Source organism: Corvus moneduloides, chromosome 1 (assembly GCF_009650955.1).
Source record: "Corvus moneduloides isolate bCorMon1 chromosome 1, bCorMon1.pri, whole genome shotgun sequence".
NCBI classification, from domain to species: Eukaryota; Metazoa; Chordata; class Aves; order Passeriformes; family Corvidae; genus Corvus; species Corvus moneduloides.
The window spans coordinates 37,605,727-37,894,084 of NC_045476.1; the positions used below are offsets into that span (position 1 = coordinate 37,605,727).

Here is a 288,358-nt window from a genome sequence, read left to right on the forward strand (position 1 = left end):
AGTGCAGGTGTAGGTTACAGACACAGGTATCAGTTTGCAGGGCCATCTTGCCCCACTGCTACCAGTACAGGTGTGCTCACACCAATGTCTGCTCAGTCTGTTTACTGGGGAGTAGCCCATCACTCACCAGGAAGCATCCCATCACAGAACTTTCTCTGGCAGAGAGTAGCTAAAGGCTGCTTCCTCTACAACAGGGCTGCCCTTCAACAGATCTTTCCAGCAGGATCCTTGGGAATACACCATTTTAACCCTTCTTAGCTCAGATTTATTGTTCAATGCATTTATGTAATTTGCTGTGTCTATCTAAAATAGCAACCTTCTATTTGTGGGAGAACCATTTAAACAGCCCCAGCATCACCCCTTCCCTGGGGTCAGCTGTCCTGTGACAGCCAAGGCTTGTTTGAGTGTACTGTAGGAACAGAGCTGTACCCCTGTCTGATGGTGAGAGGGACTGCAAACACCACTGACAGCTAAATCCTCTCACTGAGGAGCATGACCATTCCACGTGGAACCACATCTGCTGAATTCAGCTGCTCATAACTCAGAGAGCTGAGCCTGGATCATGTGTTGTGTGGGGCTTCTGATTTGGGGGGAGGTTGATTTTTTTTTTTTTCTTTTTTGCATAATCACAGCAAAGATGGCCTGTAAATACAAATAAAAAGAATAATAAAAATAGCCGCATTTATTGTATACACAAGTACTTTTAATCAGACCCCAAATTCATTTCAGAAATGTGCTGCCACATTTCACAGATGCAATATATTCTAAAAGAGCTGAAACCAAACTTGAGCACATTTCTGGCTTTATCCTAAAACACTGTGCATTTTGCTTATTCAAGAAATTAGATGATCCTCTTCTACTCAAAGTTTTAGACCTCAAGCCAATACAAGCCAATCACCCTGTTTTGGAGCTAAGATATTCCAGGACAAGTCACAGTATTTTTAAGTTGGTTAATACAGATTACATTAGAAAGGGAGGAAATATAACATTTCTGTATGAAATAAAAGCTTACTTTACAAGATGATCACACACATCTCTATTAAATTATGTTACTTTTATCTTCCACCAAAAAAAATATAATCCTCCTTAACAACAGCATAAAGTTCCATTTGTTTTAGAAAAGCATACATCAAATAATACTGGCACACTTCATTTCAAAAGACTTTGTTGTCTCAGCTCTGTAGCAACACTGCAATACAGGTTAAGACTTGTTCATTAAGAGATCAATGACAAGCATGTAGCAAACTTTAAAAGGCAAGCCAAGTACAAATCCTCTTTTGAGATTATTTTTGTATTTTTAATCTAAATGGGAAACAGTAGGCATGAAACATGTATACAGCAAACATAAAACAACTATGCCATTTTTCCCTTAATGATCTCAAGAGCTTTTGATCTGGCAACTGGAAAACCACACGTTGCCATGCATAGGGGACTGATTCCTGAGTATGGACGTAGAAAGTCATACTACTTAAAAGACACATGACCGTCTAAGCCCACTTCCCTCTCCCCAGTGGCAGCAGCACATTAGTTAGAGGAATGCTCAGTGACACCAATCAACACGGAACAGATACAAGGCACAGTAACCCCTACTGTGGCCCAGAGCGCCCTATAAAAAAATGCCTCCCCCGCTTTAACTGGCTAAATATCAATCTTGCCTACATTTTAACACAGTGTGAGGAAGTACTGAGCCACTCACAGGTGTAACACATGGATCCTGTACACTAGAGCCTTGCAGAAGGATTAAGGAAAAGATAATTGCTGACTGAAACTCAAGGTACACCTGTCCTATACTGCAAAATTAGAGTAGTCCAGCCTGTAAGAGTGCAACTAATCAGATAAAATTTAAAAAAAACTACAGACAAGGTATGGCATTACAGCAGGGGTATCTGATTACTGCCTGGCTGTAAATAACACATGCATCTTCAGGGCAACTACAGACCAACTATAAGCAGGATGGCAGTATAGGAAAAAATGAGGAGTTCTGCCTAATTGTTATTATTTCAAATATTTGAAACTTAAGCGTCAATGACTCTTCACATTTAAAGTTTAAATGGCTTTAGATGTATTTAGAGCCTTAAATGTCAAAGTCTCAAGGTCTTTTAACTAGGATTTTTAAAGATACAGAGAGAGAGAGAAACAATGTTACAGAGGTCTTGCAGTCCAGGAATCTAAGTTAATGAACAGAGACTTCAGATATATTTCCTATGACAGTTTTTTTTACTAGCTCCCTCCTCCCCTGCCAAAGAAACTCTCCAAAACATTTTTAATTTAGGCTGTGCAAAAATGCAGTTCAGGAATCAAGGTTTAAGCAACATCACTGAAACAATTAATAGTATGCACACACAGCTCAGGCATTCCTCTTTTCAAAGGTTATTCCACTTGAGAAAATTATCTGCCCATAGTTGTGCTCCTCATGCTCATCTCTGAGACAGAGTCAGATGTAGCATACCATACGTGACAGTCAAGGGCCTGACAGCTCACACAGTAAGAGGAAGTAGGCAGCTTACAGACTTAAATTACTAAATCTCATATTCTACAAACAAGAACTGCTACCACCAGCAAAGGGTTCAGCGAGGGTGTCATTGCTTGTAGCTTCATTAAGTAGACGTAGACTCAGAATAGACAATTTAATGAATTTATTTATGCAGTGTATCAGCTCAGAGTTAGCTAGAACAGCCTAATAAAGCTATGCAGACAGCTGTGAATTTGAAACATATTTCTACATCCAGTAACACCTTGAGATTAAGTGTTAAATGTCACTGAGAAGGCAATCTTGATTTACAGGTCTGAAGGACACAGACTTCACAACTTTCCAACAAAAAGAAACCATTGCTCTTTGCAGTCTTGAGCTTGGCCAGCCTCAAGTCCTACTAGTGGATTTCAAGAGTTTTCTACTATAAGCTCATTTTTACTGCCTTGACAATTATGGGCCACATCCTTTAACATTTTTTAACCTATTTTGGAATAGATAAAGAGATTGAAACCTGCCTTTATTCTGAAAACAGATTTTTGTGGTGGCACTTTAAACAGTTGTTTATTTTCAGCATTTTTAAAACATGGATATGTACTCCAAATAAGTTTAGCTTTGACAAAGAAGTTCCAGAGTAAGATGACAAAACACAATATTGTTGAAGCCTTTCATCTAGAATATACAAAGATATTTGGGCTTGTAACAAGGCTAATTAAAATCTTAGAAATACTGTTTTAGTGTAAAACACTCAAGGAAAAAAATTTCTGGTTTCCTTCTAGAAACATTAAATGGTTTGTTGCCACAACAAGTCTCACCTCTTGAAAACTTCAAATGTGTTACATCTTATTCCACCTCCTTATAATTTTGCCCTTCAAAGGTCAAAACACAAGCATCTCCACCCAAGCCACCTATCAACTGCAAGGTTCCTCCTATTAGAAAGGATTTTTAAATGAGGCAGAAGAAACCCAAAGATTTTTCTTATTTATTCCAAGCAGAATGACTATGGAGAAATGACTCAAGCTTAGGTAGTAAAAGTTAATGGAATGCCATCTGAAATGAAGACTGACTCAGTAACACAAGACCTGCTAGTCATTTGTTAATATTCAATTCAAAGCCCACCAGAATTACTTGTATAATATCAGCAAAATAGAAGATACTGCTTGTTTTTCCTGTTGGGCAGGAGTACAAGCTGTAAATGAGAACATCAGTTTTTCTGGCATGTGATAAAATGAAAATCACTAATTGCTATGTACCCCCAAAACACTGATTACTTTAGCACTTAAGAACCAGGACTAGTAAACTTGCAGTAGAATGATTTTATTCTGCTCATCTGCAATACTTGAGTAAGATTTATTCTTGGATTTCCATTTGGTATGTGGGTATTTTGCATTTGGCATTCCCTCCTCCTGAAAGTATTGCACCTTAATAATATACAGTCTTCAGGAACATCCTTTCTCTGGAACAGTCAAGATCTGTAACATCAGGCAGAATTTGTGGAGATTGAGAGACTGGATTTTTACAAGTGGAATTGTCTAGACCAGACGGAGACAGAAATCGTCATATAACGCTCCCCTAATAGTTGCTAGTGCCTTAAGGGTTCATTTCTGAACTCAAAAATCTAAAAAAAGAAAAAAAAAAACCAGGTCAAATGAATTTAAATTAAACATTTCTGTATAGAAAGGTAAATACGAATAGGAAATAAAGTACAGGTACATGTGATATTAAATAATACCGTTTTGCCTATTCTTGATGTTTACTTAGGTAATAAACAATTATTTTATCAATTTCATCAATTTTTTTTTCTGGCTAAGTTATTATTAAGTCTTAGCAGCAAAGAAACATCTTTTTCTTTCTTTCCAGAGAACACACGATATCACATGAAGTTTTTTAAACATTTCCCACTATTGTTATGGTTTTGCAGCTCAGCATGTTTTGAATTGTTTCAGAAAAAAATTTCCATGTCTACCTCAAAAGGAAGACAATGTCTGCTTGTTTCACCAAATGAACTGATTTCATTCTTCATGAGACATATCCTACAAGCAGCTGTAGGCATTTGGTATTCTAACTAAACCTAACTTAAAAGCATGGTGGAACAAATGTTTTGTAACTTCCAGTAATGCTGTGAATGAATTGCCTTCTAGAAAAGCAAACCAAATGAGCTTTTTGTAGTAACACCCAAACATGACTACAAAACCCTCCATGTCAACCATTAATCCCAGGAAAACTTTTCATAACAAGGAAAAGGTTAGTGTAGAGCCTGTTCCCTTCCCTACTCCTGCAGCTAACACTACCAGCTCATTCAAGCACTCTGCTCACCAACTTTAAATGCACTGTCATGGCAGAAGCCAAAGCAATGTCTTTTCCCCTCACTCAGTGACAGAGAAGATACAATATCTCCTATCCACTTCCGTTAAATGTTTTGGGGCTTTTGCCCAAATGTTTTGTCTTGAGAAGCTCAGCTTGCTTTAGTCCAACTTTGCTTCATACTAATACCTCACAGTCACTGCAATAAATTTTAGAGAAGATCCAGTTACTTACACAGCAAACAACTGATGTCTTATTATACTGCTACTAAGACACACCTGCACTACAGGCTTTAAAGCTCTAGTCTTACAGCTACAGGGTAAGATCACATCAAGCTAATCTACTGATTAATCGGCTAGTACTTAATCATGTAGATTTTCCAATTTCTTCAATCAGCAGTGAGCTACACTTGCCACAAAGCAGTTCAGCCACTCTTCAGCAACGCTGCAGTGCTAGTTTAAAACTTAGGCTAAAGCATTTCAAATATCCCAGAAATTATATGAATAAACTTTTATTTTTAAGCAACAACACACGCTATTTGAATAAAACTCACATTTAACTCAGGTGGAGAATACTAAACTGAACAATCTTCACTAATACATTTCCATTGGAAATGTGTTAAAGTTCACAAGTGTCTTCATTACCATCTTACTGAAGTTTTCTTATGTGTTTCTAGTCTACACACCACCTGTTTCATGCAGTCATGCAAATCTGAATCAAATTGTAAATGTTCAGGTAAGAGGGAAGTCCATTCACTGCAAAGATTCATTTTCACAGAAGAGCCAGGATAGGTAAGACCAATACTGCAGGGTTCTTCATAAGAGTACAGATATGTTAGAAACCATGAACTTTCAGTTGTTCTTCCTTGACAATGCCAATCTAAAGGAGAAAAACAATGTATTTTAGTAAAGCTTACATACTTAGGCTATTAGAGCAATATCAAGTTACCACAATCTTACACTTCGATTAAACAAACTGCAGTACAGTGTATATACTCAATGGAACATTTTTCTAGTTTACAGAATGTTTCTGGGCCAAGCAGCAGAATTGACTAAAGAAAAAGAAAATCTTATCAGACTTCTGATTTGTTCTGTAGTCCTAGGACTTATTCTTTGATGGTGTAACAACTGTGCATCATCATTTGCATCAGAGTAAGCCTCTTTCCTCTACTGTGCTTCCAGTCTCACGATTACGGTTTGCATAGAACACTTGATTTTACAAGCACAGAGCTCAAGTTGCACTGCCAGAGAACAAGTGGTGTGCTGTAACAGCGCAAAGGCATTCTACAGTGCTCTGATTTTTACCAGAGGCTTACTCTCATTCTGTAAGTGTCATTTTACTTTCCTGCTGAAAATACAAAGGAACTACAGTGGCCATCTTTAGCTGGTTAATTAGCATCAGTACCACCTGGCACCCTACTGCTTCCAGAGAGGTTTTGATATTTATCTGCAGTCTCTCACCTCCAAAAGGAATTGGCAAATGTTCTTCCTCTGGTCACCTTGCAGCTGGATAACTTCACCGTATTCAGGATGCTCAATCACAGTGCCATTACAAGCAAATTTCTAAGAGAGAAACAAACATTCATATTATATGACATATGATGTACATCATGATTTTGCTTAGTCAGTCTTTTCAGAAGAACTTTGTCTCAGAGGCTGCTTACTATTTTGATGCCAAGCCAGGCAAAGGTTAAATCTATTTTACTGGCTCTGAGAGCAAATTGAACATATCTGCTGATACATACATACACAAACTAAACTGCTGATGGTAAATTCAGGCAAGGACAGGATTAGCTACTGTGCAGAAGGAAATGGTCAACAGTCATTGCAAGAATGAAAAACAAAGTCATAAAATACAGCCCTTTCAACTCCACACTGTTTTAAAATAAGTATTTTTATCCTGGCAAAACTAAAAGCCTCTATTTTGAGCAACAACCCAGCTGTAACAGAGGCAGGAATAAAACCAATCTGTACTTTAAACTGATTTTTTTCTTCACACCAACAAAACCATGTATCTGTGAAATTTTAAAGAAACATTCAGACCATATTTTGTTTACTTCTTTGTAAGATAGAAATGTTTAACTTTTTAGCAAAAATCAGTGTTACTAGACACTGATAGGTGTTTTGAGAAAGGGAAAGGACTCAAATATGAAAGTGATGTGCACTAGAAAGAATCAAGTGAAATAAACATTTTGTTACTTAGTATTAAAAGCCATCTTATTCCTTTATATATAATTATTATCAAATCAAATCAGCAACTTTACCTTTTTGAAAGCTTTCACAAGTTTCTTCTTGTCATAATCATCTGCAATGCCCTGAACAGTTGTTAGTGTCTTTCTTCCGTTTCGTTGCTGGATCCTTATATGAATGTAATCCTCAGTCCCCGCCGGGAGTAAGTCGTCGCCCTTTGTTGCATCAGCAAAGGGGTCTGCAGGAGGAAAAAGATTCATGTATTTCCCACAAAGGAAAACACCCAAGTTCAAAACTAAGATGGAAGATTCTCACTTCACAAAAATTTATCATTATATTCAGGGTATAATCTTGGTGTTTAATCCCTGTTTAAAAACACATTGTTAAAACCAAAATGCTTTTTTCTACAGCTGTATTAAGTCTCATTACACTACATACTCAGGACAGGCCTCTCAACTACCAGGCACCCAGTTTCTTCCATGCCTTCCCAGGTATGAACAGTTTTCTGCTACAGTATCAGTTTACTTCATTGTTTCTTGCAAACTATAAATCCTGAACCTGAAAACATGGTTCTGAGAGAACATCAAATGCACATAAGGTTTAGACAGCTGCATACATTTAAAGTGAAATAAAGCAACTGTATCTCTTATCAGATCAACTGATAAGAACAGAGAAATAGAAAAGTCCTAGAACACACACTCCCTTACAGGTCAAGAACAGAAGTCTTATACTGTAGTAACTACCACACTACCAGCATGTTAAGCCATGGATGTAACTCTTGGCTACTAACAGAAATAAAAGAGAGATACACTGTAACAGATGTCAGAGGCTGCCCGTAAACCAGAACTCCTCCAGTCAGCAGCTTTAGTCAAGAAATGTAACAAAATTAATTTAGGCTTAGATTAAAGAAAGGTCAGTTCTCAAATTCTTCCAAGCTTAGCATCTATTTAGGACAGATAAAATAGAAAGGCATTTAGAAAGAAGGGGGGTTCTGGATTAACACGTCTTATTCTCTGTACTCCACAAAAACATATTTAACATTCAATCAAGAAATTTTACAGTTCTACAAGTCTCCTAATCAGTAGCTCCAAATAAACCTTGAAGCATAAAGTACTTTACTACTTTTTAAGAATAATCAAAAATAATTTTTCTGTACTAATCAGAACAATATTTAAGAGCCCATGTAGGTTCAATAGCCATGCAAGCTACAATTTCCCAAACTTCCATTCAAAACTCAGCTCTAAAAACGCTGACCAAGTTTTGCCATCCACTAGAAAGAAAGGTGCCAAATGAGTAGAACTTCAGCAGAAACACAAAAAAGTAGTTCAGCTCCAGACTGACAGATCCTTGTAGAAACAAGAATGACACGAGCATTAAAGGAACTGAAAGCATAATGAGGATTCAAGCACAACAGGAAAGAAGTACAGCACTGGAAATCTTGACTAGCTCAGTTTCTACTACGAAATTTGTTAAATCGTGCTGAATTTTACTATCTCCCACAACTTGTTGCACAAAGACTAATAGCAAATTTTAGTCAAAGAAAAAGTGAAAGAAAAAGAGGACTTGGGCATGAGGATCACTTGGCAGAGTTTAGGACTCCAGGTTGGAAATAAGCCAAGATAACTTGGCAGAGTTTAGGGCTCTAAACTGGAGATAAGCCAGCACTGTAGGTGTCAACATTGGATCCCTTCAAACGAATCCTCTGGGCAGCACTTTCCTTAAGCATAGGGTGAGCTCCCCAGTCATGACTGAACGTAACCTTCTCACATGGCTTATACGTGCAGAAGATTACAGTCAAAACTGCGACCAAAAGCCTGAATTACTGTATAAAGTGCTAACTTGCTCACTTCTGCTGCTTATAGATAAGGGAGCAGGAGAACGCTGGCCCGGCACGGTTAAACTTCCCTGCTGATAGGAGATCTGCCATCTGCGTAGCTACTTTATAGAAACAATAACCTTTGCAGGGCTTGTATAGCGTTTTGAGACATTGCCGAGGATAAGATAAGGCAGCAAACCAACTGTAACTGATGAAATTATTTCCTTAGGAAAGGATATACGGGGTGTCAGAGCTGAGAACATGGCAGCACCTCCTACGGGAGCAGCGAGGGGCTGAGTCTCCCGCCCGAGGTCTCTCCGCCGCACACACCGAGCACGTCCCGAGGCCGGCGGCGCGGTAGGACAAGGACGAGCCGCCGGCGCTGCCTCACGGAGCACCGCGGCGACGGCGACACCCGCTCAATGTCACCGCGGGGGCGGCGGGCCCCGCGGCCCTCGGCAACGCGGAGGCAGGACGGCGGGGCCGGGGGCACGGCGAGGGGGCCGCGGGAGATGGGTGGGTTTGCCGAGGGGATGGCTGCGGGGGTGGCGGCGCGCCGGCGGCTCTTACCGAAGGATTGGAGGTTCTGGATCGAGGACATGCGACTCTGCGGCGAGAGGCTGGAGCTGCGGGGAAGCGAGTCCGCTCGGGTCACGTCTCCGGCTCCGCAGTGCCACGCGGGGGCGGGGAGCGGGAGGGAGCGAAGGGAGGCGTAACAAAAGCAGAGGGACGCGGGGAGCGAACCCGAGAGGGAGTGCGAGAGCGAGAGGAAGGAGTAAAAGGAGGAGGAAGCGCAAAGGGAAATAAAACGTGGAGGGAGGGAAGGACCCCCCGCCCCTCGCCCGCACCGCCCCACGGCCCCGCCAACGGGCACCGCCCGCCGCACAAAATGGCGTCTCGCACGTGACAGCCCCTCAGGAGCCCGGTGCACAGAGTGGCGGAATCGGATAGTTTGGAAAAAACCTCTGAGGTCATCGAGTCCAACTCATGACTGAACGTGAACAGGTCAACCAGACCATGTCACTGAGTGCCACGTCCAGACGCTGACTCCACCACCTCTCTGGGCAGCCCATTCCAATGTGTAATCACCCTTTCTATGAAGAAACTCCTGATGTTCAGCCTAGACCTCCCCTGGTGCAGGCTGAGGCTGCATCCTCTTGTGCTGTTGCTGGTTGCCTGGGAGAAGAGACTGACCCCCACCTGGCTACACTTCTTTCAGACAGTTATAGAGAGTGATAAGGTAACCCTGAGCCGCCTCTTTCCAGGCTAAACACCCCCAGCTCCCTCAGCTGCTCCTCACAGGACTTGTGCTCAAGACCCTTCACCACCTTCATTGCCCTTCTCTGGACCCGCTCCAGCACATCAGTGTCCTTTCTCACAACAATGTTCCCCTCAGTGGATCCCCGACAGCAGTGCTGGTGTGTTCCTGGAGCCCCTCGTTCTCCAAGCTTCTGGCCCTCAGGGACCCCTATGCCCCAGCAAGGGTGACCCCCATGGAGGCCCTTCCATACTCACATCCCTTTGGCTTGGGTGCTTTTCAAGCTGATCTGAAATTGGGAGAGCACTTCCCCCTTCCCCACTAAAATATGTTGGAAAACCCCCTCCCTCAGGCCCCCCTCACTGGACAAAATGCTGCGTTAAATGCTGAATGTGGTGAAGGAGGCAGTCAGCACCCCACAAACTGCCTGTGCCTCCACTTCGGGCATGGCTTGGAGACATAAGAAGTTCCACCTGTGAAAAACGAGGTTCACTCTCCTGTGAGAATTTAAAGGGTTTAATATAAAGACAATAAGAGACACACAAAATAAAGCAAAGAGGTAATGGCCGGGTGCCTTGGTGCTCTGCCAAGAGCACACCTGATGCTCGAGGTGAGTCCTTTTTATACCATTTTTACTGTCTGTTCTCAATTAATACTCAAACTTTTCCCGGAGCTGTTCTGCATGGCCACTCCTTGGTTCCACCTATTTAGAGCATGCGTATTCTTCTGCCTTGCGGTTTTATTTCTTTTGATTCTTGGGGTTGGGCTCGCTAGGTAAGAGTCGATGGTAGGGTGGATCTCTTAATTCTCCACAGTCAGGGCTGATTGCAGCTTTGGGCCTCTTCGTCTCTCCAGGTAGAGCGGTGATAACGGCTCTCGGACTCTCCTGGCCACCAGTTCTCCGGGCGGAGTAGCCTTTGGGCCCTTTTGTTTCCTGGACAAAGTGTTGATCAGCAGCTTCTCGGGCCTCATCTTCTGTTCACTTGGAGGTTATCTTGCTTGCTCACACTTCATAACATTCTTGCTAAAAGAGAGAAAACTACATCCACACAGCAAAAAGCATTTCTAACATCATATAATATCTACCTTTATACTTTGCGAGAAGCCAATATTATAATATATGTTTACAACACACCTCAGCATGAGGAAGAACTTGTTTACACTGAGGGAGGCAGAGCACTGAACAGGCTGCCCAGGGCGGTCATGGAGTCTCCATCTCTGGAGACATTCCAAACCCACCTGGACATGTTCCTATGTCACCTGGTTGAGGTGACCCTGCTTTGGCAGGAGGGTTGGACCAGATGATCTTGGGAGTCCAGTCCAACCCTAACTATCCTGTGATTCTGTGAACTTTGCACCCTCTCAGGTGGGTGCAGCTGCTGTTCCCCATTCCCTAGGGTCCACCACGGATGGCTGGCATGTGGCCTCATGGGACTCCTGTGTGACAGCCGCTCACTGACCATCCGTATTTTGGGAGGATATCAGCAGTGTAGGGGCTGCAATGAGAAAAGTTTGCCTTTAAAAAGGTGTGCAGGTGTTACAAAGCTTGCCAGTCCTCATGAGGTGAATAATGGCTGTGCAGTTGTACAATAAGCTAATTCCACTGGCAGAACTGGCAGAACCTGTATTTCTCTTATTTTTTTCTCTTTTTGGCTTTTATGCTAAACTTCCATCCTCTTATATCAAAGGGATATTTCTTTTCTGAGATCCAAGGTCTGGATCAGCAGTGCAGAAGTTTTATGAATGCCAGTGTTCAATGGTCTAAGAAAGTTTCTAGTCCTGGCACTTTGCAAGGAAGCTTTTCTTTTTTCCATGGAGAAAGCAAGGCCATTTACCATGGTACAACACCTCTGCTTACCCTTTGCTACCATCATTGATTAAACCTTTCACTGCACTATGGATGGTAGATGAGGGTTGTTTAACTCATTCCCAAGCAGCTGCAAAAGGCGCTGTTGGCGTGGTAATGGGAGGAGGGGCAAGAGCTTGAGGCCACAATTTGGATAATGCCTGTGGATTAAGGATGCAGAGCTAAACACTGAGAAACCCTCTGGGAAGGTTGAGAGAGCTCAGGACACCCATCGTCAGGGACATGACCCCAGGACATCAATAACACCTCTCTCAGAAAACTTGTATTACTACTAATGTGAAGAAGTTCTGGCTCTGATATATTTTTCCTAATCCTATGTCTCTGCAAGATTTTGTTTTGTCTTTTGTTCTCCCATCATCATCCCACGAAACTTTTTCCTGGTGGCAAAGCAGGTCCCTCACTCTTTTTCTCCCAGCCACTGTTTTTTGTTACTTTGGCTGCACCAGTACTGCTGTCAGTGGGGCACTGGGATGAGCCAGATTAGCAAACTGATTTGAGTTAAAAAATAAGCTCAAAGGTTGAAGACTCAGGTCCACTCCACTTGCATAATTCTGCAACAGTTGTGCTGATACAGCCAAGGAGGACAAGGCTGATGACAGGCCTGGCCATGGATGAAAGGAACAGTGGATCTTCAGACACAAACCCCAAGTCTGAGTCTGCAGGTTTAGCTGAGTATTCTGGTTGTTACATCAGTTCTTGTGCTTACTCTGAATCTTCATGCATTTAAAATAGTTTTACACATCTAATTCTTACTGCAGGGTTAATCCAGTCCTATGAGCTCATTGGACATCTGTGGAATTCATCCTACAAATGATGATTGACAAATGATGATGACAAATGAGATTGGGTGTCTGGGAAGCAACAAAGCTCCTTTATAAGCCAAGACGTGACTTTGTTATCCTTAAAATGAAACAACAATGAATATTTCTGGCAACTGCTGAGGGAATGGAAACAACCCCCAACTGCACAGCTTGGCATGCACTGCACAGCAATTAAAATAAAGGTGGTGGCCAGCACCCTCATTGTTCTCTTGGCAGCCTTCCACAAAGTCCATGTGAATTGGCGGGGCCTCTGTGGGGCTGTGTCAATGCAAAGAGCTCTCCCTTTGCTGTCCTCCTCAGAGGGAGCTGCAGGTCTCGATGTCACATCCATCACTAAGGTCTGACTTAAATCCTGTCTGTGCCAGCACATTGCACCAAACTCTGGTGTCTGTGTGCTGAGGCAGGTGGCATCCTGCTGGTGATGTGCTTCTCCTGCTATCGCCCCTCAACAGGACAGCTGTCCTGAGGTCCTTTGAGCTGACTGAGTCCTTCCCATTGCTCTTGAGCAGTCACTTGTGGCAATAGACCTGTGAAAGTCCTGGTTGTGAGAGGCTGCCAGTCACACCAGTCTGAAGGAAGATGGGCAAAGCAGACATAGCCCAGCAGCAACCAAAAGAGGTAGAAGCAATTAAAATAAGTTTAAAACCTAAGTGAAGGTGAGAGGTGTTGTTGCTTAACTGTTAAATTTCAGATTTTGAAAACTGTTACATTTCAGATTTCAAAACCTGTTCAATTTTAGATCATCCTAGAGATGAGGCTGAAGTTAATCTCATTCGCTAATATTAGACATCAGAGTTGAAGCAATATTTTGGGAATGAGACTCTTGTCTTTCCATGACTAATGTATAACCTGCCAACCGTAGTGCCAGAAAAGAACATCATCTCTAATTAACTTGATCACGGCTTCAAGCTATTTAAATGTAATAGTTGCAAGACCTGGTTATGAATAGCAATTAGAGATCCCCTTGCTTGCCTTTTACTGTATTTCAGTTAATCTATCAAGCTGTATGTGAATCATTAGAGGTTGTTTATGACTGGATAAGCTGCAGGGATTAAAACCAGGGGCTCACAGGCATACAGATGATAAATATGACATACTGAAGCCATAAAGTACACTTTTGTAAGAAATGTCACCCTAGTGCAGAACTTCACCTTCACTGGGTATTCTCAGAAGCACTTCAGATGCCCTTGAGGCAACCCAGACCAGTGGGAGAAACTTTGTTCTTCCAGAGAATTGTTGTGTTGGAAAAATGGGCTGGGAATGGCACAAGAAAGCCTTGCATCAGGAAAAAAAGTCACCCATGCAGTAGGGCTAAACCTGTGCTTTAGTTTAGGACTCTGTATGACATCTCTCCTTGGTAGTGTGCATGTAAAAGGCCACCCTTGTCTGCACCTGCCCCTCTGTAATAACCAGAATGAACAATATTGTTTTTCACTTCCTACAGATGCAATTCTAATATATACTACTATTATTTTCAGGTGCAGCACACTAATATTCTGGGTTTTATACCTTAGGAGCTTTTCCAAAGCCAAAATTTAATTTAATTAGGGCTTGCTCCTGAAGGGAGATCTCCATACCTGGCCCTGCAGCCTGCCTTACCAGAAAATGTCAGGCTTGCATGCTGACCTGTCCTCTGCAACTGCCTGGAAACAAGGGTTTCCTGTGCCATTCCCAGCCCATTTTTCCAATGCAGCAATTCTCTGGAAGAACAAATTACTGCTTGAAGCACATGGTGTTCAAAGAGCAGTTTAAGTTGCCTGACAAAGCAATTGTGCATGAAACGTGCAAATGGCATATAGGAGCACTAATTTCCGTCCTGCATTCCAGCAGTGCACCTACTCTATACAGAAATTCTCCCCCACTCCAGCACCAGAAGCTGGCATTTGCTGGCCTAACTTTTGCATTCTGAAAATAACGTCAAAGTGCTGGATCCCTGAGAGATATGCAAAAATATTTCCAACCTTGATTCTTTTTCTTGAACTTCTCTGTTCTCACTACGTGAGTCTACTTACATTATCCAGCTCCACTTGGAATCCACACATCCCAAACCTCTGTGCAGAAGGCTGCCCGGTAGCTTTCTATCAGGGAAGAAGAATAGTCAGAAGAAATCCTCCCATCAGCAGAATAGTTTTGAAGGTGGCTGTAACCATGCCAAGCGTGACTTGTATTTTTCCATCCAAGCTCCAACACTGGTGCAAAGCCTCCACAGTGTGCTAAGGAGGGGCTTGTGGAGAGTGGCTGGAGTCCTGAGCTCTAGCCTATGCTTGAGCTGCCTGACTGCTAACAAGTTGTCCCAATAAGCCTGTACTGACTGGGACACTGGGCAAACTGGAAACTGTGCTGATGATAAACACCTGTATATCCAGCCTAACTCAAGAGAGACAAGGTTATGTGTAGTTTGGCTGGGCTTGTGTACACGGTCAGATTTCAAGATACACGCATGTTCGTTTGCAATGTGGGGGTTTCATTGCTTACTCAATAATGATTGCAAACAAGATGATAATTTTGGCATTAACCACTAGATGGTCCTCTTTCTCAAATTAAAAAAAATGTAGCTCCAAACTAAAGCCAGTCCTGGCTGTTCTCTGAACCTGAATGTTAATAGAGAACAGTTTCTTTGTAAAGATAAATGTTACTAGAAGTTTCATCTAGTTGAGTGAACTGGCATGGTTTTCTGAATAGGTTTGAATACAACTTTTCATGAGTCCTCCAAACTCATTTAGTGCAACTGTACCTCTACCCCACTACAGAAGGCTGGGCAGATTCATAGGTCAGGCAGTAGTTCAAGGCATTTGCAAACTATTCCCAGACTGGTATGTGAAAAAATGAGAGTGGTGGGTTGGGTGGGGAGGGAGGAAGGGGGGAAGTTTCTGTTTCTCCATCCAACTGCATCAAATGTCTTTGCTTTTGTGGTTTTTCACCTTCTGTTTGTGGAAGGCTCTGACCAGCAAAAGAAGTACAGAAAAAAGATTTGGACTAGTTCTTTGAGAAAACCAAATTGTAGAATTTGTCATCAAAACTGTAGTTCACTGTTGGCCTCTGGTGCTGTCTTGTCAAAGAATACTTCTCTGCATCAGGCTCCCTGGACCTCATTCTCTTGCGTCACTCCAGCCTCCAGGCAATACTTTCCTATAATCTCCATTCACCCTCCTCAGCATTTCCTGCTCAGAAGCCTGACCTCTCCTTACCTTGGGAAGTTGCTTTTCTCCTCACAGCCCTTCACACCTGTGTATCTACTGCCTTTTGATTTAGTTTGATCCCTGGTGCATCCCTGGTCAGCCTTCCCACTGAGACACTCCAGCTAGCAGCTGGCTCAGCCCTGTTCCTGCTCATAACTTATGCAGGAATTTTATGTGCAGGAGTCTTTAATTGTGTGTGAGGCAGGACTTGAGTTCTTCTCAAGGATCTTCTACAAAGAAGACAGCATGTGCCCAGCCTCTCCCTCAGAAACAGGAAAAGAATGGAAGTTTTAACACACAAATCTCTGCACCTTCGCTACAGACCAAGCTGTCCTCAAGATGATCTTTCTGGTTCAGTCTTTCACAACCCTCGTTCCCCTGACAGATCTTTCCCATTTCCTCCCAAGTCTAAATGGCTTTCACATTTCTGTGCTGCATGAGCTGACTTGCTTTTGTCAGCCAAAGCATAAGACCTATTATGAATGGGGTAACAAAATAAAATAAAGTCACAGTTGCCTGAAAAGACCCTGAGAAGCCAGAATGATTTCTGTGAAAGCTTCTGAGTGCTGTACGTAGCATTGTGGTGGTTCAGTTGTGGTCTGGTGGATAGAAATGATGTCGTCCAGTGAATGAGGGTGGACTAAAGTTTACTTTGGTAAGAGAAATGCCTGATGAGGCTCATTTAAACAGACTGTCACGTAATTTATTACTCTTCATTGCTGAGGACATTTTGCAGTAGCCTTTCATGAAGTCAGAATGATTGAAAGCGAAAATGAAAATACTTGAATGAAAGTGAAAATGAAAGCTCTTGAAACTGGCAAGTAGTGTGTCCAGAACAGATGCATAGCCATGATCCTTCTTGTAGCAGAGAAAGAGCTGTGAAGTCCTTGGCACACAATTTTGTGGATGCTGAGAATTTACATGGGTTCAGGAAGCAACAGTGAAAGAGAAGAAGCCCATCAAGGGCTACCTACCACAAAGAAACATTTGGTTTGGGACGTCTCTGGACCACAGGGCTCAAGGGTCTGTGAGAAGAGTATTGTGGAGGAATGTGAAAATATGGTGCCCTGTTTTTAGACTTTTCCATAAATGTTCTTTGTTGCCCACTGTCAAAACCAAGATACTGCAGTAGATCAACTTTGGGCCAGAATGAAGGTAAATTTTCATATTAGAGCATTTTAAATGCTGGCTCTCCTAATAATGATTTTTTTTGTGTCTGGTTAGGGTATTTTTTATTTTATTTTGTATGGTGTATTATTTGCAAGCAGCCTTTATCAATAAACAAGCATTCTTAACATGAGGAGTGCATAATTTTGTTTTATGTGGTAATTTCCATATTGGTGACAATGGGTGAAAATGATCTGTGCTATGGAAAGGCTCACATTGCAGTGCCAGCAAGACTAGACAAAGCAAATGAGATGAAAAAACTTTTGCTTCTATTTTAAGATGATAGGATCACCAGCAAAACAACAAAACAAGACAGGGTCCTGCATATCCTGGAGAAAAGAAACCTTTACTCCAGCAATTGCCCATTAGAGGTCATGAAAGAATACTCACATTTTCTGGTCAAAATAAATGTGAAAACCAGTAAGGGAAAAGATCTCTAATGAGAAGCCATGAAGGGTTTTACTTACTAAGAAGACAGCCTCTGCACACATGCACACAAAATTAGCACGGCAGAAGCACAGCCACTGCCTGGTTCTTGGATGCAGATTGATTTTTAGGTAGGGAGTGTTTGCAAGGTTCAAAGGGAACATGCTAAAAGGAGGTTTCTGAGAAAAGCATGTATATCTATTATTGATTGTGATAGTTGTAGGAAGACGTTTTGTGCTACCATGGATGTGAAGTGCTCTTCATATTTTGCAGTTGTGATCCTGAGTAGTCTGAGTAAACTCTTGAAAACTTGGATGAGGAAGACACTTCTTTTAGCTGTTGTTGGGTGGAAATTGGAGAACAGAAGAGTATTTCTCAGGCTTCTTTACCACTTTTGTTCATATATGTACCCGTAAAACAAACTATTACACAGAAATGAAAAATCCCTGCGATTAGTGACCATACTCTCCCAGTGATACTTGATGCTTGGATGGTGAGTAAGGGCAGGGCCAGGTAACATTTCACCATGCTTCCTCGTAGAAGCACCCCACAAACTGCCCCTAGGAAATAAAATAATTTCATTTCTTTTCAGAGGTGCCTAGAGTGAAATAGCATTATTTGTGCATTGAAGTTTTCCCAGCTGGAAGCGTCTTTATGGAAAAACTGAACATATTTGCTATTGAACTTCCTCTTCATCCTAATGGGATTGCAGTATTTCCTATGCAGTCTCAGTTTATGGATGAGGTCAGGCCTCAGAGCCCCCTTTCAAAGCACAACCTTAAAATTGCTCCTTCGGGTACCTCACCAGGAGCAGAGCAGGAACATGGGTCTGTGAAGAGAAAGCCTGCAGCTCCCAGTCAGCCCAGTAACGCTTCATATCTCAGCCTCTCTGCAGGATGGTGCCCAAGGAGCGGAGCTGCTCTCCCCTGCAAACCACCAGAGTAAACAAGGTCTTAGCTTCTACAGCAGCAAGATCCCTAACAGCAAGGCTGCAGTGACACATTAGTCAAGAGACAGAGTTAAAAATAACCACTCAGAAGAGACACGTATTGTAAAAATACAATATTGCTTGAGATATTGGCCTCACGCAGATGAAATATTCTCTGCCACAAAACAGGCAAGGGCCTGCTTAAGCACTGAATCACTACTGATTTCATCAGCTACTTGTGTGCTGTGTTGCAATGTGACTTAAGCATGTGTGGGTTGATCCCAGCTGTGGGCTGGGGCTGAATGAAAAAAGAGCTGCCATCAAGTAAGATCCTAAGCAAAACACAGATGGGACAACAGCAAGAGGAACAAGGGCTGGGGAAGGAGTGTGTGGACTGACTTGTTCCTGCTTGCTAGCTCTGCTAGCTCCCCACTGTCCATCTCCTCTTTCTCCCTACAGCTCATCCTCAGCCATGAGCGTTTCCTCCTGCAGATAATGCTCTTCAGACAGAGCATCTCGGCTGGGCAGCACAGAGAGCTTGGCTCTCCTTTGCAGAAAGTGTAGCTGCTCCCGTCTGTCTGTGCCCCCCCACTCATAGGGACATGGCAGCAGCCCCCTTCCCTCTGCTCTCTTCCTGGTGGGTCTGGGGGCCTCAGTCATGTGTCTTGCCATGCCCCCCCCAAAATCCCCTGGTGCCGTCCTCAACTCCTGCTCCCAGCCTCCTTCCCTGATCAATGGCTTTCTAATAGAGCCTCTGTTCTCCTACTCCTCCTTTTGTAAATTTAAATCCTACTCACTAGTACTGCTGACGTCCTGCTGGCCCACCTCTTGACTCCCCCTCCCTGCTTCAAGTCCACTTCCCTCCAGTATAAAAGGCACATGCCCCCATCAGCTGCCCTGCTTGGAGCAGCGACTACCTGAGAAGCAGCTTTGGTGCACACAGGTGAGTGCCTTCCCCTATCTGCTTCAGCTCTTGTCCAGGTTATTTCTTGCTGAATTTCCTTTTTTCTTTTTGGGCTTTAGCCCAAAACGTTAACATACAGAGCTGTGCCCTGTGCTCAGTAACTTTGACCCAGTTTTTGTTAGCGAAGCAGACCGTGGCGAGGCAGGGTGTCTGACCCCGCGGGCAGAGCTGTGCCCTGCGGGGAGAGCACAGGCAGGACTCCGCAGCACTGCCTGCACCTCTCCTGGCTCTCGGCGCTGAAACGAGCCTGGTCCCGGGCCTGCGCTTGCTTGGGGTTTTATCCCTCGGTGGTGCTTCCAACGCTGCTTTCGAACAGGAGGGCTTTTCACGTTTGCGTCGCAGGGGGTGTACACAGCCGCTGATCTCAAGGAAGATGCTGGTCTAGGGTGTAAAGAGTTAATAGCACCTTGTCTTCCGAGGACAACCGTGGTAGGGTTATAGCTGATGGACCCGAAGCAGAGCTTGGGTTTGGTATGATAAGAGCCCCTGTGTGCCCAGAGGGAGAGCCAGGCTGGTCCCTGACTCCTTGTGAGACAGACCCATGGCAAGTTGTGATACTGCTGCTTCACTGTAACTTCATTTGTGGTTTTAACTTTCCCCTCTCATGTCGATTAAAGTTGCCAGACTGCTGCACAGATGTTGCTCAGCCAAAATTTAAAGACTATGCTTGGGCACCAAGCAGAAGTGGCAGGTTGATCAAATGACAGTGGCACTGAATTTTGCTGACCTCCAGGAGCAAAATTATTCCTGAAACTTTTCATTGTGTCAAGTTTTGTTGCAACTAGTCAGTTTTTAAAATTTTTATGATTATTTAATAGTTGAAAATGGAGGCACACAGCTTGACTCTGTGAGGTCTTGTTTTTTTCCAATTTTCCTTTTGGAAGAAATCTGCAGGTTTATGGGTTAAGGTAGGTCTGGACCTGAGGAGATCACAGACCATCTCTCAGCCACACGACTCTTGTGCGTGGGTAACCAGGCTTTTTGCTTAGTCACAAGATGGTGCTGGGTGTTAGAAATGCTCAGAGCAGCACCTCATAAACAGTACCATATAAACAGTGGTGTGACAATTAGGTGTAGGAAAAATTAGGGAGCATTAGAGATGCTGAGCCCCCTGATTATTTAGGGGTGGCATGTTACTTATTGAGGAGCAGTGGGAGCAATGTTCTTCACAGAAACACTGCCAAGACAAGGTATGAACAAAAAGTTCAATACATATCAATGCTATATAAAGTGGCTGCAGTGGCTGATTCAGGCACAGGACCAGCTGGTGGGTACTGAGACACAGCAGTGCTTAGGAAAAAGTGTGTGCTAAAAGCTTTTCCCTGTGTTTTTGTCTTTCATCAACAATGAACTGAAGGCAAGCTCTTTCTTTCTGTAACTCGGTTCCCAAAAAAAACCCAAGACACAAAACCAGGGAACAAGTAACCTGGAAAACCTATCAGCAGCCCTGTAAACACACCAGAGAGATGCCTCAAAACACCTTCTTTTTGTCTCACTGAACCTAAGGTTTTGCTAAAAATGGAGCAACAGGCGAGGTACCCCAGCTGAAACTGAAGGCAGAATCCATCCCATGTGGTTCTACACACTAAGATAATTTAGTCCTGATTGTCATGAGATATTCAAGTTAGAAAAAGTTAATCTGAAGTTCTGAAATCATGAGTTAAAATCACTTTCCTCTAAGCTGCCTGGTAAGCAACCGTCAGTGTGGGAAAAAGCCCTTGAGAAACATTCACTGAATACTAGGGGCGAAGGAGCTTTTGACTACATTTTTGTGAAAGACACACTCAACTTCTTCATGTGTTTTTGCTGTGTTGCCTGTTTGGTGTGTTTGGAAGCATCTTGCATCAAATATTTTCATTCCTGCTCTGCCTGTACTGAAGGCAGGCTAAGATTTTGGCAGCAACTGGGGAAAAATTCTGCATATATACAAAGAGAAGCCTCTGTATAGGCACAGCTGAGAGGATTTCCTACAGCCTCTGTGCCTATCTGTATCACTTACATGATGCTTAAGCAAATAGGCTCCTGCTCTATAGAGAGAGGCTCCAGGATGTCAGATGTGGAGACAGACCTTGCATGTCACAAGACAGACTATCCTGGCATGACAGCTGGGAGAGCTGCTGAGAGGAAGCTTGTACAAAATGCTGGAGACAGTGGTAACCAGAGCCTGGCTCCCTCCCCTTCCTGGATGCAATTTTCCCAGCTCAACACCTTCTGTTCTGCCCAGCCTATCCTGTGGGAATTGGGAGGGATTTCTCATTCTGTGGTATCTGGGTGCCTTTACAGGACTGGGACATACCAGTGGAAACTGTAACTGGAAATTGTAATTTTGCACACTGGCAAAAAACCAGTGTGATGGCACAGGAGGAGCATTGACATTCATATTGAAATGCATTTAGTTGTAAAAAGAGTGTGTAAAACACAAATTTTAGACACATTTTACAAGCAAGGAAAGTATGCTGGTGGTAGTGGCTAAAACACACTTTGGGGGCCAGTGCCCGTGGTCATACAGAGAGGCATACAGAATCAGCAGTGGGCTCAGGGCCAGGACTTGTGTGTCCTGTGAAGGCTTTCACTGCTGGAGAGAAAAAGTCTCCAGTTTTTATCTCAGTAGATGGCCCACTTCATAGCCTTTGCCTTCAAAGAGAAATGCCCAGGACATCCCCAGCATCAGTGTTCTGTAGAACTTAAGAGCATGAAATGGATCTGATGGGCAGGAACATACCATTACAGTTGACACATTCCTTCACCTTGAGAGCTTTAACTCACATGTGTTCCCCATGTTCACTCTTCTCCTTACAGCCTTCCCACCACTGCTCTGCCATGTGGCATCCAATCTCCTGGACACCACGTGCCCAGTGGTCCCCAAACCACTTAAAGCTGGTCACTGTCTATGTCCTGATGCTCTTGATGTCGCTCAGCTTTGCTTCGGGACAGAGCAGGCCATTTAAGCATCAGATAGACAACAGAAGTAAGTATGATTCTCACCTGACATGGTGACCCCACAGTCTCTGCTGCACTGAGGGATCAGGGCTGGGCTGTCAGGCAAAGTTCAACAGCAAATCATGCAGGTGTTTCTATGGTGAAACCTTGGTGTGAGGCCCTGTGCTTCCATTTGCACTTGTCAGTACATATACAGAACCTCATGTCCTTCTCACAGCCCTTAATTAGCCAAGGCAAATAGCATTATTTTTGATAAATATCAGAGAAGACACTAATGTGCAGAGGATAGACAAGAAAATGTAAAGTGATATACATCAAATATTTAAGCACCAAATTTTCAGCTGTGTTCTGTAGACCTACACAACTACTTCTATATAATAAATAGAAAGCAAGGGCCGGAAGCTTAAGTTCATGTTACAGACATCTTCAATTCTGTCTGGGACTGTGAGCTGTCTGAAAGTCCAAATACAAGTGGTTAAAGTATCTATCTCCAGAGATGCTGAGAAGAACCGAGGGTAGCCAGGTGAGGGTGATACCATGTATCCCAAGTTAAAACTAGCACACAGTCCTAAAGATTTTTCAGAAAATCTTATCAAGAAATCTCATCTTCCCCCAAGGAGCACAGGCTGATAATTGTAGGTGGAGTAGAAGAGAGGGGTTGTGGAGAGTAAGGTGTCTGGGCTCCCCATTAAAGAGGACTAGAGATGTTGGGAACCTCAGGTTTTAGGTAGACAGGTGAAAAACAAGGAAGTTTCTTGGGTCTTGTGGAGCAGGAAGGCTGTTAAACACTGTACTGAAAGATTTAAAAGATGTATATATGGAGAAATTTAAAGGCAAAGGGATTTTTTTCTCTGTTCAAGCATCAAAATTCACAAGGGAAAATCCTACTGCCTTGACTAAGACTTTCATGTGTCTGGGATGATATATAATGCACTTAAATTGTAATTTATTCCTGCTCTTGACAGTTGTCTAGCTCTGGAACAATTTGGCATTTCCTTAGGGTGGCATAATCTCCAGCATGTTTTAGAATTTCCCTGCTGCTATATCTTTAAATATACAGTCTTTAATATTTTAAAATATTCTTTTTAATATTACAGTCTTTTAATACAACTATAACTCCTCCCCACACCTGCTCCAAAACTGCACTAGACCCCAAAATAAGTAATGTGTCAGAGGTTTAAAAGAAAAAAAAGTCATCCATGAAAACAACTTCTTAAGTGAACAAGAATTAACTTTTCGTGTTTACCTCTCATGTAGGAACCCCCTCTGCAATCCAGTGGATTTGTTAGCCTGTAGAAATAGTGTACCTGGTACCTACTGCAGAAAATTTTGATGGGCCCTTTGGCTTATATTAGAAATGCAGGTTGCATCCCAGATGGATGAAAATTAATTTTGCATCTGAATCTTCTTCCTTTGGGCTCTATACATGGAAAGTAACCCTCAAAGGCACCAGTAAGCAGTGTGTCTGGCTGTGGCCTTTCCCTTTTTTTCCCCATGGGCTACAAGTAAGCTGTCTAACATCCTCAAGATGTTGAGGAAACGCTGCCTCCAAGTGCAGTGGTACATCCTCACTGACTGCTTTGAATTGCAGGTCCTGAGATCGACCCTTTTTGGTATGTGGGCCGTGGTGTTCGCCCCATCGGTCGCTTCGGGAAGAGGCAGCTGAGAAGCAGCCATGGCAGCCTGAGGCCTGTGAGCAGACACCTGGATTTCATCTTGAATGCTTTGTGGGAGCAAAAATTATTGGACACAGAGGACAATGACTGGTGATTTCTGTTCCCCAAGGTGGCAATTCAACCTCTGTTTTTTGAATTGTGCCCTCCCCTGCACCTCAGACCTACAGTTCTGCTTTTGCCTAGCAATCCCACGCTGCTCTTCTTTTCTGCTTCTCGTGCAAGTACCTTCAAAAAGAAACATGTTCAGGGTGCAGGTAAAAGACAATGCATGGACACTAGCACTGAGTGCCACCACAGCTTATAAAAATGTTTCTTCATTGTGCATCCCCATCAATCTCCTGATCCTGTTCGCTGCTAGGTTCACTGTTAGGTTTATCCAAAACCTACACGGCATTTGGGCTGGGATTTAAACTCTGCAGTGTTAAATGTATCATTTACATTTAAACCCTCCTGTCATATTTCAAGGTCAATGGCTGTTAATATGTAAAAATAAAAAGCAATGGCTGGAAGAAAGACAAAAGGCTCTTACCAATTTTTAATGTACCAGCATTAATGGCATGAAATGCTGGTTCTCTGTGTGTAGCTTTTATAGAGATTGTTAACATCCACTCCTAAGGATGTCTCCCTTCTGAAGTACCCACTGGCCCTTCATGATTCATCCTGTACTGCTGGAGGGATATTAATGAACAAAGAGGAGCTCCTATCAAAGATAAGTATTTTTTCCCTGCTGAAGAAAAAAACAATTGGCTAATTGAACTTCTTGGAGTAGTTTTGTGCCTACTGCATATAACCATGCACCATTATCCAAAAGGGGAAAGGGCCTGAATGAGTTGATTCCCTTTAAAACAATGTCTTTATTTCCAAGTACACTGTCTGAGCAAGCTAAACTCACTCTTTGAGGATCACAAGCCATGTACCATCGACTACATTAGTCCACATCAATAAGCCTGAAGATACAGCTCAATACCTATATTTATTCATGTTAATATAACTCTGTTGTATTACTTTTGTAAGAAGTGTTACTTACAATGTGTTTCATCTTGATTAATAACTGTTAGGAGGAATAATAGAGTTTAATCTATGATCTATATCCAAAAAAGATAATTTACAATTTAGGTAATAACAGATGGTTAAATCCAGGTCATGAATCATTCTGCAAAGGATAAACTTGAATGGACTTCCACTTCTAGTTGTGCTTTGTGAGAATTACTACTAAAATTGAATAATGGTTGAATTAACCATTGCAGACATTTTAATCCTTCTTTCTCTTTTTGCAAACGGACTGTCAGCAAGGGATGGGTTTTTACTATAATAAGGGAGTTACTACCATTTATAATACAAGAAAGCTGTTAACCCAAAGTGTTACTTAAAACACACTAATTTTACTGAATGCTTTAATGGTGGAGAAAATATGCTGATAAATATTTTGATTGGCATTCATTGCTAGGAAGTGTGAGACCGAGGTTATCGGCAGGGTTCTTGCTCAGTTTTTGTAGCAATCCCAGAGAGAGATCAAGAAATTCTGCCTGAGAAACTGTGCTTGAGATGGTATTTCACCCAACAGACTCAATGGTTTGAAGAACAGCATCCAATGTTCCTAACAGGATTCCTCCCACCCCAATCCTAGAGGAGGAGGTGTGAACCTGGCGTGCCCCCTTGCCCTCGGCAAACCCCGGCACCTCTGTGGAGATGCCCATGTCCTGGGTGTGACGGTGTCACTCGTGGACAGGCAGTGCATCAGCACTGTGTGTGGCTGTGGGTTCTGCACGCTTCTGGGCCAAAGTGCACACAAATCCAAACAACAGAGAAGAACTTTTTGGTTTTCTTTATGAATCAAGTAATTGAAAAGGCATTCTTTTCATAAATCGCTTTTACTCTTTTATAATTTCTCTTGACAATAATTCTTGGTGAGTATGCAGATAACAACAGCAAGGCAAGCTTAATATTCACTCAGACTTCATCAAATAGGTCATATAGTCTTCATTTTACCCATTAAAATATCTTCATTTATAAAAATTAATCTAAATATAAATATTAACACTAAAGATTGAAATCACTTGATGACAAAATAATTCTTTGTATGCTATAACATATGCTTTTATGATTTTTTTTAAAACAGTAAATTATATCTTTGCACGTATTTGGCACAATAAACATTTGTAAAAATTCAAATGCCTTAGAGCAGGTGGGATTTTTTTTTAAGTTTTTTTTTTTTTTTTGCAATGCCTACACAGTACACATTTGTCTGTCAAAGAAGACTGAATATTTTAACATTGTAACACAATAATAGTTGCTTTTCATGCCTCTTAAGGAAAACAACCTACTCCAAACTTTGTTGGCTTGTTTAAATCACACTAACAGAACAAAAAGCCAAAGAGTTATTCTATTAAAATTAGTCATTTCTGTATTGATATTACATACACAATATTAGTTATTATTTATTAGACGAATATGCAGACCAACCACCATTAATGACATTTGATAACACACATACCTGCATAAACCAGAACCTGGGAATGTATTGTATACATACACAAGAACAGTCAATGGAGGAGGAAACTGAGTAACAAAAAAAAATTACTAGGCATCCTACTCTGTTTAATCTCCTTTACTGGATTGCATATATAAATAAAATCTATTTGTTTTATATATATATTTATATATTAAACAGAGTGGGCCAAATTCTTCCCTCACATCTGTGCAAACCAATTTCAGAGAATTAGTATTTTGTGAGAGTAAAAGAAGGCCTAATTTCACCCAGAAATTTTCACCCAACACATTGGGTCAGATCTTGGGCAGATGGAAATTCTTTGAAGGGATGGAGTGACACTTACAAGTGGGAAGATGGTTTTATTTATTCCAAGGTTTCCTCACATGCAGCTGGACATCAGAGGACTGACAAGCTAGATGTCAAATGTGGATGGCAGATTTGCAACTGGCACTGTTGTTCCAATCAACCTATCCAGCCATTCCTTGTCTTCCTCACTCACGCCCCTAAATCCAGCCAAGTCAGGAAAGTTGCCCTGTTTTGCTTGTATTTGCCCAACCACAGACATTTCATGGCCTGGTGTCCCAGGGAACTGCTTTCCTGCTGCATGGCAGGTAATGTGTGGCACTCTGCTCATGGGTGTTCACTAGGAGCCCAGGGAAAGAAGGAATTCCCCTCCTTCCTGGCACCCACAGCTCTTGGGAGAGCTCACCACTCCTTAATGCTGAGGGGAAACTTGCCAGCCCATGCCTTCTTTTATAGCACATTTCACATCAACCCCATCTGCACTTGGGTACCTGCTCTGCAACTGGTGGGGAAGGTAAGGGATTCACTGGCTTATCACCTCCTCTGACTACCTTCTTTGTATTCTTCAGAGCAAAAAATACCACAAATTGGCAATGTTCTCCCACGAAAGGGTGAGAGGGACACCCTGTAAGCAGCATCCTCCCTCCTGGGCATCTGCCGAAGGGCCTTGTAGTTTGACTCGCCTGTTAACGGTCTCAAGAAATGAAAGAAGGAATATTTCTATTCACAATCCAATTCAGACTGGTCCAGTGGTAGAGGGGTGCATGTGGCACCAGCAACAGGCCCCAGCTATTCTCTAGGGACTCCAGACTAGTATAGGAACTGATGTCTGGGCTATATTTGCCTTCTTCTCAGAAACACCAGTGAATGTCAGAAAGGAATCTCTTGCAAGCTGCAGCCATCCTACAACTACTAGTCAGTCAGCAGAGATCTCATCCCCAATGCTTTCACTCCCTTTTTCCAATATTAAAGGTTTGGACAGAATTTATTCTGAACTACAGCATGGCTGGTCACCACCAAGTGGACAATGCTGCCAAGAAGAACGACACATACGAAGGTGTTGGTTTCTTTAACACTGTTCAGACTTTTCCAGACACTGGGATCATAAGTCAGCAGACATCTGGTCCACATGCGTGGCCACCAGTTTCTGATTCAGCATGACACCCCTGCTGCCTAGAGCAGTATCCCTAGCTCTGGAGGTGGAACATTCAATCTGAGAAATGTATTCTCAGTGAACAGAGAAGTCTTCCTCCTCCTACCAACCCTCCCAAGACCTCCACTGACTCCCTGGGGGCAGAGCAAGGTACACAGATTCTCCTCTCCCTCCAAGCAGCTGAAAAGCAGCACACACTGCACCGAGTTGTTCTTATTGCTTGACAAGACAGATGCCCACATGAATAGTAAGAGGCCAGAAAATAAGGATCACAGGTCTGCTTTGGCAGATTAATTGGCCTATAATTATGATTGATTGAGTGTACAAAAACATACTGCAGTTTAAAGACAACATACTTTAGTACAATCGATAGGGAGAAAAAGTGCATCTTAAAATGTGGAGCCTTGCTTTTGAAACACAGCATCCTGTCTAGAGTCCTCTGAGAACTTTAAGGCAGAGTTTCCTATAGCAGACCACAATGCTGAAGACTTGGACAGCTTTCTCAGTGAGGTATCCAAATGCAGCCCTATAACTGAGGCTCTGTGGGTTCTTGAGGGTCCATTTTCAGCTGGACATACACAATGGCTGTTAAGAAAAGGCACTCAAGTGTACAGCCTTAGGCAGTGTGTTATTGGCAGTAGGGAAGTGTAAGTTTAGTACATCACAGCAGATCCTATAGCAGGTTCCTAGAACAGAAAGGGACAGGAAAGAGAAAAATATGAGTGAAGGACTAAACAAGCCTGCTGAAGAACAGAGCCAGCCCTTCTCACCTCCCCACATATTTCCCACATATCCTGTGGCAGACTGCTTTGGGACAGCCAGCTTTTTTCCTTATCCTGCTATGGCTGCTGTAGAAGAAATGACTGACAGCTGTCCTGGGTGTCCTGAGTGAAGCCTCTTTGTTCAAACCCTGCAGAGCCAATGAATGATCCATCTACCCCTTAAATTCCACTTAGGTAACCTTTGAACATTTCTCAACAATTAGTGAAATTCAAGGTGACTCTCACCTGCCAAGTTACAATGTGCAGCAGGTTCTGTGAGGGTCTGGTTCAGAAGTCTGAAATGCAGGGGATGACAAATTTATTTATTCTTTAAAAAATAAGGGTAACACATTCCTGGAGACCTGGCAGCCAGGCTGCATTATCACAGGCTGAAATTCAGGAGCTGCTATTCTATGGTATATAATCAGACTTCTTCCAGGACCCTGGTCATATTTGTTCCTCATACTATCAAAAAAAAAGATTTCTGAAGATGCTGAAATACAGCTGCCTACACAGATAGTGCTATCTCTTTATTTAACAGCTTTTAACAGAGTTTTGAAAACATTTGTTTACCATTAAGTCCTTGGCAGTGCTTTTCCTTTCTTTAGTTCTTTGTGTTAGAGATCCTTGAAGCATGAAGTTTCTGTTAAATGTTCTGACAGTGGTTACTGGAGAACTATCTATTTTTTCACCTGGGTAAAATACAAAAGGGGAGATTTTTCACGTAAGAGATTGAAGCAGATACAAAAATACTTCTGAAGAGTCACAGCTTCTAGAGAGATAAAACTTCCCCTAAGATGTATGAGGAAAGCTGGATTTAATTTAAATTAAAAACAGCAGGCTGTGGTACTCCAAATTTATTAAAGTTTGAGGCCATGTCAATCAGTGGAATTACAAAAGAATAGTGCAGTGAACCAAGCCCTAGAATTGTCAGAGATAACGCACAGCAGAGTTAAAAAAACCCCAATAAAAATCCACAAAAAATCATAAAAGAAAAAACCCACTTGATATTATGAAGACATTTCACAGCCATTGTCTGACATACCAGGAACATTGCTGAGCCACTTCATATGGACTGAAATCAGCAAATATAGACATTAAAGAAGTGGTGAGTTGCGGAGGGCGGCAGCTGGCTTTTGGTAAATAAAACACTATGACCACTTGGGTCTCACAAAGTAAACCCCAGCCACGCTGGAGCAGCAGCACCCCTCTTGCAGGTTCAAGTATTCAACATTTCTCAGCCTTCTGCCTTTGCTCTTGTTTACTTGTCACTGTCACAACTTTCACTGAAGAGAAAGTGGTGATGCTTTTTAATGTGACAAAGGGGTATTTTACATAATGCAAGTACGTGGAAAATGAGGAGGATGGGACAGTCTATTAGTCTTTCTCTGTTCATTTCATAACTTAAACTTTTCCCTACTTTGCTAACCTGTACATTATATTGAATCTTATAAAGAGCATCTCTCTCTCTCTAATTCGTATAACAATTCAAGCGCACCTTTTATTGGTGGAGCTGGAAGTTTTCTCCTCTGCTGTCTTGATGTGTCTATTGTATGCATCTGTAAACAACACATATGCATTACTCAACTCCATTATAGAGAAAGAGGCAAGATTTCCCCAATGTATTTTTGAACATAATGTTCTGGCACCTGGTTTGTTTGCTTTTGATCCCGTTTCCTTGTCAGGCGAACACAGGGAGCCACGTTCAAGCCTGCAACAGTGAGAGCTGATATTCTGCTCTCAATATCTGAAATCTTCAAAGAAAATAAAAGAGAGAGACAGACAGATGGGGAGGGGGGAAAAGAAGTTTTAAAATTACTGTGGATGCCACTACTAAAATATAACCCTCCCCCAGTAAAATCCTCTTTAATAAGAAAATATAAACAGATGGCTAACTTCTTCAGCAATTCTGACACTTTCCTGCATTCTTTAGTCTTGACATTAAAAGGGGCTTAATTTGTTAGTAAAGATGGAGTAAAAGAACAATCCAACCTACCTTGTGACTCCAAGGAAGAGACATTTTACTCCTTTTGAGGAAAAAAAGAAAGGAGCACAGAAAACCTGCATCTGCTATCTCCCAATTACCTTTAGCTGCATAATCCCAAATTCATTCAAGCTGTGTTTTTAAAAGGCTACATTCAAAGAATGACTTTGTGGGACACATTTCGTAACTCAAAATTATTTTAATACACACACAAAGTACATCCTCTGTCACAAAATCTAAACATTTGATCATAAGTATTTATAGTGCAAATGTATATGCATATTAAATACAAGCATGCATTAATGCAGGCACAGACTATATAAAAATACTGAATGGAAAACAAATTGCCAGGGGAAAGTAGTCTGATATTGAGAGTAGTGGAAACAAGTGTTGACAAAGAGAAAGAAGAGTCAGGGAAGTCAGACATAGAACCCAGCTCCTGATTCACAATGACACCTGAAACCACAATTGGCTTCACTTTGCAGAAGATCTTCCACTGGCTTCCTTGCATAGCTTAGGCCTCTTTCCTTCTCCCTGTCACTCCCATTAGCAGATTTACGCTAAGATAATGACTAAAGCCAACAAAACACAACTGCCAGTTTGCCAAGTAGTGCTGATGCCTTGAGAGGCCTCCTAGACACAGAGACTAGACAGGAGTAAGGGACTAAGGTAGGTATTTATTTGAAAGGCCTTCAAAGGTACCCCCTGGGGGCCAGAGGCCATTGCCAAGATGGACCCCGAGATGGACGACAGGTCACGAGTTCTTCACACTTTCATAGGTTTGGTTCATTTGCATAGCAGGATTAATTCTCCAATTAAAGCTTCAGTTTAATGATGTAATTCCCCTCAGCTTTCCCCCCCTTAGAGGCTCTTTGGTTTATACTTTTTGGGCCTAGGATGGTCTGGCTGTCCTTGGAGAGCAGGCCCAGAGAGGCTTTGTTATGTCTACCTAGCACGAGAGAGCAGAAATTACCAGGCTACAAGAAACTTCAGAGTCACACACTAAGCAGTACGTAATTTGAAAAATATAAAAGTTAAAACCTAAGGTTTTAACTAATCAGTGCAACAATGCATTTCTGACATCAGAGACATGTCAGGCTCTCAGATCTTTGCTCAGTCCTGAGTTGAGCATGCTTCCGCTGAGTAAAATCACCAGGTACTTCCCATTAAACCCTGACACAGGCAGGTCAGGGTGTCTTGCTGGGTACAGACTGGGCAGTGAACTGAAAGCCATGTCAGCCCCTTGAGCTCTGGCAATGTTATCTTGTTCAGCTTTTAGCACCAGATCACAACGTGCTCTGAGCCCCAGCCTTTCTGGAGCCCGCTAGATCACAGTGCCCAAGATTTCTTGCCTTTGGCTTGGATATGTGCTGCTTAGCACCTAAATCCCACGGCAGGCATGCAAGCCCTAGGCTAGGTGCTTGGCTCAGCCTCTGGCTGCCATTGGCCTTTGTTGGTAGAAAGCTGCCAACACTGGCATCTTTTGGGAAGTGCTTTACAAGCTGCTGATTAGATAAACTGCCTCAGACACTATTTGCAGTCTGACCAGGCCCACACACACGACACAGAGCGCACCATGGGAGCTGCTTGGCAGCAAGGAGCAGTCCAGCATTAGTATTGCAGTAAGAGGCTGCTGTGCTCCCATGTCCAAAACCAAGCTGAGGGAAGAAACAAACAGATATAGTACATCTGGCTGGGCTGAGCTACACAGCTCAGTTATGCTCTGCTCAGCTTGTGTGATGCTGTCAGCATCCTTAGATCATCAGACTACGGCAGTACAAAAGAATATTCAAAGTGTGCACGCTGAGGTGGGTGTTAGGCAAGGCAGTGCAAAACCTGCAGATGGGGAGGAGCTGCTGTCCTCACCTGAAGCTCTGCATGATGAACCTGGGCAGCTGCTGTGGCCACCTGATCCTCCAGATCGGCCAGCTCAGATTCCTCAGTAACACTGTTGATCTTGCGTGCGGCATCTTCCAGGTTGGTCAGCTGCCCCTCCAGCCCATACACTGTGCTGGCTGTCAGGTACACCTGCAGGGCCAAGGCAGGGACAAGTGTCAGTGGCTTCTGGTTTGTGGGCATGCAGGTTTGAGCAGACTGCATTTTCCATCATACCTGCAAACTTCCCGGCTTGCTAGCCCACCACAGGGAGATTTACCTGGCAGATGAAAGTTGTGGGGAAATAATCGGAAAAACACACATCCACAAAGAGAAGGGACGAACAAGGTGACTGCATTACAGATTTCATAGGTGCTACAATGGTACAAACCAGATTTGTTCCAGATTGATCGGCAAAGAAGAAAGTTGAAAAGTTGGCTTTTTTGTTATTGATATTCAATCGCATAAAGGGAAGTCAACAGATTATGCTTCATATAAATCTGTGTTTCTTTAAACCCACTTAGATGCCTTCTGGCAGTAAAAACTGCATGCATAACTGCTCAGCAGCAAATAGTTATTAACTTCCTATGGAGTAAATGTGCTTATATGTATAACGATTTTCCATCCCATCCTGCTCTCACCCAAATATACAACAGGCAAAACCTTCCCACCTCCTGGGCCTTTGAGTGAACGTGTGGAGGATCAACAGGCTTATTTGGGCTACATAAGAGGGAATTACTGATGTTATAATTCAGAGTTCTTCCCTAAAAATGAACAACTCTTACTATTTTGGCCCACCTCTGGTATCTATAAATACAGCTAAAGGTTTCATTTCCCATTCAGCTCCTCAGAGCAGTAATTAGTGATACACTGTGTTTTATTGTTTCTTTTATTTCACAAAACACCCTAAGGTACACAGCTGGATGGAGGTCACTGGTTTACAGAAAAGGGTAATTTTCAAGCATTAGCTTTTGACATCTGTGCTTAAAAGTGTGCAGAACCACATGAAAATGCTGCACTTTCTGCCTATTTACTTGTTAGCCAAGAGACTTGTTTCCATGAGGCTGGTAACAGCACAGTGGCAATGAAATATATATTCTGATTTCCCCATTGTAATAGCAGTAAAGACCATGTTGCTACAAACCCAGCATGAAGTAAACATGGCTGTGGCCGACTCCATGGTTCAAGGGACAAGCAAACAGGATCTGAAGCAGATCCTTGAGCCAATACCTTCATTTTATACGTCTTCCACTCCAGTCATTATATCTGCCCACAATTCCTGGATCATTCATACCTCTTTGACATAAGAGGTATTAAAATAATTTATGGCAATATTCTGACTTTATGGATCAAAATGGTGGAGAATGGCCAAATCAAGATGTGTTTACTTTTTATTATTTTTCTACTTCATTAGTGTTTCTTAATTGTTTGCAATAGTTTTCTTTTTTCTTTGTGTCAGTTGTAGATAGGTTTTTTTCATGCTTGTGACTTTGCTAAGAAACAAAATCACTACATCTATACAAATTGCATCTTGTAAGAACACATTCTAACTGCAGGCATGAAATCTTTGAAAAACATACCTAGAAGAAGTAAGTGATCTGTTGTAACATCTTTGCTGAAGTACCTGGAGACACGGGTGGTCCATAAAGTTAACATGATGATTTAAATAGAAATGCTCCTGTTTTTGTGGGGTTTAATTATTCCTTCCATTTGTTTAAATGATACACTTTTTAAGTATGACATACCACAGCCAGTTCAGATTAAAAGGTGATTTTTTTAGATTTCCCTGTCACATCTAAAAGCTTAGAGAAAGAAGAAATAGGACATTTTGAACAGAAGCATCTTTAGAAAGTTAAAGAAAAGATGCATTTAAGTGCTGTGGCAAAAAACTGCACAGTAAGATGTCCTTTCGAAGAGGTGAAAAATATATATCAAGAAAATGTGACTTGGAAAAATGTGAGAAAGGAAGTTCATCAATTTTTCCATAACTCAATCAGCCCCTACATTTGTGAAATGTTAATGAACATTTTCCAGCTGGATCTGAAGAAAATATTTTTCTAAAGAATATTCTCTTTACCTGAACAATTGTTACACTTCCAAACAGCAATGGTGTCCTTGCAGGCCTCCCCTAAATGATGCCCTTATTCATACATTCACATTTAGATTGTGGAGACTTATTTGACCATCATTTAGGTATGTACAGCTTCCACAAAACCCCAACATTTTGCTGTTACAGATGGCCCTACGTTCTCCACACTGCTGCATGCACAGTCCTCAAAAGGCTAGAGAGAGCAAAAATGAACAAAGTGTTTATAAACACCCAAATCCTCTTGCAGAAGCTGCTGCAAAGAGCCTGTGGCTCATGTAAATATGGCCCCAACTCCAATGGGAAAAGTTATAGTTTCCTGGATTTCTAAATGCTCTTTACCATGGACTGAAATGGTGAAATCTTAAAACTGTGAAATTTTTGCCACCTACTTCATGTCCTGTGACAGAGGGACAGAGAAAGATATACTGTGGGGACACAGCAAGGCTGAGCTGGGTATCTTGTGAATTCTGCAGAGAACTGGGAGAAGATAAACCAGAAATGCTGCAGTGAGGGCGATGACAAAGCAAGAAATGCTCTGCCTCTGTGCCCAGTGTCTGCTCAGTGAGAAATTCTTGGCCCAAATGAATGATTGGAGGCCACAGCACCACAGATGCCAAAGCTCCACACTGCTGGGAGGGATCAGAAGAGTGCAATTGGGGAAAAAAACCCATGCACCTTAGGTAGTTTACAACACAGTTCTCCAAAAAAAATCCAGTGGGAGCAGATTTCCCCAAATTGCTCTCTGTCTTGCAGAATTTCTCAGTTCTTCTGAAGATGTGGTCCAGCCTGGACTTGGATTTTTATTCCGTATTCATTTTCCTACCAGATGAATTCTGTGGTGTTTGGAGCTAGAACACTTTAGTATTTCAGAGAGAGAGTCCGGTGCCAGGACTGGCTTTTAGTGCCATAGGGTATCTTCCACTCAGTTCTTAGCCTGAAGCTGCTATGGAAATGTGTTTTTGTGGAGGAAACTGATTTTATCTCCTAAGAGGAGATTCTGTCTGTAAATTTTCTGTAGCTAAAGGAAACCAGGATTTGTTTTCTTGAATTGATCAGGATGTTATAATGGGACAGTGAAGATTCCTATGAGATCTTTAAGAGCTCCTAATGAAGGGACAGATCACTGAAATGTAATCACTTAAATGTGGAAGGAAGAGAAAATCGAAAGTTTCAGGTGTACCAACTCCATTAAGTGGATTCACAAAAATTTCCAATGGGTAGTGACTTCCCTCTATGATTCAGCATTGCACTTTCTCCTGCAGATGACAGGTACTCATGAAAAAAGACAGATGATTTTCTGATTTTTTTGGACATGGACAAACAAATGTTTGTTTAATTCAGATTCTCCAGCCTGCTCTTTCTAGCAGTGCAGGAGGCAGCTCCAGCTCCCTGGGTGCTCAGCACGGTGTACTGGGGATGTGTGGGGGGAGGAAGAGCTTCTCCACTTCTCTGTGTGACTGGGAACATGCTTTCCCCACCTGCCCTTGTAGTGATGAGGCTGTGCTGAGACTGGGAGATGTGTGGTTTCAGCCAGGCATGGCATAGCCACACAGCCACAAGGGTTTGGAGGGTATAAGTGAGCTTTTGAGATAGAGTTTCTAAATTTAGTTGTAAACCTCAAAGCATCCAACTCCCCTCCCCTCAATATTTTAAAGTACTGACAAAAAAACCCCCACCAACACAGCTAAGCACTGCTGAAACACAATTTTTTCTTCTGTTTGTATATTTGTTTATAAACCCCAAATTAATTTTGAACATCCACTGATGCTGCCCATGTGCTTTCCCTTTTGAATTGGTGCACACTCACAGGGGCACTCACTCACATGTGACTCTTTCACACACTGATTTCTGTCCTTACATTTTCTTCCAGGGTGGTGAGCTGCTCATCGAGTCTGACGGGATCTGTGCCCAGCGGGAGGGTTCCTCTCCCTCTGTCCTGACTGTCATCTGGGAAATCGCAGGCATCGCTGGATTCTGCTATCAGTTCTTCAGTGGCGTTGATGACTTTCAGGACTTCTGTAGATATGTTGCAGAGAGAGACAGCAGAGTACTTCTATTTTGTTACAAGAACAGACAGAGAAAACAACAGCATTAAATTAGCACAGAGGGGTAAGATATAAATCACCTTCTATCAGCCACAGCTTCAGCCATGCTAAAACCATATCCATGGCCATGTGCTGCAAACAGACCATGGCAAGAACCAAGTAATGGCATTGGAGTTTACTTATCTTTTCCTCCCTCCCCTTTCCACATACCCACAGTGCTACAGCATGCAGAATAACATACACATGCAATTCTACAACACAATTCTACTGGAGGTATGGTCCAAATCTTATCCAAAAGGAGCACACAGATATCCAGCTTTAAACTCTAAGTGAGCTACATAAAGCTGATTTTGCAAAAGTGTTTTAAACATGTTTTAAAACACAATTTTCCTTTTTGGATACTGGCAAAGAGATGTGCAATCATGTATGTCTATATCCACAGGAGCCGTTTCACTGCAGATGCAAACGTGGGAAAGCAATCTTCAGTAGCCCTGTAAGGATAGCATTTTACTAAAATTCTTACTATGAATTAAATGATCACCAAAAAAAAAAAAAGATTGAGCTATAAGTGTGCAAACACTCATATCCTTTTATTTTAAATTTCAGTTTACCTGTTTTTTTAATACGGACTAAATTATATCAGATACCAAGGAAAAGCATGCAGTTTTATCAACTTTTTAAAAACAACTGAAAACCTTTCTAGCAGTATTCCTTACTTTTAATTTGTAATTAACTGTCCTGATTCTTATGATTCTCACATAGCTTTAAGCTTCAGGACAACTCCTCTGATGGAGGAATAAAATTTCACCTGATGTACCTTCAAGCACCAAGCTCAACATCCAAACTATACAGCTTGAAGATTGAGCCAAAGCTTGTTGAAGCCAATAAAAATGCTGTCACTGAATATATATGCAATACCTTTAATGGTGCTTTGCCTAAAAGAAAGTGTGAAAAATTTTAGACCAAAATTTAATTAATTCCTCAAATCTGCAAATACTTACGCATGTGAATTAGGGGCTCACCTGTCTGTAAATATTCTCACAAACAAAATATCTGTGGATCAATACTGAGGAAACGGACAGTCTTTGGATTCTATACAGTAAATTCTATGGTACAGGAGAGTATAACAGATTAAAAATGTATAAAGGCAGGATATAGGAGAAATACTGTTCTTCTGATTCCCATAAATTCTGATGGGTTAACTGGAAACCTACTTCCATTATCTCTTTCCTTTAATCAGATGTCCATTCTTATGTTAGATAAGACTTTTACTGAAAAGCTACATTTTTAGCAATACATACTCAATTGTTGAGTATCAATACATTAAGGCATCTTTAGCACTGTTACTCCTCTGAATTACAAGAAATAATTAGAATGAGAGATTCAAGAGAAGAAGAACAAAGCAAATACATTATGCTGCAGCACTCAGATCTTTAGCTTGTTAGGACAGCCAACACAGCCCCAAACAAGCAGGCCTGGGACTCTCTTACTGAGAACAAATACTTGAACCCCATGAATAGCCTACTGGTTTTTTCCATTTATTTTCACAAGTGCCAATTAGGTTAAAAACAGATCAATAATTTTATAGGAAAGAAGAGACAAATCAATGCTACTTTCTTTTATTATTTGCTTCCACAAGTACCTAGTCCTTATATTCTGTGAGTAGTGAACAAAAAAGGATGAAGGCCAGACACTACATATTCTTCATCATATTCACTGATGTATGTTCTCCATTTCAAGAACTGTAGCCTCACTTTAGTGTCATTATTTCTTAAGTTTTTTTTATTATCCTTTGTAGTTAATGATGAATTTCAAAAAAAGATTAAATTGAACTAGAAAAAGTTATTTTTATACCACAATAGGAGAATCCATATTGGCATTTTTCACAGACCAATTACTATAAAATAATTTTTCTGTTTTCCAGGTAAAGTGGTCTGTGATAGAAATCTTTGTGAAATCAAGATTTTGAGTGAAAAATACCCTAGCTTCTCAATAGGTAATGGCTAGGGGAAAAGAAGTTCAACAGGAGAGAAAAGAGAAGAGAAGAGAAGAGAAGAGAAGAGAAGAGAAGAGAAGAGAAGAGAAGAGAAGAGAAGAGAAGAGAAGAGAAGAGAAGAGAAGAGAAGAGAAGATCTTTTCATTTGGAAGATGACGAATGATCGCCTAGTCCAGCTACCTGACTAGTTCAGGGATGACCAAAAGTTGAAGCATGTTGTTAAGGACATTGTCCAAATGGCTCTTACACACTGACAGGGTTGGGCATTGACCACCTCTCTAGGAAGCCAATGTTTGAGCAACCCCACAGCAAAGGAATGCTTCCTAATGTCCAATCTAATCCTCCGTATGTGCAGAAATGTGATTTGTAAAAAACTGGATACTTAGTTAATGGTTTTCCATATGTTTTACCCTCCTTCTGAGCAACTGTCAAACACTGTTAAAACAGCTCATGTTCCAAAATGGTCAGTTTGTAAATATAGTGAGGTGCTCTAGATATAAGTATTTAACATGTGTAATGGGAAGAACCCAAAATAAATTAAAAAAATAATAATAAAAGAAGAAAGTGTGTTGCAGGGTTTTTGTGCTTCACAAACCTCTCCCCTCCCCAACCACCCATGTCAAACTTAGGATTTACAAGATCATATAAAAATCACCTAAAATTCACAGACACACACACATCAAGATTACCCTGGTAGGTGGATTTCAAATTGCTCTAAACACCTCTTGGTTGTCTAATTTATCTTGCCCTTGCCAGAAAGTCATTGTTTACACCTCTAAGTGATTCACAGAGACAGCTGTTATGCCGTGACGCAGGCTCTGTCTTGTCAAGTGAGTCAAAGAACTAATATGGATGTGGTAGATGTCTGGTACAAATATCTAGCACAGGAAAGCTAAGTGCAACCATTCTTCTTGAAACCCTGGGATGCATCCTGATTTCAACTGTGCTACCCTACTTCTGAATCAACACCACTGCTTCCAAATCAAATCCATGCAGCAGACCCAAGTATGAGTGTTTCTACTAGTTGTGAGAACCGTATTTTTTACTGAACTTGAGACTAAGCGTTTAATGGAATCAGGAAAACATGCATTTATCCTTTTTATGATAATTAATATCCATGGTCACAAATATGTTAAAGATAAGTCAAAAGAACATGCTCTATTTCTCTGAGTTCTTTGTGGTTGAGTCTTAACACCAATGAAATGCTAAAAATGTGCGTGTATACAAGCATACACACATACATGTATGCACTGAATATAACAAATATCCTGTAAAACTTCTTTACTGTCATTTCTGTTTGTCAGATGGAAAGTATTCCTGTTTTGAGAAGATTATGTTTCAGTGGTCTAAGATACCTCTTGCTGACTGTTAGCCACTTCCTCGTCCTTCTGCTGTCTCTCTTTCCTTTCCCTGTTGATGCTGACAATATTTCCTGTGTTGTTTAACTCAAGCATGCTACACTTGGAAGATGTTTTATAGACCATTATTTGCATTCTTGCACAAGTAACAGAAGGAAAACAGGATGATAAAACTGAAGCAGTATTAAGTATCCAAACTGCTTAGAGCAGGTGAGCTTTAAGTCTTTGTATGCATCTCAGCAGCTTGTGACATTTTCACATCCTTTCCTTTCCATGAACATTATTGCTTTTATTTTTGATGCTCTTAAAGTAGTTAAGTTCTCTATCACCAGCACTATTATTTTCTGCCCATTGTACTCAGCCATTAGCATTTTCTTTTTTTCTGCCACTATGATGTCATTAGGCTCTTTTAAACTGGCATGGGAGGGAGTGACATGCAATTCAACAGAGAACAGTGACATCAACAGCTAGATCAAGAAGTAGAGCAAGAACACCTTTCCATCACTAGCAGTCCTGGCAGTATTGACCACATCCTTGATGACTTGTGGTGCAGTCATTTTTAGCTCCAGTGTCAAGGTGTTATATCATGCACTGCGTCACAGTCGATATCTCTCGTTTTTTTGTAGGGAGTTAAGGGGAGCAGAGGAGAAAATACGTTTTGCTTTTCCACTGATTAACTCATCCTGTCGGGGTAACCTGACCGAATCCAAGCTGGGTAAAAACAAAAGCAAACCCCAAACCTGTCTCCCTCATCTCCCCACCCTATGGGAGTCCATTGTAGAGTTTTGAGAAGGCCCTGAAAAGCCCAACAAAAACTCTTCACCGGCCAGCAAAATCCCAGTCACAGTGTGGGAAGAAAAGAGCCATCAATGCCCAGCTATCTGTGACAGTCATCAACCCTGACCTTCAAAAGATCTTCAGCCCAAAAGTGAGCCCTAATCACTCATTACCACAAAGACTGTGGGGAAAAAAAAAGGCTAAATTTGGCTGTTTGATGGCAGACAAGTGTACTATGATAAACTGTGATATTAAGGAATTACTCTTCTGTTCAAGTTTAAGACTTCCTGCCTAGACCTTTAACATCACTATCTTCATTTATGGGCATTCCTTTAGGAAAAAAACCCAACAAAATTATCTTACAGACTGAGAGTTACTATTCTACTGATAGTCTCCAAAGTATAACACAGAGAAATAAAGTCTCTCTTTTTGATGGTGCTAAATATCACATTTTTACTAATTCAATCCACTGTCCTAATCTAGTTACCAATGTTATGTCTATTAATTTTTAATGCCTTATTTCTAGAGACAAGTTGCCTATAATCATGAGAAAGGAAGTGATTTTCCAAGAGGCAAAATATTATAGTCTATGTTGGAAATTAAAATATTTATATCTTAAAATCCACGCAGGATTCTGATCTACACTGGACACAGACTGGTGACATTACACAACTGGAAGAATACTTTTTCTTTAAAGTCACCATTGATATTTTTACTAAATAAAATCAAGATAATTAAAAGATGATTAGAACTCATAGGACAAAATTAAGAGCAAGGAAAAAAGAAAAAGTTGAGGAGAAGTGTCTTGCTAATCTGACACAAAAAAAAGTGATTCTTATTTTATGACTGAGAGAATGATGTATGACATACTAAAAAAAGCAGGTATTTTAAAATACAAGATAAGCATATATTTGCTTGGGGAATATAATGAAAATCTTTTTAAATATGTGATCCTCATAAGCTGAGACTCAAATAGCACAGAATATGAAACCTCCTTCCGCCCAGAAGAATGATAAGCAACAGTCAGTAACAGCAAAGTGAGAAAATATCTACTTACTGTACAAACTCTGCAATGAATTAAGGGTTTTGGTTATTTTTTAAATTGAGAACTTAGAAAGATTTTTGAAGACCGTTATGGTCAGAAAACTTCCTTCCAAATTTCTTAATAGAGGTGAGTACATGAGAATAGCAAGATCATACACCTTATCTTTGTCTTCTGTTCTTCTTTACTGATAAAACCAAATTTTCATCACAAGGCCAAACAAGGGAGCCAGTCTGCCCCACGTGTTAACTGTGATTTATTATAAAAGAATTTTCTGCACCGATTATTGATTGTGGCCAGAAGGTATGATTTTCCAGGCCTGATATTCCCAGGAAAACGTTCTGAGTTTGAGAATGTTGGTTGGGAAATGTGGAAACCCTCAATATCACGTTATGGCATCTCTTACTACATAAGAGATGTAAGAAGACACAAACAAAACAAAGCTTTCTCACCTGCTGCAATACAGTGGATAAAAACTGCAGCTTTAAATGAAGATCAAAAGCCTTTTGTTTTTCCTAGATAGTGGCAAGCAGTTAAATAAAAAGGCAGAAAAGTTATATTGACAGCTATAGAGGTTAACATTTATATAGGTTCAGACTTAATGGAAGTTTAGGATAAACAGCAAGGATAAAGAAACTACCAAGATTAAAATGCCATAAAATTCAGATTTTACATTTATTACTAAAACATTTAAAATAAAGCAATGCCTAATTTATTTTTATTTTTGGGATTTAGACTAACAGACCTCATTGAGACAGATATTGCAAATCACATACAATTTTTTATAAAATGAAATAGCGAGAAAATACTATTTCTACCATCACAAGAAGTGTCACTAGGAATGGAAAAATACTTTTGCAGTGGTGTTAAGAAGAAGAAAAGCCATCTAGCTTCACTTTTGGAGTGTACATGGCTGCAATTTGGACACAGTTACCAAAGAGTCTGTACCTCGCTTATGCCACAGTCAGATGCCCACGTAGGGAACACCTGGGCTAAGTTAAGTAAGATGTCGTACGCCAAATCACTTCCTACTGTTTACTGCTGTCCCTCTCCTGGCCTCACTGTCCCAAAACAAACAAGTAAAACCCTTCATAGTACAAGTCTCCAGTGTAAGCCAGTACGCTTACAGTAATCCCCCTAATTTCCTTAGGCCTGTTTAAACTAAACTGGCTGGTTTTGCCTGGAAGTAATGACAAAACCACAGCTGCCCTGTTGGCTGTGCTGTGACAAAAGTATCTTCCAGCTGAGGAGCAGCATTTCCTTGAAACTCTTCCAGCTAGATCTGAAAGAGCTCAGTTTTCACTGCCAAGTCTCTGGGCAGCTTACAAAAGAAGACAAAATAGTTGTAAAAATTAGTCTATTTTCCCACCATTTTGCTCCAGCAGCTTACACTAATATTCACTGATTTTCTGCAACTGTATCTGTAAAATGGCTTGGACGTTTTCTCCCTAAGTAAATAAATCTTTGGTGAGGAGAGAACTGAAGGAGATCCCCCTTGCACGCACACTGGACAGAGCTGGCTTGCATGTAAGTGTCAAAACTGAGACTATGAGAAGAAAAGCTGTTTACAAAGATGCTGCATTCCCCATGTGAAGCCAGCTGAAGTGTCACCTCTTCTGCACTTCACCAGTAGATCTAACAGGGCTTTGATTCAGTTGCTTAAACACAGGTAGATAAAGTGCATTTTGAAACAGCTTGAAGTATGTGAGGATTTTGAAACAACCCTGACAGATATAACATGGACCTGGGAGATTCATGTTTCTTTTGGACTAGCAGCCTAAGGCCCTGTGGGACACTCTAAGAAATCTCAGATGGTCTATCTACATCCATATTTATGCAACTGTATTGACCCCAGAAAGTGACAGAAATGGAGGTACACAAACATCACTGCTCACTTTCGAAAACTGAAAAATAAATGTTTATGGTCTTGATGCTTCAAACAGAAGACTCAGATTTTGACAAAACAAACAGGATCAGCTTGATATTTCATACTAAAGACTGATTAATAGCAAATACATAGTAGAAATACCTTGAATGGGAATTTTTTCCAGCAAACCACTTAAACCCAGTTTAAAACTGAACATATACTTGACTGCTTTGTTAAATTGAGAACTTAAAACTTTGGATCCATTAGCCCAATGTGAAGATTATTGTTTTATACCTCTTTTCACCTTCCCTAAACAAAATCTCTCTTTCTCTGCTGTCATTCAAAATCCTCTGCATAGAATAACTGCAGTTCATAAACCTTAAAGATCACTTTTTACAATGCTGCTGACATTAGGTTTTCAATCCTGGACTTTGGGAGACTGCCCAGATTAATTAACATAATCTTAAAATCAACGATCCATGAAAACACAAAAATTAGTCTGTGCATCTTGCACACAAAAATGTGAAACAACAGACACACAAATATCTTCCAAGCTGTTAATCCAGGAAGATGCCATTGTACTACACTGTTCAGCATTACTACCATAACAGCAGCAATGTAGCAAAACTACTGCACTTATGCTGTTTTCTTGCCCAAGTGATCCACGCGGTTCTGAGTCCTTTAGAAACTTTTACTCAGAGACTTCTAAAGCTTTCAGGCATATGAAGCTGGATGGCACTTTCCTATTAACCCCAGCCTGAACCAACACACCAGCCAAAATACCCAGGAGTTCAGGCAGTTGCAAGATAATGATCACAAAAACTATGACATCATCTTCTGTGAGGACAGTGCCTGCACCAGCACAAATGCCTACAGAATTCCAGCCACCAGAAGACACAGGCTCACTCTTGGTATTACAGCACTGCTGTTTCAGCATCCCAGCCATCCCTGCCGTGATGCTTCAGGAGGTCTGTGATAACACAGGAGGGATTCACTGACCCCATCAATGAACTGTCCAATGCCATTGTCCAGCTCCATCAAGGCTGTGAGCAGATGTCTCTCCAGTGACTGAGTCCAGTGAGCCCCATGCTTGCCTGACCTCCTTACTGAGCCCTTACTGGCCACCCCCTCCAAGGCCAGCCCTGAGCACAGCCACCAGCATACACACATCAGGGAGCTGGCTCTCTCTTCTGCAGTAACATGCACCCATGGCTACTCCTCTTGCTAAAAAAAGAGGCCAGGCAGATTTTCTAACAAGTGTCAATCTCATTATACCAGTAGTTGAACAGTACTAATTTACCTGGCGAAAAAGCAAGATGTACTCTCTTGAAACAAATAATACAGGCCTCTGGCAAAAATCCACATAAAAATGTTACTTGTAGTACATGCTTTCCCCAAAATAAAGCTTTATAAAACTTAAGAAGAATAAAATTATTCCAGAGGATGGAAGCATAAATATTTAATGAAAAGATTATTTATGCTGTTATTCATACTGTCAAGAGACTGGGGAGGTTTCACTTAGGAAACAGGGTCCTGCTGTGCTACTTAACAAACTCACTTAGAGGTTGTCATTCAGAAAAGAGCCACTGTGTCACGTAATGTCAACAGACAACAGCAGAATTTAAACAGTTACTAAGCCTTGGTTGTAAGATCCTCTGAGCAGAAGTAAATGCATAAAGGGATTTAAAGAAATTCCTTAAGCACACAGCACATTGCATCAAACTAATGCAAAGAGAAGAGAAACTCCACGTTACTATGGAAATTTAACTTGCTCATTTGTATATCTTAAGCAAGTTGTAGTACTAAGTAGAAGAGAAAAAAAGAAAAAACACAAGTAAGGTTTTAACAACTATTTCAGTTTTTATGCTCTGTGGGCAATTTGAAAAAATGGCAGGGGCTAATCTGTTTTTTAACATAATCTCTATAGTTTCTGATAAAGTGGTCACAGAGACAGACTGCATTCGAAATGCAGCCTGCCAAAATCGTCTTCTGGAATATAATTCTGGCATATACCATGAAATAAAGACCCAGTCAATTTATCTTCATGAAAGCATTAAAAGAGAAGGAGAATGGACAGAGAAGAGTATGAAGTAAATACATCCCATTCATCATGCTTGCCACTCTCAGTGTCAGTACCAGTAAGATACTTCCAAGGGAATTTACATTTTGCTTTTTTCTTTAGGCATTCATTTAGGGTTTGGGGAATAAAACAAAAACTAAACAACCAATCAAAAAAAAAAAGAGCAAGACAGAAAGAATTGTGCAAATCATTGTGCTAGTACAAAATGTTTCACTAAGACAACAGTTGCACAATTTGAGTTTTGGTTTGTTCACAACTGAAGTTTAGAGGGGCTGAAGGCCAACTCTACCCTCAGTGTGGCTTTTGGTGAAAACCACGGCCTTTCACGGTGCAACTAAGACAAATGGACTTTTCAGGGCTCTGCATACACCCAAAAGACCATGAACTACTTCTGCAGCTTAATAAGCACAAAACATTTTCCATAAAAACAAGTCTGCTACAGGATTATGTTTGTTTTAAAATGAGAACTGTGAATCTCCACAAGACCATTTTAGGCAATCACAAACTGTGTGATAATGAAAATGAGGGTGCTGAAAATCTAAGATGATTTAAGTTCAAGTCACAAAATTAACTCGTGTTAATTAATACCCACCTGAATCCTCAGGCATCCCAGATGGACTAAATAATTAACTTAAAGGTTGTCATATTCAAACTTGCATCTTGAAGGCTGACATACCACTCAAGAGCTCAGTTTGAAGTTGAGAACTGAGACTCCATAAATGCCAAACAACTTCAGCTAATTCTCCATTAAAGATAATTTTTACCAATGCTTCAGATCTTAATATACTAAATACCCTTTTAAAAGCATCAGCTCAACATCTGATTACATGAGATTCCCAGTTGCCATTAAAAAGAGAATTCCAGGTTTTTAAAGGTACAGACAGGTGCAGGTCAGATTTTCATAAACACCAGGTACTTAATTTCCAGTAATTCAAAAATAATACATGTTTTTTTAAGTCTTATTCCATGATCAGGTGTACGAGAACAAGAAATTCCCAGCAATTTAAAGTTGCTAAAGTGTTCCAGAATAAACTTATGAGAACAGAAGATTAAAGGCTAACAAAGACAAGCAGTGTGGCTAAAATATAAGCAAGATGGCTAAGGTGCAGTATTTATGTTCAGGAACAAAAAGCAGAATCTAGGCACTCCAGCTCTCATTTTAATGGTGCAGAATTAATGCTTCTGTATATTTAGTTTGGAACCTGATGCCCAGGTCAGGAGGCTGACTCTGACCAATAAAGTTGAGTGCTAGTCTGAAAGATCTGTAAATCCCTACAAGTGCACTCTCCAATAATCAGGCTATTTAAAGAGACAGCATACTGGGACTTCTAGCTTTGAAGGTATCTAAAATTACTGGTTGCCTGAAAATAGGTTTTCTGTGCCGGTCTTTCACATGCCATCCGAAAGTTAGTGCATATTTTATGAGTTGAGGTGTCTTCATATTTTAGACTGCCACAGCCACAGCCGGGGTTATACACTGTCATCTTCAGTATTTCCTTGTAAGATGTTGGCCAGCCAGTTTTCCAGAGAGAAGGCACATGTCAGAAGATTTTAAAGTACCTTTAAGGACAACTGTCAAGAATAAGAATGAGAACAGTGTGCTTGTTTCTCTACAGCTGGAGAAGGTTCCCCTGCCAATTCTCTTGAAGTCTAGACGATGAAGAGTACTGGAGTATTCTGGTTTTTTTATTATAGACAAGAAGATTATATACTATGACCATTAATGATGAGAACTTTTTTATCCAAACCAAATAAAGGATTAGGAACTCCAAGCATTCCCTTTTTGCTGAACGTGGCAAACCCCTTCTTTTTTTAAACTTTAGATAATTTTACTGAGGAAAAAACCATTAATCTTTGCTTTATTTTAAATAACTGACATACAAATGTTAAAGAAATAACACAATTAGGAGAGGAAAAAACAACCAATATTACTTTGTAGAGGCATGTAGATGAATAAATACACCAACAACATACATTCACCATTTTCTGTGCTCAGTTCTCTATATAGGAGCATTTCAGAAAGTCCTCTTTACACCCTTTAATTCTGGATTTCAACTGCATAATGTTGTAACCCCAGCTAGGCCATATATGCTGTTGAATAATGTGATATTGCTGTTTTGTCTTTACAAACCAGAGAAAAACAAATTAAATTCTGCTAACAAGCACTGACAATAAAGCCTTCATGTGATTTCTTTGGAAAGGTTGTGTGTACATCACGGAGGTATTTGCATACGTGATAACAGAGGTACTTACACTCCCGTGTAGTCCATGGCTAAATAACTCCGAATCAGAGAGTCACAGGCTCGTTGTATTTGAAAAGGACCTCTGGGGATCACCTAGTCTAACACTTCTGCTCAAAGCACAGTCAACTAGACCAGGTTGCCCAGGGTCATGTCCAGTCAGATTTTGATTATATCCAAGGACATAGACTGTACAATCTTTCTGGGAAACCTATTCCAGTATTTAAGCACCATTACAGTGGAAAAAGCTTTTCATTTGGATGTAATTCTTTGTATTTCAGTTTGCACCCACTGCTTTCATTCCTGTCAGTGGAAAGAGTTCTATTCCCACTTTATTTCCCACATCAAACACTCCTCACTCTCCCCCATCAGGTATTTAAACACAATGAAGAGATTCTCCCAAGCCTTCTCTTCTTTCCTTGGATAGACAATGCCAGCTCTCTCCTATGACAGATGTCCCAGTTTTTTAATCATCTCTGTGGCCCTTCACTGGACTTACTTCAGTGTGTCCATGGGTTCCTTGTACTGGGGAGCCCAGACAAGGACACAGCACTCCAGAAATGGCCTCACCAATATTGAATAGAGTTGCATGAGTTAATAGTTTCCCAGGTGCAGGACTTCGTGTTTCCCTTCGCATTTGACTGCTAGAAGCCTTTTTAAAGCCAAAATAAACAATATTCATAGCTCTGAATGTCTCAGATTGCCATGATCTTTCAAAGATGAACCTCACAATGGCATGGGCCAGTTCCCTCAGGTCTCAGAAGTGCATCCCCATCAGACCCCATGCACATGGGCACATCCTGTTTTTTGAAATATTTGCTAATCTGATCTTCCTCTACCAAGGATAAGTCTTCACTGCTCCAAGCTTTCCCATAGGTCTCAGGGGCCTGGGATTCTTAAGGGAAAATCTTACCTGTAAACTGAGGTGAAAACAATGTTGTGTAACAGCCTTTTTCATGTTCTGTGTCACCAGGTCACTGCAGTAGTGAGCCCAGCTTTCCCTCATCTGCCTTTTGCTGCTGATAGACCTGCAGAAGACTTTATTTCCCTTTGTGTCTCTTGACAGATTCAACTCCAGATGGGATCTAGCTTTTGTGACACTGTTCCTGCACACTTGGACAGCATCTCTATCATGTGCCTGGATGACTTGATCCTGTTTTCACCTCCCAGTGTATTATATCAGTTCTTTGTATCATTTGAACAAAACACCTTCCAAATGACAACAAATAGATTTTCTTTAGAGAGTTGTCCATGTCCCTTGTCAAAGCAGACCTGCTATGCAGGCAATACCCGAAAAGGCAAGTCAAGATACGCAGCAGACTAGAACAAGCCTAAGCGGATCTAAGGAATAAGTGTGCTTGACTGGCAAGGGGCAGGACTGGAATCCTGTAGCACCAAATTCAAGCACACCACATGATCTGAAGAGAAATCCAGGGGCAGAAAGGGAGAAGAGGAGGTGGTAAATCCTGTAGAGTGACACTGAAATCTGGTATCTCATTGTAAGGGTGAAATGGCACAAATGAGGGACCTCAGGCACTATCAGAAAAGACACCAAATTTCAGTTTCATTAGAAAATGTTACTACTCTCAGAAGCCTATTAGCTGACAGAGTAACAGGGTTGGAAAGCTTTAAAGAAACAGTAAATATTTTGATAGAGATGCCAAAGAACAATCTATGTCATCAGCATGAACTAGATGATACAAAAAGGAGAGGAGCAACTAAAAGGATGGAAAAAAACACTTAAACTGTCTGGTTAGCAAAGACAAGAAAAGAAAAACTGGACATGTTTTTAAATCAAAAAGTATAACTCCATTAATATTACCCAGTTAACAGTTTTGTTGCACAAGCTAAGTTCCCCGCTTGAAATTGATGCTGTAGGCTGCCTGTTTCTCACAGAGAGGAACACACACCTTAACTGAACTTTTATCTACACAAGGGGTTCAGGGTGGTATAAAGGACCTCAGGTTTCTTTTAGCAACTGTGTTCAGTTTTCTAGCCAGAATGTTCTCTTCTGGGATTCTAACTCTTACAGTACTATTTCCACTCCTTTAGAATGACCACTTACCTTCTTTAACTCTTCCTGAATACTTCTGCCATTTTCGTCTGAGGACAAACTCTCCTTCTGGTTTTCTGGATCTATTCCAGGTTCTGACTCTTGTTCTTCACCAGATGATGTTTCCTTGTCACTCATTTTAGCAGCAAGCTGAAATAACCTGGATTTAAGCTCATCCTCCATAAGTTCAGGCTTGACATCGTGGTGCTGATCCTCATTGCTTATATCTGTTTCTGATAAATCATCAAAATCCTACAAAGAAATTAGAAAAGAACATATAATTCCTGCATAGGCACAGAAAGAAAAACAGCTTCCTAGAAAACTATAGGTACGATTACTCCGCAGGGAAGCTAAAAAGAAAGCACACTAAGTGTTCTGATAAAAAAGGAATGCCAATAAACCAACACTTGCTGGATTATAGTCATCATTCCTGCTTATTTTCATATTACCTAAAAAGGAACTATCAGAATCATTATGTATCTGTGTGTAACTAATAAAATACGCCTACGTGGCATTTCCAATTCCCAGCACTGCCATCCCTCACAGGCACAGTGCAGATAAAAGTGAGGTGTGGGAATGAAATAACCTGTAACCTGGCAGCTGTGTTCAGCTTTCAGTTGTAAGCTGTGCTTGCATTCCCTGACTGCTTGGTCTTGAGCATTATCCATGTTTTTCTTAATGACTGCTGGAAACAAGTTTTGAAAAACTTCTCTTTTGTTACATGATGTTGCTTAAGACTGTCAACTTTCCCAGTGATTATTTGCATGGGTGGATCCTCTACAGAGCTGATTATTTTCCAAATGCCAACCTCCTTGGAAGAAGTTAAATCTTCAGGAGCACCTTCTTTTCTGACTCTGATTCTTAAAAGTGGAAAACACTTACAGGGTCAGTTAAGAACAGTGGGTATTACAGACTTGACCATAAGTCCCTCACTTTGGAAGCTGTAGAAAAGCAAAGTCTCTGCAATTTTGTTTAGCTGGGTGCCTGCCCAGCATTTAATAAGGAGGAAAGGGGATAGTTTTGTCAGCCCTTGCTGACAAAATCTGAGAATATTTCACAGTTGTTCTAAAAACTAATCCCCAAGTGGATATCAATTCATTTTCTGGATCTGTGCTGTCTGATTAGGACCCAATTTGCCCTGATTTCCACCACAGTCCCTGGAGAGAGACAGGCATATCCCAGAGCAGCCAGTTTCACCTATAATGCTAACTGCCTTCTGGAAATGTTCTCTCCCTGCTGACTGCTGAGAGAAATTTTTGAATCATTAGATAGTTTGTTTGGTGCTTCAGCCAAGTCCAAGAAATAAGATGGAATTAGGTGAGTTAAAAAGTGTCAGATACTTTGAAATGGAGCATAATTGTGCAAAAACACCCAGAAGGAGGCTATGAAGAATTCAGCCTGGGACCAGAGTGGTAGGTACATCTCAGCAGGTCTAGGAGGATGATTTGGAGCAATTCTCAGAGAGGAAATTATTCCTGTCTGCCTTAGGCTCTCATACTGTGACAAGACCAGACACTGCTGGAGAGACTAAAATCTGTGTTCTCTCATCCATTCATTGGGAAATCCATCAACAGGACCAGCTGTAGCAGCACTGTTTACGGATGAACCAATGACTCCAGTTCTCACAGGAAATGTTAACTCTGCCCACTCCCTCACAAACCCTACCCACCTAACTGCTTTTAATGGATTGACACATCATGTTCATAATGTCAGTTCTCACCTCTCACACAGTCAACTGCACTGTACTGTTCAGCACTTTCACAGTGTTCTGGACAATTTTTGTCTGCAGTTATTTGCAATTCAATCAATAACACAACTAAATTATTGCTTTATAGTTCACCTTCAGGATGCAGAAGGCCCTTTTGGAAAATCAGGATTTGAAGAAACAATAGAAATTTGAGAGGTACAATAGAAGGGGAACCATGGGTTTATGCTGAAACTCTTTTCCCAAACAATCAATTTTTGCAGACTAAAAAGAAGCTTTTTCTGCTAAAAAGCTGTTCAATTATCAAGAACACGATTTCAAATCAGTGTGTTTTCACTTCAGTTCTATAATATGATATGCTCTTACACACATGCAAAAGACTGTGTATTTCAGCTTTTTAATTAAAAAACTCTATTTTTATAATAATAATGGTTGTTATAATTATTTTTATAATCATAATGGTGCTTCCTCAAATTGTAAGAAGAGATTTTTTTTCAGACATATCTTGCATATCACTCAACAGCTCAGTACAAGTATCAGTATTACACCTCAAGCAACAATCTCCTAATGACCAATACTCACAAATCACTAAACTACTATATAAAAAATCTGAAAGCTGTTGCTGAATCAATCAGTCCATCAATTTGTACCCAGGAAAGAAAAAAGCATAATTTATGTGATATACAGAATAGAAAGCACAGTTAGACTGTGCTCTTGTATTTTATGAGAATACAGTTTAGTGAAGATACATCTCATTAAAACTGAGCTATTTACAGCTAGGTATCTAGTCTAAGCCAATTACTGGAATCCCTCTTTACCTAAATTACCTCCATTTATTTAATTGGTACCTCCAAAAACCTCCTCTCATATACCAAAACACCTGGTTTAGGATTACAGTTCTGCACTAAGGGTGTGGGCTTCCTCTAGCAGCGTTGATGCAGATTGAGCACGGTTTACCTTGAGGTCAAGTCTGCAAGGAAAAGAAGAAAATCCCATTCTATGCAGACATTTGAGCAGATCAAGCTTGTAAAGACAAGAATTTGGTATTCTTGTTTAAGTAAGCTTATAGGTATTTATATAAAATCTAGTGGAGCAGAGAGGGAGGCTGGAAGTCCAGAGTGGTGGATTTTCCCACCTCCTCGCTGCTGTACCAACATACTGACAGACTTCACTGTGCAGCACGGCATGCATGAGTCCTCTGGGGGCTTCTTACATAGATCTGCTTAGCTTTAACTGCTTAGCAGCTTTATTGGAGCAGCAACGCACATATACACCCATGGAAAGCACCACTAGTTAATCTAAAGAATCCATACTGACAACAGCAATACGACAACTTCTCTCGATCCTGAAAAAATACCAGTCTTCATAGGATCACACATGGCAGCAACTTAAAGATCTTTTTGCTAGATCTGCCAGCACAAATGAAAGTCATGAGCTGCCTTGGTAATCCGAGGGTCCCACTCTGCGTTAGCTAAATCTGTGTTTTGAACGCACATTGTTTCTTGGGGGAGGACCCATCTTGAGAATATTGACTGTATTACAGCTGCGCTCAGGTACGCCTATTACCCTCTTTTTAGCTTTCCAACCTCCTTAAAATGAGCAGGTGGATTATCTACATTTGCAAGAGCTGCTAATTCCTGTGCACATGCAGAGATAATGGTACCTTACACTGCTGCACTTCGTGGTTTCTGTTAACAGCAGGCTGTTTGACTTGTGTGTTGGGCTTTTCAGATAGTGGCAGCAAACTATTTGTGAGGAGATTATACCTCTTTCATGGACTGACAAGTTAAAAAATGCATGGGCAGCCATGACAACAAAAAAATAAATAAATTGAAAGGTACTACTATTAATATTTACTTAATAAATGCTGCATTAAACTTTGTTATTCTTTACTGTTCACATTTTCACTCTTTCTGGTAAGTTTAATGACATTTTTTGTGTCATTACACAAATCATTGTGTAAATTCCCATTTGCATCTATCAGCAACACATAATGCTAACATCTGCAAACAAGAATAAAGGGCTACCATTTTATCTGAAAACTGAGTTTCTGTGAGGACCTGGCAGACTGACACAGCCACGAACCCAGTTTCACTAAAAGAAAATCAAGTGTTTCTATGCAAGCATAAGTCTTTTAGGAGACAACGAGAAAAGAAATACACCTTTATGCATACATAGTGTCCAAATCCTTGCACAGAAATCACTGATAAGCCAAGGTAATCACAGTGGATGAAACCAAAATACAATAAAAAAGGCTCCAGAACAAAATCCATGTTAAACTATAAACTCCTGAGATAAAGTTTCCTTCATATAAGAAACCAAAACCCAGAAACTGGAAGTTTTTAGGAGAATATACACATTGTGAGGTTTGCAGGCAGTTTCTCATCATGAGCCAGAGTGATTTCAGGGAGCTGTTTTCAAAGAATACATCCCAAGCGCCATCCTGTGGCAACAGGCAGCCTGACAGTGCTCACCCCTTACCTGGCCGCAGGGCAGGAGGGCTGTAATTAACAGGTGGGGTCTCCTGATCCAAGAAGCAAACTCATAATGAGAACACTTCTTTCCCTTGAAGCAATTAAGCCCCTCCACTTTGCATCAGAAACACAAGAATTTCAGCTACATTAAGCAATAATCATATCTTTCTCTCAAAAAGATAATGAGAGCCAATATATCAATATTATTATTACTAATAGTATCAACTATTATTATAACTATTAATAATAAAATCAGATAAAGATTGGTGGCTTGAGTGTCCATTTTTTGTAAAAAGTTACAATTTGAAAAATAATCATCATTAAAAGCAAGGTTTGCACTTTCCAGTTCAGTCCCCACAGAAATGTAACTCTTCTGTGGTACACAAGCAATCCGAAATTATTTATGGCAAGACCTTGGTTTTATCAGGACAGTTTTCATATCTTGCTTCATGGCTGTGTTTGTGGCATCTCTACAAGCAGCTCAGTAAAGGAGCTTGTTCTTTTACTTATTATTAAGCAAAAAATTCCCCAGATACAGTACATCTTGGTACCTACTCTCAGGTTTCCCCTTCTAAGTCACTGAAGACTTCATACAAAAAATTATCTCTCAGTCACAAAGTCAGAATTCCACTCTTGTGTCTAAAATATGGTTTTAAAAAACATGCCACAGCATTATCCTAATCTAGGAACTGGATCTTGATTTAAAAAATACGTGATTTTTAACTGAAATTCAGTTGTGAGTTATGAACTGACTGCAGTTTTTCCAGAACATAACTGCTTACAACTCTCTAGACTCAGAGCAGAAAGGGAAAAGGGCTTGTTTTCATCTCACTGAGAAACTTGGAGAGTAGAAAACAAAAAAGCAATCTTCACTATTTGAAAACTAAAAATGAAACCCCAACTTTTAGACTGATAAACTGAAATCCTGCTCTACAATGCTGATGAAAACACAACGGTTAACAAATTATCATCTTATTATTACAATGCCATAAAATAAGATTATATTGCAATGCAGTAAAGTACTGAAAAAGTGTGTTTCTTCACTGCAATTGACATATAATCAGTTATTCAGTGTCTAATATCTTGGTTCAACAAGAGTTTAGAAGAGTTTTTATGGTCTCTGCAAATTCTGCATAATCTCATCATGTGAAAAGCTATGCCTGGTTTAAGACCCCGCAGTCAATCTTGCTTAAGTCTGTGCTGTCTGCAGCTCTTCACACACCTACACTATCATTTTGTAAAACTGTTTATACGTAGGGCTCTCCATGCTGCAGCCTCAACCATTTTACCAAGATCAATACATTACTCTGGGGAACATATGAAACTCTGACATCCCTTTAATCACATTTTTCTAAGCAATTTAAATGATGCCTGGCTAATTCATTTTCATCCATTAAAGCAGATTCCTTACACACATGATAATTTTACTTGCTTCCTAGAATTGTTCAACCATGCAACATCCTTGCTATAAATTGTGGTAGTCAGTCCATTCCTGGTCCCAACAGTGCTTGTTTGCCAGAGGCTGGAGTCAAAGTTCTACAAATGTGAACACCAGCGGTCAAATCAGCCACCTCTGTGTATGTGTGTGTGTCCCCAAACACAAACTAAACACATGGAAACCCACCCATACATAAACTTCACAGTGAGCATTTCATTGCTTTGAAAACACTGGCATGATCTGGAGGCAGTGAGCCTCTGCTTGCCCCACTGAAGCTAGGGAGCAGGGGAGCAGGAACAGCCTAAAGGGTAAAATGAAGGGGAGAGTGGGTTAGAATCCCAAATCTTGCACTTTGAGCACAACAGAGAGGTCACAAGAGACAAAGCAACTCACAAAGGACTTGGAAAGAAGAATAATTTTCCACACCAGCTTGCACTTTGAAGCACACACTAAGTTGCTAAAGGATGCCATCAAGTATGCTTGGGAAGCACCCTGCCTTTCTGACCTCACCTGGATGAACGTGGTGGAGGTTTAGGTTGGATATTATGAAAAATTTCTTCACAGAAAGGATTATCCAGCACTGCAACAGGCTGCCCAGGGAAGTGGTTGATTCACCATCCCTGGAGGTATTTAAAAGATGTGTAGCTGTGGCACTTAGGGCCAATGTTCAGGGGTGGACCCTGCAGTGTTAACAGCTGGACTTGATGATCTTAAAAGTCTTTCCAATATAAATGATTCTGTGATTCTATGTCTCCAGGACCTTCTCTGTGAGCTCTGATCTTCCATGCTCTGCATATTGTCTGTTGTGACTAGGAAGCCACAATATGAATAGAGACACACAGAGATCAGGCACAAATACACAAAGCCAGAAAGCGAAATGCAGAAGTCTGTGTACAAGATATGGTCTTTGTGCAGTCCCTGTAAAGCCTTGTAGTTCTGCCTGATGTCTAAGAAGTCAATAATGGCCGCTGATGTGTTGTCAGATCAAGTTATAATACATCATACTCCCCTTCAACAACTGTTGATTATAAATATATGAGGACACGAGTATAAATGAATCAGTACAGAACACCCCAAACACCCACACTCTGTCCTAAAAGCAGATGGAATGGGTACAGAATTAATGACACCCAGCATTAAAGCCCTGCTGAAATCCTAGAATCCTAATATTGACTTGCAATCAGCTGTACTGATGTTCTTCTATAGGAAATACAGGCTAGTAGCATAAGCAAAGAAAAACTGTTCCAGGTATCCTAAATTTGGTCAGATAGCTTTGAGACTGAATCAGGCTGCTCGTAGTCAGAGGCAGAGAAGACAACCCTCAGCTCCTTGCTTCAGGCTTCCCACTACGCTGCTGCAGCAATGATGCAGCTTCAGGATTTAAGATGGGTAGGATGTGGGAAATGGAACTGAATAAGGGATCAATATTCTCCTGATCTAGTGTGCTTGTACTGCTAAATAAATTCTGGGGGACAAATGGATCCCTTAATATCAGTCCCAGGTCTGGAAAAACTCCAACAGAGGAGACTTCTTGGCTTTCTGGTTAGCCAACACCTGTAGTTTAGAAGAAATGTTTGCTGTCTTCAAGTTGTATGAGCAGTTTTTCCAAGTTTGAGATATTACAGTCTGGGTTTTTTGCTTGTGTGTTTGAGTTTTGTTTTCTTAATCAACTGACAAATTTTTTAAATGGAAGTAGTTTGCAAACGCTCACCCTAAGACATCAGAACTCATCATAAGGTGACCAGTTAAAAACAGACATCACTTGGGCTGGATCTCACAAAAAGCCTTTTTAGAATTTCTGCTGCTCATTAGCTTTATCCCTTATCAGAACACTTGCAGACACTTCAGAGCAGATTCCCAGGCATATGAGTTATTTCTTATACCAAGAAAACAGAAGTTAAAAAAACCCTAGCACAACAAAACAAGTGATTAATTAACATTTTTTAGCTGTTAATCCTGAGGGTTTTTTTTTTAAGAGCACTGTATTTTACAACATTAACACTGTCTTTGATCAGATGAAAGTGGCCTATTTGAGAAGAAAGTAAAGCCTATCTAACACCCTACTTTTTCTTCTTCTCATTTAGGAGGCATGAGGAAGATAAAGCTTGCAAGAACACTCCACCTCCCACTCATGCTTCACATGATATTGCCAGCATAGCTTAATTAGTTTTGCCCAGCTCTTTTTGAGAATGCATTTGGTAAGCTCAAACACAATTACCTGACTTAAATTCATCTTGTTGGCTTTTGCCTGATTCTTTTCTTCACATAAGTCTTCAGAGATGGCTTTGTTTTTCTTCCACCTTCTTGATCTCTTTTCTATATCATAATGGACTTCTTCAGTCTCACTGCTGTCTGAATACTCCAAGCTAGTTGCCTGTGGATTGAAATTTACATCTAGTTCTCCATGGAAGTGCTTCTTTTCCATTCTGGGCACATCACTTTGAGTTCTGCTTTGCAACCAGAGAAGCTTGCTAGGTCCTTTAGCTTCCTGGGAAGAGTTTACTGAAGATGTTTCCGAATCGGAGAACACTGTTTCAGTGTTGGTGTACAACCCAGAGGAGGGGGAGGTCACTGCCTGGTACTGACTGTTGCCATAAGCCCACTCACTGCCATACTGGGAATTGGAGTAATAGAAGTCGTCTGGCAATTGTCGAGGTCTCTGCCGCAGCTTATTCAAGGCCACATTCCAGTCATAGTCATCCTCGCTGTCCGAGCCCATCTCGTCATAGGCAGACACAATGCTGGACTCATTCTCCAAAGCTTTGAACACCTGGCTCTTTGGTTTGGCAAGCATTCGAGGGCGAGGCAGAGTGACATTCTGCAAAGCCATCCAATTTCCATCGGTGCTTTGGAAAACAGAAGGTGGACCTATGAAAAGAAAACAAGGACAACTGTGATCACACTGTGAAAGGCTGCTTTTACTTGCCACAGATTGAAGGTTTCAACAAAACTAACAGACAAACGGAAGTGCTGCTGCCACATGAACTCTCCTATGTTGAGAGGCAAGCTGCCCTACTACTCAGAAGCCACCACTTTAAGTCATGGTGACGACTAAAATGGGGGGGTACTTGGACCAAAGCTTTTTTCTAAAAGAATTATTAGGAAAGCCTGATGGAACATCAGCATATAGACATGTAGAAATCCTGAGTTTTGCAAATGCCTCTGATTCTGTGTGCAATTCTGGTCCCTCATGTTGAAGAGGAAAGACAGAAAAGGAATCCGAGAAGAGCAACAAAGGTTGTACCAGGTTCTGAAATGGTGTCCATTCAAGGAATGATTAAGTAAGCCAGAGCTCTGCCATCTGGAGGAGAGAAGACTGAGAGAATACATGCTAAAAGAGATGGGGGAATCTCCTCCAACCTAACTACTAGAGAGCATGAAGTGAAGCCAGAGAAAACAAGGTTCTAAACAAACAAAAGAAAGAAGTGGGATGCAATGCATACGAAACCTAAGGGCGTTTTGCCTAAGGTTCTCCTGGATGCTTGAAATTATGTGTGATAAAACAGAGATGGCTGTGAACATGGAGGAGAAATCCACTAAAATTTACTAAATACAGAAAAACACTTCTAGCTGAGATAGTCATTAAGTTGAAAGTTCTAGAGGTTCAGAGCCTACTCAAAGGCAGTATGAAAAATACTTGCTTTGTCCTAATATCTCCTAGACTCTTGCTTATGGCTGCTGTTGCTGCTGTTGTTGTACCCCAGACAAAATACCAAATGAGGCTTCTGTCTGACACAAGCACTGCTTCTCTTGTATCCTTCCACATTTTCAGAGTAAGTTGTACAACTCCAACACAAAAATCAAAAAAAGTCATAAATATGGTCAGAAAATGCTGTATAACTCTCATAACTCTGAGAATTGCATTTCCTCTAAATTTAGATTTAATTTCCAATCAAAACTGAAAATTTCCCTCATGGGAAATATGGATGTGTGACGACTTTGCCTTCTTCAGCACTTGAACAAATATATAATGCCATGGATTTACATGGTAATCCAGCCTACTGAATGAACTTTACAGACTTATGGAGTCCTTCCATGGGTTCAAATTTGTTATTTTCAGAAACCTATAGAAATACTTAATATAAACCATTAGTTTTCTCAAAAGGTAAGCAGAACATCACTATTTTCAAGTGGACACAGTAATATCTGGGTCTGTTGTAGAATATAATTAGGCATTTTGACACCCCTACAAAAAACAAAACAAAAATTACATGGTAATTGAACTTAGGGGCTATGAGAGTTTTATGACAGCTTTTGCATTTCTTACTCATTTGAATCCTTCTGGCTTGTTTTCACTTACTAAGTTTTAAGTCAATTCAGAGAACTTGAGAAAATACAATTCTTAGTCCTGCTTAAAAGGAAATCGAAATAATACTAGTTCTCTTGTAGCAGTGACCAACCAAGGCTGTAACTGAAGTCAGGTGTGTAAGGAGGACTAATAATTCTTTATTGTAACCTCTGATTTTGGAGAAAAAAACCCAAACAAGCTATCAAGCATAAGAAACTTCCGCTTGTTCACTTTTCCCATCTATACTCACTAATCTAAGTATAAGGTTCTCTTGAGAGAAAGAACTTCCCTTAAAACATTGTTCCTTCAAACAAAGCCAACAGCTCTGCAGGATATAAATCTCCAACAGGAACTGAATTCAACTGCACCACATTACACAAATGTAATGGGGAGCCACAAACTTCTTTTCAACCCCAAACCATAACCCCCCTTATTCTATTTAACAACACCACATTTAACCACATGAGAATCAGTCAACCAACCTCAGTTAACTGAAAAAAGGACAGGATAGAAGTTGATTACATCTTAGAGGGCCAAACAGGGTAGAAAGCCATTGAGAACTCTATATGCAGAAAGCCGACTCAGTTTTATCCCAGCTTCTACAATGTCAAGGGCTCCCTTCCTGATTTTTCAAAACAAAGTCACTTACTTTGGATTCTGCACACAATTGTTTGGGCATAAGCTATAATTCATCCATGTGAAAAGGAAAAAAAGATTTAAGAAGTGTCATTTTAAGACTATTGATAAAGGGGGGAAAAAAGCCAGTATCATAATTTGGCTCTTGAGTCACCATTTAAACCAATATGAACTGTAACCAAAACTAATTGTGAACTACACCAAACTCTTGGTTGAGATTTCTCGTTTTCTGTATCATAATACAAAGCTGTTTATTACTGCATAGGTGAGACCATGTTTGCAGATATTAGCACAATCAGCTATTTACTATTAGTTCAATAGGCACCACAATTTCAGCACAAATGTGGTTTTTAGATGAAAGAAGCGGAAAAAATCTCTGAGTAGAGCACCTGAAAAGAAACTGGGTCAATTTGTTGTTCTGCTATGGTTAAGCATTGTTAAATACTAAATTGCTCAACAGTTGAATGCAACGGGATTCAAGTGGGTTCTTAAATTTAAGCACCAAATTAACTGCTTTACTGAAAATACACCTTCCACTAAGATGCCCAGGAGAAAACCACTTCTGACAGTGGGTTGATTAAAAAATTCACAGAGTAATGCATACTTGGTTACATCAGATTTTAGTACTACTTTAAGAAGAATTTCTTTCAGGGGGGAGGAGAAGTATTGAAATTGTCTACATTTCAGTCTCCCCAGTTATCAACTGGCAGTACAGATAAACAAATTGAACAGATGGGCAGCCCCGATCCCAGGTCCCCACCAAACCCAAACACACATTTGACTGCTTCTGCTTGCCAGTGTGTAGAGAGGCAGCTGTGGGAGTTACAGCACCAGTGAACTCACCCCACAAAAGAGAAGTTTTCTGCTTGTACAGCTTCATGAACCAATGTGCTACAGGGGTCAGAGGGGTTCTACAGCTGCTACAAGAGAAGAAGCAAGAACAAGCAGATTCTGTCATGGGATGACAACACTTGGAGCCAGGGAATGCTGCTGCAACGAGTTCAGCTCTTCCCCTTGTGCAGCTGTAGGGGTAAAAACTAACCAACTCTTTGGTGGGGGAGTTGCCTGGTGCTACACTCTTGTGGCCTCACAAATGCTTCAGCCAGAATAACAGAGGCAATGGAAACAGGACCACCCCAAGAGCAGGAGCCACAATTGCAAAAGCACAGAAAGAGTTAGGTTGGAAGGGACCACAGTAGGTCAGCTGGTCCAACCAACCTGCACATGGATTGCATCCAGGTTCTTGAGTATCTTCAGTGAATGGGACTTCACAGCATCTCTGGGCAACCTGTTCCAGTGCTTGGTCACCTGCATAATGAAGAAGTTCTGTCTCATATCCAGGTGGAACTTCCTGTGCATCAGTTTCTGCCTGTTGTCTTTTGTTCTATTGCTTGGCACCACTGAGCAGAGCCTGGCTCCATCCTCTGACACCCTCCCTTCAGATACTTATATACATTGGTATCTTCAATGACAACCTGTCTCTATGTCATCTAGAAGTAACCAGGGAATTGCATCCTATCTCAGGGTGCTGATTCAGGAATGGAGCTGACTTGGAAAGCTGCTCACCATCCATCATCCATATTTACATCCATACATAATGCATGATGACAGAGGTCAGATTGAGGGAAGCTGCTGCTCTGTGAAGTTCCTACGCATACAACTTCCTCAAACTAGTCTGGAAGCACCAGTGAGTAGGGCTGCACAGAACACTGCACCGCGAATTCATCAGGGTTGAAAATAAAGTTGCAAGAAGGAATTCTAAATGTGAATTATTTCAATGGTTGGCTCACTATGTAACCTCATGAAAAGTCACCCTGTGCCACAGAAGGGATACAATGAGCAGCTGCAAACCCCTTCAACTGGAGGACAGATTACCAATGACAAAGAAGGGCCCTTGGGCTTTTGCATCTTTGAAGCTCTGAAATGTATCTGAAGTAGTTGCCTAAATTTTGTAACAATCCAAAATCAACTTCACAGAGAACCAAATTTTGAATAATTTTTTTTAAAGAAAGTTAAAATAAGCAATGACATAGCCCAATGAAATTGTGACACAGCAACATCAAATATACATTTTATATGTGACCTCTGAAAGCACAGAGGTCAGCAAAAACGCCCTCGAGAAGGTCCTTGCTTTAAGTTGTATTTATTCCATGTGAGTGAGAACCAAAAAAAGAATCTTATTCGTACTAGAAATATTTACTTGTTTCATTTAGCCTGTCTACACTCTTCCAGCTGGGTAATGCAGAGAGCTTGCGTTCCTTCTGCTTCCTGGACTGTCCCTTTTGCTGCCTCCGAAGAGCCTCGGTCACAGACGACGCAAGGTCTTGTCCTTTACTGGCCGTATCTTCGCTAGCCAGGGAGAATGCAGACTGAGACCTCTGTGGGATTAAAAATCAAAGAGTTTAATTTAAAAATAAAAGTAGTTAATTATCCAACCCTTTACCATAATTAGTATTCAGTAACTCATGGAGTGTGGGATCTGCTACCATCACAAATAGGATTTAATGTATTCAAAAGAATTGTTCCAGCATTAGATTGCTTATTTATGTGCATTTCTGATGCTATGCAAAGTAGCAGGAAATTGTTTATACTACCATGGACCAGATGGAGAGAAATAATTAAGGTGAAGTTGTTGGGAATGTGCTTGGTGAGAACTAAGTGCTTTGACTCAAGTTAGCCAGAAAGGGATCCCATTGTGGTGAGACATGATGATCTATTGTTGGCTCAACAGGCCATCTGGTGTAACAATTTGCAGAAGTTAAAAATTAAAAAAAAAGCAAACAAACAGCCTGTTCCCCAGAAATAGATATACAACTCAACTGGTTTTAATGCAGAATTCTGTTTGCTAGGACATACAGACATAACACCCAATATGCTGAGCAGTTTTATGCAGTCTTACTAATGAACTCAACATAGCCTACAATTGCACATCTATTTAGTTCTAGGAGGGTCACATTTCAAGGTACAATAAGGTAAAATAATGTTGTGATTGTTAATCAGCCCTGACTTCTACTGAGGAGAAGGAACTTTCCTTTGGTTCCACATAAATAGATCAGACATTTTAGTTTTGACCTAGGCACAGAGAAGTCAGTCAGTTGCAGAAGACACATTTAAATTTCGCCTTTTTTAAAAAGCTGTGAAAGCTGACAGTGTCCAGCTGATTTCAGGAGAACTCACTCCTGCATATCAAATCACATACGTAGTTCTAGAAACAAAGCTACAGAGCTTGAGTTGAGTTGCCTTTCCTGCAGAGTCAGTAGAAGACTGCATATGACAGGTTTTCAAGTGGCTCAGCTGCTTTGCACAGGCCAAGTTGGCACTCTCAAATCCTTGTACATTTTTACTGATGTTCAAATGACAAATAATTAACTAAATCTGTTACTCTCAAAAGGGCCAGTCTTTGCCTGTATCAGAGGTCTGCTTTGCACTGGTGCAGGTGAGGTAAAGGAGAACTTGACTTTCAGTCATTTTCAAGGTCCTTCAAATCCCAGGACAGCACAAGCATTGCTGGGAGCCCTGCTGGCTTGAAAGCCACACTTACACCACTTTCTGGCTGCACCTCCTCTCATCTGAAATGCTCCACTGTGGGACCCATGTACTATGCCAGAAGATTTAATTAACTGCAAATCTTTCTGTATCCTTGGCTCAGCAGTAAAAGGAAACACAATTAAGCATAAGGGTTTAGCTTGGCTTCTGAATTCATGAAGAAAAGCCAGAATTATTGCCCTAGAATCAAATATTTTCTATAACTACAATGACTGCACAACTTTGTTAATCTTGTCCAGACAAAGACACAGGTCCTAATATGATGCATTGGAGTGTTTCCTTTTAAATTTAGTGATATAAACTATTCACAACACGCTCAAAGCAATTTTACTACAGCGAATCTTTCAGGTGCATCACTTTTACAAGCCAGCGATATTCAAGTGTATATTTAGTCTGTTCCAAACCTTGAACTAGATCTTTCATTGATCAAGATCATCTGAATCCTTCTTAACCCTGAAAAAGTAATAAAATAAAATAATTTAATGCAATGCACACAGGTACATAAATTGTTTCACTACAGGAAATTTGCTCATGAACTTTGATTTCATCCTGGCAGGATATGTGGACAATATAAAGAGCTCTGCCACAAATTTGCCACCTGAACTGTGACAAGATTTAACCCTGTTGTGGTTCACTCCACTTCATTGTAAAGCTAGAACTACAAAACTTGCCATGTTTTCAATAAATTAGGTCCGGTGTCTGACACATCTTTTGAAATCTTTGTGGTAAAGCTGTTATATACTGGAAGCAGCAAGCTGTTGTGGCTGTCACTGTCTTCACAGTACCATGAATATTCTCTCAGGGCACATTCTTTTTCCATGTACATATAGCAAACAAGAGAGGTAAGAGACTCAGAAGACCCAAAAGAAGGAATACCCTACAGTTCAACCAGTAGTATCTATTTTCCCTTATTACTCAAAGAACTGGATCTTTAAGACGAAGAATATCAGGAAGAGCTTAAATAGTCTGTAAAATGATAACCTGGACTCTGACAATGAGAGTAACATGCTTTTCTTGTTATGTAAAATCTGTGTGTTTGACAGCTTTCCTGTTTTGTTTAAATGGCAGCCTCTCATGTGCCTACTCACCATTTCACCAACATCACAGTAAAGTGATGCCATCGAAGTGATGGCAGCGTCTGCTCTTTGCTCTCAACTCACCTAAGACCTGCCAGCAGCTTAACCCTGACAACACAGAACTTGGCATGGGCTGTGAAACCTCTTGAAGGAGCTGGGCACTCTTGCCCCAGGCTGATGCTTTGGCAGCAAAGCTGCAGCCAGCAGTGCCCGAGCAATTTAAAGCCAGCTCAGGTGCATCAGTACTATAGGGCAGATAAAGCTTTCAGAAGGACTAGGAGAGACACAACAGCTTGAAGGATTTAAAAAGGAGAAGATGAACAGCCTGAAGGATAAAAAGAGGTGAAAACCAAGGAAGCACAGAAAAGAAAGTGGACACAGTCCCATGTGGTGTAGTGGCTTAAGATCTGAAATAAGCTCAACCAAACAAGCTTACCTAGCAAAAAGCTGATTTTTTGAAATTGTGTGCTAAAACTTTTGGGTCAGATCAGAGGGCAACTGCTCTCCACAGTTTCTGCAAGGTCTCTGTGGAGCAGGAAATTGGTATTAGGCAGGAACTACTCCCAGGAAATCCAGTTGAAATACAGCAACGGGCAAAGCTTTTGGTGCCTCCAAAGCTTGGCTTGAGGCCATCCTCATTATTTTTCTACACTTTATGTGAATTTTGGACAAAATCTGTCTTGGACTGCTCTGCTCTACTAGAAGTGCCACCTTTTCTCACTGAGGATGGTTCAATGTCACAGAAGACTCAAGGAGAGAAAAGTAATGGCATAATAAAATAGCTTGGCTGCACCCCTGCATTTAGACCCTGAAAAAGGAAGATGCTGTTGAACTTGCACCCTTCACTACTATATTTGCAATTCTCTGTAGTTCTTGTACCTGGAGAGACTAAAATGATCAAGAAGTGCCAATGTTGTCATAAGCTCCAATTCAGAAGAATAAATAAAAGTAGAGGATTAGGTTATTTCTTGTTTTGAAAGTTAGTTTTAGATAGGGCTGGCAGTAGAATTGTGTTTTCCTCAGACAAGCAGGGGTGGAAAGAAACCATAAACATTCATTCCTGAGCAGTTCAAATCACTGGTAGCAATGATAATGACATAAAAAAGGAGTGTCAATAGCCAAGTTTGGTGTAGGAACAGGACAGAGACATATCCTGGTGTGAGAACAAACCAGTCTAAGTTGACTGTATTTTTCAGAGCACAAAAGCAAATGTTTGTCTACAATTTTATCTCCAATCAATTAGCAGCCTGACTCATGACTCTACCTGAAATGCAAACGACCCCAGGACCTCCTTTTGTTGTTTTTGCAAATAAAGAACAAACTAAAAAGTTAGTTATTTGGTGTGAGGTTACACAGCAAGAGCCCTAATCTTGGCTGGCACATGCATCCACTTAAACTCAGCCAGCACCGATAACTCCAGAGCCCTACAGCTGCAGCATGGGCTACATCCTACTTCCCTGTGGGCTGATTTCACTGCTGCACTGACCTGTGCAGGCAGCAGAAGCACACATTACTGTGCTGCATCGGTGCCTCCTTTCTTCACAGAGATAACAGCCCATCTGTAGATCCACAGTGGACATCTTTCTCCTGGGGATATTTGTATGGGAAGCAAAACACTGAAAATAAGGGAACAGGATTGAGAAGCCTGCCTGGCTCCACGTAGTTTCCCTGTGAATGGATGCATGGAGTACTGGAGGTAAGGCCAGCTGCCCTAACAGGCTCTTGGATTGGTTTGCTTTGGAACAAGGGATTTTTACTGACCAAATGAAGGAACCACATCCCTCAAGCTTTATCGATTGTCTATATGCTTGGACTGCAGCAAGATCTCGGGGCAGAAGAACCAAAAGTATCCAAAAAAATACAGGAGCCTAGATACAATTTTCAAAAGGCAGGCATGTAGGAACTTTGGTTTTGGTTTATAAAGACCTGAGATGTTAAGAAAGGAGCTAAAGATACCTGGCATATTTCCTAACCAGAAGTTCTGTTTCCTCAGCGGAAAAACCCACAACCCATTTGCCAAGTGCTATTTTAGGTGTATTTATGTGTTGTGAAAGACAAGGCTGCCCTGTAAGTTTTCAGTCGGACACTGCTGGTTTCTGCAGTGAATTGGTGCATCACCAGATGGCACTGCGGCCCCGCGGATCATTTGCTGGGCTCTGCACACACCCCACAGAGGCAGGTGCTGCCTGCTGGAGCGCTGGGCAATGCAGCACGGCTCACAAAATATAGTTGGGGTACTGACAGGCATTTCCAAACACCTGAGTTAGATGAGTTCCCCACCAAATCCTGCCTAGTGGCACGTCCCGTGAAATGTTTGCTACAATTCCAGGCACATTATTGTCCTTTTTTTAAAAATCCCTCTTCAGGGATTTCTGTTGCATAGTTTATAATGTCTGGATGGAGAGAACTCAGCCTTCATTTTTTACTGACCTGGAACTAAAAGGAATAATCTAATTCATTGATGGCCTTAAATAAAGAAATAAAAAAGAAGACAAAGTGGTTTCTGAAGATTAAAGAAGGAAGGCGTGAATAAAAAGTAATCCCATCTTCCATTACTTAACAAATATAAATATTCCATCTGCTATCAATAAAAATTTTCAAGTTCACTCTTCTGAACACTGAATAAATAAAAAAAAGTAACCAAAAGAAAGAACAACTTTATAAACCACAATAATGAATATTGAATCTAATGTTGATAATCCATAGATTCTTTACCTTCAACAACTTCCTTATATGTATGCATATTGTTTAGAGAGACAACATTAAGATTTTGCACTACATTATTCCTCAACAGATGAAAAAGTATGGGTAGTTCCTCCTTCTCCTAAAGAAAAGCCAAAATGTAAATTCAAAATAGGTCCCAAAAGCATCTGATAGGACTTCACAAGTGGATCATGCATGTTTTTTCCCCTCACTTCCCTCCTATTTCACCCTGTTCCCACCCTTACATTATGCTTCAGTTTGGTGTAAGTCATAAAACAGTGATTTCAACAGTGATTCAGTTGTTTGAAATAGATCAAGGACTCTCCCAGGTTCAGGAGGGACTGAGAACCCCGGGTGCCACAAGGCAGCTGCAGGGTCACCACTGTAGGAGCCTTTGCAGGCACAAGGACCTCAACACCAGTGCTGAGGGCAGGTACCTCTGGATTTGAGCAGCAGAATCCTGTGCTGTGCAAGCTCTGACCTGAGTGGCAGCTGTTAAGCTGGGCTTTGAGGACCACCTTGTTTATTCAGGGAAGCGACCTAGAACTGACACATAAACTCAGATGACTCAAATGCAACCTTATCGATCCCCTCTCCTCCCTTGCAAATTCTGCAGCTATGCCTGCCAGTGGTGCAGCAAATCCCCCTCTCAGCTGTGCTCTGTGAATATAATCAATTCACAGAACCAGCAGGTCTGGTAGCAAATACAGTAGCAGTCCCTAGGCATCAACAGCTCAGGCATCCTTTGGTAAGAAAACTCCCACACCAGGAAGGAGACAGTATGAGCTTGCAAATGGAGCCACTCTGCCACAGCCTATTTATCCTGGAAGTGATTTTCACTCTGCTTAAATGTATGCACTCCAGACAACTAGCAGTGGGAGTGAAATACCAAGGGTTTCAAGCATCTGTTCCTTAGTTAATCTTGTATGTGGCAAAGGATCTGTTAACAACCTTCTGAGAAAGGGCAAGAACAGGCAGATGAATAAAAGATTTTCACACTCAGTTGAAAGAAAATTCCCTCCTAACCACCCCTTGTGGATACCCCAGCCATCAGGGCAAACCCTTGAACAGCAGGCTAGGATAAAGCAAATATGACTGGTCCCTCTCTTGCAAAACCCGTAGAATATACTTAGAATAGTCTTCCTAGGGTCTGCCCAAGCTAGCTTTTTGTTCACTAGTGACAGACACATCCTGGCTGCACTGGATTGTTTCCATCCTTCTTATGGCCTCTTAGACATCTGATTCCCTTAGAAGCACTGTTCCTTTAAAAAGACTACAGAAATAATGATTAGCTAATCAGGAATGGGACTGTCAGCAGGATGAATTGCACAGCTGTGTAGTAATATGTGGAGCCACATTTGGGTGCACATTTATTTTGGTTCAATTCGGATTATCTGACCTTGATTATGCAGATGGAGAGAAGGGTTGTAAAGGTAGAGACACAAGAGCATATTCCTCAACAAACCCATTGCTGGTAGGCATGCCAGTAGCTCTACAGCATCACCTATAGTGTAAAAAAAAGGAAAAAAAAGCTGGCCCCACATGTGAAAGTGCCACTGCTTTGTTTGCAAGGAATTTGTAAACTAGCAATAATGGATATTTCATACTGATTCTAGAATATGAGTGTAAACATCCTTTTATTGTACTTACGGGGTTAACAATTCAGGAAAGTGCTAGGAGCATAAAATATCATAGTTTGATCGATGTAATGGATTTACGTGAACAAGTCTGTTGAAGTTTGTGGAATAGAGACTAGATATACCAAGGCAAATGAAATCCAGGCAGTGCCTTTACAAGGGATCCTTGTGCATTTAGCCATTACTGCTCCTCACATGTTCACCCACAGCCCATTCTTCTTCCCTCCTCCCACACTTTGAGTATTGTATGACATCTGAAAAAACCCGAACAAATGAAACTAAGAACAAAGAGGGAAGACGCTTCCCAGTTTGAAGACACCGAGAGCTCAGTTAGTATCTGTGATGTCAGTATTGCCACTTTACTTACAGAAGAGAAAGCTGAGCAACAGCAAAAGCCAAATCCCTGGTTCTGGTGTAGGACAGCAGGATTTTACTCTGCTACTAGCACACCTCTCTGGAAGCGTGCTTGTGTTTAAGAGGGTAGGGGGAGGAGGTGAGTTGGCACTTGCGTCTCAGGTCTAATTGCAGCCTTACACATAAACACACCATTTTTTTCAAGTCAATATTCTTCACTAAACACAACTATTCTTTTTTTATCCATCTCTAGGTGTGTCAGTTCCCTGTGCAACCTTTCATGTCCTGTTCTGACCCTCATCTACAAAGCTGTGCTCCGCACAGCACTCACCCAATCAGACAGAATCACTGTATCTCCTACTCAAACACCAGAGGAAGCCTTAAGTGTTCTGTGTTTATTTACTTCTTCCTCTGGCAATACACACCCTGATTTAATCTAAAAATAAAGTAAGGTTTGTCAGGCAGCCCAGCTCTGAGCATCACAGGTTTTAAGTGAGATCTGAAAATTCTGTGATACCCAGGAATGTATTAAGATAGAATCTTTAAAACAAAATAAACCTGCAAGAACAACCTTAATTATTTGGAAAACGACATTATACAATGACCACCCTTCTTTGTCCTTTCTCCTACTCTCTTTCATGCCTTAAAACCTATCTTGGTTTGCTGACACTAAGTGCAATGCAGCTGAATGTAGGCCTGCATGGGCTTGATCATGTACCTAGCATCGAAAACCGTCTTCTTGGAAGTTTGTCAAGTGCATGGATAGTATATGAAACCAAAAATCAGTAATTTTATGCTAGAGATACATCTCAAGAAGAAGTACAAACTCAAGCTACACAAACAGCTTTAAAAGGACAATGCTGTCATGTTTAGCCTTTTACTGATTACTTAGTGACCTGAGCCTTAAAAACTGGCACTATTTGCTGAGTCAGAATCACAGACTAGTTGTATCCTATCCTGCAGCAGTGGAAGGAGGAAAATCGACCAGATTACAATGTTACAGTGTCACCTGCGGAGTCAGCAGATGCCAGTATTATCTTTAACCTGGAAAGCACTTACGGAAATTTGGATCTTCCAATAATGAATATTAATGAAAAAGAGACATTATTTTTAGAGCACCAAGTGCTTTTCCATCTCGAAATGTACTGTTCTATCCCATTTTGTGCAAAGAAGATGGTGCTGCAGTTGACTTCTTTCAAAGGAAACAATACAGCAAATGACCCATCGGGATCCAGCTGATGGGCTTCTGGGTGAATGCACACCTGCCTCATTGGAAGCAGGTCCCAGCAATACACACCATGCAACCTTCTGATGCCAGCTCTTGCATAAAAGTAAAAAGCTCCATCTTCCCTCCAGCATGACACATTTATTAATTATGACATAAATATGATGTTTCTGATGCAGTCATTGGCAGGTAGGAACTGACGGCAGCTGGTATCAGCTTCCTGCAGTGCTATGCCTCCCTCATCTGAAATCGCTCTCCCACTGTGCTGCATGACTGCTGAACAGGATTCCTCCTCAAAAAGGTTTTCTTCAAGCACTGTTGTTTGAGACAAACCTAAAAATGTACAGAGCAGCTGCAAAACCTCCAAGGATTTCCAAAGCAGTGTTAGACCTCAGGCTCGTAGAACCTTCCTTCTCTTTAAAACAAATCAAAAGGAGAAAAAAAAAAAAAAAGGAAAAAATAAACAACTGTCAGTACACTGTGGACCTTATAATTAGCTTAACCAGTATATTTCTGCTTCCCCTGAGGTGCATCATAATGTGTATTTAATGAAATCCTCCTTTTCCCTATATCCCTAGCTGTTTCATACGCTATAAATTATGGATGAGCTTCTGTTTGTATATGCAATCTTTATGCTGTAAAATAAAGACCACTAATACAGCACTTAAAACACACCAGGGTGCCTTCACTCCATCAATGTTTAAATGGGATACAATATGCCAACTGGTCATTTGCTCTCTGGCTGGCAGTGATGTATGGCGGGCAAACTGGACTGAGAGAGCACAGAAACATCCACCCATTGCTCTGTACTTCTCCTATCCCAACACTGCACAGCCTTTGCTTACTGGTAATGAGAAACAGATGGTGCCATCCATCTCTTTTTATGAAATGAGGAAATAAAATATTCAGCCCTGTTTCACTATTTTTAGCCTGGGCAAGGGATCTCAAAAAAATCTGAGAGGGAAAAAAAGGGAAAAGACAATGTCTATAGCTACTAGCACACCATAGTACTGCAGTTAAGCAGTCAACAGTAGGGGAGGAAGCGGGGAAGTTTATCATATTTAATTAGTTTTTCAAAGCAAGTGGTTTTGGATGAGCATGGAGGTAAGGCAGGGCTTCCAGAGACCACTGGTAGTTTCTGGCTGATATGGATGAGCTGCACACAAATAGCTGAGATAAAAAGAGAAATTGCTTGGCAGGTGAAACCACAAGGTGATATCTGGGATTATTACAGCACCCCCTGACACTGTAAGCAAGTAACTTTGGCAATAAAATGCAATGCAATAATAAATATGGGTTTCTAAAGGCCAGTGTTACAGCATGCAATTGCCCTGTGTTATATATTACTAGTTTCATTGTGCTAGCAAAAGCACATGTATGATGTTGTGCACAGAAGACAAATAAAAATATTTGCTCCAAGATAAATTTTCACTTTTAAATTATGCAATTCTGACTGCCTCAGGATTTGCTATCCTTACCTCTCTTTACCCTGTACGTCTATCTTTCTCTTAATAATGTTTCTTCTTTCCTTTTATTTAATCTACCCTGCCTCTGCTAATTTGTTAGCCTGGTACCAAAGACATACTTGAACAGGGGAAGTTCTAGTTAAATAACCTTTATTGGGAAACAGGTTCACACACGTAACTCTGACACAGTAATAGTGTCCTTGGACAGCTTTGATAGGAAAAAATGAAAACTTGTTTCTCTTCTTCCTTCCCTTGGGATTGTTGTGGCCACTGTCTGTCTACCAAAACCTTGGTTGCAGTAGGAACACCTGTGCTAATAAATCTGTTGCAGCAGACCCCTTGCTAGCTGTGGCGTGTAAAGGTCTTTTTCATTACAGGCAGATCTCTGCCCAAACTAAGCCATCACACAGCTCAGTGTTAGGATGTATATACTCAAATCAAGAGCTTGAGTTTTTTTGTCAACCTAATGTCATCAGTTAGGAACTAAGAAAACTTAACTTATTGTAGTGAAATCCAGGAAGATTTGCTGTTACAGACTTGCACTCAAGAGTTCCTGGGAGGCAGTAAGGAGTTTTGCCTGGAATGGGCATAAGGCCTCTCTGCCAGCTTCTGTAGAAGTTAAGATTTGTTTCGAAAAGAAAAAAAAATTGCAATACTTTTGGCAGAAAAGACAACTTTCCTGCATGACATACAGAAGAGAATGTGGTTTAGTCCTGTAGATCTACTGACAGATGCATGCTTCCCATTTGTAGCTGAATGAAAACAAAGTGGAATGGAAAGCAAGCTCAGGAGGAGGAAGTTGAGTTGTTTCAGCACTGTTGAGGACAATCAAGAAGGCTGTAAGTGCTCTGCATTTGCTCTGCACAAATTGCCTCTCAGTAAACTTTCCAGCAGGCCCAGATTTTGTGACTTTAATTCTGCTATCTAATAGCCTAACATAACTGCAACTATCTTAGCTATGGGAATGACTGTAGCTATACTTCCTTTACGAGGGTGTCTGGTCACACTAACAAAATTCTCCTCTATTCAAAGCAAAAATAAACACATACACACTACAAAGGAGAAAAGAACAGAATAACACAACACTAGCAAATCAAAAGGCAGAAACTAAATTTATGGGAGAGATGAAACCGCACAACAGATGGCCAGATTCATTCATGTTCCTTAAAGCACTGTGGGAAGACAATTGGAACAAATGGTGACAAATGTGGCAAAAGACCCTGTACAGAGGTAGAGTCCTTATAAAATACTGTACACATCTGGATCTCTAGTACTGACTGATGGCTACAGAGGTTCTGAAGTTGTTCACACCTTAGTGCGACATTTCTGTTTCTCCAGTGTTTTTCACAAAGTCTACTATTACTCAAACCAATGAGCCTCCCTCTGGCAAAAAAATCAGGACTAAATTGTTACTTCAGAAGAGAATTTCAAAATGTGTTGAGATCAAGCTTAACTCTCCAAATGCAGAGCAGGCTTCTGGTATAATGACTGAGGATTTGAACAGCATTTTCATCCGAGTCCTGTCCTTAAACTTAAGGAAGAAAACTCATTTGAGTCAGACGCAAAATTAACTCTCTCTCTCCTGGCTTTTATATTCCACAAGCAACTTGCCTAGGAGCGACAGAGCAAAGCACTTAAGTCACGCTCACCCTGACTTCTGATCACTTATTAACAGCAGCACATTACAGGCAGTACCCCTTCATTCTGCAAATAGGTAGAAGACTAGGATGCGAGTCTGTATCTCAGCAATTCTGGCACACAGTCAATATTCTGGCATAAATCTGTTCTCACTGGGAGTGTAAGTGAGCAAACTTAGCTGGGAACTAGGACATAGCCCACGTTCAGTTCTGATGGTTCTGCTTAGTGGGGGAGAGGCAGTTACTGGCACAGCAGCAGGGCACTTGGAGCAGCAGCTTAAACCACAGTGTCAAAATGCACTGGAACTAACTCATCTGTCGCTGTCTTTCCTCTCTGATTGTCAAAGTGCTGGTCCAAGCCTACAGCTTATTTTAATTTCTTTTTACTCGCTGCTCTTTTAAAACTTTTACTAATGCAGCTTGTCAGATTTTTTTCAGCTTTATATCAGGAGCTAAAGACATCGTGCTGAGAAGTAAGTGGAAGGAGGAAACACTCTTTAGTGTAAGACATAAATGGTGCTCTGCAGCTGGGTTTACTTTCTTGTTGCTGGTAGTGGCTGTTTTCTGTAAGATGGCTAAGGAGAAAAAGAAACATTACAGAAACCTAACTTTATACAAAAGAATATATAACCCTCAGCAAAGACATACATAAAAGTTAAGTGAGCAGAAAAACTGTTCTGAGGAATAAACACTGAGGCATTGAGTCCTGTTAGCATTCAAACCAAACAGTGAGACTGCTCATACCACAAACTGAGCCCTCCCCAACACACTCACCAGAACAACGCAATGTCTGTGATGTACTTCCAAGGCCCATGGGGTGCGAGGAAAGCATGCAACTGAGTGACAGTGTGGCCAGACATAGAATTAATGCTTGTTCTCTGCAAGTCTCTACATACCATTCCAGACAGCAAGTATACGTATCCATGACTGCAACCTTCTGTTTTTGTGTACCAGAAAACACGGATAGTTGTGCTGTGCCACTCACCCACAAGGTGTAGGACCCCCTGCGGCTCCCTGGGAAGGTCAGCATGCTCTGATCCGAGACGGCGACGGATGCCAGGCCGCTGCTCCGCGAGGGCGGCCATTCCAAGTCGGCCTCGGCCTGCCCGGGTTTGCTCTTCTGCTTCTTTATAATCTGCAGGGTAGGGGAAAAACGGGGTGGGAGGGGACAGAAAAGTGCTGCTCGGAAAATACTGTCTGAGCCATATGGAGAAGATTTAGATGAACCCTGTCTCAAGGCAAGCTCCCCAGGAGAAACATTTGACTTTCCCTTTGCTCTTGCTGTAGCTCATGCAAGGATTTCTCAGCTGAAGTCCTACTGCTTGCAGGCACATAAGCATTGATACAATATATAATACTGCCTGTAGGAATACCAGAGGTGAATTACACAAACATAGAAACCTGTTGCTACAGTAACACTTCAGCAGCATCTAACTGTCAAGTATTTTCTCAGACAAGACTTTTTGCCAAGAAACATAAAATACTAGATATGAGGGGAATTTCAAAGGCTCCCATGACACGCAGACAAATTCTAGTGAAAACAAAGAGGTCTAAGGTCTCTAGACACTATTTTTATTCTTGAAAATCTACACCATCTTAAGATAGAGATTGATCATGTCTCCCTACACTGACAGATTACATCCTGCTACACTTCATTTCCACAACTCAAATAAAATAAAATATCTACAGAACATTATACTATGGTGTAAAAGATTTTTGTTAGGCAGCTCTTGACAAAAATGGTAGCAATTCAAGCTTGGCTGAGATAGGCTCTGGACTATGAAGGACCCGATAAACAGAATTGATATTCTAACATCACCATTAAAAAAGAAGGCAGATTATTTTCCAGTGAGCTGCTGCTCTTCCGGCTTTTCTTGGCAGCCTTATAAACAACATGTTCCTCTTTTGGTGTGTGATCCACATGCGGCTGTTAAATGCCACAGCCCATCCAAAGATGTGACGTCTAGCTTATTTCACATGGAAGGAGACTAACTTAGCAGAGTGGTTACTTTACTGATCACAGGAGCTTAATAGTGCTCTGCTCATGCTCATCTTGCCTTACTTACTTGTCCAGACAAACTCAAGGGGTATTTTTTCCCACTAGCCCTCCACTTTCATTCTGCCAACTGTGAGCTTTGCAGGGAGAAGATTGAGCTTTACATGAAAAGCCACAGAAATCAGACACACCAAGGGTTCTGTGATTTTTTGAGTGTCTCTCTCACAGCATCATTAAGAGAATTCTGTGTTAATGATTGATGTTTTCTTTGAACATGTTGCAGATGCAGGGTTCAGTAGAGGGTACGGTCAGAAGTCACACTTCTTTACACTGGCAAACTTTATGTCTTTTGGGAAGTGATGTATATGGTCAAGAGCCATGCCTCTAGAAAACTTTGTGAAATACAGATGTAAAATTCCATCAGGTAAGGGCCCTCCCTTCCAAGAAAGGACATCACAAACCTCAGGGAGTGGCACCTCTCAGCTCTGAGCATGTACGGCATCAGGTTAGGCACTGGATTGATCTTACTTATAAACTGATCTCTGTCAGACATCGCTAATGAAGCCTACACTGCCATAGTCCATTTACTTTACTTTCTACGTTGGTGTCATCCTTTTTGTTGTTAGCTGAGTTTGAGCTGCAAAACATTGTGATTTGGCTATTAAACAGGCTAGGGAAAATAAGCATGCCATACCTTCTGCACAATGGTTGTGGCCAGCTCTTCTATGAGGTCCTCCTTGTGTTCCTGCAAGTAACAAGCTTCATTCTGCTTGTCCTGCATGAAAATGGATATCTGTATTTGCTAAAATCACATAAAAACAGCCTTCCCACAGAAAATGTATAGATTTGGAAATGGGTAATATGCCCTATTGGCATTGTGGGAAGGAACTTACAGGCACTTCAAGTGCATATCACCTTCTGAAATGCAATGTGCATCTTGGATACCAGTTAATAAAACCCATGCCCAACCCTTTAGATATATCATGAGATAGTCACTACTTTTTCATGTTTTTATCTACTTGGTTTGTACCACTACCCATATTAAAAGAAGCATGATTCTCTTATGTAAATTAACACATTTTTTTGGAAAGTGTTACCAGGCTGTCACTGTAGGTCTCTGCCTTAGAAATAGCTTCTTCCACTGCTTCCTCGGCAACACGTAAGGCCACAGCAAGGGTATCCATCATGCTGTGTCCTAGATGAAGAATAAGATAAAACCACCATGTACTTTATCTATTCACATTTTGCATAATGACCTGCAAAATTCAAACTCATATTCTGGACACACATTCAAATCTTATATTTTTCATGAAAAAGTTATTTCCTCAATCCATAATTACGCACAGTAAAATGAAAAACTTCAGACAGAGAAATCTGTTGCAATCTCTAAGTTTCTTCTTTAATGTAAATCTTAGATACAATAAAACATTTAGTATTTTTATGTTGCTTATTTTAGACTGTAGCAAAATAGTTTGGAGGGAATAATTGAAAGGAATTTTGTAAAGTTCTTATAAGCAGGAACAACAAAATATAAGAAAGAGAATGAAAAAAATATATGAGCATAGGAAAAGAAATGGGAAAGAAGTAACAAAAACTGAACATTAAGAAAATCACACTAGAAATGGCATGTAGTAGGTGTAATGCTGAAGAAAGATATCACAGCATGGTAAGACTTCTAGTGTCTTGCTGAATGGTTCAGCCAAAATATTGTTGGATCTGTGGACAAGACTTACCAGCACTCTAAGCTACTTGTCCAGTAATTGAAAGTGTAAGGACTGCTTTTTAATCAGAGTTTTTAGCAGCATACCTTCTGTCTGTTGGTAGAATGTAGAGTCACTGCCACAAATGCTTCCTTCATTCTCAAAGCTTCCTTCATACAAACTTTCTTCTGCTAAAAAGAAAGACAGAATCATGTGTTATTGTAAGAAGTACCCATTAACAACAGAGGCATTATTAGATTAGAATATTTACTCAAGATATGGTGGAATTGCACACACAATGAGGGATAACTGGAAAATTCCTCCTAGCTGTTGCTGTTGGATAAAGAATGACTGCATCACCTTTCGTACAAAACATGACTGCTTTTATATCAAAGACCTCTCATTCATTTTGAATGGAAAACCTATTACTACAGTAAAAAAAGAGATGAAGATGCTACTAGGCATAAAACTTACATGGTAGAAGTTAAATACTGAGAATCTGCTTTTACTATGACATTTGGGGTAGAAATAGATTCTACATGTTAAAGGGCAATGCTGTATAAACAAGACAAAACCCAGAGATGCATACTAGTATTTATCTTCAAAGGGAACAAAAGGTTTACGTAACAGTCACACCAGAGAGTAGAAGAAAGTTAGCAATGACATTTAGACTCCAAGGCCTTCCTTAGAAAGGTCTCACCCAGAGCGCACATGCCACTGCAACTCATCACTGCATCGTTCACACTTCCATTCAAGCACCCATTCACTGAGACTACGGTTTAAATAAAAGCAATACATCATAAGAAACTTTGGAAGCATCCACTGCCACAGTTTTTACCTCCATTGTCCCTCTTCTGCCCTAACTGAAACAGATTTGCTTGTCCTCATACATATTTGTTCTCAGTCGTTAAGGAATCTTTTCAAGAAATATGAACTTGATAATGAAAAAGGAAAAAGACTCATAAAGGACGATTTAGTGAATAGGTCGCTTCACCCTAGAAGCTTTTATGTCAATTTTCATAATAAACACCTAAAATTTCCACTCAGGACTAGAAAGTCTACATACCATCCTATGTATTTTCAGGAAAAAACAAAGTAAAGACTATAGAAAAATTACAGTCTCTGTACAAATTTTGAAAGAATTACAATAGTAAATTATCTGGTCCAATAAATCCAGTGAAATGTAAATATTCAGCTAGATGTGTTTTAAGTATTTTCTGAAGTTGCCAGTATGACACCAAGCTCTACTTCTTCAATTCCATTTTCTATCTCCAGTCACTCTTCTTATGGGGTGGGGCATTAGAACAGCATAGTTAGGGGAGAATTATGCCTTCACTTAAAAGGTTGATGTCAATACTTTATCAGTATCTTTTACCTATTTACAAACATCGATACAAAAATAAAACGTACCCAGTTTCAGATCCTTAAGCATGCAAAACTCTAAGTACGGAAATCTCAATTTTCGCCAACCCGGATACTGAATGTATCTCATGTTAATCAAATTTTGCTTCAAACACCATAGAAATATGCCTATGGTCAAATGTTGAAAGCAAAATTATTTTCTCACTCATTGACTACTCAGAACTGTGATAAATGTTGGGACACAAGCTAGAATACAAACTGCCATTTACTTTATAGACAGTTCTTCTGTATCAGTGACATAATTACAATTAAACATTGTAATTGAATAATTGAATTTGAATTCTTAAATAGCTCTCTAGACACTTCATCCTTTTCTTTCTCCACTGAGATATTTCTTTTGCAAAAAAGAAAACTGTGTTAAAAAAATCTCTCTTGAAATAGTCTCAGAATTTCCATTGTCTCAGCTTGTGTGTTAAAGTAGATAAGAATAAATCTTATAAGAAATCAAGACAGCTGTTCTTACCTATCGCATCAGGACAAACTCCACTCTCCAGTCTATGCTTCTTGTACAAGTTCTTCAGGACCTTGGCACTTCCAAAGCACTTAAAGCGGCTTTTGACATTATTATAATACCAATCCAGAGACTGGGTCCTTAGGAGCCTAAAACAGAAAGATAAACCACACATTTGGAATGATTCTACAACAAATGAATGTGGAAAAAAAAATATTTTAGACCTCAGATCACAAACCTATTAATTCCTGAATACTTCTTTATTGTTTGTACTTTGCAAGTGTCTGGTATACGAAGGCAAGAAAAAACCCAACAGGTTAAGTGGTAAGTAAATATCTTCTTCACATTACTCAAGAGTTTATTTGGTTTTTGGTACTATCAGACAAGGTGATCTCCCCTTTTACATTATAATGCTCACACTACTACCTCTTGTAAAATACAAACAAGCCTTGGAACAGCACAGGACTTAAAAATAGCCTTCATTTACACAGATTTACAGATAATGTAAGAACACAAGCCCATCAGTGTGCCGTAAACCCCCTCCATTTACATAAAAATACATCACTGCTCTTATTTGTGGAAAACATTAGAGTAGACAAAGCCTAATCAGAAGACCTCAAAGCAGAATGAGCTGCAGTTTGGTTTCTCACTTTTCACAGGAAGCATCACTGACAACAATAATTCGTCTTAACGGATTTGTCCCCAGAGCTCAGATACTTTATAAAACTGCGAGATCCGGCAAGCTCTGTATTTTTTCCAGTGTGGCATGTGGCAACTTGCTTCACCTGTTCCTTCAGCAGTGCATGGAGAGAACCTGTGCCATATTCCCAGGCAACAGCCACCTCAGGTGACTGCAGGGTAATCCACCGCAGACCTGTACATTTCCTACTGAGGGTGTCACTGGGGCTGGATCCTAGGGTTCCACCTATAAATTCAAGCTGATTTATTCTTAACAGCAGATTTGTGAGAACAAAAGGCTAATGTCAGTGTTCAGTGTCAATATATGAACTCCAAAGAAATGATGTTGCCATCAGGAGTGCTGGACCCTCAGCATTTCCAGACTTGAACATACTTAGATGATTTAACTCCACTTTTTAAACCTGGGGCCACGTGTGAAAAACAAAATAGAATGACAGTCTCACTGTCACCTTTAAATTTTCCTTCAGGGACTCTGGATTGTTCTTTGTGAATTGCAAGGCAAGTGACAATGCATGATTTTTGTTTTGCCACCTACTGACAGACTGGCAATGTAGCTCTTACTCAGCACCATACCTCAGGAGATAGTAACAAACAAACAAACGTGCTGAGCCTGGGGGTTCAACTATGTCTTTCCGGTCGGAATCCAGACGTTTTAAGTTTCAGTATACTGATAAAAAGGAACACCCACTTCATGAGAAGCAGAACATCATGATATAGTCCACTTGTCTGTCATCACTGGAAAGTGCTTAGAAGCAAACACTAGCAGTGGGAAATTAAAAATCAATGAAGCCTATCGTATTCAAACTGTGAACCCTTAAAGTTACATTAGCTGCTCTACAGAAGACAACTGAAGAAAAAGCACATAATGGAACAGAAGCCTATTTTTTCTGCATTCTGTCTCAGCAAGTAGATGCAGAAGAGATATTTACAGAGAATGTAAGAATAATAGCCCTTTAATATCTATTTGCACCATAATATCCCAAGCCTAATTATGGATCCCAGGAGGCTGATTAGTTCCAATATTCACCACTATACAAATATCACTAACATGTGACAAGGGCAAAAATCCTTTTGTGGTTTTTTTTTGAAAACGTCCTTACGTGTGGTGCACAGATGTACACAAGCACAAGCAGTGGGAAGGATGCCTTGGTCTGTCTGTGAAGTATAGGGTTTCTGAATTCCCATAATGCTGCCACCAAGACATTTGTTATGATGCCTGTTCAAGACCTGACCCACTGACTACTGCTTCACTGCTGGCAAAGTGATGAATCTGAATGGAGGAACATTTCTCTCCCAAACCTGTAACTCTTTGGCGTTTTGAGAACCTGCCTTCTTTATAGGCAGGAAGCACTTGCTCTCATGTAAACTGCATCAGAATACTATGTCTTCCGCTTGCTGAATTTTACTCACTTTTGTCCACTGAGTTCCTACAGAGTCTGACAGGGTAAGATTTCAGTCAATAGCACAGTCACAATCATTATGAAGGATAAAACTGCATGACTGGGTTGGAACTGGCTTAGCAGGAGGTACTGACCAGAAGGGATGCTCTTCTGCCCAGTGAATGCAGCATTCTACAAGCTGTCCACAGAAAAGTATTGCAGCACCATCACCACTGGGGGACTCACAGCACTGGGAGTCCTCAAATACATTGTTTTAGGGCTTTGAAGATCCCTACTAACTCCCTCAGCATGTTTACCAAGTAACCTCAGCTACACTACCTCAAAACGCTAAACTTGTCATCTTGGAAGCCAAGTAGACACAGTTCTTAATATTCAGACTGAGTGACAAGATAAAATAGAGTCACCTGTCTTTGGACAATCTGTGTGAATTAAGACAGCCAGTTATGAATGCTGACCTGGCAGCTTGGGAAAACAAAAGATGTGATTCACTGCAAGCTTGTTTCCTCATCTTTTTCCCTGTGTCATCAAGTTTTTCTGGGTTTCAGAAATACTTTTTGTATAAAAGCAGAAAGCTAACAGAACTGATTTCTTGATGAGGTGAGAATGCTTTGCAACTAAAACAGGTTTTTTATTAGTAATGATAACATATTCCATATGTGGACTTTGGAAGAGTCAAAAGGATAGAGATTATACATCTCAAAGCAACCATGAAAGGAGATGCTTTCCTCTTCGTAGTAGTTAATCTGGTGTAAACACAAGGATTTTCTTCTTTCTTTTTTTTTTTTTTCAGATTTCCTTGTTGCTGTGGGATTAACACTTTGTTAGTAATCTAATCATCTCATGCTTCCCTCTTATGAGCTGGAGAGCTACCAACAACTCCAAATCTATGCCTAGGTCCTGAACATGTTTTATAACAGATTACAATGCCTCCTCTAAAGCTTTTCAGCCTCTTAACTTTCAAGTAAGTTACAATGTCCCTGCTGATTCCTCCCATGGAGAAAGGATTTGGAGAAGAGAGAACTTCTCTTATAGATACTAAAATAAAGGACTCACCCAAAAGAGGAATAAGAGCATTTTCAACTCATTTCAAAATCCTTTAATGTTGGCCTATATTTTAAAGCTGTTTTCTGCAAAAGCAGTCCATGAGTCCAGAATATTGAAAGACTCTGACAGTGCTAGCATTAAATTGTTGGAATGAAACTTCCCTTATTAGCTTTAAATGAAAGTGTACAAGTTCTGTCCGTGAAATGGAAGTTCACACTTAAAGGATATTATTTGTCTGCATTTTAAAGAAGCAGGACTGGTTGAAGCCATTTCTCGCTCTTTCTGTGCCACAAAGACTGCTATGTCTTTATTGCTAAATAGCTGTAAACACTAAGGACATTATTTATGTTACATAATATTGCCATGGATTTGAGTTGCATTTTGATGTGCTTTTGGCAGAAGACAATACTGTGATTTTAAAATTCTGTCCTACTAGAAAGTGTGAAAGCCAGGAAGATGCATTTGATTTAACATAAAACTTGAACAAGTATTCTAAAGCCTCTGTCCTTTTCTAAGTGCCACAATGTGTTTGTCTTAATCAAGCAGCACCATGAGAAGGGATAAGCCCACTATAATCTTTACAACTGGTCTTCGGTACACTTTTCACCCGAAACACCCAAATAGTAAAGTTCTAGCATTTTCTGAAGAAAAAAGTACACCAGCTGTGTTGGGGAGTGGAGACATGAACCGTTTCCCTCATTATTAGTGATGACCAGAAGATTATCACATGAAACACATCACTCACACAGTACTCAAAACATAAGAGATTCTTTAGTGACTGATTTACCACTTTAATTCTTTTTTCTTCTAAAAAGTTGAGAGGCTTTACTTGGCCTAAAGGCAATATGAAGCTTCTGCAAGAACTTTTCTCTAAAATATAGTACCAATTTAATACTTATGACTTTAATCTGTATTCATAATACAAGCTGGACTATGAAGAAGTGTTTTATAACAACATTTTTCCATTTTTCATTTTCCATGGACTTTGAGAGACGTTTCCCCCCACAAGACAAACTTGTCACTTACTGAGCTGCAGTCTAGTTTTTGTAAGTCAGGAGGTGCTTCCTGAAGTCGAACAAATGCTTACATTATTTGTCATCGTGAACACATAATCACTTGGATTTTTCCTGCTACTGACTTTCACTGGATAAGGAAGCCTCCTTTTTCAGCTTTTCATACCTATGTTAACATTTCTTCCATAGTTTTGTGCTGACACTCAGGCCAGTAAACTATTCTAGTCCCTCAATTGCCATCCTGTGCTTCTCCTGCTGTGCCCATGACCTACTGCAACATCCAGCCTCAGGGCAGTCAAGATCTGCATTCAGCAATTGATTCGTTTCACTTAGGAATGGAGCTGCTTTACAATTCTTGGACCTTTTTACTTTTGCAGATGTGACAATTTTTAAAAATTAAGAAAATTTAAAAGGCCAATCAAAACCATCTCTGAAATATGGGACTATGCACAGGTCAGAACTGCTGCTCTGGGGGGGAGGCTCTGAACTTAAAGAGGAGGGAGGCACATCAAACTTAAGAAAAATTAGAAATGCAAATTGTCAGTGGAAAAGCAACATCAATGTTTAGTTTTCACTCTTTGAAAGTACTTCCTAGGCTCCTTGAACTGCCTAGAGGCTCAGCCAGGAGTGAAGTGATGGAGGGGTGGGAGCCAGGAGAAGACTGACTACTGAGCTCTGTCAGAGCTGGGCACCGGTGGGAAGGACTCCCCCAGAGCAGACCTGCTTAGCCAAATGCTGGGCTGGAGACAGAGCCATGCTGCAGTTAAACATTCTTGCCTTTAACCCTGATGCTTCCTCACGGATGGGTGAGTGGTGCTGCGGGACTGACATCCTGGAAGCCTTGGCCCCTCCTGGGGAGTTGCACATCCATCTCCCTCAGGCTGCATTAGTGCCATGTTTTGAATCAGTGCTTGGGAAACTCCAGCTAATACAGACTAGGCTGTGACAGGCATGCTGCCTGTCACAGCCCCCCCAATACGGGCTCTCTGCTGGCACTGACTTACACGCAATATGAAGCTCAAGGCCTTTGTTTCCATTTCCCAGCACAAAGTGGCCTCAACCTGGTGCCCAGAGAAACAATTAAGATTTAACCTGTCACTTCTTATTTATTACTTTTGGGGTAAAAGTTCTTCAAACTCAACATCCTGAACTATTATTTCTCTGCCAATAGCATATTTGCGTTTTCTTTTTGGGCTGATGTTTCAGAGCTTGTAATGTACTGCTCATTATAAACTGTTGAATTAAAGGTTTTCAGTTTCTTTCCATTTCAGTGAAATCAAACCTACTTCCAAGTTCACCTTCATTCCCTTCAGGATGAATCATTATAGCACAAAATCACTACACACATGAATATCCTGCCAATGCTCAGTTCTCTGAAAATCAGACTTAAAAACCCCATATATATTGAGAAAGTTCAGCACCCTGAAGCCCTGAACAGGAACTCTGACCAAGCTCATGTCATTTCAAGAGGCGGCTTCCCTAACTGTTTCGCATCTATTCCGTGTCTATGAAAGGCAGTTGTTCAAAAACAAACAACAGCTCCTAATCATTTATCCCAGCAGACGATTGCTAACTCGTTGTTAAAGCCTTCCCAAGCTTTAAGTTTAAATCCAATTTATTTTCCTCTTGATGGCATTCTACAGGTTGCCTATCTCTCAAGAAGTGCTGTTCCAGAAAACTTCTTCCTCCAAGTATCCACAGCAGAGGGCTGCACACGGATTACACTGTGACAGGTCAAAGCACAGCACACTGACCCACGCAGGTGTGTCCCAGGAAAGGCCACAGCAGGGCACGGTGAATACACTGCTCTGCAGTCAGCAAAATCCAGGTAACATCAGAGGGGAGACTGTCTCGAGTCAAAGCATCTACCCCAGAAAGAAAACTGTCTACCCCACTGAAAACATCATGTTTCTTTCTCCCAAGTGGAACAAAACAACTGTCCATGTCCCTCCCAGTGAAATCATGACTTTCCTGTGCCAGCAGAAATGAACTTGGCCCAGTAACTGCACTGCAGGCAACAGTAGGTTAATTATTCAGAGAGCTCAACCAACAGGATGGTACTACATAGGGCACTTCCTAAAAAAACACATCCTCCTAACCATTCACTGAGAAGTTCACTGCTCCAGTTTGGATTTTTAAATTTCAACATGGAGCAACATACAAGAAATGACAAATTAAGGTTAGCAGAGAGGAAACAAAGATTTGTTTGTTTACAAAAGATAGCAGTATATGCAACCCTCAAATTTCCTTATTGTCTCCTTTACCTTCAAAATCAGAAGTCAAGAAGTTGGATCAGAGAAACAAAGTTGGTTTTACACAGAAAACCTATATATACTTCATGAATGGAAAAAAGACCAAAACTTGTAACAAGTTCACCTAATCCTGGTTATTGAGAGTAGAATCAAAATCTTTACCACCCTGGCCCTTTAAACCAAGTCTCAGTGCCTTTCCAAAGAGACATGACAAGGATTGCTCACAGCAGCATGTGCAAAAGTACAGGAATCGCTGTGTTATGAAGCAGGCCACAGGAAGTGATTACTGGTTCATAAAAATAAGATAATGAGCCATACTAGCTCTAATAAAAGGCTCACCTAGCCTCATACTCTGTGTCTGGCCACTGGAAATGACATGGAAGAGATGACAGGAAAGCTCCAAGTGAACAGAGACTCTGTCTTCAGCACACTCAGCACTTGTCAGTTGACATTACACCAAACCAGTCTCAAAAGACACATATGGATGGACTTACATTCCATAAATTTGGCTATACTTCATCTCAATCTAGGCATAGTTCTGGCTCACTCAAAGCTCTCTGACAATTAGAGTCTGCAGCTACTTGCCATATAGAGATGCTTCACTTTTCCTCACTTTAACATCTATGTTTTAATTCTCTGGATGCCCCATACATGCCCTGACATGAGATGCTGCAACAAAGCTCTGTAACACCAGCATGCAAAACTCGGAAAAAAGCTTTAGTGAAAATACAGGCATTGTAGAAAGGCTGAGGAAAACCAGCAAGTAATGTGCTGGTTTCAAAATGAGTTATGGTTCGTGTAGAGTCACATTTTCCTCTACCAGGTAATATTTCAAAAGTCACTAAAAAAGGAGAAATATCTTAAATATACGGTATGCGAAATTCACTAAAAACCCTTTCTCCATTCACAGACATTTCTCTGTGCCATATGTTTTTGACTCATATGCCCAGTGGTAGACTGATCTAATCTAATCTATGTTAAAATAAACCATGAGATTGCTGATCCTTAAACACGTAATTCAATTATTGGACAGTAATCAGTATGTAAAAATCTGGAGTCGAGCATGTGCCTCTAACAGCCTTTCTGAAAACTAGAATGGAGAAGATACAGTGCCCCTCTTCTAAGAAAATCACAGACTTAGCCCATGTTTTATTAAATAAAAGAAAAAAAGAGAAAGATTAATTGCAATTTGTAATCTCTGTGCTAGTCTTTCTTTCCTCCAGTAAGAAAACAGACACAAGAGTAGAACACGTCAGCCTTTAACTGAGCTATTTTGCCCTGTATTTTCCCTGTGAGACTTTATGTCAGGACCCCCTGACTCACAAATAAATGTGTATTTGACAGATCAACATGACCTGCTGCTCCCAGAAAGAGTGTTTTGTTTTAGGGTAACCCAAGTGAAATATGGATTTTGCAGCAGTTATTAAAGTCAATTTTTAAAAAGAAGAGGGTTTTCAAACCCAGTGCTTCATTGTAATTTAGCTGACTATAAACTCCAGGGGTGACAGCATGATTGTGGAGAGTTAACAGCAGTTAAAGCAGTGACCGAAGAAGGGGCAGGACCTCTCTTCAGGCATCTACCAGCAGTAAAAGATGTAAGAGGCCACATCCAATACAGCTCCTGACATTATCTCAGCATGAGCTAATAAAATTTTGCCATAACAACATGCTTAGAAGGATGTTTGCCATGTCTTACAGTCATTAGTGAATATTCTTTCTCCATTTTTGCTTTGTAAAGTGAGCCTCATTTAACTGATGCTTATTTATTCAGAGTTGACTTGTGAACCATAAAGTTCAAAAGGCTGCATTGCAGGGGAGCTTGCAGAGAGCTTGCAGTACAAGTTACTGCTGCTTTCAAGATACCATGGCAGAGCCCTATGCCATAAAAGAAATGGGATCACGTTGGTGTTCCCCTTGCCCCCAAACATTATGAGCTATACCTCTATCACTCCCAGCAGATATACAGGCAGCCTGTTCTTAATGACTGCTGAAGCTGCAGAGCTCCCCAGACACGCACCGATGTTTTCCTATCTTAATGTTGAAAGGTTTTCCTAACATTTAAGCTGAACCTTCCTTGTTTCTATTTAAACAAGACAGTTTAAGATGTTTGCTCTTTTCGTTTTTCCTTTTTTTTAAAAGGCTAACAAATCCCAGATCATCCCAGATCGTGTTTTCTAGTCATCTAATCATTCCCACTGTTTTTTCCCTGGGATGAGTAAGAAAATATCTAAGTGGTCTATATGGCTCTGTAAGCACAGACCCAGAATGGATAAGCTGAGGCTGCACCAGCACTCTTTCATGAAAGCCAAATGTAACTGTGGGGATGTGACTTAGCACAGCGCAGTCCCTGTGGATGACATCCTGCACTGAGAGCACCAGACATGCCACACTGATCCTGAATCTGGGCTATACAGTGCTGTGAGTCACACATCCCTCAAAGTCTTGCTGACACTTGCACGATAGAAACTGCCAACTCTTTAGAAAGAACGAGCCGGTCAAACTAAGTGTAGGCTATTTTCATTCCATCTTTTCTTTAAACTGACAATTACATGGATGCCACTTTCATAAATGAGGTTAAAAGTGTCTCTCATTGGCACTCAGATGTTACACCTTGTTATTGATCAGCAAATAGCTCTGCCACATCAGAGAACCATGAAGCCTGTCATTCACAAGGAGCCTTATGGTCATATCCATAACACTACCAACTCCACCTGCACAAAAAGCCCAGTTCTATTCATTTGACTCTTGCTTTCACTTCTGGGTTGGTGTGCAATGAGCCCCAGATGTTACTGCAGCTACTGCAGATCATTCAGTGGCCAAAATTGGTCTGTAGTCCTCATCACCACAGGTGTAAATGGAAGGAGAGAACTTGCCCCCTTCTTTTCTCAGCCCTTCTACATTTTTCATTCAGTGCCTGGAAATTCCTTCCTCATCACACTGCCAAGTATTTCCCTCTTAAGCCTTTCATTAAAATGCAGATCTTTACACAGCTCATTAATACTACCTGTCAACCCAGATGAAAATTAAGTAAGTAACCACTGGATATTTGAAACTGAATGGAAACAAGTCCAAATCCCTCTGTAAAAGCTGCAATGCGTGGATATTGCAGAAATAAAACATTCCATGTGTTCGCTTCAAAGTGCTTTTTGTGAGGATACATTCCTGACATTTGTATATGATCCAAGGAATTTATTTCATGACGCAAAAATCATAAAAATCAAAAATATTAGCTCTGAAACAAATATTTCCCCTGTAAGTAATTTCCCCCAGAAATTTCATGTAAAATTTTCTTTTTTTTTCCATCTTAATTTGCAATAAAATGCATTTTCAATATCCCAGTATTTTTCAAAGGAAAGAAATTTTATGTCCTGGCCATCTGGTACCAGATACTTTTCTAGGCAAATCATAAGAATTATCAATACTTCACCATCAGTAAATTTATGACACTCCCATGCACACAACATGCTGAAGCAAAACACAAATAAACATGAATCAAAACAAGGTATTACAGCTACACTGAACACACATATATTGGCTGTCCCTGTCATATTTGTTTCTACTCGCTACAATGCATCAGTGTAATTTTTACTTCAGATTTCTGAAAGAAGGCACACAAAAAGAACAAAAATCCACACTGACAGTACCTCAAAATGAACGCATCCTGCTGCTTTTCTTAAGAAACAACGACAGCATCAGATACTCATAAATTCTCAATTGCAGAGACATTCATTTCCTGCTGTGCTATTACTACAAATTTATCCTTTGCACCTACCCACTGAAGTGAAGGAAAATTCATATGGAAACCTTATGTAAATAAACTTTCGAATGCAGAGAGCAACATCAAAACACCCTCAGGAGCATTTGCTCATTGAACTTTGTGTTCATGTTGCTGAAACAAAAGTTATTTACAGTCAAAATGCAACCGAATATAAATGGCTACAAATAAATGCACCATTCACACACATGAGAAATGTTTTCCATAACCACAGCAGTTACCAAGTGAAACTATACAGAGCATAAAGGCACTTTGATTAGTTACTCAAATTACCTAAACGAAGGCTTTTCTTTCTGTAAACTTCATTTTTAATCCAGAGATTCTTGAAAAGCAGCCGAACAACTACAAAAGTAAGGTTGATGAAGCATAAAAATTTTCACAAAAGAGATACAAACTCTGCTCCATCAGAAAAAAATACCAGAGGATAAACCATGCAAATTAATTCTGTAATCCTGATTAGAAAAATACGCAGGGCTTTTAACATAGAGCTCAAGAACACCAAAAAGACAACAATCCTCTGCTTGAAGGTCTGTTTCTGTTCTTATATTTGGAGAAAACTGTGAACAAACAGCTGTGAAATGCCAGCAAAAATGAGAAGATTCATCACCACACAAAATCAAAGAGAAAGTTGGGCTCATTGCAAGATTATTTAAGTAAGAAAGAAGGAAAAAAGGTGAAAAATAATTTTAAAAATACTTTGCTGGGGAGCGAAGAGATGCAATTTCAGTTCCTATCTCTTGTACTGGTTACCTCACCCCACAAGCCCAACTTCTGCTGGAGTAGGCTGCACTGCTTTTTTCCAGGAGCTGTGCACACAGTGACTCCACCACCCCCTTGTGAGATGACATACTTGTCACTTCGCAACTCCACAAGCCACAGAACAGCTTAAGGAACACACTGCAGGCACTGCTGTGTTATCCAGCAGGAGCATGGCACCTCCAAATCCTCCCATGCAGGTCCCTAGCTGGGAGGTGTAAGGAAAGTATTTCCTTGCTACCCACCCACCCATTGTGGCAGGAGGAAGAATTAGATGGAGTGAGGCTGCACTCCCCGGAGAGCAAACTACCTGGACAGGGTTCAGATGTTTATCCAGCAGTTCAAGCAATGAGATTTCCTTGAATTACAGTGAAAAATGGGCTAGAAGTAGAATAGTTGGCCAGCCCCAGGAGGTGGGCTCAGTCAACCACTGCACCTCAGCAGCTCTTCCCAAATGAACCAAGGGCAACCCATCAGAGGGTATCTGATGCTGTGCAAAGGTACTTGTGTGCAAGTGAGCATCCCGTATGTGCCTCCTAAGTTACCATTTCTGCTTTTCTCTATGTTGTGCTACTTATGCATGAAGCTCACTGATTAAGCCTTGAAAACACACAGGACATGATTATTGGGGTATTTTTCTTTTTTAATAATTTGTTCTTTCAAACCATCTCCATAGTCACTGCATTTTAAATGGTGAGGTTTTCTGGGCTGCACAGAAAATATTTTTAGTTAGAAGCTTTATTGTGCAAGCTGTCTAGCAGTCTGACAAAAGCCAAATTCCAGCTTACGGCTGAAAACCGTAGGAAAAATTCCAAAGCCTTTATAAATTATACAAATGAGACTTTAATCCCAGCTGGCCTTACTAACAGGGGCTCTACATCTGGGCACACATACAAATGTACTTTTCATATGGATTTTCAGTTATTTGAATAATGAAAAATTAAAAAAAAACCAAACCCAAATCTCTGTTTTTACAAATGCTTGTATCAAAGTAATAAAAAACAAAGCACAGATTAGCCAGACTGTCAGAGAAATACAGCTGTTTCTCAGAACTGGTCCTGCCTCTGGGTAAAACTGATCTGCTGCCCAGAGGATTCACTTCTCTAACAGCAGAAATCTTCAAAGCCATACATACAATTCTCCTGCCTTCTCCAAGGCAAGCCTATTCTCATCTGCAGAAGGCAGGGGGTATCCTCATAGGACCACGCAGCTGTGATAAGATGCATGTGTGCATGTCATCAGCAAGTTTGATCAACCAAGAAAAATGGGAGGAACTAGAAGAATCAGTGTATGAACAGGAGGGATGGAAACAGGAGGAGCTGCACAGCTACCCTGGTCATGCACATGTTGATGCCAGCGTGCAGTGTGCCTTTGAGTCCCTTGGTGCTGGCCCTCAGCTGCTGGCAGTGAGTGGAGCGCAAACATCAAAGCCCTCCTCAGCTATGTCCACAAAGCTCAGCTGAGAAGAGCCCCTGCTTCACTGACCAAAGAAATGCATACCGAGGGTTTCTGAGTTCCCATTAAGCTGCAATGAATATCTCGTAGATAAAGGATTTATGTTACTTGGCCTAGATATCTCTTTCTGCTTTAACTGCACAAGGTATCACTACCACAGCTTTTGATGTTTGATTAAGGTAAACCCACAGAGGTAATTTTGAAGAATAAGGAAACTAAGTTCCTTCTAACATTTTTCCAAACATGTCGCTTAAGCCCATAGTGAATAAAAGGATTTAATGCAGACTTGCTGCATACAGACACTCTTGTACTTTCACCTGGCAGTGGCAGAGGAGGTCCCACTGCAGTAACACGAGGTATCTTTACTTGGGTATCCCTCCTGTGTGTGGTGACCACAGGGAGAGATGGGGCCAAGAGAAGCCATTTGTCATTTCTGAGACATCGTTTACTCTCACCTCTCTTCAAAGGAGACAGAATTTAGGTCATTTCTCAAGCAGAACTCCTCTCATAGAGAAGAGAAACTTGACAGCAGTTTTTGGGGAAGCAATCCTAACTACTACGATCACCCACTGAGCAGGCTGGTTGTACTCTGAACTACCAGCTGCTAATATGGCTCATGTTGCAGGCTGCCAAATGGCTGCTGAGCCCTGGTGGGTTGGAGACAAGAGGGGGGTGCATGTCTATCTATCCTCTGCAGCTAAGGCAGATGCCTTAAAAACATTGAAATCTTCCTTCTCTCTGCACATATGCAGTACTTTTGTGAGTTACTGTAGGTAACTGTCATGCTGCTCCTGCCCCTTGTCATTCTTTTTTTCTCCATCCTTATTCCTTTTCTTAGGACAATGTGAAGGTAGGATAAATGATTTGCTTGCATTACTGAAGACAAATTTGCAGAGTACTAGGGCAGGCAGGCAGAAGGCAATACATTAAGAATGTTCCCTGTGTATATGCTGGTTCATTAACGCACTGACCTTCTTTTAGGAGGTCAGACTACAAGAACTCACCAGTCTGGCAGAAACAGGGATATGAAATGTCCAGTATACATAATGCTTAAATTTTACCTCACAGCCAGTGCAATTCTGCTTTTGCCCTGTTACAAAGACAGTGCAGGTGTGCTAAAGTAATTTCCATTACAAAAATACTCATGAGAAAATAATTAAATAACCATTTTAAAGGATGTTTTTCATGAATTGAGCACACATATTTTCAACCAAAACAAGTTAAAAATTATTCTGGACCCAGAAAAGCATTAAAAGAATCGTATAATTGAGAAACAGAACAGATTAGTCTTTTAAGATGACAGATTAATCTATATGGAGTCAGATGGACACATTAAATCTTGTAACTGTGTAAAGGAAAGCGAGAAGAAAAAACCAATTATCTCTTCTAGACAGGAAATAAATACATACTGACTACTCAAGGGTGTTTACCCTCAATTTTCCTTTAGTTATGATGAACTTTCATTAAAAAAATACTCTTTCTCATTTTCTCCGTAAGTTCATTTTTGAAAAGGAGTACAGACCTCAGGGGTAGAAACACCAGGGAAGGAGGGAAAACACAAAAATCAGAAAAAAACCCCACCTGACTTTGAGTTTCAAGATGGGAAAAAAAAAGTCATTCTTCGCCCCCAGTCCCCAAAAGTAAGAGGCTGTATTAATATAAAGTATCAAGAGTATCCACCTACTTTCAGCATATTAAAGAAAATAATAAGAGGATCTACATGGACGTTTGACTCCTGGAATGAATCATATCTTGAATAATGACAGGTTAGTAGTGCTGCTTTAAAATATTTGGGTTTTATACATCTAATCCTATATACATCTAATCAATACTATATACATCTAATCATCCTTTATACATCTAATCAACACTATTAAATAACACAATCTGAGATAATAACAACAAATACTCTACAAGCTGCAACAATGGGATTACTTATTAAGTATACTGAAAACAAAAACACAGGCAGCAAAAAGAGATTTTCCAGGCAATGTCTAGAAACAGAGTTAAAACCGAGAACTTCTTTAATAAATAGTAACCAAAGTATTTTTTCATGTCAGAGCCAGCTACTAATCCTGTGATAGAACCTATGATCCAACTCCTAATTTTTTTAGAGATGAACTCTGTAAAGGAAAAAGTGCAACAATTCTATGGTAGGTGAAGCAGCTAGTAAAACTATTTTACATATATCCTATTTTTTATGCTACGCTTTATATTTTTTTTTACTACTCTTTACAATCAGTAAGTATATACAATATACAACAGTTATTTGAAACTTACTACCTCGTTGACAATAATGCCATTATTTTAAAGCAATTAAGATCTTTGAAAGGAAGCCAACTAAAACCTCAAATAGTAAATAAAAGAAAGGGCCAAATATCCTTTAAACTCACTGAGGCACCAAAAGACTTGCTTCTAGTTACTTTGGAAATCTAGCATGTTGAGAAAGGAATTCAGACATCTTGACTCCAAGGCTTGTGTTTTCCACTCAAGTTGATCCCTCTCCAATTCTGAGCCAATAAACATTTGTCTTAAAGGTCTATTTTCATATCCGCAATTTGTTCAAATTAGATATTTTAGATTAGATGCTTGTGTTGAAGAGAAAAGGAAACCAACACTCTCAAAATCTTTACGCATGAAGAACTGTGAGTGAGATCAAAGGGTCGAATAAGGCAGTGTGACAATGCATGCAATCCTCTTCCAAATCCAGCAGACAAGCAACATATCTGAACTTGGAAACAGCCTGCAGCCAAGGATTTTGCAGATTGTTTTGTTAAGATATACGGCAAGAATTACTAATGGCTGAATATATGATGGCAGATGCAAATCTTGAAAAGTGATCATCTGCATTAAGCCTACTTAGCACTGCTTCTGTTCCAACAGCTTCATTGCTGTGCCCAGAAATGTATCAGAGAAATAAGACATTCCCATTTTACAGCCAAGGAGCCACAAACACACACCATGTATCCCAGCAAACTCCTGCCATACAAATCCTTTTGTGCAAGCCTGTGTGCCCTGTGGCCCAAACACTGCCTTTATTCCCAGACGATTTGGGATGACACACAAAAAACTCCATGCCCACACCTACAGGCTTTAACGTTTCTCATGCTGCCTCATTCAAAAAAGTTCATAATTCCTCAAGACAACAGTTATCAATGGGGAAATATATTCTAGAAATATTTTTGGTTAGTATGATCAAAAAGGCTCCATTTCCCAAGACACCACAGTAGCAGGAGTCAGGTCAGCCTAGATGAATGCTTTTAGTTATATTCCCTTTTTATAAACAAGACCATCACTCCAAGTTTGGGCTTATTGAAAATTATTGAATCCTAGGCTAATTGAAAGCTCCATGAAGTAGGAGATTTTGGAAGAAAAGGGAATTGTTCTCCCTCCTGATACCACCCTTAGATCCAATGTCACTTCAGAATCCATCTGTAGCAAGTTACTTTGAGGAAAAGCTTTCATAATAGTCTTTGATTCTATTGGAAAATAATACTTGCAGTAATTTCTGTGTATCATCGGTATCCAAATGTTCTGCCACTGTGCCAGTAAAAATATCCTTGGAAAATTAACATCAGGACTCTGCTTTAGCCTTTGCATTACCATGCAAATTCAGAACAAACGAGCCACTGCACATCATTGGCCAATACACAGGGATATGAGGATAGCAAATCACCAAGAAAAAGCAAGTGATGGTACCAACACTGCCATTTCAGACACATTCAGCACAGAAAGGAACTGGAACATCCAGCTCCACTCTAAACAGTCTTTTTCAGACACCCGTATGTGAGCTGTGAGGCATAGGGAGGGAGCACACGGACACACAGCACAACACACGTCCATATGTTGTGCAGCACCACACGACTGCAGCAGTTCTACATACATTACCCTGCAGCAGAAGACACATTCAAGACTTCTCTGCTTGCCAAGCCAAAATACTGCAGCCACTATCACAACACTTCAGCTGGGTTATGTTCAAGCTGCCCTTCACTCAGGGCCTGCACTTAGTGGTTATTTAGCACAGCGATGAAACTTAATTGGCAGAGGACCAAATTTTTTGATGGGGAATTTAATTTCTGTTAACCAAACCTCTGACAACAAAGGAGCAATATGTTGCTGCCTTTGAAATTGAGTCACTTCAGTAGGAGGACAGGGAGGATGAAGAGAATGCGGAAAGATTTTTCCAACATTAAGTCTTCAAACACATCATCACCCAGTTTGTACAAATGCCAGCCACTCTTTTTGGCAGACTACATGATGTCTTCTTGTATTCCACAGCCAATTTGTTGACTCTAATTAGCAATTTGGGAATAGAGTACCAAGAAAAGAGAAATAAAAAATTAGAGTGCACAGTGCCAGTTACTATAGTGGGGCACACACTCTTTCATTATTATTTTTTTAATGTAGTTGAACATAGGTTGCATCCAGTTGTTTCTTTAAAATCAAACATGAGTAGTTCCACAGAACAGAATAGCATTGTTTGCCATTGGAAAAGACCTCTAAGATCATTGAGTCAAACTGTTTACCTAACACTGCCAAGTCCATCACTGAACTATATCCATAAATACCCCATCTTACATACCACAGGGATGGTGACTCACCACCTCCCTGGGCAACCTCTTTTCAGGCAGTTGTAGAGAGTGATAAGGTTTCCCCTCAGCCTCCTTTTCTCCAGGGTAAGCAACCCCAGCTCCCTCAGTTTCTCCTCATAAGACTTGTGCTCCAGACCCTTCCCCAGCTCTGTTGCCCTTCTTTGGACACACTCCAGCACCTAAAAGACCTGAGACTGTGATGATTAGGCACGGAAAAGACAAGAGGCACGTCTGTCTGTTTCCTTTTTTTACTTCGTTGTACCCAAGCTTCTTTCAGGGATATTTAGACACAAAGTTCCCGCAGATGGAATCTTGTCTGGGGTTTGCTATACACTATTCGTAATACTTTCCTCTACAAACAGGTCTTTGTGGCCTTAAGCCAAACTGCTCCTATTTGGGAGAAAATAATTTTTGTCACAGCCAGAAAACTAACAGTTCATCACCTCTCTTCATCCATATAGCTGGATGTAGGGACTCACGCTGCCTGCAAATGGGCCATTGCGGCTGAAGGGGAAGAAGCAGTCGACCTCACATAATATCCTCAGCTGGACATTGCTTCAACGAATGAACTTTCAGCTGGCAACTATGACTCTCCTGAGGCTTTCCCAAAGCCCTGCCTGCCTGAGCCCAGGAGGCATTTGACTAGGCAGGAGCAGCAGCCAGCTCCATGATCTCTCATGGCTCCACAGAGGCTCCTGTTTCTCTTTGAGTCTTCTGGTGCAAGACCACGGTACCACTTCCCCATGTGAGCTGCGGCTAGAGAGCCATTGAAGAAAATCATGCTCCCCTATCCTGTATGGATCACGGGTAGCAGATCTCATACTAGAGAATGCAAAAGCAAGTCTTAGTCTTAGCCTTCCTTCAGGAGTTTTTTGAAGAGCATGTTGCAACCTCTGTTCCCTTTACAGATGAAGGGGATATGGGATGGCAATCACAGAAGTATGAATCAATGCACCTGAAAAAGATAAATGAAGCACTTTGGTATGAACATCCATCCCAAAAGAGTTTCTGACCAACTTAACCACAGTTAATACTGATCTTTAGACCTTCCCCAATGTCATTCAATCCTTCCTCTTCACTGTCCTCATTGTCTAATGTCAAAATACTCTGACACATGCAAAAAAGGAACAACCCTCCCTGCTTCTACCACTGCCTTTTCTCTATTCTTAAAACTCACAGGTTTTGTTTTGGTTTTGATAAAGACAGCTGCTATCACAGCTTTTGTTTTTGTCTGAGTACAGAGAACTTGAAGTGGCACAGGTGGCTGTAAGACACCCATCGGCGCTGAAGCAATTTTTCATAATTTCTTTCTCAACAAAAGCAAATATATTTTAAACAGCTGTCTTTTACAGAAAAGGAGAGTGGACCAAAAACTTTCAATGGCTTTGGTAAGAATTGCCATTAAAATGTCCCAGATAGAGGCTAGGGTGCTTACGTGGTGCTGATGAGCACATTAAAAACCACAAAAAATGCACAATAAGAAGTTTATTCATACTCTTTATAGGAATATTTCTAATTTGTATTTTGAAAATATTTTATCTTCCTAGTTAAAGATTAGGTTTGATTTTGAAACTAACCCAGAACAGTTGGCCCTGAATGTTTGTCTGCTAAGACATTTGCATCTCTTTCAGGAAGTTTCCAAGGGGCATATTTCACAGAATCATAGAATTGTTAAGGTTGGAAAAGACCCCTAAGATCATTGAGTCCAACCATTACATCAAAACACTAAAATTGGCATGATCACAGTAGGATTAGATACAGAACGCTCACAAACCATGAGCAATTAGAGAGGCTATATAATTACTGTGTGCAGAGCTTTTCTCTCTTCTTCTAAACTTTCCCTTCATCCTCTCCTCATAACTCTGTGAGCACAGCAACCTTGCTGGCAAGCAGTAGCACTTTAGCCAGGGACAGGCTAGCACAACCACAGCACCCCTTGGGCCAGCTCACAGATTTTTGGCATGTCCAGCAGGTGACTGGCAGTGGCTGGTGTACAGCAAGCAGGCAGTGATCAGATGGTTTGTCTGAACAGGCTGTCAAACCTACACTCGAGGCTGTGTGACAGCCCTCCCTGAGGCTGCCAGCCAGCCAGGTTACCAACACAGCAGGAGATGTGGTCTTGAGCTGGGTAGAAGAGAGGAAGCATGAAGTGGTACTGGAGTATCAACAAGGCAAGAGCAACAGACGCAACCCAAACAAGCATGTGCTTGCTGTGCATCCCTATTCCGAAACAGATTTAGGGCAAACCATAATAGCTGTAAATTTTCAATGTTTGTCAGTGTCACCACAAGCTATTGTAATGTATTAGAGCTATTGCAAAAGGTGGGAATACAACAAGCATCCATTCCCCTAGGGAGTAAACATAGTGAGTGCCACAAACAATCATCTAAGTCTTGGGAAAATTTTGCATACCTCTATGTGCCTGCTCTAAAAGCTCTGGCACTATGTAAAAACCTTTGCTTTTTTTTGAGAGATGAAAATGGATTCCTTGTACAAACAAGATCTAAAAGTTTTATTTGAGGGGTGAAGAGACCCATGTTGAAAGATCTTCATTGCCTTCTGCAGCTCTTGGGATTCCCTTGAACTCCTGACTCATGTTGATGCTTCTGCCTGTACCTATTTTCAGCCCTCACAGCAGGACTAACATGGTATAACTGATAGGCAGGTGTCATCGTAAAAGCCTAATACAGCTTCTGAGGGTGAAGTGTCAGAATGGTGAGAAAAGGGGGTTGGGTTCACCTGTGCTTGACTTCTTCCTCCATCCCCTTCCTCTCCTTGTTCTAATTCTTTTGCAGTCCAGCTCAGAGAGGGGTGCCCAAAAATCCCTAATCCTCCCTCAAAACAAAATGCCTGCTTGAAGTCTTACTTCTGTGCATTACACCCACTATGCCAAATTCACATCAACAATTCAGCCAACTAACACCCCAAGACTAGCAAACCCTACTATAATTAAATGCCGCCTCCCGCCTTGGTTTCAACAGCTGAGTCTTCTGTGTCTGCCAATTCTTCTGGCTCTTGCTTTGAGTTTACTGATACTTTCCTTGCCTATCAAAAATCAAAGAAAAAAAAAGAAACCAGATTATCTGATTATAAAACTTTTCTTCACTTTAGGATAAGTGAAATCATTTCACCTAAGACTTAAGGTCTTGGGCAATCATCAGCAGCTTGCTGGTGACACTTGGTGTGCTGGTATGAGAGTTAACTGGGGGTGGCCAAGGAGATCAGCCACCCACTGCCCACATCAGACTGCCTATCTTGCCTGCTGGGACAGAATGCCCCCCACTGACAGGATGCTGGTAGTGATCTTGAGAAATGCAGGACGAAATATCTACTGCAGGTAGCAAAGAATAGAAGACATTTTATGTAAGTGTAGTCCAAGCTGAAAGGATAAAACGCCACCAAAAATTTCTTCCTCACTCTTTTGAGAGACAGGTGGGTTGACTGCACTTAGTACAGCACTGAATCTGTTGACTAACATGTTCAAAATATTATACAACCTGCAGGTTCATGTATTTCAGAAGGTTACATAGAATTAGTGTCTTTGACAAGCTCATTACACATGCATTCGCTATGAATACTTGCAGGAAGAGAACGATCATGGGAAACAACATGCACATCTATTTGGTTAAACAAGAGGTCAGAGAGGAGTATCGCAGAGACACATAGGTTAATGATTGCCTCAGTTCTTTAAATGTCATTTCGATGCTTTCTGTCAAAGTTCAGACGGACAGTTCACAGTAGTATTAGGACCATTATTATTTCATGATATTTGATACGAAGTAATTTGTAGCAGCAGCTTCTTAAATTAACTTCTAAATTGTCGGCTGACTCACTTGTATAGTTTGTCAGGCACTTGTGGTTTCAATGGTCATGAATAGATAAACCAAAGGTACAGTGGCTGGACTGTAAAGATAAAAACTGGGATTCTTGTTTATATGTGCAGACCAAAAGGAAGGTTAATGAGTCATAAAATACTCATGTAAAACTAGAAATGTTCTGTGTTACAGACCGCCCTTTTCCCCAGACACCAAAAGACATGAAACAGATAATATTAAAGGGGTTTATGCTTAACACAAACCTTAGGATTAAGAAACACAACCAGAAGATTGCACACACCCTCATCTTGCATATTTGAGTTAGCCCCAGAATGCTTTTGCAGACTAATTTGGTATCAGAGAAAGGGAAAGACGAAGGATTAACCAAAATTTTGCAAGAGGAATATAACAGAAAACATTAAGTAGTCTATTTTCTATTCCACTTACTGCATTTTCATTGCAATCGGAATTTAACAGTGTGCTAGTTTACAGAAATTATATATAGGCAAAAAGGAAATATTGAATTTGGACCAAGGACAATTGCTGTACTGAAGAAAAATTTCAAAGTATTTGTTCTGAAAAATCTTTCTTACAACAGGTAATCTCTGTTAGGAGAGCAGACATTTGGAAATAAACCTACAAGATTTCTGTAGAATAGAAATCGTATCTTTACAGCCCTAGAGATTAAAAAGTATTTCTAACACCAGATTTGTTCATGTCTTGTTATTCCCCAAGCTTGGCTGGTTGAAATAGATGGGTCAGCTTTTTTTTGAATATAGCTGGTTTCTAGAACACTCAGGATTATGTCCAAAATGAACAAGGTATATTTTTTCATTAGAAAGTACCATAAAATCTCAGAATGAAAAAATGTTCTAATAAAAAAAAAATACATATAGGTTTATCTTCTTTATTCTACATCAACATCTTTGTTAGCATCAACACTATTTCATATTTATCTTGGTGTCATTATTGATCAGAACTGTATTTCTGAAACTGCATATACTCCTCTGCCTCAGTGGCTGTGAGAAGACACTGCCATAGGTGTAAAATTCAGTAAAAACTTTTACTGGAGCCTTTGATGAGTAATAATGCACAAAAAGCTCTCGCATAGGAATGGAAAAGTGACCACCAAATCACAAATTCCTAAAGCTGCCAGTAATGCAAGTTCCAGAGAGGGACATTCTCAAGAAAACATGTTGAAATCTATGTTAGGCGGCAGCAACTATTTAGAAAGGCACTTAGACCTGCAATGGAGGTACAAGGCTATTAGCACTCTTTATAGTAGTATCAGTAACCCAGAAGTAAGAGTGGGGGCTATCCTCAGCTTTCAGTACAACAAGATCTAATGAAATCTCAATGAATTCTTTATCACTTAGCACATCCATTTACTAATCGTCACTAACAGTAACACTGTTTTTCATCTTAGGAACAAGACAGACAAAACGTACACTGGTGTTTGATGCTGACTCTTCTGGTTCAAACCAAGTTGCCTTTGCACCAAAGTGATGTCCACTTGTCCACCCTCGGGCTCGGGCGCACCACTTCTCTGTTTTCATTTCAGACTTGCTCCCTTTCTTTTTACTGCCATTAGACCTGAGTTCCCCTGAGAACTGCAGTTACCAACCAGCCCAACGCAGACAGAGCTCCTGCCTGTGCACCACGGCTCCTCACTGTGAGAAGCCAGCTAGCCAAGGGTCTGCACAATCAGTGGCATCTCTGGCTTCAGGAAAACTCACCCACTACACACCATTGATGCACAGCCCCTGGAGGCCCAGGATTGCTGATGCTCAAGCACTCTCAGTGTGGCTGATGGATCAGCTGTCCCAAACCAGGGCAAAATACCAGTAGATCCACCAGGGAAAAAAACAGAGAACTCCTGCAGATACTTTCTTCCCTTTAACACTCTCCAGACCTGGAGTACCATGCAGTGACAACAGGTTCTTCCTTTTTACTTTGCTCCTCCTGTCCACTGACAGGGCATAACTTAAGCATGAGTATTATTTCAGATATAAAATCTGGTGGCTCACCTTGGCCAGCAAGCTTTCAGCTGTAGTACTTTAACATTGATATTGTTGTTTGTGCCCTTTCTACAGAAACAAAAAATATGAATGCACACACAGAGCAGAGAGATAAATTTTGCACTACAGGACTTCAGGCAGAATTCTCCAGGAATGAGAGTTCCCATAAAGTCATGAGAATGCAGAGATACTGGGTTACGAATTCTGCTGCACTGAGCACTGTGGAGTACAGTATAGGTACACTGCCTAATTTCTAGATAAAGCATCAGATAAACCAACTGCATGTTTTTCTTCCAGTCTCCAAAACACAGATTCCTTCAGCAGCATCAACACAACCTGTCCCAAATAACCTAGTCATTTAGGACTTAAATTTAAATCCTACAGAAATACTTAAAGGACAGAGATGTTAAAAGGAAAGAAAATACTTGGGTTTAAGTTAGTGTCCCCAAACAATGATGTGCAAAAAAGGAAATCTCATCTCAGTTTCTTGACCTGTGCATTAACATGCACAAGTATATTCTTCCTCATGCTGCTGATTTATAAGCGTGTGGTGATGAAGCTGAAAGGGGCACAGATCCATTGCTCACATCCACACATCTGCACCAAAGAGAACAACACATCACCAACTGCAGCAGCACTGAAGGTCATTACGACACAAGGAGAAGGAAATCCATGCTCCTTATATCTATTACTCCTTCGTCCACCTATTACCCACGTATCTGGCACTCGCCAAAAAACATATCCCAGCAGATGCTAACAAAGGGACTAATCAGAGAAGCTTGTACCAGCATGTGACCTTCTGGCTCATACACATTGTGTTGCCTCTGCAGAAGACCGGTCAAGTCATTCACCAGCTCTGTATCACTGCTGGTGGAACAGGGGAAGGAACAGGCAGACAAGCAAATCCACTAAAAATGAATTAGGCGGAGTTTTTATCAAATGACTCAGAATAACAAGTGAATAACAGGGATTATTGAAAGTACAGACACTGTTGCATGAGGCTATTCGTGTGACTTGTGCTCTCCAATGACGCAAGTAGTAAATGAACTGAGGACCATTGACAATGTACAATTCCTATCTTCCTGCCTGCAATACAATTTAGAGGAAGATTCCAGAGATAGGCTGTGCCAGAGATAAAAAGTGACATGAGACAGCTGGTAAAGAAAGAGAAACAGACTCAGTTGATTTTTTCTGCACTTCTTCATCCTCAGAGAAATGGAAACAAGCTGATTGCTAAAGGCTTATCAAAGGGGCTTGTTCTTCCAGTGGTACTGCTTATTCCCCTGGAGAAGCGGAGAAGTTTTCTGCATGACTAAGGCTGTCTGGAAGCACAGCTTCTCATAGCCACACATGAATCACTTGACACTAAGAAGCATGTTTCTCCACTGGCCAGACATGGGCTGGCATGAACATCAACTGAAACCCTGGCAGGACTTTTCATAGACCCCAAGCCTGAATTGCTGTTATTCCTTCTCATACTTCAGCAATTAGATGGGATGAAATCCTAGGCTCCATCACCAGGATTTAGGGGCTAACACCCCAGAACATCACTGAATCTGTATACCAAGAGAAGACCAATGTTGACACAGTCCAAGGCTTTTGCAGCACTTTTTGATCCGCAGATTGAGAAGCTTTCTGTGTGAATGTCCAAGTCTTACCTCCATGTTACAGATGGAATAAAAGTGCTAAGCACAGAGACGAGTAGCTCAGTAGCAGTTAAAATCTCTTTTCCATGGGGTACACAAGTGAAATGGTCCTCACTGATCATATCAAAGGAGTAAATCTTCACAAGCCCTCAGGATTTCAATACACATCACCTGTCAGTCCACTGGCCTTGCATTTCTCATACCTGACAAAACCAAGTTCCTTCAACTTCAAAACACTTTATAGTCAAGTGATAAATACACTGAGTAACAAGAGACAGGGAACAAATGATTAAATAGTTCCGATTAAAAGATGATCCACTGAGCAAAGGGGCAATGTTACCATCTTCCAGCATGGAACAGATCAAGCCCTGTGAAGCAGCAGCAACATGCATCACTGGCATACATAAAACCTGCGGCCTTACTTTGGATGAAAACTTCCTTCAGGAATGGATGGTGCTACTTTCACTGACTTCGATTCTCCATCCAAAGTCAGGAAGTAAGGGAGGATTTTAAGTGCACACATTCTCCTATCTTATTTTGCACAAACTTCATGGGACGACCCCAGGAAGAACCATGCCTCGAATGCAAGAATTCCACTGAACTATATGTTACACTGGTAAAATACTGGTAAATTTAGCATTTTCTAGTCTGAGACAACACTAAATGAATGGCTTAATCTTTTCCCAAAAAGATTTGATAACTTCTTTTAAAAAGTTCATGAGCACTTTCAGCCACTAGGGATCTCTAAGTCATTGCCAAAAGCCTACTTTATTAACCCTATTTTGACTAGCCAAGCACCTCTTGTAACTTAGATATTCTTAATCTCTTCACTGTACTCCAGGTAACAGAAAGGAAACCTAAGATCCAACAGATTATTTACCAAAATGTTGTTCTCATCTGGCACCATAGTTTTTGATAGATTTTCATAAAATGTATGTGATTAATTTGTTAGTTAACAAGTCTAAACAGAGGACATATCAGTTTTCTAAGCAAGTCTTCCCCAAAAGAGGTGTTACTTCTCCTTTCATCAAGAAATGATGACAGCCAAAGTACAGCCAAAGCTATAGCAGCAGCTTGAATGACACAGAAAAGGCAACAAGTATGCCAAGCTCAGTAGAAGCATTAGAGTAAGAAAGTTAAAAATAACTCTTTCTCTGCCCTAATGACAGAATCATGTTTGCTCACAAGTTGCAAATCTTAGTGTCCATCCCTGATATGATATCAAAACCAGCAATACTCCTCCCTCCCAAAAAACACCCACAGGCTTACAGACTGACTCAGCAGATGGAGTTTCTAGACGCTGCCCTTTGTTTTAGCTGGGGCTTATTAAAACAACAACACCACCACCCCTTTCTTCTTACATTAATTACATAAAAGGTTATGAAATACTGTGCTACAGATGCCACACAAATATCTGAAACAGAATCTTTGTTCATTCCCACTTGTCTTTAAATCTTCTTACTGGGATTTCCTTTTGTATCTAATATGATTAGTAGCTAGAAAATCTCAGCCTCAGCTTTCTCCCTAAACCCACTTGTTTGCTACAGAATTTGCCTGAGCTCTGTGTTACTGTTCCCGTAATGCTTCCAGTCTGGTCAAGTTACAAAGCTACTGAAACTCTGTGGATCAAGTAGGATCATTACGGAAACTGGGCAAGAAAACACCAATTCCCAGGCATGTTTTAAAGTCAATGATGAATGTGTTATAGACTTCCCACACTGGATGTGCTCGGGAGCTACAAATATGCCTCTTGAAGTCAGAAGCACCACATAGCAGGTGAGGATTTCTCCTGAATTACCTGCACTCTGCACAGCAGAGCTGCCAAACACCTCAAGAATCTGTTCAAGAGTACTTCAAAACTTCTCATAAGTCGAGTGAGTTTGAAGCAAGGTTCCTGATGCAAAAGGGCAGGACTAGCTTTAAGCTGTGTTTGCTTCACTTCACGTTTCCTTCATTCCTCAATTGCCTTTGTGTCTCTTTAGAAAGATTTATTCTGAGGCATATTTAAAGGGTATTAACCTATGCTTCCAGAAAGCAAATGTGCTCATAAATTGTTTCACAGAAGAAAAATCACTTTTGTCAGTTACCAACTCTCCCCTCTCTGATTTATGCTGCAGAGTTTACTGGCCTCTGCAAGTATCCAGCAAAATTGGAAGCTATTGCTAAAGGGATTTTTGCAATCATTTCCTCTAACAAAGCGTTAAAAAAAAAAAAAAAACAAAACAACACCAAAACACCAAAGCCCCAGCTTTCTGCTCCTGAGCTATCACCAGGGAAAAGCACTGAAATCATACCACGCTGACACAGTACTACAGAAAATCATGGAAGAATACCAACAAATGTAATAGACTATTTCCCTTATTGAAACTGTGTTATTCATTCTTAAGCTTAAGAAAAGACCATGAATCCACAAACCACATCCCAGAGCCCTTCAGATCACACTCATTCATCTCTCCCCATATGATGAGCTCATATTCAGAGCTGAAATGCTTACAGGCATTAATAATGTGAAAATCTATAGAAAAGTATATGCTGACAAGGGGAATGTAGAAACAACCTTCAAACAAGCTTTTCTTTGATCAAATTCTACTTTTTATTTGAAATTATTAGGTTATTTCATTCCCAGACTTCTGAAATGGCCATCTTATATTTCAATTCAACTAGTATAGGTTTAATAGCTAATACTTTTTAAAATGAAAAAAAAAAAAATCAGCTCTTGGAAAAGAATAATTTGTCATTACTGTCAAGTGCTTTCGGGTTTCTCCACTTGTTCCAGATTTTTCATTTTGAACTCTTCCACTCCTATCATTTCTTCTGATGCCCTACTTTTACCACATTATTCCTACGTCATCAGAAAAGTGAGGAAGCAAAGATTTAAAATAAAATTGTTCACGAAAGGCAATGCCTTTCTAAATCTCCTTGTGTTCTGACAAGGACAACAAGTTCTCTTCGTTGCCCAGTTTTCTGCAGTTAGGTTTTCACTTTAAAAGTACAACTGTGATTTCTTCTTCATAAAATGTATATAACTGTTCTGTTGTTTGCACAAATGTGTTTTGGAGGTAGATGAAGTAGCAACATCATTTCCTAGTATAGCCCCTCATGTTGCTTTTAACTTTGCAGTTGAAGCAATGCATTTAGCCTCCCAAAATTTTATATTTTCTTTTTTTAACTTTGAGCAGAAGGTAAATAAACTATATGTTATGGTCAAATAGTGTCACAAAAAATTCCTTGTGGTTTGTTTCAGGGAAACAAAGGCCTTTCTAGTAGTCACTGACTGTTCACGCCTGTAGCATTTGGCTGTCAGACACAATCCAGCCTGGCTTCATAGTAGACTAGTAGATGTTAATTGCTGTAGCCTTCCCTTTGAAATCCAAATCCTATTTGTAAGTTCTATTTCAGACTTATTATTTTAATCTTTTTTTAGGACCAAGTAGAATCACACACTTTCTTCTACTTCTTGTATGAAAAGTATGGTGATCTTGCATTACCCTGTACAGAAGTTAAAAATGCAACTTAGGGAGGACCCAAACGCAACTGTTTCATAGAGCCAACTGCTTTTCTAGTTCATTTTGCTTCCATTACAAGATCAGACCACTTTTCAAATACCCCAATAGCCTTCACAAACACAACTAGGATCACTTTAAGTAAGTGACCTTATTACAAACCAGATAGGACCCTAACAATGGACAGCAGCAGCAGCGGCTCACAGATTAACCATTTAGGAGGCAACTGGAGACTTTTTGTGACCCCCAGGGTAGCTCAGTGACAGCAGCACTGAGCAACACAAGTCTCTTGTCCTGTCATACAACCCAAGCAGCTCCATTCAAATATTGGCCAAAGCAGACCATATTCTTCAGGGTGACTGATCAGACATGAACAAATGGGGCAGTGTGATGGGAGCTGAGCTTCATGGCTGCCAAAGGAAAGATGACACACTGAAAGAAATAATTTTAAATTGCTCATACAGATCACCAAGCTGTGAACTAAATGTGTCCAAATTACACCTCCCTCTCTCCCCCAAAAAATAAAACAAGCAAACAAAACAAACCCCCCAAAAATGTAAATGAGTGAATAAAGTGTGCATAACATGCACACAAGTAATACTTTCATACAGACATTTGATATAGATCAGAAACATATTTAGAAACCAAAGAGATCTTATCTAGGTGTCTTAAGCAAAGACCTAAACAGACCTAAAGGAAGAGGCAGTGAGAAGTGGACCAGCTCTTACCTTGAACTGAGGGATAATGAGACTTACTAAAAAAGGAGAGTTATATATGACAGAAGAACGGGGCTGAAAAAAGCTACAGACAAATCCACAAAGATTATCTGTGAAACAGATCTTTAAAAAAACCATGTGTCAGACTGAAGGTTTTTTCCATGAAAAACACAATTAGCATATGGAATAATTTTTTTGCCACAAAGCATGAGCTGCAGCTAGAAGTTCACAAAAGGAGCTGCACAGATAATAAGAACCATGCTTGCATGACAGACCTGGAATTCAACCAGCCCATGGTCTATAACCTAAGGTGTTTCACAACCAGCTCTTAACGCCAGCAATGAAGGAGCAAGGTGCCATGTCAAAAGGCAAAAAACACTTGTCAAGACATGGCCTGATGCCTTTTACATCTCAAGCGTAGAAAGGGAATGGGAGATTTTTAGATTAGGCTATAAAACATAAAAACGCTGATCCACTGCAGAGGTCATTTTGTCCCCAATAGCGTGCACGGGCCCCAGGGCAGGGTATGATCTGAGAAACACAGTCAAGAGTTCAGCTGCTGGATTTAGTCTGCTTAAAAAAAGAGAAATTATTATTTTTTTAGTTATCTGCAGAGTTGACACATTGACCACATCTGAGCACTGTAATAGTATCAGCTATCTATGTCTCGAGAGGAAACTTTGCATTTAGTCAAGTTGTAGACAATTAACAAACTACAGACTTCTAGGTTGTTTTACCTTTTTGAGAGACTAAAAATTTATAAGGAACGTATTTAATATTTTGTAGGCCAAAGACGAGGTTGAAGAATTCAGTAATTGTAATTAGATATATGTAGCTGCACTCATTAAAAGGATAAATCTAATAAAAACTGACTTAGGGGTTGTTTTTTTTGTTGTTGTTGGGTTTTTTTTGGTTTTTTTTGTTTGTTTGTTTTTTTGGTTTTTTGTTCTCGTTAAAACAAACTTCAAAGACAACATTTCTGTGTTAATAAACTGGGGTTTGGGGAAGGAGGGCAAAAAACACAGGTTGCATTTAAAGTAGGATGAAGCAGTAATATTTGACACTTCGGCTATTAACCCACCAGAACCTTAGCAGGAATAAGCTAGGGTCAATATAATGAGTTTGATGAAGCTTGTGTTACGAAAGCAGATTGAATTACATGTTCCAGCAACTGGCATAAAGAGGCAGCATTACCTCTAATTCTGAACAATGATTTCTTCCAGGGAAGCCCAACTTACATTACAATGGTGGGGAATACTATTATCCACTTTTATAAAAGGGAAAACCAGGGGGCTAAAGGGGATGTAAGCAAGATTTCACAGTTGCAAAATTAACAGACCCTGTTTGGCAGCCAATTATCAGCTCAGTAAAGTTGCTTCCTAATACTTTTCATGTCTTATTTTAACTGTGGTAATAATCTAGCTCAGTTCTTTAATTAAAAACCTTAAACCAAATATGCAAAAATTTTTATAATTGGAAAGACAGGTAATTTTTCCTTGGAACAGAACTGCTACTGCTTTACGTACATTTCATGGTAAGAGATCATTGGAAAAATTCAAGACTGATGATAATTAATACAGTAGTTTGCCCAGATATTCTTTAACTCTGCCTTAGTGAATCAATGCATTTTCCTTTTTTGCTGTAAGGGATCCTTATTTTTCTTCATACTCGAACACTGACGACATGCAATTATCTGGTACTTGTTTCCTGCTCAGGAGCCTTGTATAGCAACAGAGTCTTCTGAGCTATGCTTGTGATAAAAATCATTAATTCTTACAGAATACATTATTTCAGAGTCCAAAGGAAATTAGCTGCTCATTGTTATTTCCTGCTCACCTCAACAATGCCTGGAAAAAAATGAACAAACAAAATCACTATCCCTCAATTTACCAAAAGAAAGCTCTTCAGAGGGATTGGAGTGACTAGAAACACAGTGTCTAAAAAATATTCAGCCTAGTTATTCTGTCAAAGTGAGGGAAATGTCAGCTGGGTCACTGAGACTACAGAATGATTATCCATTATCATGTGATTATTTTATGTATTTTTACCTTTTCATCTACTTGTTTCATCCACGTGTTGCAGCTGGAATACAGCCCTCATCAGGGACTTTATGGTGCAAATAGCAAACACCTGCACTTCTGAATGTGCTGGTGGCTTTGCCATGGACTGTATGGGTGTAGAATGAGGCCATTAATGTCTGATACAATGGAGCATTTGAGGCTGTCAGCAGCCTCATCCTAAGAGCAACTAACAAAATGACTGAATTGCTTTTGACTGTTTGTTTATGATTAGCTCCTCTAAGGGTGACACAGTCTATTGCAGTATATCAAGGCATATGGAAATGGGTTTGTGACTAATGAGTAAGTTATAATACACCTCACCTCTGTGCAGGAGAGACCTTTGTGTTCTGCATCATTCATAAACAACTGGAGCAACATAACAAAACTAATTGCATTCTTGGCATCATTCTTCAGTGAGTGCTGGGAAAGTGCTTGTTCTCTATTTTTTTAAATTTATTATCCAGCTTATAAATGAAATTAACTAACAGGTTTTTGTCTTGTCAACTACTGGTAAATGGCTATAATATTTGACATAAGATTTCATACCTAGCCAGCTGGATGGGCTTTCTCCCATATTTACACCATCAGAATAACTGCTTTTACATGTCTTTTTCTCACTCGTATTTCATATATATGAGTGTATATATGTTAAGACATAAAAGTAGGCATGAGTTGTATTTTCCTCTAAGAACATGCATAAAACAGTCTGCTGTTTGTATGAATCGACAACAAGTATCTTCTAACAAACATACACAACCATTCTTACATCTTTTAACTTCTTTGCATATAGTGAAATATATTTTATCAGTTGGAGACACACTGGAGAACCCCTCTGGAAACAGAAGAGAAAATGTACCTTAAGTTTGCTATTGTATAAACATTGTATAAACAGTTTACAAATGAATATGACGAGACATGGCCCTCTATGATTGTACTTGTTGAGACTTCTGATTGTTCAGTGCTTTCCTGAATGGAAGAACGTAAGAAAGCCCCAAAATATTTCAGGTATTTCTTTTCAGGTTATCTTCAAACATCACTTTCAGATCAATATATTTTTAAAAAGCACCTGTGTCATTTGCTATTTTACCAGTATTCAAAGATTATGTATATTGGTAATTTTCTTTGAAATACAAGTTTAGGATGGGGTAACTGTGTAAATTTTATGATTCACAAGCAGATCTTCTTTCTTTAGATTCCAATGATTTTTTCCTAAATTCATACGTAAGTCACAAACTCACCTTTAGTTTTTTAATTCCCCAAGAATTATGATCACTGGATAACAGAGGTTTCTACTGGGGAACTAATAACAAGTCACTTGTGAGAGCAACCAGTTACGTAATCACAATTTTCACTCCCTTCCTATTGAAGCCAGGCCAGGACCAGGGTCAGAAGTCCAGTTTCACAGCACAGGGAAATGTCAGCACTTGGAACTGAAGACCCTGTAGTCTTTCTCTCTCCTCACTGGCCTTCTTCAGAAGTTACAGCCAGAAGCATGCCATGACCTTTAGAGCTTTGCAAGAGTGAATGCTCAACAAAGAAATCTTTATATGGAAAACAGAGGCCAGGGCCAATCATCCATCAGAAGATGGTGGAATGGCACAGCAAGAGAAACCTGACTGACCTGGCTACTGCCCGTGGGGCTGTTACACTTTCCACATGACTGAACACCAAGGACAGGCTGCTTAAAGTCACTCAATGAGAGGGGAAGAAAGGAGCAGGTGGAAAGAAGTGCTTAGCGTATGTCAGAGCTCAGCTCCAAGGACACCTGCCAGCACCCTGCACCACTGCAGACATTTCCCAGGCACTGCCAGGGTAAATTCATGCTCACAATACACCAGGCAGCTAAATCTGGCCCCTTTGTTTTCCCTACTACACTGGTTTATCTTTGCTTCCTCCCCACAGCACTCTGCAAGCCCTTTTGTTCTGTACTGCATCTAACATTCCCCTGACAACTCAGACATTAAGAAAGTATGTCAATGCATGCAACTAAAATCACCTCAAATCTGGTGTAAGTGTTACCCTGTACCTGCACAGCTGCTTGTAAAGGTGCAACAAAGACAATACTTTTAGTGGAACCTTCTGCCACATCCTTGTGTTTAGTTTCTTGGTTGAAAGAGACTGAATATCCAACCACATACAGTATGGAGCCACGGAAGTAGAGTAATATTCTGGTGTGTGTCGGCAGCTAAGTATTATTTTGCCAAAAACTTGGGAAGGAAGGTGAGGCAGGAGTCCTTGACTGGCAGGTTGTTCCAAACTCCCATACCTTGCCTGTGGCTCCCACCCAGCAGCCAAAAATTCATATGGACAAACAAGTGGACCTCATGTCCTTTCAAAGGAAGTCCCCCTGGTGCTAAGCTGGGCATATAAAGGTACAGCTGGTTTCTTGGTCGGTCCCTCAGCCTTCCCTTCTTACTGCACACTCTATTTTTCAATTACATGGGCCTTCCCTTTTAATTGCAGAAGCATTGGTGAGTATGGCAGAAATTTCTCATTAGCCCCTGGCAAAGGAGAGAGTCAGAACGGAGTTATTTTTCCAGACTGGATATCAAGGGAGGAAACTCCACAGAAGTTTTTATTATTATAAAAAACTGGGATCCCCAGGCTAGAGTTGCTTTAATATTTTTGCAGCTACTTTTTCTACTGACAGCCAGAGCTACAGTGTTTGTTGCTTCCAGAATGATGAGTAACTATCAGTTATTCACAGCCCTATTTTCTACAAACAGTACACAGAGAAACTCATGGGCACAGACGGTAGATCATCTCCATAGCACAAGCAGCAGAGATGGGAACAACTCAGCAGCAACAAGCTCAAGGTACAGTCTCTAATGGCATGCCCTTTCTCCATTTAAATTGATTATACTTGCAAGAGAGACATTACATCCTTTAAAGCTGTGTTTATAGAAGAACCAGAATATATTTCACAATGAACCGAAACAATCAGTTGCTTGAATATGCCTAGCTTCTTTTTTTTTTTGCTGTCCATTCTACAATAAAAATAAACATCCAAGACTTTGAAGCTGCTGCAGCTGGCAAGACAGAACACAGAAGGGAGAATTATCCTCTCATTACCTATGCTTAAGTATATGCAGTGTAATAATGTTTCAGCTTCTGCTCACTTCAGAAGTGGTGATTCCCCCTACATTAGTGGGATAACACACCACTTCTCCAGCATCACAACACAGATGCTGTGATGCATCTGGCAAGACTTCACGTTGATGCTTGTAAAACCTCTGTTATGACTGTAGCAGGAGAAAACAGTGTTTAATGTTAATGCTGCTTCCTAGAATACAGTTAAAAGGCATTAAGAGAGAATATGCAGGAACACTATGGAATGTTTGTCAAAACACTGTCAATACAAAAAATAGATGCAATGCTGAAGAAAACACGTTCTACATCAGTTACAGAGAACACTGTGGATCCTCAAAACATCATTAAATCAGTAAGTAGTTTACTTTGCATCAGTGAGCTCTCAGCAAATCTGTATGTCCAAGGAAACTCCTGCTACGGTTGTGTCCACTTCCTCAGGCAGCCACACAGCACTGCATTGCTTGGGATTTCAGCAGTGCCAATAAACACTGACTAAACATTTTATTTACTCAGAAATATAAGAAGTAAAATTATTTTACTCATGTAAGCCTCTCTGTTGCCAGATTTGATTTTTAAAGCCTGCATTTGGGGACTAAGCTATTTCAAAACACAACTTAAGGTCATAATAAATGTAAAGATAAATCAAAGCATCTTCAAGAAAATCAAAGCTCCCCCTACACAGCCCAGATAAATATTGTGCAGAGATACATTTGTCACAAGTTCAGAAAACCAAAACTTCGAATTTTTTGTCACATTCACTGCATGTCAGCATTCAATGTTGCAATCAATAATTCAATATCCCAACCCTATGATTAAGTCACACACTAATGTTATGAACTGAAAGAACTGCATTGCAAGGACAGTGGTGCACAACACAAGGAATGAAGTCATCTCATTGTACTATCATGCACGACAAAGATATGGGTATCATCATTACAAACGGTAATAATAAAGAAATAAGCAGATTTACCTGAAGTAGTAACCGTGTTCTATTCCCGCTTTGTTTCATATTCCTTTCTGGATGAACACCCCTAAAGTATATTCCCCACTTTGCACTAACATTTTATTCATAGCATATGTACTCCTCATTATTAAGGGAAGAACTGTAAGGTTTTCAGAAGGAAAGCAGAGGGTGGGGGGAACAGAAATCCCCCCATTCCCAGCTCTCCCAGCTGAACTCTTACGCTGCAGGTGGACAGAAGGATTCTGCTGGAGGGCAGTCGCAGTGTATGCAGCTCCTCTCAGCAGTGCTTCTCTCCCCAGCACACACAGCTCGCTCGCAGCAGAACAGCCTGCAGTGGAATAACAGGAGAATTTCTCGAGTGCTAGTATAAGCGAAGGAGGGGGTGCTAGGGAAAGCAAAGGAAGAAAAGGCTCAGGAAGCTGCTTCTCTCTTCAGCTAAGGCATGCTGTATGTCCCTCTTTCACGGAGATCCCACACAAGGATAGGCACAGAAAAGATTTTAAGGCTCTGATATACTGTTTAGGACCTAACACAGGGAGTTGGCTAAAATAACCAACATTAGGGAATGCAAAACATTACATTTCCCATAGCAATATCAACACCTCCCTGTTACAGCTCCTGTAACGTGATGTACATTTTGAGACAAACAGCAATATGGTGTGAGATAATATCTTTGGCCTGAAATCTAGCTGCAAAATCAGTCTTGCTACTACCCCTCCTCAAGATTCATTTGCCACTTTTTAAATTTTGCTAGAATTTACAGATACCATTGTCCCCAATATATTCTTTAGTGTTTTCTCCCCTCTGATAATGAACAAAAAACGAAGACATTAACCCCTGCAGGTGCTCAGACAGTCCTGTTTACAGCCCATTACTGAACAGTAATTTAAGTGACCAAACAGATGAAAAATTACTCTGCACGTAAAAATGGCCAGCAAATCTACACAGCACATGTGCCAGACAATCACACTTTTATCAGATATGTGCAAGGCTCATCCAGCCATCATGTAAGTGGAGTGTAGAAGACCTGCTGAGCCTCAGGCTGAGCATGAGGGTTATTCATCTGGCATCCCCAGCTGCAGCTCCTGGACAGCTCCAGGGGCTGAGCTGACATGCAGTGTGTGGCTCTGGCACTTTCCTCCAGCCTTGGGCTGGAATCTAAGCATCCCTCACATGCAATCTCACAGGCAGCCCCAGCACCTGACTACAACTGCAGCTTTTTCATTAAACAACAGGAGTTGAAATGTTTGCTTTCATACATATTATTGCTAACAGCAGACTTTTAAAGGGCACACTAACTCTTAAATTACTACAGTCTCTTGTCCATGCTGACTTTAATGACCATCCCTATGGGATATGACCCCAATTTTCCCTCACCCATAGCTTTAAAACAACAATATTACTTACAACTAGTTGTTTTAAAAAAGCAATGGTAATGGTTATTGTATTAATAGTATTCAAAATGATATAGTAATGACTATACTTGGTAATCCATTAATAATAACTCAGAGAAGTTTCAGGGAGAATTTTCATCCCCATGTGGTTTATATATGCTGATTCCTATGCAAATTAAAAGCACGCTGACACATCTTATTATAATACTTGTCCATTTTGAACTTCTATTTGGTGAAATCATCACAGTCATATTATGCTTTGGAAGATGAACACATCCCAGCCTGTATTGTTGCCACGACAAGAGATGAGATATGGATCCATCATGGGAGTGTATTCTCCACTTTGGGAGGTGGGTGTTCAGTACCATTAAAATGGCATGGACGGTGGGTGGCAGCAGGTTATAATTTCTTCCCTACATTATGTAATTAGTTCTGTCAATCCTGAACTTTTAAAAACTCAGAGTATAAGAAATAGAACAAACTGATGTATTTTTACTTATTGCTTCAATATTCTAGCATTTTAGAATCATATTTTCTGCTCTAAAGAGCTGAGCATCACAACTATTTTTAAGAGAGAACCCAGGGCATTCCATTACTGTAGAAACGGAAGCTTTAAGGGAAATCACGACAGGATCCATAATAAAATCATGACTGCCAGCAAAATCACACAGCATGTGAAGAAGAAACCCCCAATGACATCACGTTGTCACTAAACACAAACAGCTGACAACTTACGAGGAAGGAACAGCAAGTAATGCAAGCGAGACCATGAGTGTCATGTTAGTGTATGACAGAGCCCGGATGGGACACTTCTGGATGGGGAAGGGGAAGGGGCTTCTGAGGGGAGTGACACACAAATGTCAGCCCAACAGGCAGCGCCTGCTCTGGTGACAGCTGTGGGAAAAGGCAAAAACAACTGCTGAAAACTCTTTCAAAAGAAGAGCACTCCCTCAAGGCTGAATGACTCTAACAAGTCAGGATTAGGGAAATCATGAGCTCAAGGCATTTATATGCTGCTTACCTTTACAGCAGCTGGTTAACAGTGGGTATCCTGGTCTGCTTCTACACGCAAGCACAGTAGTGCATGGCTCCAACCAGCCCTGAGTGAGGACAGTACTGACGATTCTCTTAGCTCCTGTAGATCTGGGTCTCTTAACCATGTGTAAGATCTTTGGCTACTCCAGACTCCAAACAGCAAAGCAGACAGATCACACAGGGACACAGGGCATCAACTACTCCAAAACTTGCAACGTGGCTGAAGGCCTGAGTATGAGCATACTTTGCAGATATGCAGGGCCAGCTGGTTGACAGACCATGAGCTGACTGAGCACATCTCACTCTTGGGCCATGTACACAAGCACAGGACACACCACACTCCTGTATGAGTGACACCAGCATCAGCAGGAACAACACTTGTGTGAGTCCTGATCTAAGCCCTGGAGATGTGATAGGTCTGACATATCAAAAAGACAAGATTCTTGTCATTATACCTCCCTGTTGTACACTATTAACACAAGCACCAGGAACATCCATCCCTTTGTGAAAATTAGGCTCCACAGATCTGTATATGAGAGATAAGTGGAAATACTGATGTGAATCCCTGTTGTTACAGGGTTGGAGACCCCAAGGCCTCCAACAAAACACAGAGAACTGTACAAACAAGAGGCATTCCTTGCCTAGGGGAGCTAATCATCTAAATGAAAAAGACAGGCAGGGAGTTGGAGGGAAAGCAGAAGCACAGAGAGGTGAAAGCAATTTGCCCAAGGCCACGCAGCCAGTCAGCGAGCAAACCAAAAATAGAGGCTGACCCCTTGATTGTCAGGCCATTGTTCTCTCCACTAGACTGAATCTCCCATGGTGAATGTGACATTAAATTGGTATTTCTGTTTTGCTGCTGTCATTTTTAAAAATAAAGCATGATGACAATGTCACGGTACTGAACTGCTGTAATCGAGGCCACACAAGCACTTTTAGAAACAATACCGTGGAGAACTTTTGCTAAGGGAAGAAAGCAAGGCTCCCGGACACAGAGACTGGAAAGCATACACTGATTACCAGCTACTCCTCTGCCAGGAGAGACAAGGGTTACTGCAGTTTTGAAGGCTCTACAAACATCAGTGCCTTTACCAGAGCAAACCCTGGACAAGAACTGCAGCTCAAAAGTTTAGCTGAGGGCAGACACCATTAGGAACTGGGAAAGGATCTGTTCCTGCAGAAGACTGTACAGGTGTCAGCAGTAGCTCCCAAACTGGCAGGGCAAAGTCTGTGCAGAGCGTGGCACTGCACATGAACTATTGCTGACAACTGATCAAGATCCTGGCTCCTCTCACACCACTCCAACTGGCAGGGCACTTGTCCTTTTAAAGCACAGGTTTTCATCCCCCATAAATGCCATTTCAAAATGTGGTAAAGTCTTCCAAAAGACCTACATCTACATTTTCAAGGGGCTGCACCAGTGTCACTTCAGGCATCGCAAATGCAAAACAAAACTTCCACGAATGTGTACCTGAAGCAGTTTTTCAGATAACGCTAATAAGCATATACCATAGTACTTGGACAACTCAGCAGGAAGAACAGCCACACATGGTGTCCTCATGGAACAGGAATTCAATTACCTGCATTCCGAGAACTTTTCTCAAGTGCATTGATACTTTATTACATTAATTCCAGAACAAAATCACACAGAATTCTTTCAGTTTTTAAACACACTTCCTTGGTACCACACATTCAGCCTTCATCCCCCAAACTGGAAGGCAGCAAATGTTTCTCTGATCTTCAAGAAGTGCAGGAAGGAGGATTCAGGTAACTACAGGCTGGTCAGCCTCACCTTAATCCTTGGTAAGGTGATGGAGAAGATTCTCCTGGAAAGCATTTCCTAACACATGAAAGACAAAAAAGGGAGTAGTCGGCATGGAGATACAAAGAGAAAATCATACTTAGCCAACCTCACTGCCTTCCTCAATGAGATGACTGGCTTGATAGAAAAGCAGAAATCACCAGCAGAGTCTGACAGTTGACTGGTTGGAAAGCAGGTTTGCCTAGAAGGGGATCCTGCTGGGAAAAAAGCTTGACCATGAGCCTGCAACGCACCATTGTTGCAAAAAGAAAAAGTTAACCAGCATCCTGGGCTGCATTAGGATAAGCATCATGAGCAGGTTGAGGAACGTAATTCTTCCCCTCTACTCAGCACTGATGTGGATGCATCTGGAGTTCTGTGTCCAGTTCTGGGTTCCCCAATACAAGAAAGATAAGGACTTACTGGAAAAGTCCAGGGCAAAACCACAAAGATGATTTAGGGACTAGACCATCTATGGGAGATAAAGAGAGGCTGGAAGACCTGAGACTCTTTATAAGGAAGAAGACTAGTGGAGGGATCTTACCAATGTGTATAAACAGTTGATAGGAGGAAATTAGAAAGAGGGAACCAGGCTCTGCTCAGTAATGCCCAGTGGCAGGACAAGAGACAATAGAGGCAAATGAAAACACAAAATATTACATCTAATCACAGGAAAACACTTCTTTTCCATTTGAGGGTGGTGGAAGAGTAGAACAGGCTGCCCAGAGAGATTATTGGGTTCTCCATGAAGATATTAAAAACTTGGCTGGATATGTTCAGGGAAAACCTGCTCTAGCTTGAACAATAGGGCTAGACAAGATGATCCCAAGAGGTTGCTTCCAACCTCAATGACTCTGTGATTTGCTGGTGCTTCAGTACATAAACAGCACAGTTTGCTTGCAATGACCCAACTACAGCTGGTGCAGGTGCATGCAAATATCTCCCCATGGTTTCTTGGTGTGCTTTCTCTCCTTTTGCCAACAACAGATTGCATCAAATTGAAGAATTTAATTCCAGTCTTAAGACTTAAATGTGACAAGTAATTAATTCCTTAATAAGCTGTGGTAATTCACCTTTACATCTTGTGTCCTTGTGACAGCTTCTGTGTATATTCCACTCCTTTCCACCTTTTGACATGTGAACTGCACTCATTTACCTCATTCCCACTAAAAGTGAAAATGCAGAAATTAAATTGAAGGCAACTATGTTACTGACTTAATTATAGAAAATAGAGGATACTACTTTACAGAAGTAATCGTGTCTGCACAGAAGTCAGAGAAATTTGCAAAAAGAGAGTGAAACAATGCAATTTATGAAGATATTGCAATTTACTATTAATGCAGGAAAGGTACAGACTCACATTCAGACACTGACAGTGTCAGAATTCTTTAAGTGAAGGAAGAAAAGTGTCTTAAATATTTAATTTACCAATCATAAAGCCTTCTAACTTTCTTAAAATATAAGCTCACAGATTTCAGCATATTATTAAATGAAAATATTTAGTCCTTGCTCCTCCCCTGGGGAAAAATGAATAATAAAACTGTATTTCTGAAGAGTAAAAATTCCACTATTCCTAGGCAGACTTGATTGAGAAATCAGTAATTCTAGATTTATAATGCATCTTACAAGCTAAAATACTGAATTTTGTACTATGATGACAATCTTGATGTAGGAACTGGTCTTAAGATTCAATAAGTCAGACACTAAGACCTTTGGCTATGGTAATTCTGGCTTCCTCTTGTAATCTGCACAGCATGGCAACACTTCAAAACACAAAATTGTCAAACTAGAGTCGAAAAAAAGCAAGCTTGGGAAATTCATGTAGTGTAATTTCCTGGAGAAAAAAACCCCAAAACATTAAAAACCCTAGTAAGATGGCAAAGGTAAAAAAATGAGGTTTTCCAAAACAGATTAATTTCATAACACAGATCAACAGTAAAGTAAGAAAACTGAAGCTGTGGTTTCCCTTCTGTATGCCCTAAATCCACCATATGCTTAAGTCACACATGGATTTTACTTCAGTATAATTAAAATTTGCACTTTCAGGTCAATATTGTTGTGTTACCAAAGAAAGCAAGAGACTTACCACAAAAAACAAACCCAAACTAAATTTTGGGTTTCTCACACTACAATGCAGACTACTGTGGCTAGTTTATCAAAAGAATTAGTACAGGAATGGGCATACTTGGTTATGGAAAAACAAAGCTCCTCAGGATTTTCAGATGTGCAGCACACTGTTGGAACCCTAGTTTCCAGCAAAAGAAAAGCTCGGTTACTCTAGGCACAAACCCGATCTGCCAGCAAGAGAGGAGAAATATGGATTAAGATTTCACAGTACTAGTTCCAACAGGTTTCTAAAATGCCTGTGCATACAGTATTCTACCTGGAGGTGGACTGTTTTGCCCAGTATCACAGAAAATTATCAAAAAGATGATCACAACTGAGTATTCTTCTACTAGAAGAGAACATATGCATGAAACTGTAAATTTTCACACTTTCCTCTATACGAAGTTCTCTGTAAGAACTACCCGTAGCCAAATTGTTTTATGGCTCAAAAAAAAAATTAATTTATTTAAAGAGGTCTTTGAGACACAAAATTAAAAGTTACTCTTTATAAATCTCTGAAACTGCAGGTCTCCTTGGTAATTAAATTTAAAATCCAATGGCTCTAAAATAAAATATTCAACAAATAATGTATGCAAATTGAAGAAGTACAGCTCGAACATCATGTCTGACCACTATTTAAAATAGTCGTCTGTTGCACATATATTGTATCAAAATTGCTCCCTTGGGCCAGGAAATAATATAAATATCTCTTTATGCAGGGTATGTTCCATTAAGTAATGCTGACATGAAGCTTCCATGTTAGCTCACATGACTTATGAAAAGAGTTTTGGAATGTGTGTACAACAAATTTTGTTTAAAATTATCTTTCATACACATAGATAACTACAGACATAAATATTTATTATTTTAAATTATTACATAACTGCACTATAAATACACAAAAAATGCTGTTATTTTCACGTTAGAGTTGTATCGATCTTGTGCTTTTTGATTAAACATCCTTAGAAACAGTTGATTACAACTGATAACCTAGACAGTAAAATTTAAAGAGAAGCTGGCAATACTTTTAATTAAAACTTCAATATGGTCTACTGTTCCCAATGTCACCTTTAAATTCAGAAAAGGCAAATCTCTCCCACTACTAAACTCTCCCTTTTGTGGTTAACATTTAATTGATCATCAGGAGCAGTAAAAGGATCTTGAGTTCAGCCTGGCTTGCAATGACAAGAGAAGCCACACTCACATGATCAAATAATCCATGCTGGAACAACTCCCAGCTCTGTGTTAATTAAGGTTATAACTGGATTTTCAGGCTTTAAAGGAAATTTCCACAGAAGACTGTGAGGACGAAAGCAAGCCACCCTCCAGAAGAAAACAGTACTAGAATTTGCTATTCAGTATCACACAGGATTTCTGCAGCAAGTCCGTCCACATTAAGGCCTTACCATGCCTGACAACAGAGAAAACAAGTACAAGGAGATAATTTCCGCACAGAAAAGCCTGAAATCTGGCATTATGCAGAACAATCTATGAACAATATGCAGAATAATCTGATCTACCAAAGCCTTGATGGAAGTTCTTAACCACAGCACATGGATGGCTCCACTACAGCAATGAACTCCAAGATTTTAATTAGGCTGCAGCCAAATGAGCAGACCAGGTTTTATTGCCTCACAGAGCACATCTTACAACCCCAAATAAATCCCTGATCCCCACTATGAGAATGGAAATTAGGGAAAAATGTGCTTGAAACGGGAACAAGACTCTTGCTTTCTGCTGTATTCCAGCACCTGCTGGTGTCTGAATGCTTTTCCAGCAAATGAAAACACATTGCAAAAACAGGCAGAATTAGAATAGAAAGCAATGTGGCTCCAAGGCAGTGTGACACCCTTATATGGTGGCTCCCTTGCTGAAACCAGCTACTTAAGTGTAGAGGAAGAGAAATATACCCTGTAATGCAATTAGCTTCTAAGCACAAAAGGGGTACAGTGACTGAAGAAAGATTTATTGGCATAACCATTGAAGACACACAGTAAGAGAGGAAAATACTCATCACTGGTAGGAAGTGTGTCCCTCCCAAGTTAGCTAACTACAGGTTGTCAGGAGGTGGGCAGGTAATGTCTGAAGTATATTGTAAACTGGCTTATAATTAACTGTTACTCTCTTTAGATTACCTGACATATCCATCTGTTCTTAATTACTTTGATAAACTTCAGCTCTTTGAATTAAGTGAGTTTTGCTGGGAATTTGACTTACAATAAATATTTGGAAAAAAATATCAGTGTTGTTCTGGAATTTCTAAGGATGAGGCTAAAGAACAACACACTTTTCACATATGTGAAAACATTAATCTTCTGATTTCTCCCTTGAGATGCTTTGCTCTTGCATGTGTTGGAGGACAACTTCTGAAAGACATCGAAAAGTTTGTGCATTTTTGCTCCATGAAAAAAAAAAGAAGCCTTGGCAAAATTATGTGATTTTGAGAAACCACAGTGAAGTTTACAGGGACTTTGCAGCATGGTGTGACTTTGCCAACACACTCTATATAAAAATAAATGCTCACTAAAGCACACACCCTTGCAAAGGCAGGAGCAGAGCCTGAGTCATCTGCTGTTGACAGATCTCTAAGAAGCAACTTGACAAAGCATCGCGTTTTACTCTCAGGCTGCCTCCCAAAGGGTAACAACCACCTGCTGCTCCTCTTGCCTCAAGTGCCAAAGACCTGCAAGGTTTGCAGAAACATGCAGACATTGCTAAAGATGCACATAGGTCTCAGTCCAGTAGCACACGAGGAAGACTTCTTTTGGTTTGTTTTTTTTTTTTTTCTATGCAAATGGACTACAGAAGCTGTGAAGATTCCTGTAAAGAAATGTAAGCTGTTCCTGCAGGGCAATTTTTGGCTTATTGACCACATTACTCTCAGTTTCTGAAACAAATGAAACAAACAACAGCTTTAACCTCTAGATAGTCCTTTTTTCTTTTCTGCAGTGGGACTACAACAAGTCAGATGTCCTGTGGGCAAACCAGTGAGAAATCACAGACGGAAAAGAATTTATAATGCATATGTTTGAGTTATCCTTCAGTCTTCTTTCTTAATCATTGCAAGACATATCTCTCGTGTGCTCACCACTGCAGCTTAAAATGCTCTTTAAACACCTTTGTGTCACTAAGATATTTAGAGTGTTAGATTGTGTTTAGCCTATCCCAGCAATTTTCTTTTTGCAGCCCTCCTGGCTTATAGACTGTTAAAAATGTTTTTAAGAAACATTAAGAGCAAAGAAAGACAACTAGGTCACTACCAATGCAAAGAGTAAATCTACTGTATTAGCTGATAAAATATAATGTTGGTAAAGGTAACCAGGAGCACTAAGATTGACCTGAACTATATCTTTTCTCAATAATAACCAGTTCTTATACTTCAAGGTAAAGCTTGTGAAAGGGAAAACAGAAAAGTGAAATGTTACCAAGGAAATATAATCAAAGACCAGTGACAAATAGAAGGTCTCTGGGAAAATGGCACAGGTTTTAAACAGCAGGTATCTGGGGTAAGCACAGAATCATAAAGAAAGGGATTTCTCTGCAGAGTACATTACATTTTTCTTGCATTCATTTACTTGTCTGTTCATTTATTCTGAGTTTTCTCAGTACCTGAACTATTATTTACAAGCTGAAATTTGTAGTATTTTTACTGGGAAATGAACTGCCAAGATTGTCTCCAAAAGTCTAGGAATATTTTTACCCCTTCTATACCTTACCCCTTATAATTTCAACAGTTGGGTTTAAATTTTAAGCCTACTTCAATTTGGCATTGCAGTCAAGAGTCTGTAGAAGTAAACTTAGGTTAAAAAAGCAATAAAAATCTGAAAATTCGTGTGTGTTATCCCAAACGCACCAAACTAAAAGGTCAACTTACATCTCAAATAGATCCCAGCCACATTAAAGTATGTACCTGTAAGGCAGAATTACATAAACAGCTAAAAGCAGTACCAATCTTAGCCTGCAGTTCTATAAGCTTCACAGTCCCACGTTAAAGATTTTTAAAGAATATTTTCCATTCCCACTCATACTGTAGCGTGGCACAACAAAAGTTGTGGTTCATTTGGGAATACGTCAATACTGAACACTGCAGGGATAGCTCAAAGTCACTGTCTGTCCCAGAAAGCATTGAGATCTACTCTCTTTAAGAGATCAGTGAGTAATGTGCATTTTAAAAGATTGTCCTGCTGAACAGAACAAGATAGGGGAAGTAATTCTGAGACAGCAAAGGGATTTTAAGAGTTTCTTTCATCATGTCTTAATTCCCTGCTGAAAAAGAAACTTTCATTATAGAGAATGGCAGAAAAACCATGTCCTAAGAGGAAATTCCCCATACATAACAAAAGGCTTCAGTGATTTAGTGAAATGGGAAGTCTGAACAACCTGCCCTGTTCTGTCATTACGCTGTATTATGGAGAGAAATTACTTTGAAATTAGATTAAATTCAAATTAATCAAGATATCTATAAAATTTTCAAAATATTTACTTCAACCCCCTAGAGGTATTTGTTAATGTTAGCAGCAATATGAAGGATACCTCTTGTGAAGTATCCCTCTTGTGGAGCTCTGCTTCAAATATTTAATTCATTTGAACTTCAATTATTGAAGCACAAACAGTATTGATATAATAACATCAAGTAAATTTCACAGATGATGTTAGTGAATATTTATTTATAGTTCATATTTATTTATATGAGCTAAGCCAGGACCACATGATCCCACTAGATATATGCATGTTGAATCTGAATGGCAAATTTGGTTTCAGGGTGGTTTTTCCTCCCTCTGACAGCACCATTGTGGATTTTTAAATATCCTAAATTAACATTTCTCATGTCCTTCTCGTAACAAGGCCAAAGAGATTGTAAATACACAGAAAAGCCATTTAGACATGGTACTTTTACACACAACTAAATCCTTGGCATCAAAGCAAACACAGAACCTGAAATGACATCTTGCAGAGGCTTTGTGTAAACCAGTTAAAAGATCCTAAGTATTTTGTGATCTTTCACTGTAAACTTATGAAAACAGGAGTAACTGGAGGAAAATAACCAAAAACTGAGATACTTTTGGAAAAGCAGAAAGCTAGGCAGCTCACCTCATGGGAAGAGCTTATTATCACTTGAAAAAAAATTTTTTTTCTATTGCAAACTCAGACTAACTTAGCAATTAAAAAAAATAGTGAGATGGTACAGCTCCTTGTCATAAGAAAAAGCAAAGCTCAATTAAATCTTGATGTCAGCTTGAATTAATTTATTTCAGACCTGTGGCAATATCTACTGACACTGCAGGTTTTTTAATTATTAGGCATAAAAGCAGCAGTCTAATAAATCCCGACAGTAACGATAATGGCAGAAGCATTTTGGTTTCTGCAGACTTTCAGGGGCTGTAAATGCTGCATTTATTCTGAAGGCAGTGTTCAGATCGAGATGAATCTATAGAAGCATCTGGAGACAATTATTCAGCTAGAATTAAAAGCAGAACAGACCTGTGAGATCTGTGCCTGAGAGAACCTTAGTGCTCTGGAAACAGCACTGTGCCAGTGCAGGGGCTCTGAAGATTTGTTATATTATGTACCACAGAACACTTCACCTCCTCTAGGAAGATGGTGCACTAGTGAGAGCAAGTCATTTTAAATGAGGGAAGAAGAAGATTTTCTGCTTATCTTACATATATGTCAAATAGGAAAAAGAGTCAAACAACCAATATGTTGTTGTTCTGACAGGATTAGAAAAAGTCTCACCACAGAGAAGCAATGAAGATACTTAGCACCTGGTTCCCCACCCCAGATCTCTTTATATTTGCCAGAATCTTTGCTACCAAAGGCAAAAGACATTTTTAGCACGAGAAAGCCATCACAAAAGCATGGTAAGGCAGTTATGCTTTCTGGCTTGCCTTGACAGAAATTGCCCACTACTAAGGAAATTCTGGCTAATACAGACTCCCAGTTAAAAGCATTCTCTGATTAAGCTAATTCTTTCTCACCACATAGTATCTGAGTTTTTTTGTTGCAAAACGTGAATAACAGAATATAAGCGTAATTTAAATAAATAACATAATTTAAGCTTCGATAATTCTTAAATAACAATCTCCTCGATATACAAAGCATGCCTGCAGAGTGACCCAGATCTTACCAATGAAGGGCAAGATTCATGTTTATAACACGCTGATTTTCTCTTACATACCTTATAGCAATGGAAGTTAGTTGAAACATGCAGGATGAAACACGTAGGATATAAGCTAGCTCACTCTGTATCTACAAGCCCTGCTAAAAGGAAATTACTTACAGAACCTAAATTCTCACTTATATTAAGCTCTCATTCCTGACCTGGCTCCCCAGGTGCACTTCGTAAACTTCATCTACTGGTCCTTCCAGAAAGGACAGGAGGAGCTTCCATTTGTATAAAGTACACCCATACCTGATTTCATGAACAGGATTTGCTATGATTTAAGAAATGCCATCACAATGGACCAGGCTACTTGTGAAAAATCTCATTATAAGAGAATTTTTAGAGTTTATTGTATCAGCTGGCCAATTTCAACCAAATCAGCTAGCCCTGGACACAAGCCTGAAACAGTCTGTTAGAATGTATGATAATGTCTATGTGATAACTAGGAGAATCACAGTTCTTAGATTTTTTCTTCACTATTAAAAAAGTTATTAAACCCATGAAACCTAGCAGCTAAAGACAGCTACTACGGAGGAGGTGTTTCCCTTCACTAAATGCAAGGCTTTATTTTTATGTTTTGGTTTTTTTCTGATCAAGATTTCCCATCTGCTGTGTTCTCCGCTAAGGAATTTTCCAGTGAGCTCTCTTCAGATTTCACTTGACAATCATTTGGACAGGAAAGGCTGCTTTTCCAACAGGTGTCTCTCAGGTTCAACTGCACTGCCTTGACCGCTGAAAAAACACACCACTGCAGTGGGAATCAACTTTTAAAAGCCTACAAAGTAGGGGTTTTTTTAATCTGAAGGCAGAAATCCCAGCTCTGTGTCCCCACCATCCCACTGTTTTCACATGTTACAGCACACAGGGAAGCAAAATATGAGCCATTTTGATGCTTTTCTGACCATGGACCTACCTTGTGTGTAAAACAAACTAGCACGCTCTTCTGCCTTGGAAAGCCCTTCTTCAAACTCTGGCCAAAACAAGGCACAGAGCACACAGACACACAGTAAGGATAATAGAGAAAAGTAGACTAGAGATACCCTACTTCTGATAGATGAGACGAGGCTCTGGACTGATCCTTACAGAGGATGCAGAAGGAGAAAAGCTTTAAAATGTCTGACCTAGTTAAGTGGATGGTGTATGTGTTGTTCATCATTCAAGACATAGTAAGATTTTCAGAGCCTGGAGCCTTCCAAAATCCTGATTTTCCATATGGAGCCTGTCACATCCATGGTTTTTATTTAAGCACTCCAAGTCTGTATGACAGCAAGTAAAAAATAAAAAAAAATTATATAAATAAATATATATATAAAAAATTATATTTTTATATATATATATATATACACACATACATACATATATAAAGTTCACATGAGCTTTATCAAGGTAGGGATTGCATTTCTCTCAAAATGGAGCAAAAAAAGGAAAGCCAGAGTGACCTACTCAACACCAGATGGTGAGCACCTTCTGAGCAGGAAGCAGAATCCAGGTCCACCTTCTACTTCCTCACCTGATGAATTCTGTCACCTATGGAGTAAAAAAATATTTCCTCCCTTCATGTACTATAAAAAATAACCATCTATGAGTCCTCATACATATATCTGTGATATAGCATATGTAGAGACATGGAGGAAACACCCTCTTCCTCCACAGCAGGATCTGTGTATTAATTTTCTACCTTTAAATATACATCAAAGTTATGTTTTGATTTGAAGTTCTTCTACCCTTCATAAACCATTCAAAGACATCTGAAATTCACAGAATCAGCATCAGCAACCGTCCAGGAAAATAGAAGTGTCCAAATAATTTTGAAAGCCACAATGATGTCTTCATAACCTAAATGAAAAGTGTGCAAATATATCAGACAGCTCATGAGATTCAACACAATTTAGAAGTCATTGCCTAGCTTCAACAGTGAGAATGCATACATTCACTTTGTATTTTACAAAGTAATTCTGACAACACTTTTCAGCTTAAGCAATGCTGCAGTGGCAACTTTTCAATGTGCCCTTTAATAACTGGAGTGGTACATGCGAACTGAGTGAAGCAGAATCTTCAGTGCGACAGGAGTGTGACAGGAGCTAACTAAGCCCATAAAAAGGCCAAACCACGCACTGTTGTATAAAATAAGAGAGTCCAGAAGAGGTGCTGGTCTGCATTTACATCCTGGTAGCACCCATCAGCTGTACTGTGTGCCTAAGATCTGAGCCGAATGTAAGGTGGTGCTTTCCTGAGAAGCTCTACACTTAAACATAAAGGAACTGCCATCATCATCTTTTATATTTCACCAAAAAGGACCTGGGGCATGCAAAATTTAACACAGCTGCCCTTAGACAGAGATCATCTGAAGGAAAGCTGGGAGCTACATCTTGACTTTCAGAATTTTGAGACTGTAATTTTCTCACATGATGCTCTAATATCAGTAACTGGTGCATCTGAGCAATGGCAGCTGTGGGAAGGACACTGCCAAACTTGGAGCAAACCTTCCAGAGGTGACATATATGCTCACTTAGCACAATGCTCCATATCCCTTTGAAAGTAGATTTAAATAAAGGCTGCAAGGCTGAAGTCTCCGCTGTCTGAGATCAAAGAGGGTTTCTGTCCCAAAACTCCCTCCTCAACGTTTTTCACATCCAGATTATTCTAGATGCTGTTACTGTAGCTGGTCCATGGTGATCACCTGAGAAGCTTATTTGGCATCCATTAATCCCATCAAAAGTGAGCTGTCGCTAAAAAGAGGTATCACAAAAGTGATAACACTACAGAGAGCTCAATGTGCATTGTTTCGAATTTACCTCTGCAATTTTCTCAGGCTCTTACTTGCTTCCTTTGTAAGCCCTGTACAACCTGCTGTGAATCACTTGCTCTGTTTCACCTTGGACCTCTCTTATCACCAGAGAGGAGGTTGCTGGAGGCCCAGCCACTATAGCCCTGGGGGCTGGCACAGAACACATGAGGAGAAATAAACATTGTAATTTTTCTGGCTGGCTGTCCCTTTTTGTTTTGTTGGTTTTATGTTTGTTTTTTTTCAAGTCTATTAATGCAACATATTATCAAGTCATAGCCAGCTACCTGTAGAGCTGGAGGTCTGTTTTTGTTAGGACTAATTATATTAAGCACTGGAATGTGGTAGTTTATGGAGTGTGTGAGGCAGGTATCCATCAAACCATTTGCAAATTATATACTGGAAGTGCTGTTCAAGATCCTGAACATTACCCTCTAGTGTTACTAATCCTTTATGCAGATATGTGCTGTTTAATTGCCAGTTGGGAATTACAATGACACGTTACATGACTAATTTTTCAAACTGCAATTGTACTATTTCCCCCACCCTCCTCCTTAGACTTTTCCTGTCAATCTCCTTTCACTCTACTCTGTTGCTGTTTCTCTTGCCAGAACCACCTTCTTTGGTAGCAACTGCAACACTGCAATACAGTATTTAAATGTACCACACAGAATGGACTCAATAAAGTATGCTTTTACAGGTCTCAAAACCAACCCTCTCTACCCCAAACCTATGTAAGACTGCTTTGAAAGCTGGTGTCTCTCAAGAATATTCAATTTCTAATTATAATTTCCATTAGGAGAAAAATAACCACTGTTGCCACACTATGCTCAGGACTAACATAGACACTAGATAAGTACGTCTTCTGTGCGAGTGGTCTCGTTTCTTTACTCAGAGAAAGAGTTTCAGGGAGCAGTGCTGATACAGACCTGTTCCAAAATATTAGCCTTAAATTTCCTCACATCCAATAGTCCTTTGAGCCTAGATGCAAAACACAAGAGGGCATTTTGTGATAGGTCACAATGCCAAAGACTGAAAAGCACCAGTTGTAATGTGGTGGGGTTTTTTAAAACATGTAAGAGAACTACTTCACACACACACACACACACACACACACACCCCCTTCCCCGAGATGAATGGCTCAGGATTTCTGAAGCACAGGAGGCAGAGTCATTAAAAATGTAGCTCACAATGGAGCTCCATTCACACTTCTCAGTACAGCACTCTACAGTTTTCTCCCCCAGGACAATTTTCAAACACATGTTTGATCAGAGGTATGCTTTGCCACCACAGACAGAGGCCTGGCTACTGGTGAATTTGCAGGATTGAGACAAGTCATCATAAATTTTTTCCTTGCTAACAGATATTAATTCACTTTTTATCAACCCAGAGTTTGAAAGTTCTTTTGACAGTTGCAACTACCTGAGATACAAAGAACTCAAGAAATCCCCTAGGTTACAAAGTCCTGCAAACACATCAGTGAGACAAAATTACACCTGTGACTCCTGACGCAATAACTACCATTCTTTATATGGGTTTCCTCTATCTCAATTTATATTTAAATATAAATTTATTCAATTTTCTATATTCCAGGCACTGTTCTACAAGCCCCTACATCGAGAGCCAGGAAAAACCGCGAACACAAAGCAAATCTGTCATCAGCAAATTGAAAACAATGCGAGCCATGATGTCTCCATTACACTGTTAATCTCACATACAACCTCAGAGCATGATTGACGATGGGAAACAGTATTTCCTAATTAGATGAACAAACTTTCATTCAACACTAATTATCTCTTGGGACCTTAATGAAAAGAGAAGGAGGGCTCTTTCAGTCTGGGGCCTGGAGAAGCACCCCACAAGTCTTCACATCAATGGACAGAAACAGAGACGAAACCAAAAAGAACCAGTATGGGCATCTGATTCCCATGTATAGCCCAGAGACATCATTTGCTGAATTACAACAACAAGTTTTACAGCATATTAAATTTCAAATCAAAACAATCAGGACAGGCAGTATTACAGATCCAGCACTCACACCCACCTCATTACCTTACAAAGATTCCTTCCCAAAGCAAAAATGTTCATTCAGGGAAGGCACTGGCCGCTCAGTCACAGAACAGCCCTCGAACAAAGGGACTAACAAAACCCCTCCAAAAGAGTGTTAGCAACTCCCTGTTGGCTTCTAACATCTAGAGACAAAAGCCAAACTGTAAAGGCACACCACACTGATTCCCAGAAACGTAGAGAATTTTCAAGTATTTTGGTGGGGGATGGGGGTATGAGGAGAACGGAAGGCATATTTGGTATGATTATTTTTATGTTGTCCCTCAGTATTTTCCAGTTACTGTGAAGAATTTTCATTCTTCTACAGCACCTTTCTGATGAAAACAATTTATCAAGGTAAATCCCAAGCGCACTACAAATCCGATACTAATCTGAAAACAAAAGGGTTTTTTTTCCTGTGATGAAATGGCACTTCCAAAGAGTTCACAACTTCTGCAAACAAAAGGGTTCTGGTTTCAGGCAATTTTTATTTAGGCACTCTTTCAAAATTCAATCTTCATTTTTTGAAGCTGCTTCTGCAGAAATAATTAAATAAAAAAGAATAAAACAGCTTGAAATGAATGGGGGTACAAACTCAAAGACAGCTTTAGGTCAGAGATGGCTTTTCCACTATGTTAACATGATCTTATTTGTGAATAGATAAAGATAAATGAAAGATCAATGAAAGAGCTTTCTGTTAGCTCCTGGGCTAAAATGGACAAGATGTTTGCCTGGACAGCGCTAGCAAAAGACGCAGGTGGGATGTAAGACAGGAAAGTGCATGAAACGCACTTCCAGTACAGGTAACTGGCAACCATCACCACTTAGTTCATGATCCACAAATCTAGGGTCATATTTTGAAAGCTGAGAGAGTGGAAGATGTAAGAAGAGTAATTAACTCTCTAACCAGACTCATGCAGTGCTTATCTAAAAGAAGACTTCACAAAAACCTAGATGCAGAAAAGATACGCTACTACAAAAAAAGTACAAGAAACCCAAATACTTAATTCAGCACACAAGTTTGGAAAACCTCATCTTTGTCAGAAACAGAGCAATTGCTTTTTCCACCTTCCTTTTCCCTCAAGTTGAAGAAGCAGGATGAAACATGTGAATGTAGAATCTCATTCTTACCAGAGACACTTAAGCAGTGAGTGCTTCAGTGTCTATTTCATGTGAGAGGTGGGCCTGAACAATAGGAACATGGAGTGACTTATTTATTGATGTGGTCAATCTTTTTTAAAATGACAAATTAAATTCTCACTTTAACTTCTGAGGTAACACAAGAACACTTTAAGAGGGTAATACTGCAAACTGCACTAGCCAGAGGAAAGACACATTTGTTACTGCCATTCGATGCCACTGGCTACAAGTCTGGAGGATTTCCAATTTTCTCACCAAGAAGAAAAACCCCTTTGTTAACGACAGCATTTATAATGCTTCTAAGGGTACCCACACGTAATTGGGCAGCTGTTCACAGTTAACAGGATAAATCTTTTGGAGAAAAAAAAAGCACTGAGGAAGCATAGAGCTCCTTTATCAATAGCAAGTAGGATAAAAATAATATAATTTGGCAAAATAATCTGAATTACTTGTGGACAGTCAAAATAGTCTTCATATACAGACTATAATGAGAGAGTCAGAGAGGCATACAATACAGGTATAAAATAGCCTTCTCTCCTTGTGCAAGTTATATAGAAGCTATTTAGCTTTAGTATGTGGTGCTTTAGTGGGAGAAGAATCTTCCTTCACTGCACCATGGCACCACCTCCCGGTTCCTCAACTCACAGTGGGCCCCACCACACATATGAATAGAAGCCGAAAAGGGCATGCACACAGCATGTCCCTTGGGGACTGGCAGAGTGCAGGCCATAAGCTGTCTTCACTCCTTAAGGTGGGATTGTCAGCCTCAGCTGAAGCAACAGACCAATTTCTGTACTTTGTTACAGCTTGGTGTTTGCACAAATACAACAGAAGAAAACAGGAAGACTCACCAAATGCTGAAACAAACATACATCAAACCAGGTAGCAATCTTTCACTCGTGCTAATTAAAAAATGTTCAGTGATATGTCTATGTGAAAGGGCACTCTGCTCTGCTTAAAGCTACCGCTGGAGTGTTAACCACAGCACGACTTCTTGCTTTATCACATACATTTTATGATGAACAGCACATGAAGTTCCAGTTGCAGAATTGACACAATTTCCATTAATTGTGTTCTATACTTACGGTTTTCCATCTCAGGTACTGTAAGGCATGATGTCCCCACCTGACACTTAAGTGCCCATACTTAAAGAATCTTGTGCAATTTTAATTAGCTTTTAATTTGTCACCTTCACTGAAAGTCCCTCAGCTTTTGCAAAACTGAAAGGCTAAGTAAGTCCAACCTATAATTTGTATGCTGCTTATTATGAGGAATAACTCTGTTACATCCTTTCATATCCAGCTCCTCCCAGGTTAGCAGTCCCAATATTTTTGCACGTTATTTACGTAATATTTATTCCTACTAGGGAAAACGTTTAATAGCCTTTCTTACAATGACTTGCTGAAGGTAGGTGAAGCCAAACACAAGCAAGCATTTATATATTAACATTGAACATAAAGCCATGATACTCTACCCCTCATTCATTCCCTACAAGAATCCAAGCACTTACCTTTCTGTGCAACTGAGAAACCCAAAGGCTTAGCCATGTTGACTGCAGCAAAACTCATCTAATAAAAGTACATTAATAACACTTAGTGCTTTACAACCAGAGCACTTAACTTTTCAACCACTCACCTCCAAGGCCTCAGGATCATCAAATCCATTCTGCACATGGGGAAACCTGATACATGGAAATTTCCCCAAGGTCACTTGACAGCTAAAACTGGGAACCAGAGTTTCTAAAACACTGATTACTCCTCCAGGCGTTCAGGCACACGTTCACTTCCAAGGCTACTTAAAGCTAGAAAACATCACCTAATTAGCACTTGTATTTAGCTGTTTTAATAGAACTCTCTTTCCTACTCTCCTCTTCAATTCCATTTTTAGATGCTTTTCTTAAAGCTGAGTGCAGCAATGCAGTCTACTGTATGTTATACAAGTTCAGTTTTATTCTGTCTTGCAGAAATGAAATCTTCACAGTGCATACTTCAAAATAATTAAGATAGATCAGTATAGCAAAAAACCCAGCAGAGATCAACCTGTCAAAGCAACTAGTTTGCACATTTCTCTCTCTCCTCATCAAGTTAGGGAACAACTGAATAAACCAAAGACTGTTCTTGGCTTCTGTGCAAAATCAAAGCTCTTGTCCTTGCTCTTCATGGGTACAGTGAACAAAAGGATATGCTGTCTATGATCTACTGTGATGCTAAAGCATGGTAAGGACAAGAAGGTCAAGAGGCAGGATACAAAACAAAGAGACAGGGGCAGGATAAGGAGGAAGAAAAAAAATTGAATAGAGCAGCATGCATTTTTGGAAGGAATTGCATCAATTTCTACAAGTATATACATCTGAGAAGAATAATTTTCACTGCAATTTACTTAAAATTAGTAAATGCTTTAAGTACAATATGAACGGGATCATTCAGAGAATTTTTTAAAAAGCAGAACAAGAGCCATATGGGTCAAATGAAGACAACATGCACATGGTAGAACTAAGACTTAATTATCTGTGCTATGCCACAGAGCAAGTGAACGTTCCTACACAATTCTATGATCTCGGAAGCAAAAACACATTTCCTGGCATTTACTTGACAATGTCACAGCTTCCAAGTTCTGTAGAAGTTCTCACTAATGTCAGACAGGGACCTCAAACAGCAGAAATAGCAACTGTCACAAAACTGTACACAAAGCTCCAAGCTATGGCTGAGGCAGACTACCTAAAATACATTTCGGCTTCCTTTTACCAGATGGTTGAGCCTGCTTGAAAGCAAAACACAATTGCTAAGCAGCATTATATCTTCCTTAGTTTTCCACAACTAAGTCCTGAAACTGTTTTGTTACAGCCAAATGCACTGACAAACAAATACAAAGTTCAGTTATTAACTAGAAGTACTACTTTTCCTCAAGTACCATACCAAGGTTTTGCCAAATTTTGGTGCTTTTTTCCTCTTTTTCCCTCTAAAGACTGTAAAGAGTTTTACACTAAAAGTTGCATCAGCTAAGCAGAAGAGATGTATCCTATCGGTAGGCTAACTTCAACTCCATCATGTTTCCACAAATACCTGCTTTGTTCTGCTGACATTAAAACACATTACATTGTTTTACAGAGCCCTCCAAACAAAACCGTATTAAATATAAAGGTTTTATTTAGGACTGTTCCTGAGGCTGGCAAAGCTTCTTTCTATTTGAAGAGTGTTCTGCCTGCCAAGTGAGTCTAGACTTTTATTTTCTGTTGCAATTTTCATTTTATCAGAAGCATTGCTCCACTTCTACATTAGTGCTAATTCCAATACAAGTCAGTTGCAGAAAAATGTACTGGGTTCTGCAAGTAGACTAGACCTTAATGCATTTCCTCAAACCTCACTCTGATGTGCATTACAAATCCCCATGGCATATCTAATTAGTCTAGCTAATTTTCAAGTTCCAGTGAGACAATTACATTTGCTACTGACGCAAATTGTTACAGTCTAGTTATATTTGACCAGGCACCTCAACAAACTCAAAAGAAAATGTAATGAACATTCAGCCATAACTCTGGATTGAAGAGTCAATGAAGGTAATTGAGATACTTTTGCTTTCTTCATTTTAAAAGCAGCAGTTAAATTGGGAGTACGAAAACCAAAGTTAATAAAAAAAGAGCAGTTCTCCTAAACTTTCAAATAAATCTGTGCTGCAAGCAACCAGTGCGACAATTTTTGGGACCCAGTTTGAGCCACCCAAAACATCACTTTTGACTGCAGGAAGTCTGAGTATGTGCAGCATGACTGTTTTTTCACTAGTTAATGACACAAAAAAGAAAAGGACCAGTGACTAGGTCTCTGTCTCTTAATAGCTGTTACTAGCAAAGGACCATCAGCAACATAGCAGCTCTTACAAAGCAGAATAATGACTTCCTGCAGACCCTCTTACCCATGGCCTGGCCCAAGAAAGCAAAGCAAGAGTCCACTAAGTGATGCACTCTCATCACCTGAGCAAGAGTTTTGAGAACAAGTGAGAAAATTACACAACGCATGGATGTGAAGGCATGAAAGGATTAGGTGCCCATGCTCCCACTCACAACAGAGACAGAAATCTTTTGACATACAGATGGTGAGACCAGAAGAAGTGAACCAAGAATGCAGAGGGATTCATGCATGATACTCATGAAAAGCTGAGGTGGACAGCCAGTTGTTTGTACACCTTATTTTGGATTGGACTCTACATACTCATACTACAGTCCAGAAGTAAAATGCAATTAGTTTAGAAAACCTGCAAAAATACACATTTTAATGGATTATGCTAGTTTAAAAAATTATTTTTATTAGTACAAGTGTTAAACTGGAAAGCAGAGTATCACAAGCAGGGTGTTCTGGGATACGGCTCCTTGAAGAATGGAAAAGTGGTCTCAGGCACATGGAAAGCATGCCCTATTTCTATTAAATGAGCAAAGAACCTCTGTGTCTGGCATCAAAAGCATTAATCCAGAGGGCAAAGAAACTGTGCCTGGAATCTACTAAGCCAAGAAGACTTAAAAAGTACGGACCTCAGCAAGCTGCCTAAATACATTGTCTGACAGGTGTCTAACAAGGAGACATTGTACAAAGCTTTGGAAGAATCCCAACTGCACTATACAAATCAAAACCTTGAAATGAGTATTACATAACTTTAGCATAGAGTACTTACAGACTAAGAAGATACATATGAGAGAAGAAAACCCCAAGAACATTAATAATAGTATTCAGAGATAACTCCAAATCAAAAAGCATTTGCAGAATGTGTGCTAAATCTGGGAAATTGGGAAATTGAAGGAAGGTTCTCCTGTTCTTCAGAAGATTAATTCCGACATTGCTGTAAAGACATTTTTGAGCCTGAAATTCCATACCAAGCCCAATTTCTGACTTTTAAAAGATGCATTGCAACAGGAGATGTGCTTTAAAGGAATTCAAACACCAAAGTTTTCATTGGCTTATTAATGATGAGTTTTCTGCTTTTGGAAGAAGTAGAGATTAACTTCTTTGACCGTTTTTCTACAAATGTTCTATGTTTCAAATGCCAACCTGAATTTTTGCTCTCTGCTAAATGCTAATACAGCTCTCTGCCATGGAAGATGAAAAATCATCTTCAACAGAACAGGTATCTCCACTATGGTCAAGCCTTGAAAGACTAACTCAACATGTCAGATTTTCTTCAGTGTCAACCTCACCTTGGCATGGGAATCTGCCAGGACACTATTTAAAACCTACCAAAGTTGATGTCACTCATTCAGAGGAAGATAATAGGAAATAAGAGAGTCTAAAGAAAAGGGTACAACTCCCAGGAGGACTTTAAACCCAGATTGAAGGGCTTCACTTGATTACATCTCCTTTGTAGCCTTTTATACTGGAGAAAACTGCTTGTGACATCAGAGAGCTCATTGACATATTCTAAATACATACTGGACATAAAACTCAGGGTTATTTGAGTACTGCTGTAGTGACGAGCTGATGAGCACAAACTGGTAGAACACGGTCTTCAGATTTTTCTAGCCCACTACAGCTCACTATCTATTGTGCAGTAAGATGTGCAGGCAAGTAACAGCTAAACCCAGAAACACCTCCACTACCTGTGCTGCCTTATCAAAGGAAAAAATAAAAGACACAAGGAGAGGAGCTGGAGAGGGGCAGGAGAACACAGTCCACCTGAGGAATAAGTCACTGAGAAGACAACAGGAACTCACAACAGACTGTTGTGTTTTCCCCTGTGTTTTTTCCTAGAAGAAATACTGAGAATTAAAACCCAAAAAATCATACCACCCCACCCCAGAACACAAGTCCCCACCAGATCAAAATACATCAGCACTTCCTAAGGAATACTAGCCCCTGACCTACCTACAGGGATTTGTAAGTAGTACAGTCCAATAAACTGGAACATAAAATGATTAGTAGCAGTGTTAGTTAATTTATTCACTGAAAAATAACTCAAGCTATGTCTCAGGTCTCATAAATAAAGAAAATGTTTTTATAACTGAGTTACAGGTGGGTGGCTCTGAGGGCTGCACAGGATTGTGGGAAAAGCCCTGACTTCAAGGGTCAGAAATAGCATTTTTGTAATATAGCTATAGATTTTTCTTCTGAAATTAAATTCTTCTGAGGCATTTTCTGTGGAGTCAGCAAAAGGTATTTTACGTGCAGTTCATCAGCATCCACAAACCTGGCTGCCGTGCTGCTGCCCGTATGGGTGAACTCGGGTTAAATGGAAGAAAAAGGTGTAATATGAAATGGTTGAATGACTAAGTTAGAAACAAGCACTGGCTCCACAGCTCTGTGTTGCTGGAAAAGATACTCCTGTCATTCATCTGCCTCCTCACCAGGGAAAAGGGGGTTTCTGTAGGTTTTCCCAGGTAAAAAGTGGAGAAGGATCAGGTGCCCCAAAGAACACAACCACTTTCACCTTCAAAGACTGATGTTTGGAAATACAGCATCGTCCATCTGGGATCCCTATGATTTTAAGGACCTGTGTCAAAGGACACACACTTAATTCACAGATACTATAGGAGAGCTTACATTTCAAGTGGGTGTTAATGGGAAACAAGAGGGAATAGGAAGGCTTTGGTGAGCACAGGAGTATCATACAGCATTGCAAAGGGACTTGTCTCTTGTCTTCATCCTGCATTCTCCACTAAAGAGAAAGATGAAGAAGAAACAGCCATCTTTGTCACATATGCTCAGCTGATTTAGTCACCAGTGGGCAAAACTAAACCATAAGGAAATGAGTTACTTCATTCACCCTTCTCGTCTGAGTTAAAGGGTCTTGATCAGGACTACTGTCACCACAGCTACGGCTGCTTTTGGAACTTGGAGACAGGGACTATCAGTCACCTTCCAAGGAACAGCCCCTCTGCTACTGGTAAGTATTTTGCTTTGTTTTTCTGGTGCTATCTTTAATTGTTGGGGCTCAGCTACCCTCAGAAGGGTGAGATAGTGAATCCCTGATACCCTTTGCAAATAGAGGCCCGGCAACATATTCTTAACAGATGTTATGAATTATAACAGGTTGCACTGCTATTTTCTTTGGGTACTTGCCAAAGTAAGCTCAAGGCATCCCTACCAATAAGCTGGCATTTAGAAAAGCACTCTAAAACACAGTCACAGCTGGATGATCTCTTCACAAATATTCTTCCTTCCATTCCCGACTCATCAGTGGCATTAGCTGCCAAACTATTAACTGCCTTACCACCATCTGTGCTCAGGTTCCATTAGTAACCCAGGAGTTTCAGGACATCCCAGTCCTGCACAAGCCATGCCCAATTACTGCCTGCTGTTACATCAGTCCAGCTAAACAAGCCTGGCAAATGCAACAGGTAACCAAACGCTCTCGGAACAAATTAACCTCTACAAAAACCAGGCACGTCAGGAACAAATCAACCCCTACATAAACAGGTACTTCATGTCCTATCCCACCAGAGTTAACTACTGACAAATACAAGGAAAAGCTCAGGTCAGGCCACAGCTGCTTTGCACAGGTTGTTGAACAAAAGCCTTTACCTTGCTTGCTGACAGACACTGCAAATCCAAGCTTTCTCCTTCTTATGGTAAGTGCTGCAGCTCTTGCAGATGTTGTACTTGCATTCTTGGCACTGTCGCTTGCTGTTGATAAGAAATGTGAAAGGGGAACAGCAGCGAATGCAGCAGTGCTCATTGAACTTCTGCTGCTTGGAAAGGATGCTGCACTTGTTGCCTTCTTCATCCAACTTCTGCTTCATTTCGCTGGAATAAAAAGGGAAAGAACAAAAATATAAACAAAATTTCAATTGCAAATCTTTCTCCTCTTTTCACATATTCATGTTATACTCTACAAATAACTTTTGCAGATGTGAAATGAATATGAGAAATGCATATTCTAAATTTAGAATTGGGAAGCAAAAACTCCTATGTTCCCTTAAGTCACCCATGGTCAACCCACTTAAACTCTCCCTGAGTCACAAACCAGAGCAAAATTTACTTGGTTCCAGAGAGACAACCCCAAGGAAGCCAGGTTGCTGCTCCAGGCACTCCAGATGTGCCAGGCCATAGATGCCATGTGAATATTCAGGGCTGTCCTCAGAACCCTTTACAAATCAAAAACCAGTTTATGGAAGTCAAAAAGCTTGGTGTACAGTAATAAAAAAATCCTTCCGACCAATAGTTTTGAAAACAAAAAGTTTGCTTAGATCTGACCCATGGGGTCATATTAATCATAATAGCTCCAAATTGTCAAGTGATGTTAATGACATCCTTCATTTCAGAGAGATTTGGGTGCTTTACTAGTTAGGACCAATATTAAGACAACTGCCAACTGTGAAAGTTTTTTCAGGCACTCTGCATAACATTTCTTCTATTCCTAAGTATTCTAGCAGAAGAGCTCATTTATTAAAAAAATTGAAATAAATTGTGCATGTGCAGTATTAAGTGAATTGCTATCTCCCATTTTACAGTGCTTTTGATATTTACAAATGAGGCAATATATTCCACGACAGCAGTAATAAAAAAGCATGCAGAAGGAAGAGATGTGAAGGCAGACAAGTCTGCAAACTCATTGCACATTTTCTGACATGTACAACTAGGACATACCCTATGAGAAGAAAAAATTAGAATCAATGAAAAACAAGTAAAATAAACAAGTAAAATCAAAGCTTTTAACACAGCATATACATACTTGTATTCATTCTATTTCACAGAATTAGTGGTGAGTACCTTACTATTTCCAATTACTGATAAAAACCACTTATAAGACTAGAGTAACAGAAAAGTCTAAACAAAATTTAGAGGTACCACAAAATAGACTAAATTGCAAGAGGACTTAATCATGACATGCTGACTTACTCTTAAATTCATGTTTAAATATCTTGCTACAGGAAAAAAGAATACACTTATTGCATACTTATTCAGGAACTCAACCAAGATCATCCATTAACATTATTATAAGCCAAGTCTGGAATTTGAAAAAGAATCACATTACTAGGCTATACATCAACTTATTTGCCACTTCTTCCTCAGATTCATTACTCAAAATAAAACCAGCCTGTTTTATGAAAATCTGACAGGTCAATTCTAAACCTCAAGTCTAAAAGACAAGTAAAGCAGTGATCTAAACCATATAATTTTTGAACTCGCACATACATCATATTTAAGCATATTCCTGATATATGACTTTTATAAATTTAAAATTTGAAAATGATGTGTGTTTCTGCTGTGCACACCCTATACAAGGGTTTGACTAAATTAGACTAGGTGTTGAAGCTGATACTCTTTGGACTTTCAAGTAAATAATCTTTCTTTAGGATTTTTTTTTGTCCAGATGGCAGAACATGCTTGTTTTGCCACATTTTTACAGAATGTGCAAGAGGAGAAAGGTAAGAGATTATCATGTAAGAGACAAATGTCTGAATTATGCAAGTCAAACTGGCTTCCTCAGGTAAACTGATGGAACTATCCCAGAGATTCAATGGGATGGCTAGATTAATTTGCCCTAATCTCCATTACTCCCTCCCACCTTGGTTCTACGTGGACAATCTTCCTCGTGGAACAAGAGAGGAAGTGAACTGTCTCCACGTCACTCCCCCATCCACAGGAGGCATGCTGATCTGTAGCACTGGGGCGAGACACAGCACTATTTCTGCACAGAAGGTCAGGCAGGAACTCCAGGTCCCAGAACAAAAGCTGGTGAAGGTGAGGGCTGTATGATTCCAGGAGGATTTCTGGCATAGAAAAGTGTTTGGCAGGCCAAGATGCTGCAATCTTTGCCTCAGGATAGGGACCCCAGGCAGCAGATGCTGGCCTTCCCATTAATTGAGAATTGCTAAGGAATCGGGGTCCAGGGGAGTGATGAAAGAAGAGATTTTTGCCCTTACGGAGTTCTATTATCTCCCAGAATTAGAAACATAGATGCTTGGTAGTATCAGCCCACACACTCAACCTTGTCATGCTCAGTGGCATTTTGAACCCTCATTAGGGCTCTGATGCATGATATCAAGATAAACCAGAGAAGCAAAGCCACCAATTAGAGGGCTACAATAATGCTTACAATATAAAACCAGGGAGTTTTGTTCACAACAGAGCTAATAAAGCCTGATACCTAGAAAAAGCTGAGCACACACTGAAATCTTTTCATCAGAACAGGCATTAATTATACCTCTCTCCTCTATCTGGCTGCCAGTATTCATCATAGTGGTAGAACTCAATATCATTAAGGCATCTGCCTCAGTGCTAAACAGGATTAAAATCGGCCAATGGATTAAAAAAGTAAATAGGATAGGGTTGGACAGGCTGGGAGAGAGAGAGCGTGATAGAAAAAGCCTCATTTCCACAGAAAACCAGGCAGAACAGAAAAGAAAGCAATGCACGTCTCTGACAGCTGTAGCAAATTAAGGTTCTCAGGCACTGCCTGCCAAAGGGTATTCTATAAGGAGTCAAATGGCAAAAGGGACTGTCAACTGGACTTGTCATTTGAAGCCAAAAGGCTCCTCTCCAAACTCTTTCCTTGGAAGCAAAACATGGGTTTCATATAGAAGTGAAGTGTTGCCTAACTCTGGTGGGCAATTCAACCTGCCTGGTTTGAGGAAAATTACTTGAAGTGAAAAGCAGGCACTGGTTTACTGTCAGCAATGCTGAGAAAACCTTACTTGCACATAACTCCAGATGGGTGATCACTGGGTGATCGCTGTGAGTGGGATGATGTGGGCTTCAATCTTGATACACTGAGAAAGTTTGTGGCACTGAAAATCAGGAGGTACAAGCTGAACCTCAAGGCATCCCAAGTTTGAAAGCCTCAGGCTTTACCTTCAGGATGTTTAAATGGCAAGAAGATTGTAAGAATGTTCTAAGGAAAGGGGAGCAGCCAACAACAACTGATTGTCTCATGAAGTGAAACTCGCTTCCAAAAGGACGACAGCCACCTGTGCAGGAGCTATTCCTAAGAAGCAGGCTGAACCACCCAGACACTGCAAACATTGCCCCTTCCTCCCCAGGCAACACTGTTTCCCCCAACAGAACATAGGTGAGGGGGATGAGACAGAGAATAGAGAGGGAATGCCCCTCGCTCTCTGAATGTGCCCTCATGTGCACTTACTTCTCCAAGGAGGGAACATAATGTATTCAGAGATGTATACCTAGAATATGTGTGCAAATAAAACAAGCAACAAAATATGACTGCACAAAAAATGTCCCTGCTGGGGTAAGCACGGAACAGTGGGAAGCACGAATGACAGGATTTATTCACATCACAAGTCGCAACTGATGGGGCTCAGCTGTTATGGTTATGTGTAACATAGTAATAAGCACCTGTGGAGAAGAGAACTCTTGCTGTGCAAATGAATCTCAGATTGGGTTTCATTTTCTTTCTCAAGTGGTTGCATTTCACCGATTGCTTACAAGTACAAAAGAAGCAAAAAATACTCAATAGGTACCCAGCATGTCTATCACCAAAACCAATTCTGTCAAAGAACATTTTATTTAACTATGAGTTCCAAGTTCCAAATAAGTTCAAAAATATGCAGATGCATATCAGATTGTTCTAGAAGCTTTTATCAATTAATTTACACAGTTTGCATTAAAAAATATGTAATAAATTTCAGTCAATGTTTTGGGTGATAGACTCCTGACATGTAATTCCCACAAACAGTCAGATTAGGGACACTTTGCATCACACTGTTTTGGATGTAGGTTTTGCTATTATATTCTGAGGATGAATAGTTGTCTTCCCCTCATCACCCACTACGTTTTTGTGACTTTTTAAAATATAAATTAAATAGCTTTCATTGGTATGGTTTGTTTCTTCTTAGTGTCTGGAAGGTTTAAACATAATTCTTCAATGTTTGCTTGAACAATGCCTTCTCCTCTAATAAATTTCTTTAAAACAATTGGTATATTTCACCTCCTGAAAACAGAAATGCAAGCTTTTTTGAGAAAAGCCTTTCTAAAAGTTACCTTTTTTTTGGTACGCTTCCCACCAATAGGCATTACTGTGATTAAATATGCAAGGGCTCAGCCAGGCAGAGCTTTAACGTCAAACTGCAAAGTCAACAGTACTATACATGTTGACAACTTGCCAGAATAAGGCAACACTGAAAGGAAGCTTATGGTGAGTTTGAGAAACAGGTTTAAAAAGTCATTGCTAAATGTATAAGTTCAGGGTGATCACACTCCAAACTTCTTCACAGGGTGCAGCAATGGAAAGGAGTCCATAAGGCAGGCAATTGTATTACAACATAAAGCTAAAAAAACCCCACCTGTTTTGCATATAACAAAGAGAACAGTCCCTGGTGAAAACCTGATAGCTGGCTTGAGCTCCAAGACAGAGTGTGTATAAGCAAGTCTGTCAGTCAAGCTCCCCAAAATGCAGCTCTGTGCCTTCTCTAAGGGCTTCTCTGAGCCCAGTTATTGGGCTGTACCATCTTACTCTTGTCTCACACCAGTCTCCATTTCAGGAGTTTGAACCTGGCAGTTTAAAGGCAAAGTCCAGCTGGACTGGTTCCCATTTGCTCTGTTGCTTTCTTAAGTGATGGACAAATACAATTTTTCCTGCTGTTTAAACACCTTTTATCTTCCCCAGTAGAGCAGAGGTTAAATCTATTCTAGTTGCCTGCACAGGAAAAGAGGAAAATGGAAGGACAATGTTCCTATGAGTTACAATATAATCCCATTTCCTTCACCTCACTCCCTCCTGCTGAACAGAGAGGCAGTGCTTTGACTACAAGTTATCAAAGACAGGCAGAAACTTTCTCCTTCAGTACTACAGATGAGGGCTTCTGTTTCCCATCCTTCTAATTCAAATTATAGTTATATCATAGAATAAGCTGTTTTATCCGTTGGCCCTAGAGCTTTTTTTACTTCAAAGACCAATGAACACACAGCACACACTGCAAAGTGCTTTTCTGAGAAGAACAGTGTTCTGCTCAGCTGGGTAACTGGTTGTCTCTCTTCTCTGCACCTGTTTGCACTATCTCACTTCCCAGAGTGAATGATCTCCATGAAGATCACTGATTTGTCTTAAAACTGGTTTCAATCTTAGTTTGACAACTGTTAAAATGCTGTTTCACTCCACAGAAGAGAATGCCCTCAGACACTTTTCTGTTCAGGCATCCTCAATACTCACCTACACATAACATGCTAATGAGGCATTTTGTTTAGCACAGAATCTGGATTTCTGCATTTTCTGGGGAGCAGATGACCAAATTCTGATGTACCCATTTCCAGCCTTTCAGAGAGACCATTTTTACCACTGCACCTCATGTTTTTCCGCTCCCACAGTCAATCCAAACTTGCTTTATTGGGCTAGGAGTTTTCTTGGGCTACAAAGATCACTTAAAAATACAAGTTTTACCAATACCCTCAAAGCTACAATGCTGGAGGACAAAGGGCTTTTCATATTAAGTGGGTAAAGTGTACACAGTATTCCCATCTCCACTCTCCTTAAACTTGCCAGATGTGCACCAGATGCGGGAGCTGGGGTAAAGATCTTTTAATCTGTGGAGAACATGACAGTCTCTTACTCCTTGACTACTAGAGAACAATGAGAGGGAGTCACAGGCTGAATGTGACTGAAAGTTCTCTCCCACTCACATGTTTTCAATTTGATGTTCAAGATCCTATATTGTGATAACTAGGAGTGGTTCCCATCTCAGCCCTTACTTCCTCTCTTCTTCACCCAACCTCCCAAACCTTCAGAAACAGACCAACCAGATTAGTAAACTACTGCTAAATTTAGGAAAGACACCCACTGGAAGTTTTATAAGCCTGACTCCTGGGCAGGGATCTGAGAGAACTAGGCAAAATTGCCAGGGAGAGCTGCTCAGTGTCTTATCCCTTCTATGTTTCTTGTGTCTCAAAGTGTGGCACGGTGCAAACAGAGGTGAAGCTCTATGCTGACAGGGTCATACACCTTTTCCACCTGCAGTACACAATAAGAACCAGCAGGCATATGCCTCCATCACTATTTACTTTCTAAGGGTTCAGTGCTATTTTCTTTTTGCTGCCTCTTGTTCTAAAGTAGTTTATTCTTCTCCATCAAAATGGGCATCTAACACAACTTCCAGACTTCCAGTGCTACACCACCACCAGTTTTGTTTCTGTAATGTCTTTGATAAATTTTCCCTAGTGAAACTCTAGTTATTCTCTGAAAAAGTGGAGCACAGGATAGTACCATGTCCCTTTATAGCAAATGCCAAGTTAATTCATTATCTGATAATCAAGGCCTTTTTTCTTAAGTTCTTACCAACACTATCACAATTGTGCCTTGTGCTATATTTAACACTCAGCACAGGAAACAGTGTTCTACACATTGCTGGTACTATCAAAAAGCCATGCTTAGCACACACGCAAAAACACCACTTGCATTTGGGGAGCCTTTGAGGAACACATATCACTTCAATCTGTTCAGAAGGATATCAATCCAGCAGCAGTAGCTGACATTTTTGGGAAGATTAGACAGCAGGGAGTGTACCGTAAATGGGGGGGCAGTGGGGAGTAACATCAAAAACATCCTGAAGCAAAAAAGCTAAACACAAAGTCTTCAGGGGGAGTGCTAAGAAACATAAATAGTTATGAGTAAGTCACTTGTACAAAAATCAGGAAGATTAATATTTCACAGTCCAATTATTCCAACTGCAGTTATGTCCTTTTACTTAAGATCTTACTAGCATCTCTTGAGGTTTTTTTTCTCTTCAGTTTTTAATTTCTATAAAATTAAATTTCTATAATATTAATGTGTATTCCTATCAAATCTCAATTTTTATATTTTTCTTTCCTTCTCTCTTCAAAAGTGGGAGCAAACAGTGATGATGCTGCATATATGCTATGCTCTGATCTGGGGACAACTTCTTTCTAAAAATAAAAAAAATCCATCACAGTGGAAACACTGTTGATGGTTTTTTGTTTTGTTTTTGTTTGTTTTTTGGTTTTGACTTTTTTTTTAAGATATGCAAAAACTCCTTACAATGGGAAAAAAATTGCATTGACACCTTCATATTTCTTATTAAATACCATAAAATAAATGTTGTGAAAACTAACCTGTGAAAGTTTTGTGCTAACCACAGTTGAACCAATTAAACTGCTAATAGAATCAGTAAAGTGCCAAAATACTGAACACTTACCCTTGTCAAAAAACACAGATCAGGCACTGCATTTGCTAGAGGAAGAGATCCAGTCAGCACCAAGACAAATTGTGGTGCACTTGCCCCAGGCCAGTACCTATTTTGTCATATCAGATTCTATCCTAATCTGTTAACAATTTCGTGCTGAGGCGAAGTTGCTTCACAGAGTAACTGCTGCTGTATGACTCTATAGACACTGTGCTAATGGCTATTAGGGGAAGTTTCCTTTTCTTTTGCTGGCACAAGCACTGTCAGTCAGTGTCTATCATCAGCTGGAACTGACATGTCAGAGTGTAGATAAATGAAATAAATAGTATACTGGTATTATTTTAAATTCCATGTCATTTTGGAAACCCACAAATTGTCAAGGGACATTGTTATTTAACCCCATTTTCTTTTGTCATGTTGGATATCACAGGAGCACAGGCTGTGCACCACATTTAACTGATAGGCATTGAAATCTTCTGCAGGCAAGTGGAGCAGCAAGAGTGAAGCAGGTTTTGAATTATAGAGCAGATATTCTGGGGAGCTCTGCAGATACTGGAAATCTCCACATGAAAGCTGAAATGATCTTTCTCAAGACAGTGCCGTGAGTATGGACTCCTTTGCCCTCCCATTCTTTTACTGCCACATGAGACATATGAAAAAAAAGCTGGGTTTTGACATAGTTTTTACCCCTCACTCTTCTATCTCATTTGCTCTGCTATCTCAGTTACAGCTCAGTCTGCAGTAAGGTTGGGTGGTCTGAGGTGAAATAATGTGTCAGTATCAGGGACAAGCACTTCTGCTGCAGATTAAATCCTATAGGACCTTCTGGTTAAATCCTGAGTTTGACTGAGAATAATCAAAAGGTGTGTATCCATACTGGACATCAACTGCAACTGATGATAAACCAGAAAGTTTCCCCCTTTTTTCCCTATTACGTCCATATTGAACCACTAACCACTAAAGTCTAAGTGATTCTTTCATAATTTCACCTGTATATGCCACAGCCCTGAAATGTGACTACAAAATGGTAAGCTTTAGTTATTATTTACAATAGCATTTTGGGGCACTTTCCTCTTAGATTACAAACAGGTAATACTTTATGTTGTACTACCCTGTCAAACTTCCTAACAACTTAGCAAAACATCATTAGCTTTACCACCTTTCTTATATGGCTTCCCTGTTTTTTCCTTTCCCACATTTGAAAGTGATTTTTAGTTACCTGAATATTTGCTACATTCCCCTTTATCTCATCTCCTCTCAATAACTGTCATTTTGCTCTCCCTGAAGTTTATTTCTCACTGCCCATCTGGTACCTCTCCTTGGAGAATTTGGAACCTTTCTCCTATCAGATCCTGACTTTCAGTACAGGTTCACCCCTAGAGAATGATAAATACAGACAAGAATTCTTTAGAATAAAACATTTTTCAATTCAAAAAAACCAAAAAATATTTAGTGAGAATATTTTTTAAAATGTACATACTCTTCCATCACAGTTACATGCAATACATTCTTTGCATCAATGATGGCATCTGTGAGGCCACCTTTCTTTGGAATTCAAATTTTATGTCCATATTAACTTGAAAAATTTCGTTTAATAATAGAAACACTCCTACTACATTAAACAGTTCTCTCAGTGCTCCTTTCACAGTGCCTTCTGGCTTGACCTTATAAAGCACAATTCATAGCCTGGCTAGTGTACAGCAGCAGAGTAGCTGAGACAGTGGCTCTGAAAATCCCTGAAGTATTCACTATGCAACATTCTTCCCTCTTCCTGGCTGGACTTCTAGCAATACAGGCCTACAAAGATTTGTTCCAGCATCACTGTTGTTATTTCACCCTTCCCCACAGATCAGGCAGCAGAATAAACAAGAGCAGGCAGCAGAACAAGCGGCAGAGCACACTACAGAACTGGGTCTCACAGCCTGACAAGTCAGTGCCAGACGACTGAGAGTGTGTTGTTAGAAAGAGCAGCCCAAAGATGTTCATCCTGGTCTGTGTACAGACAGGATGAGTAATGCTGTGTACTCAAGGGCCTTCTGCCCAATGAAACCGGCTGTGAAATTTGGCCATCCCGACCACTGCCACTCCAGAACCCAGGTGGGACAGGAACATTGGGAAAGCCATGTCCTCCACAACCCCCCTGGAGAATGCAACTCAGACAAATCAGCACATACCCTCCCACACCAATGTCCACTGAGTATTTTGCCACTTCCAGCAACAACCATAAGAACCCTAATGTGCCAAAAGAAGAGAGCAGAAGGCATTAACAAATGCTCCAGGCCATCCATGGGCTTGTTTCAGATGAGACTCCTGTGAAATCCCAGAATCACACCACAAAGTTCCCATTAACTTGCTTTCAGTGTGAATTCCTTGCAACTGTAGCACTCAACATTGTATTTTCAATAAGTCTGCATGTATATAGCTCCTAAATTCCACTTCCCTAGTCCAACTGCTCTTCATACTGCCCGTGCTCCTAACATATAGTTAGTACTGGTCTTTGATATTCCACATGGACTATCAAGTAGCTTTAAGACTGAAGCCCTGCAATTCCAAAGAGTTGCCATGTGTCAAAAAACAACAGCTCGATATTTTTGCAGATTTAAACATATAAACAACTATTTTCTTAACGATAGAAATTGTTTGCAATTTCCATGTAGGTTTCGTTTGTTTTAAAGACAAACAAACAAAATTTTAAGCTTAGAAGCTTAAAATTACCACACACCCGTATCGTACACAAGAAAAGTATTTTGGCAGACAAAGGAATCTATTTTCACAGAATGTACTTTATATTTAATGTGATGTGTTACCCTGGTGTGCTTCATATCAACAATATTAATACCTTCTGAAAGCAGCATCATTTTTTTTCTTACAAACCAGACAAATGTCTGCAAGGGGGCAAGAAATATCGACCGCACCTCCACCTCCTCATTCCAACACACATATTTGGGGTAGTCCTTTAAAAAAATACTGGCATATACTACTCCTATAGAAACACCTGTATTTAACAAAGACACGATCTTCAGTTAACATTTTTGTAATACTTCGGCTCTCTTACAGCTGATGTTCTTAACTTAATCCAGAAACTTTTCATTACGGGAAAGTTTCTGCACATTTAGTAACATACTGATATTTTAACATACAAATGAATATACAGTAATGGATTGAAAGGAAATCAGTAAGCAACCATGAAAAACAAAAACCCCAAATAATTCAGATTTTTTTTTAGAAAATAACTATCTTTATTCTTTAGCTTTGACTAGAGGTGCCACTATTTAGTTTTACTCTGCATATGTGTGTGAGCATGTATACACTTATAGATAAACTGCATTATTCAATATCCCTTGCAAATGAAGACCAGGATTCTCACCCACCTAGTACTCTCCATACCCATCCCCATGGAAACGCAGTACTACGGATTGTCCTTGACAAGGCGATTCAGCTAGAGACGAGGAAAGACAGACAGGTTACCAGACAAGCAGCATATTATGGAACTAGAGATAAATTAAAGCCCTCTCATGCAGATGCTCCTACAGCTGTATGAATCCCAGTTAATCTTCCTTAGCCCACGATAGTATGCCTCACCCCAGACACAGAAAGCTAAGGTCAGTGAACTGTCCCAGAGAGGAATGGACAAAGGAGAACTTCATAAAGCTGCCATTTTCATTCCTCTTCTCAGCCTGTCTGTGTTCTCTGATCTTCCCAATCAGCTATCTATCAATCTGAAGTACAGCAAACATACTTCAGTGGGATGTTTTTGGTGAATGTCAAAACAACCGAAATAACACAAAAGCTTTTTAAAAATGGAAATTCACCTAATTCACAATTAGAATTCAGAAAGATGATTAGGTGGTACACATTTGGAAAAGACAGAATAGTTCTTCCCCATTTTTAAAATAATGTGTTTTGAATTTTAAAAATGTCACTTTGTTCTGACTTTTTCATAATAAAAGAGTTTCAAATACTATTATTCAGTTCTTCTGTGGATAGTATCATTCAGATATCTGATGCTTCTCTTCTCTCCCTTGAGCATTTTCTCTCTTCAAAAGCAGCAGATGGAAGACATCTCCCCTGTGGGGAGTTTGTGGCACAGGCAAACCCCAGACTTGGTTCGCATACTTGGCGCAGACCCTGTGGCTGTGTCTGAATTTGTGAGATCTGCTTGCACCAAGAGCAGATCAGTAGCCTGAACTAGACAATGCTGAAGGCCTACAGCTCCACAGCATGTAGTTCTGTGGCTTTGCTTCAGGGAAGACAGTGTGATTCCCTGCACCAAGCATTCCCACACTGCACAGAGTCTGAACCTGTCTGCTTGTGTGATTCACTGGTTCAGAAATATTGACTTAGTTACTTACAAAAGGAATCTAGCTCACACACCAAAACCACCCTGTAAACCATAGTGTGATAAGAGAGGAGGAGTAGGCTTGCTCCAAAGCTGTAGCTTCTGATTAGGAATTCTTCCTCTTTTAAAAGAAATTGCTGGGCCAGAAGACTTGTGCATGGGGTTTTGAAAATTTCCCTTGAAGTAACATTAGAAGTTCAGTGTATCATACACCCACTTCATTTTGAGACGTATTCTGGATTGGTATACTTAAAGTATAGCTTTATAAAGCATTCCCAATAGGACCGTAGTTTGCACCAGTTAGTTTGAAATACCTTTGAACATAACTGATTTAATTCTCCATAGCACTGCATTGGTTCATGGTGGTATCACTCCAGGAATTTCATCAGCTGTGGTCCAAGAAGACGGACAGGGTAATGGAACAAGGAGACAAAAGCTACACCTTTGTAGCTATGGCCTGAAATGCTACCAGAGGATGGTCAGGTTTTTTTCAGCAGTAGAAAACCGGTACAGAGTAACCTAGGGATTCTCTCACGAAAACACAAACACATTTTCTCAGACTTTGCTGCTGCCTAGCAGATGTCTGTGCTTTGATTAATTCCTCCTTCCCTTACCATGCTTTCGAATGAAACCAAAGCGCTACCAAGCTGCTCTCCTCATAGATACATGTAGCTTGGATTTACCTTCTGGGCGGAGCAGCAGGAGTGACAGTCTGTGGGCAGAGAACTGTCAGCAGACAGTCCTCTCCTAAAGCCCTCTTTTGCATTGATGCACCACCACCTGAATTACAGACTAAATCTGTTTCTGATGTGTGACTGTAAGTGATTTAAAATTAAATACATCAAAAGCAGAACTACTGCTTTTAAAGTAACAACTAGTTCTCAAAACCAAGTATTTATTCTTGAGGAAAAAAAGAAGAGTGACCGTGAAACCCTAATCTTTCAAAATAACTAGAATATAAAATCATTGGCATATCCATTAATTCAGGACTTCAAAACTTGCACGATTAAGTCATCTCAAGGGACTATCTCTGTAACTGAAATACTGGTTGATTTATAACAAATATCAAAATGCATTTAATTAAATTTCAATTGGAAGAAGATCCTCCAGTGGGAACCATAACAATATAATTAAAAATTATACATTTGTACAATTAACAATTAAAAATTTTAATGTTGAGAGAAGAAATATTTCTTTTTAAGAAATTAAATGTTCAGTTTAGTTCTGCACATTTAATTGCAAATATGTGAAAAGACTAGGAGTGACCAACTTGATGCTTAGAGGGTAAAAGAAATGCAAGTGGAAATCTCCTTCAAAACAGTTCTAAAATTCATATTTAACCAAGATTTTACTGCTTAAAAAAGGCATACCTATGTTTTCTATAAATATTCCCTAACTGTGGAGCTGCCTTCTCATCCCTTTCCCTTCCAAAGAAAGCAAAGCAATCACCATTCATTTTCTGTTTGTTTGCTCACTTCTATCCTATGCCACTCTTACAGCTTTTACACTTTTATGTATTTTCTGTCTAAAGTACAAACATCCCGGAAAAGGTGCGAGTTAAATTCAGAAAGTATGTCATAGAGGGTCAAAAGGTGGACCACAAGAACCAAAAGTCAAGTAGTTCTCCCCACAAGCAGGGGTGGAAGAAGCAGATAATCAGGAGTTAGTTGTTGGAAGTTTAGCAGCCACTTACGCTCAGTCAAAAGAGGAAAAACACAAGCAAATACTGAGATTGTAAGATGACGGTTTTCTTTACAAACAAGGCTATGTAAATTTTTTACACAATTCTTTAGTATGCTCCTGAACATTTCAAGGTTGTTTCAAACCACCACTGTAGGCTAAGGGTGCAAATTGCAGTTACTGTGGCACTATGTGTAAGTCAGACATTAAAAAGGCAGTATTTTATAACTTACAGCAAAACACAAAAATCTTCTAAAAATCTTGATTGACAGATGCTTATTTTTACTGAGAAAAACAGTTGCACAGATTCATTCCTAAAGCAGAAGGCAAATTATACATAACATTTTTGAGAGCTCTGAAACACAAATTGGAATGCACCAACACTTATAATCAAGGACCCTCCCCCTGAGCAAAAAAAAAAAAGCAAAGCTTTAGAGGAATTCAGTATGCTGATTATATCTGTGTAACTACAAAAGCAGATAAAACAAAAGCTCTGAATACAATCAATAGTTTATAAATCAAAGCAAAGCCTTACTTCAAAAACCAGACGGAGACTTGAGAAGAGCAGCTGATTTATAAAAAACATTATTTGAAATCAGCAAGGAATTAAAGCAAAGCATTTCTCTTTCTGCTATACAGGCAAAGCATGCACAGGCTCTAAGGCACATAATCAATTATGGAGAAAGCTGTAGCATCTGAAGTATTTCCTCCTTGCAAGAAACACTGAAGTTACAAAGATTCCCTTGAATGCAGCTCACTTCATTTCTGAACAGTGCCACCACAATCTGTGCCCAAGAAGGACTTAAACCACTCTACAAATATATTTAAGCTCCCCAGCACACTTAAAAAACTGAATCTCTAACTTTGCAAAAATACCAGTTAAGGCTCACATGGGACAGATCAACATCAGTTACACTCAATAGCTAGAAAATGAACAGACTAAGCTCAAATAACACTCAATAAACAAATAATTATAGTGATGCTATAAAAGCTACCAGCAGTTTCAGAGATTTTTGGCTGTACGCTGCCCAGCTAAACCCCAGAGCACAAACCAAGCAATGCAAAGCAATAAAAAGACCCAATGTCATTAGATTTAGTCATCTGCACTCTGTGATCAGGACAGATTTTTCAAAATGGCATTCTGAATGTCTTCAGTCTGTCTGTACAGGTACAGGTGAATATTAGATCATACCTTTCACGTACTGCATATAACTCGAGTAGGATGTTAAAGATCAGATTTTTGGTTCCTAAGTTATGGGATGTAGAATGAGAGGTGTTTTACTGGAGCTTGTTTTTCAGTGAAAGCTTAGACTTTCTTGAAAATCAAGTCCCTTAAATTTCTTCCTCTCTTCTTCTCTCTTTGCATATCTCAAAATTTAAAGATCCAAAAGCCTTGATCAAATAGAGTTTTTACTCTCTATTGTTAATTACTACAATATCAGCTCTTGTCAAACTCCATCAAAATGGGTTATATTCAGCACACTATACCAGAATATTTGCACTTTTTTTTCTATCTTAAAGTTATACTACAAATATCCAAGTAAAAGAAAATGCTGTGCTGAAGTAAACTATATGAATTGCCTCTACTCTGTGTAGCTGAGAAGTTTCTTCAATAATCTTCTCAAAAGTCATCAATGACTCCAACTTCTTCAAAACCCTTAACAGTAAGATATTTGTTTACAAGCAGGTAGAAATTCCCAGATTTATTATTTAATCAGGAGAACATAAAGGCAAGTTTGTAAAAGATCAAAGAAACAGAGATGCAGTAAGAAAAAAGTGAGCTACATAAATTGGAGAAACATTTTAAAATATTTATTATATGCCTGTTACATTTGTGTTTATGCAATTGTAGCAACCAAAATCCCAACCAAACTCTTTGAGAGCATGCAAGTATTTTATCTAAGGAGATCTAATTTTCTATTCAATAAAGCACAAGTGACTCATTTTGACTTCCTGGTAAACACTACTACAACCCCAAAACAACCTAATAAAAATAAAAACATGGCATCTAAATTTAATTAGGACCCTGATTCTCACATCTGAGATTGACAGGGGCTTTGCCCTTCAATAAAGTAAGAGCATAACAAAAGCCATTCAGCTTAACCCACAACACTTTGGTATGAATGTATGTGACCTAATATGAGTGACACAAAATTCACCTACTTCGGTATCTTATTATTACACGCTACATCAGATACAGCAAGCATAACAGAATCTGCCACTTGGAAGGAACAAAAAATGGTAAGAGCAATGGCATTGATTTTAATTAGCAGGCTGGGTATTTCTAAGATGTCTCTGACTTCCCAGTGCCAATTATCCTGATATGTACTATTTAATCAAGCCACTGAAAGTGGATCCTTAAGGGCAATTATATAATTCAGTAACTCAAGCTAAGTTACCTTCAAGTCAGTGAAAATATTCCTCTTCCCCACAGGGAGATCTTTCTTAAGCTTGGACAAGTGCTTATATTAAAATACACTGTATAGGATTCAACATTTTACTTAGGATAGTCTTCTCAGAGCACCAACAATTTATTCTTAACATTTGTTTTGTGGTTTCTTTTACTCATTCCCTTCACCAGCCTGTGTGTTTGCAGGTCATCAGCTAACAGTACATACGCTGTAACACTGCACAAAGAAACAACTTCACCCTTCACCTCTGCTCCTCCTGTTTTTCTACCTTCTGCTAACGCACCGATCCATCCTACAATACGTGCAAGCAATAACTACACACACCTGTTGTCACGAGAGGCTTTGTGCTGGCACATCCAGAAAGGAAGTCACGGCAACTGATGCATTTCAGAGAGCATTGGTAACGTTTCAGAGAAGTGTGGCCAGTAACATTTACCTCATCTAATACTAGGCCTAACCATGCAGCTAACAATTCCCACTCCATTTCATGTTTCCAAATGTTGCCAAAGGAAAAGGAACTATGGAGGTGTCATTACAGTACTGCCCTCTGGAAATAAATTTCACCTTTCATAAGCAAAATGCTTATTCACTCAAATACTGCTAAATAAATACTGTGTCTATTACCTTTTTCACCAATATGGATTTTAAACCTGATTATCCCACATTTTGCTTAAGTAGAAGCAAAAATCTATCTTGCTTTTTTTAAGAAAAATATTAGTTTCAGATTCTCCAATATATTAATTTAATTTTCTTCTTCTGGTGATCTTTTCCAGCAAAATTCTCAACCTGAGTTAATTAAAAATCATCTGCCTCCCTTAAGGCTTTCACTCAGTCTCCTGAGCATTAGAGCACTGAGTGCATTCCTTTATATTGACTCTGGAGCACCTGGTATTGTTAATTGTCTGCCAGAGACCAAGGAATTCATTGGCATATTGCAAAGATATCAGGTACCCTAGCATAGAAATTTATTGTGCATACATATATAAAAAAATCAAAATGCTCCTGCATGAACCATGCTTTTTCCATGCCAGCCCAAACCCACGTGTGTAAAGAGGGTGACATACAGAAAGTATTCCTGCTGTACACTCTGCTCTTGCTGCTGTTATTCTGTAGGATTATAATCTTCCTCCTTCCGCTCTCCGAATTTGGATTTTCACACACATCAAGCTTGGCAGACGTTTAAACTTTTAAACTTAAAATTGAGTATTTAAAACATTTCCAGTGAATTGTTTAAACAACAGCTAGCAACTTATCTCAACAGCTTTTTCATGCAGCCTTCACTAAAAAAATCAATCTCAGAATTAAATTTCACCCTTTTTTTTCTTTTGAAGTGCACATAATCAAAATCTGCAATCAGCATTACAATAGTTTGTCAAGGCTGCATCCTGGGCTGTCTGTAACAGACTTCGAAGCTTACACATACCTCCCCCACTTTGATCAGGGTACCTCCCCTGCCTATTCTTTGCATTGTTCCTCCTTTTTCCCCTCCCCTCCATATTTCAGTTTAGTGACTAACAGTTGTGAAGTGACAGACTTTAGGCTTGGAAAGTAAATTCCATGATGGACTATGGTCCATGTAACACTTGGGATGGGCAGGAGTTTTTGGAACAATGAAAGTTTGGGGTCTTTTCTCTTCCCTCCATGCTCCTGTCTGTAGAAATAGTCTTATTCTTCAAAGAGTGCAAGTTGCTGTTGTATCAAGGACTCATAACATGAATTTTTGTTGCTCGTCTGCTTGTTCAAAAACCCTGTTAAATCTGAACTTCAGTATTATTTGAAAAATTAATTCCCTGGCCTAACCATGCAAAAATAATTGGATTTATGTAGAGTAAAGTTGATGATGGTACAAGTGTTATCAAAAGGAACTACAAGAACATTTAATTCTATACCATGTAGTATCTCCTGTACTTTCATTGTGTCCTCTCTTAGCTCTTCTGTAAGGCAAACTCTCTAATGAAAGCTCTCATTATTATCTATTAGCTCCCATCCCTATCAGAAGCAATGACTATTTCAGGCAAGAAAGCACCTTCAGACTGACAGTGGAATTACGAGAGGACTACATTTCATCATAATCTTTACATCCTCCACTGCCTACCTTGCACAGGCACAGTTTTTGATGAGGCATCTTCCTATCAATTTCCCATGAGTTTTCAAACTCAGTACAGCACACCTGGCTAGGTCCCTCTATCCAGGTGGCATTGACCAGCATTTGTCAAAAGGGCAAAAAGCAGAAAAAAAGAGGGAAAAAAATTAAAACAAAACAAAAAAAACCCCAGTCCAGTCAGAGCTTGAAATAAACCATTACCTACATCCTTGCAGACACCTTTGACTTCACCTAATTGAAATCCTTCTGTTGCTTCTGAACACCTTGCCATTAATTTCTAAATTATTGTTTAATAAGCTAATGAATAGAAGCCCTTTAATATGAAGCCCCACATGCTTCTAACCAGAGGTGAAAATTCACAGTTTTTTCCTACTTATTAATTTAGTTGCAGTTTCTAATCTATAGCACTTCTTTATTTCTAACCTCCTGATAACATCATGACCTTTTCTTCAAATTCTTTTTATTAATGAGACTTTTTTTTCCCCAAATGCTTTTGGAAATTGAAACAATTAATACTATGGAGTTAGGCAGAGAAAATAGCAAAAAGGTTCAAGACTAGAAATTTAACTCTGACACATGGAGTATGATATAAACTATAGATGTTATGGCTACTGTTTTTTTAAATATTTAAACAAACACTAATGGATTAATTGAAATTGGATACAATTCCTTAATAATACAATCCTCCAGAACACTGGTTTTGTTCTTTCTTCATTTGCTAAACGGAGATGCAACATTTACCCAACTTCTCTGGAGGGCACCATCACACCTGCAAGTGAAAAGTGCTATAGGAGATATACATAATGGATGCATCTTAATTTCTTCTTTGTTGCTAGAGATAATGGCATTAAAAATTGAAAACATACTTTAATTTAAACATAAGGTAAGATGATTCTGAATCTATTATAATTTCTCATCCTATTGATTAAGGTCTAATATAACAAATAGCTAAAAATATTTATTATTATGTTAACAAAACAATGGCATGCAAATACTCCTCAGAATAACCAAAACATATATGAAACACTGCAGCCTGTAGAAAATCAGCTGAACTCCAAATCACATCAACAAGTTTTGCTAGAAATGGTTATCTTCTGAACCATGAACTACCTCATCACATATTCTCTTATTCAAATTATTCAGGCATGCCTAAGAAAATTTTATCTTCTTCGAACATAAGAGATATATTTTTTGCATGCACATTTAAGCTTCTATAGGAGAAAATACAACAATTGAAACTATTTCAAGAACTTACTTTAAGCTACAGTAGCGTCATTTTCTGGCTCTGTGTAGGCCTAAATAAATAATTTTCTACACATCTGTGACTCAGTCACAGATCTTTTCCACCTTTAGTAAGCAAAAACAGCTATCAACATTTGAATAAAGAAGCAAAATAAAAATGCTTTAGTAGTCTTCCCAAATGGCTGAAATTACCTTCCGAAATGTAACAACAACATGAATCACAAACTGGGCCCAAATTTTTCAAATAGTGCACATCAAGATGATCATTAACATTTTTTCTGTGATGGATTGAGTTCTCCCTACCAAAACATTTATATTACAAGGGCCTTAAGGTTGGTAGGTATGTTTGTTGCTTTTCTTAAAATTAAGAAAACATATCACCTACGGAAAAATCAGTGTGCTTGCACATGTATGTGTATAAAAAACCTGAACTTTTCAACAGTCTCACATGCTGTTTTGCTGCCCTATCACTAAGAATCAGAAGTCTCTGTGCAACTTTTCTCAGCAAATCTGCCAGTTTCACTATTTATTCTCACACAGTTTTTAAAGGAAATCCAGTAATAATCTAATACTAAGAAAAGTGATCATTTAACCCTATTTTTCTGCCTGGCCTGATCTTTAAAAATCAGTATTCAATCCATTAAATACATTCCCTCCTATTGCTCAAGAGCTTCCTTTCCTCAAGAGCTTCCATTGAGTGAACTCTCTGAAAACCTTTTAAATCCAACTGCAGTATAGCAACTTGATCACCATAATTCATGTTTGTCAGATCCTTCAAGGCCCTCTGCTCGATTTTTATGGAGTGACTTTGCCTCCAAAATCAGGTGGATTCCTCCCCAGTATTCCTGGTTTGAGTATGACTATTTTCTTTACCAACTTCATTATTCTTTGAGTATAGAAGTCAGTCTTCCTTGTGTGCAGCTTGCCCACTCCTGCACCCCGTTTTAGAAACCAGCATCACATGTCAAATCCATTAATTTTCCTGGTATCAAGAACAATTTAGGAGACAATTTTCATGCCACAGTTCAAACACTTAATTTTTTAGTTCCTGTAGAACCTGTGAGCAATTGCCATCTGGTTCTGAAGACTAATTTCTCTTTACTGATTTAGTCTAAAACTTACTCTTGACACTTCCAATTAAGGCAGCCCTCACACAGTGAGAGACTGATGTGAAAACTCTTCTAAACTCTCCCACTATAAAAAAAAAGCCAATGCAAAAAATTTCTTTTGCAGTTATTAACTGACTTTATCTTCCTGCAGTGCTCCTTTTTCATCCTCCTCCTCAGATAGCACACTCAGAAACTCTCCAGAAAGCTTCCTCTTGATATCTCTGCTCAAAATTCTGGTTATTTGCTTTGTTGTTGGTTTTTTTTGTTTTTTTTTTTTTTAATTACTCCCCCATCCTTAGCAATTTAGTTGTACTAATTCACTGGCAAGTTCCATCACCCATGTTACAGAAAACCAAAGGAAGTAATCAAAACTGAGTTGATAGTCATTCCACAAAGAAACTTCATTTTCCTGTCAAATCCTAGTAATAGACTGCTACTTCTCTTACCCTAAACATTCTGATGACCAGAAAAATAGTTAACACTAAGGGCATCCTTATTGCCATCTGAATTGATACAAATGGGATAATTTACACCTCCAGAGCATCCTTACAGCTTTTCTGCAAATTCAGCAAACACGACGCAATTGGTTGGGTTCTAACCACATTTTCCAAAGCTTTCTCCATAAAGCACCTCAATTTGTTTTCATCATAAACAGCCAAAATTGTGGCCAAATGTTTTGCTCAGATTTTCAAAATCAAAGGGGATATGCCTGCAGGAACTCCTTCTTTTATGAAAATAATCACATTCCAAGAAAATGCCAAAAATATTTCAGAAATGAGTAATCTACTATCACTGACTTACAGAAAGACACCATCACCTACACAGGAGCTTTCAAATGACTGGAATAAGATACAATCGTGTATTCATGGAACATCCTGAAGTCTTCCAGAGCTGATGGTAAGATGAATAAGAGCAATAACGAATGATGCACTGCTATTTTTTCATTACTGAGTAATTCGCTTTAGAAGTCATTAGGTAATTTGGGTTTAAAATGAGATGCTGAGCTGCTGTTGCTGCTATTATTTTTTTAAGTTCCAGATTCCTGACTTCAGCTGGCTGTTATGTAATACTGTAAAAGCAGATCCCTCTGGTTGCCAAGAATAGTTTTACTGAGTATACAGTTAACTAAGCAAGAGAACCCAGGGGTTCTGCAAATTACACACTGCTGTTTATTTTTTATTATTTCTCCAGTAAACGTGATTATTTCACCAATAAACCTTATTAACTGATGTCCAGTACAACACCAAGAAAAAAAAACCTGCAAGTAATACTTGCTTGTGCTCTTGATTGCGTACCATAATGTTCTGCTACATTACCTGCTGCAGAAAATTAAATTATATGCTTCCTTTAATTTTCTCACCGGCCAACACTGGAAATAAGGCTATTATATGAAAGACGTTCATTTTTATCAAAGGTTATTATTAAGTACAGATTGGCAAAAGAAACTGCAATTACCATTTTATTGGCTTTCATTAGCAAAAAAACCAGAAGACTATCTATTACTACTATGGATTCTAAGGCTTAGTTCAGTAACTTTGCTCTTTAAACTTGCGAACAGGCAACATAAATTTATCGATGTAAATTCAGTTACAGCATCAGCTTCCCTCAAGCCAAACATTTTGATTCCACCACCCAAAGGGCTTGAGAAAGCTCTTGTAGAACACCTCCAACAGCAGGTAGCACAGCAGCTCATCAAAGAGGGAAGGAGCCAGAGACCTTTGCAAGCAATGACAGTTCTCAAAGAAAACTCCCGGACCACCCTCTGCAAAAGGATTCTTTCTTTGGATCTACCTGATCCTCATTCAGATAAAGAACTGAAAAGCAAGGGTAAAATACAAACAGGCCCGTCCTTTCTGAGGCTAAGCTCTTCCATGTCATGTAAATCAAACTGAGCCCCTGTACGCAAACGAAACTCAAATCAAAGGTCACTCTGCTGATATTTGGATCTCTCATTGTTCAGTGCAGGAAAAATGAACTTATATCACTTTTGCAAAATGGAGGTATGGAGAAGAATGTTGGTCCTCCAAAGGGATATGTTTAAAAAATCTTTTATAATGGTAAAGCAAAAAAGAAAAAAAAAGTAAATTATCAACTCTAACACTGTGACATAACCAATATAAAATGAATCATATTAAATATATAAGCATTTTAATTGCAAATGTATGTGTAATCTTACAACAAGAAGGGAAAAAAACTGGAAGAGCCAAGTGCAGCACAGCAGGACAGAGCTGCTCTGTTTGATCAATATGGAAAATTACATTAATAGCAGAATAAAGACCCGACAGATAAAACAGCATTCAAGAAGCTGCACTATTTTTAAAACACCTGTTTACTCTTCTATCTAAATTGATAGATCTTTAAAGAACTAGCATCTCAGATCCCTAAGGTGACCAAAGTAGTGCTAAATACATCACTCCATCAGTGCAAATGAAAACTGTTTCTCAATGACATTTTTGAGTTTCTAATTTTTTGAAGGAGCAGGTTTCAAGTGTGTAACAAACAGCTCCACCTACTGTCCCACAAGCAGAAAAAGCATTTCCCAAACCTACATTTCCAGGCTGTGGCAAGTACAAGAGATTTCTTATCATGCCCTTCCACCCTGCCCCTTTGCAATGAAGCACTATGTCTGAAAACATGAATATCAAAGTAAGAAGAAGAAGAGAACCAGTCACGTAAAATCCCACTCTGAAGCTCTTCAGATGTCCTTTAGGCAAGTGAAGGTCCCCAGTCCAGTCAGAAAAAGCGTAAGAAACCCACTGAGACACAGACTCCCCACTCAGCTCCTGACACAGAGCACTGGAAGAGAAGGGAAAGATGCTCCCCAGCAGGTCTTGCTGTCTTGATGTCTTGCATAAATAGCTGACTCTCACCACCCTCGTCTGTATCCCAGTGAGTACCTGTGTGAAAAACACTAAATCAAAGCCTGACACAACCTGTTGTGGATTTTTTTTCTGAATTTTGAATGTGCAAGATTCTTGTGTCTGAGAAGGAGTGTATCCAGCAACAGGACAGGACAGCCAGCTTGAGCTTGGATCTTCTCTACTGACATGAAGAGCAATGCTGTACCAAGCCCTACCAAATCAAGGGGCAAAATGTACATGATCAGTTCCTACAGTCTCACAGTAGCTCAGCTGTTTTGATGCATTGGTCAGATTTTACTCAGCTTTCTTTGAGTAAGAGTCTCCTTTGTAAACAAATTATTATCAAGGGAGAAGAAAGAAAGACTGTACTTCCCTTTCAAGAATCACAAAAACATTCAAATACTACAGTGATAGGGTACTTAGAAAAGCACAATTTGTAATCTTTGAGCCGCAAACTATGGTTTGTAACTCACATAATTCTTCAAAGAAGAAAGTTAAATTTATTTAACTTTACATTTTAAAAGTTGCCTGTTTTAAGTAACCAGTAACTTAACATAAACAAAATTGACCCAAATACTACTTACATGCTCTATAGGACAGTCAGTTCTTATGCTCCAAATTAAACTAGTATAGTTCACCCACAACTCCTACCCCAATCAGCAGGCTTTAAGCACATTTGAAAAAACTTAGCTACAACTTGCTTGTGAAAAAAGCAGAGCACAACTCGTCTGTCCAGCTCTTTGGGAAACATCATGAGACTTCCCAATTACAGCCTCCTGGCAGCATTCACCATCCTCAGGTGGGATAATACCACTAGATTTGTAACCATAACTAGATGTTTGAAACTACTGTGACTTAAGATGAATAAAATATGTTCCGTTCAAAAAGGAAAAATATTTGTGAATTTCTTGTGGGGTTTTTTTGCTTGATTTTTTTTTTTTAATGATGTAAAATTAGGATGATTCAAATAAATCACACTGAAGTTAACTTTTGCTCATGTGAAGCAACTGATGTGAAGAGTCACATCAACTGATTGTAATACAGCTACTAGATGGAAAAGTTGTGTTGGGAATTTGAAAATAACCCAGTTTCATTTGCTTGTACGGGGTAACACTGGAGTAACAATGTTAGAAGAAAGAGTGCACAGAGCAGAAGTCAGAGTAGCAGCATACGGCTTCTCTTTCACACAGTCTTACCACCTTCCCCCAAAGCCTCAGGCTGGATTACAAGGCACACTTCTTCACCCTAATGTTAACTGCTCCTAAAAATGTCACCTGCCAAATGTGAAGCCATCAAAAGCAAGGCTTACAGCCCAGAATGCAAACCAGCAATGAATACGCCAAGATCCTTATCCTAGCAATCTTTCTCTGTCTCACTCTGATTGGAACCTGCTTTAGCTCCTAAATTTAGGACCTGTCAGTGTATCGAGTAGACGGCACTACAAGCTTTGGCTGAGTAGCAGTGGGGTGCACACTCAGTAGGAGTATATTTCAGTAGAAGCACAGTTTACAAGGATGCATACACTAACAAAACCTAATTCTTAGGAAAAAGCAGTGGAACCTTTTTGCCCTTTGCATGGGATGCTGGCCAGATGAGTAAGTGCAGTTACACATGGCACATTGCTGCCAAAACCTTCAAAACCAGAAAATGCAACTTTAAGACTGTCATTTTTCATAAATACAGACTTAGTCAATAAATATGAAAACTTCTCCTATGAAGAGGAATTTGTATTGAATGCCTTGTATGACATCTTTGTCCTTAATTATTAGGATAGTAAGTGGAAATGTGTCCATTTCAAGGAAGTTACCGTTTTTCCCCTTTCCCAGCAGTGAAAACATGGTTGGCTGAAGCCAGGCTTCACCAGGCACTCACAAGGACTGTTATGCCTTGACTTACGCCTTGCTACAACAGCACTCCCCTTACCTGGAGATAGGTACCTATCTAACCCCTGTCAAGGACGCTGAGACACTTGAGAACTGTGTTGATAGGTGGAAGCCGGACACCTTCCAGCACGTTCATCAACACTACACTGAGGAGTGAGTCCAAGCTGACTTTAAGAGGGTGCCCAGTACCATTCACACATGCAGGGCAGCACATACCCCCCCCCAAAAGTGGTGCCCACAAATGAATTGGTGCACTGACACTAAATTCCATGCAAATTCTGCTACTTTACAAACAGAGATACCTGAATTAGCTGTAACACTGGGCAGCTCTACCTGAGCTGATGTAACTGCAGTGGACCTGCAATTCTCCTGATTCCATCTTGTTTTGATTTCCACATCCAATAAGACAGAAAAGCTACAGTTATTCATTCACTTCTGCTACTTAATATTTGTGTCACAGACCACTGCCAGATAAAAGCTTGGCAAATTCAGCAAAAAACGCCAACAATTTAACAACAGCTCTAAGGAAGCCGAACAGGTTTAGGGCATTTGCTTTTGGGACCAAGACTTTCACAGAGCACATCTCCAAGTCACTGCATGTGTGATCAAGTTTCCTTAATGTGTGCCCTGAACCGTGAACTATCACCTTTGCTGCAGCAGAGTAAACAAATGGATTGTCCTCCTTTTGAAAAGTACAGTTAGAAAACACTCAAGATCCAGGGGCATAATGTATCAGCGTCTAGCAAGAAAGTTCACATAACCTGTCTCTTATAGCCCTTTGAAGCCTTAAGTGATTAATGCAAACCCAGGCAAAGCCTTAGCATCACTGTAACAAAAATATCTGTTGCAATAAAACTAATTTTATTAGTTAGCAATTTTATGCTTTGCATGTGTCTCAGTTTGAGTAAATTGGGTCAATCCTCATTTTGTTCTTTCTTATGGATATACTAGGTAAATTCTGTATTTCTATGGATTAATAAAATGTAAAAAACTGTAAAATCCTGGAAAACACTGTGTTTAAAAGTCAGTGAAACATACAGTCAGACTCACAAAACATACTTAAACATTAATCCTCTATTTTTGTAATGTCTTGTTTTGCTCAATACAATAAAGCAACACAGTAAAGGTGCCTTAACACTGAGTTTAGGTTGGTTTTATGAGAGAATTTAAGAATCAGAAAGAACAGCTATCACATTCCAATAGATTTCATATTTACTTTCATTATAGACTTTTATTCTCATATATTGCAACATGATTAGATGCATAAATCCAACAGTCTCGAAAATGTAAAAATATAAGACAAAAAATGTGATGGGAAAAGAAAACATACTCAGCACCAAGAACAGTGTGCATAAAATCACTTAGTTTGGCACTTTATTATTAAAAGAAAGAATGAAAGCTCTGCTGTACTGAAAAAAGTAGCTGTACAGATGCCAAGTCTTAATGGCTCCATATGTCTCATCAACTAAAAATCCTGAGTTTATTAAATTCCAGAGGGGAAAAAGAAGTTCATAGCAGAAGTCAAAGTCATGCCTTTTTCCTCCCAAGAAAAAGACCACCCTGGCTGCCTCTAGACATGCCATCCTAAGAAGGGTCAGAGTACAGGCTAACCCAATATCTAGATAAGGTCCATTTGAGCATGAGGGTGAACTTCTCTACGTTTCCTCAACACAAGTATCACTCCTGATTTAAAAAAAAAAAAAAGCTTTCCCCCAATTCCTTACATATGCAATGGGGATACATTAGAACATATTAAAGAAATTAAATTCCAACATGTGGGCATGATGGGGATTTGGGCCATTAGAGAATTTTGTGTTTTTCTCAATACAAAGCAGCAATTTCGGAACAATTCGTAAATTTTAAAAAAGCCTGTTCTGTGATATAGTGGGGATACTCAGCGGGGTGTAGTGCTGTAAGTTCATATAAACAAGCCAGCTGTCAACAACCATCATTTGCTCTCGGCCTGGATAAGAAGGACTAATTGCCTGGGAAAGACCAGTACACAGATTACCAACAGACTCCATGCCTAGTGATCACTGACACTATGAAGTTATGTCGTGATATGACCACAGTTTGCATCTTACCAGTGTGTTTCAGAATACAGTGAAATACCACTTGTACTTCACAGGTTAAAGAAAAGATCTGGGCACTGTTCTGTTTCTCACAGTGGTTAGGTAAGAAAACATTGCCCCTCTTTTGGTGCTGGATACCTTAAAACTTCATCTGGCTAATTTTCAGTATCAAGACATTTTACTACCGGGAGCCTTAGCTGCAATTGCTTGCAACCTTGGTTACTGCAGATATATTAAGACTGAAGAGATAATGTGAAACAAAAGAGACTAAATTAAATGTTTCATTAAGTATTCTTAGATCTTTGTATTTTATTAAACCAAACTCTAAGCTTTTGTGGCTGATGGACAAAAGGATATTAATTATAAAAAGCATGTAGGTCAAAATTTGACGCTTTTCTTCCCAAGTAATACGACCGTACAATATCTGACAATATCTGAGCATCTTGTATTCACCTGTATTTTTCCTGCCCTTTTTTTTTTTAATTTCAAGACTGTTTTTACTCAAAATTCAAAACATGGAATTTCAAACAATTTTTGAATACCAATTTTCTCAGTTATCTTCAGTGTCCTACATCCTGTCTTTTGTCCTACTAAAGGGCAGCTAACTAAAAGTGCTTTGAGCAACAGAAGCAAAGATCAAGGCAGCTGAGATGTCTGTCTTGGTGCTTCACCTGACACATTGAGACAGAGAAATTTATGCTTTTTGAGAACGCGTGTCAGGCAGCCAGTCACCCTAGGTTATACAAGGTGAATTATGGCAAATTGGGCAGAGAAGGGTCTTCATGAGAACATTTAGTTCATACCTCCTGCCAAGGCTGAATCGCTTACATCTATACAGCTCCTAGTGAATATTTCCTCATTCCAAAACACTGCTAGAAATGGAGATTCTAAAATTTTTGCAAGTAAGCACTACAAGCTCACTACCCCTCAGTGTTTAAGAGTGCTTCTCAGTGTGAACCCTCACTTCAATTTAAACACATTAATTCATATCCTAACACCTGCTGTTTATCCCCTCTCTCTTATTCCAGTAGTTTTTTACTTATTCGGTCTGTGCAGTACATCTCAGCCTGACTGTGCTAGGCTGCAGGACCTCTGAGGTATTTCAGACTCATTCTTCGGTGCACACCGCATTTATTTCGCCTGTCTAATTGAGGTTTCTCTGTGTTACAGAGCTGCTGTTCAACAAGCATTCAGGCTAACAGCTGTGGGAGCTGTACACCTACTGAAAGAGCTCCTGCCACTTTCACCATACATCAGAAATGGTCAAATGAGGACACGGGAAGACCACACATGCCCATGTTTTCTAATTCAATACACTTTGACCTTCCTTCTTCTCATGTGACAGTCAGCGATCATTCATCCTTTCCTGAGGAGTTCATGCCACTGCCTTTCACACCTTACTAGGCATCTGTCAAAACAAGCTTTTTTATCTAAGAAACTGTGTAAAGTAGTAGCTTGCATGAGATGCCACAGGAGATACAGTCAAATAAGTTCGAATATTAGAGAAACTATCTGCTTTCTGTAACCCTCAGGTCCATAACACACAAACTTTACACCACCATCCTCTCTTTCTCCCCCACCCCACGTACTAAAGGCCACAATGAACAAGAAAATGCACAGTAGATTTAAAATACTTACTTATTGTCTGTCCAAAGGCTAGTAGTACATGATAAATATTCAATGAGGTTGGAATTAGGACTATTTAACCTCTTTGACCCAAGTGTGCACATTATACACACATCCATCAGCTTAACAAGACTAATCTTTACAAAGGAAGACAGGCACAGACATGAGACGGTCTATTAAAAATTAATGTCATACTTTTTACAAAATTAACTACGGAAAGTTTTTTGAAATCCAACAAATCTTTCTGTAAATAATATTCATTACTTCTGCTATTCTACTATACCAACCATGAAATTAGCCTTTGTCCTATTTTTATGTACTCTAAGGATATTGCTTTATGTTTTGTACTACGCACCTCACTGACTCATTTGATCATCTTTTGAGCACACAGTGAAAACATTTCCTGAGTAAATCACACAGATAGGATTATTCTGAAGCAATTTCACCCAGGCCGAAACCACAAGACACAGAAGTTTCAGAGAAGAGGTCAAAAAGTACTCCATTTAACATGCAAAAGCTTTCCTGCAAATAGAAAGCAGTTTAGGGCTAACAAAGTAAGATCACCCATCAGGCATTGAAATCTGCTATAGAAATGAATGCTAGGTGAAAATAGATAACACTGAAAGACTACAATCTAAGTCAATGATGCGGTATCAGTCTTAAAGAGATGAAGTCCTCACAGCTACTTTCGATCTTAAATATTCAGAAATAATAACTCAAGATCTCTCCAAAGCCTTGAGTTCCTACTTATCCAAATTGATCCGATTTTTTCAGGAAAGACTACAGTATTCTAACTCATCAAAAGCAGCAGTCAAGATGCATACACCCTATGTTACTTCATTCATTCAACATCTCAGCTGAGCAACTGAAAATTCTTATTAAAGATAATTAAAATACAGAATAGCATAGCACCAGAAATGGAGGAAATCTACATCAGGAAGTTGCAATCTTTTTACACTTTATTTTAGAAGGTATTCCTCAGGTAATTGACCGAGTTCAGGTTACTCTTATTTTTCTTGCACTGAAATTTCCTAAGAAGAATTCTTATTTTCACCCTGGTGAAATTTTCACCTGACATTGCAATGAAGAGCACAAGTGTCATGAAATCTTGTATCACACCAAAATGGAATTAGGTTTTAACCTTTGGATGTATGAAAGTGCCTGCGATTCTTTAAAATTCATGTTCCCCACATTTTTTCATCTCCAGAGTTTGAATAAAACTTGCTTTAATAGTCTTAATGCTGCCTGAGTCTCGTCATACAGCAAACTACTACACAATGTCAATCAAAACCATGTATCTTTAATTTTTGATAGAGGTAAAACATTCAACAATAAAGTGGCAAAGATGAAAAGTTTTTCCTTTGCCTCTTACAAATCTACACCTATAATTACTCATGACAGCTTTAGTTAAATGAATTTCAACAAAGAAGGGCAAGCCATAAAGGCCTAATTAATTTTACAAATACTCAGCAGGATAAACTATGATTTCTCTGGAGAGTTAGAGAACCTGAAAGAACTCATCAAGAACGAGAATATGATGTGGTAACTTACAATTGTGGAAATTTTTTTCCATGAATTTTCATTCTGATTTAAACTTGCTCGAACCCACTTCAAATATTTCATTGAATTGTAGTTACAAAGTAAGCCAAGAATGTTGAAAGGTTACAGAGAAATTATTATTTTCCCACTTCATTTATCTTCACTTCTGAAACTAAATATTTCAATTGTGTATGTATATATATATATATATATATATATATATATGTAGGGCAGAGTAGGACAACTAGTGGGTCTTACCAGTGTTCAGTTTTCTATTTTTCCAATATAGGGGAGTTTACTTGTATAGCTTCCAAAACCCAATATCTATATGGAATTTAGACTATTTAAAGTGAAAACAAGGAAAGGGGTACACTAGATAGCCAGAATTATTTAAAATTTATTCTGAAAACTAATCTGTCTTATTTCAAGATACTCCTCTTCTGCTTTCATTCAAAACTGATGAAAGAAACAAAGAATCTGCAGCATACATTAACATGGTATGTTCAAAGCACATACAAGTACCTATAAAATTCTAGCTATCCTGTACAAAGAGAAAAGCTTGGGGAAGGAAGAAATCTTATCAGAAACCTAAAGTAGTAAAAACTTCAATGCAAGTTACAAAAATACTCAAATTTGTGTTTTGCTCCAGAATTCCATGGTACATGATGTTCAGCATTTCAGGCCAGGTATATCAAGTGCATTTTCTGATACTGCACGTTATGCGAATGGAGTGAGATAAACCCACTAAATCCACTCAGCAGTCACCCATTTCACAATGAGAATGAATAGGATTACACAATATATACAGTTCTACTTTGTATGGAGGGGACATGTGATTCCCTGTGGACACAGACTGTTCTGCCAACAGAGGCAAACACAACAGTTATTATAATTAACTGCATTTTTTTCCCACTGGATGGATTTCTACACACATCAGCCCCCAACAAAAGGAAAATTGATTTTAGTACAACTGAATAAACACCATGCCAAAGAATAGGGTAAAATATTGCTATTTAAATAACAGCAGAGATTGGAACTTACTGTGGGGATTTTTGTTGTTCGGTTGGGTTTTTTTTAATTTGCTTTAGAAGAACATTATGTTGTTTTCACATGCCTAAAGTATGTATCTCAGCCCAAGATGGTAAGTCTAGGCTCCACACCATCACTGAAAATACAGTATATATTAAGTAATCACAGTATGACTGTCAGTAAGGAAAAAACACACACACACAAGAAAAAATCAGCATGCCCTCATTTGATTAGCATGCCGACATTCTCATCATCTTTAAAATAGTGTAAGCTGTAGCCAATCACTCACAAGTGCATGTTACTCAGAACTTCCAGATACACAAGTATACAAAATTACTTCTGAAATTACACATTGCTTTGTCAACTCTTAAACTTGTAGTCATTTGCTGAATGACCTTGCAACCCTTTACAAGATAAATCTGGTCTTGCCATTATGAGACAAACATACAGCTCCATGAACCCTGAGTACATGGATATTGTTGTTGCCATACAGGAATAAACAATCTCTCAAATTTCATTATATAAAGCACTTCTGGTGAGCTTCAAACTTCTTTCATTTCAAATTACTTGGAGAGAACAATGAAGTCTCATTTTATTTTCAACGGCCACTTTGTGGATAGTCTCCCCACCACCACATTAAATTTTCAAGAAATGCTGCTTCACTTTTAACATATAGAAATAAGCCTTAGGGCTTGCATTAATCTCCCAGACACAGTTTCACAGTGTTCTTTTATTAAGTATCACACAAGCATACACCGGCATCATTTTTTTCTGGTGGGGAAAAAAAAGAAAAAGTACTTTTATTAAAGGTATCCTCTTTTAATATAAATATGCTCAAACCTTTTTGGTCTGGCTATTTAGGGCTGAAAAACAGAGTTTTTCACTTCCATACAAATGAGTAAAAGATTGGCAACATCCAGGCAAGAAATATAGGTCTCTCATAGAAATAAACTTCAGCTATTCCTTATTAAAAGGACCTTTAAAAAGATTCTATTTATATAATCACACATTCAGTCAATTCAAATACGTTAAGTTACATTTATGAAGACATGGAAGCATGGAAATTTATCTGACTTGATAACAAAATGTAAGGCTTTTGTGACAATCCCTTTAAATTTATATACTAGAATATCTCTCAGAGAGTTAGAGGGCATTTAATCATCTTTTATGAGAGCAGGCATTTTTCTCCATTATCAAGTAGGACAGCAACCAGTTTGGAGACCCAGAACAGACAAGAACCAGAAAGGGGGCCAGCTGGGGCACTGCTCAGGGCAATACCTACAACAGCGACAAGGCCAAGTTGCCTCAGCGCAGGATATGTAGCCCAGCTCCCACAGTGTGTCTAGATCAGCTTTCCTGATGCCCATTCCTTCCTTCCTCCTCTTGCACAAGAGACTATTACACAGGAGCTGTTCATTCTTTCAGGGTTGAAGAGGTCACACATTCATCTTCACAAAGTCCTTCCTGAATACATTTGGGCTTTAACTACATCAGCTTATTAACCTTAGTCTCCAGCTATGAAATGGGACCATTAATGAAATAAACAATAAAGGTTTCTTGGGTTCTCCATGGCTACAGTGACACAGACTGTATCTTTCCTGAGTAAGGCAGACACCATACTCAGCCATATTTCATGGAGATGAAAAACTACACCAGAGGCAAGACAGAGCCTAAAACAACTTTAAAGCAAGAACATACACAGATGGAATTACTTGTGAAATAGAAAACCCAATTAAATGATTTTTGATCAAACACAAGAGAGCAAAATCCTCTAAATAAAAATAGTAAAGATAGTAACATTTTAATTTTCCTGATTTTTTGTTGTGTTTAAGTGAGGGTTTATATGCTTTTTGTTCCACCATCTTCTATCAATATGTAAAGGGTGATTCTGCATTGACTTGCTTAGCGGTAGAGCCTTGTGCAACCAAAATAAGGTATTGTTGCTCTGTTTTGCTTCCTCACTGAACACTTGAGGATCTTCAGCTTTTTGAGTGCATTAGGTACAAACAAGTAAACCAGGAGTAATGCTCAACACTGGAACATGGAATACAACTCACTGGCACCTACATATAAAGCTTTGATTTTTCATGGAAATCTCCCATCCCTTGCATCATAAATAATTGAACTTTGCAGCTTGAAATATTAACCTCCTTACCTCTACTACCCAACGAAGTATAAAAAAGATCACAGAGTTAGCATACTGATGCATACATCATATGTTAGCATAATGATTACTACATTAGATACTCAGTAGTCTTATGCCCCACAAAAACTATGAAACTTTGGCACTGTCATTAGCCCTTTTAAAAACTACTGAAAGTGTGTTGAACTTCACGCAAATACCATCTTAATAAGGCAAATATGATCATTTGAATTTGGGATGTTGCATGTTTTAAAATATTAACTTCAGAGGGAAAATGAGAGCTTCCATTATGTTTGGTAATAAGTTATCATACAGTTTAGATTATGATTAGAGGTCACCTTTTTTTGTTGTTTTTGGAAAACATAGCATGGAATGAAAACTTAGCTCTGCGTGGTGATACTTTTCATAACTGTGGAAAATGAGCTGACTTGGAGGATGCCACACTTCCACAAAGTCAATGTAAGCATCAAATATGGACTTTTCCATAGGACTGGGTCCAAATTTCTGCATGCAATTAATTTTAAACTGTTTTCCTAAATTAATGTAACATCTGCTCAGCTTGGGAGATAACCCTTTGCATATTTCCAAAATATTCATCCATAGTGCCGGCTGTTCCAGAAAGTGAAAAACAGACAGGGTAATGCACAGGTCTTAGATTACACAAGAATGAATTCAGCTGTAAAAAAAGCCTCTTCTAGGATTGCACTTTTATTTCTACATTTGCTGTTAAGAAATCTTTCGCTTCTTTCAGTAGAAAACATCCAAAATACCTAATAATTCAGAAATTATTCACATTACAAACTCAGGGGAAAAAAGCTATGGAATTGTAATTATGTATATTCAACAGTGCTAGCCTATTAGGTACATAACATGTATTTTTTAATACTGCTTAGCTGCAATTCCATTCTCTTGGGTAATCAAAAAAACACACATCTGAAAAATTTACCTGGGAGAACAGAATTAAAATCGTTAATCATGGAAAATACTGCAAATTCTTTACAACATTTGTTTTGTTAACCAGCACATTATCCCATTGCTTCCTTCCACTACAGTTAGCCACTGCAAACCTTTGTCATTTGGGGATTTAGTCAAAAGATCACAGTTATGGAATTGAAGTTTAAAGTATTAAAAACATTAGTAAGTGTTGATTTTCTTATTCACAGAGCTGTGTTACACTACGATGTGTTCAGGAGGGTCTGTTTGAAACTGTTGTGTGTTTTGCACAGCTCACAACGTGTGCTCTCTCTGGCACTGAGGCCTTTTACAATGAGGACTATGCTGTACTAGGCACTGTACCTGTGTACAGTAGGAAGCTTTAAGTGCGCTTGTAACTGGCCTTGCCTGCCCTGACTGCTTAGGCAAAGCACTGAGAAACAAAGAGAATTAACTTGCCAAGACTCACACAACCACTTGGTCACAGGGCTCACAATGTTCCCCCAGCTCTCCCAAGACCAGAGCTGCCTTGTTTCTGGGTCACACTGTCCCCTTCTCACAGAGATTATCTTCCCCAAGGAAGGAGCATTAGGAAGGAAATAGGTGCACAGAACACAAACCCTGCAAGGACTTTAAAGCCTGGCAGTATCAGGCAAACAGTTGGGATCCTCTGCAGGCAATAATTTTTTTCCCTAATGAAAAAAGTTTATTTCAACTTCTGCCTGTGTCCTTAGCTCTAAATTTAATGAGGAAACAGCCTATTTTCTGCTGTTTTCCAAGTCTCTTTGACCTTATGATTACGTACATTGCTCATTGCTTGCCATTATATAGAGTCTGAATAATGTATATCGATGCTAGATAGCTCCGAGTACACTATGTACCCAGGAATAATGAAAAGCTACTTTTTCTGTAACAGGAATCTTAGAAGTGGTTCGAAAGTCTTGAGAAGGAGAGGAGGAACACATAAAGCTGTCCCACAGTAATTCCATGCTTGCTCCATGTCCACATGGACCTAAATCACACGGGGATGCACAGGGCAGAAACAAGAAGACAAGAAATAAGACAAAAAGAAGTGCACATGGACCTTACGACAGAGATACTCCAGCTCGCTTCCTCTCCTCCTCTGGAGCTCACAGGAAAGAGCCTGAGGGAGGATGGAGGGCCTCACCATTCACAGGCCTGAACTATCCTCCCACCCATGCAGCTCAGCACCGCACTTCAGTCCATAACATCTGCAACCTTAAGCTACAAAACCAGCTCCTCTCTGCCTGTCTTCACCTTTACAAAAGGCAGACTTCCTGATGCCTTTACCTTTTAGGAAATTCTGTCCCTTTTGGCTTCACCATATTCTTTTGCTTGCTCACTTTTTTTCCTGTACAACACACCTCTGAAGGGATGAGAGATTCACCACATACACTCTCACTGAATATATCTATATACCAGGACATGTGGTAAAACAGTAAAAAATATTCACTCCCCTTTATTCAAACCAGCGTACCCACTCTAAAGTCACTTCAGACTTGCATTTCCTTGTTCTTCCTTTATATCAAGCTGATGGCACACAACCCCCCCATTCCAATGTGGTTCCAAGGCATTTCAGGGAAAGCTGCTGTGCAACCGAGTGACAGCCTGACGTTTATCACTACTGCAACAACTGATGACAGAATTAAGTTAAATCCCTGATAACACTTTTCTTTCTGGTAACCTCAAAATTAGATTCTTCTCCTCCCAATCAATATTACTATGAATACTTCAGACAGCGCCATGTGGGCTGACCCAGACAATGCTGAAATTCCCAGACTTACAGAAGCCTGAAAATGAAAACGGCTACCTATCTTAGAGAAAGGAAAAGCAAAAAAAAAAAAAAAAAAAACAAAAAAGAGATCTGCAGCTAAAACAGGCACAAGGTCTAAAATGAAACACTTTTGAAATTCTTTCAGCTTTAATAATCTTTATTCCACTATGTTTATTTCTATGTTTCACAGTTAACAAATAAATTCAGGCCACAGAACAAATTGAAGCATTAAATATTAATTTTCAAAATACCAATTACTCCACTATCATGAGAGCTAGGTTAAAAAATTTATGTGATCATATAAAGGGAAAAAATGTTATGCATCAAAAATCCAAGGGAAAGTTAGCTTTTATGGTAGGTTTTTTATGGTTGGGGTTTTTTATGGTTTCTTTCTTTGGTATAAAAGCATCAAGCATTATATTACAAATTTTTACATTCTAGGCTTGACTCTATCTGTTTTTACATCCGTAATATGCTATGTCTCTAAAGGACGCCTATTTATGACACTTTCATTAGGAGGGTACAAATTTAGATACACTAGAAATTTAAGATTCAGGATATGCACAATTTCATAAACAAGCAGTGCTATTCAGGACCTTGAAATGAAAGCAGTACATAAAAATAGACCTGAAACAGACACAGGCAAAACAGGCTGCTTCTGCGAATGGCGTGCTGTAACTTCTCAGTGCGCACATACACATATTTAAAGAGGTAGAAAGAAACATACTTTCTGGCCTGTTTCAACCAGTTACTAAAAGAATTTGTATTTATACTTCCAAAGTCCAAAGGACAGAACCAACGTTATCATAACTCATCTCTCAGCCACATATTTTGCACTCTGTTCTACACTGTAGAAAACAATACCTTGGAAATGGTTGTTTCATTATTATGAAATTATTATGTTTCATTATTATGTTTCATTATTATGCAGAGGAATTATTATTTATAATTATAATTTATAATTATTATATATAAGCTGAGAGCTTGAGCTAAGGTTTGGCCACCTGCACTACGGAAAGCTCCTGTGCAACATCTGACAAGTCTCCTGGCCTCCACTTGTGTTCTGACCTGCACCCCCAGTTTTACCTGGCTATCATGAACTCTCAGGGATGTGTAAAAGGCTGCACAGACTAAAGACAAGAGCATGCAGATGCTAATGCAATTGAAGATTAAGTGCATAATAAAGTGAAAGAGATACACAGAAAATTCTGGTGTTTATCAAAGACTACAAAGCCTTAAAAGGAAACAGAAAAATGTAATGCGGACAGGGAAGCAGGTGCTAGCACAGAGAGGGGCCAAGTCCCTGCACAAATAACATGCAGCCAGCTCTTGACACTCAAAAAAAAGCATCCCGTAATTTCCAGACTGGAGAATTACATTGATTCAAACCGTTTTCTTTAAACCCACAGTGGTCTCCAGACAAACACCTATCACCTTCAGCAAGAGGGAAAATAGGTCCCTGAGCCTAGCAAGAAGGCTGCTGAAAATACAGAAAACTGCTCTTATTTCCTGAGGCTATCTGTGTTAAAATGTCAGTTGTAAAGAATCATTTACACACAAACATGCATAATTTAATTATGTAGGGATCCTGATATCTTTAACTATTAATTAAATCATGCAGGCAAGTGAATTGTGCTTGCAGGCAAGCTATCTTTCCCCAAATTATAATTAACTAAAATATTATCTAATAAAAGCTGCAGAAACAAAATGATCTGTGTTCACTGTTGCTGTGTTTTCCTATAGTCATAAAGGTATCCTTCATAATTCCAGCATACTAATTAGCATTATGGTGATATAGAAAGAAATCACCTGTTGCAAAGGCAACTTCATTGGGTTGGAGTAAAGCCAACACAAACTACAGGATCCATTCAAGACACAAGAATCTCAAAAAACAGTAAGGCAAAACTTTATTTTCCAAACTGGAGTTAAAGGGACGATAAAGACATCATCCTTCAATATTTTTCACAGTGGAATACATAGAGATCTAATTCACAGCAGAAGTCAAATGTGGTTTCAGAAGAAAGCTGTCTCTGTAGGACCTCCCAAAAAATTTTGAAATAGTTTGCAGCAAATGCACGTTTCATGAAATATGCAAGGACACAACCCATGCACTCTCATTCTTTATGTGATGAAGTTACCAGTCAACACAACTCAATGGGAAAAGGAAGGAATACAAACACAACGAAGAACAATGAAGTGGAGGAAGGTTTTCCAGGGTAGTATTGAAAGTAATGTACTATTACACAGATTTGACTATCACACCCAGAAAAAAACATTTTGAAGGCTAGTGGTAGATTGAGACTCCTCTATCTAAAAATCCCAAAAGAGTTTATGAAAGAGAAAAAAAGGAAGCACAAAGAATTCTGTGGGAAGAATGAACCCCTTTGTGAGCAAATCTTATGTTTAATAATGTAAAGAGAACATAAAGGTATATTGGATATCCCTTAGTATGTCTCAAAAAACATTCAAGTTAAAGAAAATCAGAGGCTAGAATTTGGTGAGAAAATTTAAGCACCAAAGTCTATAGCACAGTCAAATCCAGCATCCCTTTTAACTTTTCATGAGCCAGAAGACCTTGGCACCTGACTGCTATTTAGTATCTTTGTTCTTACTTATTTTGGTGTTAGGGTACTACATAATCCATATGATCCAGGGTCCCATCTTTTTAATGTATTCAGAGGTGCTGTGAAAGTGAGGAGCCCCTTGAATGGCAATTCCGTTTTGGAGGGTCAGATTTCACTCAGATAAACATAATGTGATCACTTATAATCACTGCCTGCAATGGCAGGGAGCCTCACATTTGCGTTGAGCACAGCCTTCCATCAACTTCAACTACTCAAAATACACGGTCAGGCTTGGCCCTTCAAAGGCATTTAGACATTTAAGGAAATCAGTGGAAGTAAGGACTCAAGTATCTCCAAACAGTGTGGGACAAACTGATTTCCCAAAGGTCAGACATCAAAGTTTTCTGTATAAGCTCCACTTCACCTCTGGTCACAGGATTTTCCTTTTTTTCTGTGAGACCGCTGGGCAAACCAGGCTGTGTAAGACTAATGTAGGGACTGAGGAGTTCTCATGAGCATGAGGAACATGGAAGCAAAATTGCTTTTGTTCAGAGGGTTTCCCATATTACCTCACTAAATAATTCAGCATTTTGTCCATTTAAGGGAATGGGGTGATGTAGATTAGTCAGTCAGTTTTAAAAATAATACCCTTCAGTATCAGGCAACCCAGCTTCTAACAGAACAAAGAAATTGTGGCAACACTTAAATTCTTTTACTATGTCCTATTTAAGTGCAATCAACCTGCAGCAAAATCTAAGCTAATCAACTTCCCTTATGCAATTCACATTAAATGCATCTGAGAGAAAAAGCTGTTTTTATTACAGCAAGAACTAACTCTGAGCTTTTCAGTGACCTTCAAAACAAGCTTCTCTTTTACCTTTTAATGAAAACTCTACAAGCTAAATATTTAGATACCATTTATAAAAACCATTAAAAATAAAGTCGAGCTAATCTGTGCTGCACAGTCTTGACATAAGAAATGTAGATGCTGAATGGATTGGCCAACTATAGTCAAAGAGGAGCTTTCAATGGACCTCTCAAAATGGAAAGAGATTAAAGTGGCACTACCAGCTGTTCACTGTTAATTAATGAGGTTGAAGAAAGAATATGTTTGTTTGCAGATGACAAAGGCAGTCAGAATAAACTCAGAATAATTGAGATTTGGTAAACTGTCTGAAAAGAAACCTCTGTGAAATTCAGCAAGGGACAAATACAAGGCAGGAGACTTACACAGAGAGAATCGACTGTGCAAACACAGGATGAAGACAGCGGTGGAGCAGTCCCAGAAGAGTAGCAAAAGCTGAGTACAAGGCAACAATGTTTTCAATACTGCTGCAAAAACACAAAGCATTGACAAAGCAACAGCCTGAAAAACACCTGAAATCCCCCTGCATTACACAGGTAAGGTCTCAGCTGAGCTTATCAAACCAGGGTAAGATACTCTTTTTCAGGAATATAGGCACCAAGCAAATACAGTCAGCAGCAGCAACTGGAATGATCTGAGATTTAGGGGAAAAAAAAATATAAAAAAGAATATCTACCTAATAAAAATCATTAAGCCTAGAAAAAAAGGCTGATTTCCAAAGGTCCCTTCTATGTCTCTTCATCTTTCTTAAAATGAAATGCTCACAATATGTGCTTGGCATGTTTTTAAACGGCTGAAATTCATAGGCAGGGAAAGGAATAAAGAGAAAATGAGCAGATTGGGTAGGGGGGTGCAGAACTTAACAGACAGACCTGACCAGGGAAATTGAGGACAATCCTGATTCAAGGAGACTGACACTTGCTAATAACATTCCCCTATTTAAAAATGGGAATGTTTCCACATTAACTCCTTCCATAGCTGCTGTGGTTGCCACAGCACACAGACCCAGATAAGATCTTCTAGCTCCCAACTTTCAAACTATTTTGTGAAATAGGCATGGTTATTTCTTATTAATAGATCCTTTGCTTTGAAATGCAACATTCTTCAGAATAAAACTGCACATCCAAATGTATCTCATCAAAATTTCTTTTTCCTTCAGGTACATCCTGGAAGTTTATAATTTTTGAAGTGAAGAAAACGGAATTGTGGAATAGATACAGAAGCTTCTTCTCCTCTCTTAACAGAAAAGGAAGGCATCCATCATCACTCACAGATTTAAGGTATCTCAAGGATTTTTCCTCTAAGAATACATCAGCTGTATGCTGACATGTACATCTGGGTAGTTTTCTATCTCTCATACTTAAACATCCAAGTAAAGCCTTAATCTCACTTCAAAAATTAGTTCAGCATCCAAGGATTAGGACTGTGCATATAGTGAGGAAAATGACTGAGCAGTTATGTAAAATAAACTAATTACAAAAAACAGTGTTTCACACAGAGGTAAACCGAGAAATGATTGATAAATTTTGTCTGATTTTCTGACTCCGAAAATGTCAGCATCAACCCTTGGGATCACTTCACACAGTAAAAATGAAAATTGTATTTACATTTGAAAAGTAACCCCTGTTTTGAAGCGGCAACATAAAAAGTTTATTACTTACATTTCAATATACTTTAAATGCAGAGACATGCAAACTAGTAGGAAGGCACTCCTTACACTGGGCAAAAGATTTTTTTCCCCATTTATCAAACGTCACACTGTATAACTTCAATGCATCTTTTTTCATTTCAGAGGTTTTGCATTCAATATTCCAAAGTGACACAAGATATAGTTGACCAACTTCAGATAACATTCCTAGACAGTCTAATTCAGAGTATCTTAAAGGCTGTACTTTTAACACCTTAGAATGTGTCCAGATTTCAAAATACACATGACTTCTAGGATGACTGGACTCAGCAATGAAGATTCTTTCACAGTAGTCTGTGAATTGCTATAATAACATTTCTTTCAGTTAACTTAATAATTGTGTTTGCAGATGGGTGAAAAATCAAATTTGTTTAGATGCATTTTTTCCAACTTGTTCACTGTTCTCTTTGCCATAGTAAAAGATATCCCTATTTTGATCCAGACAAATGAAGCATAATTTACAACTACAGCATGTTACAGGTGAGAGAAAATAAATAGGAAACATTTCATTACATACTGAAAAGCCAAATAAAAGGTGAATTCAAATTGGCAGACTAGTCTTTCAATTTTCATTGGAATAGCTATATTTGGAAATTTGAGTTTTGGTTTATTTTGTCTTTGTAGTCTGAAAAATATCCTAATTAATGCAATGAAACAATCATATTTAACTAGAAGGATTCAGCTGAGACATGACAGCAGACTTAGAACAGGCACATTTTGGAAACTGCCTAGGCTCAGCTTTGACGAATCAAATAATAAAAATTCAGCAGGCCACAATTGTAAATCTCAGCTATTTTATCTCTCTCTCTTGCACTGTTCTCAAATGAGCATCACTGAAAAATCTCCCTTGAAAATACCACATAGTAAAGCATATCCATCTGAAATTACTGCTTTTGTGCACAGTAAGGACTATCTTCAGGGAATAAACTATTTCCATTTAATTTCTTTATTTTAACACACCTTTTCCTTAACAAATTAACCCCTTACACACATAAGTTCTAGTCATTACTTTCAGCATTTTGGAACACTGCTGTCAACAAGCAAAATCAACCTGCTGCTGAATGCTTGAAGCATGTGAGGCAACAGGCACACAGACTGTACAGATGAAATCTTAATCACGGCATGGCCTACAGTTCTGAACGTATACAGAAAAGAAAGATAAAGTTTGGCAGCTCAACTAGCTGATATTATGTGCCCTTTTGATACAGCCCAGAGGCCAGGACCTAAAAGTACCAGTAGATTACAGGTTCAAAGCGATGGGCTGGATGATGAGTTCATCTGTGGCAATGAAAAAGGTAGCAGAAGGCAGGCCAAGCAAAGTTTGGGAGCTCCATTTTAGCTACAAAGAGGTAGTTGGAGTCCCACAAATATTTTGGTTTTTTTTCAGGGGTGAAGGCTGAGTTTGATCCAAAAAGGAGACAGGCCTAGGGTACAGATAGATCAACTCATTACCAGTAAAAGGACAGCAGTCCTACAATGAGACATACAGTATCAAAGAGCAAGGAACAGAGCTTATAGGATGCACAAGAAAAGACAAAACCAGCACATGAAAAAGAGAAATCCTCCGAAGTGAGTGCGAAAACAGCTAGGAAAAGAAAATGAACACAGATTTCTCCACTTTGTCAAGATTTCAAGACAAAAGATTTCTCTGGTTCTGAAGACTACAGTGATGGCAAAGAGGTGGTTTAATTAGTTCAGGGGAGGGGTGGAAATCACTCAGAATGCTAGGCCTATAGCCCTGCTATTTAAATTCTATTATCCACAGTTTACTGTATTCTTAAAATACAGAAAACTTTCAGAGTGAAAATATTCACTGCTATAACTGGAAGCTATTGGGGTAAGAGAAGAGACTAAAAAGGATGCTTCTTTGGTAACTAGACAGAGTTGAGGGATAGCTGAACATTTTTTGTAACAGTGAAATGCAAGAAGCATTAGGAAGGAAAAGAATGAACACAATTAATACACCCAAATCTACCAAATGATGAAACAGTTAAAACATTCCACAATAATCCTTTGACTTCTCAGCTGAAGACTTGAGAACCCTTGTATAGGTAATGACCATATGGCAACAGTGGTAGTCCATAATAAAGGGTGAAAAGCACATAACCTGAAACGTAGTAGGGGCTTCATGATTGAATCTTTCCCGTTGCTTTAAAAAAGTTCGAAAATAACCCCCAAAACAAAACGACAAAACCACCAATCAAACAAAATCAACCCTGAAAATATTTGAAATACAAGCGAGAGGGACAAAAAGTGTAACATTAAAAAGCTTTGTCTCTCTTCGGAATATTTTAGCTGTAGCACTAAAAGCCAGTTTTAACCCCAAATTTTTCCAGTGTAACTTAGTCATGCCAATGGGTATTTTTATTAGATTAAAAAGCATGCAAGAGGCATTTACAAGAATACATTTTGGCCACAGAATTGTAGTTATAAGAAAGGGTTCATAAAAGCAAAAAACTCTTCATTAATACTTAAAAGGAAAAAAACTCATCTCCCATCCAAACAACTGCTCTTTTTTAAAATTTATAAATAATAATGAACAAGACATTTTATTTATGAATAATAAGAGTCAGGACAGCTTTACAGTTGACATTACTGGAGAAGCTTAGTCGAAGCAAAACACATGAAAAATTAATTCTCCCTAAACATATCTCACTTAATACATCCATTTATGCATTATATTAAAGAAACATGCACAGATCTCTGAGCTTGTTCATATCATGTCTCAGCTTCAGAGTCAGGGCAAAGAAAATACTCAGAGGCAGTCCAGCTGGGTTCGACTGCTGTTCTGACCACATATTTTCAAAAATAAACATACATTGTAGGAGTCAGAGAATAATTAAGTGTCCAGATGCCCATTTAATTCTTGCCCTCTGGCAAGCTGATCACTCCTATGCCATGCGTTACATGGGCATGTTTCCACAGAGCTCGAGGCTAGGACCAACAACTCCCTCTAAGACAGACTGCTCAACAGAGGGCAACTACATTGTCATTGCCACTTATATTTAAATTTGAACTTGTGATCTTCAGGGAAAAAGCTTTATATCCTTGTCATCAATGTATTATAATTATTTCATTCTTTAAACATAGGAACCCTAATGGGAATGGCAAAGGCTGTTGAAAAAAATTGTGGAGGAAGGGGTCTGTAGAGTCATTGCCATGAAATGTGATGCACATAGTGTACCTTTCAGTTTTCTGTTCTTCTGCTGATGATATTCTTGTGATATCTATTGCTCTCAGTAATACAGATGATGTATGCATCCTGTCTTTTTCAGCTGAAATGATTAAAGAGCAAAAATGCCTCATATTTTACTAATCATCACAAAGTACAATCCTACCCAATTACAGGGAGGGGTTTTATTTAGCTGCTGTATGGCTTTATTATTGGCAATTTAATTATTTGTCAGTAGTTTCATTCTTAAAGAGTGACAAATGTATATGATATTCTAAACTTCTACATTTTGCAATTAGTTTTAATGAGGCAGTGTTCCTAATTACAAAATGCTTTGCATAATTAAACCCCCAGAATGAGTGAATGTGACATTTGTACACATACCTATGTGTCACTGTCCTTTATATTACCACAGTACATGTAAGAGTACTACAGTAGGATGCTATTTCTTTACTTTGTTCTTTTCCATTATACTCATCTAGAGTGTAACACCATTTAGCTACTACCACTTCTGCTTTGCTTTTACTACAGTGGCTTGCAAATTCAAAACACATCCCTGGGCAACCTGTGCCAGTGCTTGGTCACCCTCAGAGTGAAAAAATTTTTCCTGATTTTCAGGGGGAAAACTTCCCGCATTTCAGTTGGTGCCCAGCACCTCTGGTCTTGTCACTGGGAAGCACTGAACAGAGCCTGGTTCCATCCTCACTTGTACCCGACCTTCAGGTATTTACGAAAAATTGGTTATTTCCCCTTGAGTCGAGTGTTCTCCAGGCTGAACAGTCCCAGCTCTCTCAGCCTTTCTCCATAGGAGACATGCTCTGGTTCCTTAATATTCTTCACTGGACTCCCTCCAGTATGCCCATATCTCTCCTGTACTGGGAAGCCCAGGACTGGACACAGCACTCTAAGTGCAGCCTCATCAGTGCTGAGGGGAAGGATGACCGCCTTAAAACTGCTGGCAGTGCTTTGGCTCATGCAGCCCAGAATAACATTAGCTTTTTCTTTTTTGCTGCAAGAGCACACTTCTGGCTCACATTCAACTTGGTGCTCACCAGGTCCTTTTCTGACAAGGTGCTTTCCAGCTGGGCAGCCCCCAGCATATGTTGGTGCCTGGGGCTGGTCCTCTCCAGGGGCAGGACTTTGTGCTTCCCCTTGGTGAACTATATCCCTACTCCAAGAAAGTATAAATGAAGAACATGGAGTCTATTATGTTGTTTTGAATTCCTGTATAGCCATCTTGACCACACACTGAAATTTAATAAAAGTTACTTCCAACATGAAAATTTAACAGTAGCCTTTCAGCTAAATGGAACTGAAAAATAAACAGCTTGATTTAATACCGTGCTTAATAAACTTCATTTCCTCTCCTTAGAGAGGATTCATAATGCTTTATAGAACAGTCAAAAACGATCCATTACTTTGTAATACAAGATCATACACTTCTCTATACAGATATAGAGAAAAATTACACTGTTTCTGATGTGTCTAAGGAGCAACTACAGAAACAAAATGTCACTGCTTCTAGGTCAAAAAACACGATATATTAGACCCATAAATTATGCCTATACATATCAAATTTGTACTGTATTGATGAAATACAGAAATTTGTCTCTTCCTAATCAATTTTAAAATGTAGGAAATATCTTTATCTTAGCAAAATCGGAGGAACTCAGAGACCAACAAATTTTTGTGAACAGAATCAATGGCAAGCCACAGGGTATGAAGGACAAACTTACGAAACAGAAAGAAACTTGAATGAATCACTGTGCTGAAGAAGCACTTCTTAACAGATACAGCATAATCCCAAGATTGGCTGTGTCTAAGAGCATCTGAATACTCTTATCTAGGAGAAAAAAAATCTGGATCTGCCTGCATTTAGTAGGTTATTGTAAGATGTTTCTCTCAGAGCAGTATTTTTGATGTGGGTTGAGACTGTTAGCAGGTTTCAAAACTATTTAAGAAAGAGGTAAAGTCCAGATTGCATAGAATTAATTAGGTGACCAGAAGGGTTAGACTCCAACAGAGAGGACAGCAGTTTTGTTTAGCCTAAAGTGAAAGCTAAGCTATTCCACTGCCCTATTTGGTAATCACTGACAGGCCTGTCAGCAAGAACACCCCAGCACCCCAATAGCACCAGGAGACCTCCCTCCAGTACTGCTCCTTGCCCAGGAGCCATAGGAAAACATCTGGGGAGCTGGCACTGCTAGGGTGGAGAGGACACAGAGCAGGCTCTCACTGTTCACAGAGAAGTTTCCCTACACTCTGTGTGATTTCAAAGGAGATGGTTTTGATGCTATTTTTAACTGCATATAATAGTGCAGAAAGAACTGAGGTAAATGAAAGCAAAATCATGGGATTTTTTAGGAATGAGATATTGTTGAATGAACATTGCCTTGTTCCACAGCCTCATTTGACCCTAGATGCAGTAGAACCTGCAAACTTGATAAAAAAAAGTGTTCATTACAGTACACATTGCATAATAAAAAAAACCACCCACAAGAAACAATCTGCAACAAAATATATTGAGTCAACAGCAGTCCAAATTCGCAGGCTCAACTAAGGAAGTAATAAGAGACAAAACAGAAGCTTTGATTTTTACAAGGACCACAGAAAATGTCAGGACATTGACAAAAACAAGTAATTTACATTCATTAAGAAAAAAAATCTTAATGAATTGGCTACTGTAAACCTAGGAGAAATGTTTCCTGTTAACCTTTAAAACAAATGAAATCCAGTCAAAAATTTGCCAAGCAAATTGTAACACCCATTCTTCCATTTCTGAATTTCCACAATTACTGCTACTGTAGAAACAGCTTCCTTTCTAACTTTTTTTTGGTAAACATTATTTTGCATGCTACAATACTAAAACAATTTACAAAAAAGTACTCTTATTTAAAAGGACTTTTTATTGTATGCTCTACCATTCATGTCTGCATTTTGTTATCACAGTACTCCTAGATATTTTGCAACCTGCAGGGCACATGTCTAAAACACATTCCCACTTTGTGCTTACCTTTCTTTGCAATTATCTGTCATTTCCATCATTTCAGCTCCTCTAACTTATGCCATCTCCTCAAAGATGATTTGCTATCAGCTATGAGAGTACCACCTCACTCTCCAAATACTGTCACCATATGAAGATTGTGCATTAATTGCTGGGCCAACTCAACTGGGCCAGCAGGGTACTGGAATCAAACACATCAGAGCTAAACCACCTGGCTCACGTGAGTTGTTTGACTGGAAACATGCATAAATTTTTAAGAGTTGCAAGAGAGTATTTGTTTGGAGAATGCTGGTTAACAGAGGCAAATTCATTACCTACACTTTAGTGATCTTGGGGCCAATCTTGACCTCATGAGAGAGCATTTATGGCTGATGCGTCAAAGGAAAGTCATAGCATCTTTTTCTTCTCTCCCTGAAGGGTAAAGGAGAGGGCTCATAGATACCAGCACCAGCTAAATCCTGAAAGAGGTTTCTTATTCCTCATTCACCCCATCCTCTCTATGCCCTCTGCTTAAAGAAGTATAATCTAAGTAACCAGGATGGTTCCTCTGCACAACACTGCTGCAAGTCAGCAGCTCAAGGCAATCCTGAAGCCAGTGCCTTAAGCAGCCCGGTAGCGACACAAACTCAACAAGTTTGGCCAGGCAGAATTAAGGAGGGAACATGCTTCCCACTTGCCCTCAGCACTGAGCACTAGCTGCAGAAATGAATGCTCTTTCTGGTCTTTGCCCTTCCCTTCCATGCCTTTCTCCTGGGGGGGTGTCTAAGAGAACACGACTGCACTCCAACAGCAGCAGCCGCCCCCTCCACCTGGCCTCTAATTTCTCCTCCTTTCCTCTAGAAGTACTAGTTAGTATGTCTGTAACATTTTAACCTCAAAATTTAAATTATATGATACAGAAACAAGTAGGTGTCATTATGACAACAAAAAAATAGTTCTGTATTTAACTGTATTCTTTTGTTGGGTTTCTTTCTTCTTAAAAAAAAAAAAGTTACATGGATTTCTTCTTCCCCAGCTACTGACTGGTTACTTCATGTTCAAACAAGATGGAGGCCTCAGTACTCAAATATTTATCTAACAATTAAATCTTGCAGCACTAAACCATAGTGTTAAATACTTTTCATTTTGTGTTCTATATAAATTCATTTAAACTCTTGAGACAGGGAGACAGGAGAGAATGCTGCCCTTTACTCTCAGACCTATACTAACACCCAGGGCTTCCTGAGGCACAAAAAAATTTTGGAGCTTTATGGAATTACAGCTAAAAATGATCTGAAGTCATCAACCAGGTCTAGCTAAACTATCTAGATCCTGAGATAACGGATAATAAAGAGTAAATATGTTACCTCAGTACTGAGAGTGTCTTTTCGAACTAAAATTTTAGTCAAGCATTAGTGCACACTTTGTTTCTTCTCCTTTAGAAAAAAAGGGGCAAAGTTGCTCCATTACTTATATTTAATGAATCATTTAAAGATACCCATTTTGTCTATTTATAATTGCAATGTTTAAATATAGTGCACTGATTGCTTCTTGTCTTTTTCACATATCACATGGCAACATCCGCAAGTTTATTTTGGGAAAAAAAAAAAAAAAAAATCAATAGAACCTATAAATTCAGAATCCAAGTGCCTCTTAATTGAGGATGCTGATGCTGACTGATACTTAACAGGATTTCCAGTTTCAGTTTGGGTTCACTGGGGTCTGACCCCTCCAGTGGTTTCCAACAAGAATATAGCACAGGAAAGCAAAGGGGGAGCCCCCAAAGAGGCCCCCAAAGATGGGGAAGAAAAGAAAGGATAACCAGGGAGAGGACTGTAATATTGTGTGTGTAACCAGATGATACCAACTGCTTCCTTCTCCTCTTACTCCCTCAGTTTTGACAGTATTTCTACTCCAGCCTTTTTGGGGAGGGGCATTTCCTGTCAGCTGTACTGTCAGAACAGGGATGTCTGTCATTACACTTTGTGAGACCTGCAACACATGGTTCCCTATGTCTGGGAAGTTTTTTGAATCAAATGCTGCCTCTGGAGCTCCTTCCTAAGAGCTACTACTGCACAAAAGAGAACAGCCGATGACAAGCAATACAGAATCAAGTTTTCTGCTGGACAAGACTGCTCCAAGGCTGTCTCTAGCTGCCAATGGGTCAGCAGGCTTATGCTCTGCTCACAAGAATGCCCTTTCCACACAGCTATCCAGTTTCTCCACCTGTGCCATTTCTAGCTGCAACCTCTCCCTTTCCATACCCTCGTAAGAACAACTTCTGCACTATTTAAAAGGCACAGAGTATTTCTTACTCTCACACTTCACATGCTACAAACTCACCGCCTTCCCAAAGGGTTCATCACAGTAAAAAGTGAATCCAATCCAGTCCCTGGTGTTTGAGATGTAACACAGGTACACATAACTCTGACATCCTGAATGCACCAACTACTGAAAGAAATAAATGCACCAACAGTGGGAGCTGAGGAGAAAACCCCACTTCTGCAAGCAACTTTAATCCTGTCCCTACTCTAAAAATTTATTCAAAGCTATAGCAACCACAGGAAATTTTTAAACAGTCTCACCGCACACTCGGCTCTCCAGGTAAGAACCAGATACAGTGAAACACAAGTAAATAACAAATAAAACTAAGCAAGACAGTAAAGGTTCTATGTCTCAATTGAAAGTTTTGGTTGAAATAAGCTTGCCTTTTGTAGTTGAGCCATTACTTCATGGTGACTGCTAGATTCCATTTTGGCCTAAGTCAAAGCATTCTTCTGTCCAGATGATCATGTCCACAAAGCATCTCAGGCCATTGCCCTCTGAGATCATGAAACAGGAGCTCATCTGGATGTTGGGCATGTAAAAGTATAACTTTCTCCTGACACTTAACAGGATATAAAGGCTTCTATTAGATTAAGGCATGTTTGTAACTGAATAATGAGGTGAGCTTGTAGATGGTGCACTAGGAAAATGAGGATGTCGGGTACACTATGTCTGCTTGGTAGTTGTCCACATCCAGCATGTCAGTGCCCATCTCACAGAGGTGTTTGCCCTTCTTCCTGAGAGGTGATGGAGGACACTACATTCCCTTTAAGGGGTTGCAGCCATCCAATTTGATTGGAAAGGTAGATTTCAAACTACAAGGTCACTAACCAGTTGCTCTCAATATGGTGGCTGTGTACCAAAACATTGCTTCAACACCCCCTGTTCCAGTCCTTGCTTTTCAGCCCTCCTGAAGCAGCACGCATGACTTGTTATATCCTCCTGAGTCACCCTCCTGAAGAACAAGATGCCCATCACTATCTGCAGCAACACCTGCCACTAAAGCAGCCCCCATTCCAAGGCACAGCTCATTCAGTATTCAGGGTGTGAGCAGACCAGAATAAAGTCAATGGTACAAGAAATAGTCACACTAAAATGGTGAGCCTCACTAGAGGGAGGATCAAGGGGCAAGGAGAGAATGAGTTAAATCCTTAAATTTCTTCTCTCAAATTAAACATTTGCTTCTTCGATTTAATGTTCCATCTATTTCTCCAAACAGAACAATACTATTGTCAACTCCATATAACTTTATAAGTATTTTATGAATTAAAAATTAATGCTGTACAATTTTCCAAACTGACAAATATGATGATTTGCAAGTGAGTGAAAGGGTCAAGCAATTTCCTAGTCGAGATTTTCTTTATTTCTCAGTGAGGTAAGCAACAATTGGAGGAAGGAAAGGCTTAAGCATGACATTTCAGAAGCCAGAAGCTGTTCTTGTAAAGCAGAACAGTACAATTCAAAACCAGGAAAACAACATATAATTACAGGTCAAAAAGTTGAAAACATTAAGGGGGGGCAAGGAACCAAAATATTAAGAGTCTAAAAGACCAACAAAATAGCAGAAACAACTAGAACGAACATATGTATATACGCAGAAAAAGTAGAAAATAATTAAGCAAACTGAAATCTGACAGGCCACCAAAACACTAGGATGAGCAAGATGTACTGTTCGCCTTTACATCTGGATGGACAAGAGTACTGAAATGGCCTGTTTTTTCCCTTGGGAAATAAATATGTCAGTTTTTAACTTTCAGAAGGAAAAATAAAATAAATTTGCAATCTTTTTTTAACAGTACTCATGTTTAACGAAAATAATTTGACAAGCCAGAGGGCTATCTGTTCAAATCACTGATTAGTTACACAAGACTACTTTAATTTTTCTTAAAATACCACTGCTACTTTTACATTTTTTAAAGATTTATCAGTGGAGAATGCTATCATTTCCAGACTTTGAAATCTGAAAGATTAGAGGCCATATACTGAAGGTTTTGGGAATTGCAGAATGAAAATAAAAATCAGTTCAGTCTTAGGGACAAGAAAAAAAGGATTAACTGAGAGATGTTCACATATAATAAAGAGTGTGCAGATCCTTTTGCCATTTGACAAGGTAATATTTTCATATCTGGTATAAAGAGTAGATGATTCATACACATCTCTGCTTACTGGTAGGTCTCCTTTAATTCCCTTTCTAAAGGGACTCCATCTAACAGGCATGCCAACTAGACTGTCCTTCAGAATAGACTGGTTTTCCTCAAGAAAAAGAGGGAAACAATGCAAAAGATATGAGTTTTTGCCAGACTATAGCTAGCCATAAATATGGACCAAATAATTCGGTACATGCTGTACAAAGTCGTACAGCTTTTCAAAACTGGGCATATTAAGAACATGGAGACATTATCAATATCTAGGCCACGTATTTGGAAATGGGGATAATCAGTTTAAATCTTTGTCAAACTTAAAAGGTATAGCCTAAAAATAAGATTACAGTAAAATGCATTACTGGCACAACAGCTGCCAGAAAGATTAAAAATGAGTGAAACAATTGGGCCTTTGACACAAACACATCAATCTGTAATGCTGACACTATCATGGAGAGACAAGGAGTCATTAGAAGAACCTGGTACAGATGCAAGAAAACCTGCATTCTAAAGAAATGCTTTTCCTTTGTTTAAACTATGCAGTTTAAACATAACTTGCATGTTTATTTAATTCGTGGTAACTTCCACAACTTGGTTATTTGAAAAGCTAATGCAGCAGGGGAGGTGAAGAAGGAAGACATGCATTTTGGACACACAGGGCTTTTTTCAGACTACTCTGATTTTAATGACTGTGACTTTTGGTATAATAAAGGATATAACCTCTTCCTACAAATCTTATATTTTTTTATTTTCTGTAGACAATCTTGGCTGCACTACCACTATGGACAGGTTAAGGCCTTTGAAGGAAGAGAGTCATCAGCTTGTTCATTCATGTGCTCTTTTTAAATAACCCATTTCCTCCCTCTTCAACCATGTACTATAATTCACACCACCAATGCAAAATGATGAAAACAAAGTCTATAGTCACACTCTTTACTACACACAGGATTTTAAAAACCTATTTGATCTATTCCCAGCTGGGTTTTTTTCTGAGAAGTTTTAGTCCTCAGACAGAAAATATTCCATACCTTTGATCAAGTATGACAACCTTTGCCATTCATTTACTACTCTGTCATATTTTAAAGATAACTATAACATTAGGGAAGTGCATAATATTGAAAAGTGGATGTGGTAGTGATTCATGCATTTGAACTAGCCAAGTTTTCTGATTTGTTCTCTATTCCTTTACTAGTCTATTGCAAATATCCTATTAGATTCCTTCTAGACAGCCCAGTGCCACTGAGTACTGAACCAATTCCTAAGACTTAAGCCCTTCTTTAATGGCAACAGCTGATTTATTAATTTAAAGGTTAAGGTTTTTAAGTTTTTTTTTCTTCTTCACCACATACAGTGCTTGGTACTTAGCAAAGTTTAATCCCATCTGTATTTAAACACTGAAACCATAAAGTCCCTTGTAAGTTTTCATAGTTGCTTTTGAATCACAAGAATCTTTCTCCATAATGAAAAAGTGTCACCATATTGCAAACTCCTGTCTAATATTTAAATGGGGCAAACACTCTTGAGTTTTTCACACATGAACTCCAATGCAAAAATATTTAAATTAACTGTGCTGCAGTCACATTATCCATCTATACTGTTTCCTTTTCATTTTAAGTATTAGATTTGCTGACTCCCTGGCAAACTTGTTTCTTGCTTATTATGTATTAATAGTTGTTATGCACTTACAAATTAAGGTCTTTTTTTTTTGTTATTTTGTCTTTAAAATGTCAGAGTTTACATCTTTTGCATTTTCTTCAGTGGATATTGCTTTCACTGATTGAAGGAAGCATTTTTATTTTCAACGGATCTTCCATTCAGCTTTCTGAGGCTTTTGTTTTTCTTTTTAGACTTTACCCTTAATTGGGACACATTTACTTGAGGCTCTAACTTTCAACGTTATTCATCCTGACTCCAAGCACCCTCCCTTTTAGCTGTTCCTTTTATTTCTTTTTTTAAATTAAAATCCTTTTTGTAACTCGAAACACTAGATGAAACAAAAGTAAAACAAGGGTACAGCAGTGCCACTACCTCCTCTGCTGAAATTGCTCTGCAAAGAAAAAAAGGTTTCTATATTCACAGCCATTGTTCCTCAGTCTCAGGCAAAAGACATGTAACATCTAGTCCAAAAAATTAACAAGCTTTAAAAACTCAGGGACACTGTTTAACTAGTGACGTAACTATGAAGACAAAACTTGCTTAGTCTTACCACAAATGCAAGTTAAACATATATTGTGTGCTTATAACACAACAGCTCCAGGATTACATATGGACTTGACTTTGCAATGCAAAGCATTTCTATCCGTAATTAATAAAGATTACTGGAAATTTCAAGCCTTTCATCTTTTCTTTTTTTTCCCCCTAAAGAATTTTATGTTGTGCACCCCTATAGTTAAGCTTGCTAAGTCATCCCCTCTAAATAATAGAATAAACTTCTTCAAGGTCAAGTGCAAGATCCTGCACGCAGTCGGGACAATCCCAAGCATAAATATAGGCTGGGCAAAGCATGAATTGAGAGCAACCCCTGCTGAGAAGGACTTGGAGGTGCTGCTGGATGAGAAGCTGGACATGACCTGGCAATGTGCACTCACAGCCCAGAAAGCCAAATGTGTCCTGGGCTGCATCCAAAGCAGCGTGGCCAGCAGGGCAAGGGAAGGGATTCTGTCCCTCTGCTCTGCTCTGGTGAGACCCCACCTGCAGTGCTGCACCCAGCTCTGGGATCCCAGCACAGGAAGGACAGAGACCTGTTGGAGAGAGTCCAGAGAAGAGCCATAAAGATGATCAGAGGGATGGAGCAACTCTGCTACAAAGACAGGCTGAGAGAGTTGGGGCTGTTCAGCCTGGATGAGAGAAGGCTCCAGGGAGACCTTAGAGCATTTTCCAGTACCTAAAGGGCCCACAAGAGAGGGACTTTTTATACAGGCATGGAGTGACAGGACAAGGGGGCAATGGCTTTAAACTGACAGAGATATTAAGAAGTTCTTTACTGGGAGGGTGTGAGGCACTGGAACAGGTTGCCCAGAGAAGCTGTGGATGCCCCATCCCTGGAGGTGTTCAAGGCCAGGTTACATGGGGCTTTGAGCAACCTCATCTGGTAGAAGACGCCCCTGTGCACGGCACGGGGCTTGGATCTTTAAGGTCTTTTCCAACCCAAGCCATTCTATGACTCTTAAATTAGTACAGAATTGGAGTCATTGAATGGAAAAAAACCCCAAGCACACCAAACATATGCAGGTTTGGTGTTGTTTGGCTAACTAAGTGAAATATGTTAGATCATTTTCTGCACTCTAATAGTTTACTTACTAATTAAAGGTTTGTTACCATACATACTGCTATTACTTAATTTTTCATTTTTGATGCAAATATAAAATTTAAAAGCTTCTGGATTGCTCACCCTTCTTAATGCTACTTCTTCAGCGATCTCTAGGGCTCAGTCTTGCCACATAAACTCTGATCTGATGCTTGTCTGGCATAAATAGTTCTTTTAGATCATAAAAGACTGAGTTCCTAAAAGACAGTTCTTTTGACACACAGTGGAACATAAATTCTTTTCTGCCAAGAAAAGATAAACCACAGAGGTTCAAATAACCAGTAACTGTGATACAGAAACACAGCTGGTTAGCAAGAAACAACCAAACCAACCAGGAACAATTCAACCCAATCCAAACTTGAGAAACATGTTTTCATCTTCTTCCAGTAAGAAATAAATGCTTTTGCAGTAGGTCTTTGAGGCAGTATGAATTTGTATTCCAGGATGACTTGTTGCAAGTCAACCTCACGTAAGTGACCATTTATACTTTGAAAATATTGATTATATGCAGCTGAAGAAAGCTGCTTGAGCTAAAAAGCTGGGGTTCAATAAATGAAAAAAAGGCCGGTACAAACTGACTTGCCAACGTTAAAGTAACATATGCCTAAGGTACCTTCACAACATCTTTTAAAATTCTGTTCCCTGTAATGAAAAATATAATCATTAACAACAATTAATTAGGCCTAAACCCAACTTGCACTAATGTTCTGAATCGTAAATATTTTTCACAATTGGTTGCTGTGAAAAGGATTGTCTGTCATATGCAGAGGATTAGGATGTCACATTGGAAGTGATCAGGAGCAGATGGATTTATAAGAACCACTGATCCTGCTTTTATGAAAAGGACATGAGCGTATCTTTTCATACACTTTCCAGAATGCAGTAGCAGGAATCTTTTATGGCAATCTTTTTATTATTGATCCTTTTTAAATAAAATTTTTTATAAAGTAGAGAACAAAACACAAATAGAGGGTAATAAGGATGTATCACTACTGAAATGCTCAGAGCAGCTCAGAAAGCCAAACTTACTGAGTCCTACTTCTGCAAACAGTTCACAGGAGGCTGTGCTGCGCCTACAAGTTGCACCTTGATTTAATCCTCATGCAATGGTATATACCATACCAGAGCAAACTGAACCTATCCAAGACCTCTTCTACACCTATCCTTAGAAACCCAACTCAAAAGCAACAAGCACTCCCCTGGATCAAAAGTACTTTCACAGCTCTCTACAACAGATTTAGTCTCAAGCAACTGTGCAGACAGGAAGGTTCTAGTTTAGAAGCACCAAGTAGCTTAGGTTGATAGGAGTTTTACTCTGTCTTGTCTTCTCAAAGCTGTTAGCAAGTTTGCAACTTGAAGCACTTCATGAAATGGACTGACTTTTGTCTTCACAATACATTTTTCTGTGAAATTAAGTCCTCAGTAAAATGAAAAAGGGGCAAATTGAGGTCTGGTAGCTCGCCTTCTTCCTCAGCCATTTTCGCACAGAGTGTGATAACCAAGTAGCATCATTCCTCAAGGACCACCTCCCAATACCATGGCTCCTGAAAAGTCAGTCAGCCTGCAGACCCATACAAGAGCTGCATCTTGTCAGTGGGACTGGCTTTCCAGAGATGCAAAATATGAGACCTCCCTCTGACAGCTAATGGGACTGGCTCATTCCCCTCTCTTGATGGAAAAAAAAAAGTCCTACAGGAGACTGAGTCCTTGCTATAGGTTAATCACATCACCTATTGATGACCATTTAAAAAATGTCGACATCAAACTTTGAAACAAATGGGGCGTTCACAATATCCATAAGAAAGTGACAGTTCCGGGCTTCCAGTACAAGTGAGAGATGGATATACTGAGGAGTACAGCACAGGCCCACTAAGACTTGGGGGCTATGGTACCTCTCCTGTGAGGAGAGCTGGGACTGTTCAGCCTAGAGAAGAGAAAGCTCAGTGGGGCATCTCATCGGTTCCTCAAAAATACTTGAAAGGAGGGCACACAGAAGACAGAGCCAGGCTTTTTTCAGTGGTTCCCAGGGACAAGATCAAAGGTGATGGGTACAAACTGAAACACAGGAAGTTACCCCTGAACATCAGGAAACAGCAGTCACCTCCATGATAAAGAGAGCACTGGCACAGGTTGTCCAGGGAAGTTGCAGAGTTTTTCTTGAAGAAATTTAAATGTCACCTTAACATGGCCCTGGGAAACTGGCTCTAGGAGGTCCTGCTTCAGCAGGGGTGTTGGACAAGATGACCTCCAGAGGTCCCTTCCAGCAATGCTATGATTTTGTGAACATCTAAGAAAGTAAGAAGCATTGCAATTTACCATTTTCAGAATAATCTGCACTCTAAATTTCATATGCTGTTCAAACCTCAGCAATCTTATTAAATGCTGAGCTGTAGTTCTCATCAACAAAGCACTCTTTAGAAGATGGCACAATATGCATAGATAGGCAAAATTATGGGTAAGTATTATTATTGGATCAATACTTTAATTCAAATGGATGAAATTATGTTTGACAATTATTTTTAGAAGTAATAAGGCAAAAAATTTCTACTTTCTTACTATGCTTTGATATTAAACATAAATCCCAGTGTTGAATAAGCCTCTGGCAAGGTTAATTAATAAGGCAATATCAATCAAGTATGAAATTCTCACAGGAAAAATGCTACCCATGGCAGAAATAGAGGACAAGAAGAAAGATCCATCAAAGATTAAAGGCCAGGTAAAGACCACATTGCTTCCAAAATGAGACCCCGAGCTGGACAAGCACAGTACAAAGACAAAGCTTTCATACAGTACTCTAATGCATCACCTAATACAGTAACTCTAATCCATCAATTTTCATGTTAAAGTGCATCTGAACGGAACTATCCATCTACAGTACACCAGTTTAAATACCACTGGATTTTCCCCATTGCAAATTTAAAGTCATCAATTATTAACCACTGATGGAATAAAAATCTGGAAGCAAATATATGAAAACATGTTCCCTGATGCCCCAAGGCATTCAATCAAAACTTTTGGAACAGCCCCACAGCAGTTCTAGGCCTCACATGAAATGAATCATTAATTTGGTTTGACTACCCAAAACATCTTGCTTAGGCTCAAACTCATCAGCTCTATTATCCAACTCTAAGTAGAGGATACACTATTCTACAAGTGCCCTCTGATTACAATGCCCAAGATTTTGAGGGGAAGAAAAATCCCAAAATATTTCTGAAACCACAGACTAGATGCAACTCTTATAATTTTGCACCCTTCCTGAACAAGATAACATTACAGGATCCACCCTCTCACTGAGGTGGGGTCATACACCTCACCTGCTGTGCAGGGACTGTGTGCTTTCAGCTCTCAGTGAGAGAATCGGAGCTGGGGACACTTCATACTTCTCTGAAACAGTCTCTTAATGAGACAGGACTAGGAAGCACTCCTGACTTCATTTACTGAGCCTAATGCATGGAAAAAACAATGATGAGAAAATTCTCCCAGACAATGAAATTTATTTTTACTCCCAATTAAAAACAAATGAGAACTCTACTGAAAAAAGCAGCACCACAGGATGTCACGCTTGCACGGTTAAACAAGTGTCAGGAAATACATGGATTCACACAGAATGTGTCACAAACTAATCATACATTAGGAGTCAGTCTTTAATCTCACTATTTCATGCTAGAGCTTCAAGATACTCCTGAAATCTCCCACCAACAGAGTCTTGATGACCTTCAGGGTATTTTTGACTTTTCAATAAGAGTCTTTGTACTTCCAGTATGAAGCTCCCCTTATTTCACATGCTGTAGTCAGAAGCCACTAGTATCAGAAGGCTGATAAAACTCTATTCTAGAGCAGAGCTCTCTCTCTCTCTATATATATATACACACAATCACCAATATATCAGCTTTGCTTACAAGAGAAGTGTTCCCAACACTCATTAGTTTGAAAAGGTAGTTTGAGCCTGAACTAAATGTGTCCCAAAAGGAGCTGAAAAAGAAACTTGGACCTCTCAAGCTCTCTAGCTACTTCATGCTGCCTGCATTTAACTTTCTGGATGTCCTCCAACATACAGAAGGAAGAAGGACAAATGACATTTTTAATTATGGAAGGGGTCTAGTTAAAAACATAAAATTAAAAAGAAATCCAGACCATTTAATTTAACACAAAGAAAAAACCTACAATATCAGAGCTATTGTTTATGACCAGTGCCCCAGGATCACAAAGAACCGGAACCAAATAAAACCGAATATTTTTTCCTATGTTAGCTGAAGAGAATTATCTTTATTAAAACAAATCTAGCCTTTATGAATAATACACATCAGCTTCAAACAGACCAAAGAACAGCTGCTCACTACAAAATTACCTCTACGAGGGAAAAAACCCCACACATTTTTACTCGACTGATCTGCTTCCTGATACTTTCAGTCAGAAAGATAGCCATTAAGCGCCATGTATTAAAAAAAGGTCAAAAAAAGATAACCTACTTCTTCAGCCACCCTTGCTGAGAAGGAGCACCAGCCACCAAGGTGTGCTTCTGCTGCCAAAGGCACTCTTCATGTGCTGGGAGTAGTGCAGCCATTATTGTGCGTTAGTCCAGCACACAAGGGAAGAGGGATTCTGCAGGATGCTGTACTCAAATGACCTTCACCTGGGAAAATTCCTACCACCACAAGAGATGCTGTAATTTGAGACAAACAATAGGAAATAAAGACCACTCAGTGCAGAGGTGGATGGCAGCTTCACCCAAAGCAGCTGCACTGGGAAAATACCACGAATTGGGCTGCTGTTGCATCTTCGTAAGGGGCTTCACAAGCTGACAACAAATTGTTGAGGAAACACAGACAAAAAACATTCATTATTCCTGCGGCCTTCATGTAATGAAGCTGAAATTTAAAAGAAGGGTCAGGTAATAGTTCTACTGGATGTGTAGAAAGTTAAATCAACTGCTGCAACTGTGCCCGCTGTGAATTACAGCAGCACACTCTTCAACTTACTAGAAAGTTAACAAATTATTTTGACATTTTTTGCCACACTTTAAAGTGTTTCGCAAACATTAAAAATTAAAGGTTTGAAATTTAGTGGAAGACTATGAAGAAAATCAAAACCTCAAGTCCTCCATCTATTTTTCAACAACAGCTGCTATTCCAACACTGTATTCTAAAATTATGTTTTATAGCTGTATTCATGCCAAGCTCAGCAGCTTTGCAGAGAAACTGTCCCAAACAGACTTTAAAGGAACAACATATACACTTATAGACAACCTGTCACTTGGAATATATCTTTTCTGAAAGCAGGATCTGGATGCTTGAGGTTCACAGGCATTAGTTAAGCATGACATGTCCGGCCCAGAGAACACTGCACTTCAATGCTATTAGCTGAGGGTGGAGGTTGTCAAGCATAGAAGGTAAGGCACCTCTGAAAATGTTAATATTTTATCAATACTTTGGAGCAAACAATGCTGAAAAGCAGTCGGGAATGAAACTGTCAGTATGTGCCAGCAACTAACCTAAATTCTTAGTAACATGATGAAAAAACGTAATAACAACATATTAAACAGAAGCACAAATAACGTGAAGCTTGAATATATTTTCTTTACAGGCACATACCACTTAATTTTTGAAATTAACCTCAATTAATAGATAACAAAGGACAGGTTCAATGCAATGACCAACTCCACCTGTGAAAAGTCTGATAAAAGTCTCACTCACATCAGAAATATTGACGCACAAAATGTTCCCCAAAAGATATAGCCTCTTAGAATTTTAGACTTATTTGTAACAGTGTGAAGGACATGATTCTAAGACTGGCAAATTTTAGCTTTTCTAACAGTTAGAAAACAAGACAGTATGTGGATGAAGGAAAGGCTAAAAGTGAAAAAGGGAGTATTAAATACACAAATTCTTGAACGAAATGAGTAAGAAGTCATCACGATAGCAAAATAGAATGAAACTAAAGTTTAGCAAAAAAGACATCATAAAATGATATTCAGGTCAAAGCTGGTCTTACGACTTCCCCACTCTCCATCAAAACCCACAGAAAAATCATCACGCCTTTATATGATTATTACCCAAACTTTTTTGTCCCAACTCTTCCAGCTGTTAGCACTGATTAATGTTTCAAAGTTCATACACAAGAATAAATCTGCATGCCACTCTAATCTGACTTGTTTTGCTTCCTCTACTGTAGCCTGACACAGGCGAAATTATTTGTCCTCCTTTGCCCATTCCCTCAAATAAACTGTTCTGGCTTGACAAACTCTCTCTTTCTGCCAGTATCTCCCGTTCCAACATTTCTTCATTCTTAACTGAATATCCTCAATTTGGAGGGTAGTGAGGCAAACAGAAAATACTTATTTATATATTACTTCATTAAAATAAAAACCGAGTTGATCACTTATTGACAGAATTCCTTAATAAACAAAGGAAAAAACCTCAAGTTTAAATCACTGGGCCCATTGCTACAACGTGTAAAGAGTACAAGCCAAAACAGCAACAATAGTCCTCTTATGCTCTACTGAGAAGGTCACAGAGGATTAAAGCTGACAAATCTCCATGGGTGCATGGTTCCATAGAGCTTGTGTCTTCAAGATTAAACCTTTGGTTTTTGTTAATACTACAAAGAGCAAGAACAAAACCTTGTTAAATCAGATACACAAGTTTATTTCAAGAAAGGCCAAAGTCCTAACTCAAATTCAAGAAGACAAAGAAAACCCCAATACACTCCCAGGATGGCTGAGGCTGGAGCCCAGGTCATTGAACCCAGCTAATCCCTTGCTAAGGTCTCTGCCCAGCTAGTCTTTGTACCCACAGAACACTGCTGGTTTCCTCAGGTCGAGTATGTGCTCAACTAAGCTTGTAAGTCTACTAGATGGGGATCAGGTTTATTTCCCAGGGTGCTTAAACTGGCTACCAGCTTCTCCTCTACCTATGTCAATCCTGTCCGGTTTCAAATTCCTGTATGAAGGGTCAGTAGCCAGACTGGAGACCTCTGAGAAGCAGCACAGTTCAGAACGACACAGGGCTGCCAGTTTCAGAGCAGGATCACAAATGCAAACGAGTTCCTTTGTCCCACATTCCCCTGAGGCAGAGCAAAGTTGAGACCAATTCTAATTGGTGTAATAAACATAGCAGCTAATAGCAGAGTTAATTTCAGATGAAATGCTACACTATTTACACTGTACTAGAGCTGCCCTTCAGCTACAGTGAGATAAGTACTCCTCGCTCCTTGGACAGGTTCAACCCTCTTCTGTTTCTTGACCCATGCCCAAATGCTCAGGAAAGAAAAGGTGCAAGCCTGCAAGGGAAAGAGGCTGGCAGTACACACAGGTTTATCAGAAACAGGTAAGAATTAGACATACAGCACGAATGTGACATTTTTATAGAAGAACTTTGCAGTGAGATCAGCAGAGAGAGATGAGGTCAAAGCAGTGCTGCTGCAACAGCAATCAGAAACGTTTCATGGAGATAAGAGCGATTGCACTAACATGCCAGAAGTGTGAAGGTTGCATTTGTCCTGTGAAATACTTCATTCCACTAACTACAAAACTCTCCCAGAATACCTTTACTATGAAATGCTCTATCAGAAGTCTGGTTTAAAAATCAGTTGCAGGGAATGAGGAGAAAACAAAGAGCACACTCAACTCAGATTAAGCTTATTTCCCCAAAATAAAGAAACCTTTCTGAACTCCATCTGACCCATGCCTCTGTCATCTATGGTCCCTCAAATACTATCAAATTGATTACAGGGGATTTTATAGAACTTAAATAACCCTCAAAGATCCTGCATTTATCTCTGCCAGGGATGCATGACTCACATTTCAAAAAAAGGCCACTCTAACACACTTGGCAGCTAAATATATTGGAACCAATTATCACTGCACAACTTCAGTTCTGGTGAGTTCACCAAACTGAAAGACATTTCTGATACACTGTAAAGGTCTGCTCTTCCAACTGAATGAGCAACTTATAGCTGTCATCAAGCTAATTATATAAAAGCAAGCAATATAAATCCGCATATACTGCTTACAATAAGAGACATTTTTAAAAACATAGCCATGTTTTAATGTTTACATTCAGAAGAGACAAGTTTGCTTTTCTTAGGTCAGGAATAGATTATTTAACACTGCAACACATTTCAAGTTCTTGTTGAACAAGATGAGGCTCATACAAATGAGAAACCAACACTGTATTTTTTTTACTTTCCCCGAGTGTTTCTGAAAGATGACAGCAAAACTCCTAAAAAGTAAAGTTCTATTTGCCTAGGAACAGAAAATGTTTTAGGTTTTGTTTTTCTACACAGAGTAGGAAATGCTATCCTTTGGACGTAGAAAGGAAAATTAATAACTCTGCCTTTTTTAACCCAGAGGTTTTAGAGAAACTTATTTACTGGAGGATGCGTTGTATTTTTAATACCTGGGTTGACAATACTGAGGTGATTTATCTTCTCCCTTATACACAATTACAGTGAAACACCATTTACACAAAAGCAGTCGATTCTCTGTTGCAAGGCTCTTCCATGTACACACTTTGCACTTTTTTTTTTTCCTAGGACTCCATCTATGCTGGAGCACAGTAAGACACACAACAAATCTGTTTGACTCCAGGAACAACTTAGTCTTGCTTATACTGCCTGGGAGCTAATAAGCCCTGCAGGGACTTATCAGGGAATATGCTCCTTTCAGCCCTGAGACCATTCAATGCAATGACACGAAGGGGATGTAGGGGGATGCATTTATCTGTAGGGAAAAGGAAAAGCAGAGAATATGGCAGTCAATGCAAGAAAGGCCCCTCTTCTACAAGTGTTCTCAACCTCCTACCAGTAAGAAGGGACAAGTGAGAGACAAGCAGGCTCTCCCATCTCTTCGTTATTGGGAAGCATTGACCTAAATCATCTACGATCTTCCATTCTCTTCATTTAAGAGTTAATGAAACGATACCAGACCAGCTGGAAAGAAGTTAGAGTGTCTTGACTCAGAAGATTAGTCCCTCTCCTCTTTCTGTCAAGATGGAAAATTGGCCCATGGCAAGGCTTCAAGAACATTTAAGTGAATGCCTGTCCCGTTTCAAAGCAGTGAGGGTATTTTAGCTACTGTCTACTGAGTTTGGAACTGTTTCTCTTATATAAGTAGATAAACTTCTTCCAACAGTCGTTTGCTGGTGAGGATATAGACTTCAGCCATCTAAAATTCTCTTCAGATGGGCAATAAAGTTTTTACAGTATTATCCCCTATATAGGTAACTACTCCTACAGATACATCTAACAGCAACAACAGCCACACCGAATGCTGAAAACCTTCCTCAGTGCCCGATATCAATACAATGCCTACACTGCACTGCTGTGTTCAGTAACTAAATAACAAACAAATCTGTAATCAAATTCATTAGCAAAAAGGTACAGTAGACTGGAGGTACAAACTCTGCATTTGCCCAAAGCATGAACCAGAGAATGCATCTGGAAACAGGGAGGAGAAAAAGGAAGGATGAGCATATTCTCCTTTGGTCTATGAAATTAGGAGGAAGAGGGGAAAAAATGGCACTAACTCCACCTCCAGCTAACAGTAAGATTAACGTCTTTCACAATTTTAAGTATAGGAAAATTAATTTTTATAGCCTAAATTTAATCAAATAGTAGAAATTTATTATATGATCAAATGAGAAATTGCCACAAGATATAAATTCTGAGACTTTCAGCTGTTAGTCGGTACTTTCAACTTTTTCTACATCAATTTACTGCATGATGTATAGACAAATATTTCAGTATGGACTGGAAGTAATAGAAATAAATAGTATAATAGCAATCAATAGTATAATTCAGTGTTCAGAAAAAAGAAGTTAGATTTTACATATTCGCATACAAAATCCTTGTGATGAGTCCAGAAATATAAAAAAAAAAAAATTTCAAAGTATTTATAGTACAATCATATGTCATATGGATTTTGTCTTTTTTGTTTGTTCCTTGCATAAGACAAATATTAGCAGGCAAAGACCTTAAAAGCCTACTTCACTGTTAACCATTTTAATAACAAATTCACTTCTAGGTACAAAACTTAATGACAGATTATCTGCCAATGCTAGTGGAAACCAGCTGAAGTAGGGTAAATATGAATATTGTCCACAATATGGGTGTTTTCAATCAACTAAAACTGCCTTTCACGTGACAATTTAGTTCTTCATAATTAACACTGAAGTGACAATTGTAAATGGACGGACGAAAGACACAATCACAGTTCACTAACTATTGAAGATTTAGGTCTGTAATGAAAGCTAAAGCCTTTTATGTGATAGGTTCATTTTAGCTAACAGACACAGAAATGGTACTTGATTTGTATCTAACCCATGGAAATTAAAAACATTAGAACAACTGTAAATAACAGGTCTTAAACGGCTCAATACGTCTAAAATTTTAACTCTTGAACTCTTACTATCGCAGGGGTGGATTTGTGAGATGATGGTTCCAGAAATATTAACTTGAGTTGAAACACAACTCTCCAGTTTTTTTAAGCTACAGACTCTCTCCCAGTGAGTATTCATACTTGTTTGATGAAAATCAGTATATAACTTCTTATTCCTCAGAAGCCCTGAAGACATAACATTGCTAAATTGAAAACACAGATGGCTTTATTACTTCTTGTGCAGTATTTTACAAAAAAATCTAATTTCTCACAGTCATGCAACCCTACTGGTGATGAAAAGGCTGCACAAGCAATACTTCCATCTCAACCAGTGCTTCAGGGATTTTAAAGGACAGCAATGAATCGAATTGAAAGAACTCAGCTCAACTTTTGCAGCAGTGGTCAAGTTTGCAGTTAGTACCAAGGGGATATTGAACGCATTTGATCAAAAAATACCAAGAAACAGTGAATATGGAACTTCAAATAAGAATTTTTACATTCAAGTTTTTTGCACCAGGTGTACATTAAAGGGTTTCATTAAGTCAAACACCATCACACCTTGCTGTACCTTGCTAAATAACAGTCAGCCAAACTGTGAAGCCTTCCTCTCTTCCCCAAGGTAGGACAGATTTGTGAGTCCATTCTGGCATCACACAGAAGAGCTTCCAGACCACATCCCAGATCCTCTGTACACACACACAGACACTCACTTCAGTCAGATGAGTGCAATTTATTTCCCCTACCACATGTTTCATGAGCCAAGGAAGAGGCAGGATACTAAGGATAGCATGACAAAATCCTAGTGCCAGAAGAAAGTTCCTACCCACTCACTGCCTTAAACCAACAGCCTGGATCACTGCAATGCCAATGGCATCTGGCTTCTGGTACACAGGAAACACTGGGCTTTTTTGCTTTTAATGGCAGCTGCTCATTGCACAACTTCCTTCTGTGAAAGGGTCCCCTTCCAGTCACTTTCCTGGGTAATTTCACCAGATTTCACACTATGTGGAGGGAAAGTGGACACCCTGTCAAATTATTCCTTCCAGGAAACAACATCCACTTTTAAACAACCCATCATCAGGACTATGCATGAGCTTGGTTTAAATACAGTATTTTTGTTGCCTTTTCTAACATTGATGACAGAGAGAGCAATTATATAACTCAAAGGTTCTGCAACAAATACCACAGTGTGGTTTATTATGGCCATAGAAATGCATTTACTTTCTCAAACTCTGAAACTATGACAACATGTGCAATCTTCTCAACATTTGCTTATCCATTAAAGCAAACCTAAATGTTTGTCTAGGAAGCACATCATGCGTGATCAACATGAGGTAGTAAATAGTAGCTCACAAGCCATGTAGGAAAATGAGCACACAGCACAATTTAAAGCTTTGCAAAGCAGCAGAATACTTGGAAACAAGAGTTAAAAAGAGAGAAGACCCATATAACATGTACCATATGTATCAATAGGTAGATCTAATCAGCACCAACACACATCATGACTTTTTCTCATCACAGACAGCTATGGAAAATGTTTGTTTTTTCAAGATGTGCAGCATATAAAAAGATACAGTGTTTGTTATTTCTGTCACCCAATTTCTGTCTGCTTCATGAAACCCAATATCCATAAGCATCTCTACAGTAAGTTGTTTTGGTCTCAAGTTTTGCTACATTAGGCAGCTACAAAATGCAGACTTAAATATATATGTATCTTGGAGTTGTAGTGCCTCACCGTTTGGTTTTTATTATTCAGAAAGAAAAAGGCTAAATCTTGACTTTACATCCTCCATGCTAATTGCTGTTATCTAAAACTAAAGTATTTGTTTGAGTGAAGAAATCCATAGTACTGAAGAGGAGTTTTATCCATGCAAAGCCAACTGAGCTAAACTCATAAACCACAATAGAGGCAGCAAAATCAAGAGAACATAAGCAGATAAAGGGGACATCAGATTTCACCAGATAACAGTGACTTCCATGATATTCCTTCTTCATCTCTTTCCTAATCTCCCTTGTCTTGGATAACTCAAATCACCATTACAAAGTGTAAAATGCTGAAGCAAACTAATCAAAGGAAAATGCCACCATGCTAAGCAAGTTAAATGCGGAGACATTGAATACATGACTGAAATGCTCTGCAAGTTTCTGAAATTATTATTCTGCAAAAAACATCAGTATTAAGGGATTTTCCACTGAATGAAAAAAGCATCAGAGCAGTTTTAAAAATTCCTACCTGTTCATATACACTACAATTATGTACTGCTGATTTGCTCATCACATTAATTGTAATTAATGCTAATGTCAATAATTGATGCTAAAGCAGCAATGCTTGCCATACCAAGATAATATATATATTTAAGACCATAATTTCTGCTCAAAGTGATGACATCACATTCTCCTCTTGCAACATTATCCTCTGCTCTAATTCATTCAAAGTAGATGTTGTATGGCCTGTTTGCTTAAAAGAACATTTTAATGTAGAGTCCTGTTGTCAGGAATTTCCTGTTCAACAGTCTACAAGACCACTTAACTGCTGAATCTCAGCAGTCCTACTTGCCATTCCTAGCAGGAGTCATTACTGATATGCATCTGAAACCTACCTTGTTTAACTCAGCTATTGTAAACATGAGACCGAGGGGAATTTTGAAAAACAGTGTATATTATCATAAAAATGCCAATGCTATCAGCTTAGCCAGAGAAATGTAGGTCAAAGCACAGTACTCCCGAAAAGTCCACAAAGTAAATTTCTATGATGGTGGAGTTGCTGTCCTTCCTTCTATGAAACTGAGTCCTAAGTTGATTAATGGAATGCTGCATCTTTTTACATTACCCGAGGGCAGAAATGATTTGCATTAGAGTGCCTGGAACTGCTTCCTCGATTGATTAAAGACAAATGAAGTTTGAGAGAACTGTCAGCCACAAGAACACTTTTTGATGATCATAGACTCTACTAAGGCCTAGAATTATATTTTGTTTGATTAGAAAGAAAGATTATTCCCTCTTGTGTTACTAATACTTGTGTTCTGTCCTCATTTTCATTCAGATTACAAAAGGATAAAAATACCAGCCTGGAACTAAACTAAAATTTGGCAAATGTAAAGAATTTAAAGGCTATTCCTCCTCAGACTCACTATAAAACACTAAAAACACCTTCAAGCAGGTACTCAGAGAAAGCTGATGTAATCTAAGCCAGGAAAACCCTCGTTTACAGCTTGCTGACAGAAGTGTCATCCAAAAGAATCTGTGCTGAACAATACTCCAAACACATGAATGTTAATTCAGTCTCAGTGTCCAGCCTTTCTGAAACTGGGCTACTTTCCAAGTTCTAAGCTAGTTTTCTAATCTCAAGTTTGCATCTTTGGAAAACTTCAAGTCTAGCCTGTGTTAATGGCAAACATGAAGATACATGTTTGACTTGTTATAAAGATCTTATTTCAGAGGCTGTCTTCCTCTAATTTATCACCTGCTCTAGCAATCTGAAAGCACACTTTGCTAGCATGGTTGTACTGATTAGTATTCTATTATATGCTATACTAGTAGAAAACGAGTAGATATTAAATATTATTAGTATTGTATAATAATAATAGAACATTAAAACTTACGAGGAAAAAAAATAAAAAGTCCAGGTGGCAGAGGGAAAACAATGCTCAGGCTACTGTATATTTTGCCTGCTGAGACACAGAAAATTCACAAGTCTGGACTGATATATAAACTGTTTAAGAGCTCCTTTTTGAACTTAAAGAAACTCAGTTTTACACATTGACCACTTACCATAGAACAAATTTGTCAGTTCACAGCTCAGACTAGATAACTAGGTTTCATGTTAGCACGGAAGAATTGTTCCCAAGAACCAAGGTGCGTAAAATATGAAAATAAAATAAATGCAAATTCACAGTAATTTTAATTAATTTACTATAAAATTACTTTTTTCTTTATCGAGATAATCAATTAGCTATACATGAAACACAAATTCACATTCCACTTTTATGCACTGAATTCGGCTACTTGTAAAAATATAACCATGAAAAAACAACAGGCAATATTTATGACGCATATAGAAACTTCAAATATTTTATGGCATGGAGCTGATTTCTTTATTAGTGACATTATTTAGACTACAGTCCTCTATCTAACAAGAGCTATTCCATACCCGCCATACAAGTGTGTGACTATCTTCATATCAGTCCACAATCCAATAAAATCAAGTTTTCAAAAGACAGAGTCACAGGTGACATCTTGCTATCAGCTGAAGGAACATCAATTGAAAAGACGGGTTTGCTCTTTTGTGTGACCAAAGTAATGGAAGAATTACCACAGGATTATCTCCAGGATAACTGACAGCCTACATGCAGTTACAAAAAAGCCTTTAAAATTCATCGTACATTCCTACTAGAAGAACATGAGTTTATTTTTATTTTCTTAAATCGGAAAGTAAAGGAGAAAAAAACCCCACAAAATCAAAACAGAAGCAAATAACTCATCACCTCCTTCAGGTTCAAGAACCATAAAGCATAGGGCCACAGTGGCAACACTAATGAGCTGCCTCCCTTTAATGACAGATCTTCTATCACAATACAATGGTCCCCTCTCTCCTAGTGCTACGCTCGGAGAAAAACCTTCAAGTCCATCATGCACTGATGAAAACCGAAGGGGGATAAGGGAGAGAGATGCTACCAGCACATAACCAACCACCCTCACTGACAAATGCCACACAGTAGTCCAGAGAGACATTAGAGATTCTTTTGTTAAATCTCAATCAAAGCGTTTCTGTACAGCAGAAAAAAAAAATTATTAAATCCCTGCCACCTCCATCAGGCATTTCTTTTAATTGCTTCCTGATTTAGGCTTCTTTTGATTGAGATGCAAACACTGACTTCTGTGCTTCATTCCATTTCCAATGCGCTTCACAAAACGAAGATAAATTTAGACTATCCTTTCAAGCTGAAAGTGCTGCAGAAACACCACATCATTTGCAGTCTATATCTTCCAATATCTACTAGCCAAATTGTATCCAAACAGTACCAAGAACCACACATAATTTGCCATAAACTAGCATTAGGTTTGCATCTTCCTAATGCACTGAAGAACTGCATTAATGAAGACTTGCTATGATGTTCTAAGATACTATTCTGTTGTAAACCAGCTTTATAAAGACATTTTATTATTTTCCTTTATTTAGTTAGGATAGCAGAATGGGTAAAGTAAGTACCATAGAGGAAACAGCTTAAAAAAGTATATTTGAATTCAATTGCTTTCAGGAGAACTTAAAGTCATAACTAGAAGGAGAATCAAATTATTACAGCAATAAAGGAAAAGAGGCATAAGCAAATACATAGCGCAGTTATAATTCATTCCTATCAAAAACAACTCTAGTGTGCAGTTCAAAGACTTGCTCTTGCCTCAGGCACAGAGCCAAATACATACCAACTGTAAATAAAGACAACAGTAGATTAACAATTTACCCCAAGTTAAATTATAGTAAAAAGTATGACTGCAGTAACTGCCCATATGTTAGCTCCTTCCCCCTTAGGCAAACATGAAGCTCCTTACTGTACCCCTCAAAGGTAAATTATAATTATCTTGCATTTATCATAGGGTTAGGCAAGGGTTAGGCAACATCCATTGCAGCAAAACTTTGAGGTATATTAACTTGCATAATACCCTCAGCTGAGATACAGCTGACTATTTTTGTATATCTAAATATTATAAATGCAAAACTTAACATATTAATTTCTACTACTACTAGTCTTTTTTTTTATTATTTTCACAGAAGTAACAAAAGCAAATCCATTTTATTTCAAATATGAACCAACAAGTGGCAGAATGTGTTACAGTTAAAAAGTACCTCCAAAGATATTTCTGAAGCTACACTTTGGAAGTGTTGACGAAGTGTTTTGACATCTGTGGTATTCTCCCACACATGCATATCCCTCTTTCCCTTAGCTGAAAATGTTCACCAATTTCATTTAGAAAACTTCATGCTGAAAATTTTGGCATTTTTGAAACAGAGATCAGCAATCTCTAACACACACCTCAAATCAGTCAGCTCCATTCCTCACAGAAGTTGACTGGTAGTCCTTGGAACTTGCCATAATCACATAAGTATAAGTACTTATAAAGTATAAATACTCATAAACACTAAAAATTGACCTCCCCTTAAGCTACAACTTGTTTTGCAACAACTCACTTTGGAGTGAGGTATTACAGTGAAGAACCTGGCACAAGTAATTTATAAAGCAGCTGTCTTTCCATGAACCTCTCAAGACACAGGTTCCTGGACTCAGGACAGATTTCTAAGAACCATATCCCATTTAGTAGCTTATTCCTCTGGCACATCTGTAAGTAGGAAGCTGCACAAGACAAGAGTGCTAGAGAACCTGAAGGATGAGGTGTTACGTGAACACAAACCCACCGAAGCCATTTATTAACATTCACCTCTGCTGATTCAATAGGCTGAGGCAGATCTCGTGACATACTCCCTAAGCTTTGGCATAGTGAATAAAACACTCAAGTTGCTCTAATACAGCAGCCTTACCTCCCCAAAGTGCTCCTTCCACACACAGAGTATTTATTTGTCATGCAGACTCCAAGATGCTTTCGGTTGTTTATATGCTTTAGAAAGGAAGTATTAGGAAGTATTCAAAATGCACCTTTTTATAATCAAAAGCATGGACAGTGGGATACAGCTCCATAGTCAGCTGCTCAGTTGCAAGGGCAACTCAACTTCACAGCAGCCAATTTTCACTCTGTCACCTTCCTGTGCTGTTTCTTACAGCTGTTCTTGGTTTTACTCCCAGTTGGGGGCACAGAAACTGGCCACAAAAAATGACCAGATAAATTTCATTGTCTATGGAGAACACAGAGCATGGAAATGCTTGACGCAAGCAAAGCAAAGACTATCCCTTGATTCACCAACAATACTTGAAATAAAAACATCAACAAATCCAACTTCAAGTCAATACTAATTTCCTTAAATGTCCTATCTCTGAAATATTACAATACTTCTTAAGAATAATTACAACTTTGTAGGTAAAAGCAGAAGTCTTTTCCTTTCACAGCCATTAGTTTTTCTTAAAGGTGTACTTTTGCACTTCCGTAATGCATGTTTCTGAAAAAAAGGATTACAAGCCAAATTTTAGATCTAAATGAAAAGTCATAGCTCAGATTGATAATGAGCTAACTTCATAATGATGAGCAGTATTTCTTATTTTCTTGAGAACCAAAGCTGAGTATAGTGAAGATAGGAAGCCCTGCAGCTTCAGTCAGATCCATCCAGATTGGTGCAGAAAAGGGCAGGCCGATGGCATGTTGCTATAGTAACTTAACAGCAAAACCATTCCCTTCTGTCATAAAAAAACTCCAAACCAAAAATCAACCCACATTTTAAATACAAGACTTCTTCCAAAACTGTAACACTTGTCACTACTTACAAGTTAGTGAACATTATATGGAGTATCCCTGTTCTCTAAACTCTAATACAAAGAATAAATCCTGAATAAAAGACATTATGCAGCCATTCTTCTCATGTTTATTTATATGTTCTGCCATAACTTGAAAGTACCAATTGCACTGCTATAATAACAGCAAACAGAGAATCCAACACTTAGGTAGACTAAACTGTAAAGACAGGAGTTCATATGCAAGAGAACATCCCTTTCCCACACTGCAGGGCCAGTTAGGTGAGAGAAGATTACTGCTACAAGTCACATTTAACAGCTCAGACTCTTCATACACGAGACATCGGAGATTAAATATTGATTTTACGTTATAGCTATTCATTATTGCTAGGAACACTCATTCCTTTTAGCTAAATTGTAGCCAATAATTTGATTAGTCATAACCCACAATGAAGACCAAATTACACAAAAAAAGCCTGCAATAAGTTTTATAACATCTCCACATCATGCTGCTTCCTTTAAAGACTTACCCACAGTTTATGCAAGCTTGGCACACTGAATGTGGGATGCACTTCAGCTACACCTCCCGTGGCCTGTCCAATATTAGAAATGTGAGCTGGAGACATTTCTTTCTAAACAAGTTTCTCTAATATCCCGTAAAATTAGGCATTTCCTTTTGCACCTTTTCATAAGCATGAAGAAACATGAGAGATGATGCTTGGTTCACCAGCATTTCCTCTCAGTTGTAACTGCATTCGTAAACACATCTTGAAAAAGCCAAAACTCACATCTGGAATTGCCTATATTCAAATACTTGGCAGGAAGAACTTGTTGAGAAGTTCCATCTGTGCTTCTCCTACAGCATCTTCATGCCATTCAGATGGCAAGAACAGTCATAGTGGGTTCCCATGATAGTCACAAGCATGCACTAGCAAGGTGCGCAGAGCTTGTTTTAGAGGCAACTAAGCGTAAGTTGCTCTTTGGAAGTACCCTGGCATTTTTTCCTCCATTAGGCAGAATAAAAACCGGGCCCAAATCTATAACTTAAAACAGATGAAAGTTCTTTGCTTCAAAGGCCAGATTCTTTCCAGTGCCCTGATTTCTCTCTTGTAAAGCATGAACTAGATCCTACTGTCCTGTCAGCCGCAATCACTTTCTCCACTTACAGGTGAGGCAGGGATCAATGTCAGTCAGCAGAACCTACACACTTACCATCTCTGCACCAGGACCCTGTTGTGTCAGAGCAAGGAGTTTTGGGCAAACCACAGAAAGGACACAAAATGCTGCTGCACAGCACATGAGGTAAGACCTTGCATCATTGCTGAGACACCTCTTTCCTGGTCTGACCCCAAACACAGCATTATTCCATAGCAAGCAGCACACTTGGATCAATATTTCCTGAAATTAGAAGCAAGTAACAGTTTCTAAATGCATTTTAAAGTGCCTCCTTACTGACTGCAACAAAAACAACCACCAGCTATCTGACTTTCATGCAGAATTCATCCAAGTAGCCATTTTTTGATAAGCAACCTATCCTGACCTGAGAACACCACTAAGGGATATCTGTTAAAATATTAAACACAGCTGTTGAGAGAGGGCTACACAGTAACAGTGTAAGTCATCTAGTACACACATGCAGTTACTGACAACTCTTAATCCTGACAGTCTGTGTGAGACAGAAAACAGGTTTGCATCTTGGAACCTTATGTAATAAAATTGGTGATAAGCTATAAAAAAAAAGATGTCTTGCTCTTAATCTTGTTAATAAACCCTTACTTCCAGGAAACAGCTGTAGTGCCCTACCCCTACATATGTTTTAATCTTGTTTTGTAAGTCAAAGCACTAGTAAAAGAATGTATTTAGATGCAGCTATGATTCTGATGAATCACTCCTTGCACCCAAAAATAATTTTAGATATATGAGTGCTACACTCTTGACAGCTCAGCAGAACCTTGCACTGGAGAAGTGTGCAGCTGTGTTAACACGAGAATCACAAAGAGCAACTTTCTCAGAGGAGTAAACTGCTGTAAGACCTTTTATCACAGGGAGAGAACATGTCTGTCAGGACAGCCCCTAAAGATGTGCTAGCCACTCTCCTCAGCACAGAGTGGCCTTCCTTTCAAGCGTCATGGGCAGAAGCAGGGATATGAAGTGGTATTTCACAGCCTCCTTCTCTGGATCCCTTGGGGAGTTAATGAGCAGGCACAGGAAGCAGAACAGTGACTACCTGCTCAAAAACAAAAAAAAAAAGAAAAGGTCAGAGTAACGGGCTTCCCCCACACTGTTCATCACAGTGAAGGGCAGGAAGGCTGACCTTATGAAATCACTTCAAGCAATAAGGTATTGATCAGAAGTTCATCTGCTGGAACTCTGATGCTTGACACAATGAGACCAATCTCCTGTTCCTTCCTGACTAGGAAAATAGCTACAAAATGGCTTTTTGGGGAGGTGAGGAAGAGAAGGAAGACCGGGGTTTTTCTTGCTTGGCTTTTATTTGGTTTAAGGTATTTGATACAAGCCTGCCACAGGAAGGACAAACAAGAACTGATATGTAGAATCAACAGATAGCTACCCAAATGTCTGTCCTGGCATTTTGCCAGTTTGATATGACTCACACTGACAATATTTTGATTAGCCAGCTTTGGAAGGAGTTCAATATTTTATCCACTACAAGACCCATGACACATACTGTAAAAACACTGAAATCTACTGTAGTCTGACAAGAAACTGTCAAACTGGTTTCTGAATTTTGTCAGGTATGAGAATTTGTTTCTTCAGAAGCCTCTTCACAGGCCTACTCATTCTACAATGGGATATGCTGCAAAAGGAGCAAAAAGAAGACAGTAGGCAAAAGCAATTTAAACCCTTTCATAATATTCTACACAAGGCTCTAGTCTAATCCCTTACCCATTCTTTGGCTAAAAAGGTAATTAGAACAACCAGAGTAGAGAGGGCCTGCCAGTGAGCACAGGCACCTCATTTTTTTCTGCAAATAAAACACTTCTGGAAAACTGATAATGAATTGCTGCATTTGTCTTTACTACACCTGAAAATGTGACTGTATGAATACAGGTAGCAAAGCTGATATTCAGCAACCTAGCTAGGAAAGACACAATACCAAGCAAGACAATGTGATGTTTCTTCCTGTCAGGAACAGTCATTCTCAATACTTTCCTTGTGCTGTTCCAGCAAACCCCACATAAGTATATTAATTGTTAATGTGTTATGATCACATATCCATGTGGCACCAGAAGGTCAGTAGTTTTCCTTTGTAAATACATTTTCTCAGCAGTGGTGATTAACAGCAGTGGTTTAAACAAAAGAGAATCACATTGCCTGCAAAGAAGCATTTTTCATCCCTGCCCAACGCAAGTTTTTAAGGTTTACCACCAGAATACCACCATGCAAATGGCTGATCCAGCATTCACTATGGTGATGGAAACTTTTCTTAGCCAATGATTACAGAAGGACAGCTTAAGTCACTCCAACCATGGCCTCCAAAGTAAAGTAGCTGCTGACAGGCAAAGCATCTGCTCTTCTTGCAGCTGATCAGCACTGAGCCCTTTCTATGCCTGAACCCTTCTGCCCTTATAATTTTCCTCCCTTTGCAGTCATTCTGAATGTTAAATTCAGAATCAGACCAGCCCTTTTTTAACCTGTCCACATGGCTAAAACATAAAAGATCAGGAACATCCACCACAACAAGATGATCCATCAATTATTTTCTGTGAAATTATAATTTCACTTATTTAAAACACCTTGATTTCTCAGCATTCCTGACCTACAACAAATGGATACACATGTTTATAAATACAGTAGTAATTGTAAAAAAAAAAAGCCAAAGGAGGACTTGATTTTGCCCACAGTGGAGGAGAATAAACAGTGGTACATTTAGTCTTGAGAACTAAATAAGCAGGCAACAAATAAAAGACAGCAAACACTTTTACACGCCTGTTTATGTATAAAGGCCTACCTCACAAACACACATTTGGCTTTGGAAGCTCTTATTATCTCTCCTCTGTCATTTCTTTAGAAAAAAAAAATTTAATAAAGAGTACACAATCCCTCCCAAACTGCACATATGACAAAGATGTTATACACAGCAAAATATTAGCTGTTTAACCCTCAACCCAGCCCTATCTTTCCCACTGCTGACATTCTGCAGCTGCATGCAGTCTGAAATTCAAGATTAATAAATCTGTACATGAGGAAACAAATCATTAGCATGTCCAGACAACTTCCTCAAAAAGCTACCTATGATTTCTTAGTGTCCCAGGAGCCCAGAGACAGCCTGCAGAGCTTCAGTGGCAGAAGGGATTGTACACAAGGTTGTCCTGAGCACACACACCAAGAAACTCAAACCAATCACCTTCCTAGTTATGCCAGATCTGCCTGGTTTGTCTGCTTCAATCGATTCACAGTAAACTCAGCCCATCTATTTACAGTTGTTGTTATAATTTTAGCCACAATGGCTCTGGGTGACTATGCTAACACTGAAGTAAATAAAAACATAACACTACTGCCAAAGAACAAAATGAACATGTAATCAAAATAGAAAGATAATGGGTGAAAAAGTGACAAAGAACAGTAAATCTTATTAATCTCATATCAGGCTGAAAGCCTTAGTAAAAAAAGAAGCTAAACCAATATGAAGCAGTAAGGCATAATAAAGCAACCACTCTGCTCACTAAACGTGTACACATTTTTATCTTACTGTTATCTTACTGGTTGTAGCCAACTAATTTTTTTTTTCACAAAATGTACAAGAGCAACCTGTCTGATAACAGTAGGAGATCAAAGTTCTGAGGAAGACTTAAATTAGAGAACCACTGCAAAAAAAACCTCACTGCAGAGAAATTCAAAACAGCTTTGCAGGAGAAAATGCAGATCATCAGTATGGTTTCTCCATACAATATGTCATTTTGTTTACAGAATATGGAAAACTAAATTAACATGTAAAACCAGCAATATTATAAAAAACATTGGACTGTTAGCTCTGAAACGGTTGTCATTTTACTTTATCACCTTAAAAACATTTATTAGAAGTAAAGATAAGCTTCACTTCTTGCTAGTTAATTGTTCAGCTGCCACTAGCAAAGGAAAATTGAAGTTATCAACCACTCACAGTTTTTTTAGCTTTCATTATTCTCCTGATACAGGGGAAATTGATCCTATATTCCCTTAAGTAATTCTTGATCTTTAGAAAAAATTGTTGTCAATGGGAATAATACAGAGAGAGATACGTGAAAGAGCTACTTAAATCTTGGTGGGGAAAAGCACCAAAAAATAAAACTATCTATGATATCAAGAATTATATAGAAATCCTATTTTAAGAAAAATATCACATGCAAAAACTTCAACAGTTCCATTTAAAGTCTAATGCTACTACCTCAAATTAATTACAGGAAGGAAAAAAAGAAACACAAAACCATACCTTCAGATATAGCTTGGTTTTGAATTTGTTAAAAGAAGTCTAGAAGTCTAACATGTGCCAGGTTTTTTATCTTAGAAAAGATTACAAAGCCTTACAGGGTTTCACTTCTAAAGTGAAACTATACTGTAAACTTTGCCAGTTGATAACATTCTAAACACAAACACAATAGAGCCCAGAAGATCAAAGCAGATCTAATCTCTTTTCTTACAAGCTGAAAAATCTATCTATAGCAAGATCATATAATTTTCTTATATATTTTCAATCACATAGTAAGACAAAAAAATGTGTTGCAAACCAAGCAACCAAAACCAACCGAAGTAGCTTGATTTAAAAAAGGGAAAAAAAAAAAAAAAAGTCATAGCTTTTAAGTTAGAAGTAAGCCTTGAACTTCACTGGCAATTTTTAGTGTCATTAAAACTACTTAAATTCATATCTTAAATATCAGCTGAATTTCAGAACTTTTACTTTGTCAGTATAGCTCATTATTTGCAGCACTCTAACATACTTTAATACTTGCAAAAGGCATAACTTTGAAAGAAGAAAAAAGTCATAAATACTTGAAATACATACTCACATACAAGCTGAGTTGCATCCATGTGTTTCTCCTACCTTTCCAGTGTTTTAGCTGTCTTCTCACACCAGCTTTCTACTTGTGATCATTCAATTAAGTCTCATGAAAAACTTCAGTAGCAAAATGGCAAAACACAAACGCCAGCAAAAATTTTATCTATCCAGGCTTTCTGGCCAGTTTTCCGTGTGCCTGTCTTCCATCCCTCCCCCTCCTCCTGCCACTGTGGATCTATTGCATGGAACAGGCAAGAAGCCCCAGCACTTCCTAACCGCGGTATGCTTGCTCCAGTAAGATACAACCAGTCACAGTATAAAAAGACAGAGAAAGCTCACGCACTACCCCTCCTTAAAGTGTTTCCAGAATCTCTTGGCTGTGTTGTGAAAAATCACCAAAGTAATCAGAACAACTCATGGTACAACAAACAGTCAGAAAACCAAACAAACCTCTGTGTGCCATCCTCATCCAGTTTTTCTCCCTGCAGCGAGCTTGCACTCCCAACCCAAGAAAGAACTCACACAGCATGTCAAAATTGAATTAGGCCTATGCTGCAAGACACATTTTGTGCTCCTAATGTTCCAGGTGAGACAGGATTCCTCTCAGTTTCAATTGCACATAGTATATATGCCTAGTTTTCTGTTGATTTCAGTCATCTTCCTGCTCTGTTGACTTCAGTTTGATACTAAACAAAAAAGAAAGAGATGATGCCTGAGATACGAGTAGCACAGCAAGAGAATGTGCATTTGCCAACATAGAGAGCATTCTAGATAAAAAATAATGATGTGTTCAAAGAAGGTAATAAAAAAACCAGGCATAATAATTCAAGGAAACATTGTTGAAACTAGAAAGAAAAATATTGCATCTACCAATTCAGGTCTCTATCCGTAGTCCCCTTGTCACCGAATTTCCTCAGCTACCTTGCCAACAGGTTCCAACTGTTTTCTTCTGGATTATTTCTGTTTGTGATCATTTTGTACACAGACTACTGAAAGCAAAGTTAACTCAATACAATGGATAACATATCCCTTTAACTGTTTCAGGGGAAAGAGATGGGTTGAATTTCTCCACTTTGAGATGTTTGCATGCAGACAAAGTTTCTGAGTCAAAAAAAAAAAGGGAACTGACTACAGCAGGCAAAAAATTCCCTTAAGATAAACTTTTGATTTTGCTACATCAAACACTACTTAGCCTCTACCCAGGATATATACACAGGTGATTTAGAGACCACTGCTGTGGTATAATCTAGGATAGACTAAATGCAAAAATTAATTACTACTCAATAATTGAATTCATGTGAAGGAGTTTGAATATTTCTTGCTTCTGTGACAGGAATGATTATTAATGCATAGAACACCACAAAAAAGCTGTGTTCTCTGGTTTCCTCCAAAGCCAGTTTGTAACAATCAAAATAGACCAGTATTTTTAATCCTGTTTTTATCCTTACCTCAGCCTTTCTTCTTCTTTCTTACGAAGGCTGAAATCTCGCTGAACCACCTGGAGCACATGCTCTGCTTCTTCATCAGTCAAGCCAGAAAGGTCCAGTTTTCTCCCCATTATACACTGGGTCCTGGATATGAACAACTATAAGGAATATCTGAAATCAGAAACAGAAAATAAAATAGAAAAATAAATTGAAAGCACTCATATTTTTCACAAGTGTGTTGAGATCACAAGCACATCTGCCCAACAAAAAGAAAGTTGATACCGAAAACATCAGAAAAGAAAACAATTTACTCTTTTGGGCTGAAAAAGACCTTTTACATTGAGTCCAACCATTACCCAGCACTGCCAAGTCCACCACTAAACCATGTCCCTAAGTGGCACACCTGCACATCTTTTAAACACCTCCAGGAACGGCAACTCAACCACTTCCCTAGACAGCCTGTTCCAATGCTTGACAACCCTTACAGTGAAGGAATTGCTCATAAAATCCAATCTAAGCTTCCCTGGTACAACCTGAAGGGTTCATTTCAGAATTATTTTTCAGGTTCCATGCACTGAAAGCAATCACCTCCCACTTAAATGTAAATAGAAAAGATACATTTTTTGGGATATTAAGAGATGTTGAGGACAGACCTCAGTGTTGCTCTCAAAAAGGAACATGTTTAAACTAAGTCGGGTCAAATCAGGTTTAGACATTTCTCAAGATTTTATGCCATGATTTTATAAAACTGTTTGCAGTGCGGTCCCTGTGACTGTGTATGAACAGAGAACATACTCTGCTGTAACACTCAAAAACTATTTTATACTGCCAACCGAGAAAACAGGAATTATTTTAAAACACCATTTAAAAAAGCATTAATTTCAAATGCATTTTCCAGAGTGACTGGAAAGATTTAGATGTCACTATCATCACTGTATCATTATTTCCCATATTTGGAGGAGAAAAAGTAGTAGTTAATATTATAGATGAATTGAATGTACAATAAGGTTTGAACTAGAGCTTGGTCCATTAAGTTTCACTAATGAAATTTGTTCTAATTTATTTTCTCATGGCTTTTACTCATTTAATTGAATTCTAGTAAATTCAGCTCTCAGTATTTACTTTTGTCATTTGATTTATGCAATTATTTGGGCAATCATGAGGTGTCCATGTCCGCATTGTGTTATGGATTCAGAAGCATGAGACAGTTTCTGAACCTCTGCTATGAGCTCCCAGCAATGCATATAACCATGAACATGCTATGGTTCCTACACTATATAGAGGAGGCAACTCTTACTGCCTCTTCGTCCATGGTGAGTGGCGAGTGAATGAGGCTATGCAAAGCAACTAAGCTGGTTCTGGCCCAAAAAAAAACCACCTCTAAGGAACACTGCTATGGCATACAGTTAAGTGCACCAAGTACTATAGCAAGTAGAAGCATGGAAGAAAAAAGATCAGCTTTATTTTCTAAACATAACAATTCATTTGCTACTCACATAATGATGTGGCATGTGGTTGGTTGGGTTTTGTTTGGGTTTTTTGTTAGCTTGCTGGGGGTTTTTTTAATACAATATTTACCTTCCTACAATCATCTGATTACCACTCTTCAAACAAGAAAAACACACCCACACAGAAGGAGGGCCCTGCTTATTTTTTCTGTTTTGGTTAGGCTATCCATGAAATTTAGAAAACTCTTTGTTCAAGAAAACAACATTTCACCAAAACCAAGCAGATGGTAATACAAGCTTAGGTGAAATCAAGATGACAAGATTCCTCCAACAAGACACATGCTTACCATACAGCAAAAAAAAAAAAAAAAAAGTCACAGTGTTCTGGCTTGACTCTGAATCTACCAAGGAAGATAACAACGAATATTTAATAATGGCTATAAAAATGTACTTCTAAAAAAAATTACACTGATTTGTGTACAAGAAAAGTGCCAAAGAAACTAAGGACTATATGTAGTCTTCATTAATCACATTTGCAAGACCAAGAATATATGTTAAAGATTGGCTAGAACACAGCGAGGAACAACTGGCAAGATTTTTTTTCAATGCCACACAGGTTCATAAATCTTCTCAAAATTTTCACCAGAATATTAAGATTTTCCTCTGTCCTTTCACCTACAGTCCTTGTACCAAAACCTCACAGAGCACTGGCAAGCAAAAGAAAAGGTAAAGAAGGGCTTGCTGAGGTTACACTCACATTGCAGCTCAAACACAGAGCATGAAGTGCCGTGGGACACATCCTTCCCTTCAGGCTTTGGGATATCTGCTCAGCTGTGGGATATCTGCTCAGCTCTTCCCACACAAAGCACTGGGGTGCAAAGGCGCCTCTGACTTTCTAAAAGCATGGAAGGGCTTAACTACAGGAAAGCCACATCCATGGGGAAGTAAGCAGGACTTTTCCAAGTAATTTTTTTCACACACATACACTGAAGGGGAAAATACAGGATACAACATAAAAGGAAATAAAACTTTTTTAAGCAATTCCTGATGCCAGTAGAGGCACCTTCATGCTAGGGCTACAATCTTCTGGGACACAAGATGATGAAGGTAACTGGAATTCCATCTTTGATCTCCTAGTATCTCGAGCATCAAGTTAACAACTGTAATTAACATTTTCATAATAAGTTCTCCCTTCAGGTCTTCATCAAAATCCTTTTGGAAATGGTGTAAAAATAAATAATCTTTTTTCACACATGCAAACTGGTCCATCAGTAAAGAAAATTACCCCTTGGATTCAGCTGCCACTGCTGTTTGTGAGTGCGTATTAGAAGGGGGAAATTTACCCCTAAATTTGGGAATAAGTGGGCAGCCCCACCACCTCTGATTTTCTGAGGCTGGCAAAGACTTAATTTCAAGTATATATGCTTTAAAATCACAAGCACCTTTAACTTTTGATTTTCATGTGGTTTATTTCTCTATAGTATTCTCAGTCTGCATTCCAATATTACATTAACATCTAAGGAACTTCTGTGTTTCTTCCCAGGAAATAATTTTTCATCACATTACTAAATCACCTCTGATCTGGGAGTATCACAGCAGTTTATAAATATTTATAAACAATTCTCAAATGTCCTTTTTGTGGTAGATCCAGATTATGCATTTTGGAAATTCACAATGGCAAATCCTCTAGAGGAAATGTAACAAGTTACACTTAAAAAAACCCCCAACTAGACAACAAAATAGCTTCTCGGACTAAAATAACTTCCGGCTTCAGTTAAAATAACTTACATGAGGCTGTTCAGGTTGTTGCCTTCATGAGTAATTCTTTGGTAAATCTCAAACTGAATACAAAATCGGTGATCTCACAGACTTTACAAGGAATAGTATCATTCCCTAGAAAACTTTTGCTCAACAAATTAAAACACTGCAACAGGAAAGCCTACGCTTACAAGAAACGATTGGGTATTGTTTGAGTAATACTCTAATCTTAGCACTCCTGACAGTCTATTTTAAAATCTAAAAACTTCCACATTGAAAACCTTTCTTGAATTAAACCTTAAGAACAAAACCAAACCCAAACAAAAAGAAAAATAAGCAAATTAAATGCTTTTCAAGAACTGAACGCAATGCTTGTGAATTTTAACACGGACAAGGGCATCAACACAAGAAAAAAGGGCAAGTAGTGCATTTCCTAGTCACCCACATGACAGCTAAGCTGTTTGGACTTGGAGTCTCAGCAGATGATTAGCATTACTGGGAGGGTGGGGAGAAAAAAAAAAAGTTTTGTGGGCTAAGTGCCAACTAATATTTAAGACAGATTCTCTGCTTAACAAAGAACCACATTATAAAGCTAATTATGCAAATGGTCACCCTGAATATTGTACAACACAGACCTCTTAGTTTTATGCAGTAGCAAAACAATCAGCACTAGTGAGGCTGCATCTAGAATCCTGTGTCCAGTTTGGGCTTCCCCAGAACAAGAAAGATACTTAAGGCCACAGTGATGGTTAAGGGACTGGAGCAACTTTCACAGGCAGTGATGCTGGAGGTACTGGCACTGCTCACCCTGGAGAAGAGAAGGCTTTGGGGATATCTGTGTACACCAGTGTGTATCTGGAAGAGAGCTCCCCAAACAAGAATATTCTAAAATTCTTTCCATTTCTGAGCACATTTGTAATCAAGATGTCACCGGTTTCCACAACACAGTGTAAGTTTTGCTTTAAAATGCTGCTTATGTGCGTTGATGGAATGTGGTAACTGAGGAACCAAGACCACAAACTCCTTCAACCCAGTTCTTTGCAACTGAAATATTTCATACAGAGTATCTTTCCCCCACATGGTCTCGGCTTTAGAGCAACCAAACTTTTCACCAGAGTTTTTCTATTCTGTTCTGCTACTCTACCACGTCTATATTTTCTAGGTAGAAAATCAAGAAGATTAAACCTACAAGTAATTAGATCTTTGATTCTGTCACCAGCAAGCTCATCTTTTCTTCCTTCAGCAGTCTTTCAGAACCCAAATAATACTGCTCAATCGTTCTTGTCATTCTTTCCAGAACTCTTTCAGCACTACAAGAAATTCCTTGTATAATCTTACTGGTGAACATTTTTCTCTTTTAAATCATACAACAAGACAGTCACATCTCTAAGCCAAAGAGGAAGACAAGCACTTTGTCCTCAACACAGCTCCTTCACCACCCCTCATATTTTAAAAAGTTTTGTTTACTGAACTGTCCAAAAGAAGTTGCCCACATGAGGTCATTATGCTAATTTTTCTATGCAGATGTCACAACATTTAGCATATAAATTACATAATGTCACACACTTTATTTGACAAATATAAGGTGACAAAAATAGGGTCTGAATAGTGCTTTGAGTTACGTCAACACACTTGAACAAAACAGACTTTAGCTAAAACCCAACACTTAAAAAACATCACTGTCTAAATTAATTTCTACTCCAGCTAGCACATCATTAAGTCTAAAATGAGGCATAATTAATATTGGCCACAAATTTCTTAATCTTTTTTAAACTTCAAGAATGTCCAGAAGCTGCACAAAAACCACTGGGTATTCCTCTCTCTACACTAGAAATGAACAAATGTCTCAAAGTAAGAAGAGGGAAAATCTACTCATCAGAAATATAAAAAGCCACCCCTTTGACTGAAAAACTAAATACAGCTCACCTGACTTCAACATGGGACTTGTATCTCGTGTATCACATTTTAAATGAGATGTAAGACAAAGATCTGAAAGAGGATGTTATTCTTTGTACCCACACTGATTTTAACTGTGTTTTACTGCACATATTTCCTAGTCTATAACCAAAGCAAAAAAAAAAATAATCTTCCTTTCAGCCTTGGACTAATTTTACGTGAGATTTGCAAAAAGCAAGGCCAACAGCTGGCAAGCTTCTGAGCAAAGTTACATTTGTTCCACTGGGGAGGGTAAGGGGTAAAGCAGCAGGTTTTAAAAAAAAACATGAAGATCATTCAGTTCCTTCTGGGAGAAATGTTCCTTATTAATGCAAGTTATCACAATAATTATATGTACATTTGTCTAAAAGAGTGCTGGAATATACTATAATGGGTGAAATTGTAAACCTCACAGGTCAAAGGCTAGTACTGCATGGTTTTAAATTTTAATCTATTTAGGAACATGAGTTTCACACTCTTCTTGCTTCTATATTTTATGTTATTTTAAGTACTGAATATGAAACAGCGGAATGTCCTGGTGACAGCTGGGATAGAGTTCATTTTCTTCTTAGTAGCTGGTACAGCGCTGTGGGGTTAAACCATGACACAAAATTAAAAATCTCACTGAAGTCACATTCCATTCAAGAAAGAACGGCAACTCTCATCTAAGGATAGCACTCTCCCAAAGGCAGAACACAGCATATAAAACTGTTTCTAAAAAAATAGAAGCCATTTTATTTAAATAGAAAAAAAAATTTAGAAAACACTAAAGATAACACTGTAGGACGTAATTTCTGTCATCTACCACTGATGGTTCAAAAAAGTCATATTAAAAAGAGAATCTGAATAAGCAGATGATTATTTTATATTTAGGTATCAGGCCTACAACTGATACACAAGTATAAATCCCATTCGGAATTCAAAATGTGATACAAAAACTAAATTGATTGACCAGAATAATCTTCTCTGCTAAACTGAGCTAGAGGAAAGTCTTATCCAAAATTTGTCCCCACAGCTGCTAAAGATCATAGGTTATCTGGCACATACTGATAGCACATAGTTCTCAGCAACTGGATTTCCAGTTAGTGTATATTCTCATTTTACTTCAGTCTCCTCTTCCACTGTTTATGCTGAATTTAGGCAAACCATGTTCAGTTCTATTTTCTCTATTTAGTAGCAACTGTCTTATGGAAAAATGCGTAGTCAAGATGATGGGTCTGACAGTATTCTGATTGTGTGAGACTGACTATCACTCTTCCAGAAATGAAGAAGACAGCTTGGAGAAAAAGACAAAACTGGAGCAGTAATGTGCTGACACGTAATTTTATCTTGGATGATTTGCCTCTTCTCCATGTGCCTTCAATCTAAAGCATGAAATTCAGCTCATTACTGTATCGGACTGTCAACCACCTCCAGAGCAAATCATCACAGGCCAGCAAGAAAGCCAGCGTGTGCACTTAGGGAATGCAACTGATCCCAAAGAGTCCAATACAACTAGAAATTTGCACGTCTGTAAGCACAAGACTGCAAGGGCTTCCCTTTGAATGCCTAACCTGCAAAGGGGGGCTAAAACCTTAATGCTATGTACCCAGATTCCCTGCACAGAGAGCGCAGCAGCCACTGAACTGAGTTATGCCCCTTCTTCCACCTTTGCATCAAAACACAAACCAGCACACCTGGAAATTCAGGCTTCACACTGTACTTTCTAAGCTTGAGCCAGTATGAAGAGAATACTAAACAAAAAGCTCATTTGTACTCCTACCTTTCCTCTCAGCATTAGCTCAAGAGTGAGGACTGCAAAAATACATTCACCCACCTCTGCTGCATTACACATGCCACAACCTTTTCCTGAGACACCTGTAGTCCCAGCCTTTCACAATCAATGGCCCTCAAATGAGCCACACGGATTGAAGGGAGATGAAAGAAACGGTGAATACTTCTTGGTTCCTTCAAAGAATTGCTGGGTTTCTGTCCCATTTTAAGAGGCAGGCAGAGAAGTGAGCACTCACTTTACCAGTGTAAATATATGAAATACCAGTCTAGTACTTGCGCCCAGAAAAACTCAGGTTCAATGCCATATTAAGTCTGGGAAGGCTCAATTATTTATCTCCCTTCTTGTGGAGGAATGTATAAGAGAATACAACTGAGGATATTATTTAACTTATCAATCAGTGACTTGGATGACGGGGCAGATGACTCCTCAGCAAGTTCACTGACAACACAAATCTGGGAGAAGTGACCAGTACCCCAGAGTGCTGTGCAGCCCTTGAGAAGGACCTCGACAGGTTGGAGAGATGGGCAGAGCAGACCTGTCCAAAATTCAACAAAGGCAAATGCAGGGTCTTGCACCTGGGGAGGAATAACCCCATGTACCAGCACAGGCTGGGGGCCAAACTGCTGGGAAGCAGCTCCGTGGAGGACCTGGGGGTCCTGGTGGACAACAAGCTGTCCGTGAGTCAGGAGAGTGTCCCTGTGGCCCTGAAGGCCAATGGTGTCCTGGGGTACATTAGGAAGAGTGCAGCCAGCAGGCCAAAGGAGGGGATCCTGCCCCTCTACTCAGGCCTGGTGAGGCCAGATCTGGGATGCTATGTCCAGTTCTGGGCTCCTGGGTTCAAGAGAGACATGGAGCTCAAGAAGTGGGTCCAGTGCAGGGTTACAAAGATGATTAAGGGACTGAAGCACCTCTCTGATGAGGAAAGGCTGGGCCTCCTATGAGGGAGCTGGGCCTGTTCAGCCTCAAGAAAGGATGAATGAGAGGAGCCCTCATCAATGTCTCTAAGTATCCGAAGGGAGGGTGCCAAGAGGATGTTTCCAGGCTCTTCTTGGTGGTGCCAAGCAATAAGACAAGAGGAAACAGGCAGAAACTGATGCACAGGAAGCTCCACCTGAACATGAGGAAGAGCTTTTTCAAGCAAGTGACCACACACTAGAACAGGTTGCCCAGAGAGGTTGTGGTGTCTCCCTCATCAGGAGTACTCAGGAACAACCTGGATGCAATCCTGTGCCATGTGCTCTAGGATGGCCAAGCTTGAGCAGGGAGGTTGGACCAGATGACCAGATAGTCCCTTCCAAACGGACCCATTCTGTGATACTACTGTGCAGATCCCTATTTCGGATGCCAGCATCCTGGTTTTTGTATGACCTGAAGCAACCAAATGATACAGAAGTTCCACTACTGTACAAGCTGTGGAGCAGCATGTGACAAGTATGTATTTCAAAGTTAAATGCCTTCCCCAGCACCACAGCAGTCACTATGTGTTAGAACAACTAGAGAGGAGCCTCCTACAGATAACATTCAACAAACTAACCAAGAAAATAGGTCCACTATGATAACTTTTACAACTTCAAGATGCCAAAGTATCACTATTGAGTTAAATGATGATAAGCCTTCTCATCTGAGTTATTAACATCTTTAATATGGAAAAAAAACACTGAGAGAAAAGGTGAAACTTTTGTAAAAACTCAATCAGCTCTGGAAGCACTACACATTTTGCATCTGCATATAATTCCGCTTTTCAATAATCCAGGCAAAAGAGTTATGATAAATTAAGAAACTCATCAAAACTTAAAAGACATACTGTGAGTAATCCATGCCAAATACAAAAGTAAACAATTAAGTGTGGATTGCTTGACTGCTACCAAAATATCCATAATATAAAATCCAACCAATACGCAAACATACCACAGGCATACTTAAAATATCCTACACAGTAAAATGGATATTTTTCTCACAACATCTCTTGCACTAATTGATATCCCTCATCCCTCTTGTGAAATACCACCCATGAACATATCATTAAGATTTATCCAAGAGCTAAACTTTCACTGAGAGAATCTTCCTACAGGACTAGAAGAGGGACAAAAGTTCTATTTTTAGAAGTAAGAAAATGCTTCCAACAGCAGTTGCCACAATGAGGCAGTATTCTCTAGTGCTGCCAGATGTGAAAACAAATTTAATACAGTAAATTACTGTTAATTCAAACCACTGACAGGAAACCCCACTGCAAATTACTGAATTTTACAGATTAGCAAGTAACTTAACAAAATAAAAAGCTAAAATAAGTTCCTAAGACTGTGCCTTCCACATTCACTGTGACACACTGTGCAAAATGCTTCTAACCCTGATTTATCCTTGAAGATGCAAGGATCATAAGAGATACAACAATGAAGTGACATGTATAAAGCCACATGTCCCATTTCACTGAGACTTCGTGATGAGCTGTAGTTGGCTGACACACAACTTAAGCCCTGTGCACTGAAAAAAGGATTTCAGGAGCAGGTTGTCTTTGGTTTGTTTAGATAACCATTTTTCAAGTGGCATAAAACAAGAGTAAAATAGAGCCAGAGCTGGAAAAAGCCTCTGCAAACCAAAGGAGCTGGGTTAATCTGTCACGTGGAGGAGTTAATGGATTCGTTTGTTGACACTGGGACCAACTCCACACTGTGCTCAAAAGAGGCTCTGCTTTGGACCAGTGTTTGGCTGATTTTTTTTTATATTTACACTGCACAACATGGAGATAACCTGAAACTAGACCAATAAACACAAATCTGAAGTTCTGGATCATAAGTTTATACAAATAAAGAATTTTTATATTCAAGCATAAGACACAGTGAGTCACTTTCTGGAGTTCAAAGGCCAACTTCAGTGTCAAGTTTTGACTGCTGCTTCACTGATACTTGGATCCAAACTGGAGCAGTGTCACAGCTCCTTTAGTTGAAGTTCATCCTCTTACAGGTTCAGGGAATCATCCAGCTAGCACAGGCACCTTTTAAAGTCCAACATAATTTACTACTTGAACAGCATAACCAAGCCATCATCTTTAGGAACTAACTAGGGCTCCTCACTTAATCATGTGTGGAACCTAAGTCCACAGTATTTCCAATGATTTGCCTCTTTTTGACCTGTAATACTACCTTGCAGCAGGAATATGAAACCTCACCACTAAACATTAGAAAAGAAGTGTGGGAGATGGAATAATCAGGCTTATCCTCCTCTAGAGGTGAACTGCTTTCTTCTCATTTGGGACTCAACCCATGGTTTTTGTGCTTGCAGCAATCAACACATGGACAAATTTTGTCACTGACTTTTAGATCAAGACAAGCTGAGATAGTGAAAAACAACATCACCTTTTTGAATCCTCCCAAAGCTCTTTTAATTGTTTTTGAAACCTGATGGTGCTCCAATTCACACACTATGATTTAACTTAAATCCAAGTCACGGTCTGTCAAACAAATACCAAAGCACTTATGACAGCTAGATGCAAGCACTGAAAGAACTTCCAGAAAAGTACACCAAACACTCCTGGGGATGATCTCTGAGGGGCAAAAGGACCAGTTCTCATAAGGGGAAAAGAAAGGAATCAACTTCTTGCAAGATTAACAGTGGTTAGAAAAATAGGTACGCTTCTGAAATTTGAGGTATTTCAGGTCAGTGCTAGTTGCATCTCTGTCAACAGCACTTGAATCATACACTGCACATCCATGCTGTAGCAATTAATCATAATAGCACAAACCAGCACTTTCCTTTTTGGATTACCCTGGGACACAAAGTCCTGTTCATACAGCTCAAAAGCGGCAGAAGAAAACCCCACTAAAAACATCTTCTGTCCCTCAAGTAATGCCTGATAAGAAAAGAAGCTCTTGTATTAGTTTCAGAAGAGATAAAACTCATCACAAGATGTAGCGGGTTGAGTTCGAAACCGGGCGGAAACAGCAATTAAATGTAGTGGTTTTGATTCAAAATATCCATTATTTACTTATTTTTCTTCTGTGAGATAAGAATTAGGAGAAAAGCAAAGCAGGCACAAACCTTAAACAGTTGCAGTACAATGAAAGAGCTTTATTACTAACAGAATTAAAAGTAAAGAGAAAACAACAAAACAAAATTAAAGTAAATTCCCCCCCCCCCCCCCGCCCTCTTTCCAGCACCCCTCTCCTTTTATCCAGCTCACACAAGGGATGACAGAACATGGGATGTTAGTCAGTGTTGCAGTTCTTGAAAAATCTTTTCTCTTATGCTTAAGGAAGAAAAGGTTTTCCTTCAGTTGCACATGGTTCCCAAACTGCCACTAATAGCAGGCCCGCCCGGAAACAAACAGTCTGCTGTGTGTAGAACATCTCTCCCATGAAGAATTTCACAGTTCATTCATACTACAAAACATGGGCCATCACATGGGGTTATTCATCTTTTTAAGGATAAGTTCTTTTGGCCTGCACACAAAGGCTTTTCTTCGCCACAAGTCTCTAACAGCCTCTTACTACTTCTATATAGCCTGGCATAGGCATTCTTCACAATCTTCACAGGCACACGAGGATACTCCATCCCCCCATGTTCTTTCATTGGATTAAAGAGACAAACAGTTTGTGGTATTACGGTTTCTTACCACGGCATGCAAGAAGGTTTCTTTTAAGCTGCGCGCCAGAATTGCGGCACCGCCCTCTTCTCTCCTGTCGCCATTTCCAGCTCCGTCCCACGTGACTCACTTCTCTTTCTCTCTGACTCTGAAACCGCCATGTTGAAGGGTGTTCTTGTTCGGGCTTTACGGTGGGGAAAGCCTCGCTCCCTCTGTGCTGCTGGCTGCACGGTGTCCTCTTTAGTTCAGCACGAAGTGTGCTGGCTGCAGACAGGAGGCTCTGCCGGCTCCCGCTGGCTCCGCCGGCTCCGCATGGAGAGGAGAGGGACCCGCCTGTCCCCAGAAGCTGCGCTGGATGGGTTTAGCTGTGAGCAGTCCATGGCTGGCTTTAGCTGCCTGCGGCTCTGGGACAGTCCCCCCCAGCGACCCAGGGTCCGTGCCGTGGCGCTGAGAAAGGGGGAAAGGGGCAGTGGCCCCGGCCCGGCCCGGCCCGGCGGGGCCGTGAGGCTCGGAGCCCCCCCACCTTCCAGCAGGCGAGCTCCGACCAAAAAGGGGAAGTCCCGCCTTTCTGTGTGGTTTAAATATGTAAATTGTGAGAAGCGTAATTGGTCTTAAAGACTGTCCATCAACTCAGGGTCAACCCAACACATTCCACCCCTCGCTTCTTAAAATTTACATATCCAAAAGTTACTTAAAATAGCAAAACCAGAGCTAAAAGAAAACAAATTCCATAAACCGCCACCCCTAGAATTTTTACTACTACTACAAAGCAAATTTCTTCTATTATTCTACTTAATGTTATAACTTTCTACTTGCTCTGCTTATTATTTTCTCCTAATTAATCTTCATCTCACAGCGCTCATTAATTGCCCGCATTCTCCACCATTGATGTAGCGGGTTGAGTTCGAAACCGGGCGGAAACAGCAATTAAATGTAGTGGTTTTGATTCAAAATATCCATTATTTACTTATTTTTCTTCTGTGAGATAAGAATTAGGAGAAAAGCAAAGCAGGCACAAACCTTAAACAGTTGCAGTACAATGAAAGAGCTTTATTACTAACAGAATTAAAAGTAAAGAGAAAACAACAAAACAAAATTAAAGTAAATTCCCCCCCCCCCCCCCCCGCCCTCTTTCCAGCACCCCTCTCCTTTTATCCAGCTCACACAAGGGATGACAGAACATGGGATGTTAGTCAGTGTTGCAGTTCTTGAAAAATCTTTTCTCTTATGCTTAAGGAAGAAAAGGTTTTCCTTCAGTTGCACATGGTTCCCAAACTGCCACTAATAGCAGGCCCGCCCGGAAACAAACAGTCTGCTGTGTGTAGAACATCTCTCCCATGAAGAATTTCACAGTTCATTCATACTACAAAACATGGGCCATCACATGGGGTTATTCATCTTTTTAAGGATAAGTTCTTTTGGCCTGCACACAAAGGCTTTTCTTCGCCACAAGTCTCTAACAGCCTCTTACTACTTCTATATAGCCTGGCATAGGCATTCTTCACAATCTTCACAGGCACACGAGGATACTCCATCCCCCCATGTTCTTTCATTGGATTAAAGAGACAAACAGTTTGTGGTATTACGGTTTCTTACCACGGCATGCAAGAAGGTTTCTTTTAAGCTGCGCGCCAGAATTGCGGCACCGCCCTCTTCTCTCCTGTCGCCATTTCCAGCTCCGTCCCACGTGACTCACTTCTCTTTCTCTCTGACTCTGAAACCGCCATGTTGAAGGGTGTTCTTGTTCGGGCTTTACGGTGGGGAAAGCCTCGCTCCCTCTGTGCTGCTGGCTGCACGGTGTCCTCTTTAGTTCAGCACGAAGTGTGCTGGCTGCAGACAGGAGGCTCTGCCGGCTCCCGCTGGCTCCGCCGGCTCCGCATGGAGAGGAGAGGGACCCGCCTGTCCCCAGAAGCTGCGCTGGATGGGTTTAGCTGTGAGCAGTCCATGGCTGGTTTTAGCTGCCTGCGGCTCTGGGACAGTCCCCCCCAGCGACCCAGGGTCCGTGCCGTGGCGCTGAGAAAGGGGGAAAGGGGCAGTGGCCCCGGCCCGGCCCGGCCCGGCGGGGCCGTGAGGCTCGGAGCCCCCCCACCTTCCAGCAGGCGAGCTCCGACCAAAAAGGGGAAGTCCCGCCTTTCTGTGTGGTTTAAATATGTAAATTGTGAGAAGCGTAATTGGTCTTAAAGACTGTCCATCAACTCAGGGTCAACCCAACACACAAGAGCAGAACAGTTCATTCCACAAGTTATAAACATATTTTGCTTTCTTTGCTTTAGAGAAAGAAAACAACAGATTATGTACTGTCTTCCTCCAAGAGCAGAAAGTTGCTTTACAACAGCAGAACCACCTATTATCCTGCATGGAGACAGGTGGAGGGTGCTGGGGAAGGGATTGTTTTATTATTAAAAAACCCCAAAGATTTCAGGCTGTTGCCTGGCTTCAAGACTCATTAAAGACAGTGGGAATGCCATGAACTTGAACAGCCTTTGAATGAGACTTTACACTTCAGGTTGCTATCACAAGAAGATACTACATTTCACTTTCTACAGAACATTACCTCAGCACCCTTTAAACAGACTTAATCCAGAAACTGTAGCTGCGCCATTTATACTTCTCCATCAATAAGCAGCACATTTTGCAAGGAAGAGTCCAGAACGAATTTCTTGAAGTGCTCCACAGCAGAACTTCAGCTTGGGTGTTCAGCAAGAGGACAGGCTAGAGCTGCCTCCCTGCTTCCAGTCAACGCCAGCAAAACTCTAGAAAACTATTTAACTGATTACCATGAGCCAGTGGAGACAATGTCATTGAAAGTGTCTCAAGATTAATCTCCACAGTAGTCAGCTCCACCCCAATAGGTGATGTTTTGTTTGGAGGTGTACTTAGCCTTGAAGAATGTGTATTTCATTTCCTCTGGTAATGCTTTATATCTTAAAACAACCAGTAGATAGTAATAACTCCAATAATCTGACACCAAACACCAATATTAGTTTTTCCTTTTATGATGGTCAATGGATCAAAAGGTAAGTGAAGCATAAAGGTAATAAAAAGTAACAAGACATTTTGTTTCTTTTACTCAGTTCAGGGGCTAATTGGTCAGTAAAAACTTGCTAGATGAGGTGGTTTCCTAGCGTAACATTCTTGAAGAAGTATAATATATACATATATATAGCTGTGCTGTTGAAATTTAATGCATATTGGCCTGGAAATTTATTGTGTTCCTATTCCCTGAATAGTATCCATAAGATCTAAAAATCTGTCATTATTGCAATAATGCTGATATCAGCTTTTGACCAGTCAAACCCCTGCAGTCTTTATACTCTCTTCCTCTACAATAAAGCTGCTAAGGTGGTTCATTAAACTGCTTTCCACTACAGTGTGCTTTATTTATTTTCAGGGCACAGAATGTCAAGCATAATATTTATTTACTGAAAATGAAGTTTTAAAAAAATACAGCAGGACATTTCTCTACAAGATTGTTAAAAAAAAAAATAGCATGTTTTAACTGAAAGTTAAATAGCAGGCACATTGTAATCACTAGTCTACCATATGAACAACAGAAATTACTGGTATATCAGACATGTATAGGAGGTTTTTCTCTTGGGTTTCTGTAAATTCACAAAATTTTGGATATAGGCATCTTTGACCAATCTCAAAAAGAGACGCACAAAACTAGACCACCGTTTGAAGTCTTATCAAATTACATTGTATTCAGCCCTTCTGTAAAATTCCCCGATTATATCGTAAAGGTAAAGTTTTTTTGGTAAACTGAGGAATAGCATGGTGTGCTTCACTTCACACCAAAAAGTCAAATTCCTTATCCCTTAAGCCCTAAATGCTTCTTCTGAAAGTAAGCTGCTATAAATCTCTGAATATAAGAAACTTGGTTTATTCTCTGGCTGTCAGTGGTTCACAGGTAAGCCAGAAGCCTTTATTATCCCTAAGAATCTTTCTAAAAAAATAATCTACCTGCATCCAAAAGGAAGGTGAATAAAGCATTCCACGGGAAGGCAGCATTAATCCACTCCAACAATTCAATGGGTTTTCTCAATGAGAAAAGCTGTCCCTATGGTTTTCATGGAACTGTATTCAACTAGTTTCTTTCAACTTGTCCAGCTTTCCAAGGGCAAGTTAAGGTGGTTTATGCTGCCAAACCACAGTTTCCAGTCTTATAACAATAGGGCATGTTAATGTTGGCAGCAATACAAAGGAGTCACATTTTCATACAGATGTACTGTTTATGAACAATAGTGCACTTGGTACACACAGCCTTTCTTCATCATCACCCATGCATACTTTGGGGATTTTTTTTTTCTTCATTTAAATACAAGCCCTTCAAGTGTTCTGTTTACTGCAAGTATGAAGCAAGAAAGGTGAATTCCTACTGCGTTCATATACTTGGGTACACTCTATGTAATGCACTCAGATGTATTCATCAGGTTAGCATGGAAGCAAGAAACCACCTCAGGAAAAAAATTGAAAGTTTTAACTTAGTTTTCTAGATCCAGACATCACTGGTTCAGACGAAGACAAAAAAGCATTACCCTGCCTGAAAGGACAATACTGTGTCATTTGAACAGGCAGCTGGTCTAAGAGGCAAATCCTGTCACAGGGCGTAGTGCTGTAAGTATGTTTCACCCCCGTGAGGGTTACCGGGCTGGAATTGACTTGCGTGCATTCTCACTACTGGCAATTAACGTACCACAGGTATTGAAAATTATACTCCCCTGTTTCTAACTGCATTGTACTACGTTACCTGACAAACTCCCCAGGAAGGCTACAGAACTGCCAAGTACATTTTTAGATGCTTGGGCATAAGGCATCAGTAAATATACTCTGATACAATCTGATACCTGAGTAACGATGGGTAAGGCAGTAGCCTGAGGGACTACGTACAAGATGCAGCATCTTCTGCTTTTTGTACAGCTCTGTTTACTTTCTAAAAGTAGAATTAAGCGGCAAACACTACTGTTTGACATTTAACAGCAGAGACTTAATGGTCTCAATGCAGTTCACTGAAAACAGCTATCACCATAAATAAGCAACTATAAAATCCTCTCCAGTTTGACAATAGGTCTGTCAAAATCAGAAAGATGTCTGGTAATGTGAGAACTAGACTAACTATCCCTCCATTCTCTCTCCCTAGCCTTCCAGAAGGCTTATAAGAGGAAGGAGTAAAAACCTCTATTGCTAAAATCTTTGCTGTGCCTATTCTAAAAAACTCCTGGCTCCATAGCAAGGCAGCTACCCACATTTTCAGAAACGCAGTAAATAGTAAAATGGTAGGTATAAGGCAAAAAGCATAGTATGTCAAAACAGATTGCTAGTTACAGTTAATGTCCTCACAAACATGCTTGAGGAGGGACGCACGCACACTCTAAGGCATTTTGCAATCTAATTCGGTTACGCTTGCCTGAAACATAACACAAATCCCAGCACAACACAGGCTCCTACTTAATTAGATTCCCTAAGAAAAGTCAGTCTGAGCCATATGGTATTTTCCTCAGCAGTTACGATAAACTGACCTTGATACTAGGAAAACGCACGCTGCTTCTGTCTGAGGCATAAATTACAAGCGCAGCGTGGCGGGATGCTCGCATGAAACGGGGACAGCGGCAGCGCCACGCTGAAACCCTCCCCGGGCTCCCGGGGAAGTTGATCAAGACTAAAGCGCTCCAGTGATAACGATGATGATGCACTGCAGTGACAGCGCTCGAATAGCCACGCTGTCAGCAGAGCACCACGAAGCTGCTCAGACATCTGTCCGGTAATTAAAGGAGAGCCTAATGCCGCGCTGCCGCGGAGCAGCAGCCCGCCTCGCCCCCGAACACCGCGGAGGGCGGCGACCCCTCGGCCACCAGCACGCCCCGACACCCGGCCCCGCCCGACCCCTCCCCAGCGGCGCGGGGCCCCCCCACGGTCCGAGCCCGGCCGCCCCCGACGGGCGCTGCGGCCCCGCACCACGGCCCTGCCGCAGGCCGCCCCACGGCGCCGGCCGGCCCCGCGCTGCCGCGGCGGGGGAGCCCCCAGCCCGGCCCAGTCCCGGCCCGCGGGGGGCGGCGGCCGCGCCCCCGGCCGTACTCACCCCCGGCCAAGTGCGAGGGCTGCACCACAATGGCAGGCAGGCAGGAAGTGCCCCGCGCTCGGGGCACGGGCAGAGCCACCGCCGGCGGCTGCGCCCCGTCGCTCATGCACGGAGGGGTCTGCGGCCGCCCGGCGCCGGCCCCCGGGCACAACCTACGCGGAGCCGCCGGGCACAGGTGCCCCGGTCCCGCTCCGCACCGGCCGGCGCAAGGCGAGAGCAGCTGTCTCCTCCTGCTGCTGCTGCTGCTGGCGCTTCTGCCGCCACTGCTGCTGCTGCTGCTGCTGTCGCTGTCGTCGCCGCCGCCTTCAGCCCTCCCCACCCCGCCGGACGCGCCACCGAGTGCTGCTGCGGTGCCGGCGGCGGCAGCTCCCGCCGCGCACCGGCACCTGCTCGGGCGCTGCCGCCAATCGCCGGGAAGGGGACGGGCGGGGGGCGGGGGCGGCGCGCCCGGCAGGGGCGGGAGTTGCGCGCACCTCCGCGTTCCCCCCGCCCGCGCCCCAGTGCGCATCCATCCCTAAAGCTGCGCCCCCGACAGGCAACGAGCGGGCTCCCGCCGCCGCGGTGTGTGCCCCCGGGCCGCCCGCCGCTGGCACGCCAGCTGGACGGGGGGACACCTGCGGCCCGTGCGCCACTTAAGCTCCAGCTGGCCGGGAGAGGCACAGGTGCTGCCAGGCGGTGCCTGTCTGGGCCCCGCCGTGGTGCGGGCCGCCCGTGGCGGGTGTCTAGCAAAGGAAAAGAGAGGCCGGTTGTTGGGAACAGGCGAGAATTCCAGCCATATGGATGCGGCGCATCGGGTAGTCATAAGGAAGGTGCGGCCTGGTCAGTCGTTTAGCTCATCAGTGAGTCATCGCTGTAACGTGGAAGCGCTTTTTTATGTCCTGAATCACTGCAGATTGTATTGTATTAGGCTAATTACTTTCCCCCTGGTGTTATTTGTCGTTCCCGTTTTTTTTTTTCTTTTTCCATGCTTGCTTTACTTCATTTTAAAATAGCTGCAGCTGTTCACTGCAAGGTATGGGTTTATTTGATCTCAGCTGAAGTGCTCTGTCAAGACAGATGAATTCAATAAATCTTGGCAGGTTTTCAAAGAAAATATTTTCTAGGAGAGTATTTTTGTTTACATTAATTTCACGGTATTACAAATAAACTGGTTTAGCAAACGTTTACTTCTATGCTAACCTACACTTGCCTGTGTTAGTAAAATGGGTGCCACTCTGTGAGGCAAACATCACATTCATTTTAAATGTGCATACAAAAAACAAACAAACAAAAACAACTTTAGGAAGTACTCTGCATCAAACACCATTTTGTATTTCCCAAACACATCTATAGGTAAATACATGTCTTGATGTTTCCCAAACAGAAGAAACTTTTTACTTCTTTAAATGAAAACAAGAAAAGGAACCAGTTATTTTCAGCAGTAACATTTTTTCAAGAGCAACATGACATGGCAACAAATCAGGGATTGACTCAACCGATAGGTCACATATTGCCTGTATTAAAAGAGTAATTGATAACACACTGAGCACTTCTAATAATTGAAAAAACATTTGGATAGAAACCACTCTCGAGTCTTACACTTTCAGCTGAAACACTGGAAGAATAATGTTTTAAAGTCAGCCACCAACACCGATAATTCTATAGTGCTTATGATTATACAACCATGAGGTCAAACAGATAAAACTGTTTGACATCCTGCTCCTCACACTCAAGCTACTAAGCTAATACTGAGTGCAAGAGTAATGTCATGCCCTTGCCTCAACATTGTGCAACTAGGTACACAGGGAGTTTTTCCCTTTCTAGGTAATACTTCGCATTCTACTCCACTGGAGGTAAAGCATTGGACTTGAGACTCTTTCATTCCACACCAGCGAAGTAATCAATATGTTTTCACATGTTTACATATAAATCAGTATATTTTTACATGTTTACATTTTCATGTTTTTACTGCAACAGTACTCCACGGGGAAGGTATTAATCTATTGCATAGCTAAGCCAGCCATTAACAACTGAGAGAACTAGAAGAGGGGAAAGGGAACAATGCATAAGTGAAGAAATCCTGTAATCATCTTGTGGATACTGTGCTGGACTTCTCTGTTTGGCTGTATCTCTACCCTACTTGTTGGATGCCCTATTGGTCCTCATCTACAGGTTTTTGGTGTCTCATTTGGAAAGAAATCGACTTCTCTTTATGTCTGTAGCAAGTATTTTCGATGGATGCTATTCACAATAAAAAACCAAACTAAAATAAGAACTTCAAACCTGCATAAAATCTTTTTCACCCCTATAGACCAGATCATAAGAGATAGATGGGGAAACTGAGATATGCCAGGCTTTCACTGGAATCACATGAGACATAGCCACTGATTAATTAAGTATCTGAATAAGTGTGCAGAATAAACAGAAGTCTAAGGAAGATAAAGTATCCAGTCAAAGACAAGTTCCAAGTGGTGGCATGGGAATTTTTACCCCACAAGCAACACATGCCCAAGCACCTTCCCACCCAGTGCCTGGCAGCTGCAGAGAGGAGCAGGGCACTGAGAGGTGCAAGGGATACTGGCAAGAGTGAGCAGTCATCAGGGAAGGGGGACTGGCCTGCATGCTTGTCTCACATCTTATAGCTCTGAAATTCCTAGTTTTCCTTATGTTCACCATGGTTAGGCTACACTACAGACCATGCAATCTTTCAGTGATAATAACCTCAGTGTGGAGAGAAGCAAAAATGAAGTCAGACCCTTGGAACACATCTGTAGAAACACCAACCATGTTGCCATATGGTGCTGATTAAGCAGCAGCATGGGAAAATTCTTGTAAAAAATGAGAGGCAGATCTGGTAATAAAGGGGTGCAGGACAAGAAAATAATGTGTTTTCTTGGTGGTGAGTTTCTCTTGTCACAATACAGCCTTTTTCCATAAAGAAAAAAGGCCTCCAAATGTAGACTGAAATAAGGAGGCTCGTATTCCTTGGAATGCTCAGCACTAAATCCAGTGATGCCATAATGTGTGGCTACAAGGCTGCAGTGACCAACAGGTGACTCTTCAGGCTGTCCCTAAGCTGTGCTCTGTAACCAGCTGGCTGTACTGGTCTAAGGAGGTCAGGACAGGCTGATGTCAGGACCTGTGGGACCCTGCCTTAGCCTTACAGCAAGAGTTCAGGGCAGGAGGTCCCACTCTACAAAGAACTTCCCGCTGCCCTCAGCATCCATGGAATGGGGCTGCTAGCCATAGAAGATTTTTGGAGTTCATATGATCAGGAGTTCTGGCCATTTCTTGTACAGCAGACGATTGTTGCAAAACCTTCAAATACATTGGCTTTTGAGAAAATAAGATTTGTGCTGGTTTAGTATTCCCTCAGAGGATACATGGGGGGGATGCAGAAAAATGATGTTAGCCAATGCACACAGTCATGCTGGATTATTCATTGACAATCACAGACCACTCCAGGAGGACTTCGTGAAGTTTGCTTTCCGAGTGTCCTAACCTTCTCAATTAAAGCAGGGTTTTTTAGTAAGGAAATTGGAGATGCAAATGTGGACAGTACCTGCTGAAAAGCCACCAGCTGCTGTGTTAGCCACAGGGACCAATTATGAATTTATTTCAGCCTACTGGTATGTCAGGGCAGCAAATGAAGACAGTAATAAGTAATTAAGTCTCTCTTGCTTTCAGTTGATCTCTTAAGACCTCAGAGTATTTTCACAAAATGTAGTTAACAATAATTTGATGGTAATAACTTGGAAGTCATTGTAACCTTTTTATCTTAGGGTCTTAAAGAACTTCATAAATATAAATAATTTTACAAAATGTCTATGCAAAACATGGAGTATTATAATAAATAAGTTAAAATAGTGAAGTTATTCATAGGCCATAAGAAAATGAGTAAGAAGAGAAAGAAGTGAAAAGAATGGACACATTTTTAACAGTATTTAGGTGGCAGGGCATAAAATTTGCTTTTGCAGTTTGCCACAACTTTTTTTTGGAGATTTCAACAGCCATGCTCCCTACCCCACAAGCCTCACAGCGCATGGAGGAGCTCTGACAAATGCTAAGTGTGAAAAGAGAAAGAGGAAAGCTGAGAGAAGAGAAAATTAAGGTTACATACCTACACTAGTAAAAGAGACAGCTTGAGGGAGTTGTGGTATTTAACTATCAGCCGCAGAACTCAGGGAAGCTAACACTTTGAAAAGACACAAACTTACCAAACTCTCACAACTGGAATGAAAACAGTTGCAGACAAATTGTAACTAATGCAGAAAAAACAATTTATGATCCGTGCCGGGAGAGAAAGGAGGGGCTTTTTTGTTGTTGTTGTGGTTGTGGTTTTGTGGTCAATGAAAAGGCAACAACAGGAATATGAGTTAGTAAGAGAGATGGTAGAGAAAAAGCATATGATACATAATAAGTAAGGGAAAATAGTAAGGGAAATTCTTTCCACAATTATTGGAAAGAATGGGAATAATCAGAATGGGAATAAGCTGCAGAAGAGAATACGATGCTGCTGTATTGCTGTTACTGCAGATTTCCTCATTCATTCAGGGTGCGTAAATGCAAGCTTGAAGGTGTCTGTGGAAGAAGCTGCATGCAACGAAACGAAGACTCAGTGCTCTTCCCTTATGATTGCTACCAAACACATATGGGTGAGGACAAGATTAAGGTCCTACATTTCCACAAGTAAAAAGAAAATTCTTAAAAAGGTGTGGTGACTTCTTCAATTTCCCCAAAGAATGGACTTCATTTTGTGACAGTGGCTGAAACACATGCAACAAGTGCCTTTCATCCTCAGGGGGTGGCTTTTTGTTTATTTGTTTATTTTTTACATCAGTCTTTTTCTCCACTTAGCCCCACCTTTCATGCAATAACTCCTCCTTAGTCACCAATCCGAGGACGAGCAGCAGCCGGAGGAATATGTCCACCAAAGCTTTTCTGTAGAGCTGCATTTTTGTCCTGTGCAAAGTGGCACTGAGGATGTGGCAGCATCTTTAGTATGGCTCAGCTCCGCTCTCTTCTTCACAAACTAAAAAAATGAGAAAAAGCTCAGTGTTGCCCAGGGGAGGAATAAGAAAAACTGTGCAAGTCTCCAACTAAACAGGAAAATGCTCATGTTAAGGCGGATTTGACTTCACAGATTCAAGCACTGAACAAACAGGCGAGTGTTGGTTTAGCTCTTGATCTCTTGTGTTTAGTGGTATTTTCTTTCAGCTTCATTTGATTTCTTTGTACCAGAATCAACAGATGGCTGTGAAATTTTGGGTTTAAAACAAACCCATCTAAAACTATTACGCCTGCAGCTCTCTTTTGATTTCATTGCTTCAATTCTCTAGCACTATCAGGAATTTTTTATTTTACTTAACACCTCTGATACCTAGAGCCAGACTACAAGAATACACTCTAGAAGGTTGTTTTCATAAAAATACCTATTATTCAAATAAATTGATGCTTTCCATTATTTGAAATTATTAAAATCGATCTTGTCATCAACCCAGCTGCCTTGGGCTAAAGCTGATAAATGAAGGTGACAGTGTTAAATGCTTTTCTGTGCCTTAATATAACTCTATACAGAAGAACTATCCTCAGATGCATAGAGTATACATTATATAATTCTATGCTTATATTTTACAAGCAAACCCACAGCAATAATGTAACAAATCCTCATGAACAGAGTCTTAAAAATCCTAGGCAGTACAAAACCAGTGAATTTCTTTAAGGAGGATTAGTCAAAATTAAAATACTTTATATTAACTTCTTATATTTTAGTACATCCTGAATAAAGTAGTATTCAGAAATTTTTTTTTCTTTTTTTTGAAAGAAACCCTAATCCTGACAGCAATTTCTGCATGGAAATAAGGTAAACAAAACCAGATCAGCAGAATTTTCCAACCAATCATTTGGGGATCTAGGATTTAACCACTTCTGAGTCAAAGAGAAAATTCATCTTTTCAAAGAGAAAAAGTTTGCTCACTTTTTTCCCCTTCCCGTTAGAGCATCAGATGGAAATCAGTACAATTTTGTGCACAGTATAAACTTTTATGCAGCCATCTTACATCGAAGTCCCTTCTTCTGTGGTATTCATCTGTTCAAAATCAGTAGCACATGGCTGAGGAAAAAATGGATGTTGTGAACAGCAAAAATGCCTGGTGACAGTGAAGCAGGCTCTTTGCAAATGACACAGGCTAGTTCATAAATGTTTCTGAGCCATATTAGTTGGATACACTGACAGGTAAGGTTTACCCAGGAGCAGTAGTAACAGATATTCTGAAAATCTTTTCTCCATGATACATCTAGCAGAGATGGACATTAAAATAAAAATTACCAAGAAGAAGCTATTTCCATGATGACTCTTTCAGAAAGGTAGTTTGTCTGTTCCCAAACCCAAAGCTTAGAGACAAATCAGCAACAGTCAAAGCAATTAAAAGAAAGTTGCCTGCCAGTGCACCATTCCAGAAAAGGACTGAGTCAAAGTATTGTGAAAGTAGATGTGTTGGATGCTGGCACATCTAATCATGTTACTGTTTGACATATTCTTGCACAACCTCTCACATGCCTTGATTATGCTCAGTACCCCTTGAGCTTGTTCCATACAAGCGCATAGAAAATACATTGTGCTTGTTTCAAAGAGCTTATCCCATGAACACTTTAATTCCTCTCCCTGGATTTTCTATAATCAGTTTGTTCCTTGGTGTTTTCTCACACACAAAGTAAAATTCTTCTTATTTAATTTACCCCCAAAAGAGCATGGGATGTACTGGAGAAGGATTATATCTGTCACAAGCTGCAGAAATGACTGTGTGGTTTTATTCAAACCAAATCCTCCAAGGATTGTCCCAAATACAACCAAGTTTCTTTTTTCTAGATCTGCCTTGGGACCTCAGATAAGCCGTTTTACTTTTCCATCTTGTTTTAAAGGTATTGTGTCTGACAGGACCGTGTCACTTCACCTTGCATTGTCCTTGCAGAGGGCTGCAGGCACTGCACGGATGTACTCCTCTTCTGCAAGACCAGCATCAGCCCTGCAAGGCTTATTCCTTAACTCCTTGCCCTCTGCCCAAACAAGACCTAGACTTCAGGAATGTCTCGTTTTTATTATTCCTATGAGAACTACCTTTCCAGTTTGCAAATTGGCATATGCCAGCCCTCCAGCAGACCCAGGCCCAGATGACATACATCCTCTTTCCCTGCTCGGCTCTGTAACTCTCAGCTCTCAGACCAATAGGGTGTGTCAATCCAGACAAATATTTATACACTAAGCTTCATTTCCTTATGCAAGTTCCTGGTGAATGTATAAAAATACAACCACTAGAATTTTAAAATGCAGAATACCCACATCTATTAATTAAGTATTTAAGGGGAGAGACCAGTCTCTAATTGCACAGCTCAAACTGTTCATTTTCCTATGAGTACCAATTATTGTTGCTCTTCTCGGTGGCATCTCTGCTGTAGGCCGTGGGGTAATGAAGACTGATGAGTAAATAGTGCATATAAGATATCTGTGAATCATTAACGAAGTCATTAAAACAATTATAGATAATTTTTACTGAAATAGGGTCTAGCACAGAGAATAGTTAGTCTTATTGTGCCCAGGCCATCTGTGATACCAGGAACAGAAAGCTCTGCAGCCAAGCCTTAATCCAACAACCTTTTTGATTAAAAAAACCCTTTGACATTCACTTTGAAAGTCCTTAGTTTTTTCTTGTGGTCATTCTTATGAGGAATTATTCTGATGTACTGGCTCTTTGCTGACTAGAATCTCTGTGTCAGGAAAGATGCCTGTGGCCCTCACAGCAGGACTCGGGATGGCTAGAAGGATGGTTGCCCAGCTGGGCAAGCATTAGACCCTAACTGAAATATAAAGCTGCAGACCAATGTTTATTTTCTTTAAATACACCTAGGCAGATCATGGCCATCAACAGCCTTCCAGGGCAGGTGAGTTTTCCAGGTGTTGGTAGGTTGGTACCAGTGTGCTGCCCATGTGCTACCATGCTCCCTGTAACAAGTTGGCATTGTTTGGATCCTCCCTGTATGCAAACCCATTTAGAGCCAGCCTCCATCAATGTGCAATTAAACTTTTACAGCCATCACTGCTTGACGGCTTGATTTCTGGAACAGCAGATGGCCCATAGCTCTTACTAGAGATTTCAGCCCATTCTATTTCAAGTGCTCCTGGTTCTGTAGCTTTATCTCCTTGTGCCTGAGCAGCAAATCTGGAGTGGTCCTGAGGTGGCATCTGAAATGAAGCCTCACTCCTATTACCACACCTGTCACAGAAAAGTGAGAAATTTGCTCTCCTTTAATGAAACTACTTTTGGTGAAGGTCATTAATTTCTGTTTTTCTCTGAAATGCTCTGGAATGTAATCCTTGAAAAAACAAACCTGCTACAATTATGCACTGCTGAGGTAGAAGAGACAATAAGGTTTCCACAGCAGCTATTAGTAGTGACCCAGCATACACCATGAGCATTACGTGACTTCATTACTTCCAAACCATTCAATGGTCTATATTAAATGACATTAATGGGAATAGATTCAGTTACACTTTCAATACCCTGTCGATGCACTTGATGCAAATAGCTCTACTGCAAGCTATAATTCTTTCAAAAAAAACCCCAAACCAAACTCTCAAACAGAATAGCAAATAAATTGTCAAGCCAGTGTTGCTGAAAGACTTTAGCTTTTACATCTGAGGTTCATTTGTTTCACTTGCAGCTATATTGCCCTTTCTAGCAATTTAATCTTACCTCTACTACATGCATAAACATTTTAAAAAATCTCCATATGAAGTACCAAACAATTTGGAAGTACTCCATTCTCAAAGGCATTATCAAGGTTCTTCAGTTGGTGGAAGGGGATATTTTGCCAGTGGAGAAGTGAAAGGGAATGCAAATGGATAAACAGAGAAAATTCAGGCTCCCTGTAGCCCCCAAACACAGCTTTATCTGTGAAGTGAGGTTCTCTGAACAGAAAATGGTGAGGATAAGGATGAATTCTTTATAAGAAGACAGAAATACAGAGGGTTTTACCAGATGCATGAATAATTAAATTCCTTCAGTCTGTTGACCAAGTGCAGTTCGAGAGCAGGACATGAGGCACCAGCTTTGGTGGTCAGCTCTAGGTCAGCTCAATATTTATTCCTACTTATTGAGAAAATTTTAGGGGACCAGATACATGCACTCATGGAAGCTGGTACATCACATCTCGGGAACTCAGGGAAAGGCAAAACAGAAACTATAAATGAAGTACAAATTAGGTACCTCAGTGGACTGTGTTCAGTTGTTAATGGGGGAATCTATCCTCCTTATCTACACTGGAACATTAACTAACACAGATCCTGCCATTCAGATTAAACAAGGTCTGTAGATTTCAGGGAATCTGCTAAAACTTTTAAAATCTTTTCCCAGTAGGTTGTGGCTAATATGGCATCTCAACCAAAATAGTCCTTGTGTATGGATACACACATGAGTTGTCTTTCCAGACTCATTCAGTGTTCCTTTAAAGTCACTAGATGAACAGATAAAAATCACATAATCTGCAATTTTTCCATCTCTGCTTACACAGTGCCTGGTATGTTATGTGAGATGGTGCTGTAATAACAAGTGATGAGAGAGACTACAGTCAGTGATTCCTGTAGGCAGAAAATAAACTCACACCTTTCCAAGTTCCCTTGTGTGATCATGTTGGGACATAACTTGTGTCTTACTTTGCAGGATTACTACTTAAATTTATTTTTTCAAGTAAAAGTTATGTGAAAGGGTGGTTTCAGCAATACAAGAAAAAAGCAACAGTGAAGCAGCCAGGTTCTGGTTGAGACCAGTTCACCCACCAAAAGCTGAACTCCGGAAAGACAAAATTTTAAAGATGCATAGGAAGAAAAAAAATCCCTAAAAACATTTCCAAGAGCTCTCAACAGCAACAAACTCTCATTTTACAGGTGTCACACATCACTTTTGGAGAGGTCATACCATTGTTTTGGAACAAAGTCGGATTCCTCCCCGCCATTCCCCTCAAGAATCACAGGATCTCGTTTTGACTAAGAGACTCCACCCCAAAGCAGTGAACAATATTCTGGCCTTGTTATAGAATTTCCAACAACATGAGGACACTGCAATGCAGCTCTGAAGCCCGATGTAGCCCTGGTATTACCATGTTGCACAGCATCTCATTCCTCTCTTCCAGTTCTGTAATGACCCAGAATCAGTGTATAAAAGGTCCTCTGAGGCTCTGGGATAGAAATCAAGGCTGCGTATTTCTCTGAAGCTCCCCTGTTACGGCCTTGGCAGGGGACAGAGCTTCCCAAAGGTATTGCTTACCTTGGAGCCAATGCTGAGAGAGAGACACACAGTAAAAACCCACCTGCATTCTGCTATAAAATCATGCTGCTTGCTTCAAATTTGTCTTAATATTTGATATGATATGCATTTTACAGTAAAAGCAATAAGACTTAGACACTTTGGAGCACATCCTACAGACACCAAGGGAAGGAGAGAATACACTCCATTGGAAATGACAGTCACATCCATTTCTACAAGGAAATGAGAATAGACTGTGTGAGGAGTGTGATATCTGAATCTGTACCAGAGTACCTACATTTGAAACAGTGGCACCAACAAGATGAGTCTCAGACAACCTCATTACTCTCTGGGTGTGATTACTTTGGTAGTTCTCCTAAATGCCTGTTCCTTGTCTTGCAGGGTCTGAATGTGCAAGTTATTCTACCCCTCTCTGCCTGTGTTGTACCAAATCGATCATGAATGAGAGTGATAACTTCAATCACTTCCCAAAATCTGGGACTACATTTATTATTTTGCTTATTGTTATGTTTTATTGTTTCAAAGATTCTTTAATGGTCTTCTGGGACATTGCACCTTATACACTTTCCAGAAGATTAACTTTTTTGAGTTGCAACAAGTGTTTCATAGGTGCAAATAGTTTCTTTTTACCTTGCCAAAATAGCATTTTTGAGCTACTGACTACTATAACTTTGCTTCTTAAATGAAATTGTCATTTTTTTTCCCCTGCCAGGAAAATATAACATGTTGGTTAGCTTTTTAATGAATGGAATTATAAAGGGCACCAGCAAAGAACCCAGCAGCAACCCAGACAACTGTTCTTGCACTCTAACTATAGAGATAAATTAGACTTCCCCCCCCCCCCATAAATCTTCATGAAAAGCACTAATTTATGTCTTTGGCCTGCTTTCTCCCTCTACTGGTCTGAAACAGAATCTTCCCTACGGGAAATGTCAAGACCTTTCGTATTAAAATCTGACCTTTGTGTTTGCACCACAGCAAAGAAAGCACAATGCCCCTGGAGTTCATTCTCTGCAGCAGTCATGAAGCACATGCCCCTGTAGTCCATGGACAAGGACAACAGACATCTTCAATGGTCTGGTCACATTTATGCTATTTCTTCTTAAAATACCTCCTCTCTGTAGGGATTTGAGCTTGAATAGTCATGTGATAGCATGAGAATAAATCACAAAGCCATGATTTATACATCACCTTGAACCTCATTCAAGTGATGAGAGCGAATTGCTGTTTGAAGTTTGCTCTTTGTTAAGCAAAATGGAATACATGAATGGGAAAAGGTGGGACAATAGCCATTTTAAACACTGTAATGGTAAGAATAGCCCAAATTCTCTGAGGCTGGATTCCTTAGTCAAGAGAAACCAGTCTGCATCGAAGCTATATTCAAATGACGTTGCCACTGTGCTCCTCCTCAGTCATGATTTCTCTCCTTGGGCACTCACATAGTGAGCTAGCTCAAGGAATGTGGTGGGCCAAAAAATGCCTTCAAAAAATTATTTTTTTAATCCAGCAAATTGCACTTCAGTCAGCTTGATGAGAGAATGAATAATAGCCTGATCACAGTTCTGACACGTTCAGGTTCCCCGTTTTCCTCAATATCGCCCTAATTTCATCTACCACATTTCCCATGTTCTCCTTCCAGAAGGACCCAATCACACTGTCCCTGGCTTATCTTTGGGCCTGAGAGGTGTTCTTTAACCTACAGTGCCAGCACACAGGTGAATGTGTCAACACTGAAGTCCACTTGCATACTCTCTGGATTAGGCCACCACATATTCCCATGGAATGCAGGGAGTGTGTCAGCAAGGATTATGCTCAGATCAGCATACCCTGGACATCCATCTTCCTTATGATTTAAACTACAGAGGAAATTGATTTTCAGCATGACTCATTGGCAAGTTTTTACCTCACTGTTTTCCACTGACGAAGGCTTATGTTAATGGGTTCCTTCAGCCACAGGAACAAACCCTGCTCTCCTTCAAGGCTGAACTCTCTGGAGGCCAGAATAGGCAGCTGCTGCAGCACAGCAAGTAGCCACATCACAGCACCAGGATGCTGAGGTCTTTATCCCTGGAGCAGGAATTCACTGCATTTGCACAATCAATTGGATGAGAGGGAGAAGAGACACAGGGGAAGTTTCCAAGTCTGGGTACATCATACAGCTCTTTGCATGGTGAGCCCAGATTAATTTCTGCACTGCAGGTTGTTTTGCTTTCACAGGTACAACCCCAGTGAACCCAGTTATTCAGGGCCTATAAAATTAATGGGGTTTTTTTTCTCCCATCACAGCTTGGCAGCTTGCAGCTTTGAGTGTAGAAACAGAGGGCGATTACTAAAATTAAATGTAAAAAACTCAGCTTGTAAGCACCATTAGTCTTGATGGCAATATGAAATGTTTGCTGAGGAGTTCAGAGAAGAGGATCATATACTTGACAGTGTGAGAAAGTATATAACCTTGCTGTCAGAGGAGAAAAGACTATTAAGATAGAAGAGAGAAGCCTTGCTCAGTGTCAAGGATGGCTAAGCAAGTGTTTAAAGCTAATCACAATTTGGAAAGGTAGTCAGGAGATGTGAGGCAGGAAAAAATAAAAGGAGTTAATACTAAACCCACGTGGCCAAGCAAAGGAAATACTCTGGAAGCAACCCATGAGCTGCAGAATTAGATAGTTACAGAGCACATCTTAATGGCAATATTGCATACATTCTCATTTGTGGATCTTTCTGGTCTCTACAAAGACAAGAACAAGCAAAGGTACAAATGATGCCTGTCTCCACATTAGATTCTTGTGTTACTCCATTGATACCGAGGCAGGTGTGAGAGAGGTCAGCCCACACTGGGATATATATTCCTGCATACCTCAGAGTCCTGCAGCCACCCAGCCTCATCTGCCCTCCCCAGCCAGCTTAGGCTGCTCCCACTCAGGGGAAGCTACTCAGGACTATCACAACCTGCTGACCTTGGTACCTGAGGCTGAGCCCCTCTGTAGCTAGACTGGGGTGTGCAGCCTTCCTCTAGGAGAGTAAAGAATGCAAGCACAGACTGGTGCTGCACTAAAGAGCTGGGGCATTTTATAGCCCAGGCCTTGCACGCCTAAATTGAATGTTCTCTTCTTGCATTAACGATAATTAATTAATCTTGAGGGTGCAGGCACCACATTCTCCTGGCCTCAGCCCTCCAAGGTGTATGATAAAATGTAACCAGGCTAGCTGGGTTAAGCTAAATTCAGAGTTTCCCTGAAAAGCATTACAAACCCCTGTGTTCTTTCTCATTCCGTGGTTTGACCAAGGCAGTATCATGTCCTAACAAAGTGTCCAGGCTGTACAAGGAGACACTCAGCTTCCCATTCCTTTGAATGCATTTGATCTCACATTGTCCATCTCTGCATGTTAGGGTGAAATGAATGAGCAAGAAAGCACGAAGAGCAGGGACTGCTTCCTCTCAAATCGCCCTAAATGAAGCAGTTTTTCAGAAAAGGAAGTAGTCTGCAAGGAGAAGATGTGGCTTTACCATGAGACAGGGTAAGAGAGATGAGGATTGCAGTGGGTGCCAAATTCTTTTTTACCCACTCAAACAGGCAGGAAAGGCTTTGGTTTCTCAGCACTGGTAGAGCTGATGGCTGTGCCCGTGTTATTCCCCACAGTGCTTAAACAGAGTAACTGGGCACCACCTGCACAGCGATTATGAGCAAAAACACCCCCTGCCCTGGGTGCATGCACACACAGCCGATCTGATCAGGAGCCAGCTGTGAGAAGAAAAAGGAATTGTCACCTAGAGCTGGCTGTGCCCAGGGAAGGGATGCTCTGTGACCAGGGAGAGACATGCTCAGGGTGTCTATGGGAGTAAGGAGCCACAAGCTGCTAAACGAGGGGAGCAGGAATTGTGTGCATTGCTCTAACAGGTACAGAGAAACATCCCTGGTACACAATAAAATGTGTCCAGGGCTTCCTGCTTGGCTGCCAATTGCTCATTTCTCTCCATACAATTATAGACATTTAACCCCACCAGTTTAATACCCTCTGTGATTTTTGATGGCTGGAAGGACCCACATCTTCTCACCCAATTAATTTGTGGCCATCATTCAGTAGCTCACCCCAAATAAACCCCTGTTTGCACTGCACATCGCAGCCTGGCAGCTCAGTTGGGTGCTACTCCTATTCCACCATGGGGTTCAATGGCATCTGCACAGGCACCAAGCAGTGGATCAGCTCTGTTATTCCTCACTGTGCACTTGGGCTGCAGAGCTGTTGCTGTCCCAAAGCCACCCTTTGTGGGCCAGACCCTTCATACCTCACTGGGCTGGACCTGACCTCATCTTCTCAGCAGTTTCAGTGTGCTTCTGCTTCTTTTCTCTTGGCTTTCTCCAGGACATCTTGATTTTTTCCTAACACAATGCTGAGCAGAATTGCAGTCTTTAAAAAAAAAAACCAAAAGAAAAGAAAAAGCAATCTAGGGGAGGAGGAAAAAAAACTGATCCCATTTCCAAGCATGGCTTAAAGCTGCTTGCCATCAGACCCTGACTGTGCTCATGTCATGTCGGCTGTCTGCATACTTCTTGAATTCCCTCTACAAGTTTCTCTAGTCAGAGGAAAATAAAAGTGACAAGCAGTGCTGACGTGTATGTGCTCTGAAGAGGATGGGGACAAAATCCTCTGTGAGGTTTTAAAAATAGATGTGCTGCAAAGGGTACAAAAAGATGGACTAAGAGTTTCTTTCCTCCACATGCAGCTTCTATAGACACTCTGAATGCTGGTAGGGTCACCACATGATTTACTATATATGTTTAACTAGGATGACAAGACACACTGCTAGGTAAAAATACTAGTATTTCATGGTTTGGGATCATTATCTAATCCAGAAATCCAACATTGCAAAAAAAAATCATATGCCTTTTGTCTTTATCACTTACACAGTTTCCTGACATATTTGCAGTAGAAAAATTGACACATCAGTTACTGCAAATCGTTTTGATATATGCATGACAGATCAAGAACTGGAAACACAGCAGAGATTTGTTACAATTTGGCTGGGCTTTTCCCCTTCCAAGTCATCCTTCTAAGCTTCCTGTAAACTACTATAATGCACACAAGTCTTGTGTTTTTTGTCTCCCTCTGTAAAATAATAGGGACTGTGCACAACATCACAAACAGTTTAACCAATCAAGCACACAATTAACAACCAATTTATAAGTTTTGTCTGCAATTTTCCTCAGCAGCAGCTTTAATGGAGACTATTGCACAGTCTTGGCTTGCCTCGAAAGATCAGATTTGCCAAGACAGCTGCAATTAATTGAAAGTTCTTCCTATTGCCTCTAACGGTGGCTGAAAATAATTTATCTACTCAGCTCTGCCTACCAAGAAGAAGGCATTGGCAATTCTAAGGAGATGATATCCACTTTATTTAAATAAGTTTATACCATGGTTAGTAGAAGGGTGTATGAGGCAAATTAAATTTCTTATTGGCATTAAGACAGAGACAACTGTTGTGATAGGAATTCAATAGCATTATATTTAAACACTTATTTTGCAGGGAGAATATATCAGTGGAAAATTGAAAACCCTCCAGTTATCAAATACTCAACTAATGCATACTAAAAAAGTGAAATACACTCAGGAACTTCACTTTAAAAATACACACTAGACTCAGTAATTCTTCTCAGTCACTAGTGAATTATACTGTAAAAGGAATTTTGTTTTCATCACCTTAATCCTAGGCTACAAAATAAGAACTGGTTTAGTGAGATACTCCAACCAGCACATGCACTGGGGAGACCAGCAGCAATATTTTTGCTGGGACTTTGGTAGTCCTGCACCAATTTAGTGATGTTTGCTTACCTGCACACCACAGCCAGCCCCAGATCTGAGTTTGTTTTAACAGATTTCTGATGTTTGTATTACTTTCGTGAAGTATCACACATAGCAGACCTGATTCCTACCCATGGATAAGTCCAGGGTATCGGTGGATTTGACCTGTCTTAAGTGTGAAGAGATGTTTTCTACTTTTCCACATCACACAGTCCCAGAAGAAACAAAGGAAGTTCCCTCACCTGCTTCGTTCCTAAAAAGGAATCTCATCTTGGAGTGCTGGAGAACAGCAGATGACATTGAAAATAGGAAATTAATTATTCCTATTATTAGTGAGCAGAAAAAATTATTATTTCTGTAAATCTTTTCAGGGCATGGACAAATATACTCAAGATGTGTTTGCACTAACTGTAGCAGAAAGCTTCCCCCATCCCTGACTACAAAAAATGAACCAGAAAGCTCCAAATTCTGTTGTAACAGGGCAGGGATTCCTTCAAACTCTGGTAACTTTAAACAACAGCTGGGAACAAAGCTCAGAGTCATTTACTATTCAGGAAAAAATAGTGGCATTGCACATTACAAGCCAGTACTTTATTGAATGTGGAAAAGAAAAAAAAAATTACCCAGTATCAGCAGAAGCCAGTGTTATTTATTTATTTACATAAGCACTAAGAACAGAAGCCCTTTCTAGCAACAACTCCTAGCTTAAATGCCTTCAACATCATGTTTTTTCCTAGCTATATTTGGCTCTTTGCACTATTGCTTGATAAACTTTGTGTTACTCACAGGCTTTTTAATACCCAAATATTACTGATCATACTTTCCCTAAAATTTTGACAACAAATTCCCATTTTAATCTATAATGCAGTTTATTTTTGCTGCAGGAATATACTTTCCTTTTATCTCTCTCCCAAGTAACACCTTTATAAATTTTCTGTTCTTTCCTTCACTCCTCCGGAGGAGCTTAACCACCCACAGGTTATATTTTTCCTCCAAGAGCGCCAGTCTGCTGCTTGTTCAGTTGTGACAGATTCAATCTAAGCAGACACCTTTCTCTTAGCAGGAGATTTTTAGGCCCACAGTACAGGGTACAGTATCTCTCTGATCACACTGCTGACTGCACTGTTCCCCTCCGTTTCTCTTAAGGGAGGATGTCCTTTGTGAGTAGGCAGTAGGTGTGTTTGCATGGGTTCCCCCCCCCACTAACACCAACTTCTAGCTCCTCCACCAGAAATCCCTTTGGTCCCAAAGCAGGATCTGCTTCTCACCTACTCTCTCCATCCATGTAAGGAACAAGGTATTTTCCAGCACCTAAATTTTTTAGCCAAAATGTCCTGAGGAGTGATGCCCACACAGTCAAGTGAACAGCCTCTCCTTTGAGACCTCCACCTCTGCATTTTTCCTGGAACAATGTTTGTAATGATGCACTGGCAAATTTCCTCATACAGATGTTATGCATGAGATGAGACTAAGCATGTCCTTGGTAATGCGACCTGTCAGTCTTAAATCATCTAGATTAAATAGGTATGTTTGCACTCTCTCAAACATGCATGCAGAAAAAGCTCTAGGGGAAAAAAAAGACCAGTCTTGTGCCCATATTTGAGGGGAAAGGGAGCATCTTTATCACATAGGATTGCTCTGGGCACACAGAAACCCAAAGGAAGCCCATTTCAAAACCAGTGTGTTGCTGCTGCCCTAAGTGACAATCCTATATGGTCTAGGTTGCCCATGGAGCGGACTCACAGCTGGAGGGAATGTAGGCAGAGCTCATTGCCTGCCCAGTGGGAGATGCTGCACCAAACAGCACACATTCCTTCCACCCTCCCTGCCCCAGGCTGTTTAGGGATCAGGGGTGCCTGGAGAAGGGAAGATGTTTGGCCCCATATCTGGAGGGTTTGATTTAGGCCGAGATTTGCTGGATCACACAGCATCCTCAAATGCCCCACAGTGTTCTGGGTGTGCACAAAACACATCCTTGTCATTGTCGCTGCTTTTGCACTGGATTTACCTGGGACAGCCACCCTGTCCCCTCTGGAAGAGGAAGTGAGCTACCATGGTCAGAACTGGCCTTTGGGGGACCAAGGCTTGTATTTTGTATAATTTCAAACTCTGAAACTATCTGTGAAAAAACTGAAATTATATTCCTGTTGTGCAAAATGCTCCAAATTACGTGTTCTACCTGGAAGCTTTAATGAAGGAATAATGAAATCATTGTTCACTGACAACTCCCCTGAAATCTCACATTGATATAAACTAACACGTCGTGGATGAGAATATTAAAACGTGCACTAGGAGACAGAAAAAGGAAAGCCCTACTGTCTGGGAAAGAACAGCAGAGAAAAGACTGACCCACTCATGTAATTTCTCTTTTCTAGTGTATTCTAGCAATTCCTAGAATTTAAAAAGATGTGAGAAATCTTTATTAGAAGATGAGATAAAAAACCAAAACCTTTTCTGAAGCTGACTTTAGTCAGATGGGCAAATTAGAAGTTTTGAACTATTCAGTCTTTAAAGATGGATGTTTCCACTAATTTTTGCATCGTGAACTTAATTATGCCTCCCCACAGATTGATACAGTTCTTCAGTAATGACTGCTTATAAAATTCTGAAAAAAAATCCTTGGACAAAAAGCTGCCCCCAGATAATTGCTAAAATAGTCTTCAGAAACAGGCAATTATTTTTTAGAAAATTTAATTTCAACTCATGGTTTTATATAAAATACCACCATTTGTTCAAACCTGAATTTCCACACTGCATAACAAAATGTGTTCCTGGGATAGGCTGATAGATAGGTGTCAGCTGAGACAAAATTTTGATGTGGCCAAAAGTAAACAGTACGCATATACTTAATTATCTATATTATATTTAGAACTTGTATTTTACCTATATAGGACTTTTTAGATTTTCCTGACCCTACTGAGATATGACCACCTTTAGTAATATAACATTCTAAGAAAATAATTTTCTCAGTTCCTTTTAGTAGCAGTGCAGTCAGAGTGGGTGACTGACCCTATAAACTCCAGATTGTTTTTCACACAGTATAAGAAGTGGAAAGTTGTGAAGCTTTCCTGGTCCTGGAACGGCTTTTTCCTCTCCAGGTACTTCCCTAATGATCCATGAACATGAATCAGCTGGGACTCACAGCAATACTGCTGAAGAGCAGATCTTTTTTCTTATGACTTGGCAAGACTGGTTTAAACACCAGATGGATCCAAAATAATAATTGGAAGAAAAGCAGTATCTTCTTCCACTGGTCCCCCACAATCTTTTTCCTGTCTCACACACACCTACACTCTTTTAGTCACATGCTGAATGCTGCTCTCGGTAGGATTCTGGAGCACCAAGTGCTTTCCATTAAACATGTCCAGAGATTTGCTCTGCTGTGATGCTTCCTTCACCAGCTGTGTTTGAGATTGATTTTGTTTAGCTGGGTTACCTGGAGCCACTAAGCTCTCCAGTCAGTCTCCCAGGTGCTACTGGTACAACACATGAAATGGACTGCAAACCAGTGGTGCAAATCCTTATGGCACTAGGAAAGTGGGCGGGTTCTACCACGCCCAGGCTCACTGTCCCTACATCAGTTTTCCAGTTCCTCTGGCAAAGTTACACTCGCTTGAGCCTGGAGGGGCAAAGCTACTCTAATTGTGTCTGTCTTAAACAGCAAATCCTCTTCCAACCTGTCCATTTTTATAAATGTCACATCTTCTGTATGGATGACCTTTTCTTTTCCTGAGTTTTCTGTCTGACTTGGCATGGAGAGAAATGAAGTCTGAGATTTGGCGGATGGCAAGGCAGTAGCTCTGGGACGGCATATGCTGTGCAAATGCAGTGCAGCCACTCTTTTCAGACTCCTGATTACAGGGCTGGATTGCAAATATGTCCAGCAGAGCAATACGAATGGATGGCACAATAAAGGCTGAGAGGAGCTGGTGCAAACTGGCACATTACATTTTTAGGTGTCCTTTACAGAAGCTCACAGATCAGCTTATTGCAGGACCAGCCTGCTGACTAACAGAAATTTATCAAACTAGTGATTAAACACCCACCGACAAAACAAGGCAGGGGACATTTTTTTTTTTCCTTAATGGAAGATCTCTCCAAGCATCTACAGGCTCAAGTGCCACTTGAGTGTTTCACACAAGGATTTGTGGATCTGACAGAGCTGATGAAGGCGTGTGGGTAACTGTATAGAGAGCTCACTGCAGCTGCATCTCCTGAGATCCCTCCAGCATGCCTATGACCAAGAGAGAGCATCCTTGCATGGCACCATTGTAAAGGGAGCACATCCAAGGTCAGAAAGGACCTACACTGAAGAGACCTAGAGTGCAGACACCCGAAAGTCACAGCTGGACAGGACCTACGGGGCAGTGGATCAGCATGTGGGTACAGGGCTTCTGTTCATTTCATGGACTAACCACATTGCTACCTGGCTGGTCTGTGTGCTGGCTTCCCCTCCAAGGCTACAAAGGAGGTAACTACAGGAAAACAGCAGCATTTCTGCCCTTTCAGTCCATTTTCAGACCATTTTCCCTGCAGTTAGAAAGCAGGAGTAGAGCAGACATTTTTATTGCTTGAGCCCAGAGATAATAAACATAGCAATTAGCCAATTCAATACTTTTAGGGCTTTGTGGTTTTTTTAATTTAACACAAATGACTCTTAAGTTCCAATTTTAACACAAATGAGTCTTAATTTCCAATTTGTCCCCAACACAGCAACAATCAGCTCCCAGCATTGCATGCAATATGTCTTTTCTCAAGCTGTGCTAACGGTTAAAAAATCATCATTGCTTAGGCAGTGATTTCGGACAATACCATTCTGGTTTTTCCCTCGAGGCTCAAGATAAACAGATTTTCTAATGATTCCCCTTAGAAACTTCAAGTAGTGAAGCTAATCCTTAGCCAGCTTGTCTGCTCCCATGGCTTTTGTGCAGCGAATTAAGACACAGAAATTATGCTTTCAGTTGTGTCTGTGCAGTAGAAGTTGTGATACTGGGATCTCCAATCATTCTTTCCGTGCTTTTAGGAATCCACCACTACGCACGGAAAGGTGATCCTTGTTTCTCTGCCTTCCTACTGCCATTTCCAAAGATATCACCTTAATTATTGTTTTCTAAACCCTAAGGTACCACAAAAATAACAGCTTGCTTAACTTTCATGGTGGCCCACAGTATAAGTGACAGATGAAAGAGAAACAAATATATCCAAAGGCATTTTTTTTCTGAAAAGTGAGTCTCGTAAGCTTACCAAATTCTGAGGTCTGTTTTCCATAATGTTGATTTCCAGCACCCCTGGATGCATGCCCAAAGCCTTGGGCTGCTCGTGAGCAGTTCTGCAAATCAAGTATTTTACTTCCTTTGCTTGATATCAAGTGCCTGAAAGCAAACAGCTGCTTTCTGGGAAGACGGTGTGTTTTGCTGGACGCAGAGCAACACTTTTTTCCTACTTCCATTTCAGGGAAACACTCTCACTTGCATCCAAATTTCAGAGCTGAGCTTGACCCAGATGGCATTTCCTATTGATTTTGTTTTGTCTTTTAACATGGTAATCCCCCCACATAGCCACCCTCTCCTTTGGTATTTGGGTACCTTGTGGTTTCTTCTCTGTCTTTTCCTTTCCTTGGAGCTGCTCAGCTCTGCAACCAGTCACAAAGCTGCCAGAACAAGGCTGCTCTTAGAGGCTAAAGGAGATGGATTCAACTTTTTCTTATATAAAAAGGCTGTAACACCAAAAAAAAGAAAAAAAAAAGGGCTTTTCTAAAATAGCCACAGCTCTAAATAGTCACTTTGGACTAAAGGATTTCATTTCCTGTTTGACAGAAACAGTGAGGAATAGGACTGATTAGGGTTTTTTGCATGTGCTGCCCCTAAGAAAGGTGAGGGCTGATTTGGGCAGTCTTTGGAGCCAGAGCAGTTGGGTCCAAGCCAGCACAGAGCAGCCAGAGACAGCCCAGATGCTTCCACAGTCCTGGGACTCCTGTCCAGCAGGTTGCTGGAACTGCCTCCATTGGGGAATCTCAGGAAGCTCAGCTCTCACACAGCCTGCAAAAAACCAGAGTGGTATCCAAGAAAACCAAGGGCTCCAAGACCAGCCCTCTTACCCATGGCATTACAGGAGCAACAAATTTTTCTTGCTGGAATATTTGCAAACACTCTCCTTTGGGCTACACTAGACATAAACAAGCACAGAAAGAACCTCTTGGTTTTGCATGAGGCTGAAGCCAGTCAGACATCAGAATTGCAACACATGCTTCTATGAAGAGGTTTAAGATCACACCATATTTAGGCTTCCAAAATTCAAATTATATTTCTATAGTTTAAAAATAGCCACACACAGATCATATAATTGTAGATTGGTTTGGGTTGGAAGGGGCCTTAAAGATCATCTTGTTCTAACCCCTCTGCCATGGGCAGGGACACCTCCCACTTGACCAGGTTGCTCAGAGCCCCATCCAACCTGACCTTGAACACATCCATGAATAGAGCATCCACAACTTCTCTGAGCAGCCTGTTCCTGTGCCTCACCACCCTCACAGTAAATAATTCACAGCTTGCCAAAGGAAGTTTTGAAAGGTAAACCACAATTTTCATTAGGAAGCTGCTATGAGTGTGCCACCATTCCCCTTATACCCCAAACACTAACCTATCAGTTCTCTGACCAGAGCCTGCACCAACCTGCCTTGAAGCCTGGCAGACTAGTTCAGCCTAATGTTTAGTACAGGCAAGTATGGCATTCAGGCTGTAATGCTTGTTCCTTTAAAATATGTGTTTGGGGTTTTTTTTTATTTTAAATGCATTAAATTTAAACCATTCTGGCTAAAATTGTGAAGACAGCTCCTTTGCAAGAAAGTAGGGAAGGTTTCAGCTGAATTTTCTGTTCCATTCCCTTGAGTGATGGTAGGAGGAAATATTTTGGTTTGTCTGTTACACTAAAACTTCTAGTGTTTCTTGCTTTACAGTAACAAAATGTTGAGAGAGGAAGTGTCCTCCATTGTAAATGATTTGGGCTGTCATGTTCCAATGAAAATGGATAGATAACTGATTTTGCCACAATAAGTGATTTTGGTTTTACTTATTCTTTCTGGATATCATAACTTATACACAACTATATTAAAAAGGGGGTATATAAGAGAAAAATGGGGCCTCGCAGACACACTCAGAGGCAAAGCAGTAAAAAAAAATCCTTGCAGACTGTGCATTAGCAGTCCAGATGGGTGTCATTTGTGATGCCCCCAGATTGTGCAATCCCATTTTATTACTGTTACTATTTAAATTACTATTTTGTGCAGTTTATTAACAAATCTGAGCAGAAGAGTGTATCCTGCTATTACATTTCAGGCTCTGTGCATATATTACTTTCCTGACACCCCAGAGCTGTTCTCATTTTTTAATGCAAATGCTCTATGCTGCTGATCAGTGACACATTCTCTTACCCTGTTTTTCTAGGAAAAGGAGGTATAGAATCGTCTTCTCTGTGAGTGCCCACATAATTACTTTTAATCCAAAGGACAATTTCAACTACATCTCAGCAAGGACTCCATGCCTCAAAGCCTGTGAGAACACGTGGAAGGCAGAAGGGCAGCAGAAGGATGGAAAAGAACTGCCCTACAGGAAGCCAGCACAGGCCACTGCTCCATCCACACTTGCATAATCGTACTGAGATATGCAGGGAAAAATACAGGAGCCAAAAATCCAAATCTGTCAGAAAGCAGGCTTCCTTGGATCTGTTACCAACCGAACAGCTTAAATTGCTGTGGGGTAGTCATCATGGTGCTGTAAAAGGAATAAATCACAAGGGCATGCAAAGCTTTCTGGAAACTTTGATTCTTACAGCTGTTGAAATCTAAGTGAATTTCTCCCGTTTTCCATAAGGTATGTATTTTGACAGGTATGGTCTCACCCCTGGGCTTCAGCAAAAGCTGGCTACTCTTTAGTGAGCAGCCACAGACTATATATTTTTTTAAATTTTTCTCTGGAGGTGGATGTAATCTCAGGAAAAATATACATAGATCTTAGAAGACTGTAAACCGTCCAGCAGAAATACAGCCTTTGCAAAACTTCCTAGCTGAAGGAGGAATAAAACAACCATGATAAGCTGATTTCCAAGTATTTGCATTTTTCCCCCCTCAGATGCTGGCAGTAAAAAAAAAATCCTTTCTAAGAGAGTAAAAGTTTGAGAATACTAACAAGAAGTGAGAGGTGGTGTAAGAGGCAGTAAAAATATTTGTCATTTACTCAAAAATTAATAAAAGACAAAGCAGAAAAATGATGCTAAGAGAACTAGAATGAAAAAACCCTGCTTATAACCACCCACTGCAGACAGAACTGCTCAGTGTTATCCAGGCAGACATCCTGCTGTTCCTGTCCCACCCCCATTTGTCTCCAGGGCTGGATGTGTACAGAAGAATGTTAAGTCGGGACCCACCTTTCACCTGCTGAAAAGGGGGCCATGAGATTGGAGGATCACTGGCTCTGGCTCTCTGCAAAATCCTGTGTGGCCAGTATAAGTGATGTTTGGCACAGCCAGTCCCACAGCACTCCCAGGCACCACCATCCATCCTGCACACCTCTGAAGCACATCCTTGCAGCCTGATAACTAATTTAAGTATAAAAAAACAGCTTCAAGAGGCACAGTGCCAAGGGGGAGTCTCAGCTGCATCTACCACTCAGCTGGGTCAAAGCATGGAGGGAGCAGCCCAGTGGCACCTCAGAAACCCCAGCACACTGTGTCCTGTAACTCACCTTTTCCTCCAAGACTGGTGACAAAGGACTGTTTGCAAATTCATACCACAGGTCTGGGTTACATGCAAATTGACATCCCACTGTAGATAAAATGCAAATATATTTTCATTTTTCATTTGCAAATGTCCTTGCAGCTCCTAAACCAAAAAAATCTTGTTAAAATTAACTTCTGGTAGTGTGCTTCTGGTAGAAGTTCCCTAAGCCAGAGAAACATTCAAATGATTGAAGAAATCATTCCAAAAGATTGTTTCAGGGTTGGAATATGGGCTATGTTGCTGATATATATGTTGCTATATCAGGTGCAAATTATTAATCTGTGCCATTCCAAATTGCAGCATTACTGTTGAGAGAGGTGATTAATATTTAAAGTATTATTTAGCGTAAATTGATGTGGAGAGCATCTCTTGCTCAAGTACAGGAATATTATTTTAGGAATTTCTGGAGAGTACCAGCAGAAGTTTCTTTTGGTAGACATCGACCACAAGAAAAAGATTGAATATATTGAACTGATAAAGTCTCTCATAACATCTCTGTATGCGTTTTTCTGAGTGGTTTTTTCCCCAGTATTGCCTCTTCTGCTTTTACTGTGAATCTGCCTCTTTTCAAAGTTAAGATACCACATCTGCATCTCTGTTGAAAACACGTATTCTTGTTTTTTCCTTTCCGTACCTGGAGTGAAAATAGCTTTAGGGAAATGTGAAGAAGAGTCAGGAGAAATGACAGAAAAGTGGCATATGTTTCATCTCATATACATAAGACTGGCAAAGTAGATGAAATGCAATTCCATTGCAGCTTTGCTCACTGGCTCAGGCAGTACAGCAAGCATTGCCTGCTCAGGTCACAGCATCGTGGAATCCTGGGAGGTAGGAAGGGACCACAGGAGACATCCACTCCAGTCTCCTGCCCAGATCATGGTCAACCATTGGATCACATCAGGTGCCTCAGGGCTTTAGCTGGTCAGGTCCTGAGAGCCTCCAAGGATGGAGGTGGCAGAACCTCTCTGGATAACCTGAGTCATAGCCTTTCCTGTGATACCTGTGAGGCAGCAGAATTCTTCCCTGTAATGACAAGTCCACTGCTATGACATGGCCATACTCTGAAATCCTTGCCTATGAGCAAAGCCTTATGGGCTCATGAGAGGTTTTGGTGGCTTTCCTTGTGCTGGTCTCTTGGCTCTTGCACACTGAACACCAGAGCTAGGGTTTCCCCCAGCCCCTGCTATGACTCAGTTTACACCGTGTATTTACGTTGTGCCTTGGGACAAGCTCCCTGCTGCCCTGAAGCACAGCGGGATGGCAGCTGCCACTTCTTGTGACAGAAGAAGAGCCCTCCCACATGGCCACATCCCAGACTCATTATCAAAGCCTTCCCACACGAAACTAGTGAGCCAATTTTCACCTCTGCACCCATTATCTCGCAGCGGAAAAGTGACGTCACTCTGTGGCACAACACGAAATAGCCGAAGCAAAGCCTCCATCTCAGTTGCCTACATCTACTGAGGTGGTAGCCTAAACTAGAGAAACTGCAAAATGCCTTTTCAGTATTAAACCATCTGAATCAGAGTGGGAAAGTCAGCTGCTCACAGCTCAGAGTGGATATTCTTACCTCCCTGCATTCCCCTCTGGGGCCAAACCAGGTGTTTCTTGCTAATGAAATTGCTGAGATATAAAAGAATTAAAAATATATACATACACAGAGAATTGAACAGGGTAAAAAAGCAGTTTTAAAAAGTGTGGTCACTCAAGAAAGAACTGTGATATTTGAGACAGCTATTTCTACAGCAACTGCTCTGGTTTGGCTATTCTCCTCTTCCTCCCTAGAAAGACCTGACCTCCTTCACTAAACCATATCGGATGCCTTGAATTAGATAATCAAAATCTTAAACATTTCCAGTCTCTCATGCACGTTGACATTCTTGGACTTCACATAAAGGGCATTTGTTGAGTGATATTTTTGTTCCCATTCAGATTTCAGCAGCCTTGGGCCAGTGTGTATTGTCTCAGGAGGCACATGACAGAATGGTACAGCCAGCACAAACCTTCCTATTCTCCCTGCAGGGAAATTCCCTCATTAGGAGAGCATGCAGGCATGAGAAACAGGTCAACCACCCCTGATGACTTTCCTTGTTGTGAAACACAGGGATGCTTCTATCAAAAGAGCTCTGGAGGAACTGAGTCGCAAAGTTTTGCTGCCACTTTCTGCAGCCGAGAAGAACACCGGGGTTTTCGTGACTGGTCCATGAAGGTACACAAGAATGACATCAACACCCACAAAAAAATGACATGTTTAACTGCCAATCCCAACCCTTCATAATTCCAGAGCTGATTTAATCATCTGAGCCAATGGCTTCAGGGCCAAATTAAATGACAAAGGTGGGAGAGGGGCCTAGTGCTGATTCCCTAAATAGCACAGATTGTTCTGACCTGTCACAGTAGATCAGGATGAAGGCTTTAGGCTAGCGAGATAGCCATGAAGATCACATAGGGATGAGGGTAGAGGAGATCTAATGTGTATTTAATCCCACACACTCTACTGTGACAAGACCTTTAAAATGTTTTTCTGAAAGTTATTTGAGGTGTTTCTAGCACTGAAATGAGGGAGTAACCATCAGATCCACATGACCTTGCCCAGAGTCCCACACTATACCCCCAGCACCCAGAGCAGGAGACAGGTAATGACCACAATACTGGGCTGCTGTCCCATCTCTTCCCCATCTTGACTGGCAGGAAGGTCCCTGGAGAGGGAGGATGACAGTGTGGTCCCAGGGCGCTGCTGACACAGGAAGGGCCAAAAGGACACCATCATGGCAGGTCCATGGTCAACGTGTGTCACCACAGCAGATGCCATCTCACCAGTGACACTGAGGAAATTAGGAAACTGAAAGGGAACATGCAAGCTAAAGAAATCTGAGAAAAAAGTGATGCAGGACATGCTGTTTCCCTTATTGGTGCAACATTCAGAACACTGATTTAGGCTGTGTGTGCACTAAAGTCAGGATTAGGACTGTTTTCTTTGCCTCTCCAGGGCTGCCTTGCCCAAAGGCCACATGGGCTGGACATCCTAGATCTCCCTGTGCTGCTTGATAGTCCTTTTACAAGCCACTTTTCTTCTCTAACCCCAGCCAGTTCATCTTAATGTTAATAAAAACACTAATGTCAGTGTTTGGAAAACTGCTTCTGTGCCCACAAACAATAACCTCATCAGCTCACTGAACAGGAGCTTAGCAATTATCCTCCAAACAAGATGAATTGAAAGCAAAGGCACTAAGCTCAGATTCTCAGTGTGTCATATTTATGTAAATATCTGAGTAAAATAATCAGCAGCACTTCTCTGAGAGGTGAGGAGGAGGGGGATAGCTGGGGCCAGAGTGCTGGCAAGGCATCTAGAAACCTCACAACAAGAGGCAGAAAATATCAAAGTGCCATGAGGAGGATGGATTTGGATTCTCCAATTGCTTCACATTTCACTGAACATGATATTTGTGTTTTGATGGTTTTGAGTAGTGGGGGCGAAGTTCCACCTGGGGTAAAGGTTAAAAGAATCAGTGGCTGGAAAACACCGTTGCTGAGAGACAGAGCTTGTGAGATAGGTGCTGGGATTGCCCTAAGCCCAGTGGGTTGGATGAGGAAACGGCCAGGAAAACCAAGGTTTTCTGTCTACTCACAAAGTCCCTGGAACTCTCTCTTGTTCACTTACCCTCACTATTCTAGCGTGAAGCTTCTGAGAGACCATCTTTTAGGGCTCATTTAATATTTCCCCACTTTGATGCAGTTACTTTACTGGGACTTCAACACATAGCAAATATATGGGGGGACTGAATGGCCAGGATTCAAATGCTTCAGGGCCATCTTTACACAGGAGGTGCTGTCGCAGCTCCCCTCCCGACTTAACAAAAAGTTTGAGCAAAAACCTCGGTTTTGGTCATTAACGGAAAGCAATAGAACATGTTTTTCTGTGCAAGCAAAGTTAATCAATACCAGTTTTCTGGAGTGAGCAGAATATAGCTCTGAAAGTCAGACCTCGCCACAGGGAGGTTGTTTAAGAAGTCAGTTTAGCCAGATCTTGCTGCCTGTGAGTGCTGCTATCCCTGCTATTTCTGAGCTCTACTACAGAATTTACTACAGTGACCTGTGTAAAAACATGCGGTAATGCAATTCAGTTCTGGAAACTCTGTGGCCAATTTGTACATTTTCAAAATTAAGTTACCACCATTTAGCATCTAGTTATTTATGTCCCTGAGGAAAAGTTTTTTTAGTATAGAGGTATTCAGATGTTAAAGGCAAAAGAACAAATGAGCCAACTAGTAGTTCATAAAATGATCTTCCCAGCTTGTCTTGAATGATACTGCAAAATTATTATAATGGAAAAAGCATTAGAGGACCTTGATCAAACATGATCCTTCAGGGCTAAGGAACCTAATTTTTCTGAATACAGATACTGTTCACTCAGTCCCTCAAGATTTCATAACTCATGAAGACATCAGTATTTTCAGCAGAATTAAGCAGTGCAGTTAAATAGCTCCTCTACTGCTGCATCACAGAAAAATAGAGTAGAATCATTTCATAGGGATAGCTAGTCCCTTCCTAATCAAGGATCAGCCAGTCCTATGGTACACCTGCTATGAATTAATGCTTCCCTCTGCATCAGCCCAGGCTGCTCCAGGGACACTGCCACACCTGGACCAAGCTTAAAAACAAGTTACTCCTTTACAAGTGGTTTCCCTCTTTGCAGGAATGTGAATTAATGAAGACCAAACCACTTCACTTGTTAACCATCTTTTAATGAACAGCCACAAAAAAATGGTTTAACAAAACAAGAGTAACCAAATTCACTCATGGGCAGTCTGAAGAAATAGGTTTGCTTATTTATGTAGTGCCAATATCAAGCAAGCTGGTCTCCAGTCACAGTCAACTGGTGCCACCCGTGGGCTTTGGAGGAATGCCAGTGCTGTCTGTGCGAGTGCTTCCAGCTGAGACACACAGTACCATGCAGAAGATGTAACAAAGCAGAGACAGTGAAGGAGCAGATGCTCCAGAAGACTCTCTACCTGCTGTGGCTAACAATGGTCTTTCAAAGCACACACAAAAGAGGTAATGACAGTCACACCTAGATGCATCACTCTAAGGATGTGGTACAAGGCAAGCAAACACTTACAACTTGCTGGTGGTTTTTGACCAAGCCCAGTGAAGAGACCATTGTGCAGCAGTTTGTCAGTGGTGGGAAGCCCTGTGGACTGAAGCAGCAGCAGCAGGTTTGGTCTGTTGCATGTGGTGCAGGTTGAATGCAGGTAATCCAAAGCACACGCAAGACTTGGATAAATAAATTTGCTATATATGAATAACAACCTTCTGCACAGCACAAAGCCTGGATGGACAGTTTTATGAAGTCTGATAGGTCAGTGGTTTTACCTCTATATAAATAGAGTGAGCTGCTCAAAATTAATAAAAAAAATGATGATGATGCAAAGCCAATGCTCAGTACCTCTAGAGACTTTATCCGGTGCTCCTACCACTGCTGGGTGCTGGCACAATGAGACTTTTACCCACTTGTGTCTTATGTGCTGAGTTTATTATATCTTCACAGTTCATGGAGTAGTTAAATTACTTTCTCAGGATCACATAACTCATCTTTGTCAGAACTGAGATGAGAAGCCAGGTGCTCTCTTTGCCACCACAGTCTTCAGGCCCTAATAGCTAGATTTTGTTTCCCTCTTTACTAGCTTCTGCTGGATAAAATGTAAGAGCAATTCATCCTGCATTACAGGCAGGAAAGAAAGCAGAAATTTGAATAGTTGCCATCTGCTGGAGATGCTTTGATTTATTGCTTTCCAGCCTCAGCTGAAGATCAAACAAGCTCTAGAGAGAAACATTTCCTTAGGTTGTTGTACTGTGTGTATCTCTGCTCAATGCTGAACTAAGTCACAAGGATTTGAGCAGAGAACATTCCCTTTCTTCAACAGAATAATTTATACCTTTAATTCAGGAGTTATAATCAGCCACCCAAAATGTATTGTTGCTGCCACTGACATCAGTTTTTCTCTCAACTAGCTTCAAATTTGAAATTGAATAAAACAATTATGCTTTGTAGTTCCCTGTCTGACTTACTGTGTTTTCTCAGAAAAGAACTCTTTATCCATTAGAAGCCTACTCCTATCTTTCTTCAGTGTCACACAGACAACAATAATGTTGTGGCACTTCACCACATCTGTCTACATTTTTAGAAATAAGTTTTGCACTTTATGTATTTTCATTTCCTATCCAAGTCCAAAGCCATAAAACTCTTCAGTTAATTACTGCTACTGTTTTCTTCAGATTATATAATTACTTTCCTTATCTATCTAGCTGCCCTTTCATTTGTAGTTTCCATGTTGATTAAACACAAAGTACTATGCTACTGCTAATTTTACTTCAAAGAGGGACTTTCACATTAGGGCAAAAAAATAAAAAATGCAGCATCAGTATCTATGCATAAATTTACTTTTTTACCCATGTATAATTTACTTTTCCATTCATTTTCTGTATTCTCTCATCCTCTTTTGTATTACTGGAGATCTTTGGATTTTGAGTTGACTATGTTTCTTTGCACCCATACTTGCCTTTGGCCCAGGTCCTGAGTACTCGTAATAGCTGAGAGACATAATTGATGGACCTAAAGGAGAGTTTCTGACAGAGTCCTACCCAGAGGGTTGGAGGTTTAGTGTATGTCCTACCAAACAGGGAAAAAAAAGTCAGTAGTTAGATCAGGAAATAATCAAAAATTATGCAGTTTATGTGTGGCTGAGATTGTAAGACCCACAGGCTTTGGGAGAGAATAACACTATCTTGTTTCTCTCTCATCGCCTAAGACCCAGGCAACCCAAAATAACCATCCTAAATCAAAGTGCCACACTTAGGAGTAATCCTGCTACTGCAGTAGAGAGATAGTAGAGAGAGTAAAGTAGTAGAGAGAGAAATAGTAGAGAGAGAAAAGACTTAACCTCCACCCAGATATTCCCTACATGTTAACCTGGCTGCTTTCTGTCCTTAGAAGAGACTTGGGGTGAGCTGGAGTTCCCAGGCACTGTGGAGAAGGTTGGCTGTCAGCCCCTGCCTCCAGCCCCTCTCACCACCTCCTTGCCAGAGTCCCTCTGTGCTCTTGCAAGCTGTGACACCCCCATCTTCAGACAGACAGTGAGGAGCCCAGCTGGCCCTTGTGTTACCCTACAAGATACCAAAGAGGAGCTTGGCAGGGCTCTTCTTGCCTCTGTGCAGCCAGCCAGCCATGCCTTGCAGGGGAACCCATTTTTCCTTACATTGAACATCTTTACAGCAATGAGAAAAAATATGCAGAGCTTTGATCCAGTGTTGCTTCCCATCTGCACCACTGACATGCTGAGGAGCCCCATGCCAGATGGTTGTTTCACCAGGAACTGTGCCAATGCAAAGCGCAAAGAGAGTTCCTGTCCTCAAATACATCAAGGAATAGCGCTGAGATGAAAGGATGTCTGTCCAGGCAATAATGAATAATCCTGGCACTCCAGCAAATTAACTGTTGGCAGTTTCAGGTATGTCAGGCATTTGTAGGCAGTACAGAAGGGAGAGCTGCTTATGTAGGCACTTGAAGGGTGGTGCTATTCATGGCTTTTAGGTGGTACAAAGACAAAGCAGTGCAGGTGACGTCACAAATGCTCCACACTTGTCATCCTTTAGCCAGGACAGCTGGGAAAAATCAGGTCTTCATTCTCAAGACATGGAACTAATGGACACCTTTAAAATCAACCGTGTGTTTCCAACTGAAAATCAGTGAACACAAGGAAAGGATTCTAACAGCACAATATCCAAGCCAGAATCAGAACCTGTGTATGCTTAGGCCCAAACACAGCTTCTCTCCTTTCCTCTTGTCTCCAGTATCTCCCTTCATTTCCTTGCCTTCGGGGTAAAAGTCACAACATTATTAATGACAATTCTTTGCACTCCTAGGAGACCTGATTTATTGCATTAAATGCTTTAATGAAGTCTGAAACAGTGCTTCTCACCACTAAAATCATAACCTACAAGAATGAAACAATTTCAAGGGAGCCTCAGGACAAAAGTATTCAACTGAGTCTTTCAAAAAATACCCTACACATTCCATTCTTTCCTCCAAAATAATTGTCAGGCAGCAATGCCATCATACTGTGTTCAATCAAACACAGCAGTGACAAACCTACCTGCAGTAGAAAATAAACTTAAGAATTCAAGCCAAACTTGAAGATGTTCTCTCTTATTCCTAGCCTTAAATTTCCATTTTCTCTGGCAGATTTAAACTTACTGTGAATGATTACAGTAACTTAGAGGCATTCAGTTGCTTCATCAGTGTTAAACTCCCAGGAGGAAAAGTGGCAGAACTACAGGAAGGATGAAGACAGCGTGTGGGTGACCAGCAGTGAGCTGTCCACATCCCACATGTATGCGTTAATTTAAAATTCTGAAAGAAATTCTGATCAGAGTATTAATTTTCGGTGTTTTAAATATTATAATTAAATCATTGCTTTTCATCTCCTGTGAAGTGGGAAAGTGTTGTCACTTCAAATCACTCTTGTTTTGTGCCAGAGATTTCTAGCAGATGTGAGTCTGTGATGTTAATGTTTGCATTTGTATTCGCTCAGCAAACAGCTAAAATGCTCACCTTCTACGAATATTCAGTCTATAAAAATTCAGACAACATTTTTCACTTGCAGGACAATAACTGAAATAATTTATTCACCAGATGTGCTGAAACACACATAGCAAATTATCTATCTATCTATCTATCTATCTATCCATCTCCTTGGACAACTTGTTTAACTGCAAAAGAGAGTTGCAAAAAACCATCTTAAAACACTTAATCTAGTGTGAACTTATACCAGGACTGGTAATGGGCAAATATGCTAGAAGACAGGAGATACAGAAGATTTTAGAGACTCCACTGGAAATGAACACAGAATTCTATGTTAGTGCTTTAAATCTTACAACAACATGGAAATTTGTAGCTAGATTTTAAAACAATGGAAAAGTGGTGGCAAATCACAAACAGCTTTGCTGGATAACTTTACAGTAGTGCACAACAGGAAACAGCAAGTGCCTCTAGCATGGGGTTGTGGCAAGTTGATGGTACCATACCAAGCTTTGCTTTCAGGGAAGGAGCAGTTGTGTTTCCAAAACCTCTGTGGGCACCAAAGAAGAGTACCTTTCATTGCAGGAGGAAGCTTCATGCTGGCTTTGTTACTATTGCTGCTGCAAGCATATAATCATCAGCTTAACCTTTCTCTAAGTACAGCTGTTTGTTCTATCAGATTTTGCAGTCCTAACCTGCACCCACAGCTCAACTCTGCAGCTGAACTGTCAGGATGACTTTAGTTCATGTTAGTGACCTAGGACTCTCAGCAAATTGAGTGAATTACACATCGTAAGATATCATCATTCACTCTAATTTGACAAGGTAGATTTTTACCCTGCATAGCAAGCTGTCCATAGCTTTCCAGAGGTCACCTGGAGCACGGGGAGCTGGTGTCCCCAGAGTGAAGTAAAAGCCAGAAGTACATGTTGATGAAGGAGCTGACAAAGCAGAAGTCAAATGCAATTAATGTGCATCAGAAAAAGCTTTTCTAGGAGAGATAGGAAACTATTAATGCTACTGCAGAGGCAATTGCTCTTGCCTCATTTATGGTGCAGTCCACATCCCTGGGCACTTTGAGCTGCCTAAGAGAATTCAAACCATGTTGGAATAAAATCTGTGAACATAACAAGTAGAGACATTTTTTATTTGGGGTCAGAAAATCTGGGCTAAACTGGCCTAGAAAAACATCCTTGCTGCTTTTCATGTGGCATTTTCCCAGCAAGAACAGTCTGGCACATTTGCCTGCCACACCAGGGGGCATGATGCTGTGGTCCCAGGGAGTCCCTTCCAGCCCTTTGTTCAAAGCATTGAGGTTCTGGGGTGCCCATCTGAGACAGTGCCTCAGTGACAGAAACAATTAATCCTTAAGAATAAGAAGATGAATGTCAACACTGAACCATGTTGGAAGCAACTCTTTGTTCTAAGAAGCTCAATCTTGTGCATGCAAAAGGCAGAGATTTTGAGGATGATACAAAGATGCTGAGGGGGAAAGGATTCCCCCATTTCCTCTGACTGCCTGCATAGAGAGAAGCCCTACAGAGTAATGCATTATTCAGATACAAAATGAAGTTCCACTAATAAACTTTTTAACATCAAAGGGCAATGGTACCAGTAGACTGCAAGCAAGTTGCACTGATTACAGAGTAATTTTCTTGTGAGGCAACTGACTGAAAAATAAATAAATAAATGCAAAGCTGTCTTTCAAGGTGGAGGAGTTTGTTCCCTTTTTGCAAATCCTGCGGTGAGTTCCAGCAGGACAGACAAGGACCAAACAACAAGAAAAAGCACGCTTCTTAATTACCAGCAACATGATCCCTCCATCTGCAAAGTGGCTGTGGCAGAGCATTGGGGTATATTCCTGAATTATCAGGGACATCCACAGATACCAACTGTTTGGTTCTGATTCTGTCATATGAGAGGGCAATCTGACAACGTGCTGGTGGGATGGACCTACTCTGGTCAATGTGTCAGATTCTTCAGAAGCAGACATTGGAAAGTGCTACCTGAAGCAGCTGGGACAGTAGACATAACTGGCATATCCCTTCAGATAAGATTTTTAAGACCAGTACAGCTGGGATGGATTCACATTGGTGATTTCTGTGAGAGATTACAATGAGCTGAGGGGACCAGCCCTCCTGAGCTAAACCAAGTGTTCACTTTCCTCAGCTCAGGATCTGACAAATGGGAATACTCCCATGAGTTAGGTCTTTTGATATGAAGATGCAAAGACAAAGAGAACTGCTGCAGGTGCTACAGAGAAAAGAGATCTTGGAGAACTAGGGACAGAGCAACTCTTCAGGTTTCCTTCCAGTAACTAATTCCTCTTCACAACTCTGGCCTCTAATTTCAGCAGTTAGTTCTTCAGCTGCTCTCATATCTTTTCATGCTCTCATATCCTTTTTATCCATATCATAGTCTTTTAACATCTCCAGGCTTATTTGGATTCTGCCACGTTTAATCTGAATAGAATCATATACTGTGTGTAGTCACATTTATTAATCCCTCTGGAAAAAGATGTCTTTAAGTCAGCAGTAAATGCCAGATTCCTTCCCCAGTGACCAGCACTGACGTCATTCCATGATACAGCAACTGTCTTTCCCTATTAGCTAGATTTCCACAATTCACAATGAATAGATTTCTTTAAGACAGGTGAATGTGTCACTGTAGGCTAATTTTATGAGTATTTCTAGAACCAAAGTAAACAAATGAATGTTTAAAGAGGGGATTTGATGTATTGCCATTTCCCTAATGTGGTTGTAAGCAGAAATGCCTGTATTTCTTATTGTCAATATACTATCCTCTCGGATCCATCATGGAGAGCAGACACTACAACTAGGCCTGAGATACACTTAGTTAAGTTTCTTTACGTATCAAATGACATATTATTTGAAATCTCAAACAAGACAGTAGCTGCTCAAAAGAGCTTCCCTCATGAATTGAGAAAAGTAAAGGTATGGGACCCAGAGAAACTGACATATGTGTAGCCTATTTATTGCCTTAAGATTGTTTTCTGCTGCAGTACTTTGCTTTTGAATAACCCATCTTTTGCTGTAAGAACATGGTCTTCATAGTCTGCCATGATAGCTTAAGGCAGGTACCTCCCCCCAGCCCTCTAGGGAAATATGGCAAATAGCTGGCAAGTGTGGAACAAAATCTGAGAATGGTGTGAAATCCCAAAAGGAGTAACAGTTTCAGATTAGAAAGGGGAAGCATTTCACTGATGTGACAGGGTCAGAGGTGCACAGCAACTGAGATATCTCTTTGCCGCGAGATGCTGCTCTACTGACTTTTCAGATTGCTTTAAACATCAGGGGGTTCATCCATGCCTTTCTGGATTATCATAGTATCACATTGGGCACTCCCATTAAATAGAGAGCTTTTTCTGTCTATTTGTACAATGATGAAAATGTTTATTCTGCAAGCCCTCTTCTTGGTGCTATTTCTTTATCCTTTCTATCACCTATTATACCCAGGTTAAGAGATTGACAGGATAAGATCGTGGGATTCCTTGCAGAGTTTATAATATTTGAACATCAAATGTTTCAACAACTAAACTTGAAGAGATAGATGTTCTTGCTACCTGCTAGGCAATTATAGGTGAGTGCTTATCCATCGAGCCTTTTGCAGCCATTTAATATGACTTTTATTTTGCTTTCGGTCTGTGTTTATCACTACATCTGTGAGATTCTTCCTTGTGCTTTTGTCCCTTGTTTGTATGGAATTTGAATAATTCTATTCAATGCTCACAAAAGCTTTCCCACTGATGACAAGAGAAAATGATGTGGTAGTCTCTTCTGTAAGCTGTGTTTGCCAATGCTAATTCAACACTTCTCTGTGAGGATGCTCTTCATGGTGTGAGGAAGGGTCTTCCAAACAATGGCCTGTCTGATTCATCTGCCAGCAAATCAAGATTAGTTGTTGCCCTTGTCCACTAGGACAGATTTCATGTGCATCTAGCTCTCCCACTGAACTAGCTCATATGCCAACACATCAGAGGAGAAAAGCCAAAGACCCCTGAAGACATACCAACACAGTTCTGCTAACACCACTGGCACAACATCACTGGCACATTGCTGGCTACAGGAAAACAGGCCCAGCTGAAAACTCATCAAGATGCTGTTCCCACTCCTCAACACAATCTGGTGAGGGGAATTTCCATTTTAATATTAATGTTTAATGTTTGACAGACAAGTCAACAGCAGCCCATCATCAGAAAAATGTAGGGATTTCCCTCTTGTCTTCCTAAAAAACTTTCCACCCTGCCTTGACCACTGAAAAATTGTTACCAAGGTGTTGTCATTCTCCCAAGGCACCTCACTGAAACACCAAGATGAGCAATTCTGGGAACTTTCAAACTAGTTTTCTGCCTGTTCATTTCAGTTCAGTTTTGCTTAATGACTTCTAAAAAGTGACAATAAAAATAACAACAGCAACAATGATAATAATAATAATAAATCCCCATTAAATGTAATTGCGTCCTTCAATTCTTCTAACTGCATTCCTCAGTGAGGGACACAGGGTGCAGAGCCTCAGTTTTGCTCCCTGGGTGAACTGAAGGAACACAGGGACTGCACAATTTGTTCTCAGATCAGTTTTCCCCAAAGTGAAACAGTTTGAAATATACAGCTCCTGGCTTTAGGAAGGCTGCACACTGAGTGGCCATTACAGCTCTGATAGGAAGAAAAGTGTTTTCCAGTTTTCCAGTTTCTTCAAAACACAGGTCAGATGGAGTGCACCAGTGTCAGAATAAGAAAAACCCACATAAAAGAACCGAAAGGGGTAGTTTTTCTGTATACTTGCTTTTTAACAAATTCTTTGCCTATATATTCAGCAGATCATGGGTTGAATCTTTAATATAGGCTTGGTACAGCCATGCCTAAGTCTTGGGTTTTTGGCAATCACCAGAGATGCAAAACTCTTGGCTAAACTTGACGTTTCTAAAAAGCCTTTTCTAGAGTATTTTGCTCTGCAGAGAATCTAGTGTCTCCTTGCACCTCTACTCACATTTGCTAGTTTTAGATATTCTTTGAAAAAAGAACAAGCTGAAAATATACATTCAATAATGGGGTTGTTAATTTTTTATGCCCAGTTTCAGGACGTGGATAAATCATTAATGGGACAGGGAATAAAAAAAGTTATAGTAGCAATTGTACAACCAACATGGAAGTGTTTCAATGACTGATTCATCTGGCATATGTGTCTTAAAACATCTGGAACCTTCTTTGGAGGAACTCATTTGTAGAGACTTAAGCAATGTGAAAACATGCATTTATGTAGCCTGTCTTAAGCAAATACTGATGGATTGTAGAATTCAGGGAACTGCTTTTAATGCAATCAGAAGCTGATGAGATAGGATTTCACTGGAGTGCAAAAAAGCTGCCAGATGAAGTTTACGATGCTGGCCAAAACAACATTAAACTCTGTTTTCAGATCTAGTGCTAGCAGGCATTTCTGGATTTAGAGCAAAATTCCAGTTACAGCTGGGGGGTAAAGGTGAGGTGAGGACTACTAACATTAGTTCTATCGCTTTAGGCCTGTTGTCTCCATCCTATGACCATGGAGGTGCTTACTGGAGAGAGCTCTTAACCCAGGCAGTGCTCTATTACGTGCATTTTCCTCTTCCAGTCTGAACCTCACACCAGCTCTTATTTTAATCCACCATTTTCACATTACAAATTAGAAAGACAACCACTAACATACTGAGTCCAATTATACAGAGCTCCTCTCCCATCCTTCTGGCACTGATTCCAGCATGAAACCCAACATTACTTTTGGACTTGACCAAACCAAACTTTAGGGAGAAAGACTTTATAGGCACCAGTACCAACTCAAGTTCCCCTCTGCCCTGGTCCAAGGCCTAATCTCAAACATTCCTGTTATTAGCATTTAAAACCAGTCTACAAACTCAGATTTAATGGTAACACTGTTTTTAAAGGCCCTGTCTTCAGTGGAGCTAAGGATTAGTTTGCAGTCAGGAGGCACTCCTGGGCTAAATCTTGGAACTGGAATCAGCAAAGCTGTGTCGGTGGTGAGCTGGTCTGAAAGAAGGTGAGGATTAAGGTGGCTGGATAAAGACTTGGGCCGTAAGGTTTAAGGGTTTTAAGGGCAAGCACTTTGGGAGGCAGCAGTATCAGCATTTTCCTGCATCTCCTTGGCATGCCCCTGCTATACCCAGTAAAATCTGACCAGTGCTCACCCTGTACATGCTTCACCTGCCCTCTGCCTTTCACTAATGCCCACATTCCTGAGCTACAGCAAGTGCACAGGTGTTGTTTCCCCCTCAGGAGTCTCTAAGCCAGATAAAAGGGACATCAGCTAAATATTCATTTAAGGGAATAATCAGGAAGCCTCTGACTCGGGTGGGCTGACAAACCTTGGGAAGGTTTTTTCTCAAGAACTGAAATTCCTAGTTTAGTTTCTTGCCAGTTGAAATTACTGCCAGCAATAATTGCCCATGAGTCACTGATCCAGCTCTGTCTTGTGGCCACTCGAGTGTATTTGGCCTGTTTGAGCACTGCGGTTTTCTTTTGTTAGGTATCAAATGGCTTTTATATCATCTAGCAATTCACTGCATATCACTGAAAACAGCTCTGGAACCCAGCATCAGTAAGTGCCTGCAATCATGCCCGTTTTTTTGTTTCTTTCTTTTTTTTTTTTAACATCAGAGCTATTTTCTGAGCTGAACAGAGTGCTGAATGCTATAATGTCTTCCTTCCTGTGAATACACCACTTATCTGATTACTAAATATTGTCATAAATTATGCCCCCTACCATAATTTTACATAACCTGCTGGAGGTGCAGTGTTGAAAAGGGATTGTGATTACAATAGAAAGATTACAACCAAAGAAATTCACTTACAAGATATTTTATGTAGAGTGGAACATTGTTATCCTTACCTTAGTTTCATTATTCACTTCTCAGAGATTAAATACACATACTAAGCTCACCTCTCTGCAGATGGCTATGTCTTGTACCTCATGCTATGAATGAAATAAGCAGGGCAGAAAGTGAAATACACTCAACCTGATCAGGCCTCAGCTAAAATTTGGTCTCAGGTTGGGAAAAACTTAGGGTAGCTCATCTGAACCTCTCTTGCACTTCCTAGCTTTGATCTCAGATGATAATGAATTACCTTTCCCTCTTGCTGCTTCCTAAGGGTGGGATTAATACTACACAGGGTGGGATCAACCAATGTGCTTTGTAAACCTATGTTGCAATACAGAATCTTTGATGCAAAAATGTCTCTAATATCTGAGTTAGACACCTACCTTTTCTTGGAGGAAACCCATCTGGCAAGTAGTTCTTCTTCCTCCTCTCTGCTCCTCCTACACTCTTGCAACCCTCATCAGGGCTGCTCTGATTTAGAGCAGTCTATTTTTAGTGTTACTGTGGTTTTGGAGTTGTGAAGAAAAGGAATTACAAGCTGACTCTGGGGTCCCTTGTAATCCAGGGAGACAAAACTGTAAATCCAACTGGTTTGCCTCTGTTGGCTTATAGTTGTATCTGCTTTCTTAAACACACAACACCTGTTTATGACGTATTGCAAATACCTACAATACAGGATTTATATGGTTGGTACAAGCTCCTGAGACACAGCTGTCAGCTCAAAGTTATCCACTTCAAACATGGTTCAGAAGTCACGATTAAGAAAAAATAACCACTTCAAGCTTTCAAACAGAGAAAAAGTCAACTTCAGTGGATAAATGGATCCTAGAAACATTTCATCCATTATCACTGTAGGAATGCTTTCTTAGACTTTTTAGAGGTACTTGTAAACTTGCCATGGTCTGTGATGTGAAAATACTTTATGTGTCTCCCTAACTAATTACTGAACATTTGAGACAGCAGAAAAGACCAACCAAAAAACCAAAATCCCAGGTGCTTGGAAATTCAAACACTGGAGAGCAATAAAGAAATTAATTATTATGAGATAATTCAGCCACATCCTGATAAATGGGAATTGCTTTGCCTTACTCTAGGAAGACACAAGCCCATCCTTTGCAAGGACTTATACCAGACTTCGGAGAACAGAGTACAGAGTGTGAATTCCACACTTGGTTCAAGGGAATTGGAAAAAATTGGAAAATATCATCATAAACCTGATTCTCACAGCTATGTATTTCAGGGAGAATCTGGACTTTTCCACCCCTTCCACAAATTCCTGTGCCCATAACAAGATTTAAGAGCTGTGCTGCCTTATTACAGGATGAGAAGCAGCCAAGAAAATTATGTCAAACAAATTCATGCCCATATAAATTACAAAGTAAAGCCCAGAGCAGTATCTTTTTCATAATAGTGTGATGATCCTGTCTGCCAGAAACCAACGTCATCAGCAATGCTTATCTCTCAAAGCAGTTATATGTATCAATTCATACTTCAGGCACTATCTTGCAATTAAATTTCTAGGCTTAAAAAGCCTGTTTCCCACTCCCTCCCTCTTTTCAATTCTATGTCCTTTAAGATTAACAAAACATCCTCTGTGGCAGCAAATTAATCACACTACAAAACTAAACTGTTCATTAGAGATGAAGCACACCAAAACTGCTATTAAAAACTCAATACTGCTATTTTTTTCTTTAATTTTATGGTGCTGCTTGCAGCAGCTCCTCTTCTAAGTATACACACTGCCACAACAAATACAGGCATAAGCCCTGAACCCTGATGGGTAACGATGTGCCAGGAGCTTGCAGTGAGCTACAACACCAGAGCCCTTGTCTAGGGGCTTTTTGATGTCTACAGTGTGCAAATTCTCACACTCATCAACTCCCATGGGATTTGCCAACACAGACCCAAAACATCCCCTTAGCCCATGTTCATTGATGCTTTGCTGCAGAGGATGAGCAGAGATGCAGCTCCACTCCTGGTTTTAGCAGTGACCTTGCCAGTGCCCTCTCCATTTTCTGGCCTTTCATTTCCCCCCTGAAAAATCTTTAGTCTTTTTTCTTCCTGATACTTCACCTCCTTGGAGAGAACTAGCTGATCTAGTGAGCAGTGATGAGTTTCTCAGGATCTCCTCTGTTCCCTGCTCCAGGGTTTTGTGAGCTGGCTGGCTACAGGCTCATGCATGGGTCAGCTGTCTTTCTTACCCTTTCAGCCTAGGGGAATGTCCTCTGGACATTCATAACCTCAGCTCCTCATGAGATTTCCTTTTTTATTTAAAATTTCTACTTTCTACTGTTAGGAATACCTGGATTTTTAAACTTCTTCTTCAAAAGATAATGCTGTAGAGCAAGGGACAGCCTTGTATTTTGGATAAAAGCAAGATGTTTAATCAAAAACTGAGCTCCTTTGCCCTACTATGCAAGCTGAAGTGTATACCATGGTACTCTGCTCTTAAACAGCTCATTTCATATTTTGCAAAGAAAGAAAACAAGAAAGCAAAACTGCAGCCCTTAAAGAAAACATGGACATGGGCCCTCTCAAGGGCTGGCTAGATCCACTGGGAGTCTACAGGAAAATGCAGCAATCCCATCAACAAATCTCCTCATGCCCTGCAGTTTTCTGGAGTCAGCTATTGCATTAAGCACTAGAAGAAGCCCTCAGGCTTAGGCACCTCTGACTTGCAGGTAAATTATGGATGATTATAAACATGCAAAATTAGTCCTGGCCTCCAAGCCTTCTGCTGAAGAAAGAACCCCTTTATAGAGTTTAAGCAAGAAGGTCTTAACCTGAGGAAAGCAGAGCTTTGAACTCTCTAAAAGACACCTGGGCTGGTGTAGGCTGCGGTCCTGATTTGATGAAGACAACAAAACCATGGCTTTGCTGCAGGACTCTGCACCACATCCTGCTCTCACCCTGAGGCACAGAAGGCAGATCAAAGGCACAGCAGGAGATACAGCCCTGGAGAATCATCTCTCTCCGTAGAAGCTGTGGGAAGTCACCAGAACTCAGGCAAACTCGCCTCTCCTCTAGGAAAATCATCTGCCATGTCATTTAAAAACAGCTTCTTGCCTTCTACCACTCCTTACCTAAATGTGCAAAGGGGAAGACAATTAAACTTCCTTTTCTGTAACACACAGATCTCTATCTCTTGCTTACAAAGTAATTGTGTTAATCTTGCAGCTTTCTTGCTAAAACAGTACAGAACAGCAAATTAGCTTAAGCTTTTAGATGTGAAATACAGCGTCCAGCACTCGACTACTCGGATTAAATATGCATCAACAGTACTCATGCATTGCTAGCAACCTCAACTGCTAAACAAAACTCTTCCTTACATCATTGTCAGCTCTATTTTGCTTGTTGTAATAATGTATGACATTTGAAGTTGTGTAATGTCACAGCTCTGTGAGCCATAGTCATCCACCTGGCTTGCTCATAATATCCCATATTAAAATTTACCCCAAATCACAGGGGCATTTCTTGTTATGTCTGTACAAAGAACAGCATATCTGATGTGCTTTGCTCTCTTGGAGACATCAGCTTTTTCAGCTTTACCAAACACTTCAGGTCCTGAACAAGGACTGCAGGACTCATCAAAGAGTTTTCCCTGCACTTAGCAGCAAGACTATAACAAGCTTTCTCTGAAAACAAGAAGCTCAGGTCTGCAGCCCTGCTCTCCTCCAGATTTTGCCTCTGCCTCCCTATGCCCACCTATGCCCTGACAGCCTGCTGGGGACCCAGCGTGAGACTTTGCCAAGTAAATTGCTTCTCCCCAGGCATGCTGTGGGATCTGCTGAGATGCTGGAATGTTGTTAAACTCCCCATTGGGAGAGCCAGGGTCCTGCTCCACTGCCTGTGCAAGCACCTGGAGCTGGAAAGCAGAGCAGGAGAGGAGGATGCCAGAAGGGGAGAAGGGAGAAGTGCAGGTGACAAAACACAAAGGTGAAAGCTGAACTGATTTTGCATGAGAGCTTGCAAACGTAAATTAGTCCTTTCTGATGGGAGAAACTCTACAAAGGGAAAAGAGTGTTCCTTATGCCAGTGCTGGGGTGTGAGGAGGCACCGAGGAACTTCCTTCAATCATGTGTCTCCGTCCCTGGATGGAGAACCCAGAGTGCATCATGAGTATGGCAGTGGGATGGCTGGACACACCTCTACTTGTCTATCCAGCTGCAGCTTTCCCATCCTCTGCATTTTATTCTTTTATCAGCAAACAGTTGTTTCCTGTGGTGTTACTCATGATACTGTGATTATTATTTTTTTATCAAAGGAATCATCAAAGCAAGACTTTTTTCTTACTTTTCCTACTTACTTATGTGTATCTGCAGTAAAGAAAACAGAAATAAATTAGTTGACTATTACCTTCATTCCTGGTGCACATGCATATATTTTATAAATTTATGTGATGACTTTCTTCAGATACTGGTATCACACAGAAACAAAATCTGGAGCCAGAATATCCTTCTGCTGGTGCTGGCAGAGCAGTGATGTAAAGAAGGTAGCAGCACCTTTTGTTATTCAAAATTTTGTTCTAGAATACTCTACAGTTCTACAAAATTTCTAAGTTGCTATTAAACCAGCCCTGTCATGTGTGGGTGCCTAGAAGTTTAGGACTTTCCTTATTTGTTTTGATTGCTTCAAACTTTGCAGAGACATTTTCATTCCGCCTTGGGGAGCCACATTTTACACCTGTCTAAAGGTGTGATGCAGCAGTGGAATAATTTTTTAGCAAAGCAATGACTTCTTTCCTGGCCATGCTCTTCCTTCCTTCTCCCTACCACATGGCCCTGCCTCCCCTTCCCTGCTCTTGCTCTAGACCTGGGGAAACAAGCTCAGGCACTTCAGCTTGAAATCTGAACCCATTTGGTGATCATGGCAGGGATGGCAAATATTTTGGCTTCTCTAAAGCTCAGCTCCTCACCCCTTGCAGGTCAGAAGAGGGCACACTGCCTGAACCATGCCTTCTGACCTTCTACACACCCAACACTCCGACTTCCCTGTGATTTTGAGAAGCCCAGCTACAATGGTGAAACAAGGAGCACACCTCTCCCTATCCTCCATGGCCCTGACAAGGTGGCATAGGGTCAAGAAATAACCTTATCTCTTAATCTTCTCTAAATAAAATTCAGTTCAAAGCCTTAAACCCCAAACGCGGCCAAGGGGAAATTTCTCCATTTTTGTCCTTAAATAATTCAAAGACTATTAAAAAAAAATTGATGGTCAAGCATTTTCTAGGCTGGCTTCTAGCTTTGGGCACCCAATTCAGAGCAGTTTTAAAGGGTCTGATTTTCAGAATGAGCTTAGTACCAACTTTCTTCTGAAAACCCTACTCTAACTAGCGTCTCTCAGAAGGGAAGTTATACAAACACCCAACCCAACCAGTGCACTAAGATTCCCTGTTTTGGTGCCTGTGCTGCCTCCAGCCAAGATGCTCAGAGACACAAACAACTTCTTTGAGCCAAGAAAAGCCCTCAGTGACACAATGTGATACTGCAGAAAACACTGGATTCAGAGCCCTGGAGATTATAAACCATTACTTAGTGACAGCAGGTTTCACAGCAGAAGCATTAAGAAACTGCCTCACAAAATAGGTATATCATAAACACATTTCCTTCCATCACTGCAAAACCAGTCCATGAGGGGATGAGGAAATCTTCAGACACAGCTTCACTGATCAGCTGTGCTCCAGTGCTTTGCTCCTGATTCCCTAGCAAATATGTAGCTTTCAGACATGAAATATTCCTGGTCAGCAGGCATTTTTCCATTAGCAGTATGATTTATTTCTTAGTAGGATCATATTTGCTTGCTTGGGAACTTTCTTCCATGCATCTCCTGGTCAGAACACCAATCAAGTAGAAATTGCTTGAGATGACATCACAGAATCACAGAATAAGCTGAATTGGAACAGACCCACAAGGATCATCAGTCCAACTCCCAGCCCTGCACAGGACACCCCAAGAATCACACCCGAGAGTATTGTCCAAATGCTTCTTGAACTCTGTCAGGCTGGTGCTGTGATCACTTCCCTGGGGAGCCTGTTCCAGTGGCTGACCACCCTCTGGGTGAAAAACCTTTTTCTAATATCCAACCTAAACCTCTCCTGACAAAACTTCAGGCCATTCCCTTGAGTCCTGTCACTGGTCACCACAGAGAAGAGATCAGTGTCTGCCCCTTCTCTTCCCCTCATGAGGAAGCTGTAACTGCAATGAGGTCTCCCCTCAGTCTCCTCTTTTCCAGCTAAACAGACAAGGTGACCTCAGCCACTCCTCACCAGGCTTCCCCTCCAGACCCCTCACCATCTTCACTGCCCTCCTTTGGACTCTCTCCAATAGCTTAATGTCTTTCTTATATTGTGGCACCCAAAACTGCCCCCAACACTTGAGGTGAGGCTGTCCCAGTGCAGAGCAGAGCGGGACAATCCCCTCCCTTGCCTGGCTGGTGATGCTGTGCCTGATGCACCCCAGGACTGGCCCTCCTGGCTGCCAGGGCACTGCTGACTCATGTTCAACTTGACATTGACCAGGTTTAAGTCTGCTCTCCTCATATCCAGAGCTGAGGTTTAGTTTCAGCAAATCGCAAATTTGTATTTGTGGTTGCACACTCTTTGCTGACTTCTAGCCTGTGTTGGAACCAACCCTTTGACTGTGGTGGGACATTTTATCGTCATTATCTCGAGTTTGCTCTTTCTATGCCCCAAAGGAATTGCACCTGAGCTTTCAATATCTTTTAAAGTTCAGCTGAGCTAAAAATGGTCAATAACCAACATTAAGGCTTTAGAAAAATTACTGAAAGTCTTCCTGCGGCTGCAAGTAATATTAAAAGCTGTTATCCTTGTTTAAACTCAGATGATGAACATTACTCAGCCCTTTCCCTGAGGCCAGTTCAGAGTTCTGCATCTTGTCAGTGCTGAGTGACATACTGCTTGTCTGGTCTTCTTTGTTTGTGAACGGGCTGTTTGGGTTGACGTTGAAAAGAATAGATCTGCATGAATAACTGTGTGGAAAAACAAGAGCCTGTGCTCTCTTCAAGCTCAGTGACAGCCAGAAATACCAGCCAAACTAGTGCCAAATACAGACTGTGTGGCTGTATCAGTACAGCACCAAGCTCAAGTGGTCTTTTCATGAGGGTTTGGCTTCCACAGCCTGTGATTAGGCAATTGGATGTTGCATATTTTGAACCCAGCAAGTCCTTTGGCATTCCCTCCTACAGCCTCCTTGTAACCAAACTGGTGTGGTGTGAGCTGGATAACTGGAACATAAAGTGGGTGGAAACTTGGCTGGTCAAAGGGTTTTGGCCAGCAGAATAGAATCCAACTAGCAGCCCACTGATACTTGAGCCAATGTTGTTTAGCAGTTTTGCTAACACCAGAAAAGGGGAATGGAGTGAGATCTCAGCAGGTTCACAGAACGACAGCAACCTGAGGGAGCAATGGGCATGCTGGAGGGTCAGGCTGCCGTTCAGAGAGCTGGGCTGGGCAGGCAGGAGAGAGGGTGGATGGAAAAGTCATGAATTTGGCAAAGGCAAATGCAAAGTCCTGTGGCTGGGATGTGATAAACCCTGCAGCACCACAGGCTAGGGAGGGCTGGCTGGCAAAAAGGGATCAGTCTGCATCTGGCCTCTCAGCCCACATGGTTCAAACTTCACAGCTGGAGCTGCAGCCAGGTCCCATTGCAGTCATCAGGGCACCAGCACTGCAAGCTGACATCTGCAGCACAGCTCATGAAGAGGTGAAGCACCATGCAAGAAGCTGGGCAAAACTGATGGGGCAAGTGTTGCTCCAGATAAGCCAGATGGTGTAAATACAGACCTGGCTTCCTGCACTCCTCCAGGAGAGGAACAAAGATATATAGGAGAGGAGGTATGGAGGTGCTATGGCAGTGTGGTCCATGCATCTTGCTTAGCCTGTGGCAGCTTCCCTGGATCAAGAAGCATTTCCCATCCTCACAGGATTAAGTCCACTACCCTGGACCCAGCCAAGGGGTCCCTCCTCTGGGATCAGCCTGCTCCAGCAGCAGGAAGGGATTTCTGTGCCTTCGATTTCTGTGAAGGTTCATGTCTTCCACTATTTGTCACCCAATCTGGGGGCTTTGTGTCCTGCACCCTACCACAGGGAAAGGCACAAGGCTTCTGCTGAAATTCTGAGATGACCAAAGCTCAGTGCAGAGCCTCACAGGGAGTGAGGTAACACGCTAGCAGAGACTTTCATTGGGGGATATGCAAGGGGAATAACAGACACGTATGTGCTACCTTATGGCACATCCAGTTCTCTCAGGATGAAAACTCAGGACTGACAGCACCCTCAAGTTCACAAGTAATCTAACAACCCATTTCTCATCCAAAAGATTTTGAGGTCACTGAAAATGTTCAATCTTTACATTTCATGATTGTATGATTTTCTTTCCTCTCCTCTTTAACCTTGGGATAAAATACTTACTGATAACTTCAGTATAGCTCTTGCTCTGTGACTCCTCTCAAAGGAGGCAAGTCCAGCAATGGTGAATATCTCTGTGTTGTTTACTGCTATCTGTTGAAAATACTTTTGTGATATTTCAGAGGACTCACATTTTGCAACCTCTTCCTCTAGCTGAATAGCAATTTGTTTGGCTCATTACTTAGGAAAACACTTGCCATACCAAATATACTACTTCAAAGCAGGGTTAAAATGTACTCAAATTACAGTGCTCTGTTATTACAAACGCTAACATATATTGAGAGAAAATTACATTACTCTGTTATTACTAACACTTAGGTATATTGAGAGCTTTACTTACATAAGCAGTTGGATAAGGCTTAACCACACTTGCTTTTGTGCAGAATTCTGGTATGGAAAAATACTCTGTTTTGCATTCAGAAGGAGCCAGCATTTGGCTGTAGATGAAATGTAGTTTTGTTTGGTAAGCAGAAGTTAATAATTATCACACTTGCCCATGGCTGTTTCATGGAGGTGGGAATATGAATATATTCATATTTACTGGTGCTTTATAAGGAATTATAGGTCACATTAACACATCTAAATTATGTTTCTTTTTGAATTAATTGCTATAAATGCAGACAACCTTATACAAAAACTGTAGTTAAATTGTCCAACATAGAAATATATGAAAACCTTCTCTTCTAAAAAAATATTTTACAACAGACCTGTTTTCATTTTCTCTTGTCATGCATCTGCTTTGCCTTCCATCCTCCTCCACCACTTGTGCCTTCCCTCCCTCTGCTCCACTTTACCTTTCAGA

At 40.1% G+C, this 288,358-nt stretch overlaps 3 protein-coding genes across 11 annotated transcripts; 1 reads left to right on the plus strand and 2 right to left on the minus strand.

Annotated features, from left to right (window-relative positions):
* Window positions 1–681: 681 nt before the first annotated feature.
* EIF1B (eukaryotic translation initiation factor 1B) lies at window positions 682–9,652 on the minus strand. 3 transcript variants are annotated; one of them, XR_004239630.1, is made up of 5 exons: window positions 9,350–9,652; window positions 7,038–7,201; window positions 6,235–6,336; window positions 5,463–5,653; window positions 682–4,088 (listed from the first exon to the last, which is right to left on the minus strand). XR_004239630.1 is itself a non-coding variant. In XM_032106093.1 (4 exons), the coding sequence occupies exons 1-4, from the start codon at window positions 9,378–9,380 to the stop codon at window positions 5,609–5,611; spliced, it is 342 nt and encodes a 113-aa protein (XP_031961984.1). In that variant the 5' UTR covers window positions 9,381–9,652; the 3' UTR covers window positions 682–5,608. The 3 variants fall into 3 exon arrangements, 1 of the variants encoding a protein (XP_031961984.1); XR_004239626.1 differs by having other exon boundaries at window positions 5,328–5,653; XM_032106093.1 differs by having other exon boundaries at window positions 682–5,653.
* A 9,606-nt stretch (window positions 9,653–19,258) lies between these two features.
* On the plus strand, window positions 19,259–24,614 carry PRLH (prolactin releasing hormone). Its single transcript, XM_032117255.1, has 3 exons — window positions 19,259–19,368; window positions 22,189–22,357; window positions 23,921–24,614. Exons 2-3 carry the CDS (start codon window positions 22,210–22,212, stop codon window positions 24,097–24,099), a joined length of 327 nt encoding a protein of 108 aa, XP_031973146.1. The 5' UTR covers window positions 19,259–19,368; window positions 22,189–22,209; the 3' UTR covers window positions 24,100–24,614.
* A 1,201-nt stretch (window positions 24,615–25,815) lies between these two features.
* On the minus strand, window positions 25,816–239,018 carry MYRIP (myosin VIIA and Rab interacting protein). Of its 7 annotated transcripts, none has more exons than XM_032106123.1 (19): window positions 238,795–239,018; window positions 221,243–221,392; window positions 140,644–140,865; window positions 79,886–80,022; window positions 78,108–78,188; window positions 77,398–77,495; window positions 76,995–77,075; window positions 75,290–75,439; window positions 62,861–63,038; window positions 61,879–61,968; window positions 57,955–58,604; window positions 50,132–50,371; window positions 42,332–42,394; window positions 36,520–36,714; window positions 32,564–32,725; window positions 30,363–30,467; window positions 30,212–30,272; window positions 29,287–29,405; window positions 25,816–28,638 (listed from the first exon to the last, which is right to left on the minus strand). In XM_032106123.1, exons 2-19 carry the CDS (start codon window positions 221,350–221,352, stop codon window positions 28,606–28,608), a joined length of 2,775 nt encoding a protein of 924 aa, XP_031962014.1. In that variant the 5' UTR covers window positions 221,353–221,392; window positions 238,795–239,018; the 3' UTR covers window positions 25,816–28,605. The 7 variants fall into 7 exon arrangements, with proteins under 7 accessions (XP_031962014.1, XP_031962005.1, XP_031962040.1 ...); XM_032106114.1 differs by having other exon boundaries at window positions 78,108–78,191; XM_032106149.1 differs by lacking the exon at window positions 61,879–61,968.
* Window positions 239,019–288,358: the final 49,340 nt, after the last annotated feature.

Bases quoted from the DNA above. Each gene is read 5' to 3' on its own strand.
- EIF1B (XM_032106093.1), bottom strand. From the start codon at position 9,380: ATGTCCTCGATCCAGAACCTCCAATCCTTCG. The intron at 6,337-7,037 runs GTAAAGTTGCTG...TTTCTCTCTTAG, and splicing joins TTGTGAAAGCTTTCAAAAAG to AAATTTGCTTGTAATGGCAC. The intron at 5,654-6,234 runs GTGAGAGACTGC...TTTCTCCTTTAG, and splicing joins TTTGCCAATTCCTTTTGGAG to ATTGGCATTGTCAAGGAAGA.
- MYRIP (XM_032106114.1), bottom strand. From the start codon at position 221,352: ATGGGGAGAAAACTGGACCTTTCTGGCTTGACTGATGAAGAAGCAGAG. The intron at 78,192-79,885 runs GTAAGAACAGCT...CTTTCTTTTTAG, and splicing joins AGTTTGTCCTGATGCGATAG to CAGAAGAAAGTTTGTATGAA. The intron at 61,969-62,860 runs GTAAATATTTCT...TTCATTATGCAG, and splicing joins AGACAGGCTAAATGAAACAA to GTGACCAAGCACTGGAACAG.
- PRLH (XM_032117255.1), top strand. From the start codon at position 22,210: ATGTGGCATCCAATCTCCTGGACACCACGTGCCCAGTGGTCCCCAAAC. The intron at 22,358-23,920 runs GTAAGTATGATT...TTTGAATTGCAG, and splicing joins GCATCAGATAGACAACAGAA to GTCCTGAGATCGACCCTTTT.